This window comes from Panthera pardus, unplaced genomic scaffold, assembly GCF_024362965.1.
Source record: "Panthera pardus isolate Hobbes unplaced genomic scaffold, ASM2436296v1 HiC_scaffold_15, whole genome shotgun sequence".
Taxonomy (NCBI): domain Eukaryota; kingdom Metazoa; phylum Chordata; class Mammalia; order Carnivora; family Felidae; genus Panthera; species Panthera pardus.
In genome coordinates this window covers 72,141,384-72,429,741 of record NW_026526710.1, presented here as the reverse complement: position 1 = coordinate 72,429,741, position 288,358 = coordinate 72,141,384, and the positions used below count along the sequence as shown (strand labels likewise).

At 46.9% G+C, this 288,358-nt stretch overlaps 1 protein-coding gene across 1 annotated transcript; it reads left to right on the top strand.

Annotated features, from left to right (window-relative positions):
• The first annotated feature begins 55,428 nt into the window (after positions 1 to 55,428).
• Positions 55,429 to 283,689, top strand: CCBE1 (collagen and calcium binding EGF domains 1). Its single transcript, XM_019463878.2, is given in 13 exon segments — positions 55,429 to 56,663; positions 57,018 to 57,098; positions 250,700 to 250,752; positions 254,922 to 255,056; positions 257,274 to 257,338; positions 257,340 to 257,387; positions 257,390 to 257,429; positions 267,231 to 267,334; positions 274,981 to 275,101; positions 280,394 to 280,533; positions 280,635 to 280,670; positions 281,632 to 281,667; positions 283,329 to 283,689. Coding segments are annotated over 13 exon segments (1,224 nt in total). The 5' UTR covers positions 55,429 to 56,532; the 3' UTR covers positions 283,563 to 283,689.
• Positions 283,690 to 288,358: the final 4,669 nt, after the last annotated feature.

The window sequence follows — 288,358 nt, the reverse complement described above, 5'->3', positions numbered from 1 at the left end:
TTATTCTACCACTGCATGTTGAGCACCTGTTGCATGCTAAGCTTGGCTCTGTATAGACCCCATCCCTAAGAGGTCTAGTCAACTTCATGAGGTTAGTTCTGTGCGTTTACACAACCATCGGTCCCATTAACTACCCTGGAAATGCTAACGTACTCCATTGGCCTTTCACAACCATCTATGATATCGTCCATCCACCCATGTGACTTTTATTTTTAATTTTTTTTCAAGTGTATTTATTTATTTTGAAAGAGAGAGAGAGTGAGAGAGAGCACAAGTAGAGCAGGGGCAGAGAGAGAGGTAGAGGCAGAATCCCAAGCAGACTCTACACTGTCAGCACAGAGCCTGTTGCTGGGCTCAATCTCATGAACCACGAGCTCATGACCTGAGCCAAAACGGAGTCAGATGCCCAACCGACCGAGCCACCCAGGTGCCCCAACTTTTATTTTTTGTATACAACTCCCACCCACCCAATCTCCAAACTGGGCCAGGTTCGTGAGTTTTACATTTGGCAAAGATGATCAGTCATTGAAGATTTTTTTCATTCATTCAACAAATATTTACCAAATGTCTAATTTTTCTCAATCACTAGGGGCTATATAGTCCTAAAAATTTATAAGACTTTGTTTATGAAACCAAAACAAACGCATTGTTTAAAGGTTGCATTAAACCATCGTCATTGTCTACACTTTAGTCTTGTTCTTCAGCTTTCTTTGGTGACTTCTGTTCTCCGTGGTGGTCACAGGTGTCTCTAGCTCAACCTGAGGGGTCTCCATGTAACTGCTCACTTCTCCAATCTCCGTTTCCTTTTTTGGTTTCTTATTGCTATTAGAATTTATATACGTTTGCGGACCCTTGCAGCTTACAGAAGCAACCCAACCTTTTTTTAAATCAAACTTTAAAGAAGTGTCTTATGGAAACTTTATTGTTATTACTGTTTTTTGACAGGAAGTTTAAAATGAAAAAGAAAACAAAAACCACAGGCGTATCAGCAGTAGGGCCATATAATTACAGAGGAATTCAAATTACAACGTAGGTTCCATCCCTGTCGTGCTGCCATTTCTCTCCTGTAGCTCCCTGGGTCTAAAATTTCTGGTCATCCTGCTCTTCTCTTCATCACAGATTACTTGACTTTTTTCTTTGTCTTTGTTTTGTTTTTTGGGTTTTGCAAAAGTTTCAACAAAAGGTTTACAATTTTTTTTAACAAGGGAAAATTAAATTTGGGTTTTTTTGATTTGCAAAATATTTTTGACTTCTCGATTGAAAAGATAACTCAGTTTAACTGATAGGACCCAAGCTGACAGAAGGTTGACTTGTTTCTTTATTTTTTTTATGTTTATTTATTTATTTTGAGAGAGAGAGCACGTGTGTGAGTGGGGGAAGGGCTCGATCCTGCAAACCAAGAGATTTTTGCCCTGAGCCGAAATCAAGAGTCAGATGGTCAACCCACTGAGCCACCCAGACGCCCCTCATTTTCCTCTATTTAGAGCAAAGTAATGACAGGCAAGAGCGTCAAATGAGGAAAAGCTAATCCAATTCACAATCAAACAAGCGTGCTCTGGGTTCAGAGCCAACTAAAAGTTTGAACAGACTTTTGTCAGTGCCTTTCATTCAACCAGATGGAATGTTTTAGAAGTATTATCCCTTCAATCCTTTGAAATAAAGGATTTGTCTCTTGTTGGGAAATATGTGTCTCATCATAAAAATGGAACACAGTGTCTTTGGTTTAGTTATTCTCAAGAGAAGCAGACTTTATTGTGCTATGTGCCAGGAATATAGTAAGGCAGTAGGGATGGGGGCGAACTGATTACGGTGAATTGATTTCAGGCATGAGAGGCTGGGAGACATTTATATAGATAGATGGATAGATTCGGAAGAGAGAAGCTGTAGGCTGCTTTCCCAGGGTACCAATATTCACGGAACAAATTCTCAGAAGGAAATCAGTCACTATGCCTTTTTTTGTTCATGTTCAGTATTCACGAAACTAGAACAAGCCAAGAGGAAAGGACCCACTTCAGAAGTGTGATAGATTCAAGGTTTTTAGAAACCATAAGCTCAGTTATAAAGGAATCTGAACAAAGCTAGGTATGAAACAGCGTTCTCAGGGTCTTGGCTCAAGCTCGGGCTTCTTTTTCTTTAACCATTGAAAAAAAAAAGTAAACATGGATACCCTTTGGGGCACCTGGGTGGCTCAGTTAGTTAAGAGTCCGGCTTCAGCTCAGGTCACGATCTCATGGTCCATGAGTTCGAGCCCCGCGTGGGGCTCTGTGCTGACAGCTCAGAGCCTGGAGCCTGCTTCAGATTCTGTGTCTCCCTCTCTCTCTGCCCCTTCCCTGCTCGTGCTCTGTCTCTCTCTCTCTCTCTCTCTCTCAAAAATAAACATACATTCAAAAACTTTTTTTAAAAGATTGATACCTTTCTTATACTATACACCTTGTGCTAAAATAAATCCCAGACTGATTTGAGGTTTTAATGTAAAATATAAAACCACATAAGAACCAAAGGAAAATACAAACAATAAATAGAGAAAAACAAAAACAACAAAAAATACAGTTGAATATTGATATAATCTTGAGGTACAAGTGGCTATGTGAAGACAAACCAACAGCAAACATTGTAAAGGAAATGAGAGGTAGCTTTGTTTTTATTCGAGTTAAAAAACTTTTTACTCAGGATTAAAGCACCATAAACAGAGGCAAACCAAAAGGACCTGGGCAAAAGTCTCGTCAGTTTCCCTTTGGTTGCAAGCAGTCCACTCAAGCTAGTGCATGACAAACAGAAGAAAAGGAACAGCAGGTAGGGATACAGGAGTATCTCACAGACTCCAAGGACAGGAGCATAGCTGGACCTCAGGAAAAATGGGAACAGGGCACGGAAAACCACTGGGAATGAAGGGCTGAAGTGGCCATTCTCAGAGTTGTCCTGGGACCGCGGGTCCCCGGTCACCCATTTCTCAGTCTACACTGTGGCTCCCTTCTTATCTCTCGGACTGTCTTTCCCACCCTCTCTCTGCACCTGCCTGCTCCGGACCTTGTAGGTCTTCAAATCTACCCACATACGGAAGCTGTACTCCACAGTCACTTGCTCCCAAGACAGTGGTGACCTGGTGACCTGAGCAGGACGAGGCCATTCCCCGGCCCATCAGTCCTTTTCTGGTGAGAATGCAGGCTCCTGATCTCATCACATTTTCTGATCTAGCTCCCAAAGAGCCCACTCCAACCCCACGGCAGGGTCTGCCGGACGGTAAGCACCGCCCATCCTGAAGAGGCATCTCAAAGGGAACTGTGCAGGTCCATTTTTTAAAATTTTTATTTAAATCCAAGTTACTGTAATAATGTCATAACCACTAAGTTAATGAATTCAGTGATTCATCACTTACATATAACACCCAGTGCTCATCCCAGCAAGTGCCCTCCTGAATGCCCATCACCCATCTAGCCCATCCCCCCACCTGTCACCCCGCACCCCCCCCCCCAGCAACCCTCAGTTTATTCTCTGTACCTAAGAGTCTCTTTTGGTTTTCCTCACTCTCTTTTTATCTTATTTTTCCTTCCCTTCCCCTATGTTCATCTGTTTTGTTTCTTAAATTCCACATATGAGTGAAATCATCTGATATTTGTCTTTCTCTGGCTGACTTATTTCGCTTTGCATAATACATTCTAGTTCCATCCATGTTGTTGGAAATGGCAAGAGTTCATTCTTTTTGATTGTCAAGTAATATTCCATTGTGTGTGTATATGCCACATCTTTTTTTAAAATTTTATAATGTTTCTATTTATTTTTTAATGTTGATTCATTTTTCCTTAAAATTTTTGTAACATTTATTTATTTTTGAGAGACAGAGCGTGAGCAGGGGAGGGGCAGAGAGAGAGGGAGACACAGAATCCGAAGCAGGCTCCAGGCTCCGAGCTGTCAGCACAGAGCCCGACGCGGGGCTCGAACTTACGGACCGCGAGATCATGACCTGAGCCAAAACCAAGAGTCAGATGCTTAACCAACTGAGCCACCCAGGGGCCCCATACCACATCTTCTTTATCCATTCTTCAGTTGATGGACATTTGGGGTCTTTCCATAATTTGGCTATGGTTGATAGTGTACAGGTCCCTTTCAAAAGGTAGGTGAGGAGGGGCGTCTGGGTGGCTCAGTCGGCTGAGTGTATGACTTCAGCTCAGGTCATGATCCCACGGTTCGTGGGTTCGAGCCCCGCGACGGGCTCTGTGCTGACAGCTCGGAGCCTGGAGCCTGCTTCGGATTCTGTGTCTCCCTCTCTCTCTGCCCCTCCCCTGCTCACGCTCTGTCTCTCCCTCTCTCTCAAAAATAAATAAACACAAAGGTAAGGAAATGAGCCAAATGTTTTTCATCTTTACTGCGCTCAGAAAAAGACATGATGGCTGAAGGCTGAAGCATAAGAGGTTTCAATTACAGAGGAGAAAGACCTTCATCAGACTGGGGCTCCCTCCCCACCCTCCCCCCCAACGCCCGTATGCTCTGTTCCTCTCTGATTGAAACCTCTCTGGTTCCTCCTCCGTCCCCACACCCGTCCTTCACTAGCTTCTACAAGGATGAAGAAGAGTGATTCCTTTATTTTTCATTGTGGCTTCAGGTGCTTGGAGGAAAACTGCCTCCCCACACCTCTTCCTCTCTTTATAAAATTTTTTTCCCAATTATCAAAATAACACATGCTGATAGTAGAAAACTTGGAAAAGGCAGAAATATGTACATTACATATATTACGAACACATATTAGAGTTTTACTACCTAAGTGGCTGATAATGCCAAGTACTAAGGGGGCAAATTGAAAGTTCCTATTTGCTTTTATGTGTTATATATCAGTTCAGGGCATATGTGCTAAGCTCCTACATGTGCCGGCTGCTGGCAAGCAGGAGCGGGACGTAGGAAAGAGTAGGAATGGCATCTAGCCACCCCCCTGTGGCTGGGGAGGTGTTCCCCCCTCCACCAACAATTTGAGGGCAATCCCCATGCTGTGTAATGAATTATTTCTCTGACATTTGCTCTGCAAAGAAAAAGGAAAATATAGGCAGAAGATACAGCCTTTCATTCAGCATAAATCTGAATTGACGTGCGTGTTTCAAAGAGTTGGAAGATGTGTGACTGATCTTCTCATTGTCTCTGTATCAACTGCTGTATAATTTATTTAGAAGACCATTTCGGCGCAGCAGAGAAAATAAGACATTGCTCATTTTCTCTATGTCAGTTTCCTCACCATCCCCATCTGTGGGATCCGTCTACCCCACCCATTTATCTGCGGGTAGTGCTGCAAAGGCTGTGTTTCGAAACCACAAATTCTTCCTGAACTTACCAAAGTGTGAACATGTACCAAATGATTATGAAATCATGGAGGAGTCTTCTTTTTTTTCCCCCAAATAAAAAATTGTATTGTTTTACAGAATAAATTGCCCCATACGCATGGGAAAATGTATTTGAGGTTATTTATTTGTTTGTTCTTAAGGCTTTTACGTTTGTTTTGTTTTGTTTTGTCTTGAACTCCAGTATGGTAAACATACGTGTTATAATAGTTTCAGGTGTACAATACAGTGATTCCACACCAAGTGCTCATCAGGGCAAGTGCACTCCTTCATCCCCATCACCTATTTCATGCCCCTCCCCCACCCATCTCCTCTCTGGAGACCATCAGTTTGTTCCCTGTATTAATGGTCTGTTTCTTGGTTTGTTTCTCTCTCTTCCCCCCCTTTGTTTGTTTCGTTTCTTACATTCCGCACGTAAGTGAAATCATATGGTATTTGTCTTTCTCTGAGTGACTTATTTCACTTAGCATTATACTCTCTAGCTCCATCCATGTTGTTGCAAATGGCAAGGTTTCATTCTTTTTTGTGGCCGAATAATATTCCAGGGTGTGTGTGTGTGTGTGTGTGTGTGTGCGCGCGCGTGTGTGTGTATACACCACATCTCCTTTATCATACCGTTCCTTAATCAATGGACACTTGGGCTGCTCCCATAATTTGGCTACTGTAAATAATGCTGCTATGAACATAGGGACGCGTATATCCTTTTGAATTAATGTTTTTTTGAAGATTTTATTTTTAAGTAAGCTCTACACCCAATGTGGGGCTTGAACTTATAACCCCGAGATCAAGAGTCGTGTGCTTTACTGACTGAGCCAGCCAGGGACCCCTGCGTTAGTGTTTTTGTATTGTTAGGATAAATACCCAGTACTGTGATTCCTGGATCATAGGGTAGTTCTATTTTTAACTTTTGGAGGGAACCATCATCCTGGTTTCCACAGTGGCTGCCGTTTGAATTCCCACCAACAGTGCGTGAGGGCTCCTTTTTCCTCACATCCAGTGTGAAGGAGTCCTTACCTGAACTCAGTATTGCCAAAACGATAAAGGGCTGTATGTTGGAGGCTTTTATAAAACATTAGGTGTATCATGTATTTCATTAATATGTTTTAATATAGAACTTAGTCCAGTCCTCACGTGTGTTGTTACGCACGATAGACATACCTAATATAGTTTGCTACTATTAATTTTGAATTTCTGTATCCAAGACAACTTTTTTAGCACAAAGAGAAAAGGTCCATTTCAGGGAAACTAATACTCAGAGCAAATGCATATGAAGCATTAAAATAATGCAAATTCTTACATGGTTTATATGATTAACACACATACAATTGACACTGAATACCGTGGCACACAAGCAAGTGATATCCAGATTCAGTATAGATGACACTCTGTAGCCAGAAAAACAAAAAACGAAGAGTAGAACGCCTATTAACATTGGCTTTGGAATTTGAATGTTACGAAGATTGTTATTTGCTGAATACTATTTAGAATGGTGCTCTATTTGTGGAGAAATCGATTTGTATCTCTCTCTCTTTTTTTAAGTTTATTTGCTTATTTTTGAGACAGACAGAGAGAGAGAGAGAGAATCCCAAGCAGGCTCTGGGCTCTCAGAGCAGAGCCCCACCTGGGACTTGATCCCACCAACCTGTGAGTTTATGACCTGAGCAGAAATCAAGAGTGGGAGGCTCGGGGTGGCTGGGTGGCTCAGTTGGTTAAGCCTCCGACACTGGCTCAGGTCACGATCTCTGCAGTCTGTCGGGATCCAGCCTCACATCTCTCTGCCCCTCCCCCACTCATGCGCGCATTCTCTCTCTCTCTCTCTCTCTCTCTCTCAAAATACAATTAAAAAACATTAAAAAGAAAAGAGTGGGAGGCTCAACACACTGAGCCACCCAAGCACCCCCATTCCAAAATTTTTTGAGAAGACATTCCATATTGAGAACAATATTATATGATTCTTACCTGTTCAGGGGAGGTAGAGAAAAAAACCGAATACACACCTATGTCAAATCACATGCCTTGCCACCGTGTGTTGGCATTTTGTCAAGGGGAGCAGTTTGGGGTGAAACCAGTGCCGTGAGTCCCCTCCTCTATTTGGGGAACCAACCACGGTGATAGACGTATTCACTGGGTCATCAAACAGTGTTCGAGTGCCGGCCACGATATTCGACGGCCACCTCAAAGGTAAGGGAGGCGATGGGCCCAGTCCTCAACGCACACGTAATCGCGTGGGGGAAGGAAGCGTAGGGACAAGCGTGGGAGACCCGGAGGTACTTGGCGATGGGCCACACCGGCAAGGTTGGCCCGCAGTGGGGAGGGGCCAGGCCGGGTGGGTGGGAGGATAGGCTGGGAGCTGGGTGGAGGGGAGGAGTCGGGAAAACGGGCCAGCGGAAGAGGAAGTTCGGGCTCCCAGCTTGGCGCCGAGGCAGGTGAAGCGCAGGGCGGGGAGTGGGATTACACTGTCGGAGGCATCCGACAAAATGCCGGTGGAGATGCGGCCAACTTCTCCATCCTGCAGTCGGGCAGGGGGCTGACGAACCAGCGCAGCCGAGGAAACAGCAGTGAGTGGACAATGACCGCAGCCGCCAAGGTGGGGGGGACGGGGAGGGACGGGGACGTCCTTGTGGGGGACTCAGGAAGGGCGCACGGCCCGCGTGGTTGGGCCCGACCCTCGAGCCTTGCATTTGCTGCTCCCCGTGGAGCCCCGTGCCAGGTACTTGCACGAGAGCCTCAGAGACTTCCAGTCCGAGGGCAGTAAGCACGCATTTATGAATGATCTCACGCTTCTCCCCTCCCTTGGGTTCAGCTGCCTTTTGATCCCCAAGTGGGAACAGATGAGGACCGCTTGCTTTTTGGAGATGCCTGCTCTCGTGCCAGTGGAGAAACGGAAACTATTTGTTGTGCTCGGGGTTTCAGCCCTTGTTCGGAGGATCCCGGCGGCACATGTGTTCCTCCCCTCCCGGGTCTCACAGTGTCCCTGAAAACGGATGTTTTCACCCTAGGGCGAGTTGGGGCAGATGAACGAATACGGCCCGTTTGGTGGCAGGACTGGGGTCTGTCTACCTGCCCCCCGACATCGTTCTTCAGGGCAGTAGTTAGGGCGTGGGTTTCCAGTAGCCAATCCTATATTCAAGCCTTTAGTATACAACCCAGTGGTCTCAGGGGTCTGGTTTTGGTTAAGCTCGGGAGAGACGTGCCCCGGGGCGGAGAGGAGAGCTAGACCTTGGCAGGAAGTGTATTTGTGCTTGTATTGCCCGGCCCAAAGCCTGCACTGAGCTGGCGCCCCGTAAAATGTGTGGAATGAACACATTGTAATAATAAGGAATTAGAGAGGAAACCTTTCAAATGGTAAATGTGGGGTCTAATCCTTTATATTTTGCTAAATATCATTTCGGATATGGTTCCCCATGCTAAAGTGGTTTTAGTATTTTAAGCATGATGCTATGGCATTAAGCTTTACTTTGGAAAAAAAAATGTACAAAATTAAATGGCTGAAAGCTGAGCTTTCTGAGTGCAATGCACCCACGGAAGTTTTTTCTTTAGGGAAAAAGCTACAGGGGAGGCTGAACAGTCACTGTGTGACCTCACCTATTAATGGCACATCAAGTACTTAGAAAACAGTAGAAAGAATCTCAAATCCCATCACCAAATTGATAGAACAAACAATAGACCCTTTAGACTTAAAAAAAAAAAAATGCAACAACAGGGGCGCCTGGGTGGCTCGGTCAGTTAAGCATTTGACTCTCGACTTCCGCTCAGGTCTTGATCTCATAGTTGGTGAGTTCGAGCCCCACAGCGGGCTCTGCACTGAGTGAGGACCTTGCTTGGGATCTCTCTCTCTCTCCCTCTCTCTGTGCCCCTCCCTCCCTCTCTCAAAAAAGAAAAACCAAAACAAAATGCAGCTACGACTGGGTGAAGCAAACAAAGTAGGGATTTTTCGCATACAGCCGTAACAGCTACAGGGTAGGTAAGTGTCTGTCTACACGAGTTACATGCACCTGGTTTCTAAGGGACAGGACTCTGCAGGATGTTGGAAGTCAGCGCTGCAGCTGGTGTGCGAGTCTCCGAGATGAGGCTTTTCCTGCCGTGTGCCCTTCTCTCCAGTCTTGAGAGTCCCAGGGAACAAAACAGATTAAATCATCACGTTAATTCTGTGCACGGGGCATGAAGAACAGTGTTCCCCTTGGAAAAGTAAAAGGCATTAAAATGTAGACAAGGCATGTTCAGAACCTAGGACGATGCCTCTAACGTCCAGTGTGATGCCTCATGATACGTGCAGAAATAATTGCAGAAGGAAGGAGGGGAGAGCCTGGGGAGGGGAGAGAGAAGAGGATGGGGGAGGAGGGAGAGGAGCACAGCAAGAACCCCCCCCCCCCCCATGCTCAGTCCCTCCTGTGAATCCCCCAGATCGTTAACAGTGGCAACGCCCGCCCCCGCTGGGACTTTTCCTCTCCCTAAATTCTAAAGTTCCTCCAATTCCTTCCCTACCATCAAAACTTGTTTGTTCCTTATTTACAAAGGGCCCCTGACCGGCTACTGTGACAACTTAAGGAGATGAGGTGTTAGTGGCCGATCATAACAGCACGTGTTGTTCCCATAGGATGACATTTACATTTAACTGTGGCCTTGAATGCCGGCAGTAGTCATCCTAGAGAGGTAAGAACAGCTACCAGGAGCCTCCAGCTCAGCGGGGGGCCTTGGAAAAGCTCTGGGACGTGGTCATGAGCTTCCACTGCCATTTTTACCACATCCGCAAAGGGCAGCTGGCCTCTCCTCGGGCGCAGATAATATCTGAGTGTTCCAAAGTGGGCAGTTGGGTATTCTTTTGAAGGTCCTCTGGGAACCCACGGTAGCTCAAGTTTGGTTTTCCAAGAGCAATAAATCCAAATGTTTAATGAAAAAGTCTTTTAAAATCTGAACTCGTTTTCTTGTTTCTATCTCAGGGAAGGTGGAGGGCAACTGGGGAATAACCCTCCTCGCCAAGCCTTCTTTTATCTTTTTTATTTAAAAAAGTTATTTTAATTTATTTATTCTTGAGAGAGAGAGAGAGTACATAAGCAGGGGAGGGGCAGAGAGAGAGAGACGGAGAATCCCAAGCAGGCTCCACACTGTCAGCATGGAGCGCAGTGCGGAGCTCGAACTCACAAACCGTGGGATCATGACCTGAGCGGAAATCAAGAGTCCGTCGCTAAACTGACTGAGCCGCCCAAGCGCCCCCTAAGCCATCTTTTATGTATGTGAAGACAGGAATTAAGTGTCATCCGTTCTGAACAATATGACCTCAATTCTTCTAGACTTCTTTTAATAGGAAGTCCTTTTGCACCTGCTTTAGCATATCCCCTTTTCCTGGGTTTGCTCCACTTTCCCACATAACTTCTAAATTGCAGGGGCGGTGCCTACTTGCACCGCCTGTGGTTTCCTTTGGAACACCAACAGCAGGTGCAGCCCACACCTGCTGTGCGCGCACACACACACACACACACACACACACACACACACACACACATACACACACACATACATACATCCACCACAGAAACTGCTTTGGAGATGGGGTAAAACAAAGAACATATAACCCTGTTGCATAAAAATGAGGGTTAGAAGGATCAAGGTTGTAGATGTGCAGTCCCCTTACTGAGGTCCTTGCTCCCTTCAGGGGATGGTTCAGTGGTCAGATCCCTGCACAACTGCATACAGACTCACTTGTGAGGGGAGCCCTTTGCAGGCTGCCCACTTTCTAACTGGGTTCAGGACTCCCAAACCACACCCTTTGCCACTTCATGGGGTTTCCTCTAAAACCAAGATACCCTCTTACATGGCCACAGCACGGTTATCAACTGCAGGAACTTAATATCAATACCATAGTTTTAGCTAATCTCTAACCCATGTTCCAATACCGTCCATTGTCCCAGGAACGTCCTCCGCGCATTCAGTCCGGGATGCAGCCCGGATCACGGTGTGCGTTCAGTTGTCATTTATTCTCCTTTACGCCGAACGCTTTCGCAACTGCTCTATGCCTTTTACGACATTGACATTTCTAAGAAGACAGACTACTTATATGTTTTTTTAATTTTATTTTTAAGTAAACTCTACACGCAATGTGGGACTTGAACTCCTAACCCTGAGATCAAGAGTTGCCCACTCTACCAACGGAGCCAATCAGGTGCCCCCAGCCTACGTATTTTATAGAAAGTTTCTCAGTTTGGGTATATCTGGTATTTCCTTGTGATTACATCAAATAGATTTTGAGGGCTTCTCCATGGAAAGTTAGAAATCATGTAGTGCACAGCATGGTGACTATAGTTAATAGTGTCGTATTGCATATTTGAAAATAGCGGGCAGGGCACTGGGGTGGCTCAGTCGGTTAAGTATCTGATTCTCGATTTCGGCTCCGGTCACGATTTCCTGGTTCGTGGGTTTGAGCCCTCCGTCAGGCTCTGCACTGACGGTGTGGAGACTGCTTGGGATTCTCTCTCTCTCTCTCTCTCTCTCTCTGTCCCTCCCCACCCCCTCTGAAAACAAATAAATAAAAAAAACGAAAGTTGCTGGGGGAGTGGATCTTGAAATTTCTCATCATGAGAAAAAAATGTAACTATGCAGGGTGATGTTAACTGGACTTATTATTATTTCACAATATACACAAAGATCAAATCATTATTTGTATGGTTGAAACTAATATAATGTTATGTCGATTATACCTCAAAAGGAAAGACAGACGGAAAGGAAAAACTCTTCCAGTGCCTTCCGTCTCATTGAGGATGAAATTTACACATTTACCAAGCCCTACAAGGCCTTGCTTCCTCAATACTGATCCTTGGCTCTCTCTCTCTGCCTCAGGCCCTTTGCACTTGCTGGCACTACTTCCTGGTATGCTCTTCATCCAGATCATTGCTTGTCACGTTCCCTCATTTTATTCAGGTACATTTAATTACAAACTGAACGATAATCTCAGATTCCAATCCACAGCATTCTTTCATCGTTTGGAGCCCTCCTTTCCTGCCAGATGCCTGAGAGCCTTCCTTTCTCTGTTTCCTACCCCCGCAGGGTACACGTGTGTGTGAAACGCTGATGAATACTTTGCTCTTTGGAACCAACCGGGTGTACCTTCAATGTCCAGTCTTTTAAAGATGGGAGTTCGGATTTCAGAGCACTGACTGTTAATTTACGTGACAGTGACATCTAGTGGATCACTAATGGCAGCTAAAAGCTCTAAAGATCAAAGGAGGGGCAACACAAACATCAACCACGAACAACAAAACTCCACCCTGATTCCTGGATAGATGCTCTAGTGAGGTCTGGAGAATCCAGTGAGATTTCTGTTGATGATGTGGCCATTGATGGGTTAAGGATATCTGAAGATTTACGTTTCACTATGCGTGTTGGGGATGGAGCATCGAGGACAAGCCTAAATATGAAAAAATGAGAGAATTTGTTGTGTGGGATAGCTTAAGCTGCTACCAGTTCATTTTTCAAGAGGTTGATTTATCACTCAAAAGCGAGGGGCGCCTGGGTGGCTCAGTCGGTTAAACGCCCGACCTCAGCACAGGTCATGATCTCATAGTCCGTGGGTTCAAGCTGTGCTGACAGCTCAGAGCCTGGAGCCTGCTTCAGATTCTGTGTCTCCCTCTCTCCCTCTGTACCTCCCTCTGCTCACGCTCTGTCTCTCTCTCCCTCAAAAATACACATTAAAAAAAAAAATTTTTTTAAGGTGATACGAACATGAAATTAGTGCATGCTGTCACCAAGTGGTGGTAATAATTTGGAAGAAAAGTAAAATTTTGGTCATTAGGTGTGCTCAGCTGGAAGAAACTAGCAAATTTTGCTCTTGATCTGAAATCAAGAGTCAGATGCTTAACCCAGGTGCCCCTAACAGCAAGCTTTAAAATATAAGATTAAGGAATAGTTTAATAATTATTATAAGTTTGGACAATTTATATCACAATGGAGAATGTGCAAGTCATGTTCTCATGTTATGTTCTCACTTCCACATGAGCAAAGCATGTTATCAGACTTTTTGTTCCTGTTAATCAAAAATTTTATTTTGCATTTCTCATATGATGCCTGAGATTGAGTAACTTTTCATCTGAATTTTTTTTTTGGTGAATTGTGCCCTTATATTTTGCCCATTTCTCTATGAAGCTAATAACATTTTAAAAATTGATTTGTAGAAGCTCTTTATATATTAGGGTAATTGGCTCTTTAGCTGAGATACGAATCGCAAATATTGTTTCCGGTGTCTTTTTACCTTGCTTTTGATGGTTTTTGCCATGTAAAATTTTCTTATCGTTTGGGTTTTTGTGTTACAAAGACATTCCCTTCTCTAAGGACTATAAAAGAAAATTATTGCATGGTTTTCTTTTAGTACTTTTATTTATCTTTTCTTTTTAAGTATATGATCAACCTAGAGTCTGTGAAATAGTGTTCTCAGTTTAATTTGTCAGTTGCTGATTGTCCAAACATCATTTATTCAATAATGTACTTTAAATGTCACCTAGCACTTGGGTTCTGCTTTGCCCAGGACTATCCTGGTTTTTACTTGTTGTCCTGGCATAGTTTTGAATTGTGTTCTCTTTCATTCTCCAGTGTGGCCTGGTTTGAATAATAAATTACATGTTTACCTTCCTAATCATGATAAACGAATACAATACACTTGACCAAAATTGACCCATGGTTAAATTTTACCCCACTGGCTTACTTGTTTGTGCTCTCTCCCTATATTTCTTTTTTCTATTATTATTTTTTTAACATTTATTTATTTTTAACAGAGCAAGACAGAGCACGAGCTGGGGAGGGGCAGAGATGGGGGGAGGGTGGGGGTAGGAGACACAGAATCCAAAGCAAGCTCCAGGCCCTGAGCTGTCAGCACAGAGCCCAACGCGGGGCTTGAACTCACAGACCTCGAGATCATGACCTGAGCCAAAGTCAGATGCTTAACTGACTGAGCCACCCAGGGCGCCCCCCACCCCTCCTATATTTCTTAAGAGTAGGAATAGTCTCTTTCATAGCCTCGGTATTTTCCTTGAAGCAGTATTTTTATCTAATCTACTGTCATATTACAATTTTGTCAGTTGCCCTAATAATCCCCCTTATAGCATCCCTGTGCCTCCCCAAGCGCCTCTCCCTGCCACCCCACCAAGTTTATGGTCAGATCCAGTTTATGGTCAAGCATTGGATTTACTTGTCGTGTCTCTTTGGCTTCCTTTAACCTAGAATTGTTTCCCTTTTACGGCATTGACACTTTTGAAGAATACGGTCTTCCCCTACCTTTTTATTCCAGAACATTCTTCATTTTCTGTGAATCACAGCCATTCTTAATTACAGAGCTCCACTGCCTCAGTGGGGGCTGAACAAGAATCGATAGCCGTATCTCCTCCATAATCTTCCCAGAGAACTGGATCTCAGGCTCCCTGAATGGATCTGGTCAGTGAAATGAGTGAGGGAAGGCTTCACACACTGGCTCTGGGACCCCACTCTTTCCCCATCCATCTTTGATCACTCTCTTCTAGAAAGTCCTTGGCTTGGCAATTGGTTGATCCCAAGTCTTGGGTCAAAGGGATGGATGTGGTAGGTTCTGAAATGGGGAGAGTCTTTTCAAAACTATGGGGCCAGAAGAATTATGGTACCCACTTACCTGGCCTCGCTCTGTCTGATGTCCCTTCCTGCCTCCCTCCTGCCCTTCCCTAGCCTCCCAAGCCTCTCTAGTCACAACCACTGGCCTTGCTCTGTATCACCTAAAGTCATTCCAGGTGCCTCCAGAGACACAGGAACCCCCCCCCCCCAATTAAGAATCATGTCCCCTTGGGGTACCTGGATGGCTCAGTTGGTTGAGCGTCCAACTTTGGCTCAGGTCATGATCTCGCAGTTCACGAGTTTGAGCCCTGCATCAGGCTCTGTGCTGGCAGCTCAGAGGGTGGAGCCTGCTTCAGATTCTGTGTCTCCCTCTCTCTCTGTCTCTCCCCAGCTCACACTTGGTCTCTCTCTCTCTCTCTCTCAACTAAATAAAATTTTTAAAAAATGTAAAAAGGATCATGCCCCCTTACGATCTCTCAGTACGTCTCTCTCTAAGGCCTCAATAAACTGTTTTCCCAAGTCAGACTCAGAGCATTCTTGGACCAAATGGCATGATCCTCATCTGAACAAAAACTTCTTCTTTCTTACATGACTGCCCCCCAAAATATTTGTGCCCCATTAGGATTGGAGAAAGATCTCCTCCTGACAGCCATCCCAGGGAGCCTGGAGGAACCCTGGTAAACGTAGCTTTTGCTCACCAGCCCGAGTTGCTGTAAGGGCCTCGCTGGAAGAAATCTTGGCAAGAGTCTCTCCCCGTGGACTAGTCTCTATATGGCTCCCCACTCAGCTTCGCTTATTATGGAGCCTGCTTCTGCTTCTCCCCATCCGTGTCCTGAAGGAGTCCTAGCCTGCACGACCCCCCAGTTTGCCGCCCACTGGTTGCTTTCTTGGTTGACCCTTGATCTTGTAAATGAGCACATGCTGAGTCCCCCCTCCACGGAGCCCGCATGAACCTCTGGACCTCTGACCAACCTGCCCACTTCTTTCCTAAATTTTGACTTCTGAAAAGATCACCACAGCTAACCCACTTCAACCTGGCAGGGAGAGGCCCCTGCCTTGGCATATCCCTAGCCACTGGAGCCCTGACTTAGCAGAAGTTCTCATCATGGGAGATCCAGGAAAGTCTCCGAAAGAAGATGCCGAGGTTCCCAGGAGCACCTTTCCTGAGTCTGTGCTATGATTAGGAGATCTTTGTCTTATGCATCTACGTGAAGCAGACATTTTTGGCAATGCCTTTATTCTGCAGAACGCCAGCTAGGTCTAGGGCTAAGAAAAGCACCATGTTGGGGCGCCTGGGTGGCTCAGTCGGTTAAGCGTCCGACTTCGGCTCAGGTCACGATCTCGCGGTATGTGAGTTCGAGCCCCGCGTCGGGCTCTGTGCTGACTGCTCAGAGCCTGGAGCCTGTTTCAGATTCTGTGTCTCCCTCTCTCTCTGACCCTCCCCCGTTCATGCTCTGTCTCTCTCTATCTCAAAAATAAATAAACGTTAAAAAAAAAAAGAAAAGCACCATGTTTATATGTCCACAAATTTTCTCAATCATGAGCAAATTATTTGCTCCTCGCCACATGAAAAAATGAACTTTATCTTTTGAGAGTTTGGAGAAAATAAAAAAGAGAAATTAACCAATCAAAGAGAGCTTGGACAATAAAGTGAACAAAGACATTTGCTTTCCAAAAGCGTGTTTAAATATTTTATCTAGAAAAATCTTCCCAAAGTTATAAATAGCGCCTACCTATCTGTTCCAGCATCGACCTCGGAGAAGTGCTTCCAGCTTTATGACTGAGTTTGTGTGCCTGTGGCCAAATGGATTTGGAATGGAAACTTTTTTTTTTTTTGTCATCTGGCTTATTGTTGTTTCCTTCTGTGGCCACAGTATTTGTCTGGGCCATGGGATTACTCAATCAATCAAATATTTATTGAGTAACCAGACAACCAATGGAAAAACTAGACTTGGATCATATTGTACAGATCATACCATCTGTCTTAAAGTCTTAAGGCAGTTGTGCTCACTAATGGTCATCTCTTTTTTTTGGAGCTTAGAAAAGGATCCATTTGGGAAAAGAAGTATCCATGCAGAAGCAACTACATTCCTATGACTTTTGGCAAACAAAATATTCGCACATTCCATCGCCCTGTTCTAATATCTATTTATAAATGTTTCTCTCCATTCTAGAGGTTTTCTCTGTAATATGTGGACCATGCCATGACATCCTTTAAAGCTTTGAGAATTAAATTCTGGTTTCCTTAATTTACTATAGGAATACGTCCCTAGAGACTGTAAGTCCAACATAAATGATGTGTGTGTCAGAAGGCGAGTATATACACCCTTATGTTTTTTGCTAAATGGGTGTAGAGTCACGAGTGCTATTTATCAATATTTCCGCGTCTCCTCTTTTTGGGGACGTGAAAAGATGTCAGTCGTCTGCCCACTTGAAGTTAGAGTAGGCCAGCTGACTGCTTCGGCCAATGAAATGTGAGCAAAACTGAGAGGTGCCCCTTTTGGGTAGGTGGTCAACTTCTCATGTTCCCTTCCATCTTCCGTGATAATTGGTAATGTTCTAGCCGGTAGAGATTTTATCAGCATGCATCCAGAGAAGAGAGTAAAATAAAGAAGGGTCCCCCATTGGCCTGAAATGGACATGTAGCAAGAGAGGGAAATAATGTATTCTAGACCACTGAAATATCAGGGTTGTTTTTCCTCTAGCATAGCTTTGCATATGCTGAATAATACAAAAATCGGTCTATAGAAGTGGGCCACTGCTATAGCAAAGTCCTAAAACAAATGACCTAAGGGCCAGGTAGGGGGTGGCAAGGACACTATGCCTGCAGTAATTTGGGACGTACATTTTACTCCTGCAGCAGGGGCCAGTGAAAACCCAACCCTGCATCAGGGGACCCATGAAGGGTATGGCCATCATACTCCTTGTTAACACCCGTCGATGAATTAAGGTGTCTTTGAGCAAAGTTCCATTAATGGTGTGGGGTCCAAAAAATCTTCTCACTTGCACAGAATGGCTTGGGGAAAAGAGACGAAGTACATACTCAGCTCTCTCATTGAAGCCTGATGGCCTCGGGGAATTGAAATTAAACTGATAAACAGAGTCATGGGAACAAGAAAGCAAAGAAATACAGTAAACACGAGAATTCTGTCTCAAAAAGAACTGGCCATTGCCATGTGGAGCTGACGGGAAGACGATACCTGAGAAGGTGTTTTTGACAAAAGAAGTATTAATCAGGGGTACCTGGGTGGCTCAGTCGGTTGAGCGTCCAACTTTGGCTCAGGTCATGATCTCACAGTTTGTGGGTTCAAGCCCCACATCAGGCTCTGTGCTGACCACTTGCTCAGAGCCTGGAGCCTGCTTCGGATTCTGTGTCTCCTCTCTCTGCCTCTCCCCCGCTCACGCTTTGTCTCACTCTGTTTCTCAAAAATAAATAAATGTGTAAAAAAAAAAATTAAAAAAAAAAAAGAAGTATTAATCAGCCTGGACAAAGCAGGTGGTGGTTATTTAAGACTACGACTTTGAGGGGCACCTGGGTGGCTCAGTCAGTTGAGCATCTGACTATTTTGACTCAGGTCATGATCTCATGGTTTGTGAGTTTGAACCCCACGTTGGGCTCTGTGCTGACAGCCTGGAGCCTGCTTAAGATTCTCTCTCCCTCTCTTTGCCCCTCCCTCGCACACGTGTGTGTGTGTGTGTGTGTGTGTGTGTGTGTGTGTGTATGTGTGTGCTCTCTCAAAATCAACACACTTAAAAAAAAAAACAAAAACATGACTTTGGGTCTCTAATCAACTAAAAGCAGGAAGTGGGCTGAGAGAGCTGCTCATCCCAGGGAGGACGTATTCTCATCGCCCACTTCAAATGCGGCCAGAGAAGAACGAAAAAGGAAAACTTCCAGAAGTTGTAGCCAGACTTCAGGAGGACAACCGGACAAGACACCCTTTCCCAGGAAGCAATATGGGAACACAATCGAGGAACTTTCCCTCACCCTGGGAAGAGCCCTCAAATGTGCCTGCCCCGTGGGCGTTAGAATTGCTGTGGACCAGTGTCCCCCACTGCCTCTCTCGTCCCCGCTATGTGTGAATGGAGGCACTTAACTGTAGTTCACGTGTACTTGTTCTATCGTTGAAGGGTGGTTGTGGGGAGGGCAGAAAACCTGACTTTCTCTTTCGTGGGTCCCTGAAGCAGTAGGCACCATATCCAGACCTGTTGTAAAAATGGCTCTGCATCTCCCCAAGTCCTGGGTGTAGAACCAAAAGCCACGTTGGGATGAAACTTGCCGTCGGTATTCCTTGGAGGAAGAGACGGGTGTATTTTACAGGCAGAAAGAAAAGTGAGCTGAGTGTTCAGTAGCAAAAAAGGGCAGACTCTAGCAGCCGTTGGGATTGTTCGATATTTCTTGTTTTTTCTCTTTCTAAGCTTAAAAGGAATACAGCCATCTTGCCACCTTGACGTTCAGCAGGCCGTGTGACTTGCTCTGGCCAATGAAACACCAACGAAGTGATCTGCGTCGTTTTCAGGCAGAAGACTTTCAGACGCAGTATTTGACTTGCTTTTTCCCTTTCCCCTGCCATGGCAACCAGCGAAGTTCCAGAAGGTGGAGGCTCTGGAAGCCTCGGTTCCCAAGTGAGGACAACACAGAGTAGAGAGTCTTGCCGACCTAACATGGACATACAGCACCAATGAAAAATAAATCTTCATTGTTTGTTACTGCAGTATAATTTAGCTGAGGTTGACTAATACAGGTGAACATGTTTAAATTGAATATTAAGATCTGAAAAGACTGGGGCGTCTGGGTGGTTCAGTCGGTTGAGCGTCTGACTTTGGCTCAGGTCATGATCTTGGGGTCTGTGAGTTCAAGCTCCGCATTGGGCTCTGTGCCAATCCCTCCCTTGCTCTCACTCTGTCTCTCTCTCTCTCTCAAAAATAAATAAATGTTAAAAAAAATTTTAATCTGAAAAGGCTTTCCTCATGGATAAAAGCCAGTGTCCCTTCACAGGTAAACTTGCTTTTTACTGAGCACTTAATGCTTGTTGGTTCTCATATATTTCTGTTGAGATTTTTAGTGAAACGATCTACTGTTTTAAATCACCTCCTTATAAGAATACCATAGATTCAGGTGTACATGCCCTGTCAGGTAACATGTTATTGCTAATTTCTTTTTTTTTTTTTTTAAGTTTATTTGTTTTTGAGAGAGAGAGAGAGTGAGCAAGGGAGGGGCAGAGAGAGAATCCTAAGTGGGCACCATGCTATCAGTGCAGAGCCCGACGCGAGGCTCCATCCCACAAACCGTGAGATCATGACCTGAGCCGAAATCAAGAGTCGGATGCTTAACGGACTGAGCCCCCCCCCCGCAGGCACCCCAAATTTCTTGACACTTGTATTATACCAGTATTTAATAATATATTCAATTTTACTTGTTTAAAATGCACCTGTTCACAATATGGTACATGATCTATATTTAAAATAAATTTTTTTAGCGCTTATTTATTTTTGAGGGAAAGAGACAGAGCGTGAGTGGGAGAGGGACAGAGACAGAGAGGGAGACACAGGATCCAAAGCAGGCTCCAGCCTCCGAGCTGTCAGCTCAGAGCCCAACGCGGGGCTCGAACCCACGAGCGGTGAGATCATGACCTGAGCTGAAGTCGGACGCTCAACCGACTGAGCCACCCAGGCGCCCCCCACATTATTTTTAAACATATGAAAGAGACATTTGTTTTCCCATATTTATAGGAAGAAGAGAGCTGGCCTTGGGTTACAAAGTTGTCACTGGTTGATAACGGCAAGTATACAAACTCATCCTAGGGAAGAAAATCTTTTTCAGACTCTGTAAGGGTGGGTGCCCAGTGTCTATCGTATGCGTGATTTTGCAAACGATACGAAAACATTCTTCAAACGAATACCTTATTTCTCTTTATCCAAAGTCGAACTCGTCACATTTAATTCTGTGTGAGCTTATCTGTGGGAAGTTAAGATACCGGCCTTCAGGTTTGTGGCTGGCTGGCCACCTAATTTACTTCAGGGATATGGCTTACAGAACCTAGAGAAATGGAGAGTTAACGTATTTCCTTCAAATCCCAGATGTTTACGGCGAACTTCTCTGGCAAACGCCTGAAGCGTGTGCGTCTTCGCTGTTTCCTCCTCTCTTGTGAATATTGTCTCTGCAGCTGGGAACGACCCCTTCTCCAACGGTCAGAATCCTTCCTGTCGTCATAGGTCCGGCTCCAACGCTAAACCTCCACACAACAGTTGACAGAGGCAGTAATGAAAATGATAGATTATCTTTTTAACTAGAAGTCAGTATTATTTAGGTTCCCGTGTGCCAGGTGCTGGGCAAATGCTTTGGGTGATTATCTCATTTAATTCTTATTATAAGCTTATGTCTTGGAACTGTTATTATCCGCATTAGTCATTCTTTGGCTCAGAATTCCATAATTATAGAAATGCTCTATCATGCCTTTGCAACAGACATACCTGGGTTTGATTCCTAGCCCTAAAACTCACGAGACTAGCTGTGTGACCTTGAACGCGTTTATTTAACTTTTCTAAACCTACCTGTACGAGAATGAAAATAGCTAACAAGTCACGAGCGTGCCTGTGGTCCCGCGATACTCCTTCCTCCACACGCCAGGGTCCCCAGTGCCTCCCTTTTGTTTTAAATCCCGTGTCATCTTGGTTCTTGGCTTACTCTTTTATTTCGGTGGAACACATGTTCCAGATGCTTTCCGAGAAAGTAAACATGAGCCAGAAGCCTGTGTTCGGGAGACCTCACGTGTCTGCAGTTTTATTTATTTGAATGCTTCTTTAAGAGGCACTTAGAGCCTCCTCTTCCTGACCTCTTCACGGTTCATCCATGTTAATCAGCTTGTTTCTGGATTTTTCTACCAACTTAGGCTGATTTTCTTTGGTTCATCAAGTGCAGCACTATTTATCTGAGTGCTTTGCTGCCTTCTGAGAGTGTGCGTGTGGCTGTTCTCTCTCCATAGTCTCTTTGTCCTGTGGGTTTATGCTTCTTTCCACATCTTTTTATTGTAATGCAGTGCTGTCGGGGTTTTAGCGGGAACACAGATACCCACAAATATTCCACCCACTATCTTGGACCAGAAGTAAGGACTGTCATTATCTTCACATGAAAATTGGGAGGCGTGACTGGTGTTCCCATCCAACCAGAGGGTTACCTCTTTTATTTAAAGGAAGAGTTGGGGTGGGAAGTTAAGGATATCCATGTGGGACAAGTTGATGTTAAAGTTCCCAAGGGACATTCAGATTGAGATTTCTCAGAGACCTTTGGATAGAAGAGCCAGGAACTCAGGAGAGAGTTCCAGGTTAGATAAGGATGTATGCAGGCTTCAGGAGGGAGGGGACAGTGAGAACGTGTGGGGACAGCAGTGGATGGAGGACAGAATATCAGTAAGGGTCAAACAGATGACAGCATTTTGTAAGGATTAGATTATGACCCGGGCTCTTGTTTTGTTTTGCTACTCCCCAATTTCTGAGATTTAAAAAAAAAAAAATCTTAAAAAAAATGTTTTTTAATGTTTATTTACTCTTAGAGAGAGAGAGCAAGCAGGGGAGGGGCAGAGAGGTGGGGGATAGAGGGACCAAAGTGGGTTCCGTGCTGACAGCACAGAGCCGGATGTGGGGCTCGAACTCACGGACCCCAAGATATGACCCGAGTCGAAGTCGGACACTTAACCGACTGAGCCCCCCAGGGGACCCCTAAAAAAATCTTGTAAGCAAAGTGTCAAACATCCTTTTTTTATGTTCCAAATAGACTTTTTTGGGGGGAATAATTTTGGGCTCACAGCCAGTTGAGCAGAAACTACGGAGAGTTCCCCTCTTCTCCCTGCCCACACACACGCATGACCTCACCATCAACATCCCCTACTATGGTGGGACATTTGTTACAACTGGCCAACTACGGTGACCTATTATCACCCAAAGTGTGCGCTCTATGGGCTTTGACAAATACGTAATGACGTGTATCCACCGTTATAGTATCACAAAGAGTAGTTTCACTGCCCTAAAAATCCTCTGTTCAATTCGCTTCTCTATTTATTTTTTGGGAGAGAGAGAGAGAACACAAGCGGGGGAGGGACAGAGAGAAGGGGAGAGAGAGAATCCCAAGCTGACAGTGCAGAGCCTGACATGGGGCTGGAACTCCTGACCCGTGAGATCATGACCAGAGCTGAAATCGAGAACTGGACGCTTAACTGGCTGAGCCACCCAGGCGTCCCTCAGTTCTCTTCTTTTTAGGGAATTATGCAACTTACTCTAGACTCCATTGCTGCTTCCTGAAGCTTAGCCGACATGAAACCAGGACCGTGCAGATAGTGGGGATAAGAAAGCCAAGATAGATGGAGGGTTGCTCCAAAACCTGTGGACCACCTTCAAAGGTCTAAGTGGTTTGTAGCAATTCACTGAAAACTGCCTTCCTCCTTCAACACCCGCAGGCTGCAGACAGGCTAGACCCAGCCGTCCCGCCATGGAAATAGGCCATCCCGGCTCATCATCCAATAAATGTTGACAGGAAGCCAAACACTCCCAACTCGATTAGCAAGGCAGTGTTCCTCAGTTACTAGACGAAATCACACATATGCTTACTACATTCAAATATGGTAGCCGTAACATCCTTTGAGGGGGGAAGAAAGCAATCACTATTTTCGGGAGGATTTGCCTCTTGACTATTCCAACAGGGAGGGGAATCAGTGCACATGGCCTGGCCCCTGTAAAAGAAATGAAAGGGATTCAAGTCCCAATTGATGATGCCAGTCTCTCTGGCAGGTCGAAATAGTTCTCAGGGAAGGGCTTTGAAGGGTGTCTGGCTGGTTCAATCAGAAGAGCAGGTGACTTTTTTTTTTTAAGTTTACTTATTTATTTTGGCAGAGAGACAGAGAAAGCTAGTGGGGGAGGGGCAGAGAGAGAGAGAAGGAGAGGGAGAGAGATAATCCCAAGCAATCACTGTCAGCAAAGAGCCTGATGTGGGACTTGAACCCATGAACCATGAGATCGTGACCTGAGCTGAAACCAAGAGTCAGACACTTAACTGACTGAGCCACCCAGGCGCCCCTAACCTGTGACTCTTGATCTCAATGTTGGGTGTTCAAGCTCCATGCTGGATGTAGAAATTACTTAGAGAGAGAGAGAGAAGGGAAGGAAGGAAGGACGGGCAGGCGGGCAGGTGGGAGGAAGGAAGGGAGGGAGAGCAGGTGGGCTTTCAATCAGCACAGGGTTCTGTGCTGTGAAGCAAGATAGAGACAAGTTTGATCTGAAAATATTTAAAGGCAAGTGTTACCGGTTAGTCACCCAGGCAATGAAAAGATCGCCATGGGATCTTGAAGACTGTCTGATTTTTAGTGAAATTACCCAAAACATATCCTATGGTTGTGCTAGGACAATGGTTTTCCCTCTTGCCTGCCCATTAGGATAACCTGGAAGACAGGTACAGTGATTCCCCAGGTGACAGGGGCAGACTTCTGACTTAGCTGGACCGAGGGGGACCTGAGTATCTGTTCATCTTAAAATCGCCTTCTGGTGGTTCTACAGGCAGCCAGGGTTGAGATGTGCCGCGTGAGTTAGCTTTACCTGTGCTCCCCATAGCTGGAGGAGGTCTGCACCCACTGACAAAGGTGACCCCGTGACCAAGGAACCCACCCACCGACAGAACAAGACCACAGTCACATGATTCCTGTTGGATGGATGGAAGTCAGGTGCCCTCCTCACAATGCAGATAAAGAACCGAAGCTGGGAGAGGCGAGCACCCTCACTCCGGTCACACAGCAAGACTTGTGCCAGGTAGAGAATCAAGTTCTCGGCCGGAGACTAGACTTACTTCTTTTGCTTTGTCACACTGTGTTCTGTTCCCAATTTCATAACTCAGCTCGCCTGGCATAGCCTCAAAGATGCATGCTCCCTCGCACGTTTGCACTGCCTGGGACAGGAGAAGGACCTCTGGTTCCGTGTTTATGAGGGGCTTGCTTCTCGAAGGGGGCCCTGGGGGCAGGGCAGAGGTGGCGGGAAGGATCAGGATTGACCAGCTTTTGGGTGCCCTGCCACTGTTTCCATCACAGCAACTCCTGTTTTACCTATTTTCATCTTTTGGTCTTTTGTAGAAAAAAAAATTTTTGAAGGAAAAGTGTCCGATGCTAAGAAACAGAAAAAATAATATTAAACTTCATGATTTAGTCTAATTAATCCCCTAGTGTTGTAAGAGCGAAAACGAGGCTGAGAAGTTCACAGACATTTCCAAGGCCTAAGTGGATGATGGCTCAATCAAAAGTAGCCTCAACTGGTTGAGCGTCCAACTCTTGATTTTGGCTCAGGTCATGATCCCAGGGTTGTGGGATCGAGCCCCGTGTTGGGCTCTGGGCTCAGGGCTCAGGGTGCAGCCTGCTTAAGATTCTCTCTCTCTCTCTCTCTCTCTCTCTCTCTCTCTGACCCTCTCCCCTACTTGCTGCCTCTCTGTCGCTATCTCTAAAAAATAAAAAGTTTGGGAGCACCTTGGTGGCTCAGTCTGTTAAGCGTCCACTCTTGATTTTGGCTCAGGTCATGATCTCACGGTTCTTGAGTTTGAGGCCCGCGGCAGGTTCTGTGCTGACAGTGTGGAGCCCGCTTGGGATTCTAGCTCCTCCTCTCTCTCTCTCTCTTCCTCCCCCACTCTCTCTCTCTCTCTCCTAAAATAAATGAATAAACTTAAAAAAATTTTAAAAATCTTAAAAACTTAAAAAGTAGCCTCTTGCTCTGTATCCGTATTTTCAGAGTTATAACCACAAACCACATAGTGACCCAAACTTAGAGAATGATGTTAAGTAACAGTAATACCTTTTGTATTATTCCTGATTTTATTCATAACACCTACAGTGTTTGAAGGATGAGCCTGTTTGTTGCCTAGATATTTTGCCTAGGATATTTTGATGATGTGAAGAAAAAAAAACATCTATTATAAGACAGTTCATTAGAATGAGAGCATTGTAAGCCTCTGAAGAGACCATGATGTGAGGTGATGGATGTGCTAACAAGCCTAATTGCGGTAATCATTTGACAAAGATACGGATGTCACATTGTACTACATCTTAAACTTACACAATGTTATACGCCAATTGTGTTTCAATAAAGCTGGAAAGAGAGAGACAGAGAGAGAGAAAAAGAAGGAGCTGAAGGCCCAAACTAAGCAATTGATTTTATTTCCTCTATCTTTGGAAGATTTGGACCTATGCCCTACTCATCTAGGTGGCCCAATTACTGGTATTGTTACTAGATATTTGTAACACAGGCAAAAGGGAGAAATGTCACCTTCCCTTTTTATAGACTTGGAATCAAATATAAGATGCTTACCTATACAAAGGAAGTAAGTGACTGTTCTCTGGGAATAGCCTAAAGAAGAGACGTCGTATTTAAATACGAACAACTGGGATGTAACCAAACGGCTTACTTAATGGACTCTGCTCTTTTTGTCAGGCTTATTAGGACCTTGATTGTTTTAGTAGGCTTCCGAAAATAATTTGTGCTTTTCTTTATCCTTTACTTCAGGGAATATTCTTTCTGGCCTTTTTATGACCCTGCACAAGGACAGTAAGTTACACCATGACATCAACTTTTTTTCCAAAATGTGTTCCAATAGTTGTTTTGAGAAAAAAAGAAATTTTCTGTGGTTACATACACTTGGGAAACATTGGATTAAAGTAACGTAAACAGGTTTTTTCACTTTAGGGCCTCCCAAACCTTTAATATGCTGTGTGTATTACGAATCTTGTGACACACAGCACGGAGTGCTTCCCAAACCCGTTTTTCTGTAGAATTCCTTTTTCGGGGGCCAGCCGACAAGCAAGGGGGCCAAGTGCCATCGGGACACACGTTAAGAAAATCAGAATTAGACTAAGAACCAAAGAAGCAACAAAGGCATAATATTGACTTTGACGAACAGCAGTGGGCTTGAGTGCGTTGACAGACTTCAGCTGGAACACGTGTAAATCTGGTATATTAAAGAATGTGTTGCTTTTCAAAATACACCGGAGGACCATGGCATGCCGCCGGTGGGAGCTGGCCATGCCGTCAGTGGCTAGTAATGAGGTAGAAGAATGAGCCTATGCGTTGGTCATACAGATGCGAAATGATTGCGAGTTTTCTTGGGCGTATCATGAAATGCAGTATTGCTTTAGGCTTGGGAAAAGGTTCAAGGTAAAAGACATTGTCCTGGAACTCAGTAAAGGGACTCAAGGAGCAGCATCACCAACAATTAAAGACTTTGGTATTAAGAGACTGATTGTGCTGGGGAGCCTGGGTGGCTCAGTTGGTGAAGTGTCTGACTTGATTTCCGCTCAGATCATGATCTCACGGTGGTGAGATGGAACCCTGTGTGGAGCCTGCTTAAGATACTCTCTCTTTCTCTCTCTCTCTCCCTACCTCTCCCCCCCAAAAAAAGAATAATCATGCTGTCTTCCAAAAAACCGTCCTTAAAGATCACAAAAGGTTGATTAATGACTGTTGTTAGTCAGGGTCCTTCAGAGAATAAAACCAGTAGGATATATAATATATCCTCAAAACCCAAGCAGGCACCTTCGAGACTGTTGTCTCAGGTTGACTGACCAACTGATATTTCCAGAGAGTCTTGGTTCAGCCTCTTTGTCACAATTTCGTCTCAGTGGAAACCAGTAGACTCCTGGGGCGTTTCACCTCACTGTAAAATGGGTCTCTGGCCAGACTTGGGCGAGAGATCAGGAAATGCAGACCAAAATTAAATTGTAGGGGATTCCTTTTCTCTACTAAACAGAGTAGAGATCCAAATGCAAGGTCTAGTGTATGACCTTAGGTAAGCCGTTTACTGGGTGGTCTCAGTTTTCTCATCTATGAAAGGGAAACGATAAGGAGGTGACGGTCTTAGCGTAGCTGAAACATAATAGGCTCTCTTCATGACACCGTAAGGGCCACCCGGACAAAAGGAACTGAGGAGAGTGGCCAGGATGGTGAGAAGGGTGGAAATCCACACGTGTTTGAAGAAAACGGGCATAGTTAACCAAATACAAAAATACTTTGCGTGGCAAGATAACTGTCTTTGACTCTTCCAAAAGCTATTCTATGGAAAAAAATAATAATACATTTTAAAACCTGGGCCATCAAAAAACAAATAAACATTAAAAAAAAAAATTTTTAAAAGGGGCACCTGGGTGGCTCAGTCGGTTAAGCCTCCGACTTCAGCTCAGGTCACGATCTCACAGTCCGTGAGTTTGAGCCCCACATCGGGCTCTGGGCTGATGGCTCAGAGCCTGGAGCCTGCTTCCGATTCTGTGTCTCCCTTTCTCTCTCCCTCCCCCGTTCATGCTCTGTCTCTCTCTGTCTCAAAAAAAACAAATAAATGTTAAAAAAAAATTTAAAACCTGGGCCAGGGGGTGAAAGGGGCAAGAATCCTATCAAGGAAGATTTTTTTCAACAGAGCTATTTTGTGATCTAATGGAATGACGGTGAATTTCCTATCCCTAGAGAATTGTGATAGAAAACAAATGACCACTTACGTTGTAAGTACATCAGGCTTCAAATGGGAAGTGCAGTTGGAAAACATTAAGCTTGTCTTCAACCTGGAAATTCTAATTCTTTATGTGTATCTTGATTATCTTATTTAAAAATGAACTAACGTATGAGAAAAAGAGGTTTTGTGGTTTTTTTAATTCTTTTTTATTTTTGAGAGAGAGCGAGATGGAGAGAGTGCAAGCAGGGAAGGAGCAGAGAGAGGGAGACACAGAATCCCCCACAGAGGGTGACTGTGGAAATTATCTGCGTGACAGAGAAGAAAGCAGCTCATCACCTACATCACTTAGAGCATCTGGCTCAGTGCCAGATGGACCCACGGACCAAGAAAGCATGCTACAGAAAGCTTAGCATGTGACACTTGTCAGACTATCCCAACTCTTGAGTTCTGCAGCCTTGCACATGTGCATTGTCAAGTAAATAGCATGCATTTTGGACATATGGTACAAAACTTTAGCACACACTTCAGTGCTGGAAGTGTTTTTAATTTTCTCAGCTTTATTCACCGTTAAGTAACCTATGTGTCACCAACCTTGTCCTGCAAACGGTTCACATTTACCACAGAATGATGAGTACGCTCAGAATGACTCAACTGGGGGCATTTTGGAGGGAAATGACAGCTCATTTATATTGAGCCCAGGTTTTTTTGGTCTAACTTAAAATTTCAAACTATTCCTCCTCGATGGTCTGCTGGATAACTTTTGGCTTACCTAGAAGAGCCTGTCGTTCTTGGCAAGGCAAGCAGAGTTGGTGGTGGTCTTCGTTAAATCTTCAACAGATTTTTGGGGCGTCTGGGTGGCTCAGTTGAGCGTCCGACTTCGGCTCAGGTCATGATCTCACGGTCCGTGAGTTCGAGCCCCGCGTCGAGCTCTGTGGTGACAGCTCAGGGCCTGGAGCCTGCTTCGGATTCTGTGTCTCCCTCTCTCTCTCTGCTCCTCCCCTGCTCACACTGTCTGTCTCTCAAAAATAAATAAAGATTAAAAAAAAATCAATCTTCGACAGGTTTTTATTCTGATAGCAGTTATGAGTGTGACCCAACGTCCTGTCTGACCACTTGAGTATGAGGCCAAACTGCTAAAAATGATTCAGGAGGGCTCTTTAGATGCAACAACTTTAAATACAGAGAGAACAGGAAAGGAAAGAACCCCAGAGACATGTAAGAAGCCCTGTTGTTCAGGAAATAACGACCACCAACTGCCGAAATCCAAGAAAAAGCCCCAGGACTGAAGCCGAGAGGAGTGAAAAGAGTGGGTAAATAAGGAAGAGAATTACGGGAGGCTTCGTTAATACTTTCCAAGGAGGAAATATGTGGTCAGGAAGTGGTTTAAGACTATTCAAGGAGGGGCGCCTGGGTGGCTCGGTCAGTTGAGCGTCCGACTTCGGCTTGAGTCATGATCTCGCAGTTGACGAGTTCGAGCCCCGCGTCGGGCTCTGTGCTGACAGCTCAGGGCCTGGAGCCTGCTTCTGATTCTGCATCTCCCTCTCTCTCTGCCTCTTCCCCCGCTCATGCTCTGTCTCTCTCTGCCTCAAAAATAAAGATAAACATTAAAAAAATTTTAAAGACTATTCAAGGAACCCAAATCTATGAAAAAACAGAATGAAGAAATAGGGAATATTCATTTAAATAAAGTAAATCACGCAGAGGGAATCCTAACCCACCTCATACATGATCGCTTGGAATCTGCCTCCAGAAACACTGCATTCTCTGAGAGTGTCTGAGGGATGGAGAGGCAGATGAGAGAAAAAAATTGATTATGACGGCCTTCCTGACGGCATGGAGATATACTTTGTCACCTACTTGTGTGAGGCTTGCAGGCCTTGCTTCTACATCATCCTAAAGCAGTCTGCCCATGACGTTGGATAGTCTTGGCAGAGGCAAGGAGGAGAAAAAAAAATGTCAATAAAAAACAACAAGCTTTAAGCTCCCAATTGGTCTCCCGGTGGAAAATGGCTTCCAGAGGCCACCTAAGGAAGGAATCTCTGGGAGCACTGCTTAAGTCTGCAGCCAGTGCTCCCGCTCTTTCCCAGAGCTCACTCCTACTCTTCCCCAGAAGGAAGAGAAATCCAAGTTCTCCAAGCTGAGGCTAAGACATGGCAAGGAATATAGAGATGGATTGAGAATGGGTGAAGTCCCAGAGAATTCTTCTGTCTTAAGACTTTGGTCCTCCCATAAGCCTGCAAGGCAATACGATGATGTCACGACTAGAAACGCTCAGCATCCGCTACTCCAAAAGGGAAGAAATGGAAAAGTAGTGCGTGGGAGTCCAGAGTTCAGCCCCAACATCCAAAAGCGAGAAGGCCTCCTGGCTTCCCTAAACCATTTTGAGGAGCCAGTGATTATCAACACCTCGTGACACTCTGGCAGCTTCCATACTAGAGGTCCCAGCAATAATCCCATCTGCAAATCCAGGCCCGGGCAACAGTCGTTCCGAGAGCACTTGCCCCCAGTTGCCAGGCTAGGCTGTTTTACCAGGAGCTGGCAGAATACACAGCTATGAAAAATGACATCTCGAGGCTGTAGGTGTTCAGTGTCACAGAGACAGTACAAGGGCCTGTGAGTTTTCAGAGCCAGAGACAGCTGATGACAGCCTCTTGAGCTTCTGTCCTTCAATTCCAAGCTAAGCGGGTGCTCCGGTGACCTCTAGCTTTGGCTGTGTCCCAAAGGCTTACGGTAGAGATACAAACCCAGCCGATAGTATATAAACCAGGATTGTGCGGTCACTGCAAAACCAGTCATGCAAGATCTACAGTTGTAGGATGTGGGCAGCATTCTGACAATGGCAGTGACTGACTGAGGGAGAAGGGAATGAGCCAAGCAAGCACATCCTATTTACTGATTCTTAAATAGTTCACCTGCCTTTTCTCTCTGACTTTATTAATGTTTTTAGGACCATAGAACCATTTAGCAATGGAAAAGACCATTGTAACTTATTACCTGACTCTCGGCCTAAGTTCTGTGGCTAGGATGAGAGAAAAGAAACTACCGGCTTTGGGGAACTATATAATACAATTTTGAACTTACGATCTAGTTTGGAACATCAGATGAAGAGACAAAATGGCTTGATACCTGGGGAGCGAGGTGGGGACGTGATAGAGCATTAGGGGCTGGAGAAGCAAGGTGGGTTAGGGGCCCAGCAAAGATACAGAAGAAGCTCAGGTCAGACATACAAGGTTCGGTTGTGTTTGGGACCTGGTTATCTGGCAAGGCCGAAGGCAGGGGCATTCTGTGTGGGGAGTATGGAGCGATTCACCTAATAAATATAGAAGGTTCAGTATTGAGGAGTCATTGGAAAAAAGAGAAGCCAAGTAGAGAGGTTAAGAACATGATTTGGTGGCTCAGTTGGTTGAGTGTCTGACTCTCGATTTTGGCTCGGGTCATGATCTCATGGTTCGTGAGTTCGAGCCCCATGTCGCCCTGTTGGCACAGAGCCTGCTTGGGATTCTCTCTCTTGTTCCCTCTCTGCCTCTCTCCCCCCTCAAAAATAAAGAAATGAACTTAAAAAAAAAAAAAAAAAAAAAAGAACATGGGTTTGGAGACCAGTTTGAATCCCAGCTGGATTTCCTTGTAGCTGTGTGACCTTCATCAAGTTATCTCAACTTCGGAGTCTCAATTTCTTCCTCACCTGTGAGATGGTGCCATTCACCCCATCAGGTCGTGAGGATCTGAAGAGAAAACCCATGTTCAGTGCCTGGATGGGCAAGCTGGCAACAAAGATTAGCTCTTATGTGTTTTTAGTCTCCATGAGAGTAGGGACTCTGTCATTGTTTCCTAACACAGCACATAATGAACTGGCAACACGTGTTCTGGAATAAGTGAGTATTGAAATATATACTTAGATATAAATTATATAAACATTTAGGTTGAAATATGTGTATGTTTAAGTATGTATAAAATATACATATTTACATATAAATAATGCAAATGAATGAACAAAAGATCCGAAAGAGGAGAGTAACCCAAGTGAACATATTCATAATCACGTCGCCAAGAAGGGTACCAAGTTTCTTTAAACCAGTTGTCACATTTATTTAGATAGAAATTCCTCCTCATGGGTATTTCCTCCTTCAGTCATGGGAAACGCAAACAAACAAAACACGAAGAACCTGATATCTCATTGATGGCATCACAATTAAAAAGAGGATTATCCGAAGGAATTATCTATGGTAACATTATCATGTTCAAATAAATCCAATTTTTCATGGGTAAAAGTTCAGTGAGCGTTCAGGTTTCTCCGTAGAAAAACAACAAAGATCTCTGTCCATTATGTAAAAACCCTAGCTACTTTGTTTAGGCATACAATAGAGAGAGCTATGATACAATTTCAAGAAGAGTATTTTTGTTGTTGTTGTTTTTGCTGGTCAACAATGCCCCGTGTCATTATGATTAGTTATAATAGCCAAAAAAAGAATCAATTTGATATTGAACTCTGTTCGTTCGTTTATTGTAACGTGAGTGAATTGGAGTTTAAATCTGACTCTGGACATGCACCTGGAATAGTTTATGTAGCCTCCGACTGCAAAAAACAAATGGATTTGGCTAGCAGGTCAAGAGGACAAGTGTTAGTGATATTACCTTCATACCCATTGAGGGCCTTGGACGTGTGAGATCTCGTCAGATTCACAGATCCAGGGATGAGGGCAGGTCGTCTTGAAGTCCATTTTGCAATCCTGTCTACCACTAGCCTTCATTGTTATCCGTGACCCATAATCATTGATCTCTCTCCACGCGCCTAGACCAGTATCTTCCGCGGAGAATGCTGTTCAGAGGGGAAGTTCTTTTGGCTTGCCACGTTCAGACAACTGCTTAGTTCAATTCTCTCCTTCATTTGGCCTACACAGGCATACCTAAAGTCTATTTCACTCAAATGAGTCTTTAAAATGTGCTCCAGACCCAGCGTTAAGAGACTTGAAATCATGATTCAATTTCAAATTCTTGCTGTTTTACCCCATCTTATTGTTACTTGCAGAATGATGCAGAATGAGTCTGAGCTCACAATGATGTCAGCTAACTTCCCAACTAATGCCGTTCCATTCCACGGGCCCCAAATCTTTCAATGCGTACAAATTGGAATTGGAATTGGAAAAACTTTCGGCCAATTTGTAGCAGGTTTTCCAGAGAAGTGTTTTTCACTGACATTGTGGAAACCTAAATAGACTTCTCCCTCAGGATCGTCGTAAGAGTCTGGAAATATCAATCAGCCCTAAACACAGTCCAAGAGTTTAGGTTTTCTGGTTTTTACAAACTGTCAGTTTTGATTTTTATTGAGCAATAAGAAGTTTAGTTGTTTATTGGAACAAACAAGGCTGGGAACAATTCTTTCCAAGTGCTGGATCTTTCTATTCACTTTAACTACATACAGTATTCCTGGTATGCCCATGAGAGGCAAGAATGTACAAATGGAGAGCCTGCATTCGCAAAAGGATTCGCGATGTCTCTTGTGGGTCATTTCCCCATGAACCGCCTGCTTGTGTCTTGTTTTCTTTTTAAATCTTTGCAGATACAGGTCGGATACAAATTCCGATTCCCTTCCGGTAAAATTGGAAGATACTTCAAAAATGAGCAAACAGAAGAGGTGAGGATGTTTTGTGGACACTCGCGTGCTGTGGCCTGTCCATGGCCCATAGCGATAAAAGCATCAGTCGCTGACATCCAGGATGAGGGTGGAAGCATAGTGAGGCCATAAGCTTAGAAAATGAAGGAACCTTCCCCTCTCTCAAGAGAACCGTGTTTTATTATGTCCTTTTATTTTGAAAACAAGGACGACTTATTTTTGCTATCATTTCATTAAAAAGCCCACACATTAAGATATGGATGTAGGCATATTATAAGAGGACCAAGTCTTCCAGGCTCCAATGAACCTCCCTGGCTTTTAGCTGGTGAACGGCCAGGGAGGAAGTGATCTTTTTCTCTCTCTTCACCATTCTAGAGGATCCTCTCTTCCCAGCATACACCAGAACCAATAAGAATGCCTCTGAATAGAAATGTATTTCTTCCACCATTTTTTCTGTACATGTTACGGAAATTTCTTTCTTTAGCCTGATCACACATTTTCACATTCAGTAAGTTCAATGGATGGGTTGGTGGTTTTAGAAACCAGTCCTGACCACCATCATAATGCCTTGGGATTCCTTTCTCATTTTACTTAGTGACTTAGTGACATAAATACAGTTCAATCCTCTACTCTGTCCTAAAGGGACCAGTCTTTTTTTTTTTTTTAATTTTTTTTTAACGTTTATTTATTTTTGAGACAGAGAGAGACAGAGCATGAACGGGGGAGGGTCAGAGAGAGGGAGACACAGAATCTGAAACAGGCTCCAGGCTCTGAGCTGTCAGCAAAGAGCCCGACGCGGGGCTCCAACTCACGGACCGCGAGATCATGACCTGAGCCGAAGTCGGCCACTTAACCGACTGAGCCACCCAGGCGCCCCGGGACCAGTCTTTTTGGCATAATGTTCTCAAAAACTGTTGAGGGGCGCCTGGGTGGCTCAGTCAGTTAAGCGTCCGACTTCGGCTCAGGTCGTGATCTCGCGGTCTGTGAGTTCGAGCCCCACGTCAGGCTCTGTGCTGACAGCTCGGAGCCTGGAGCCTGTTTCAGATTTTGTGTCTCCCTCTCTCTGACCCTCCCCCGTTCATGCTCTGTCTCTCTCTGTCTCAAAAATAAATAAACGTTTAAAAAAAAAATTTAAAAAAAACTGTTGAGTTCCCGGTGACAAATCAATGAATCTTTTTTTTCCCCCTACTTCCTGGATCTCTTAATGGGCCTCAGATGAAAATAGAAAGATTCACCCTACTGTTTTTGAGCATGTTTTACTGCTTTGGGTAAGAATCTTTGGGCAGGGGCGCCTGGGTGGCTCAGTGGGTTGAGCGTCCTGCTTTGGCTCAGGTCATGATCTCACAGCTCATGAGTTCGAGCCCCATGTCGGGCTCTGTGCTGATGGCTCAGAGCCTGGAGCCTGCTTCACATTCTGTGTATCTCTCTCTCTTTCTGCTCCTTCCCTGCTCACATGCTGTCTCTCTCCCAAAAATAAAGATTAAAAAAAAAAAAAGAATCTTCTTGGGCAAATTGCTTGAAGCATAAGGCAAACCTTGTGAGAAACTCCCCAGCTCAGCCCAATTGCTGTGTTGTGTGGACTATCACAGTGACAAATGAGCTATTCTGTAACTCCAAGAATGTTTTAGCTGAAAGGGGTCGCAGACCCTATTTGACTCAAACTTCTCATGCTGCGTGCAAGGCGACTGAGATTCAGAGAGGCTTAATGAGTGAGCCAATGTCAGTCTCCCAGTGGAGAGTTTGAAGATCTTCTATCAGAGGGCCCCGTTTTAAGGTGTAGTTCAAACTCATCCGAGTTCCTCCAAAAAGGAGATAATCATGAATAGACGCCCGGTTTTGATGTTAATTTTAACCACATGTCCCACAGTCAGGGTTAGTGCCTAACTGGCGCTTCTACACGTTCCTGCTGAAGCATATAAACTGTCAGGAAATTAAATTTTGCTTCATCCTTTGTCTGATAGAAATGGCATCTTTGAATAAGGTGGTATGTGAAGTTCCTCATGTATAGTTAGAATTTTGCCATTCCGTGTTCATTTTTATGAGGTGTTCAGCGGGTCACGGGTGGATACCCTAAAAACCATGCCCAGGGTATTGTTGGTCCCATCAAGCTGCCTGTTGGTGTGTGTGATGGGAAAGTTTTAGCCTGACTTCAGAGTAGGTGCAGAAAGGTTCAGAAAAACCTACCTGTCAGGCCATTAACACGTTTTTGGATTTCTCCCATCCACCAAAAATATATTCACGGTGACCCTAAGAATCAGAAGTTCTAGAGCTTTGGATTCTTTTTTTACAGTCTGAATTATTACAAACCTAGACTTGAAAAAATGGCCAGCGAGGGGCGCCTGGGTGGCTCAGGTCGTGATCCCAGGGTTGTGGGATTGAGCTCTGCACCGAGTGTGGAACCTGCTTCAGATTCTCTCTTTCTCTCCCTTTGTTTTTCTCCCTCCCTTGTGTGCTCTGCCAACAGTGCCAAGGTTGGAAAACTTTGCTCTAAAAAAGAGGGATGGGGCGCCTGGGTGGCTCAGTCAGTTAAGCGGCCGACTTCGGCTCAGGTCATGATCTCGTGGTTCATGGGTTCAAGCCCCGCATCAGGCTCTGTGCTGATGGCTCAGAGCCTGGAGCCTGTTTCAGATTCTGTGTCTCCCTCTCTCTGACCCTCCCCCGTTCATGCTCTGTCTCTCTCTGTCTCAAAAATAAATAAACGTAAAAAATTTTTTTTTTAAAAATAAAAATAAAAAATAAAAAAATACAAAAGAGGGATAATTCCAGTCTGCATACCAAATATTAGTGCAATATGGTTAATAGTCTTACAATTCTTAGCATACGCTGCTCAATATACATCAAGAATTATAACCCCAAATGCATTCTTCAATGGGAACTAGAATATGACAGAGTGAAAAATATATATTTAATGAATTGAACTGAAAGCTAGGAAAGACAACTAAATATGAACACAGTGGACTATCGTATATGCAATAGTTTTGTCACATACATACATATAGACGTACGTTGGAAACTCACAAATACACAGAAACCTATTTCATTGAGATGTGGGGCCTTTTATATTTTTAAGCTATGGCATATGGACCTTTCATCATATTGGGTTGACATACTTTGTCAGTCCCCACATTCTGGGCCATTAATCATGCAGGCCGATATTGTATTTTCATCAGTGAGATTTTATCAATTAGTCTTTGCTGTATAACAAACCACCCCCAAACTCAACCAGCCTTCACCGATAGACGTTTACTTTTGTGCACTTGGGTCTATAGGTTGATTGAATGGCTGATCTAGGTTGGGCTCAGCTGGGAAATTTGGGCTTAGCTCTTCATCGTGGGTTGCACTTGGATTTGCTCCATGTGTGTTCTTTTACCCAGGCCAGAGGAGCAGCAGGAGCTCCTGGGAAGATCCTTTCGTGGTGATGGTGGATGTGCAAATCGGGAAGCAGAAATGCGATGTATCTTAAGATCTGGGCTCAAAACTGGCACATTGGCACACTCTATTGGCCAAAGCAAATCACAAGGCCTTGCCTGGCTTCAGTGGGAGTAGAGGAATGTTCTCTGCCACCAGTGGGAGGACTGCAAAGTCACATGACAAAGAGTATGGAAACGGAAGAGTCAAGAAGTCGTATCGAATCCACAACATGCATTATGGTAATTCCTCATGGCATCATCTCGAAAGTGTCTTGGGTCGTTGTAAAGCAGCTGACATCTTACAGACATTCACTGTGGCCAGATCATCCATAAACATATAATTTTTTAAACATATAATTTTTAAAAACCTCAATTTTCTTTCATTGTGAAATAAATAAAAAACTTATTTTGAAATGAAGAAATCATTGACAATATTATAATCCACAGAAAATGACTATTAATGTCCTGGTGTAATTAGTTTTAACATTAAATTGCTTTTAAATTAGGGAAGTAATGTTTGCCTCTGTTGAAAGTTTGGAGAATTGCAAAAAGGACACAAATCACAATAAAAATTGAAATCCCACTATATAACATTGTTAACATTTTTCTATGCACAGATTTTGTTTTACTTAATTGGTATCAAACTGTATATGAATTTCTCATGCTAATTTTTCTCACCAAAGTATATATTAAGCATTTTCTATGTCATTAAATGTACTTTGCAGACAAAACTTTAGTAGCAGTCAAATATGCCCGTACGTAACTGTCCTGTATCCACTCACTTACTTAAGCTATTTATTTTTAATTTAAATTTTGATTAAAATTTTTAAATTTACATTTTAGTTAACATACAGTGCAATATCGATTTCAGGAATAGAATTCAGTGATTCATTACTTACATATAATACCCAGTGCCCATCACAGCAGTGCCCTTTTTAATACCCATCACCCCTCTCCCACCCACCTCCCTCCATCAACCCTCACTTTGTTCTCTGTCATTAAGAGTCTTTTGTGGTTTGTTTCCCTCTTACCTTTGCTCCCCACTTCTCATGTGCTTATCTGTTTTGTTTCTTCAATTGCAAATATGAGTGAAATCATATGGTATTTGTCTTTCTCTGATTGACTCATTATTCTTTAGCATGATACATTCTAGCTCCATCCATGTTGCTGCAAATGGCGAGATTTCATTCTTTTTGATGGTTGAGTAATATTCCATTGGATATATACCATATCTTCTTTATCCATTCATCAGTCAATGGACATTTGGGCTCTCTCCATAGTTTGGCTATTGTTGATAATGCTGCATTATCATTGCATGCATGATACCCAAACATGCACCCCATGGGGTTTGCATGCACCCCAAACATTGGGGTATATGTACCCCTTAAAATCTGTATTTTTGTATCCTGTGGGTAAATACCTAATAGTGCAATTGCCGGATTATAGGGTAGTTCTATTTTTAGTTTTTTGAGGAACCTCCATACTGTTTTCCAGAGCGGCTACACCAGTATGCATTTCCACCAACAGTGCAAGAGGGTTCCCCCTTTCTCCACATCCTTGCCAACACCTGTTGTTTCTTGTGTTGTTAATTTCAGCAATTCTGACAGGTTTGAGGTGGTATCTCATCATGGTTTGGTTTGCATTTGCCTGATGAGTCATGTTGAACGTCTTTTCATGTGTCTGTTAGCTACTGACTGTCTTCTTTGGAAAAATGTCTGTTCATGTCTTCTGCCCATTTCTTAACTGGGTTGTTTGTTTTTGGAGTGTTGACTTTGATAAGTTCTTCATAGATTTTGGATACTATTCCCTTATTCAGCTATGTCATTTGCAAGTATCTTCTCCCATTCCGTAGGCTGCCTTTTAGTTGTGTTGATGTTTCCTTCACTGTGCAGAAGCTTTTTATCTTGATGAGGTCCCAATAGTTCAGGTTTGCTTTTCCTTCCCTTGCCTTCAGTGACATGTCTAATAAGAAGTTGTTATGGCTGAGGTCAAAGAGGTTGCTGCCTGTGTAGGATCTGTAGGATTTTGATGGTTTCCTGTTTCACATTTAGGTCTTTCATTCATTTGAATTTATTTTTGTATATGGTGCAGGAAAGTGGTCCAGTTTCATTCTTCTGCATGTTGCCGTCCAGTTTTCCCAGCACCATTTTTTGAAGAGACTGGTTTTTTTCCATTAGGTATTCTTTCCTGCTTTGTTGAAGATGGGTTGACCATATAGTTGTGGGTCCATTTCTGGGTTTTCTATTCTGTTCCATTGATCCATGTGTCTGATATTGTGCCAGTACCATACTGTCTTGATGAATACAGCTTTGTAATATAGGTTGAAATCCATAAATTATTTTTATCATCATCTGTCAATCCTCTTAATGTAGTGTTCTCCACATAATTTATAAGGCACATCTTTGAAAAACAACAAAAGGCAAAAGGGAATGTATCCCAGATGTTGGTCAAATTTTGGTTTTATACAACTTTACAACTTTTTTTTAGTAGACATAGTGATTAAAATGATTCAACTATTTCTAGCAAGGCTAACCAGGGCAGGAGCCAAAATTCACCAGCGCCAACAAAAGTCACAAACATTCTTTAAAAGTTAATATCTGGCTTATTTATTATCTTGGATCTAACAGTAACATATGCTTTCCTGGTGACACTTTCTAATGATTTTCTTCTAGACAAAGAAACATTAAGGCTTTAAATCACAGAATTCTGACAGTTCACAATATTGATTGCTTTTCATCCTAAGGACTTTTAGAGCTGTGTGTGTATTCTAAGGATGGGTAGCCCTTTGGTTGACCATTTAGGGTGTGGCAATACATATTGATGAGGCTTGAAGTGTTAGCAGATCTAAATGGTTGAAGGATCAAGTTCCGAATATTTATCCCTTTATATACTATAAAGTGACATCTGACAGTTGAAGAAAATGTACAAACCCAGTGTATTAGTTTCCTAGCCCTGCCTTAACAAAGTAACCCAAACTGGGTGACTTAAAACAACAGATTTATTGCCGCATAGTTTTGGGGGCTGGAAGTCCAAGATCAAGGTATTGGCAGGGCCGTGTTCCCTCTGAAACCTACAGGGGAGAATTTTCCTCACCTCTAGCTTCTGGCGTCTTCTAACAATCCTTGGTTTCTTTGGCCTATAGATGCATTGCTACAATTTCTGCCTCTGTGACATGTCACATAGCCGTCTTTCCTTGCATGTTTTGTCTCCTCTTTTAAGATCATCAGTCATATTGATGAAGGGCCATCCGACTCCAGGATGACTTCATCTTAACTGATTACATCTGCAACGATCCTATTTCCAAATGAGGTCACAGACTGAAGTATTGGGGTTAGGACTTCATATCTTTTTGAAGAACACAATTAAATCCTTAACACCAGGAAATGGAAAGTTAAAGCCCTAAGTAATTGAAATACCCCATATGAATATTGTTCCTATTGCTGAGCTGGAAACAGGGAATAAATAACAAAACGTGTTTCTGCAATTGTGGGCTGGCTTTAATTAATAGAATAATGAAAAGTTCCCTTTTGGCCACTTACTAACATACATTCTGTTGAATCCCAAACTTCAAGAGTAACGTGTGAGCCTGGAGTGCATATCTCCACGTGTAATGACCGCAGCATTAGTAAGGGAACCTCCTGAGTTAACTAGCGTTTTCTGCGAATTTCCCAGGTTTTTCTGAATTTCAGCCCATGCGACACGACCCCGTGTGACCGCTTTGTGTGATACAGAGTGATAACGGCTGGAAAGGACACACTTTCCTAACTCCTTGTAGGGTCTGTGATTTGGCTAATTCAGTCCATCTCAGTTGCAGATGAGCCAAAGGAGAAAAAGATTTCCCAGAATGAGGCTTGATTAGAAAAGTCTGCCCCAGTATCGTCCAACTGCGGGCCAATTGGCAATATCTTGAATCACCAAAGAGAGTGCTGCAATGTGGCTTTCCGCATATTTTGCTCCCTTTATCACTCTTGTAAGTAATGATTAGCCACTGGGATCTTTTAGAAAGCACTTTTTAAAACCCCAAAGCCCATTGATTAATTGATTGCCAAGTAATTAATTACACACAGACACGGTCTGTAGCCGAATGGTGTTCACTTTATTTAAGCAACTGCACTAACAGAATACTCGTGGTATGAAGAATTCGGAGTATATAAAATGAACTCACTGGGGGAATGATTTATAAAATACTCCTAGAACAAGTTCAACGGAGATACTTACAAAGGTTAAGATGATTTTGCTTTATGTTACAACTGGTGAAAAAGAGAGGAATGACACTTTGTGTTGATAATAGGCCTCTCAGTAGAATTTAAAGCACTATCTAAATGTTATTTTTTTTTTAGTTTATTTATTTATTTTGAGAGAGAGAGCACGAGTAGGGCAAGGGCAGAGAGACAGAGAACCTCAAGCAGTCTCCATGCTGTCAGTACAGAGCTCCACGTGGGGCTGGAACTCAACGGCCGTGAGGTTATGATCTGAGCTGAAACCAAGAGTCAGATGCTTCACCGACTGAGCCACCCAGGCACCCCTACATGTTAATGAAGCACCCTTGTCCTTGAGGTAAGCACAGCATTTTCTAGGAGGAAGATTTGAGACAGAGCAATAACCAAGTGACTCACTTATGATCCTAAGTGTTGGATAGGATTAGGATGCTAGTTTATGATTTCTACAATTTCTAAGTGCACACTCACAGAAACGTGTATACAGTATGTTTACTGTGCTCAGTCCTCTGTAGGACTTCCATGTATCTAACGTCACAGTGACCTTATGTACTGGGAATTGTCACCACCCCCCATTTTAAAGATGAGGAAACTGAAGACCAGAAAGGTTAAAGAACTTGGCCATGGCCCCAGGCTAATATGAATCCATGGGGTAATTCCAACACCTGGCTTCATCCTAAGTCTGGCTTATTCCCATTCCTTTAAGTAATGTCCTTAAGCTGTCTCTCTCTCTCTCTCTTTTTTTTTAAATTGTTTTAATATTTATTTATTTTAGAGAGAGAGACAGAGTATAAGTGGGGGAGGGGCAGAAAGAGAGTAAGACACAGCATGTGAAGCAGGCTCCAGGCTCCAAGCTCTGAGCTCCAAGCTCCAAGCTGTCAGCACAGAGCCCAACACGGGGCTGAAACTCACGAACTGCGAGATCACGACCTACGTCGAAGTCAGACGCTCAACGGACTGAGCCGCCCAAGCGCCCCTTTTAAGCTGTCTCTTTTGAAGACATTCTGTACCTGTGTTTCCAGCCAGCACTCCTTCCAGAACCCATCACCAATTCAAGGTGAACCTCATGGTATGAGCAGGCAAGTTAAGGAGCATCTGATCAGAACCACAATCCTCGTCCTTGCCTGGGTACAGCTTGCGCGTGAGGCTCCTGCCGAAGGTCGGGTGTGCGCTGAGGTAGAGGCTGGAACAAGTGCGTGCGACTGGCCACCTTCCCAACTGGATGCAGGCTGGAGGTGTCACGGGGCCCAAGTACCTCCTTCGCATTCCTCCCAAGTCACATGAGCTCCCACTCCTCCCGTGGAAAGCAACCACCGCATGTGTTCAGTATGAGAATGCAGATTCTGTGAGATTATAAATAACACCACCACCGCCACCCCCCCCCCCCACCCCGTCCCGAGCATATTCCCGGAAAACATTTGGGGAGCCTAGAGGAAGATGAGTAAGTAGAAACAACCTTGGCCAGCTCTGACTAGTTGCCAAAACATGCGTTTTGAGGTCAGAGCGCTGTGAGTTAACTGTGCGACGGGGAGCTGCGTCCAGGACCACAGGTTCCCTGATTTGTTTGTGAAATAGATCATTTATGTACAGAAACGCTTCCCCCCAAAGTGAAATAAACCCAAACGAAGTCACCACCAAAACAGCTGGCTCTCGTGATCGAATTATATGAGGTGTGAGAAACTGTTTGGATAGCCTTCCTTGATGGGGAATGCGAGCAATGGGGAAGAGCTGACTCACTCCATCGCCCTTAAATTGTTTTACAAGGCTTTCCTCTAACATCGCGGGGGGGGGGGGGGGGGGGAATGACAAAGCTGTTTCCATTCAGTCTCGGTGGTTTGTTGGCCATGGGGAAGGGGGGAAGGCGCTGCTCCTTTCTGATACTCCTAAAATGTTTGTGTTACTTTGGTCCCTAAAAGTGAGGCCACAGCCACCTCCTCCCCACCCCCCCACCCCTGCCGAAGTGATGTCACCGGCAGGGGTGCATAGCCAGAGCGTGGGGCACAGAGATGTCTCCTTCCCCGCCCCGTCCTCCCGCTGTCTCCTCACCACTGCCTCACCGTGATTACGGGAACGTCCCAGCGGGGACCAGGCCACCTCCAAAAATCACAACACCTCATTAAACCGCAACTTCCAACGTCTCCTACCCTGCTTCCCAGCAGAACCGTGCCAGTAGGGAAAGCATCGGATGGAATTTCAATTCTATTCTATTTCCTCTCCCTCCTCCAGACTGTGAAGGTCTGGCGGGGTTGGCTAAGCAGCGAAGAACTTCCGAAAGAACCAGAATGTAGAGGGTCTCGAAACCCACAGCTGCGTGTTAAGTACACGAGTGATAATAACCGGCAAGCCGTAAGCGTTGACCCAGATCCGGGGAGAGGGGAATGGGATTCTGATCCTGGGTCTCATCCTTCACCGGCTACAGACAGAGCCCTGCTGTCAGATGCCTCCGCTCCAGCCCTCTGTCCACCTGGGGAGCCAGTTTGGCCCCTGCTGGGGTGGGCGTCTGTTTTCCAGCTAGCTTCCCACCTATTCTGTCTCTGGGGTTCTGTTAAGTCCTTTGTTCACAGGGCACCGACCCACCCAGTCATTCCTCTGCTACTTGTGTTTTTCCTCAAGAAAGCCAGCTGTAGCTGGAAACCCCCAGAAGCTAGGTTGACAGAAAAGAACCAGAAAAATCCAATTAACAGAGGGCCGAGCAAGGCAGCCAATCCCTCCTAGAGCCTCCAGCCCAACTTGGCGGGTGCAGGAGGAAGGATGCGGTCCCGGGGAGACGGGCCAATCTGGACAGTGGATACCAGCTGTCAGTTCTCACACCCAGAGATGCTGATCGTCAGTGTTTGCACAGTGATGGCGGTGGTGATGAAACTTTGCAAATGGTGCATAATTGACATGTGAAATGAAGATAAGTGGATCCCTTCCTCAACGAGAGTGGAATCACTTAACAAACAGGAGATGGGCGTGCTATATGAAGAAAGTAATGATGCACCAAATAAACATGTTTCTTCTGATTCAGCAATCACTCGTTAGGAACATACTATGCACAAGGCCTAAAGGAAACATTCAAAGATGTAGAAGTCTCCTTGTCCTAAATCTTACACTTGGGTTCCAGGCTCCAGACAAATCCTAAGTGGCTCTGAGTGTATTCTTGTGAATTACGTAGTAACGTGTCTACCTCTTGTCTGCATGTACACCCTTCGTCCCCATACGTGCTGGAAATTTTTCTGATTGTGTAACATCTGCAGTCATCCATTGGTGCAGCAAGGTCCCTCCTTTTTTTTTTTTTTAACGTTTATTTATTTATTTTGAGAGAAAGAGACAGACAGGAAGACAGACAGAGGGCAGGTGAGCAGGGAGAGGCAGAGAGAGAGGAGAGAATCCCGAGTAGGCTCAGCACTGTCCGCGTGAACCCAACACAGGGCTTGATCTCATGAACCGTGTTGTGACCTGAGCTGAAAGCAAGAGTCAGATGCTTAATAGACTGAGCCAACGGGCACCCCAGCAAGGTCCCTCTTTATGACTTTGCACGGTGGCTGCTTCGAATTTTGCACTCTGCCTGTGGGTACGGAGCTCAGCAGAGCGGCCTGGCTCACGCAGGGACTGTTCTCTGAACCTTGTTACCGTGGAGCACCCAATTTGGCTAACTCATCGTGAACAACGAGACCTCCCACCGGACACTGTAAAGGATGAGTGTTGGATTCACTCCCTCTGTCCTTAAGGGAACCCCAGATCTTACTTGCAGGCAAAGCCCAGGCTGCCTGGTCTGGTGACTCAGGCCACTACAGGTCCCCAAGGGCTCTATGGAGACCGGATCTGAGGGAAACGATGGTGACGGACCCAAACGAAGTTTCTATAGGGATGATGGCTGCACTGTGAGTCCTGATGCAAAATGCCTTTTTGTCGAGAGTCAGGGCCAAGAGAGGGTAGTGGCTGAGTGTGTGCATTCCCAGACCAGATAGCCTGTGTCTGATTCCAGGCCCCCGTGCCAGGTGATCCTGGATGAGTGAGCGACCCTTCCAGGCCTCAGTTTTTTTCTCATCTATAAAATGGGGCTAATAACACTTGCCTGGTAGGCTTGCTGTGAGGACTGGGTGACATCACATCAGTAATTACGTAGAACAGTGCGGGAGGTAGCGAATAGTTGATAAAGGATTGGCAGAGTTGTTGAAGCGTGATAGGATCCAAGGTCAACCTTGATAGGGACACCAGAGCAGTGAAGAATGTGCATATAAGCCCTCGTCTGGCACCAGCCCCCGAGCCTGGCAATAGATAGGGATATCACAAGCAGGATTACGGCCCTTTCAGGGACACCCATATAGCCACAGGGGAAAGGCCCTTCTCGTGAGAAAATCTAAGGTGATAGTGCTTAGGATAAAGGGCTTTGACTGTACTGTGGTCTGTTTGATCTCTGGGGGAAAGAAATCTCTTCCTTAACACCAAGTTTTCTGTACCGGAGTACCTCTCACAGGAATGACAGTGTTTTGAAGGCTTATGCTGAATCTTCCTGTTTTCCTTCAGTCCCTTAAACTGCTGCTCTAAGTTTTCATAACCTTGAAAACTTAGAGTGGGGAATTTGGGCCAGAAGAAAACTAAAGCCAGCCTCAAAATAGTGTTGGCTACAAGTGTCCTAGTGTTGCAAAGGCGTCTTATCGGTGAACCAGAGTAACTTCCACACGTTTGCGAAAATGTCTTGATTTCCAGAGATGAGGCTTTAATGCCTCCCAAAGGGTACAGTTTCCTATGGCAAAACCACACAACTCAACCTGCTTTGATTTATTCACTGCTCACTGCGTGGAGAACGAGTTTGGCCCGAAGAGGAAGAAAGTCGCTTTTGTACGGAGGGGCTGTTAAGTGTAGGTAGTTTAAGCCACTTGCCTTCTGACCCCTTTCTCTGAGACCTGATTAGACGTTGATAGTGTTTTTGCAAGAAGTGAGAACTAAATAAATACAGAGCCACAGAGCTGTCACAATGGCATAGGAGCTCCTTAGAGGGTCACGGGTCCTTTGTGCTTTGGGGTCAAACGCAAGAATCTCCAATTACAATGGTCCTTTTCCGAATGCTGGCCTTTAGTGCTGGTATTAGAGGAGAGAAAGTGATGTAACACGCCTGGATTCTTGTGGCTATACCACTGAGCCACGTGTGGGTCCATCTGGACGCCTGCACTTCAGGGTCCACTCATCTCTAAAAGTGGAGTCTTAGATACGAGGATGGCTGAAAGGAAACTGGTGATGGGTGGCCAGTGACGCCTCGGTCCTTGCTTCACCGGACACGGTCCGCGAAGGGCTCCCCACGTGTATTGCGTTTCCTTCCTTCCTTCATGCGTGTATTGCGTTTCCCTGCCTGCAAACGTGTAAGCAGCAAGCTCTACATTAGTCTTTAAAGAAAATGAATAAACTCTCTGGTTCTTTCCTTCCCTCACCCTACCGGCACCTGCTCTCGAATCCTGCAGAAGCCACGAAGCCCCACTGACACTTGGATTCAGCACAGCAAGACTGATACCGGACTCCGGGGTTCTAGAACTACCAGATAGTAAATGTGTGTTGTTTTGAGCCACTAAGTGGTGGCCACTTTTTACAACAGCCATAGGAAGTTAATGTAGGTGTCCCCCGCCCCTCCCCCCACTCCTATAGCCCCTAACAGACCCTCGGACAGCATGCAGCACCTAGTTTGGGGTGGTTAGTTATCTTGCTGGTCCCCCCGTCAGGGTTGGAGCTCCCCGGAGACCACTGTTCTCTTATTTCCTTTAGTCACTAACACACCCGGCATTGCCGGCCACACAGGAAACACTCATTTGATTGTCTCTGTGTGTGTGTGTGTGTGTGTGTGTGTGTGTGTGTTTAAATTCTTTTTAATGTTTATTATTTACTTTTGAGAGAGACAGAGCGTGAGCGGGGGAGGGGCAGAGAGAGAGGGAGACACGGAATCCGAAGCAGGCTCCCGGCTCCGAGCTGTCAGCACAGAGCCCGACACGGGGCTCGAACCCACAAACCAGGAGATCATGACCCGAGCCGAAGTCAGACGCTGAACCGACTGAGCCACCCAGGTGCCCTAGCGTGTGTGTGCTTTAATGAATGAAGGTAGGGGAAGCCTATTTCTCCCCTCTTACGGTGAAGGAAGACCTGCCAAGAATGCCACACCAATGCAAGCGGCACGTAGGCATCACCGTAACGAGACAAGACAGAACAGCCTCCCTGGCCAGCAGCAGGTGAACAGATGGAGGCAGGCTGCACCTGCCGGAACGCGTGATCTGCTCGAGAGACTCTGAAACCAGAAGCTTCAGGGCCGTCTTGGCTTCGTGAAAACTTGCAAAATAAACAGAATTCTAAGAAAAAATATTTCCCCAGATCCTCCAGTCACTGCAGGACAGCTGAGAGATAAGGTAACTGCTGAACTAAGGTGTGGACACCAAGGCAGGAGGAGGAGGAGAGAGAGAGAGAGAGAGAGTCTAAGCGATGAGATCCGACCGAGTTTAAAGGTGTAGAGGAGATCCAGCCAAGAAGACAAGAAGAAGGATGTCAGGGCAAGGAAGAAACGCTAACAAGAAGATGGGGGGCCGGCTAACAGTCAGGCTTGGGGAGGGGAAGGTTTAAACAGTGGGATTGGGCAACAGGAGATAATAGAATTAGAGACGTGGATAAATGTCTGTAGAGCAGGATTTCTCAACCTCGGCACTAATGACGTCTGGAGCCATACAGTTTTTTGTTGTGTGCGGTGGGTCGGGGGCTGACCTGTGCATCGTCGGAGGGCGAACAGCTTCCTGGCCTCTACCCAGTAGATGCCAGTAGGACCCTCCCCAGTACGACAACTAAAAATCTCTCCAGATGCTGCCGAATTTCTGCTGGCTGTCAACGATGCCTCCCAGTTGAGAACCGGTGGTTTCAAGGAAGAGATAGGATCGAGTCAGGAATATAACAGAAACAGTCAAGTCAGAGGCCGGAAAGTGAAAGTGGGTGGGTAAAAACAGGGCAGAATCGGAGCAAAGGAGGAGATACAGTGAAATGATGGATGAAAGAGAACAGACAAGAAGGCAAGCAAAAAAGCAGAAACAAGACAGAACGACCCAAGAGGGTCTGAGAGGAGATCAACTTCAAAGTGGGTCACTCGGGAGGGGGGGTTTAATGGCGGGTCACCGACACGAGGGGCCAGGGCCCATCAGTCTTCCATCAGGACGTGAAGATGTGAGAGCCAAAGACGTGTCACATTGCATACGCATAACTTTCCGGCTCATTATAATTACACTGCAGATAAATGCTGGAGCTGGAAGAAGATATGCAAGGTCCCAACTCCCTTTCTGATGAATTATCAGGACGCTTATCAGCGATCAAACCAAATAAACAATACTTGAAGGTACACTCCGGTCCAAACATCACCGATCAAGCAGAAAGAAGGCAGACAGTCGCCCTGAAACACCTAAACGAAAGGAAACGCGTGTCGAGTTAAGGGAACCTAAACCGGGGCAGCCTTCTTTATCTGGCATTCCTTGGGGATCCTGCATTGTTGGTAAAGATTAGGACAGAAGAATGCAAACCCATGCTGCTTTTAAACATCTATTGCAGACAAGCCAGCAACCTCTGAGCGCTGGGCATGGGGACAAATGGCAGGGGGGGAGGGCTCCGGGTAGTGGGGAGGGGGCTCCAAAACCCCACCTTTCTTGAGCACAACTTTGGTCGCAGCTACTTTCTGGGTCTCAACCAGGTTCGGGTTGGAAGGAGATTCCACGGGATCACGCTGGCCTCTGAAGTTTTACAAATACTTTGCGTAGGTATTTCTTTGTGGTGACTGCAAGATTGCTCCCCCAGAGTACTTTCATAATCGGTAAGAGTTCTAGGTCTGATAAAGACCTGTCTCGGGGCCAGGGACAGAACTGGAAGGACGGTTTGCGAAAATGCCAGAATGCCAAGAGTTTTGAAACCTGAGCCCATTCTTCTCGGGCCAGCATTCCACGTAAACTAGCAGACTGTGTGGCTCCACGAGGACAGGTCCCGTGGATATAGTTCAGCTTTGCCGTGGAGAGAGAGGTCAGCTAATAACACAGAGGTGAGAACGTATGGGGCCAGCCGGTTGGCGGGGAGCTGCCGAGGAAGGATCATGTCTGCGCATGAACCATGATGGAGTCTCAGGGTTACCGGCTGGGGTGGCGGACCTTGGGCTCTCCAGGTTCTCACGTCCCTGGACAAACATCCTAGGTGTAGCCTGTCTCTTGGGAGAAAACCGCCCAGATGCTCACTTCTCCAAAGGGCAGTATAATGTAAATGTTGAGAGCATGGGCCCTGGGGCCAAAAATGCCCCAGTTCAAAATCAGCTCAGTACTCCTGACTCGGTACCTTAGGCAGATGTTAATTAAAATCTTGGCTGCAGTTTCCTCATCTGTAAAATGCAGCTCATAATAGAATCCGAGACAGAGGATTAGGGATTAAATGAGATAATACTTGTGAAGCACTTTAAAAAATGCCCACACACGCCCAGTATTTGCGTTGTCATTCTTTGTGCCAAATCCTGGGAAAGTCATCATCCGCGAACAGCTTGTAAGAATGTGGCTTTCTTGGTATTATAGCGCGAATAGGCCCCTGTTTTGGTTAAGAAGCGTACCCCACCTTCTTGGGGTGCCTGGGTGGCTCAGTCGGTTGAGCTTCTGACTTCAGCTCTGGTCATGATCTCATGGTTTGTGGGTTCAAGCCCCGTGTCAGGCTTTGTGCTGACAGCGCAGAGCCTGCTTCAGAGTCTCAGTCTCCCTCTCTCTCTGCCCCTCCCCCACTCTCTCTCTCTCTCTCTCTCTCTCTCTCTCAAAAATAAATAAATAAACTTAAAAATTGAAAAAAAAAATAAAAGTCAGCACAGCACTCAGAAGCATAGTGATTCTCCAAGGAGAAGCATATACATTCTCATTTCTAGCGACTGTTAGTGGATTTGACTCACCCAGAGCCCTGGTCATTCTAACATCTAATTCAAGCATGGTGGTAGTGACAGCCTGCTCTGTGACAGGATGTCTCTAGCCTTGGCCATCCATCTCCAAACTATCTCTTATGGAAGCAAACTAGAGCTGACAGGGTGGATGGCCCACCATACTTGCATCAATATTTTTGAATAGAAACATTGAAATAATATTAGGTATCCTGTATGACTCCGATGCAGCAGGCATGTTATATATTTCATTCACTCTTTTCAACAATCCTATGAGTTGAAGATTGTTGTTTCTATATTATATATGGATAAACTGAGCCCCAGGAGGATTTCACAATTTGATGAGGATCACAGAGGTTTTATGCTGTAAGCTAGATTTTAAATCTAGGTAAATCTGAGTTTTTAAGTCTAATTTCTTCCCATTTCTGAATGAGTCCATTTTTTAAAGAGGGAGGTAAAGTCAACCTCATATCCCGAGGAAAAATATATTTTAATTATAGATTACAGTAAGTACTTGTGATCTGCTAGCAATGGGTAATAAAATTATCTTTATTCCACCAAGATATCCCAAAGGACATTTTGGCTCCTATTGGAAAACTTTTAAGGTCAACATTCTTATTACCTGTCAAGTTGGCTTGATATCATATTACTGAGCTGAGTATCTCCCAGTTCTCAATAAATGTTAAATAAGAACTCTTAACCCCATGGAGGAAAGGGATATAAACAGAGTTGGCCCTACACAAATAAAGCACAGAAGTTGTGTATTGGAGTGGCTGATACTCAAAGGAATCAGCTGATAAATGCTGGGATAATTCTTTAAGTTTATTTATTTTTAATCTGGGGGGGGGGAGGGGTAGAGAGAGAAGGAGAGAGAGAATCCCAAGCAGGCTCTGTGCTGTCAGTGCAGAGCCCAATGGGGGCTTGAGCCCACGAACTGGGAGATCATGACGTAAGCCGAAATCAAGAGTTGGATGCTTAACCCACTGAGCCACGCAGGTGCCCCAATCCTGGGATACTTCTGATTCCACTTACTTGACCAGAGATCAATCACGAGGTATGAGCCACTGGTCCTACCTCTAGTGCTGGCCCCTTATCCTTCCTTGTGTGTGCTTGTGGGGACCCAAGAGATGGGGCCATCTCAGCTGCATATGCTGTAGTCTCCATGTGTCCCAGAAGGAGCTGCAAAGTTGAGTGGTGTTAGAACACACTTCTAGAAACCCAGGGTCTGATCCTACAACTCCACGGGTCGAGGAGACTGCCAATTCCTACTGTTTCAACAAGCTCCTCCTTTGGGAGAAACCCCAGCCAGGGACTCAGTGTGTGTGTGTGTGTGTGTGTGTGTGTGTGTGTGTGTGTGTGTGTAAGAATACAACATCCAAACTGCATAAACAATGTTTCTTGATTTTGTTTTTAGACATTCAACCAAGTAAGTTCTCACTCATTTTCATCGTTTGTACGGTTTTCTTTTAGCAGCCTATAGACACATGGGCTAACTAATCTTTTAAGATTGGTTTCATTTCAAAGTTTGGCAAAAATTGGGATTCTGTCATGGGTGTAGGAATCCGATGTTTCTTCCTGTTCTGGGAGAAAATTCCAGAGATCCATAGCTTCAATATATGTTCAGAATTTGTGCAAGTTAAAACGAAGGCAGACCAAGTGCAAAGACAGCATACACACCCCAGAAACTAGGACTTTAAAACCCTTTTACTGTGTTGACATGTTTGAGTTTTCTTGCCTGAAGCATTTCCTCACAATGGCTTGGAGACTGGCACATTTAAACACTTTTCAAGGTGTAGCCCTGTTTCTCTAAGCCAACCTGGCTGGAGGGTGATCAAAACCGAAACTGAAGGAAAGGTATCAGGGCAACCTGTTTATTTCGGGGAATTATATTGTATGCATATCACTCAAATTCAGTAAGAACTCTACCCACACTTGTTGAGTCTTGTTTCTATGACAAGACCTTTACCTGACAGAGGGTTGTTGCCATATTTCAGAGAGACCAACAGGAAAAATCTGTGACTTTTTTTTTTTTGAGCAATTTATAGGCTTTTCCTTTACAGCTACCTTGAATTTTTTAACTGATCATGGAATTATCTTGAACTGACGTCTGAGAATCTGAGAACTGACTTGTGATCTGCTTTGAACGTAGCACAGGACTTTCTATATGATGATCCTGCCGACTAACTTCAGCTTCATTTTATTATTTATCCTGACTTTGCCTTTGCCTTAGTTGCTTTACCTAATCTTACTCGATTCTGTATAGAATATCCTATACATAATGCATATAATATAGAGAAATAGACACACTGGAAGATAGTATGTTTTTGTCAGCCACCACAAATCCTTTTTTATAAAAAAAAAAAAGGTAAACAAATAAAATGACATGACTTGTGCCCTCAACTGGTGGCTCCTGTTTCTTACAGTAATTGATCTTTTTTATCGATCTCTTTTTTCTATTTTCTCCAAATAAGTTATTGGGCTCTCTTAAAAATGAGTGGAAAAGGCCACAGGTCTCATTTAGAAGGGCCCTAGGACCTAGTTTTACTTTTCTTTTTTCCTTTCACTTTGCTTTCACATGCTGGCATCTAGATTCTCCAGTTAAGCAGTCTCCTTCCACGCTGCCCCCTACACTCAATATCCAGTCCACCAGGGAGTCTAACCCACAGCTGAGTCTGTACATTAACGCCCTAGACACAGCCCCATGTCCCTGGGACATGGTAAATTGTATAACAGTCCACCCTCTGGTTTGTTTCAGGGAAGCTGACAGGTCTGTATGGAAAACATCGCGGAGAATGGTATGCTGAAAAGAAAGAATCATCCAGAGACTCCCCTGAGGAGACTTTAGGTCCCTATCATTAATCTTTGCCACACTCCTGTGAAAGAGGCACTAGGTGAGGGCTCTCATCCAATGTCTCATAAATGAGAAACGGGGCAGATTGTAGGGGTGAGCCGGGGAGTGGGGAGCTCGTGCATGGTCGGGGAAGGAATGAGGGTGTCACGACAGAAAACCTAAGACCCCGGAGGTCTCCACCACACTCAGTCTCCTTCTGACAGCTCCCATGCAGGCTGCAGCCTGAGCAAATGTAGGTTTTGTTTTTTTGCAGGCGTGTTTAACTTTTGGGGGAACTGGTATCCATACAAGGCCATCTCATCTCCTTCTGTTTGGTTGTGTTCTCCAGCCCAGCCCCCCAAAGCCTGACACTACATGTCGTGCTATCAGTAGCTGCCAATGAGTTTAAATTCCAGGCCTCCGGGCAAAGGTTTTCTCCAGGTCTCTGCTCCGGCTCACCTCTTCCAGAAACGCTCTGACCAGCCACTCCTGGGATTTCCTCTTCAGGCAGAGCTGGGCTGATTGCTTGGCCCCAGCACATTCTCTGATGCCTCGTTGTCATATGTGCTCAGTGCAGTGGGCTGAAAATAAGGTGGCGGCAAAGTTGGCTTTGTCCCCAATCTTCTGCCACCAGCTGTGCGTAATGGGCATGGTCTTGCTCTTAGCATTTTGCAGCCTGAAAATCCTTCTCTGCAAAGCTGCATGTCTCCGTATGTGGCTCATTAACTATTGAATGAAAGTAATAACGAATCTCCCTCGCCATTCTATTATTTGTAGTACGGACATCCACAATGCAACAGCAGAAAAACAAAACAAGTAACAATGAGAAAAATATAGCAAAATATCAGAATAATTGGTAATAAAATAAAACGAGAACCTCCTACAGCACAGCGTCCTCCCTGCAAGATGGAGATTAAACATGCCTATGGTGCAATCTAAAGTAATACAATTTTCACCAGTCCCAGGATGCCTGCATTTTTCATGTGCTTAGAGAGGTTATCTCCTTGGAAACCCAAACAACTGTTGTGAAATAAACTTCCATTTATCTAGAAAGCAGAAAAAACTACAACGTTAAAACGGAAAGATCCGTGCAATAATTATGTTAAAAACGCTACCAGTGGGGCGCCTGGGTGGCGCAGTCGGTTAAGCGTCCGACTTCAGCTCAGGTCACGATCTCGCGGTCCGTGAGTTCGAGCCCCGCGTCAGGCTCTGGGCTGATGGCTCGGAGCCTGGAGCCTGTTTCCGATTCTGTGTCTCCCTCTCTCTCTGCCCCTCCCCCGTTCATGCTCTGTCTCTCTCTGTCCCAAAAAATAAATAAAAAATGTTGAAAAAAAAATTTAAAAACGCTACCAGTTAATGTCTGCTGAGCACACAATACATGCTGGGCACTGTGAAAAATACTTTATATGTATTACCTCATTTAAAACTCATAGGGGTGCCTGAGTGATTCAGTCCGTTCACTCTTGGTTTCCGATCAGGTCATGATCCCACCGTCTTGGGATGGAGCCCCGCGATGGGCTCTGAGCTGAGTGCAAAGATTGCTTAAGATTCGCTCTCTCCCCCTGCCCCTCTCCCCAGCTCTCTCTCTGTCTCTCTCAAAAATAAAAAGTAAATCAACCAATCACAAACATTCATGAGGGAAGTCTCCCCCATTTTACTTCGTGTGTGTAGCACCGTATTTCAGTACTGAGTCTGTTTTATGGTCTGCTGTCTCCGTGTGAGCGTTGCTGGGGAAAAACATCTCACTGAACTAAGAAATCAGACTCCTAGTTTCAAGGGATAGCGTATCAATAAAATCCACATTCATGAATGTGAAAACCCTGTGGCAAATCTAAAAGCATTCTACAAAGGGAGGAAGACGCCACTGCTATTAAAAATGTCAAGGTGTGGGTGATACGCCTGGCAATTCTCAGTTGACCAGAACATTCTGAAACAAAACATCTCACACCGGTAACTTGCGAACAAGCTACTTCTCGCCCCGCGGCTGCAAAACACCACGCGTCTGTTAGAGGCCAGGCATTACAACCTCGTGCTCTTGCCATGCACTTCGGGGCCGCGACCACTTGCCGGCTCCGTCCGGCACGTCTGTGTCACGAGTTTTTCCCTTAACAGGCCCATTAAAACTCCTGATGTTCAGCGAAGCGTTACGATGCAGAGGTGTAACGAATTACGGTGGCGGGGTCGTCACCAAACCAGCGGATTTACCGCCCCCACGGGGCTTTTGGCTCCGCGCGAACCCCGCCGCGTTCACCAGCAGCGCGCAGGGCCGGTGATTAACCGCCCCCTCCGCGCCTCACCTGGTCTTCCAGGAGTTTCCAGCGCTCACGTGTGCTGGCCCACGGGGCGTGGAAACAGCACGAAAGCCAATTAGGGCGAGAGGCTATAAAAGCCCCCAGGAAGAGCTGCCGGGAGCTCCTCACTTGTCTCGGCCACGGGCTGGGGAGAAAAAAGCGGCTTTAGATACAAGTGTAACCGATCGGGAGACCTTTCTTCTAAGGTTCCAAGGAAGACAGGCTACTACGCCCTGTAAATTGCTCCCTCTTGGGCGTGGAGAGACGCTGTAGCTTTCCGACTCCTTCCCCCCGCCCCCCCCCCCAATCCTGCGGGGTGAAGCCCGGGGTGGCGGGAAAGCACGGCGTAGGCGCTGGAGGGGGAAAGGCAGCCGCAAGCCTGCCCTGGCCTTCAGAAGTGACCTGACGCCAGGAAGAAGGCTGATTAACCCTTGGGCTCCCCCTCCCTCTCCGGGGGGTGCGAGCCAGCTCCTCCTCCTCCTCGTCCTCCTCCTCCTCCTCGCGGTCGAGCGACCCTGGAGCGAGATGCACACAGCCGCCGGCTCTGCGCGCCCTGCCCTTCCCTCCCAGCCCAGGAAGAGGAGAGCGGCGAGGGCGCAGCCCAAAGTCGAGTCCGGTGAGTCTGTGGATCCGGAGTGAACCTCCCGGGCGAGCCGGCTTAGGCCCCGCGACCCTCGCGCCGGCCGTGCACCGCAGACGATCCCTCCACCCGCCCCTCCGCGGAATTTGCACCCAGTACCCGGCTCCTGGCCCTGACCCCAGGCCCCGCGACGCCCCCAGCCCCGTGCCTCGCGCAGGTGGCGCAGACGCCCCTGTTCTCCGGCGCCCCCTGCCGGGGAGAGGGAAGGCGGCGGCCGCGGACGAGCCGGGCGCAGGCGGGGAGAGAGCTCCGGCGCCGCCGGGAAGAGGCCGGGAGCTTCCCTGATGGTGCCGCCACCTCCGAGTCGGGGAGGAGTGGCGAGGGGGCAGCTGGGCAGGAGCCTGGGTCCGCTGCTGCTGCTCCTGGCGCTGGGACACACGTGGAGCTACCGAGAGGAACCCGAGGACGGCGACAGGTAAGCGCTGCCAGCCCCGGCTTGGTGGGCGCCCGGCTCTCGGGGTGCGGGCGGTACCCCCCCGGTTCCCCCAGGCACCCGCATGCCCTCGCTCCGGCTGGGTGTTCTGCTCTCCCAGGCGGCATAGAACTCGGCTCCCCGCCCGGGGTCCCTCATCAGTGGGTCGGTGTTCCCTGTTACCGCCGTCCTGGGGGCTCGGTTCGCGCGCGGGGACCCCCCCCCCGCCAGGCCCAGCCTCCGAGGCCACCGCGCGTCCGCGCTCCGGGACGCCGCTCCCTGCCACCCTCGCGCACCCTGCCCCTCCCCTCTCCCGTGGCCAGCGAGCGAAGTTGCCCCTCGACCTTTTCTCCTTAGGGAGATCTGCTCGGAAAACAAGATCGCCACGACGAAATACCCGTGTCTGAAGTCTTCGGGTGAGCTCACCACGTGTTTCAGGTAAGCCCTGGGGCTTTGCCGAGTCCGCCAGGGCGCACCCTGCCTGGCTGCTTGGAAAGGCGGCTCCGCAGAGGAGGGGTTTGGAGACGCGCTCGCTCTGCGCCGGACGTGCTCGGGGAGTTCTTGGGCGCAACCCTTCTGGTGCGGTTTTGGGGCTAAAGCAATGACGGGCGACCGAGTGTGAACCTGGGGCTTGCACCTAAGTGCACCTGAGACCCCGAGCTGTTTACCGCTTCCCGGAATACCTTGCGTGGTGGCCATCTGAGAAGAGGAGGCTGGAAGCTTCTAAGGAAAGGGGATCGGACCGTGGGTATCAAACCGTGCGCCACAGCAAACACGGCTGGTGGCGTTTGCGTTTTGTTTAGAAACGTTGACAATTACCGGGGCCTTGTGACACTGTCATGGTCTCTGGGCAAAAGGGTGGGGGAGGTTTGCGGGCTGTGGACGTAGTTGTGTTGAGCGAAAACAACGTCGAGATTGAGCCATAAGGAGAGGATTTCCTGAAAATGCAGTCCACAGATGACCTGGATGGCTGTTAAAATTACCCCTGGTTCGGGGGTCTATAAATTGGGAAGTACTTCCCAGGTGGTTCTCAGTAACAAAAGGAGAGAATCCCTATTCCCTGCTTGCTACCTCAGAGGTGAGGGTCCGTTTGTTTTCACCTTCGAGTTCCTGGCTTGTTTCCGTGCTTTCCCTGGATGGGAAACACGTACCCATGAACACAAGTTGCCTTTTAAAAGCACTGTGCGAGATGGGAATCTCACACCCGCGCCACACTGTCTTCAGGGGGGTGGTCCTACACTCTGGGGTGCTAGGATAAATCCTACAAGATAATCTGGAAGTCCCCCCAAGTGAATTTGGAAGAAAGCTTTACTCTTGGGTTCATCTGTTACAGCATTACCATGTTTTCAGCTGTAGAAACCTTATTTCACACGCTCAAAAGCTTGCATGTGTTTCCAGGGCTGGCAAGTTAAATGATCTAAAAGCTGGTAATCAGTTACATTATGTACTGTGCTCTAAAATCTGCCACTGGCAGCGGACTATCATGTAAGCGAGTCCATACTCCTTGGGCTTGGGAAGGGTGGTCTCCAGGACGTGAGTAGTCAACACTGAACACATGGGGTTGGGGGGCGGGTGAGTCCGTTCAGTTTGCAGCTGTAAAGGCTAGAAGAGGTTAACTGCGTAAGCAAGGTCACCCAGTTGGTGAGATGAGAGGGTGCGGGCACGAGGATCGCTGTGTCCTCCACGTGACCGCAGTACTAGGACATGTGGTTTTCCTATCAATACAGCACGAAGCCTCTAACTTAACGAGGAAAGCGTCCGAGATGGTTCACTCATTTGTTCGGTCCCTGAAGGTCAGACTGCACATAAAGCAGTGGCCTTTGCAGAATGCATGTCTAACTTTCAGAAACCACTGGTGCCCTGATAGGGGTCTTAAGTTGACTTCATTACGCTGTTACCGTCATTTTCCCCAGATGTTTAAAAACCGTGGCTTTTTTCTACACAAACTCGAGACCCTATCTATGTCTTGACAAGCTGTTCCTTTGGATAGCTGTTAAAACACTCGAGGGTTAACAAATTATCTCTATCACAAAGTAAGGAGCTTTGTTCTGGAGGGGGGTGGTGAATGGAATGGGGAGGAGGGGGTTTTTAGTGGGGGGGGAAAGTGGGGTTAATGGTCCCTGTGCCTGTTTTCTGGTTTTATGGAATTCGAGAGTTTTGTGTATACTCCGTTAGCTTTGGACTAGGAAATCGCGAAGTCAGGGGAGTAAAGTCCAAGGTTGGCAACTGCTGCCCCTGTTTGCTTTTGAACCCCACGGCTGCAGGAGTATTGTGCTTGGGTTGTGAATTGATGGGCCGAGCCCCGTAGACCCTTGCTACCCCAAGTGATCTGCAAACCAGCATCCTCTAGGAGCTTGTTAGTCTCGAGGCCTGCCCCTGACCTCCCAAATCAGAGCCTGTTAGCGCAATTACGTTAAAGGTGAAGCCCTTCTCTAGGAACCACGGTCTTCAACCTGGTCGCTGCAAACCCACTTAGACCGAGCCTTCGAGGAGCACAGAGGCTTCTGCAGGTGCACACCTTGTCCCTCCTACCACGTTAACCGAACACTGAAAGGACCATCCTTCCGGGAAACAAGACTCTTCACATCTTGGCTGACCCTGGATTAAGCTTCAGTACAGTAGTGGAGTTGCCATTTAGGGAATGCAGATGGATGGTCCCCACTCGTTACCGCTTGTCCTCAGTTTTTAGCACTGATGAACTGTAGAAGTCCCTGCTGAACTTGTTAAATGATTTTATGTGACTTTGGTGAGGGAGAGGAACGAAGGATTTTACTCCCTTCTGCCATGTTCATTTTAGTATTGGATCTGTTACTCAAAAGTAAATGGAACCCTAAATGATCTAGAGAATAAAAGATGGGCTCAGAATGTTCATTCTGGACCCCTTTCCTGCCACCTGTGCCCACTTGGGTTACACGGTTTCATCTCAGCAGTACCTTTCCATGTCTGTCTTCTGTTAAATGACAACTTTGAGGACTTTGTACTCAGCCCTGTTCTGTGCAGGTCACATGCACATCTAATCCACCGGGCCGCCTGCATTGGTGGTTCAGTTTTACAGGGGGAGGAACCAAGCCTCCAGGATTAAGTAAACTCGGTTGGGGTCGCCAAGTTAATACACGTGGGAGCCGAGATCCAAACCCAGGCTTGTCTGACTTCAAAGTCTGGGCCCAGGCCCTTTCATCATCCCGGGCGTATCTTAGGAGGCAGAATTTTCTGGGATCTAAGACTATAAATTCAGGTGGCTGTGCATTCAGAAGACCCTGATAGAAGACCCCCCCCCCCCCCCCACCATGGCTCTTTTTTGAATTAGCCCTGCCTTTGAGATTGGTCTTAAACAATGGACTTCATACGACCTTGTCCTACCCAAAATTGGTTCATATGTATACAGCTTTCCTTCCTTGAAGGGTTTCCTCTTATCCACAGGGTCTGTCTGTGGAGACTCTCCACCCCAATGTGCATTGTGCCCAGTGCCCCCAAGTTCAAACACTCGAGTGAATGCTGGTAACTGCCTCATGTAGAGTGCAGGTTGGGTTGTTCAGACTTCTCTGGTGCAGCGTGATTTAACTACTGGTAAAGGAGTGTACCCTAACTCTGACCTCTTCCCTCAGACTGTTTAGCGAAACCAAGTGCATGCTTTTATCATGGTGTTACCCTCCTGTGTTAAAGGTTTTCCCACAAGTTGACTTTCCCAACCACGTAGCTTTGAACAAAACGTTTGTTTACCTTTTGTTTATTGGGTCTATCCATAAAAATGACAAGTTAAAGCCTCCTGGAAGATGAAAATCCGTGGTGTAGGAAAGGTCCAGAAAATCCGATTTTTGAGGCTGTGTCTGATAAACATTGTAACTTTTCTCACCCATTGAGAATCTGTTAGCACCTTAAGATAGCCTTACGAAATGCACATAAAAGAATAAGCTACTGTCTCTGATCTCCATTTATAGACCTGATTTTTCGACCAAGGCCTTTGAAACCATGAGGATAGATCCAGTTCAACGTCCTACAGCTCAAACTGTAACTACCTGGGATGGGGAAGAGATTCGAAGAGGCCAGGAATGGTTTTCTGGGCAAGAGAAAACTAACACTATGTTAGGTGCTTAATTTGCATTAGGTGTGACTTTTGTGATTCCTGGACCTCCGAGGCCCGTAGCTGCCTCTCCGTGGTAGGTCTTTCCGTAGAGTCTCCTTAGGTACTGCTTTTGGGGTCCGTCCGGTGGGAGATCATGACTTAAGGATGCAAAAACTCCCACTTTTCCATAATGTGTGCATTGCCAAATCCTGTTAAGAGGTCGAAGTTAAGGGGATAGTCATGCAAGTGTGTTTGAGACTTGGAGGACAGCAAAGTCCCTTAGAGCCGTGCTGCTAGGCTGACGACTCTAGCCGAGGCTACGTTGAAGGAAAGACTGTAGAATGCACGATCTGGTCACAGAGCTCCTACGGAGGACATGAAGGTCAAAACCGCAGTAACAGGAACTGTCCCGGTTTGAATCCCAGCTCGACTAAATTGTGACCTTGAACAGCTTAATCTGCTTTAGTGGTCTCCTTTGTAAAATGAAGATTCTTAGTACTGGAGGTACGGGGTTACCCTGAAGATCAAATGAGCTGATTGATGTATGTGTTTCACGATTACCCCTTATGATCACTACTGAATTATGTTTAGCATATCGAGTGCACATGGTAGATGCTGATTGGACACTAAGTCTTGGACAGGATGGTGGCAGTTTTGGGGAAGAAAAGCTCAGACCGTGTCCGGAAAGAGTGTATACCCCTGGGCACAGCAGTTTTTAGATGGCTTTCCAAATGTGGGGATAGGTCAGAAATCCAGTGCCTTGGGAAAAGTCACAGAGAGTGGGTCTTTGCTTCTTCCTGACTATGTAAGGTACCCTGCTTGCGTGATGAGTGGGTGGGAGGCCTAGTTAGCTCCCTTTAAAGAATCTTAAAGGCTTGTGTCTCGTCTGGAGTCATCAAGGGTGTTCTTGGTGGTGACCGGAAGACTAGGAAACAAACCTTCCAGTTCCCAGCCTGCTCGTCTCCCTTCTGTGCCTCTGTTCTGTGGCCAGCATAGCTCAGAACAGGCACTAGGTGGCCACACCGCGACTAATTGTTCTCTCACTCGGGGTATGCTGTCCCTTGTTCAGAAAGCGTTTGTATCCTTGTGACCAGCCATCTAAAAGTGAGGGTGTACTATGAAAAGAGCAGGACACAGGTAGAGACAGCTTTGTGCAGAACTGATTAAATCATAAGCACATTGCAGGCAGCCTCGGTTTCCCCGCGTTAGACCCTCTTTGTCACTGGATGGTGCCCTCACAAGGGTATTGGAGTGTCTGTCCCCTGGTCTGCGACCGTGTCGTCAGAGGCTACTCTCCTGCCTGGACAGTGTCCTGTACCTTGTCAAGTGACTGAACGTGACAAGCAAATGGAAGTTGACTTAGCCTTTCTAGAACTCACGTTGCTATTCTATCCAGATATGCCTCCTTTTCTAGCCTGAGGGGCAGGAAGCTGCTTTGTTTTTTTTAGAAACTAGATTTCCTGCACTGCTGAGATGCCGTCATGCCTTTCGTTGGTTCTTGGCTTGACCCGTTTCAACCAGTGCCGTGTTACAGGTGCTGAGTCTGGAAGTTACAACTAATGCCATGCACTTGGTGCTTCCCGTAGCACCTGGAGAGAATGTGGGTGTTCCTGCCTGTAGTTAACTGTCCCATAGACCCTGGCTTTGAAGTGGGGGGTTGCGTTTTTACGGGGGATCCTGCTCCCTTCCACGTTTATCCTCTGCGGAAGGACCCGTGTGGGAGGCAGAGAGGGGGGGAAGGTATCGGCCAAGGCAGGGGCCTGTATCACTTTTCACTCCTTCTCAGGAACGACACAAAGTGCTAGGAAACAACCAAGCATTGAATTCACCACAAAAGGCTGTGCTTTCCCTGGGGTGCCCTTTGAGATGGCTCCATTGGCCGTGCTCATTGTCCCTGAAGTCATTGATGCCTGACTTCCTACATTAACTTCATCTGAGTGAAGCTGCGTGGGTGTACCCGGAAAAAGCAAAGGCGCTCTTTATTCCAGAATACTCTATCTGCTCAGGAGAAAGTTTGCATTTCAATCAGTCTTTTCCGTGTCAGTGAGTTCAGCTTCCCCAAACCTACCACCGCCTGCCCAGCGGGACCCTCCCTGCTTTTGTGAGTTAATGCGTCTTGCCTTTGGAGTGCCGTTGATTGTCCGGAGAACAGAGATCTCTGCTCTGTTGATTGCTTTTCTTTGGGGATGAAAACATACACAACTACAACATCCGTGGGTTTCTCAAGCTACGTTCTTTTCCACGAAGCCGTGGGGCAGTTGTAAAGTTTTACCAACGATTTTGGTTCATTTATTCAGCAAATGCTTGAGTCCCTATGTGCCAAGCACACTGCTGGGGCCTCCGTGTGTGTGTGTGTGTGTGTGTGTGTGTGTGTGTGTGTAAAAGGCAGGAAAAAAAAGCACCTCTACCCTCCTAGGACTTAGGGATTTTAATTCCATTTCTCTTTCAGTAAAGGCATTTCGAGTCCGAGGTCTTTGGGGCTGTTTTTGGCGCACATCTGATTAAGGTGACATCTGGGGGGCCTACGAGCTTGCAAATTCCAGGGGCCCACCTGTATCCTTTCAGCCCAAGAACCCTGCCAAGCAGGAACCTGAGAATCCAAGGCTGGTGGTAACCAGAGTTCTGCAGGGGTGTTAGACGTTAGCATGTGCCTCCAGTCTCTCCCAAGAATCACTGGGATGGGAAGGTATTAAAGAACTGAATTCTCTGGCTCTTTGCCCTGTCAGGTGGATGCCAGCATCAGAACGGGCCCGCTGGGAACAACCAGTTCGCCTCGGCTCTCACCACCCTCCTGTTTGCCAACGGTAACTTGAGGCAGACAGTTGTGAGGAGGAATGTCCCTCCGCATTCCTTCGTTGTCCTAACCCATCCTGGTTCACTGTAGTCGTAAGCTGAACTTCCTGGACGATTTCCATTCTGGGGAGGAGAGGGGAGAGTGGGGTGCGAGGTCTACACATTTTTAACCCCCTTTGAGCAGAGCACCTCTTTCTGGCTTCAAGTCCAAAGTGTGTGTGGGAGCTTGGAGGTGTGAATAGACTGCCTCGTTCTGTCTGGCGGAGCGTGGACGAGATCATTTTTCCCTACCCTTCGGGATTTCAGGAAACCTGGACTGCATCTGTTCTCTGCCTTTACCTCTGGTCTCAACCTTTCTTTCTTGGCTGTGTCTGTGGGCTGTCCTGTGTTTGCCCCACTCTGGTGAACACCCCCCCCCCCAGCTTCCAGGGAACGGTGATGGCAGTTGTCAGCACAGCAGTGGCTGGTAGAGAGCCCGCAGGAGGCCAGGAGAGGTTCCTCTGCTCTGGGACATGGCTCTGGGAGTTGGGATAGGGCAGGAATCGGCGAAGTAGGGCACAAGGCACGTTTTCCACAACTTCTGGCCTAAGAATGCTTTGTAGGTCTTGAAAGAGTTAAAAAAAAAAAAAAAAATGCAACAGAGACCTCACTTGGCCCCCTAAGCCTCCGATCTTTACCATCTGGCTCTCTCTAGAAAATTGGTCAGCTTCCAGAGCCATCTTCACACGAGGTCCGGGAGTGGGGTCCTCCATCTGGAACCTTGTCCACAGATGGAAGTGTCTCAAGAAGGTGACTTTAGGGACCTTTGGCCAGCTTTGTCTTCAGGTCCTTGCTTTTCTGTTCCCTTACTGTATTTGGGTCTCCTGACCTGTGCATCTTTGTGACTTGGTTTCCTGATCTCCAGGAAGCTGGAACTCTGTCCACCCCCCGCCACCCCTGCCCCAGGTCCTCATCCCCAGATACCATAAATGGATGTAACTTGTCAGTGTTGTAAAGCTGACCTTATTGCGGGTAGTGGAGTACTAATTTCTGCTTTTGTGCGTGTTCTCAAGACCTGGCTTCCTGTGCTAGTTGAGTAGTCCATGGCTTGCCAAGGCTGATCTTCCCCTCCCCCACCCCTAACCCCATACTTTAATTCCTGACTTTGTGCATTGATGATCCCATGTTGTGTTGACTCAAAGCCACTGCTCTGAATTTGTTTTGAATTTCTACCATGGGAAACATTGTCTTCAAAAATCAAATGATAGTACCTACTTGAGGAACATGCGTCAAAACCCTCTCAAGGCGGGGTTGGGGGGGGGTGCTACTCTAAATCAGAGTTGCAACATTACATTTTTCCTTCCGTGGCTAAGAAGTCTTCTGTTCCTCCATTCCACTAAGCACACTGTCTGCCATTAAACCTTTGAATTTAAAGTCTGAAGTGCCTTTTAAAAACGTCAACTCTTTCTGTAAAGATCACAAAGACTTCCTAGCGATGCCTTCTGACACTGAGCATGTGAGGGAAGTGAAGGAAAGAACTATTTAGAAGCCATAGTCTGAGGGGGGGGGAAGCCAAATCTAATGGCCTTTTGGGGAAGAGGAAGGTTGGACTCACAACCTGACCTATTAAGAGGAATGCCATGGGGGCGTGGCAAAGAGGAAAAAAAGGTACAAAAACTTGCTAGGGAATAGAGAGCATCCTCTGGAGGTGAAGTTAGAGAAAATGCTTAAAGTCACGTGGGAGCTTCTGACCTTGGTAACTGCCATTTTCATGGATTCAAGTAAACGGAGGTGAAAAGAGTGTGGGAAGTGTGACAGATCAACACTTGGAATTTTTGCGACCCGTGGTGTGTGCCCAGCCAGCACTGTTGCTGTGGAGATGAGGCAGGCTAAATGGTGGTGCAGATGGGGCACCTTGGCGCCCCCCTGCCTTGCTTTGATGTCACTGGGCGTTGCTGTCATGAACGGGCCCAGGTTTCGTCTGGGAGGTGTCTGTACTGACACAGCTCATGATTTTTGTGGTGGAAAAGTTGCATGGCCGGGCAGAGGTTGCCTTCCTAGGAATCCACGAAGACCTTCTTTGCAGGCAAGGACGTTCCAAAAAATGGCACTGGAATTGAGTTCTGGTAGTCCCTGAAAGTTAGAAGAATGTAGAACACAATGTCGGTGAGATTCTATCTGAGGAAAATTTGAAGGACTTTTTTTTTTTTTTTTTTTTTTTTTTTTTTTTGGCAAGTCAGTAAAAATTGAATTCAATACTAATTTGTTTTCTAGACCTCTTGTACCTTCTGGCCTAGCTGGGCAGACACAGGGAAAGAAGTTTCATACAGGAACCCTGTACTTCTATGGAGGTTACTACAGGCATCAGTTTCTTTTTCTTTTTAATTTTTTTTTTGTTTGAGAGTGAGCACACAAGCCGGAGAGGGACAGAGAATCCCAAGCAGGGTCCATGCTGTGAGTGCAGAGCCCGACACGGACTCGATCCCACGACCCTGGGATCATGACCTGAGCTGAAATCAAGGGTCTGGTGCCTGAGCCACCCGGGTGCCCCAGGCACCAGTTTCTATTCGGAACACAGCTGGAAAAGGAGACGACAGAGGGAGTTCGGATACCGAAACCACAGCGACAAGTGGGGTGGCTGCTTTCCTTGTGAGTCTGCGTGCCCGTTCCTGCTCAAGGTCCCAGAGCAGGTGCGTGGCAGAGCCCGGCTTCTAAGGCAAACCGTCTGACTCCAGAACCTATGTTCTTACCCACAGTTCTTCCTAAGGGCCTGATCTTCTGGTTACCTTGCTTTCCTCCTGCCAACCACAAACCAAAAAGTGGCATTTAGAGGGGAGAGGAAGTGCTAGAGACAGGAATGTCTATTCCACAGGAATGGCTGAAAGTTTAAGACAGATTCTCAAAAGTAGACCCAACAACCCAAGCGCCCCCCCCCCCCCATGTCCATTTGCTAGGCCTGCCCAAATGACCTAGGCTCAGGTGGCATTAACAGAAACCCCATTCTCACAATTTCGGAGGCCAGAAGTCTGAGCTGAAGGTGTTGATAGAACTGATCCCTTTCCAAGCGTCTCCTTGGCTTGCAGACCGTTGCTGCCTCCTGGCGTCTTCACCAGATCCTCTCTTGTAAGGACAGCACTTCATATCGGGTCAGGCCCCTCTTAATGACCTCATTTTAAGTCGTGAGCTTTTCAAAGCTCCTATCTCTAAATGCAGTCCCACCCTGAGGGACTGGAGTTCATTCAGACTTCAGCTTTGGGGAGGCCACGATACAGCCCTGTAACCTGCCCTCCCAATAAAACACAGCACACACTGGGCCGTGTGTGTGTGTGTGTGGGGGGGGGGATGTTTTATGTATGTACTGTAATTCCCACGAGCGGCCCTGTCTGCCCTGGTGATCCTGAGTGATCGAATGCAGCTAAGGGCCTTCAGTGCCACTGAAGAAAGAAAAGGCTTAAACTATTGAAAATCGCATAAACCACAATGTTATTTGTAACGTTCACTTCTTTGGAACCTCTCTAGGTGGACATCAGATGGAGGCCGTAGACTGTTCTGACCCTTACGTAGAGGCATCGGAACTGAAGGTGCTGAGGCCCCACTCCAGATCTTAAGCAGAATCTTGCATCTAGACAAGGTCCTCAGGTGTTTCCTATGCATGTTACGTTGAGACGCACGGTCCTGATACGTCGTTCGAGGGTTTGCTCGCTCTCCTGTGGCTCCTCTTTGCTTCTGACGTAGAGCCACGGGCAGGGATTCATAACCTGGGCTGCACATTGGAACCCCTTTGTGAGTGTTCGGAAAAAAAAAACCACCCTAGTGTCTACATAGCATGCTAGACCCAGGTACGTCGGAAACTCTGGGGGTGGGCGTACCTGGTACCAGGGAATTTCAAAGCTCCGTGCGTGATTCCAACTTGTAGCCAAAGCTGAAAACCTTGGAGCAAAGGGCAAAAGGGAGTAGTGCGCAGCCTGGCTCTTTGCCAGAGGATAAATGGTTACTTCTGGAGCTGGGTCCTCCTGTCTTTCCTTGCGGGTCCGTGCCCCTCAATGGGGGAATTTACAGTTTGTGTCGGTGGACCATCTATCAGCCTGGTGTCCTCATCCCTTGTCTGTTAGGTCCCAGTCTTTCTCCCTACATCTCCTTTCCACTCCTGGGTCGGGGAGGGGGGGGGGGTGGTGATTCGAGGGCAGCTGGGGGAGCGATGGTGTGGGTGCAGGTGAGTCAGGGAGGGTAAGACTGGTCTTCCTGAGCTCGTCTGCGTTTCTGAAGCTGAGCACCTCGAAGTCTCTTGTGCAGACCCCACCGCTCGCTCTTTCCCTCTTGAAGGCTCGCAGCTTGGTGTTTGGAGCTACTTAGTGACCTCTGGTGCTTTTTAAAAAAAAAACAAAACATTTTGCTTTGTTGCTGCACTGCATGAACCTTCTCCCAAGATATAAACATGGCTCAGCGTATTATAAATGAAAGCTTTTCAATGTCAAGCTGTGTTTTTCTTTCCTTGCAAGCATCAAACGCAAGCACCGTTTTTTTCCACATGGTGTGATAGGAAATCTGTGTGCCGTCAGTCTCTTCCCGTTCCATCTTTAGGTTTTTCTTCAGTGTTCTGAGCACCGAAAGAACCTCTCCATCCCTAGCAAACGTGAGGCTTTTTGTAGGTTTGCAATTAACTTGAACACAAAACAACATGCTCTAGTTTGTATGGTTATCACCTGAGCCCCATATTTACCATATGGCCTTAAGCCAGGCAGTCCCCAAATAGGTCTACATAGAGTGCATGGCTATGTGCAAAAAATTGCCTTTTTTTTTTTTTTTTTTTGAGTAACAGCAATCATGTTGATTAAATCCTAGAAATAGAAATCACTATAAACCAAGAAAGGAAATGAAATTGCGTTTCCTGGATGGATATGCTCCCGAGGCTCTTTAAAGAGGGCTTTCCTTGAATTGGAGGCTGGGAAGGTAAAGTGGTGCGTAAATGACCTCAGAGTTTGAAATCCACTTTCAGAGTCTGACAGCATACTGTGTGGCACCCTATTAGAGAGGATGTGATCGGAACGGATATTTAAAATCTCCAGGCATGAAAGGATCCTGACAACTTCCTCAGCACTCTGCCCCCACCCCCAACACGGTCTTTCAAGTCTTTTCCCAGAGACCCCTAGTGTTTGGGAACCATGTTTTCGGGTTGCGGCACAGATGAAAATTATTTGCGGAGGGCACGTTGAGGTCACTAACAAAGGCTGCTCGGGGCTGGAGGTGCCTAGCCTGGGAGGCTCTGGCAGTCCAGCTGCCACCTGCTGTCCAGGGCAGGAGGAGGAGGTCTTGTTACACCTGGAGCCACTTGTGGGCCGTGAGGGGGGTGGGGGGTGGCTCATGGTACATCTCCAGTGTAGACTTCCCCTCCTCCACCCTCATAGCTCTTAGCCATTGGGCTCTGTTCAAGCTGCCCCACCAAGTCCGAAGTCTTCAGTGAATCTGCTCTTGGCTGTTCTTAAGAGCCCGTTTCCCCCGTCCCTTTCAAATGATTGCATCGTCTTGGGATGTGTACTTAACCTGTCGCTTATCTACAGCTCGGTGGTTGGATTGTGCGGACACGTTCGGTCTGTGTATCTGATGCGATCTCTGCAGTCATTCTGTGCAGCCCTCGGTGCTCCCAAGGCCACGGTGACACTCTGTGTCCTGAAGGGATGGGGGTTTCGTCCCCACTTCTAAGGATGCTGCAAAAGGAAATTGCCATAATGATGAGGGGAAGATGCTTCTTGTAGAAAAACAGGTAAAGGGAACCCTGCTTTGAAGCTCCTGCAGGGAAAGGGACACGCAAAAGAGGAAATCTTCCCTTCTTAATCGCAATGCTTGCTCTGTGCACGTTGCACATCCTAGTGATGTGGGACTTCTCACCGTGGGTGCTCCCTAATTCCCTCTCCAGGGTAGTGACTGCCAGGGGACCAGAGTGTGTGTCTCGCTCTTCTCTGTGCTGGTGTGACAATATTTGTAGTTTGCCTCTTATGGAAATGGGCTTGTTCTAGAATTGCTTCCCCCTGTAATTGGTGAGGAGCCCCTCTTATCACCTAGGGCACTAACTCACTTTTACAGCATAGTATTTCATTGTCTGGATGCACCTTATTCAGCTCCTCGCTGGGGAGCTCCTTGTAAGGCAAGTGAGTGCCAAGGGGCCCTCCCCGAGGCCTTGGGTTCAGGTTTTAAACTTAGGATGCGAATTTCAAGTAGGTCAAGTTTTCCCGAAATGAATCGGAAGGAGCAGATAACCTAGTACCGCTAGAGCGTACTCTGGGCTGGAACCTGGACGACCTGTCACTGCCCTCCTAGAGCTGTGGGTGCCGGTCCCCGTGAGCCTCTAGGGCTGACCCTCTGATCCTCCGTTGTGGGAGCTTGGGGCTTTGACTGAGTTCCTTCCAGGTCTGGTCATCTGAGACTGAGCACTCCACAGAGCGCAGAACAAACGGAAATGGGCTTAGTTTACAGCCCGGGGGGATCTGCTTGACCTAAAGAACATCTTAAGGGCGAGGACGCTGTGGAGCGTTCTGGATGCTTCTCTCTAATCCGCCTTAAAAACGGGATCGCCATCCGTGAGCTGCGCACGGAGTGTCTCGAGTGCCTTCGGTAGTTGCCGTTGCCCCGTCACGAAAGAGGAGACTGTCTTTTTACTCCCCGGGTGTATACTCGTGAAAGCAAACCTTCTCTTGGCTGTGAGCACAGGAGCCCATCTTCTGCAGAAGTGTCTGAGGCCATCCCTTCCCGTCACACCCCACCCTACCGGCTGGCTTCTGTCTGCTTGCTTTCAAGACCTCCAGTCCCACAGAGCAGGCTAAGGCGGGCGAAGTATGCGCTTCCCCACGTAGGGCAGAAACCTCCTCGTGACCCCCTCCTTTCCAGAAGGGAGATGTTGTTGCACTCGGGCAGACTCCTGTTAACAAAGTGGGACCTCAGATGGGAAGGCTTCCCCATAAAACGTCCTTCACCTCTTTTTATCCTAACGTACTGGGCTCAATGTGCATGTGTTCTGTTTACAGAAACTTTTATTACGAATTTGTTTCGATGCGTGTCCTTTTGAGTTTACTTATCGAGAGGTCCTTGTGAGGACCGTGAGCGCTAATTGGCCTGCGGCCGCGCTGCCCGTGTCTCCATTCTGCTCTGCTTCTGGTTCCATATTTGGCTGTGTTTAAAGCTGCCCAGGGAGGAGGGAACGTGGTGAAACAAGGCAGCTACATGCTTTAGACCGAGAATTTCGTTTTCCGCCAGATTACCCACGTAAGAGAATGTGGCATCTCTTGAATTACCCAGATGATTATCAGATTTCTTTTTTACAGGGAAAAATTAATTTTTTTAAATTAAATCCAAGTTAGTGAACGTAATATAGTGTAATTTAACAAGTGCCCTCCGTAATGCCCATCACCCATTTAGCCCATCCCCCCCCAACACCCCTCCTGCAACCCTCAGTTTATTCTCTATATAGAAGAGTCTCTTCTAGTTTGCCCCTCTTTTTATCTTATTTTTCCTTTCCTTCCTCTCTGTCCATATGTTTTCTTAAATTCCACATATTGAAATCATGTGATAATTCTTTAATTTCACTTAGCATAATTCATTCTAGTTCCATCCATGTGTTTGCATGTGGCAAGATTTCGTTCTTTTTGATGGCTAATAGCCCATTGTGTATATACACCACCTCTTTATCCATGGTAGCACTACTGTGAACATTGGGGTACAGATATTCTTAACCCCCTTCTGCGTGGGTAGTCCATCCTGGTTTAAGAAGACGGTAGCCCACTAGAGCTCCACATTAAGTGGACAAGTTCCTCGTTAGCTTGAAGTTTGATTCTGTTAATCTTCTTGTGCACGACTCTTTGCATTTCAACCTGTGTTCCTTCTGTAAGCGTTTTCACCAGGCTGGGGGTATAATTAGACAAACGACTCTAAACCACAGCCTTGGCTTTTCAGGGTACTTGCATCATAATCACAGAGGAAAAAAAGATACGAATTTACCTCCTTTTTGAAAGTGAAAAGCCAGCCGTATTTTCCCTCTGCATTTTTTTAAATGATGAAAATATGAAATATGCTATAGTAGGAAACTCAATTGCCATAGACTCCACTACCAATATCAGTAACAAGGTTCTCCATTGGGGCGCCTGGGTGGCTCAGTCGGTTGAGCGTCCAACTTTGGCTCAGGTCATGATCTCATGGGTTGTGAGTCTGAGCCCCAGCTCTCTGCTGTCAGTGCTGAGCCTGCTTAGGATTCTCTGTCTCCCTCTCTCGAGTCTGCCCCTCCCCTGCTCGTTCTCTTTCCAAAAAAAATGCTATTTCATTTATTTTTGTACTTGTGTTTTATATTTAGGATCTTTTAAACCAAGTGGACAGGACTTGCCACTGTTTCCCCATAGCAAAACTGTATTAGCTTCACTAATGCACAAAAATGCATTAGCTTCACTAATATCAAAAAGCAACTTAGATATTCTTAACTGAAAGGTACCCACAGCTGCAGTCCTTTTGTTGTTAATGTGGTGCCTTATTCGTGTGCATGGTCAATGTTTTACGTAGTAAAGGAAAATCAGTAGTATAACTTGCGTTTAGTTAATGTCCTACCATAGTTTGAAATATTATCTAAGTTAGAGTTTTAGGGTCCAGTGACTCCACAGCGGAGAAGACAGACGGTAGGCCCTCGACCCCTCCCGGGACCTCTGCTCCCACCCCAGCACCACATTCCGGTTTTGAAAACTTCTTTTGATTTGTCTGTAGCTCCAAGTAACTCAGAACTTTTTGTCAATTTCTGGCGTCGTCTCTTGACAAAGTCCTTCTGTGGGAGAGACTTCAGCTGTCCTCAGCCACCGTCCACACACTTCCCATCTTTGCAGCCAGTGGACTTCTGGTTTGGGATAGACCAGTTTTTCATGGTCTTCAGGGTGATTGTGGAAATGCTATTGATGTCTAAGTCCTGAATGCGGAGTGCCTTTCCTTTCTCTCTGTATTTTGCCTTTCCTGTAGCTCAAAAAAAAAATTTTAGCTGCAAAAATAGAATTGTGACTCCAACCCCCAAGGCACCCTCATCTGTATAAATTTCCTCCCATCCTATTTAAACTTATTAAGCGTTGTGTCATTTCAGACTTCTTGGAGAAGTTCCTTTCAGAGCTTGAGGCCTGCCCTGGTCTGAACTGGTTTCTTGCTGAGCCTGCTGTGGCTTTGAGATCTCCCTTACTATCAGCCTGGGAATATTCATATTCATTCTCTCTCTCTCTCTCTCTCTCTCTCTCTCTCTCGGCCTGTGTCTGTCTCTGTGTGTGTGTCTCTGTCTGTCTCTCTCTCTCTCTCTCTCTCTCTCTCTCTCTCAGGGTCGGTCTCTACTCTCTTGGTCTTCACTCACTCTGTCGCGGTCTACTGTGTCCAGGTCCCCCTTGGTCTCTTGTGTCAGATTCTGGGTTTCCTGGACCCCATGTTTTCCCCTTTTCTGATTTACTCTGTTTTGGTGGAGCCTACAGTCTAGTACTTCCCTGAGAGTCTTTGGAGGGATTTTTTCTTTTTCTTTTTTTTTCTTTTTCTTTTTTTTTTTTTTTTGAGTCACAGCAATTCACCCATCCAGTTGTCCATTTGGTCTCCACTGGTTGTCTTTTAGACATTTCGAAGATAATCCATCCAAATAGACACGGTGATCATGTCCCTCTCGATACAAACACTGCTGCCTTCACTTGTGACCTCAATACCTGATGAGTTGCTCTAGACTGATCTGGAAGTGATTTTAGATTCTTCCTATCAAATATATCTAAACTTGGGCTCTGTTGACTGCTACCAACCTGGTCCAGGCCACCTGTATGTTTGGCCTAGACTGTTGTAACCGTTGTCTCCTGTCCTGCCTCTTGGAATCTGTTTCCATGCATCAGAAAGGGAGATCCTGAACCTTAAAAGGGATGATGCCTGACCCCAGCTTAAAATTCTTCAGTAGGCTCTTCCTGCCCTGGAAACAAAAATCTATACTCCTCACCTTAGTCTGTGGGGCCTCTAGTGATCTGACCTCTTCCTGTCTACCCTCATCCTATGTTCTTTCTTCAGTTTAGCTCATTTCTTTAGATGGCAGACTCTTCCTTGTTTCAAGGTGTTGCCTATTTGATTTCCACTGCCTGGATTAAAAAGTCTTCCCCTGCTTAAGAACACAAAACCCCAGTAGTCGCTCGCTCCCAGTCCTTCAGAAGTTAGTGTTACCACAGTATTCTCCCCAGTCTCTGTGGTTCTCCATATCAGGTCCTTGTTTTATCCTGTTAAGGTACTTAAGTCCATTTGTGGCTTTATTTTGTATCTTTTCCTGACTAGATATAAGGGCGGGGTCATGCCTATCTTACTCTGAATCCCCGTGCCTAACACAGCATCCTGCCTGTTTTCCACACAGAATGCGTGTTTGGGGAAAGGTGAATGAATACACATGGTCCTTGTGCAATAAGGTCATCCTCTGAAACAGAGCCATGTTTACTCTTTGCGGATTTCAGTTTGTACTCGGCTCTGTTCCAGATCTGTAGGGCAGTTTACAATACATAAGATATGAAGAGAACGTAAATTAAAAAGACCAAAAGAAAACTGGGACTGGAGAAACGGAGCCAGGATTGATGGTAAGAATGTCTACCATACAGACAAACAGACCTGCTATGGGTGGCCCGGCTGGCTCCCAGCGCCCCCGCAGCCAATGAGAAAAACCGCTCCCCGAGTCCATATGGTAAAAACTGAACAATGCCTGGGGGAACTACAACTGGTCTTGATATGAAGACCAAAGAAATTTCGCCCGAAGGTCACGGTGGAAAGAACGGTACGTAACATGATGGAGCCTTCCCTATAATGGACGTGGTCAGTTGCACGGGAATAACTCTCAACCATGACCTTCAAGTGCAGACTCCTGCTGTCCAACCACGTCCGGTTGCCTTGGGGCCTGTTTCTGGGCCCCTGTGACGTTGCTCGGGCCATACGTGCTGTGTGGTGACGTTCGTTGCTGCTGTGGTTGCTGCTGCCTGCTTCGAGGGAGGACCTATGTGGGTGGGGACAGGGGTGTCCACTCCGGCTTTAACTATTTGTAACTTCCTTTCTTTGTCCTAACCAAACATTACTGGCTCTTAGTATGGCGTGCCTTCTCTTCCTGACTGGCTCCTGTTAAACATCTTCGCAATCCTGCTTTCCTTCCAGACGTTTCTTTTTCCATCCAGCCCATCTGTAGATCTGGTATATACTTCCTCCAGCAGTGTCTCGTGGCTTAAACAGGTCTAGTCTCCAAGACAACACTGCGAGGATGTTGTGAGTCTTCATACTTGAAAATGGCCATCCGGAAAGCAAGGAGTCCGTCTTACTCCTGCAGGTGCCTGTACGACATAGACAGAAGGTATTCCTGAATGGGTGAAAGGATGGGGGGGATGGGTGAATACATTCCTTCCTAAAGGCCTTCTCTAGCTACGGTTACCTTACCCCCACTCTGGATAGACCAGCTGGCTTTTCATGTTCTGGATGGTGTGTGGGGCTTTCCAGGGCTAATCTGTGTGCGCTGTCACTAAGATTCTACGGAGAAGGGATATAAACGAGGACGTTATTTTCCTTAGCTTTGTAGAAGAGTAAATGAAGTCTCTGAACGTGGGAGCTGTCCACTTAAGTGAGGCTGCCCAGAGCAAAACTGTGCTCTGAGGAGTGGACTATCTCATACTTTTGCTTAGTTTTCTCCGAAGATCGCTCAAAGTGAAACCAGCCACTGAACATTCCAGTCGCTACTATGAAAAGTGAGCTGAGTCCGTAGATTTTTATCGCATCGTGGGTAGGCTGCAGACCTCTCCCGCGGGATCAGCTCTAATACCGAAATGCAGTATAACGCGACAGAGGACCGAACGCCGTTTGCTGCACAGGCTGCCGCTGTTTGTAATGAAGCTTTCCTTACCGGGACCGGGAAGTGTCCGTAGCCACAAAAGCTGGGGCCGCTTGGTCTGGTCAGCTGACTGGTTCTGGGTTCTTTCCTTCAACATTCTTCTAATCCAAGTTGCGACTTAACATTGGGGGTCGTGTTCACGATTTCCGTTTCGTGCTTGACGAGAAGCCGCGGATGAAGAAGATCGGAATGTGTACGAGGGCGTGCAAGTGACAGTCTTGGTGGAGACTGTATGTGAGAGGCCTTGTGACCTAAAACCTGGATATGATTAAATGCTTGGATTTGCCCAGGGATGTTGAGGTTTTAGAGCCGTAAGCTGTTGTTATTTATTGAATTCTTGCAGAAAATAAACTGTTGTTGTAAATCTGAACCTTTGGAGATCCTAAACCCCCTTTTCCCAGCGGAACAGTTTTTCCCGTTCATAACACAATTGTTGATTATACAAGATTTCTTAAGAATGCGAATATTGTGTAACAGAAGAGATTGTGTTTAATTTTCTGGACGTTGCCAAATACGCTCTTCACATTAATTTTGGTTGTATCCAGAAACATTGACTTCGCTTTTAATAATCATAAGATGCATTGCACACCTCCCGTGTCCCAGGCACTGCCTTAGGCTCTATACGTGATTTTCTTGAACCCTTTCGGCAACCTTATGGCCATTTTTATTCACAAATGAGATGAATTAAGGCTTAGGACTATCAAGCAACTTAATGTCCTTGAGCTTGTGACAGACCCATGGTGGAGCGGGGTTTCCAGTTGTGATTATTCTTACTCCTTTCTTTCCACAGAATTTTGTCCCGTCCTCTTTTGCAGCATAACTAACCACCTTACGTCTTGGTGACCCAAAGCCAGGATTTTCTTGCTCCTGGTTCTCTGGGTTTGCATTTGGGGCAGGGCTCAGTGGGGATGGTGTTGGCTGGAGGAAGCAAGGTGGCCTCTGTCGTGTGTTGGGGGCCTTGGTGCTGGCTGCCAGCTGGAAGGCCTCCATTCTCTAAGTGACCTCCCTACCTGTTCCTTTAGTCAGTAGTCTGGGCAGGGCCTCTCCTCATGATGGTCTGAGCATTCGAGGAGCACAGAGATGGAAACTGTCTGAGATGGAAGCTTTTAAGGTCTAAATTACTCAAGACTGGAACCAGAGTAGGTCACTTTGCTGTATATTGATTGTGTGTGTGTGTGTGTGTGTGTATTTTTAATTTTTAGAGCATGAGAACACGAGTGGGGGGAAAAGAGGGCAGAGTGTGTGTGTGTGTGTATCTTAAGCAGGTTCCATGCTCAGCACAGAGCCCTGTCCTACAACTCTGGAATCATGACTTGAGAGGAAATCAAGAGTAGGACTCAACTGACTGAGCCAACCAGGCACCCATTGTGTATTTTTTAATTTTTTTTTCTAATTGCAGTGCAGTTAACCTGAAGCATTATTCGTTTCAGGTGTACAATATGGTGATTCAGCAGTTCTGTACATGACTCCGTGCTCATCAAGATAAGTGTACTCTTAATCTCCACCTATTCTACGCATCCCCCCCATCTCCCCTCTGCTAACCATCTGTCCTTCTAGTTTGAGCCTCTTTGTTTTGTCTCCTTCCCCCCCCCCCCCGCCCCCCGCTTGGTTCACTTGTTAAATTCCACATATGAGTAAGATCATACGGTGTTTGTGTTTCTCTGACTTATTTTGCTTAGCATTACACTCTCTAGATTCACTGATGTTGCAAATGGCGAGATTTCATTCTTTTTTGTGGCTGAGTAATAGTCCGCACACACCACATCTTCTTCACTTCTTCATCTACGGATGGACACTCGGGCTGTTTCCGTGATTTAGTTATAGCAAGTAGCATTGCAATAAACATAAGGGTGCATGCATCTTTTCGAATTAGTGTTGTATCCTTTAGGTAAATACCTTATGTGCTGTTCCCGGATCATAGGGTAGTTCTGTTTCTAATTTTTTGAGGAACCTTCCGACGGTCTTCCACAGTGCCTACGCCAGTTTGCATTTCCACCAGTTGTGCGTGAAAGTTCCTTTTTCTCCACATCCTCAATACTTGAGTTTCTGATCTTTGCCATTCTGACAGGTGTGAGGTGATCTCTCACTGTGGTTTTGATCTCCTTTCCTGATGATTGATGGTGAGCAACTTCTCACGTGTCTGCTGGCCATCTGTAGGTCTTTGGAGAAATGTCCGTCTTCCCAATTTTAATGGATTATTTTTTTTGTGGCGTTACAGAAGTTCTTCATGTATTGTGGGTACTAACCCCCTGTTGGATGTGTCATTTGCAAACATCTTCTCCCATTGTCTTTTAGTTGTGTCATTTCCTTTGTTGTGCAGAAGCTTTTTATTTTGATGTAGTCCCTATAGTTTATTTTTGCTTTTGTTCGCCTTGGGAGACCTACCAGAGAGTTGTCATGGCTGCTTTCAGAGAAATTACTGCCTGTGCTCTCTTCTCAGACTTTTATGGCTTTCAGTCTCAAATTTGTCTTTAATCCGTTTTGAATTTATTTTTGCATGTGGTGGAAGAAAGTGGTCCAGGGGCACCTGGGTGGCTCAGTTGGTTAAGTATCTGACTCTTGATTTCTGCTCACGTCACGATCAGTCAGTTCATGAGATTGAGCCCCATGTCGGCCTCTGTGCTGACAGTGTGGAGCCTATTTGGAATTCTCTCTCTCTCTCACCCTTTTCTGTTCATGCTCTTTCAAAAAAAAAAAAAAAAAAAACCAGTTTCATTCTTTTACACGTAGTCCAGTTTTCCCTACACCATTTGCCAAAGAGACCATCTTTTTGTCCCTATTGTATATTCTTCCTCCTTTGTTGAAGATTAAATGACCATATTGCAAATTTCCATCGGAGTGCTCTATTCTCCATTGATGTCTATTTTTGTGCCAGTACATACTATTTTGATTAGGACAGGTTTGTGATCTAGCTTGAAATCTGGAATTGTTACCTCCGGTTTTTTCTTTTTCAAGATTACTTTGGCCATTCAGGGTCTTTTGTGGTTTCATACGAATTTTAGGATTGTTCTAGTTCTGTGAAAAATGTTGTGGGTACTTTGGTGGGGATTGGATTGACTCTGAAGATTGCTTTGGGTAATGTGGACACCTTAACAATGTTTCTAATGCTTGAGCATGGATTGTCTTTCCATGTGTCTTCGATTGCTTCAATGTTGTATAGTTTTCAGAGTACAGGCTTTCGCCTCCTTGGTTAAGTTTATGTTTAGGTATTTTGGGTGCAGTTGTAAATGGGATTGTTTTCCTAATTTCTCTTTCTGCTGCTTCATTGTTAGTGTAAAGAAATGCAGATTTCTGTACATTGATTTTTGTATTCTGCACTCTTACTGAATTCATTTATCAGTTCCAGTTTGTGGAATCTTGAGGGTTTTCTACTTATAGTATCCTGTCCTCTGCAAATAGTGAAAGCTCCTTACCAGTTTGGATGCCTTTTATTCCTTTTTCTTGTCTGATTGCTTTGGCTAAGAATTTGGGTACTATGTTGAATAAAGGTGGTGAAAGTGGAATCCTTGTCTTATTCCTGACCTGAAGAGAACAGCTCTGTTTTTCTGCATAGAGTAGGATGTTAGCTGTGGGTTTTTCACATATGACCTTTATTATGCTGCAGTATGTTTCCCCCAGGCCTCCTTTCTTTGTTTGGCTTTTATCATGAACGGATGTTCTACTTTACAAATGCTTTTCCTGCATCTGTTGAAATGATCATAAGGGTTTCATTTTATGTGATGTATCCCATTGATTTTGTGAATATTAAACCACCCTTGCATTCCAGGAATAAATCCACTTGATCATGGGGAATGATATTTTAAATGTATTGTTGGATTTGGTTTGCTAATCTGTTGAGGATTTCTACATCTATATTCATCAGGTTTGTTTTTGTTTTGGGTAGTGTTTTTATCGGGTTTGGTATCAGGGTAATGCTGGCCTCATAGAATGAATTTGGAAGTTTGCTTTCTTCTTGTACTGTTTTGGAATCCTTTGAGAAGAAATAGGTATTAACTCTTCAAAAGTTTGGTAGAATTTACCTGTGAAGCCATCTGGGCCTGGACTTTTGTTTTTGGGAGTTTGATCACTGATTGAATTTCATTGCTGGGAATTGGTCGTTCAGATTTTCTATTCCTGATTGTTTTGGGAGGTTGTAGATTTCTAGGATTTTATCCATTTCTTCCAGGTTCTTCGTTTTGTTGGTATATAATTTTTCATAACCTCTTACAATCTTTTGTATTTCTATGGTGTCAGTTACCTCTCATTTCTGAGTTTGAGGGTTTGTTTGGGTTTGAGTCTGGCTTAAAGGTTTATCAATTTTATTGGTCTTCTCAAAGAACCAGCTTCTGGTTTCATTGACCTATTGTTTAGTTTCTCTATCATTTATTTCTGCTCTTATATACTGGCTTTGGGTTCTATTTTTCTAGCTTCTTTAGGGGTGTGTAAGGTTAGGTTGAGATTTTTCTTCTTGAGGTAGGCCTGCATTGATGTAAACTTCCCTCTTAGAACAGCTTTTCCTGCATTCCAAAGACTTTGGACCATTACATTTTCATTTTCTTTTGTCATTTTTTCATTGTTTTGATTTGTTGACCCATTCATTTAGTAGCATGTTATTTGACCTTCATGTATTTATGCTCTTTCCAGATATTTTCTGTGGTTGATTTTACAGTCACGTAACATTGTAGTTGGAAAAGATGCACGGTAGGACCTAAGTCTTTTTTGTTAGACTTGTTGTGGGGGCTAATATGTGATCTATTCTGGAGAATGTCCTGTGTGCACTTGAAAAGAATGTATAGGTGTGTGCTATTTTTATGGATGGTATGTTCTGAATATATCTGTTAAATCTCTCTTGTCCAATGTGTCATTCAAAGCCAATGATTCCTTGTGGATTTTCTGTTTGGATGATCTGTCCATTGATGTAACCGGGGTTTTAAAGTCCCCTGCTGTTACCGTTTTATCAGTTCCTTTATATTATTTAAAAAAAATTTTTTTTAATGTGTTTATTTTTGAGACCGAGAGAGACATAGCATGAGCAGGGGAAGGGGCAGAGAGAGAGAGAGAGAGAGACACAGACACAGAATCCGAAGCAGGCTCCAGGCTCTGAGCTGTCAGCACAGAGCCTGACACAGGGCTTGAACTCATGGACCGTGAGATCATGACCTGAGCCGAAGTCCTTTATATTATTTTTTATGTATTTGGGTGATCCCGTGTTGGGTGCATAAATATAACTGTTAAATAATCTTGTTGGATTGTCCTTTTTTATTATAGTGTCTTTTGTTAAGGTTTCTTTGTGTTGGAGAGTGTGAGTGGGGGAGGGGCAGAGGCAGAGAATCTTAAGCGGGTTCCACGCCCAGCGCGGAGCCCAACATGGGGCTCGCTCTCACGACTGTGAGATGATGACCTGAGCTGAAACCAAGAGTTGGATGCTTAAACTGACCGAGGCACACAGGTGCCCTTTTTCAGAGTCGCTTTAAAGTCTTATTTTGTGTGATGCAAATGCTACCCCAGCTTTCTTTTCACCTGTGTTTGCATGAGAAACTTTCTTCATCCCTTCACTTTTGGTCTGCATGTGTCTCTAGGTCTGAAATAAGTCTCTGGTAGGCAGCACTGGGTCTTGTGTTTTTTTTTTTGTTTGTTTGTTTTTTTTTTTACCCATTCTGCCATCCTGTGTCTTCACGGGTGTGTTTAGTCCATTTACATTCCAAATAATTATTGATATGTATGCACCTACTGCCATTTGTTACTTGTGGTTGTTTTTGTAGTTATTACTTCACTTGTTCTTTCATAAGTTGGCTTTCTTTAGTGATACTTAGATTCCTTTATTATTGCTTCTCTATTCCTATCTTTCAACTTGTGGTTACCATTATGTTCGTATATAACCTCTTGTGCACCTAGCCATCTATATTAAGTTGAGGGTCACTTTGAACTCATTCTTTACTCTCTCCCACCACCCCCATGTTTTAGGAATATGGTGTCCAATTTCACATCCTTTTCTGAGGCCCTCGACTGATTTTTACACTTAGTTTACTGCTCTTAGGCTTCCTCTTACTCCTGCTTATGCTCTTTCCTTCTCCTCAGAATCCCCTTGAACATTCCTTGTAGGGGGCTGGGTTAGTGGTCGTGAACTGTTTGAGAAACTCTTGCTCCTTCTGTCCTGAATGATAGCTTTGGTGGAGTATTCTTGGCTGCAGATTTTTTTCCTGTTTAGCCCTTTGAATCTATCCTGCCACTCCCTTCTGGCCTGCAGACTTTGCTGAAAAATCCACTGACAGCCTTATGGGGTTTCCCTTCTATGGAACGGTTTTCTTCTTGCTGCTTTCGCCATTCTCTCTTTATCCCTACTTTCTTCCATTTTTAATTACCATGTATCCCAGTGTGGACCTCCCTGGGTTGATTTGTTTTGAGGGCTCTCTGTGCCTCCTGGATCTGGATTTGTTTCCTTCCTCGGATTCGAGAGAATTTTCAGCTTGTTTCTTCAAATATTCTGCCTCCCTCTCTTGTCCTCCTGGGATCCCTATTATTGAATGTTGTTTTGCTTGATGGTGCTACTGAGTTCACGATTTTCATTTTTTCTTGTTTTCTTTCCTGGTCAGCTTGATTGCTTTCTATTGCTCTTCTAGGTCACAGATTTACTCTTCCTCTAGTGTGCTGTTTATTCCACCTACTGTAACTCATTCACTGTGGTGTTCATCTCTTTGTTTTCTCTTTAAGGGTCGTCTTTTAAAGGTCGTCTTTTCTCATGTGAGTATCTTCATGATCACTTTTTTTAAAGTTTATTTTTGAGAGCGAAAGCTTGTGCAGAGGAGGGGCAGAGAGAGAGGGGAGATAGAGAATCTCAAGCAGGGATGTGGTGGGGGGGAGAGGGGTGCTTAATGTCGCGGGTGGGGGGAGAGGGCTTGAATTCACGATCTTGTGAGGTCATGACCTGAGCTCAAATAGAGAGTTGGATGCTTAGCTGACTGAGCCACCCAGGTACCCCATGATCATTACTTTAAACTCTTTTAACAGACATATTATCCACATTTGCTTAGGTTTCTTGCTGCGATTTTGTCCTGTTCTTTCATTTGGGAGGTATTCCTCGGTCTCCTTGTTTTGTCTAACTCTGTTTGGAAAGTCCGCTAGGTCTCCTGCTCTTGAAGATCGTGGCCCTGCGAAGAAGGGGTCCCGTAGTGCCCTGCAGTGCAGTGGCCCCTGGTCACCAGAACTTGGCACTTCCTGGGTATCTCCCAAATGGGGTGGCCGAGCCACTTTTCCCTTCAGTCCGGTTGTCTTGCAGTGGCGCCCTCTCCCTGTCGTGGGCAAGGCTTGGTCCCTGTATCGTTAGCGGGCCAGTCTGGTGCTGTCTTCGGCTTGAGCCGAATCAGACCTGGCATTCCCTAGAGATGTAGTAGCACCAGACCGTAAGGTGTTTTCCATGTGTTGTGTCTGGGAAGCTTTGTTTGGTGGGCAGGGCTTGCGATCACACCAGCTGCCTGTCCACAGCCCTCTGCTGGGGCCACAGTCTGAATGGTGTGTGTGGTTATCTTTCCTGCCCACCCCCTCCCCCCCACGGCAGGAGTCACTTTGGAGTGGTGCTGGCTCCTGTTGGGGCTGCTTGCACATGGCTGGGTGTGTGTGGTGTCGCTTGTTGGGTGGGTTTTGGCTAAGAGCACGTTGGAGGGGTTTTTACCCCGAGTGTAATAAAGTGAAGCGTAGTGAGTGTTGGGACTGTGCCGGTTCCCGCAGGGGGCTGTGTGTTTGTGCTGGGGAGTGGGAGAGGGAAATGGCACCTGCCAGTTCCTTCGGTCCTGGCAGTCTCTCCCGATAGTCTCTGTCCCTCTGGGGTAAACTGCTCCCCCTCCTATGTGCCCCAGGTGTTTTTCAAGCTGCTCCTTCGGGGCGTCTGGGTTGGCTTGGTAGGTCAAGCGAACGACTGCGGCTCAGGTCATGATCTCGCAGTCTGTGAGTTCGAGTCCCGCGTCGGGCTCTGTGCTGACAGGTCGGAGCCTGGAGCCTGTTTCAGATTCTGTGTCTCCCTCTCTCTCTGACCCTCCCCTGCTCATGCTCTGTGTCTCTCCATCTCTCAATAGTAAATAGTAAAAAAAAAAAAAAAAAAAAAAAAAAGTTAAAAAAAAAACCCAAAATTCCTATGCTGTCTCTGCCCAGGCTCTTTGTTCTGTCTCTTTAAGGACGAGGACTCCATTTCCTCTTGCCCTCCTGGCTCTCCCAGAGTCGAGCCTGCTGATTTTTAAAATTGCAAGTTTTAAGGCCTGGTTGTAAGAGCTCAAGAAATTTGACTCCTCTGTTTTTCAAAGCCACATGTGGGGTTCATCTTCCCTGTGCGGGCCTCCCCAGTGTAAGCATCTGTTTCTCTCTCTTCTTTGCACCTGTGGGTCTGTTTCGCTCCCAGCTCTTTTCCCTTCCTACCCTCTTCGATGTGGCCTCTACCCTGCGTTCAGCTGCGGGGTTCGTTCTGCCAGCCCTCAAGTTTTCTGGGTTATTTACACTGTTCTGTTACCTTGTTGTATCTGGGACGAGGCGGGCTTACATATTCGGCCATCTTCCCTAGACGTCTCTGTGTGCTGTTGACCGAACCAAGTGACAGGGCCAGCCCAGATTGTAGGGAGGTGGCCTGTGCAGATGGATGGGAGGGTTGTTGGAGGTGGTTCTTGCAGAGAAGCTTTGCTGTAGGTTCCTAGCCACCAGCCCATGGACCAGAATCCTCCTTCTCTTGACGTCTTTTTTTCTGTTGACTTAGAGTCTCATGTGGCTACTTGGACTTTCCGGACAGCTGCTCCAGCCATTTCTTTGCTCCATTTTCTTTTCTCTATTTCCGCACACGATAGCCGTTTGGAGCTCTTGGCCTCAAGTTCTAGTTTGATTATGGCTGCATTCGTGCGCTTGCTTGTCTATGTGAACCAAGACTGTCCCATGTCCACAGCTAAAGACCTTCCGGCTTGCTTTTCTCATTCCTTTGAAGGCCGTGCACATTTCACTCCTCTTGCTTGATTTATCATGTTCTCTCCAAACTTAGCATCCTGCCAGCCTTCTCCTTGTGGCCAGTGGAGCCAACACTTTCCTGGCTCCATAAACCTGCTATCTTGGAGTATTGATCCCTCTCGTACCTCTCCCCCCTGCTCCTCTAATCCACCAGATAAGAACAGCCTTGACATGCGTGTCTTCCGTCACCAGTCATGGGCAGGCTTCTGTCACCTCATCTGTCACAGAACACAGCGTTCCAGCGGTCCTCCTCCCTCCTCCTCTCCCCCTGCTCCACTGTTCTTCCCGCAGCTGCTGCTCTTTGGAAAATGCTATTGATGAGGCTACATCCTGTCCCCTCCTTCCCACCAGTTACTTATTGCTGGACACTTGAACTGCTTTCTGTTGTTCTGGACCTTTCAGCTGCTATTGTCTTCCCTCTCCCCCCAGACTCAGTAAATACTTAGGTGAGAATTTTCCCCTGTTGTAATCATTAAAGCCCATTCAGCTGCTTTCTGTGGAACTGTGCTCAAGGCCAAATTGTGGCGTAGCTTTGAACGTCTCGGGTTTAGGTTTTATTTTGAAGAGTTTCCGAGATCCTCTTTGTACCATGGAGTTGACAGGATTGAAGACGGGGTGGGGGGGGGGGGGTTGGTGGGCAGGTGGTGGTGCATAGGGTGCATGGTAGCAATAGAATGTTTTGCTAAGGAAGAGACCGGTCTGCTTTGAGATAGTGGCATTCTGGAAATGGATAGTTAGCTGGAGTTGTAGAAGACGGGGGTCGTGTGGTTGTGTAGGATGTGAGCCATCCACGCCTGTGTGTGTGTGACAAGGCAAGCCTTAATTATAAAGGAGGTGGATAACCTCTCCGTCTTCATACGTCTTCCCTTAGGATCATTCTTTCCATTCTAAGCTCAGGTTTCCTCATCTCGGGCCTATCTGTATTTCGCTTTCTGGCGCTTTACCCCCCCTTGAGGAAGAAAGAATCCGTTAACACTTCTGTTGATTGAAAATGGCAGGGGACTGAATGTGCCACCCTCCCCCTGCCATTCATAGGTTGTACTGAATCCCCAATGTGATAGTATTAGGTGAAGTCATGGGGGAGGTGATTAGGTCATGAGAGTAGAACCCTTGTGTATGGGATTCAGGCCCTTGTTTAAAAAAAAAAAAAAAAAAAAAATTTCTGCCATGTGATGACCCAGCAAAAAGACGGCTGTCTGTGAACCAGGAAGCAGGCTCTCCTCAGACATGGAGTCTGCTGGCACCCTGACCTTGGACTTCCTAGTCTCCAGAACCCTGACAAATGAGTGTATGCGGCTTCAGCCACCCAGTCTCTGGTATTCTGGCATAGCTGTCTAGACCAAGCAGTAATTCCTATGAAAGTGTCTGTTTCTTTAGTTGTGAGATTTAAAAAAAAAAAAACAAAACAAAACAGAATACGGTTGCCAAAATGTGTAATGTTTGTGGGTCTTGCCTTAACTGGGTGAACCCTCCCCCCAACACACACACAGGACATGCCTCTTATCTCGGTCCTGTGTTCTTGCTACCTGGAGCACAGTCGTGGTGTGGGAGTGAAAATAGAAACCCCTGAAAAGCAGGAAGCGGCAGCCCAGTATCCTACCAGCCTGTGCTGCTTACGGACATCATAGCGGGAGAAATCGATCTTTGAGTCGTTGTTAGTGGACTTTGTAGCTGCCGAGTAGATCCTCAAGTTAATGTCACGTCAAGACTCCTACGTGTTGGGTGCCTGTTCCGTGCTCTGCTGGGTGCCTTTTACACGATGGCCTCATGAGGCGGCCGGTTCTCATGTCTTTGACCCAGGCAGACAGGCTGAATGTAGTTGATAAACTTGCCTGAGATCCCACAGCCGCGAGGTGGCCCTGCCTCTGGGCTTCCGTCCAGGTCAGCCTGACCCCGGGCTCAGGAGCTTGTCGTACCAGCCTGACCACCCACATCTGTGCAGAAGTTTGTGGATGGACAGGAGGAGCCCAAAGTGATAACCGGACGGGTCACTTCTGGCCCTTCGTGGAATCTGCGGGAGAGGTCACGAGGTCACCTTGTGTGGCCTTGCTCCTGCCTTGGCCTGGAGGTCTGGGAGCCTCTGCTGGAGACCTGGCTTCGAAGGCAGCTTGCTCCTAGCAGCGGGGACGTGCCTGGGCCGCCACCACTGTGCATGGGCCCTGAGGGGCGATCGTCCCCCACCTCCCCTCCTGGACCATGTCCTCCGAGCCACAGGATGCCCTTGTTACTGTGTCCTTCGGTGCTTAGGGTTCTGCCTCTGCCTCCTGTAGATTTCAGGGGTCGAGGCTTGAAGGGAGCAGGCAGCTGTTGGTCAGAAACCCCACTTCTCGGGGGAACCTGCGATGGTTAACGGAGGTCAGGTGCACCAGCCACAAGCATCCCGTCTAGATGGGACCTTGTTACTCAGGTGTACGGTCCAAGGCCTCGGTCTTCAGTGTTGGTGCCCATTGTGTGGACGATACTCTGCTGGAGAACAGTGACAGCCGGAATAAGATAAACGCAGCTGGGAAACGGGGCCGCTGGCTCCTTTGTACGTCACATCCTGCACTGGTTTCCCCAAATGCTGTGCACATCTTTGTGGCTAGCTGTGAAACAAGATTTGCCTTCGGGAGGAATACACGGGACCGTTCCTAATCTGTCGGTGGTGAGCTTGCCTGATGGAGGAGGACAAGGTGACTTGTAACTTCATAGATGTGCTTTGTAGCTTGGTTGTCACCTTCAGGGTAATAGTAAACCCTCTCCAATGGGTAGGACGTGGCAGCTTCCGCGGGCCCTGGGTGCTTTGCGTGATCACAGTTCCTGGCTCAGGCCACTGGGCTGGGTCTTCAAGCAGAAGGCCATTTTCTCCCAGCTTGCACAGAAAGAGGGAACTTTCCCAGGAGGCCGTGAAAACATGGGTGCTTGTTCTCTCTAAAGAGGTGAGCCTTGCAGGCTAGTTTGTATCGTTTGCTCCCTGTTCCCTTGGCATCACCCCCAGGTTTCCACTACTGCCTTCCGCACATTGTAGCCTTCACATGTTGGTGAACTTGATGGATTGACTCCAGCCCCCACGGTGTTCTTACTCCGTTAGAACCGTGTTCCTCAGCTGACAGTAATAGCCATAAAGCGGATGTTCACTAGACCCATTTGTCCTGTCTCCTGGTGAGCAGTACGCTTTTCAGTGGGAAACAGTTAAGCGGCAAGAGCTTGGCCCGAAGGATATACATGAACTCAGACCTATAAACATGACTGCCCTTGAGTGTAATGCTCCCTGCCGTCTAGAGGTTTCCTTTTATTTTGCCTTCAGAAGAAAATCAGATTTTCTTGTTGTCTACCCATCGGGAAGTGATACACTCAGATAGTTCTATGAGCTTGAGTTGTTTGCAGTTGGATGTATAAAATGAGCATAGCCAGATAAATGGTTAAAATGATGTGCTATATTCCTACTTCTTGAAGAATTTTCATGAGGTTGCTTCACCCGTAAGCCTAATAATGATTATTTGACACGGGATAAAAAAAAGTTTCCTGTGGGTTCCTTCTGTGATTACAAGCCACCTAGTCTGGTGTTTTGGTTGCCATTCACCGTTAGGAAACTTTCGTGCTAATAAACTGAGAAGTCCACACATGTTCTGTGCCGTAACCAGTAAAATCAGGTTTAAAGTGCTGAGATCGGGAGGATCCTCTGTCTCTTGAAGATCGTTATTGGTTACAAAGTAGGGATTTTTGCCTGGGTCCTTATGAGTGAGCTTCCATGTGGGAAGGTGCACCCTCGTTGACGGGGCAAATGGTTGCATGCACACGGAGGGGAGAATGTCGGCTAATACATACAACCACATCAGCTTTGTAGGATTTCTCCCATCAAATCGTGAGAAAACTGCAGTGGAATCTATTTGAAGTCCTGGCTAACTTTAGCTACTGGACTTATGTAAGTAAATGTAATCCCCAAGAGAGGAAGCCAGAGGGAGGGTATTTAAAAAATCGGACTCTACTCTTGTTTCTTACCAGTCGTTTTCGCTTTGTTTCTGCCTCAGCTCACCTCTTTGATACTGTGTTTCAGATTGCTGGTGGGTAGCTCTTAATTGGGAAGACGTACTTAATCGGGGCGACGTAGTTTAAAGGCCAGGGGTGGAGGTGGGTAGAGGATTTCTGTTGAAGCCCCATTTGGAGTGTGCCCATCCTTTCTAGAGTTGTGTGTTTCTTGGGCATGTCTTAGAGGAGGAGAGTTAATGCTCTGGTTTGTGTTTTTTTTCTTTTAGAGACCAGCGCGAGTGTGGGAGAGGGGGACACAGAATTCGAATCAGGGTCCAGGCTCCATATTGTCAGCACAGAGCCTGACTTGGGGCTCAAATTCATAAACTGAGATCATAACCTGAGCTGAAGTCAGATGCTTAACCGACAGAGCCACCCGGGCGCCCCAGTGCTCTGGGTTCTAATGGGGGGTCTCTCCTTTGAGTCTGCAGCCCCATCACCAGCCAGAGCTATCTCCTCTGTTTATCCTCACCTGCCAGATGCACATGGATGGTTCTTTTCTTTCTCCAAACCTCTGGTGGCACAACGGCCCTTCTCCGGGGGGGGGGGGGGGGGGGGGGGCGCTGAAGGCTCAACACAGTGCGTGCAAAAACAGAGCTCCTTTTCCTAGCCTAGGGTTCTAGACTTGGCTTACGGTTTTCAGCACCAACCTCCCGGTGTCCCAGACCGCAGTCACAGGAGTTACCCGTTTTTCTCTGCCTTTCAAAAATCCTCTAGGCTCACTCAGTTGATACCAAAGCCTCCATCTCACGAGTGTCTCACAAGAGACCTCTGTCCATCTCCAGTGTTCCTGAGCTCATCGTCTCTTGCCTTAAATATGGTCTGCTGGCCTCAGCCTCTGAATAGTCTTCCTCCTGATTTTCTCCCGTGCTGCCGCGTCCCCTTGTTGAGGCCGCCAGTCTGAAGTCCCCTAGCTCTGCTTGGCTTTGCCTGGAGACCGCCTTTTAGCTTGGCCAATCCAGCGGTGCCAGCCTATAACCCTGTCTCCTCCCCCCTCCCCCTTCTCGAGTCCCAGCCTCACTGAGCCCTGCCACAGCAGCGAAGATGGGTCATCCAAATCGGGACACTCAAGAACGAAAAGGCTATTAATAATTATTCTGATATCCTAGGCAAGCATGGAGACTTTTCCCGGCAAATCAGGACATCGTTCACTCGATGTTGCCTCTTCCCTTGGGATCCCCCTTCCCACTCAGCCAGCAGATTCCCGCTGTCCTTCAAACTCAGCTCAGATATTACCTGCTCGGTGCATCCCTCTGTAACCAGAGAAGAGCTAGTTTTGTCTTTCGGGCTTGGCGTTGCTTTTTCATGCTGTTCTTAAATAAAGCATGTGTATGCTGTGTTCCACAGAGTGTCTCTCCCCAGTCCCGGTGATGGTGGGCTCTGTGACCAACGGAAAGAACGCTGTTTCTCCTCTGTGGCCCTAGCATCGTGCCTGGTGCCTGGGCAATAGTAAATCTGTTGAATTTAAAAACATTTTTAAAAAAATGAAGTACATTGAACTTGGGAGCCAGGTTTCCTTCTGTTGCATACCTTGAGTATCACGTGACCTGATGTAATTATACCCAAGCTTGCCTCTAGGCTTTTACGTTTGTCCTGCCTTCTAGCCTCCAACCTGGGCTTTGGTACTTATTGTCCTGATCTTCCTGAACCTACTGTGGTATTATGGTCTCCCTTTTACATATCTCCTTATCTTCTACATCCCTCAGTTCTCACACTTTGTAAATTCTGTATCTGGGTGACTGTTATGTTAGTTCATTCCCTGCCTCCTCCCCAACTAGACTTTTAAATTTTTTTTTTTTTAACGTTTATTTATTTTTGAGACAGAGACAGAGCATGAACGGGGGAGGGTCAGAGAGAGAGGGAGACACAGAATCTGAAACAGGCTCCAGACTCTGAGCAGTCAGCACAGAGCCCGACGCGGGGCTCGAACTCACGGACTGTGAGATCGTGACCTGAGCCGAAGTCGGCCGCTCAACCGACTGAGCCACCCAGGCGCCCCTAGACTTTTAGAGTGAGAAATGCTGTCTGTCCTGGCCACCTTCCTAGCACAGTGGCTGGCATTTAGGAGGCAGTCAACATTTAGGGAGTGGGGATAGGGCTAGTTCTCGTTATTTGTGGATGACGTATTGGCAGATTTACCGGCTTGCTAACATCTATTTGCAACTCTCCCAAATCCATGCTCGTGGGGGCTTCAGTGGTCATTCAGAGACACGTGCAAAGTAGTGAGAACTTTGTCTTGATGTGCACCTTCCCAGCTGAGGATGAACAAGGTGACGGTCTGGCGCCTTTGGACACTCCTCCCGTAAACAGGTATCCTTTTTTTGTGGTCTTAGTGCCAGGTTTTCCATATTTGTGTGTGCTTTTTGTTGGTGACTCCACTGTTTGAAATGGACCCCAAGGATAGTGCTGCAGTGCTGTCTTGTGTTTCACGGCCCAGGAGGCTGTGGTGTGCCTTACAGAGAAGACCTAAGCCCTAGGGAAGCCTTGTTCGGGCATGAGTTAGTGCGTGCTGTTGGTTGTGGCTCCATTGTTCATGAGTCCACGATATTAAATAAGATGCCTTTGAGCAGGAACGTAAAACAAGATTATGTAGCCATCCGTTGACAAAAATGTTGTGACCCAGAGTCTTGCAGGAACCTAATGCTGTATTTCCCCCAGTAGCAGTTTATTTGCAAATTTAGTGTTTGTGGCAACCTTCCAGACCATAACTACGATAAATAATGAAAACTGTGGGAGCCCCATTTTTCAGGGAAGTTAAAGCTCTGAGTATTTCAGTGTCTTGCATCGAAGCAGATCGCTAGTGAGTACAAGACCTGAAGCTTTCACTCATCCAACAAATATCTATTGAGCCACTGCTGAGTCAGCCACTGTGTACGTTTGACCCTCGAGATCCTTCACCCCCGAAACAAATGGATGTGAACAAAGTTTCCTGACTTTTTCAGTAAATTATTATAAACAAAAAAACCTCAGTCACACAAATCACCAAACTCCTTTGAGCTAGACCAAAAATATTTACTCTGTGTTTTTGGTCTCCAATCTGCAGGTCCATAGAGATGCCTGTTAGATGGCCGAGTTGTTTTTTCAAGTTGCAACATGTTCCGGATGAATTCCACGATGGGAGAGTATGTTAGTATATTGTCAGAACATCTCCGGGGAAAATGACTTTGGTGAAGGGGGAAAAAAAAAAAAAATTCACATTAAAAAAAAAAAATACCCCATTTCATGATCAAGTCATCAAGGGAGGAAATAGTTTACAAAGATGTATCTATTTCTATATTTCCCCTTAGTCTGCCAGGTATTGAGATGTCTCAGCAAAAGGCGTTTGTCAATCCGTGGTTAGCCTCTTGGCCATGGGATTGTGAAGTTATTCTAATGAGAGACCAGTTCCAGCTGATGATGTCCCAGAGTCCAATTTTCTAGGCTTTTCAGGAGGGTTTTTTTGGATTACTTCGTATCATTTTTGAAAAAAACCGATTAGGTTGAGCGCTCTTATTCGTAGAGGCAGGAAATGGGGGACGGAGTCTTTGACTTAAGAGGACAGTACTGTGGTCTCTACCCTCTGCACAGACATCCCCAGAATATTGCAGGGGCAATACTCTGAAGAGTAATTTCACTATTCGGGAATTGGAGCGCGGTCACTGAGAATGTTAAACTTCTATTTTCCTTAGGGAAAAAAAAAAAAAAAAGACTAAAATGTGAAGATTCAGGCTCTGCAAGCAGTCTGTCTAAAGGGCACTTTTTTCTCCCTCCTGTGTTGGACTGAATGATCATTTGCTCACCTACTTAGGTTTCTACTTCTGGGGTCTGTGAAGAGGTTCATGTTTCCAGGCAGGGCTACCGTTAGGATGTAGCATGCTTTGGCTTGAATCGGGAAAAGGCATCTCTGGAGCTCTAGGCTGATCGACCGGGGGTGCAGGCTGGATCTTGGCCCTGATTGGCTCCCCCACGCTGGGCGCCCATGTGCAGGGCAGAGCTGTACCGCTGTACAGAGAGGTCCTGAGTCCTGGAGAGGCCACCGAAGTGGACATACGGAGAATAATCATGGGCTCATGAGAAACTCGGACGTTGTCTATCGCCGGCCGAGGAGGTAGCTAAAGAGGACGATGTTCCACGGGGACGGTACCGGGGCTAAAGGGACTCCGTGTCCACAGGGACTTAGGACTGGAAAGATGTCTGCACTCTGGTTTCGTCTCTACAACCTCTCATTTTACAAGTGAGCAAACCGTCTAGGAGACTTTCATCTGGGTGTTTGATCGTGTGGCCCCTTGCTGGCAGTGGGGAGAGTTTTGTGCTTCGGTCCCCTCGGAAGGGACCTCTGCGTGTCTATAACACAGCCACATGTAATAAATAGTAGTTGCTAAAAGTACAACCAAATTGTTGAAGCTCTTTGATATGCTGGGAGTAATTTCTGCCTTCCCACCTCCCCATTTTTAAATTAAATTTTATTTATTTAGGTGCTGGAGGGAGAGTCGTACTTTCAAGAACTGCTGGTTATTCGAAAGCCCTGGAAGAAATCTGTGTTAGATTTAACGGTGTCTGTACTGGCTTCTCCTATTCAAAATTGGCTCCTGTTTAAAAGAACACCGTTTTTGAAAAAACTTAACATGTTGAGAGTATTTACGGAATGTGCTCCAGCTTCAGTGTGGGAGGCCCCATTTCCTTGTAGAATTTCCGCGGTAACCGAATCCTCAGTGTTTACATGGAACCTTTCTCCAAGGAGATCAGAGGACTGGTAGTTCTTATTTCCTGCCCCCCAGCCCGGCTCTGTAACGTGCGTGGAAGCCACGCAGAGGAGCGTGTAGCGTGTGCTGGCTCAGCTTGCTTGCTTTTTCCATTTTTGAAAGCTGATTACTTGTGGCATCGTAGGCACTGATCTGGGTGCGGCTGGAAAGATAAATTGGCTGAGCCTTTCTGATGATACAGTGCTGAGCATCACACCTTTTTTTTTTTTTTTTTTTAACGTTTTTGAGAGCATGCGTATGGGCAGGGGAGGGCCAGAGAGAGAGAGGGAGACACAGAACCCAAGGCAGGCTCTGAGCTGTTGGCCTGTAGAGCCTGACGCAAGGCTCGAACCCTTGAACCCCGTGAGATCGTGACCTGAGCTGAAGTCAGACGCTTAACCGACTGAGCCACCCAGGTGCCCCTCTTCATCAGTTTTTTTTTTTTTTTGATTACAATTTTATGACCGAGCATGTTAAGCCTATAGATTGGTGTCATCAACAGTCTTGAAACCCAGATAACCCGAAGGGTCCGTGAAGAATATCCTTTTTGTTATGGAGGATCTGAGTTTGGTGTCCCTTGTGTGGAGGGACAATTGCTGTGCGGTGCCCTGCCCCACTCGGGTTCGGTGTGAATGAAGGATTAGCCTTTGTCTTGGGGTCTCTCTTTCTCCCTTTTCACGCTGCTCCGTTCTTGGTGTTCCTTGGCCGCTCACTCCTCACTGCAGAGCTTCCTCCCCCCTGTTCCGGGTGTCCCTTGAACTCCCTCCTGTCTTAGGTCTTGTTCCCTGCAAGCTTTGCTGAGTAGCTCGGCTAGATCTGAACCACTTGGTGTAGCCATGATCGGATGGTGGTTAGTCTTCTGCGATGTGAACCACTTGGTGTTGTGACACAGATAAGTGGTTTGTGGCTTTCGACAACTTCTACACAGGACTGCTAGAGATAACGGGACCAAGGAAATGAGAGGCTCGAGGTAGACTTTCAGGCTGTGAAAGACCAGGAGTGGAGACATTTGGGGGGCCTGGCCTGTCCCTGACCCTAGGGTATACTCCGTGAAGCCTGTGAACCACGTGAGACCCTAGATGACTCCCCTTCCCAGCTGTCACGGTTTCTTGTCCCTTTCAGGGTTTCTGGGCTTGACTAATGGCAAATTACAGTGGCCTCCTGGTGTGAAGCGCCCAGAGGATAGAGGCTTTGGGGGGCTCCCCCTCCACACTCCCAACTGAGGCTTGGTGGTAGTATAAAGGAATGCTGAACCCCTAGTAGTTTCTGTAGTAGAGGAAGCCCGTGAAATTAGCTTTTGGTATCTAGGAAACTTTATGCTTCAGACCAAATAATAAGCCTTGTGTTTACAACTCCATCACTGAAAATGCCGACCTCTTAAAATATATTAGTTAGCCAGACAATTGCCCCGCTAGATACACATGCGAATAATTAGGCCCAGATGCCATTCCTGACCACCAGGAACAAAAACTAATGGCCTGGAATTCATGTCCTCTGAGCGGAGTCCTTAAATTCTCCCTTTGTACAACTAATTTAAAGCCATGGCTCACTGGAAGGTAAATTAACCTCCTTTCCTATATTGCAGACCAGCAATTACCAAACACCCGAGAAAATAATTTAGTGTTGAAGTCGCTGCTCTCCCAAGATTTAATAGAACTTAAAAGACTCCTTCAGACATTTGACAGTTAAATGAGCCACAGCCATGAATGCTTTGTAGGTTTTTAAAAAATTCTGTTTAAAAATAGTACAAAATATAATTGGCTTGCTTTTTTTTCATGAAGTAGGAGAACGTTTCGGTGAACTCTTGTGCCCCCTTGAGATCCTGCCCCATCCTGTTGAGACGAACACTCTTCTTTCACTTGACATGGACCTACTTCTTGGAGATCTGATTGTAAAATTATAGTGTGCAAGCTCACTTCTGTGGGGATGGTCCTCCGGGTTTTTGTTTTTTGTTTTTGTTTTTTAAGACTCCAAAGCAGAAATTATATTTAGGATACCTCATTGTCCCTGCCTTTTCCTCCAGCCGCCCTCTTGTGTTCTGTAATCCTGGGCACCACATTCAAAGTAGAGTCAACATTTGGAATAAATCACCAGACCAGATTGCTTACAGGTTTGTGAAAATATCCCAGACTTGCTATATCAGGCTTCATAAAAAAAAAAAAAAGTGAACATGGGTTCTTTGCTTTCTGAGTGATAGTGTGTGTATTTGGTGTATTCACATGGGGTTTAATGTCTGATGGCTGAGTGGCAGTCCTGAAGAGCCATGCACAGTGGCCTCTTGTGAAGACGGACTGTGGCCAACAGCTGTGGCCGGTGGGCTCCCTGCAGCCCGCCAGCCTTTCGTGGATGTTTGGACCCCGAGGAAACCTGTTCTGTCCCAGGGGTTGGCAGCGGTTCAGCTGATGAATCTGGCTGCTGCAGGTTTTTGTAAATAAAGTTTTACTGGGACATATCCATAGCTATTTCTTTACATGTTGTTTATGGTTTCTTTCTTGCTACAAAGGCAGAATTTGAGTAGTTGCGGGGGAGAGACCGTATGGCTCGTAAAGCCTACGAGATTTAGTATCTGGCCCTTTACTGAGAAGTTGCCAAGAGACATTAAAAAACACATTCGATGTAGCAAGTCCTTGAAGCTGGTCTCCTTATGGCGCTCGCCGCCTTTCTGCTCGGTGGCTCCGTGTTCTCTCGATTTTTCCCTCCATTGCTAGCTCCCGATGGGTGGTTAGTCTTGTGGAGCTGGGTGATTGGGGGCTGGCTCTCCTACTGACCTGTGGTCACAGACTTTGCCCTTGGATTTCTATGTTGAATGGAGCCCGTCAACGTTAGTCACAAACTAACCTCTGAGAGTATGAAAGTGAATTTTAGAACCAGAGACCACACCTCATGGTCAAGCTCCCTTTGTGTTTGGACGACCATGTCCAGAATCCCAGAGGCTGAGGGACTGCCCAAGGTCCCGTGTCGTGGTGGTGGCCATCACCATCTACTCTGGGTCTCTCTGCCCTTGTTCCAGTTCCCTTCCTACCACCGTGTTGTTGCCACGCCCACACAGAACATGTGCTGTGTGTGTGTGTGTTATGTGAACATTTTCTTCATTTCTGCTGTATGTGACTTTATACCAAGTTAGCAAGAGAGCTGTGCTCAAAATAAAAAGCAAAAATCCTGTTAATGCTGGATATATGTAGTCTTTTCCTTCACTGTTGATCAGGGCGGTACTCGGCCATTAAACAGAATGGAGCATTTTTAAATCTTTCGTCAATAATTATAATTCTACTTTTTCCAGCCTAGTTTTAAACCATTGAATTGTGCCTCTTTCTCTCTTTGTACTATTTTAGCGATGCCGAACGCCTTCTGGCTACATCTATAACCTCTGGAATCAACAGTACCCTGTGTTAGTATTTCTTATGGAGCTGATATATTTGCTTCTGTATTATAGGCATGCAAGTTTTGTAAATAACCTGGAAGTCCTCAATCCACTTCTGATAGGATTCCCTATTTTCTCCTCAGGAAGATCCGTATTAAATCGAATAGTAACTAATATTTACTTTTGATTTTGAATTACACTAAGATGAACTCAGGGGAAAGCGGTGCTATGTAGAGTTTCAAACTCTTGCACCCTTTGCTGTCCGCGTGGGATCTTTTATTCTGTTGGGAGTATAAAGCGGCATTGACTTTGAGAATGAATTTGGGGGCTTTATGGGAAGACTCTGGGCAATCTTAACTCCTCCAAGCTTTAACTCCTTATCCATAAAGTAGAACTAATGTGCTAATAGGAATGTTGTGAGAAAAATGGCACGATGAGTGAGAAGCATAGCCCTGTGTTCAGCACAGTGCTTACACTCTGAATGGAAGCCTTTAAAACTGTCATTGGTTAAAATGTTTTCTGTCTAGATACAGTGATGAGACTTCAAATATATCAGTTTTGTTAAGCGGATGGATTAAAAAAAAGTGACCAGCTTGCATTTCCCCTAAATTGGGTATGAAAAGTTTTGGTGTCTCCCTCCCTGACGGAGTGACCCTCAGCTGTGTTCAGGGTGTCTATGAAAGGCCTAGACTGGTTCTTACTGGGCTCCTGGGGACAAGAGGGACGATTGCCAACTCTGCGGGGATTGTGGGGCAAGAACAATGTCGTTCTTTGAGAGAGCTGGAGGAAAGGGGAAGACCGTGTTAGTGGGAACGTTTTGTCCAGGCTCAGGCCGCAAACCTACATGATGATTTTTGCGGAATGTGGGCGGGGAGGGACTGAGAAGTGAAATGGTTAGAACAGTCTGACCCCATCTCCTTTTCAGAGTTTTCTATAAAAGCACCTTTGCAGTGGGACTGTGTCAAACAATAATGGAACTGAAATGCCTTCAGCGAGTGAAGAAATGGCTTTCTCAGTTGGTTTCAAGTCCAAACGGGAGGGCAATGGCAGCTGCCTCTGTTTCCTTTTTTTTTTTTTTTAACCCTATTGTCACAAAATATTTTTATGGACCTAAGCTTTGTTAAGGGCTATAGCATTTTAGTCTGGGCTAGAGATTTCCCATCTTAAAGTCAAAAGGAAGTCCATTTGTGTGTTGTCCTTACTGAGCATCAAAAGGATGCCGAGCAAGCCTAATTATCCATCAGGCTCCCATAACTTGTTTCACCCATCAGTGACAGAAGAGGGCGGAGTTTTCCTTGATTCTTTGATTCCGAGTTTGAGACTCCTGGGAGAAAGGCATATTCTAAAACGATAGCCCTGGATTCTCCCCCTTGTTTTCCCAAAGCTGACATTTTCGTCAGTGATGGGAAAGAGGTCCTGTGTGTGGGTCTCGAGTCTGAAGGCACACGGCAGCGTCACCAGCTGTGCGTGCCTCCTACCCACCTCCCTTTCTCCGAGGGTCTTGCCTAGGGGGGAAAAAAAAAGCCACGCATACAGCTGCAGAAGATTAAGTTCCTGTCAATCACTCCATCTCGGGAAAGATCCTTGCTCTAAGATGTGCTGGGCCATGGCTAACAGATTGGTTCCCAGAAGAAAAACATTCACACTGCAGAGAAATCGGGTTAGTTGTAGGAATGACTGCCAGCCTCCTCACTGGCAGAAAGAACCTAAACTCGGTCTAAATGGGAAAACGGCACTTAGTGTGCGCTCTGGGCAATACCTGTCCCAGAAAGGGGAGCGGTGGGTCTTGTCTTAAAAATGCCTCGTTTTGTTTCCTAGCAAGGCAGTACGTACACGCGTTTTTGGATACCTGCAGCAAACCCCAGCGCCAGCAGCTCATCTTGTTAGATCTGCTTTGTTGTCCAAAGAACTACGTAAACGATCTGAACATCCCTCGCCCCAGTTGAGTTCAGACAATACCGCGCTTGGTGCGACCGTGGGGGTCCTTTTCTTTCTGTAGTCTGGGTGTGGCTTCTCCCGTTTATGCCTCTGGAGAAATGGAATAGGGTAGAAAGACCTCACAGTCCAGGGGTGAGGTTAAGAAATTCTGCGTGATATGGGGCCGCCTGGGCAGCTCGGCGGGTTAAGCATCCGACTCTTGATTTCGGCTCAGGTTTGTGAGTCTGAGCCCGGCGTCAGGCTCTGCGTTGGCGGTGCGGAGCCGGCTTGGGATTCTCTCCCTGCCCCTGTTCCTCCCTTGCCTGTGCTCTCTCGCTCTCAAACTTAAAAAATCCCGCACGATGTTCAGATTCGTTAGCTGTCCTAGCCCGGAAATGGTCTGCTCTTGGGAAATTCACCGTTGCCCCTTCCGTGCCGTCATCTCTCAAGCTGTGCTAGGGTCTGTTTCTCGAGGTTCTGGGGCTGCTCCCCGTGCACAGACAGGGAACCTTTGTTTCCTTCTATTTGACTTGTCCCTGCTGCCCATTGACCACGGAACGCTAACCCGGTTTCCGACTCCAGTGACTTTCCCTGGTGCAGTTTGGGTGCTGAGGTGGAATGTGATAAGGCAGAGGGAGACGTGTGGCTCTGGAATGTTTGGGGAGCGTTTCCCAGGGCATCAGAAAATGCTTGAATGTGCAAATTCCGGCTGGGATGAGAACTTCAGAGGAAATTGCGCTTAACGTAAGCCGGCGCAGTTTTCTCTGAAAAGATTATCCCTTACGCTAAAAGGATTAGGTACCTTTTTAGTGTGTTGGAGGCTTTCCGAACCCGATCCCGTTAGGAGGTTTCCCATGGAAAGCTACAAGTCGAAGGGAGCAGGAGGTTAAGTGTCCTTCAGTGGTAGGAGCCTGGGGAGGAAAGGGTCACTCTGCAGAGGTTTGGAGCCTTTGGTTTGAGTGGAGAGCTTGGCCCCTGCTCTGATGGTCGCTCCCAATCCCCTCAGTCTGGCGTCCAGGCAGGGGCGGACTGAGGACACTAGCCTGTGCCTCTGTGCGTCGGTTTGTTTTTGCTTTTTAAATGGGTTCTCTTAGATCGTTCCGTGGGGATGATTCCGCGGTCGAAGCCTTTCTCTGAGTAGTAGTTCTGTGGCTTCTGCCGTATTTCAAATTCTCCCTGTGGTCCTGAAGCCGGGACACTCCGTGCAGAGGAAGAGGGCGACGGAGTTGGCATGAACCATGGCTCACACCCTCCTCCCAAACTGTTAACCGAAGCATGGGGATGGAGCCTGCCTGAGCCCTTCCCCCCCCCCCCCCCCCCCCCCCCGCCCCGCTGCTTCCTGTGTGCTCCTCGAGGCAACCCTTTCGTGGCCCTTTTCTCCCCGTAGACAGAGCTCTGAGCTCCTTGATGATGGCCTTGGCTTGGCCACTCTTGGAGCTCACACACCTACAGTGGGGTAGCCCCTGCCCCGTGCACGTGCCCCGTGAAGGCTTAGGTTTGTGACCCCTTTATCTCCACTCCCCTGCCCCAAGTTTCAGTGAGCAAGGGACGGAAGGGGGTTTTTCATTACAACTGGACAGTAGCTGAGATGGTTGAAAGACTGTACTTTGGAATCTGCGAGATGGGGATTGTATCCAGACTCTTCCACTCCCTAGTTATGGGGGCGGTGGGACCCCTTGGCCTCGCAGAGGCCCAGTTTCCCCATCTATAAAATGATTGAGGATGAAATCCACTAGTGCGTGTGAAAGGCCTGCCGTGTATAATTAAAGTGCTCTGTTGATAGCAGCTGCTACTTCGCATGAAGCATTAACTTACAAATGACTCATTTCGGTAAAAGTATGGAGGGCTGGGGGTGTGGGTTGTCTTACACGTCATGAGATCAGTGGGTGAAGGTAAACTGTGCCTCTGGCTGCTGAGTGCGTGGAGCGTATTTTCCGGGCTCCTCTGACTGAGGAAGTCCTGGTAAGGGGCTGAGCCCAGACGCACGGCCACCAGGCCGTGCACAGATCTCCCGGGGGCCACTCTTCTCCACAGGGTATGGGGAGGGATGGAAATTGCCTGAAGTCTCTTGTGTCTTAGTAACTAAACAGCAGTAGCATGCAGTATTTGATGAGATGCTTCCTGTCTGCTCTTAGAAATACACACAAAGTTTCATAAAACGTCTTGATGGGCCACTATCCGTTGAGGCGTGGATGACAAAAGGGGGTCAGAAGGTACAGACTTCCGGTTATGAAATGTCACGGGGATGTCATCCATAGCACGGTGACCCCAGTTAATACTCTATTGGCTGGCTCAGTCAGGAGAGCCTACAACTCTTAATCCTCGGGGTTGTGAGGTCCAGCCCCATGTTGGGTGTAGAGATTACTTAAAAAAAAAAAAAAAAAAAATTGCTAAGAGTAGATCTTAAAAGTTCTCACAAGAAGAAAAAGATCTGTAACTACGGTGATGGGTATAAGCTAGATTTTGATCATTTTGCAGCGTATATAAAATATCCAGTTGTATGCCTGAAACTAATCCATGTCAAGTATACAGGTCAGCCCCCATAAAAAAATAGAAAGTGACTTTATGTTAACGAAATTTATCACATGAACACAGTGGAAATGTGTGCCAAATAGAAAACTGTGAAAATTCCTTCCTCCCAAGTATCCAGTTGAATTTGCATATTGTAATCGGATCACCATTCACAGACGGAGGGGCAGATTCTATATACAACACAAGCGTTTCCTTTCATGACTGGGTTTCTGGGAAGTGCCAGGACTTTTTACAGAAGTTAACATGCACAGGAGCTTTCTGCGAGCCCTGGTAAGAGCAAACCTTGTGGAGCAAATTGGATCATTACGTAATCTGACTGCAAAGCACAATGGTCATTGTAGAAAACTACAGAAGTAGGAAAACAGTTGATCCGTAATTGCGTCCAACAGAGGTGTAGTATTGATGTTTTGCTGCATATTTTCCCAGTGTTTTTCTGTATGTGTGACTGACTATACGCTTGAGCTCCTGTATACAAGTTTTTTCATATACAGCGAATATTTCCTGTGTCATGCAGCCATGAGATAAGTAATACAGAATAGGTATATTTGGGGAAGACTTTTCATACCCTCCACTTTATTTTAAGGCTGAATTTGTTAATACGTGGTGGATATTTTTAGGCAGAAATGAAACCAAATGTAAACAAGGATTAAAGAAAAAATCTGGGAAGCTGTTACCAAGGTTGTTTTTTTGTTTTTGTTTTTGTTTTTTGTCTAGCATCAGCATCAACTTTTTGCTTTAGTTGCTCTATTAGAGAAAATCAATGCAGTGAATTCCTTCGAGAAGGTATGGCTCCCGTCCTCAGGACCACAGAATGATCCAAGCCTATTTCATTGTTCTGCTAAGGCTGGCAGTCCCTAGTGTGTGTTTCGGGGTTAACCTGGATTCAAAATGGTTTTCTGGGAGGAAATACTCTAGGGACCCGGCCGTCATCCTAGCTGCTTCCAAGTGTATATGGCACTGGTGGTCCGTTCACAGCTAGGCTGGTGGCTGAAGCTGGTGGGTCAGCACTTCATCAGTAACAGACTCCCTGCACACCAGACCCTCCTCAGGAAGTAAAGTTTTGAACCCCTGGCTATATAAAACTGCTAAAAAAAAAAAAAAAAAAATCTCAGATGTTATAAGGGATATTTACACTTTTAGGGCAGTGGTTCTTTTTTTTTTTTTTTTTTTAACTTTTAAGTAATTTCTACATCCAACATGGGACTCGAACTCACAACCCTGAGATCAAGAGTCACTCCATGAACTGAGTCAACCAGGCACCCCCAGGGCAACTGTTCTTAGATGGGTTTGTGGTTTAGTATGGTGAAGGGTCAGAATAGCTGGCCGTGTATACGTGAAATTTCTGCATGAACTTCACAGGATTTATGGTCCCCTAAAACCCTAGCTCATTCCCAAGTTGAAATTTTGCTTTCGATACCGTAAGCTCTAACACCTCCATGCTTCCTCACCAGCATTCCCAGAACACTGGCCACAGCTTCTCTGTGACCATGCAGGCTCCCCAGTGAGTTCTTGGCCACCCACTTCTTGGTTAGGATCCTCTCTTCCCCCAGGTAGGCCTTTTGGGTGGGTCCCTGGTTTCTTCTTGAAGTCTGTAACTGACCCACAGGAAACTCAGTTCCTTGACCCTGAAAAATTCTGAGGATGGTTATCTGTCTCATTAGCCTTTTAGGCATCTACAGTGTGATTCCAGCACCAGTCACGATGCCCTACAAACTCCAGTGGACACTTATTGCGTGGAACCCCTCCCACTTGGTAAGAGGAGAAGGGTGGAGTCCTTAGCTTTCTTCAAAGAAATTCCCTATACCTCTCAAGCTGTCTTCTATAACCCTGAGCAAAGGCTAGCCAAATTGGTTTCAAGACCAGTTAACGTCTCACATGGGGTGTCTATAGTGTCTTTGGAATAAGGGGGAGGGTCTTGGCCACAGATTTTGTCCTAGTTCATGGACCATCTGAGACCAAGTATTTCTTTTTTTTTTTTTTTTTTAATGTTTATTTATTTTTGAGACAGAGACAGAGCATGAACAGGGGAGGGGCAGAGAGAGAGGGAGACACAGAATCTGAAACAGGCTCCAGGCTCTGAGCGGTCAGCACAGAGCCTGACGCGGGGCTCGAACTCACAGACCGTGAGATCATGACCTGAGCCGAAGTCGGATGCTTAACCGACCGAGCCACCCAGGCGCCCCCCAAGTATTTCATTTTTAACATCTCAACCTAGATGGCTCTTCCTACAGCCAAGTGTTAGGGACCTCAGTGGAATGGGATAGAGGAGGGGGAGAGTGCCTTTTGTATTAGGAGGAGGTGCTTTGGAATGCTTCTGGAAGGAAGCAGGTAGTCTTTAAATCTTGCTCTTCTCCTTCCAAGAAGGGCCTTGTCCAACATCAGATGAAATTTTTATGACCTCATACTGCAAGTGTTAAATACCTAGATGTAAAATCCTGGTTCTCAGAAGCCATGCGTGAGTTTGGGACGTTCCCGGGATCTGTAAATCAACAGATGACTTACGTTGGGAGCTAATACAGCATTTTGATGGGCATAATTTTGTATCATTGTTTATATCTAGTAGAAGAAGCAGATGAGAACAAGAATTTTTCCACTGACAACTTATGGGAAGCAGGAAAATCTCTGGCTTTAAAGCCCGAGGATACTCTGTTAGGAATTGGCAAGGGTATTGGGGGGAGGTGGCGTGGATACAGGATCTTTTTCCCTCCACCTCCCCCCATTCCAGCTGGGAGTTACAATATGGAGGGGAGGGATAAAGGGGTATTAGGGAGACCTCCATACACGTAAACATTTCATCACATGTTGAATTAGAGATTCATTTTTATTTAGCTAGTTCTTGGAAATGGCAAGTGGTTCTTGAAAGGATTACATTGGCGTTCAGTTAAATAATCAGATTGGTCTGAGGGTGGTGGTTCTGTAGAAATAATGCCCAGGAAAGTTCGGGAGCCTGTACCTCTGAGGACAGATTAAGATGGCTTGCTAGCATAGTCTGGGGGGCGTACCTTCCATAGCCACAGGGCATAGGAACGCCAGACTTTATGCATTCAGTCAATAGAGACCCATAGAGATTATCTAGGTCAGTGGGTCTCAAATGGTGTCGCACAAAATCCTAACCCCTGCGGGATGTTTCAGAGGGGGGAGAGAGGAAGGATCTTTGGGTCAGATATGTTTGGGAAGCAGTACTTGGATCTCTCACTTGGGCATCCACGGTAAACTTGAGCATATTTAGGACTCTGAGAAGACTTGGAGTTGAAAAACTTATTTAGCTGGATTAAGGAAGCGTTTTCCTAAATTGCTTGGCCAAGGAGCACCCTCTACTCAAAGGACTGGGGCATTTGGGATCTTGGGTGGCCCGTGCTTTGGAAGGTACTAAGCTTCCAAAGCAGCTGCTGTGACTTGAAATGCTTTTTTTTTTTTTTTTTAATTTTTTATTTATTTTTGGGACAGAGAGAGACAGAGCATGAACGGGGGAGGGGCAGAGAGAGAGGGAGACACAGAATCGGAAACAGGCTCCAGGCTCCGAGCCGTCAGCCCAGAGCCCGACGCTGGGCTCGAACTCACGGACCGCGAGATCGTGACCTGGCTGAAGTCGGACGCTTAACCGACTGCGCCACCCAGGCGCCCCTTGAAATGCTTTTGAAGCTCTGGTTAAATGGCCTTCAAACAGTGGAGCATTTGCTCAAGTAGCCTGTGGTGGCTTGTTTTCTTTACCTTGAGGGTTTGAAGAGAATCACGTGCTTCAGGCCTGATGAAAAGAGACAGGATGAATAATACTAGACAGGGTAAATGTGAAATATTTGCCTGTATTAGATATATTAAATGCATATAAATGTGCCACCCAATCCATTCATAAACTGATTTTTATAAAAGGATAACCGTTTTCTTAAATTGTTTTCTGTATTTCTTGACTTTTTTCCTTTAACATTGTGTTTGATCAAGGCAAAAACAAAATGAAAACAAAACCCCCCCAAAACCCATCGTTTGAGTCCTTCCCACCCCCACCCCCCCGTGGTTGGTCCATTTTTCCTTGCAGCGTAGCCTTCCATTTTATGAAAACACAATTTCCGGGGCACCTGGGTGGCTCAGTCAGTTAAGTGTCCGACTTCGGCTCAGGTCATGATCTCGCGGTTCGAGCCCCGCATCGGGCTCTGTGCTGACAGCTCAGAGCCCGGAGCCTGTTTCAGATTCTGTGTCTCCCTCTCTCTATGCCCCTCCCCAACTCATGTTCTGTCTCCCTCTGTCTCAAAAATAAACAAACATTAAAAAAAATTAAAAAAAAAAAAGAAAACACAATTTCCATATTCTGTTGCAGACATTTGAATCGTTCCCAAGTTTTTGCCTTTACAACACCACTGCTCTGAACATTCTCAGGTGTGTCTCCTGGGGTAAACCTGTAGGAGCTCTTGTAGAGGATGTCCTACGAGTGGGTCTGCGGAACTCTTGGGAAGGGGGATGCTCAGCTTTGCTAGAGGATGCCAGTTTTCCCCAGTGGTGGTATCAGTTTTCACTCCTACCAGCAACGGAGGGGGATCTGCAGAACTACTGGCTCTCCCTCTCTCCCCCTCCCCCAAAAAGAAACATTAAAAAATGAAAAAATTTGGGGCGCCTGGGTGGCTCAGTTGGTTGAGCGTCCGACTTCGGCTCGGGTCATAATTTCGCGGTCGGTGGGCTTGAGCCCCGTGTCGGGCTCTGTGCTGACGGCTCGGAGCCTGGAGCCTGTTTCGGATTCTGTATCTCCCTCTCTCTGCCCCTCCCCCGTTCGTGCTCTGTCTCTCTCTGTCTCAAAAATAAATAAACGTCAAAAATTTAAAAGAAAAATGAAAAAATTTGAGAGTCCTTTATTCCCAAATTGAGTCTTCATATTCATGAACATAGTATATTTATGCATCCTTTTAGGGGTTCCTTAATCTTGTACAAACTTCTTAAAGAATTAGAAAATTTTATAAGTCTTTCTAAAAGCTTTATTATAAATGGAATCCTTTTTTAAAAATTACATTTTCTTAGAGATCTTTGTAAATACCTTTGAGATTTGTGTACTGCAACAGGGATAAGCTGTAGAATCTTTTTTTTTTTCATTCAAGAGCAATCCTATCTCTAAATGCGTTTTGTTTTTTCCTTTCCTTTATCTTGCCTCATTGGTTCTACAGAAAATCTCTAGTATGGTGATTTTCAAACTTCACTATGCATCAGAATCACTTGGAGGGCTTATTAACACATAAATGCTGGGCTTCATTGTCAGTTTCTGATTAAGTGGGTCTGGGATGAGGACAGAGAATGTGCATTGTTGGTAAACATTCTCGGTTTTGTTTGTGAATATTGACATTGTATTAAAGAGACCTTTTGTTTCTTAAAATGTTTTCTGAGTGTGATAAGTCTTCCTCTGTCTGGGTTCCTTTTGTGTTTTGTAATTTTTGGCTGTGAGCTCCTATCCCTTGAATCTGTATCTGGGAATGTTCAAGGCCTGGGAAAAAGGTTTCCTTCAGAAGAGAATTTGTGGTCCCATTTCCAGATGCCTATACCTGTGACCACTCGAAAAGACGCTTATTGCTGTGTGCTTTTCAGCCAAACCTTCTTGAGAACGGGTCTGGGGTTAAAATAGTGCTTTTCTTTTCTCCCCCCTCACATAGTGCCAAGATCAAAATGACTATCCTGATCTAAATGCTTTTTACCTTAATGTCTCTTTTGTCTGGTTTAAAAAAAAAATTTTAATGTTCATTTTTGAAAGACAGCACAAGCAGGGGTGGGGCGGGGTGGGGGGCGGGGAACACAGAATCTGAAGGCAGGCTCCAGGCTTTGAGCTGTCAGCACAGAGCCCGACATGGGCCTCGAACTCATGAACTGTGAGATCATGATCTGAGCCAAAATCAGATGCTTAACTGACCGGGCCATCCAGGTGCCCCTCTTTTGTCTGTTATTAATGTCGCTTTTTTCCTCCCGTCATCTTTACTCTGCCCCCTTTTCTAGGTCTTCATTTTAAGTGTGTCTTTTCTAAGCATGTAGCTAGCTTAGTTGTTTTTTTGTTTTTTTAATGTAATCTGGCTCTTTAAAAGTATATTGTGATTTGTGATATTATAAAAACTATTTCAATGATAATCATCTTGTATGTTTTCTTTCCTATGGTGTTGCTTCCTTTTGATTTTCCTGTTGGATTTAATTTAAAATATGTTCCCTCTTTTTTGTTTTGTTTTTTTTGGAAGTTAAACTTCCCATTTCTAGTCATTTAATGGGTTACTGTTTCATGTGCACACTGACCTTGAAGTCTGACTTTTTTCTTTCTGAATAATACAGTATTTTGTTAGAATGTAATTTTGATCATACCTTCTGTAAGTTTTGATCAGTATTTTAGATAGATCTTTGTTCTAATCCCCTATGCTGCACATTTTGTTAGTGGTTTTTACAGTTGATAAATATGAAATCTAAAAAAAATTATCTATTTGCTTTTCCTTACTGCATATCTGATCTCCCTTTTGTGAGATGGTTTTCCTTTTTTTAAAAAAAATTGTAAAGTTTGAGAGTGAGACCAAGAACAAGCGGGGGAGGGCAGAGAGGGAGGCACAGAATGTGAAGCAGGCTCCAGGCCCTGAGCTGTCAGCACAGAGCCTGACGCGGGGCTCGAACTCACTCACGGTGAGATCATGACTGGAGCTGGAGTCGGATGCTTACCCAACTGAGCCACCCAGGCATCTCAAGATAATCTTCCCTTCTTGTGAAGTACGTCCTTTGACAGTTCCTTTGGTGATGTGTGCTGTTCGTACTTTCTCCTTTTTTGTTTGCTCAGGATTGTTTCACTGAATGCCAGATTAGCTGTCCACACGATTCTAGATTGATAGCTATTTCCTAACAGCACTTTGAAGTTATGATTTCGCAGTCATCTGGCTTCTATTTCTAGCTATTAAAATCTGATGACAGTCAAATTGTCCTTGCTTTGAAGTAATCGATCTCTGTTTTCTGCCTGTAAACTGTCTTTGCTTTCTAGATTTTTATTCCGTATTAGCTCCCATGCTTTCTTCCTTTCTCCCTAATTAGAATGTGTTGCACCCTCAGAATCTGAGGATTTGTGTCTTTGGTCAATGCTGGGCATTCCTTAGCGCTTACCTCTTCAAATGTTGGCTTATCGTTTTTTCTTTTGGAGATGTAATTAGATGTATGTTAGACCTTCTGTCAGCCCTCCTGTCTCTCCATCCCTCTTCCATTTTTTAGTTTCTGTGCTGTGCGCAGGGAAGTTCCTTCCAGTAACTAATTCAGTCTTCAGCTGTCTAACTTCTTTAACTCCTTTTGGGGTCTTTGATGTTAGTGATTATATCTTTTGCATACCTAGATATTTAAGTTTGAGAGAAACAGTGGGGGGGGGGGGGCGTTGCGGAGAGGAGGAGAATCCAAAGCCGGCTCCTGCTCAGTCAGTGCAGAGCCCAACACGGTTCTTGAACCCACGGAACTGAGATCGTGACCTGAGGCGGAAATCCAGAGTTGGAGGCTCAACCGGCTGAGCGACCCAGGTGCCCCTTGCCTATTTAGAAATCCTATTCCCACTCCCCACCCCCCCCCTGCCCCATTTCCCTGGTCCTTTCAGTTCTACCCGTTCTCTCTTTAAATGACATTTTAAGTGAAGATCCAGACGGATAGCCTTAAGTATTATCCTTCTTGATGGTTTTTGGTTTGGCAGACTCTAGCTCAGGGAGTCTTGCTTCCTCAGTGTCTTGTAGTTGTGTGTTTTTTTGTTTGTTTGTTTGTTTTTTTTTTACTGTGAACTCCTATGTAGCCACTATCCTCTGTAGGAATCCTAGAAGGGTTGGCTTAAGGATGTGCTCCTCCAGTGAGACTTGGGTTTGCTCCTGCCAAGTGCTCTGAAGCGTCTGGGAATCGGGACCACCTTCAGTTCCTTTTTATGCAGCTTGGGGGGTCTCAGATCACACACTTGGGATGAATGCAAACCCTGAGGCTGTGTGAATAGAGATCTACGATTAGGTAGCTTGATCGGGGGAGACCTCGTCTGTTGGGGGGCTCCGCTGAGGTGAAAAGTTTCCCTCGCTGGGCAGCTGGCCTTCCCGGCCCCTCCCTCCCTCCGCTGAGAGTGGGGCCCTTTGAGGGTTCTGTTACCATGTTGCAAAATGATTGCCTTTGACTTAAACAGTCTGCTATTTATTTTAGCGTCTTGAGTTTGTCCTAGATTTTACTTCTTAAGTTGCCTTCAGATCCCTGGAATATTCACGTAGTTGAGGCCCCAGCCATCAAGAAGTCCTTCCTTTCTTTTTCATAAATTGACCGCAGTTCTTAGAATTTTGCAGGCACATCTGCCAGGCCGGTTTTCTCATGTTGGCCATGCGTCCCTTGAAATTACAGCTACTCATCCACAACTGGGTTAATATTTTTCTTTAAGGCAGGATATTATGACCCTTTGTTTAGGCGTTTGTCCAGTTATAAAATCCATCATTTATGGTTGGGCCCTGAGGTAGTGGGATGCTGATACCATAAAAGAAACCTAAGGTTGTACTATAAAATTACATGCATAAAATCATTTATGCATATAGTAAATTGTATACATGTATGTAATGCGGCAAGAAACAGCCTGGTTTTGGACAGGTTGGCTGCCCTTTGCTCTCCTGGCTACTTAACCTCCTAACAATTTAGACCATGCTTTCCGTGTTTTGCCTCCGGGGCTATTGCTGGCTGAGTGTCCTCCAATAATGACCATACAGATCCAAAGGAGCCTGAAAACCAAGTTTAATGAAATGCGCAGATGATGGTAAAAGAGGGCGGGGTGCCATTTTCAGTGGGGACAGGGGCTCAATAACCAGAGGAAAAACTCTAATGCTGTAGGCGGTGAATAATGATACAAGAGCATATGCCTGAATTTTGACTAGAGAAAATTAATGTGTTTCTTGAAAAATGATCTACGGCGAGTCTCAGAGTGATTCTGAGAATCAGAATCAGATTCACTTCCTACAGTGAAGATGGGATCTAGAGAGCGATGGGGGTGGGGGTGCGGCTACACTGTAGTTAATTTCAGCTGCTTGGTCATTGACCTAACACCAGGCAGTAAGGAAGTTTTAGTTTTCTAATAAAAAAAAAAAAAAATGCTATCCTTGGGGAATAGCATAAATACTTGCAGAGTAGTACTGTTTTGAAACTGCGGTTTCCATCTGTCACCATAGGTGATTCCTGCCCTGTATTGAATTTTACAAGATCTCCTCACTGTGAGCTCCTCCTGTATTCATTAATCGAGAGGAATGCGTAAGAAAGGAAGCTGTTGGATCATCCTCTCAGTGATGAAGTCATTTAAGCACAGAATGCTTAAAACCAGTTTCAAAAAAATTCTATAGCCTCCAGCGTGAATGCCCAACCTTACCCTTCCGACCCTCTCCTTGGCTCACTCTGTTCCATAGTTCCTAGAATGTGTCTTCCGTGGGCTCTTCAATTACCAGGCCTCATCGATCCCCTGTGATCCTGTGCAACCATGTGGGGCCATTGTTTCTTCATCAGTGCCATGAATAGCTTGAAATGGCACTTCTGACTCGGGTCTGTGGAGGTTCCTACTGCCCTTTTAGCTGATGGCGTTAAATTCAGCGCTTTGCTACTCCTGCTCTTTGGAGTGGACCTTAAAAGTTTTTGCAGGTTGGTTTTGACTTCACGCTGCTGTTTTTACGTTCTCGTGGATGTCTTTGGCTGGTCTTTGTTGAATCTGTAGGACAAAAGATGGCAGTCTAGTGCCGAGCACAAGGCACTAAGTGGTGGTTGTCCCACATTTTTGCTGTCTTACATTCCCTGTTGTCCTCTCTGAGATTTCCATCCCATACTTAATCGTTAGGGTCTTCGTTCTAATCCGTTTGTTAAACCCCCAGATTTCTGCCTCCCTGATGCATGGGTGCCACCTAGTGGGCACAACTGGCAACTGTAGGCTGCTCGGTGCCCTGCCCTTTCCCCCAGGTCCTTTGTGTAGTTCGAGTCCAAGACGGAAGTAGGCACTTGGGAGTGAGTGGCTGTGGTGTGGCTGCCTTGGTGCGTGCACGACAGTTGGCTGGAATCTGCGTGGTATGATATGGCGGTAGCGGATCTGGACTGTGCTGTTCCAGGGGGAAGACCTTTCCTGGTGAGCTTGGAAAGTGCATTCGGTAAGATCCGCCTTAGGTTTTCGTACCTTAACCATCGATCCACGATATTGTGTTGCTTCTCTGCCCGTGTTCCGTGGGTAGAAATCCGGATTCTCAGTTACAAGTGAAAGAAACCCAACTCAGACCTTTTTTTTTTTTTTTTTTTTTTTTAAAAGCTAACAAAGGGAGTTTACCTCCTGTCACTGGAAAACCTCAGGGTAGGCTGGCTGCAGGCATGTTGGCAACGTTTCCTCTGGATTCAGCCTCTTTCTCGGGATCTCTTGGCTCTGCTCTTGGCTTTAACTTGATGGCGCTTGTTTTCCCCTGGGTACCAACCTGTCAGCCTCTCCCCATGCTTTTTGCTTCCTCCTCCAAATCCTGCAAAAGTACTGAGATTTACTCTTCTTGGCCTGTGTATCAATCCTTGAACCAATTACCATGGGGGAGGGGGAGAAAAGTTGAACTCTGGCCCGCTCTCCATCATGTGCCCACCCCGATGCCAGGAACTGGAAAAGGGGAGGGGATTATCTTCTAAAGGAAGGTGGAAGTAGGATTTCCAGAAGGAGGATTGGATGCTAGACCAGACACTGCATCTGTTAGCTCGTTGCAGGCAGCTTGTCCTTTGCCCCACTACCTGCCAGTGTGGACACATTGCTAGATCCCTCGTACATGCTTAATAATTACTGACCGAATGAGGAATCCGTGGGAAGGGAGGCCACCGAGCACCCGAGAGCCACTGGGTGCCAGGAGGAAAGGTGGACAACTAAGGATACATGTTGTGTGGGTAAATTCAGGAAGCTGTGTCCTAGTTTTCAAACATCCTCGGAAATATTATGAAGAGCCTACTGGGAAGAGGGGTCTGCGTTCCCTCCCCTTGAATCTGGGAGGGTTTCTGATGGAATTAGTCCATACACTGTGAGGCTTCTGCAGAGAGGTCCTAAAAGACCACGCAGCCTCATTTGCCGGGACACTTGATCGTAGAGCCTAGATCTGCCACATGAGAAGTCGAGCATGAGACTGCCTGCCATGCTGGAGAGGCCACCTTCAAGGGCTGTGGTGGACGGTCCCAGATGAGCCCAGCCCTTCCTGTTAAAGTATTATCGTGCAGCTGGCTCAGGATCCTTCAGCCCAGACCGTCTACCCCTGGAGTGAATCCAAGGAACTGCATGCCAGGTGGGACCGAAGAACCTCCCAGCTGAACCCTGCCTGACTTCCCTGACCCACCAAAGCGTCAGACCGGGTAAATGGTGGCGGTTTTAAGCTTGACGCTTTGGGTGTAGTCTGTTCTCCAGTGGCACAGGACTGTAACAAATTGCCATCTCTCCAGCCTTAACGAGAAAGGGAACAGCAAACACATTTCACGTTACTCTATGATCTCAGTGCAAATGTGCTATAAAAAGGACTGTTTATGAAGAAAGATTAAATGACTCTTTTCCCCAAAAGGCTTTCAAATAATCAATTTGAATAAATGCCGTCTTCCTGCCAGCAGCTTGTTGGCGGCCTGCCTCCTTTTATCTCAAGGAGCCTCATGTAGCAAGAGGCAGAGGCTGGAGTCTGAGTTGCTGTCCCAGATCTGCACGCGGCAGCTGGCTTACACATCCCCGGGGCCTTGAGGAACTTCTGTTTCCTCCTACAGATGGATCTTGGTGGGCAGGTGGAGTGTGTTCCATACGTGGCATTGCAAAACAGAAAGTAGGCTTCCTTTCTGGAATTTCGATGGAGTTTTTTTCTATCCCCCACCCCCTTTCAGACCAACAGCCTATCCTTTGGCCCAGAACCTTATTAACGACTAGGCAGGGAGAGGAACAGGTGAAATTTGGAAGGGTGGCCTGAGTGTTGTGAGCAGGTGGGAAATGATGTCAGAGGGCCACGTGAGCCATGTCTGAGAGAGACGGGAGCCACTGGAGAGGGTTTTTTTTTTTTTTTTTTTAGTTTATTTCGAGAGTGCACAAGCAAGGGGAGGGACAGAGAGATTGGGAGAGAATCCCAAGCAAGCTCTGTCCTGTTAGCACAGACCCCAACACAGGGCTTGCTCCCCCAGACCCCGAGATCGTGACCTGAACCGAAACGAAGACCACGCTGTGTTCGGGAGGGAGGGCTGTTAGACACCTGCGTGGAGGTGAGTAGGCGCTTGGTCACATGGGGGTTAGGGTAAGGACCGGGTGTCCGGATGAAGGGCTTTCCCACCAAGCTGTCTCCAGTTAGATTAGGTCTCAGAGCAGACCTGGCCCAGGGCTCGGCCCTGTGTCTCAGAACGTGCTTCAGCCCATCCGGTCTTGTGATGGCCATCTCTTCCGCAAAGTTGTGGACTTGACAGAAAAACAGGATGTTCATGACATGCTCCGGGATTGGCCATGACAGTGCTGTTGGCCCAGAGCGTGGATTGGACTGTTGACGTGGGCAGATACAGAGCAGTCTTCCCTGGAACTGTGTGTACTTAAGTTTGAAGAGCCTGAAGGCAGTTTTTTTTTTTCCCCCCCTCCCATCACCTCATGTCACTTGAGGGTAGGGGAATCGGGAGTGGAAGAAAAACTGTATAGAAAAATACATTTTATTCTGAGAAGCCAAGAAAAGAAAAAGCACTGGGTTTTTTTTTTTAATATATGAAATTTATTGTCAAATTGGTTTCCATACAACACCCAGCGCTCATCCCAAAAGATGCCCTCTTCAATGCCCATCACCTGCCCTTCCCTCCCTCCCCCTCCTCCCCCATCAACCCTCAGTTTGTTCTCGGTTTTTAAGAGTCTTATGCTTTGGTGCTCTCCCACTCTAACCTCTTTTTTTTTCTTTTTTTTCCTTCCTCTCCCCTATGGGTTTAAGTTTCGCAGGATCCATATAAGAGTGAAAACATGTGGTATCTGTCTTTCTCTGTATGGCTTATTTCACATAGCATCACACTCTCCAGTTCCATCCATGTTGCTACAAAGGGCCATATTTCATTCTTTCTCATTGCCACGTGGTACTCCATTGTGTATATAAACCACAACTTCTTTATCCATTCATCAGTTGATGGACATTTAGGCTCTTTCCATAATTTGGCTATTGTTGAGAGTGCTGCTACAAACATTGGGGTGCAAGTGCCCCTATGCATCAGTACTCCTGTATCCCTTGGGTAAATTCCTAGCACTGGGTTCTTATTCCTGTCTCCTTTTCCAGCGAAAAATCCCGGCTTCTGCTTGACTCCCCTTTGTGTGGTGATCATTGAAAATATCCTCCCCCAGAGATACAGGTCCAAGTCTGGCATTTTAATCCACTTTCAGGTATAGTTTCCAGTATATACCTGTATCCATTTCCTAGAGTTGCTGTAATGCCATAAACTGGGTGGCTTAAAACAACAGAAACTTCGCCTCCCGTTCCGGGGACCTGAAGCGTGAAGGCAAGGCGTCTGCAGGGAAGGGTCTGTCCTTGCCGCTTGTAGCCTCTGCCGGCGGTCGTGGATCCCTGGTGGCTGCGGCTGTGGTACTCCCATCTGCCTGTTTTGTCACCTGGCCGCCTCGTGGGTCTTGGTGGCTGAGTTCAAATGTCCCTCTTCGAGGCACAGCAGGCATTGGATCAGGGCCCACCTGGATCTCGCATGACCTCAACTTGATTGTGTCTACGGAGGCCTTATTTCCAAGTAAGGTCCTATTCCCGGTTCTGGGGGATGAAGGCTTGAACGCCTCTCTTGGGGGAGGAGCCGAGGATAGCCGCTCTGACAACCGAAGGACAACAGAACAGGCTGTAGAATGCTATATAAGCTAAGGAAATAACGCTTTTCTCAAAAGAACTTAGCTGCTTTAGTAACCTTTCGTATTCCTTTTGTAAAAACCTCGACCGCTTCAGAGAAGTTTGGAACTTTTCCCCTCTTAGTTCCTGAGATTTCAAGAGCTCGAGATGGATTACGCGTGCGTCCACTCCAAGCAGGGACGACGTGTCGTGGTACGTGTGGCATTCTGGGAAACGTATTTGCATCAACGTGACAAGGAATGGACCGAAATCTGCCGTCTTCACCCCGAACGAGCACGGACTGCTGAACTTCATCAGTGACGGATGTCTGCTCTGGGCTTCTCTGAAATGGGGATTCTTCAAAAGGAAGACGATGCGAGGGTTGCTCTGTAGGAACAGGATGAGTGGTTGCGAAGCAGGAGAGGCAGGAGCGTGTGGCGAGTGCAGCTTCCTTGCCCCCCCCGCCCCTGGGTGGCTCCGTAGGTTGAGCGTTTGACTCTTGATTTCGGTTCAGGTCATGATCCTAGGGTTGTGGCATCGAGCACACTTCCTCTTGGTCTCTAAGAAAAAAATAAAAGTGCAGATTGCAGACCAGCACAGTACAAAACCCCAGCCCATAAGCCCCGTGGCTCTTAATTTTCCCGTCTGTAGAATGGGCGCATTGACTGCACTTATAGGGCTCTTTTGAGGACGTGAGTTGAGATTCATGTGCAGGTGGCAGCAGGTAAGAGCACGGATTCTGGAGTCAGATGGTCCGAGAGCCAGTCCTGCTCCACTGCTCCCTCCCTCTGTGACCTTGACCGAGTTGCTCAGCCTCCCTGGGCCTCAGTTGCCTCTTCTATAAAATGGAGATAATGGCTACCTCATTGTTATTCTTAGGACCACGCCTAGAACAGATCCGTCCTCTTGCAGTGTTTTCCGTATTAAAAGTGTTTGTAGGGGCGCCTGGGTGGCTCAGTTGGTTAAGCGCCCGACTTTGGCTCAGGTCGTGATCCCGCAGTTTGTGAGTTTGAGCCCCACGTTGAGCTGTGTGCTGACAGTTCAGAGCCTGGTGCCTGCTTTAGCTTCTGTCTCCCCCCCTCTCTCTGCCCTTCCCCTGCTCATGTTCGGTCTCTCTCTCAAAAATAAATGTTAAAAAAATATTAAGTGTTCGGGGTGCCTGGATACTAGTGTAAGCTCAGTAAATGTTAAGTGTCCCTATTGTCATTGTCCCCTCCTCCTCCTTATCCTGTCCCTAGAAATGGAGCATCAGCCACCTTCATTTCTCCTCTGGGTCCTGAAAAAAAAATGCTTCCATAGGGACATTTTACCTCAAGGACAGCTCGAACTTTCAAAAGGAACGCATGGAGAAATGGCCTAACTTTTACTCCAGGATTTACCCTGGGATTCTTCAAATGTACTTTGAGGGGGCACTTTTAGAATTAACTTCTCTATAGGACTATCTTTTCAAGACCTGACTGGGTGTGGAATGGATACTAAGATTGGGTAAACTAAATGTCCCCAGTTCCTTTGTCCATGGGACATCCTTAGGGGTGTCCAGTTCTGGGCTTTGACACTTGCACACAACATTTTAGCCCCCCGCTATTTTCTTAACCCCCCCCTTTTTTTTTTTTTTTGTAAATGTGCTGCCAAAGCGAGCTCCTTTCCTTGTTAACTCGCCGTCAGCCACAATGACTAACTTCAGATCTCTGTTGGAAGGTGCTTCAGAAATTCCCAAATCGCCCCCCCCTCCGCCCCCCCACCAGTTCAAGAATGTTGACTCAGATGGCAAGGTGGTTCACTCTCCAGACGTTCTTTTCCTTTGCAAAGCTGTGAGTCTCCAAAGCCCCCCGTAGACGCTGGCATCTGGCTGCAGTTTGACTCCCCCCGTGTTGCTCTTCCCCTCTGTTAATAGCACACCTTTCAGTTGGTGACACTGGTGTTCAACCTGGGGGATGAAATCACGGATGCCTTGGTCCCGAGGCCCCTGCCCCCCACCCCCCAGAGATTCTGCTGTGTGGATGGTACCTGTGTACCCAGCATATGGCCGTGGGTAAGAACCATCAGCCTAGAACCACTACTGTTTTCTTTACCCACGATTGTGTGTTCGCTTCCTAAGTTCAGTGGATGATAAAGTTAACCGCCTAGTAGCGTGGGCGGTTACAGGAATGACCGAGGTTTGCTCAACACTGATGAAGCCTGGGGAGGTGGCGACCCGGCCGACGTTGCCACGGGCTGGGAGCGAGTCTGAGCTTGTCTGAGGCTCCTTGTTTTTCTTTTTTTTTTTTTTTTTTTTTTTTTTTTTTTTGCTGCTTAGCTATGTTCAAACAGCCTGGCGGGCTTGAAACCACTGTGGCCGTGTGCCCGTGCTCCTGAGAGGCTGAGCGCCACTCTGTCCTTTGTCATCCTGTTTTTGCGTGGGGCTGACCCCTCCGTGACAGTATTTAGACTGGACTCGGCCTCCTGCATTGGCATCAGGAAGCCAAACTTTGTTATTTTATTCATAGTCCCCGGAGTATGTGGAGGTTGGGAACTTGTGCTCACTAGATGTTGATATTCCAACAATCCCAAACCTCTCTCTCAAAACCTTAGACAACGACTCAAATCTGCAGGTTTCAGGAGTGATGCCTACATTCTTACTCCCCGCCTTACAACCCCACCGCCCCATCTCTGCGCCAAGATGGCCTTGTAACTGAGCCCCAAACGGTTCTACCACGGCCTTGGAATGGTTCTGTCGCAGGCCGGAGAGAATTTGGGGCTGAGATGTTAAAGTCTGGCCAGTGAAAAAGGAAATAGCAATAACGTTCTCTTCCAGCCTTGCAGTGGAGAGTAAGGGCAGCTAGAGTTGCAAAGTGCTTCTCGACCAGGAGCTCTGAGAAACGTCTTGAATTGCAATTCTAGCAGCTCTGGCCGGACCACCCTCCTTTTTGTGCAGAAAGGTAATTCTGCTACTAAGTTCAGTCCGTCAGCCCCTGTCATTTGGAACCAGTTATTCCTATCGGCCTTGTGGTTTGGGTCTTTGTGTACGAGGGAACATGTTTAATGAAAACCACACAATTCATCTTGACAGCCTTGGCTCCTCTCTCCCAAAGTGAGGAGCTGCTCGTGACTTTCTTCTATTTTCAGTTTTTGGGGTTGTTTTTTTTTTTTTAATTGCACAATCAGGCATTCCTTTGAATTTATGTGTGTCCTTAAAAGCCGGCCATGTCTTCCTGAGCTCAGGCTCGCCCCTCTGTGTGGCTGCTGGTGGATGTGGAGGGAATCATAAACAATCACTGGTAAACAGCCTTCCGGGGTCCTACTGCTTGAAGGCAAAACGACAACAAAGGCGAGAGTGCTGCTTTCCTGTTGTCGATGGGCTCCTAGCACGCACGGGAGGAACCCTGGAGCTTAGAGCCCGCTGCTGTCTGTGTGCTAGGTGGCTTCGCGTGTTCCGTGGGCGTGGTCCCTCGGAGTCGTGGCCCAGGATGACCACCCTGTCCTTATGCAGAGTTTGCTCAGTAGGAAGCGGGGTGACCCGTGCAGAGAGCACGGCTGGTGGGATAAAAGACAGCTGACTCGGACCATTTGCTCTGCCATTTTAGTTTTGTGCCTCGCCCACCTGCCGTGACTCCGTTCCCTTCTGCAAAACGGGAGAGCGGCGGCAGCGTTCCCCTGCTCAGGAGTAGAGCTGAGTGCCCACCAAATGGCAGCTGTTAACGGGCGGTGGAAGCCGTGACCCGCAAAGGCAGTGAGCTTGCCTCCTGTGTGTGTGCTGCCTTTCGCCTCCCGGATGGTCTTGCTTGCTTGCTCGCTCTTTGATCAGATTTGGCCTTCGGAATAACGTTGGACTCTTAAACCTAAACCAAGAGTTGCGCCTCGTGAGAATGCTTAGCACGTTGCAGCCTGGGAAGATAATTTCCGCAGATGAGCTCCCCCAAAGTTGTCACAGACGTGAGGAGTGTTGAACTTCCTCAGCTGTGTGGTGTGGTTGCACGTTTGGGCCGATCGGATAGAGGGACGTGCACGCCGTTTCATCTGTCCGGGACTCGACATGGGTGGCCTTGTGGGGGCCCAGCCTGGGAAGGCCCTCTTGGGTAATGGGCAGGAGGCACCCCCGCAGCTGGCCACGGAAGAGAGCACAACGGGTGAAGGCCTGACCTGGGAAACAGGTGGGCAGGTACAGAGGAGGCGGAGAGAAGCCGGACGAAGCTGGGCTCTGGTTTGTCGGTCTCCGAGGGGGAGGGGATGCGTTCAGGCAGACTTGTCCGCGCCGCAGTCACGGGCCTTCTGAGTCGTGCCAGAGGCTTGCGTCCACGGGCTGTGAAGTCCAGAGCTGGATTCCGTAATCAAGGGTGACATCCGAGTTGCCTCCTGCCGGTCATCTAACGTGGCCATTTCCCCACGGGTTCGGCTGACGGTTCTGACGGTAAAGGCCAAGAACAAAGGGGTAGCGACCATGTCCTCTTTCATCTGGGGGCTTGGGCCGTGCAAATGACAACAGGACGGAGGAGATTTGGAGAGTGGGACGTGGGAGTTCACTCACCAGCACCGTGGCTTTGACCGGTTTCTCGCTTCTCTGAGCCTCTTTGCTCCCCTGGAAGATGGACAGAACCCCCATTTCCTGGTTCGGATCTGGTCATGACCTGTGTAACGTGAGGCGTGCGGAAGATGCTTGACCTGGACGTATCGCGCCTCTGTCTCTACACGCACTGGCGTGTTCTCTGAGCCGCTCCCCTGAGAAGTCTTGAAGGCAAACCTGTGACTCCAGCAGCCCCAAGGCACTTTGTCAGGTGGTGGTGACCTCCAGAGAGAGGACTGTCCAGGCCCGAGTCCCAGAGGAATGGGTGGCTGATGCAGCTTGCCCCGATGGGCTGTTCACCTCAACACCTTCAGCCCAAGTGTAGCCTTGAGAAGCCCCTTTTTCCGGTTAATGCAGCTTGATCTGCGCGTGCGTGGGGTTTGTGTTTGGCTGCTCGTTTCAGAGCTAAGTAGCAGGACAGGTGCACTGTTGAGTGATGCATCATTTCTCAGCAGCCCATGGGTCCCCGACACCAGGGTGTGTATTGTTCCAGAATCTTGGGATGCCCGTCTGAGGAAAGTGTGACGATTTTGCCACGCCTTGAGCTGCTTGAACTGGTAGACTCTATCACTACCACCTCATTCCTGCTTTATTTCTGTTTTACACAGTGCATTGAAGTTTGTTTGCCCCGACAGGCCTGGCCGATGGCAGGAACACTATTCTAGAAACCCTTCCCATTTGCAACCAAGCTGGGATCCTGCCACATACGGTGTCCGGATTTGCACAGTCCTATGGAGACGAAAAACCAAGAGAGCATCCATTTAAAGTCATAAGGGGCTTGGCTTTTTCTTTGGAAATCCTCAGGACGCTGGCCACACTGCAGAGGGGGGAGATCTAGCCCTGCAAATTGAAGCCTTTCCAGCCCCTCGGAAGTTCTTTCCCTCCAGCCAGCTGTATCCCCCCAGAAAGTCCTAGGAGAAGTGGATTTCTCCTTTTAGCAACAGGACGCTGGAAGAGAGTAAAGAATGTAGAAGCACCAAGGCCAGAAGTGAAGGGGGGGGGGGAGACCTTTAAGTCATGTGGGAAGGCTGGTGTCAAGGTTCTCACAGTGCCCAGTGTGGGTGGGGGGGGGGGCAGGGAGGGTTCATGTGTGTGCACAAGTGCAGGTGCATATCTCTCTCTCTGCAAGGGTGTCGTCCTTACTCTTTCCCCTGCCCCTCTCGAGGCTTAGCTTACAAGGATAAAAGCTAAAAGCTGTACAAATGTATAATGGGATAGTGAACAAGGGCTTTCCCTCATCAGCTTTCTATCATAAATTCCCTACCAGCTTAGTTTGCTTGTTTTAAAGGAATTGGTATCCCTTTACACTGTATAATCATAAAGGGAACAATCCAGTGAGACATAATAATTGTAAATATTTATGCACCCACATGCACAAAGTAGCTAATAACAAACATGAAGAAATCAATAGTCATACAATAATAGTGGGGGACTTTAACATCCTACTTACGTAGGTCGTCAAACAAAATCAACAAAGGAAACTGTGGCTTTGAATGGCACACGAGACCAGCTGGATTTAACAGAAATATTCAGAACATTCCATTCTAAAACAGAATACATGTTCTCAAATGCACACAGAACAGTCTCTAGATCCCAGGTTAGGCTACAACACCAGTCTCAATAAATTAAAAAAAAAAAAAAAGGTACTAGGCATTTTTTCCAATCACCATGCTATCAACTAGACATCAACTGTAGGAAAGAATCTTGAAAGAACATAAATACTTGGAGGTTAAATAACATGCTAGTAAACAGTGGGTCAACCAAGAAATTGGAATAAAAAATACATGGAGACAAATGAAAACACAATGAGTGGTTCAAAATCTTTGGGATGCAGCAAAAGTGGTTCGAAGATAGAGGTTTATAGCAATACAGGCCTACCTGAAGAAGCAAGAAAAATCCCAGTCAACCTAACCTTCTACCTAGGGGAGCTAGAGAAAGAACAAAGTTGAAGGAAGTAAATAAGGACGACAGTAGAAATAAATGAAATAGAAGCTTAAAAAACAATAGAACAGATCAGTGAAACCAGGAGCTGATTCTTTGAAATAATCAACAAAATTGATAAACCTCTAGTCAGACTCTTCAAAAAGTCAAATGGAAAGAACCACCGAAACCATAGAGAGCTACAAAGTAGTATGAAAAAATCATGAAAAATTGTAGGCCAACAAACTGGACGACCTAGAAGAAATGGGTAAATTCCTAGAAACAGAACTTCCCAAAACTGATGTGAGGAAGAAATAGAAAATTTGACCAGACGGATTACTGATTCAGTTTTGTGGCTGGTAATCAAAAAGACTCCCCAAAAGCAAAAGTCCAGGACCAGATGGCTTCATAGCCATCTGTTTCTGCCAAACATTTAAAGAGTTAACACCTGTTTTGTTCTCAGACTATTCCAGAACCAGCATTACCCTTCTACCTAAAACCTGACACACTACAAAAAGACCTATAGGCCATTGTCTCTGAACATAGATGCAAAAGTTGTCAACAAAATACTAGCGAACTGAATCCAACAACATAGTAAATCATTCATCACAATCAGGTGGGAATGATTCCTGTGATGCAAGCTGGTTCAATATTTGCAGATCAACATGATACAGCAAGAGAAGAGATGACGTGATCATTTCAGTAGAGACAGAAAAAAGCATTTGATAAAATACAATTTCCATTCATGATAAAAACCCTCCAAGAAGGATTGGAGGGAACACACTTCAACATAAAGGCAATATATGAAAAACCACTGCTGACATCATACTCAATGGTGGAAAACTGAGCTCTTTCCACCTAAGATCAGGAACAAGACAAGGATGTCCATTCTCGACACTTTTATTTAACATAGTGTTGGAAATCCTAGCTACAGCAGTCAGGCAAGAAAAAGAAAAGGCATCCAAATAGGTAAAGAAGAAGTAAAACTTTCACTATTTTCAGATGACTTGATACTATGTATAGAAAATCCTCCAGACTCCACCCAAAAACTACTAGACCTGGTAAAGGAACTCCTAAGAATGCAGGATACAAAACCAATATACAGAGATGTGATGCCTTTCTATATGCTAATCTTGAAGTGACAGAGAAAACAGTCCTGTTCACAGTTGCACCAAAGGAAAAAAAAAACATACTTAGGAATAAACTTAACCAAAGAGGTGAAAGGGCTGTCATCTGACAACTATAAAACATTGGTTATATCATTTTCAATTTCTTTATTCAAATGGAAAAATATTCCACGTTTGTGGATTGGGAGAATGGATATGGTTATAATGTCCATACTCCCTAAAGCAATCTCCAGGATCCATGCAGTCCAGAACAAAACTTGGAGATAGCACGGTTCCAGAGAGAAGATCTACAAAGCTGTAGTAATCAAAACAGTATAGCACTGGCAGAAAGAGATGCATAGACCAATGGAGCAGAATAGAGAGCCCAGAAATAAGCTCGTGATTATGTGGTCAATCTTCGACAAAAGAGGCAAGGATAGCAGTGGGGAAAAAGACGGTCTCTTCAGCAAACGGTGTTGGGAAAACTTTCTTAAACCATACACAAAAACTCAAAACGGATTAAAGACCTTGTCTGTAACCCTCCCACTCTGAACACACTTGATCTCATCTGCTCTCAGAAGCTAAGCAAGGTCAGGCCTGGTTAGTATTTGGATGGGTTAAAGACCTAAATGTGAGACCTGAAACCATAAAAATCCCAGAAGAGAACACAGTAATTTTTCTGGCGTTGGCCATAGCAACATTTTTCTAGATACGTCTCCTGAGGCAGGAGAAACAAAAGCAAAAAAATTGGGACTACATCAAAGTAGAAAGCTTTTTCACAGCAAAGGAAACTGTCGACAAAACTAAGACAGCTTAATAGAAGATATCTGCAAATGACCTATCCAATGGTTAGTATCCAAAATACATAAAGAACTTCTGTAACTCAACACCAAAAAACAATCCAATTTAAAAATGGGCAGAAGACCTAGGTAGCCACTTTTCCAGATAGCCAACAGACACATGAAAAGATACTCATCGTCGTTCATCAGGGAATTGCAAATCTGAATCGCAAAATAGCTCCTCATGCCTGTCAGAATGACTAAAATTAAAAAAGAAAAATGTTGGCCAGGTTGTGGGAGGAAAAACCTCTTGAACTGTTGGTGAGAATGTAAACTGGTGTAGCCACTATGAAAAACAGGATGGAGGTTCCTCAAAAAATTAAAAATAGAACTACTCTATGATCCGCTAACTCCACAACTATTTACCCAAAGACAAACGAAAACATGAATTTGAAAATCTATGTGCATCCCTGTGTTTATTGCAGCGTTATTTACAAGAATCAAATAATGGAAGCAGCCCAAGTGTCCATCAGTAGATGAATGTATAAAGATGTGTTTCACCCAATGAAATCTTGCTCCGCCATAAGGAAGAATGAAATCTTGCCATTTGCAACAACATGGATGGAACTGGAGGATATTATGCTAAGTGAAAGAAGTCCGAGAAAGACAAATATCCTGTGTTTTCACTCATGGGGAATTTGAGAATCTTAACAGAAGACCATGGGGGAAGGGAAGGGGAAAAAATAGTTTCAAACAGAGAGGGAGGCAAATCATAAGAGACTCTTAAATAGAACAGACTGAGGGTTGGTGGGAGGAGTGAAGAGGAGGGGAAATGGGTGATGGGCACCGAGTGGGGGCACTTGTTGGGGTGAACACTGGGTGTTGAATATAAGCAGTGAATCATGGGAATCTACTCCCGAAGCCCTGAACACGCTGTATATGCTGTATGTTAGCTAACTTGTCAACAAATTATATTAAAAATAGCTCCTAAAACTTGAGCGGGACAAATCAGAGATACTTGATCCTTTAATATATAGTAGCAATTATCACAAATTAATGCAGAATTAATGTGTAGTTTTGGAACAATTGGCTTGCAGTTTGGAAAATTAGTACGCATTCTCATGTGATAGTCTAAATAACTAGACATTGAGGGAAAAGTAAAATATTTTTGAAACTTTAGGATTTAGAAAAACATGTACTACATGATGATGACATCATTTCTAGTATGATTTAAATCATTTGTGCTTTTGAGGTAAACAGATTCTTTGGGGCTGATACATATTTAAGATTTTCAAGTATTTTTCATCCTTCTTTACTGTTGGAAAAAATTTTTAATGCTAACAGGATAAAACCCTTATGTGTAATTATGAATGTTCAATAGTCCCATAACATTGAAATCAAGTAACTTTCTCACACGATAATAGCTGGGGTAGTGTTTGTTCATTCTGACTCTCTACCTTGCATAAAATACAAAAAGTTTCTATCTGAAATTAAACTATTGCTTTAAAAACATCAGTAGTTCATAGGCACGTGATGATTCTCAGCCCTTTCTTTCATCCCAAGGAAAGACACCATTTAATATCCCTCAAGGTCTAGTTCAAAGGGGGACTTTTCTAAGGACATAATGGATGTAGATTTCTGAAAGTCACACAGACTTGGGGGGACAGGAGTTGGCTGCACCAAATTTGATATCTTTAAATTGCACATAAACCACCACAAAACTAATGTAAGAAATCAATCCTCGTTTATGGGGACATTTAACTTCAATACAGAATCATGGTTCAAATTGGTTATCTTAGATTTTTTTAAAAAAATTTTTTAATGTTTATTTTTGAGATGGAGGGAGGCAGAGTGGGAGTGGGGGAAGGGCAAAGAGAGAGGGAGACAATCTGAAGCAGGCTCTTGGCTCTGAGCTGTCAGCACAGAGCCCGATGTGGGGCTCAAACCCATGAACCATGAGATCATGACCTGAGCCGAAGTCGGACGCTTAACCGACTGAGCCACCCAGGCGCCCCGGTTATCTTAGATTTTTAATTAGGGATCCTAGATCCACTTTATCTCTTTGAGGTAAGTTATAAAATACGATCCGTCTGTTAATTTATCATGTCTGATTAATTCTGCATGACGTGGAAGTCACATACTGATTTGATTACTGCAGGCACGGTGCCTTGGAACCTTCTCGGCGGGCGGGGTGGGGGGTGGGGGCAATGGATCAAATAAGAGCACATTCACACGTGGAGGCCCCAACGTCAGCATGGCTCAGATCGGAGCAGACTAATCCCCAAGTCAGAAGTATTGTCTTGAAAAATGTGTCTGCTAACATGGATGCCTCGTGAGCCTAAAAACGAAAAACCTGATGGCAGAATTTTCCAGGAAAAGATGTTGGTGGGAGTCAGACACTGGCCAGGGCAACACGGGCATTGCTTTTCAGCTCATGGGGGGGGAAGGTCTCTAGAAGAAATCCCTCGGAGTGGTGTTTGCCTCTGCCTTTCATCCTCCCTCCTCTGCCCTGTGACCTGCTCTTGGTCAGACAAAGGCAGTCAGCTCTGATGGAAAATTGCATTTCTCTTCATTTTAAATCACCCTTCTCAGGTTTCCTGTTCTTTCTCAGCCCCCGACCTTCGGTCTGAGCAGCATGTGCTCAGGTGATGTCCTTGCCAAAGGCTGGGCTTATGGTAACGCGCGTGCCACTTTCACAGGTCGTTTTGCTGAACAAAGAATCTCAGACCAAAACCCGTAAGCGTTTCAGAAGTGTACCTGAGGCATCCAGTAACTCCTTCTCTGGTGTTAAAAGTGTGCGGGGAGCGATGGGAAATGCGCGAGAAGCAAGTGGTGCCTGATTCTAAGGAGGTGCCAGAACAATTCTTTCACCCTCCTTTCCCCGCCCCCCAATCGCATGAAGCAACCTCCGGTAATTATCTCGGGCATCCCTGCCCTTGCCGTTGTGTTGTAAATTCCGACTCTGGCTGTGTGTTAGAATCACCGGGGCAGCTTTTAGGAATGCCGATGCCCGGGCTCCACTCCCAAAGGTCCTTAACGTCTGGGTCTGGGGGAAACTGGACAGCTAGGTTTGTGCAGCCACATTTGAGAATCAGAGGCTTCCCATCTGCCCTGAGAACCAGACCAGAGGGACCCTGTTCTCTTAGCCTCAGCACCCGTGAAAGTTAAAGCCTGGGCTGAGGTGTACCGACCTGCCCAGCGTTACCCAGTTCGTGGCAGGGTTGGGATGAAAACCCAAGCCTTCTCTCTGAGTGGACTTCGAAATGAAATTCGGCAGCGCCTTCATCACGCTGTGGCTGTTGTGTGAAATTCTTCGGGTATTACGTTAAGAATCCGTTTCTGGGAAACGGAATGCAACTTGTTCAAGCCTGGACTCCCTCCAACCTTAACGGACTGTCTCCCATGCACCAGGCGTCTAGTGCCAGGCGGGAGAAAGATGAAGGCGACCGGGCCCTTGGAAGAGCCAGGACTTGAAGCAGTGGATTTGGCTGGGAGCCTCGGAGGGAGTTTCACAAGAGGTCAGCTCCAGCCATCATGGCACTACCTCCCTGTAGCCCGGGGGTAGGGGTGGGGGGTGTCCCGTTTCCTCCCTGGGGAGCCATAATCCCAAAGAAGGGGGAAAGGGGCAGCCCTTCCCTTCCTCATGTTCTTAATGTCTAGACTTGAAACGGATCCAACTCTGCAAGTATTTTAGATAGTGCTGCTTAACCCCCAGTCCCTCACCTCAGAGCCCGTGTTGACCACATTTGGGGTTTCCCATAAATGCTTTAGCCATCACTTCTCAGCCTCTTCTGGCTCACCAGCCCCCCCCCCCCCATTGTTGCCAACTTTTCATCAAAGGCAAGCATTCCTCGAGTCTGTCTTCTCGATGTTCTTCCCTTCCTCCGTCTAACCACGTGCTCCCCTGACCCCACAGCAGCCCTCGCTGGTTGGCCAAGGCTGCCCACGTTGTCCAGCTCTGGAAGATTCTCGAGAGCTGGTCTCTCGCCCTCACGAGGATCCTCGGGTTGTGAGGGAGGCGCCAGGTGTGTGCTAGCCGGGGTGGGGGCAGGCCAGGCCACCCATTCACGTGATCTCTACCTCGTTGGACCACAGCAGGGCTTGGTTGTGTCTGGTTTCTGTGACTTCAGAATTTTCTCTTGATCCTGATGTGGCCATGGTGGTAGTTGTTTGGAAGTAACCTTTTACTGCCAAAGTCCCCTTAGAAGGTACCCTCCTTCTTCTGAAGGAACTTTCTTCTTGTTTCTTCCTTTTCATATCTCGAATGCTTACGTGCACTGTTGTAGCTATGCCGGTGAACAAAACAAAGTTCCTGTGTGGATCTTGCCTTCTAAGGTGACCTCTGTGGGGTTGGGGAGGACATTTATTTAGCACCTACTTTGTGCCAACAATAATGTCCTCCTTCGTGGAACAAGCGGCAGGTTAAATATGCTGAGTGTTGTGTCAATAAAGAATAAAACAGCTCCTGACTATGTGCTCGTACCTACTTAGGAAATTTATAGCTTAATGTGGCCAATGTGTAGATCAAGTGCAATGAAAACACACGTAAGAGGGGAGTTTTTGTTTTTGTGTTTTTTGTGGTTTTCTGACAATTGATCTTGAAAGGCTTGACTAGTGCAGGTGACATTAGAAATGAGCCTGGAATGAGGAAGAGAGGAGAGAGGAGAGAGAGGGCTGTTCTATTCAGGAGGAGTTGGGTGGGCCAAAGTGCAGGACATGAGTGAGCATGGTGTCGGGGAAGAAGAACAAGGGATTCTGGGAACGAAACTGCAAGCAAAGCCATGAACAGCCTTGCACATCCCAAAGGGAGGACCCTGTAGATAGTAGGAAATTACGTCGGGTTTTACAGCTCAGTGGTTGATCCCAGCAGAGCCGTGTGTTCAGAGGTCCCTTTGGCGGAGTGGGGGACATCTACAGGGGAGACGGGTTAGGACTCTGAACTGGGGGTAGTCTTCTAATCAAGACGGAGAAAGGCTCTAGTCTGTGTCCTAGGTAGGGCAGGTGGAGGGGGAGGACAGGAGGCAAAGACGACGGGACGCACGGTTGTCAGATGTTTGTAATTGGATGTGCCGAGGAGAGGAGTCATTGAAGATGTGGGTTTCTGACTGGAACATCTGGCTGTGCCGTCCGCTAGGAACAGAATATGACAGTGCCGTGCTTAAGACCCACGACTCGCATATTAACGTTTGTTCTGAGAGCAACCCTGAGACCCCTAGGTGGGGTAATGTCACCCCGTTTTATATCAGGTTAATGGAAGTCAGGAAAAACGGTCATCCGCTCAACTTTGGAACTGTGGCCACGGAGGCCAACAACGCCTTGAGAAAGACTGGGTAAGAGCCAAAGAGCTGAAACCTCCAGCCTCGGCTTGAAGGAAGTTAGCTACAATCCCGGTGTCCAGGCTTACAGGATTCAGACGTCGGCAACCGGTACTTAAGGCTAGGGATGTGGGCTGTGAGGCCATTCCTTCTGGGTTGTGTTGACTTAACAACCATAACACAGGACGCTGAGAAAAATTGCCCCGGGCGTCTGCTGCTCCAGATTGTGGCCAGGGTGCAAACCCAGCCAGTTAAAAAAAAAAAAAAAAATCCCCCAAAGCTAGTGTGGAAGGAAACTCAAATTATTTGGGAAGGCATGATTGTTTCTTGAGTGGATTAAGTGTGTTTTAGGTTCAAGTAAGAGCTAAGTAAAAGCAAATCACATTATTTTTTGGCTCAAAACCAAAAAATACGTTTGCTATCTCAAATATTGTTGGTATTTAAAATTATAAAAGTGCTGCCTATGAGAGAAAAATTCTTTTGCTTCTATTTAAAATAGGTAATCGAGTAAAAGGTTTTAGACTCATGTTTACAAGCATGGAAACTGATAAATTAACGGATAAATGAGAGACATTAAGAACTGATTATATTGAAATTTTATTTATTTTTTCAACGTTTTTTATTTATTTTTGGGACAGAGAGAGACGGAGCATGAACGGGGGAGGGGCAGAGAGAGAGGGAGACACAGAATCAGAAACAGGCTCCAGGCTCCGAGCCCAGAGCCCGACGCGGGGCTCGAACTCACGGACCGCGAGATCGTGACCTGAGCTGAAGTCGGACGCTCAACCGACTGCGCCACCCAGGCGCCCCTATATTGAAATTTTAAATGAAAAATCTGAGTTAGGTGGTTGATGTACTCTAAAAACGGATGATTGAAAATTTCTGACTGCGGTTAAAAACATTCAGAGAGCGTCATTTGTGAACTTCCTCTTTAAAAGAATTGTTAGCGTCACTCTATGGATTTGTAAGGGGAACTTAAATTTGAATTTGTGAACTTGAACGCATTGAACATTCACTTTTTTGTAAGTTGACTTTGAGCGAGGGCAAGCACGAGTGGGAGCTCATGACCCGAGCGGAAATCAAGTCAGACGCCTGAACAGCTGAGCCACACAGGTGCCCTGAATGTGAACTTTTAAAAGTGACCAGTTCAGAAGTAACTTTGGAATTTTTAAGTGTTCCAGAAACCACTCTGGAGAACACGAAACGCACTGACAGCCCGTGTACTCTGCAAGTTTGTATTTTGACGCTGTGGATGGCGACTAATGACAGCTGTGCCCTGCTGGCCGCTGGGTCATGTGATTATCTGCGTGTGTATGTGCAGCCTCTGGTGTTTGTTCCTGTCATTCCCCACCCCCCGCCCCCTGCACCCCCTCGCCTCAGGCCCCAGTCGGGAAGCTTCCTTGAGGTCTGTCTGCTCTGACTTCCTTTAGGGTTTAAAGTCCATACCGCACAATTTTACTTAATTATATGCCCTCTTGCCACAGTCTCGAATTCTTTGGGTACGTCTTGTTTTCCCACCCAGATAGGTTAAAAAAAACAAAACAAACACGGAAGAAAAAGCCCACCTCTTGGGTGGACTGGGTTTGAGTTCTTTGCCCTGAACCACCGTCCTCTATAGGGGAACCACAGGATGTGCGTTTTCAGAAACCTTTACATCAGTGGCTCCTACGGCCCAGCGGAGAAGGCTTCAGAATACCAGGGCTCCTGTCTTGACTCCGTGACTTGTTGGCTGTGTGAACTTGGCTAATTGATCAGGGCAGTCCAGGCCTCCATTTCTTCGGCCCCTTAGCCCAGCGCCTGCCAAATAATCAAGCTCCATGAGTCTTCCTTTTTCCTGTTCCTCCTTCCTTCCTTCCTTCCTTCCTTCCTTCCTTCCTTCCTGCTGCTGTATTCCCGGGAAGAACGGGATGGCAGCATCACCGGCTAGGTGGCTCTCCTCTGGGCAGGCCAGGGTGGAGAGGGAGGGCAGCTGGGGTGGCCCTTGTACCCTCTCTGACAGCCCTGGGGTTGCTGCCTGGAGGAGGCGGGAGGGAAGGCCAGGGTCCCCTCTGGAGCACGTCCGCGGCGCACTGATGGAGGGTTAGGTGGTCTGAAGGACGGTTGCTTCTGCCAAAAGGTTGACTAAGCTCTCGACGCTTGAGATTTGCCCCCGTTGCTCTTAAGGTAAAGGTGAGCAAAAATACGTGTTCGTTCAGCCCCCGCTTTCGGTGAATTGAAGGAATTCTGAGGGGGGAGGACTCCGCAGACCCAGGGATGCGAATAATCGCGGAGCCCCAGCAGTCTGTCACATCCCAGCAGGTCTCGAAAGCGCACGGACTGAATAGCTTTAAGTCAGCCAAGCGGGTAGACCTTGTCCTGCTCCTAAGACTTTTTAGATCTCTGTTTTCTCCGTTGACTGTGTACTTGAGTCAGCATCTACTTGAGCCTGAACTTGATGCCTAAGATCTAGGCTCACTTTTGAAGCTTTTAGGTCAGTGTCACGAAGGCCACCTTTCTGCCTTCAGAGAAACGCTTTTTGGCAACCTTCTGCTTTGCCCAAGCGTGGGTGTCTGCTGGAGAGCATTTTGAATCGTTTTTCTGCTTTCTGAAAAAGTCTGGTCGCTGTGCGTTTCCTTCTGAGCTGTGCCCGGAGGGGAGGGGCCGCGAGAGAGCAGTCACCCTCAAGCAGGTGTCCTAGGGGCCCTTTCCTGGGTTATCACTCAAGTTCTGAGTCCTCACCAGTCCTCCACCGGAAGGAGGGAGTGTTGATGCTGAGTACGCCAGCTGAGCGACACCTAATGAATGACAAAGGACATGCATTGATGGCCGGGCTGCCCTGAGTGTAAGACTACCTTGTTCTGTTGAAAGCGCCAGAGCCAGCTGTGAGATCAACCAGTCGATGTCTCGGTACCTTCCAGTTCTCTGAAAACAAGCCTGCTGTCGCAGACGGTTTCGTTTCCTCCTCCTCTTTGTGCTAAAGCATGAGGCCTATACAGTAAAAAGCAACTCAGAAAGCCAAGTGAATCTGAGTCAAAGAACATTGGCTCGGGAGCTCGTCAGAAGTTGATTGTTGTGCATAAAGAGGCCCTTTGGGTTGTCTGGTGTTGAACACTTGCGGGCAGCTCATGAATCCCCCTCCCCCCTGCCCCAGGGACTTCGGTAGGGAGGAAGGGGAGCGGTGTGCCGGAATTCGCTTTGCTAGCTGGCTCTGCAGAGAACGAGCCCTGTCACCTCTGGTCTCCGTCTGAGGCTCAGCTCGTGTGTCCACCTCTAGGGGTCGGTGGGATTATTTTCTGAGCGAGCCCTGGAGCCCTCTCAGGAAGCGGCTGGAGGCGCCAGTGCTGCTTTCCCGGTTCCCAGGCGGGTCAGACCGGTGCAGTTATGTAACGTGCATATGAAACAAAAGCCCTTCTGAAAATGAACACTAACGATACTGTTAAAGCACAGTATCCCAATTCTGGGAGTGCTTCTAGCTTCTAAATTTTATCAGCGAGTGCCGGAGGAGGAGATTTCCTACGGCCAGAGTCGAGGAAATCCTTTTCTATTCTAGGGGTATATTGGTCTGTAACGTGATTACGGGGTGGCTTTTTTTTTTTGAGAGGAAGGGGTGGGGAGCAGCAGAGCTTAGGACAGTGTTAGATGGTCTTTGCATAAAAAGGTCTGTTCTTAGAAATTACCTTTAAATAATTTTCTGAATAATATATATACACACACACAATTTACTAAACACTGTATGTGTATACATACACACATTATATGTATTATATACGTTGCTTAATATATATAAAAGTATAGAACAATGCTACAGTGAAGGCCCTTCCAGCACTCAGGTTGATATGAAATATTTCAATGGTTAACACACCCCTTGGTCACCTCCCTGATTTCAGCCCTCTCTATTCCAGCCACACGGAGCCACGATCCTGAACCTTGTTATTTGTTATCCCCACACATTCCTTATGCTTTTGTTGCTTATGTGTTTACCCTGTAAGTGACACACAGTACTATTTTTCATGTCTTTAAGTTTCACATAAATCATCATGTGACTTTTGTTCCCCACCCCCCCCCCCCCCAACGTTAGGTTTATGTGCTATATCCATGTTGACCCGGATACTTAGCCTACTTTCACTTTCCTGTGATATCCCATTGTATCCATGTCCCAAAGTTGGAGAAAGAATACTGTGCGGAAATATTTCATATGTAAAAAAAAATCTTTTTAACGTTTATTTTTGAAAGAGTGTAGCAGGGGAGGGGCAGAGAGAGCGCGCAGGACATAGAATCCGAAGCGGGCCCCAGGCTCTGAGCTGTCAGCACAGAGCCCGACGCAGGGCTCGAACTCACGAACCGGGAGATCATGACCTGAGCTGTTGTCAGATGCCTAACCCACTGAGCCACCCAGGTGCCCCTCATTCATATTTTCTTGGTAGTAAGTGGAAATCTTGTCCATTCGTGCTGAAATATTATGCCTACTCCCTCCCCCCATAACTGGATCATTGCCTCTATGGGTAGATTGGCGTGACTTCTGCTTTGGAAAATTCATGCTTTGGCAATGTTTCATATTAGACTCTTTCAGAAAAAGCCTTTGCCAATCTACTCCATCAAATCTGATGGCATGAAGGATGGATAGGAGGAGAGTGAAAGTGATAGGAGGTAAAGATACCTTCAGGGTTAATGAGGCCAGGAAGTAGGAAGCCCTTGACTAAACCGTGGCAGCAGGGATGGAAAGATCTATGAGGGCTGGAGAACTAGTAAGAGTGTGGAACCTGTAGTACTTGGTGGTGTAGTACAGGGAGGAGATCAGAGTGGCTTGTCTGGCTTTGGTCTATTAGGTGAATAATGGAACCATTCTTTAGCATGTGGAATTCCTAAGGAGGTAGCCGTATTAGTGGTAATGAGGTTGGGTAATGATGATTGATTAGTCTTGGACTTGTTGAATTTGAGCTGCCTATAACATGTGAGAGATGTCCGGTAAGCAGCTGTATGTATGCGTCTGGGAACAGGAGAGAGAAATGAGCTGGAGTTAGACTTCTGGCGTACGAATGGTGGACGAAGCCACAGAAACAGATGAGGCTCCACGAAGGAGGGTGCACGATGAGAAGGGGGAAATGGCTGAAGACCAAACTCATCAGAACACCGAGACGAGCCTGTAAAGCAGAGTGGAGGGTGGCCGCCTAAGAAAGGAGAGAGAAAAGTGCTGTCCCGAAGACGAAGGGAGACGTTTCGAGAAGGAGCAGTCGGTCAACAGACCAGATGTGACAGAAAAGTTAGGCAAGAACTCAAGGCTGTTGGATGTAGCCTCAAAGAGAACATTGGTGATCTTCAGGAGAGCTGTGTCAGTGGAAGGGAATCTGGATGGGAACCAGATTCTGAATCAGGGAACACTGGGTAATGAGAGAAAAGAGACAACAGATGTTGAATACTGTTTCAGGAGATTTGACTGGGCCTGGGAGAAAGATGGCAGCAAGAGAGGAACTTGTTCTGAACCGAGAGGAGGCATGAGCATGTTCATATGCCCAAGGGAAAGATCCAGTATAGAAGACTTGATAAAGGAAATGGGAGGTGACTGAGGAAGGAATGGAATCCATATCAGAAGGAGAAGGCTCAACCTTGGGTTCCCACTGAGGAGGAATGGCAGAAGGAAGAGGCTGGTGGGGAGGGGGATGCATTTGTAATTGGGAGCTTGGGAAGTTGAGAATACTTCTGCTTTACCTCTGCAGATGCCTTTCATCCACCACCACCGATCCTGAGGAACTTCCGGTTGTCTTACAGGAGTCATTCAGCAGCACTTTCTCAAGAGCTGTCCTGTTCAACATAGCAACTGCTAGCCACCTAAGGCTATTTAAACTTAATTTTTTAAATCGTCTTTAATTTTAACTCCATTTCTAAATAAGCCACATTTCAAAGATACAGTAGCCACATAGTGGCCACCATATTGGACGTCAGAGCTGTAGAATATGTGTAGAGTTCTCCCTGACAACTCCCCCTTCTGTAAGCCTGCCTTCTGTATTAGACCTGCTTTCTATGAGTCCTCTATTCACCTCAGTGGCAACTATTTAAAAGGCAATTCAACCATCTATAAAACTTTGTATCCTAGTTGCTAGATCAATTCAACAATCTATAAAAGTTTACATCCCAGTAGCTAGATCAGTGTATGGTTCACAAGGAATGGTGAATGAATAGTCATTGAAAACTCAAAGGAACAAACTAAAGAGTGAGTGAATGGGTGCGTTGGCCTAAGTCTTTGGGCCTTATGGCAGTGAAGCTTGGGGCTCCACAGTGATTGGATAATCGTTCATTCACAATAAACACCTTCTTTGTATTAAAGTTCCACTTGAAATGCTCACCGGCAAGTCTTGAGCTTCTCAGAAATCTTTACCTTTCTTGAGTAGTTGACAAATTCTACTTCAAAGAACCTTCTCCAGATTATTCCATTGCTGATATAAAATTAAAACTGGGCTTTAGTCCTATGTTTCTCCTGAAAGGTAGGAAGTAAAGACCGAGGACAGCTCCTCTCCTTTGAAATGCAAAGAGAGCATTTGGTAGGATGACTGCTAAATAATGTTGTCTGCATTAACATCTTGGCCTAAGTGTAAGTAGTCTGTTTAGCACAAGCTAAAAGTAGGGGTCTGGGGATCTGGAACAAAGGAGAATTCATTGTCCTATTGACCTATAAGGAGTCAAAAAAGATTTAAAGTCCTGGAAAAAGGAGTTTTGTAAATGATGCAACAACAATATTAGCTAATGCTTATTGAGTACGTGTGGGCCAAACACTGTATTGAGTAGCTTGTTATATTTTAATTTTTCATATAAGCCCCTCACATACATGCTTTTATTGCCCCCATTTTGTAGATGGTAAACCAACAACCTGAGGTTTGAAGAGATTAAGATAACCTCGTTAGTATCACACAGTAAGCGGTTAGAATTTGAATTTAGGTAGGTTCCAGAACCTGCGTTTAACCACTGTGCTATACTTACTCCCAAGCCCCGCAATGGTGCTCTGGGATGAAACCCGAGTCTGTCGAGGACAGCTGAAGGGCGTTAGAGGGAGAGCAGCCAAAGAAACCAAAATGAATGTAGCAATCATGCTTCCCTTTTAGCCTTCGTAGGCAATCACCAACTCCTAGAGGAGTTGTGCCCCCATCGCTCATTGTAAGTCCTTTGAAATTTGGGATGATTGTCCAGTCGGAACAATATCCTAGATGGTGTTGGGTCTCCAGGGTAGCAATCTGCATCCACGTAAATAATTCATCCTTTTGAATTCACAGACTATCAGACTCTGGACATTAAGAGGGGGATCTTCACAGTATATCCGAGCTCATGAACCACCATCTACCATGCTGATTGGCACATGCTTTTATATAAAGATCAACCCAAACCACACAAAATTAGAGGACCAAATCCACAACTGCAAAAAGGCTGAGCATTTCCAGGTGGACAGGATTTGGGGGTTAACCTTGGTTTTCAAGAGGACCACTTTGGCCTTTAATCGGTCTAAGGCATGCGTGTGCTTATTGCTTCGGGGGTTTCATTTAGAGTGTGGACATCCATTAAAAAAGCCCTTCTCTGAGTAGCTAGTGAAATGTCAAGTGAGAACGTGCATTTGTGTTTATCAGTGTAAGGTCACACGGTTCGGTTAAGAAAGCAGTTATGCTCAAAGTCCGATTTCTTGGCTAAAAAAGAAGACTTCATTAGGTTCTCTTTTCATTGTAAAATAGCCAGAGGGACAAAAGAGCCAAAATAAAATGCAGCCTCCAGAGACGATACTTGCTGTGTTTGACACCCCCTCTGTGTATGTCCCCCTGTGGCCACTTGGAGATGCTTGATTTACAGATGCTGAGCTGGTCCCAAGAGGGGACCCAAAGATGGCAGGGCTTCACATATGGGCATTATCTTTGAAGGCAAAAAGTCATGTTTACTACATCTTTTTTTTTTTTTTTTTTTTTTTTTTTTTTTTGTGGTGACCCTTTGGAATGGGATGTCATAACAGACTTGTTAAGCATGTAGATAATTAAAACAAAGTTTGGTTTGTAAACAAGGCGCATAGGAAGTCAGCATTTCACTTGTGTGCTTTGTGGTTTGCTATGTGGACATTTTCCTCCTCACAGATGCCTTTCTGATTTCCCTGAAAGGGTCACTGCGTCCCTATCCCATCTGAGGAATTTCATCCCAAGTAACTAAACAATTCTGGGGGAGTTCTAATGCCTTTAGCGCGGTCATAGAGCACACAGAAGAGATGCCAGTGTGATCCCTGCCCTCTGGGAGCTCCACAAAGCATTGTTTTTTTTTTTTTCTGAAACGGTTAACAGATAAGGACTAATTTTGTATTACTAGGAAAACTATATTTGTCCGACTTGAAGTCTGGGATCGATTGGACTTTGTCCCGGAGCACAGCAGGAGCTGAGATCATCACCGTGGCTCTGGAAGGGTAACGTGTTCTGGGCAAGAAGCTGTGGCTGGGAAGTTCAGGCATTCAGATTCCTGTCCCAACCCCGTTTCCTGGGGCCCGGCCTAAGCCGTTTTCAAGTGGAACAGGTCACTCGTTCGGCTTTTCCCACGGAAATTGCCAGGAGGACAACAGGTTATCCCAAGGCTACCTCATCAGGCAGTGGTCCCGGGGGCTCTGGGCCGTTGGGCCCTTCTCTGGCTTTTCCTGTCTGACGACAGGAGTGTATGTTAACTCGGGGGTCTCTGGAGAGTAGAAAGTGTTTCATCCACCTAGGAACGTGTCACCTTTAGGTCCATGGTTTCTCAGCAAGGTCTTAGCACAGGGGAGGCAGTCAGGAACTCTCTCCTGGGCAGTGATCCTAATGGCTGCAAATGGGGGTGCAGAGGACCTGGTCATAGGACATGGTTTCCTCTGCCCAGAGTTGCCTCCATTTGCCACCCTCTCAGCATCTACCTGGCTCACTTTTTTTTTTTTTTTTTTTTGGTCCTTCGATGCTCAGTTCGAGTAATGCTTTGTCCGCGAAGCCCTTCCCATCCCTACCCGGCAGTGAGGAACTCTCCTTAGGCCATGCCAGATAGATCCCAATTCACGCCTTATTCCAGTCCTCTGACCGTCTGTTCTCGAAGGATAGGACGAGTCTTTTTCCTTGTGGCTCCTCGGTGCCTAGCACAGCGACTGGCTTTCAGGAAATGAAGGCATGATCAGGCTTCACTCTTCTTTGGTTTTAAATTTTTCTAGAATTAAAAAATTGAGCTGTAATGGGCATACAATATAATAGCTTAAGGTATACAACAGAATGAATCGATGTTTGTATATATTTGAGAAATGGTTACCATAGTCTAGTTAGCATCTATCACCATACATAAAGAATTTGTGATAAGAACTTTTAAGGTCTACTCTCTTAGCTGCCTTCAATATGCAATACTGTACTAACTATAGGCACCATGCCGTATGTTATGTCGACATCTTTTATAACCGGAAGTTTATACCTTTTGACCCACTTCACCCACCCCTCCCTGTGCTCTCTGTATCTGTGAGCATGGTGTCTAAGAGTCCATATATAGTCTTCATCGTTTTTTTGTTTTTTTTTTTTATTATTTTTGAGAGGGAGGGAGTGAAATGTGTGTTTTATATCTGTTAGAGTGGACTCTAGAGAAGGTCGGTTTGAAACCCCTCTTGCTTTTACTGGAGGTGTGTCTGTGTTGCATGACATAAACCCCTGCTCTGAAAAGGGGGCTCACAGACCCCTGACTGGTGGCGCCATGGGTCTCTGTCCAGTGACTCTTTGGCCTTGAGGGTCTGTGTAGCGCTGAACCTCTTGAAGTGAAGGCCACCCCCCCCCCCCCCCACCGTGTCTTGTGACTACTTTCTCCATTGGGTTCTTCCTCACTGGTCTGCCTGAGATGAGATAAAGTACCTTAACCCCCTTTCTTTTTCTTTTCTTTCTTTTTTTTTTTTTTTTAATGTTTTCTGTCATTCCATTTTATTTTAGTGTGTGCAGGGGAGAGGGGCAGAAGGAGGGAGAGAATCCTTTTATTTATTTATTTTGAGAGAGAGAATGAGCGGGAGAGAGGGAATTCCAAGCAGGCCTCCGCACTGTCAGCACAGAACCCGATGCAGGGCTCAATCCCACGAACTGTAAGATCATGACCTGAGCCAAGCTCAAGAGTCAGACGTTCAACCGACTAAGCTACCTAGCACCCCAAGAGCGAGAACCTTAAGCAGGCTCCCCGCTCAGCTCAGAACCTGACGTGGAGCTCGATCCTGTGACCCCAGGATCATGACCTGAGCTGGACGCTCAACCGACTGATCCACTCAGGCGCCCTCCCGGCTTTCAGTTTTTAAAAAGTGATAGGTAGCATCGGTGTTTCTGCTCATCGAGCATCAGGCTTCCCACGTGGTCCTATACTGGCCCTACAGAGTCTTTCCTGTTTGGATGTGGAATCTGAGACGTAAAGTGGTTGAACACCTTGCAGCCCGAGGAAGTCCACGTCAAGCTCTAGGTGCTCCTTTGGATCCCCTTTATCGTGTCTGAGCTGCTTTTTATTTTTCTTGACCTATTTGCTTGGTCTCCAGTATTTTAACAAGGACAGGAGGTTCTTCTTCTCCTAAGAGAAAATTGGTATGTTTCTTTATAAAAGATAGAGGAGAACGTTTTCTGGGTTGAGAGGAAAAAACTACTACCCTGTCAGGAGAAGGGTGCTAATTTCACTTCATGTTCTCATTAGATTCAACAACATAGGAACATAGAATCACTTAGTAGATAATTCTGTAATTACTTAAAGATGAGCAAAAACTTGAAAATGACCCAGGATGTGAAAGGTTTTGAAGTCAGGAGCTGTGCTCCCTGGAGAAAGCCAAAGACTATATTTAAATCAGATGTTTTATGGAGAGATGAGCCGTCCTTATCTAGAAAGGCCACATTCTGCCTCTTCGCAGCAGTAGAGAAAGACTGTTTTAGAAATAATAATAAAAACTTTATTTACAGAAACCTTTCATCCAAGGACCCGAAGGGCCTGGCTGACATTAATTGACGAGTACTTGCGAAACGTAGCATCTCCCATTTCTTCAGTGTCTTCCAGAAGAGTTTCAAGCCCCAGGGACGAAATCCTGTGCCCTGATATTTGAGGCTGTAGGAGCCGTGGCTGCTTAGCCTCCAGTGGTTTATTCCAGGATCTTCTGAGCGGTTAGCATTTGGCTATGGCGCGCACACACTCTTGAATTTCTTTCCAAGGACACTTAAAATGTGTAATAGCAAGCAAATTGAGTATTGTGCTCCTGGGAACACGTGAGTGCAATTCAAGCAGTCTCCTAGTCCCCTCAACCACCTTACAGGGATAGGTATTATCACTTCATAGTTCACGACAGTAAGACGCAGAGGTTCAGCAAGTTGTCCAAGGGTGCAGAACCTGCCAGTGTGAGGCTAGGTTTTGATCTCAAGTCCATCTGACTTCAAACTTGACCTCTTTACCATTTTTGGCTACAGAGTCTCTCCCGTCAGATCGCACGTTCTGAGTTGGAATTGGAAACTGACCATCGTGTAATCCTTCTCACAACGATGTTAGGGTCGTACTGCTATTGGGTAAGAATTTATGGCCCACAATTCCTAGGTCTTCAGGATTTACCCCCTCACTTCTCCATAGACTCTCCTTTTCCCTTCGGTCCCTGCCCCTATTCCAAGTCCTGCTCGTGCCTCAAGGCTTCCCCCAAAGCCTTTGTGGTTGTTCAAGCTTATTGTGATCACTCCTTCTAGAGATTTCTCCCTGTGCGTGCTATACACATGCCCCCTTTCGGTATTTCCTGTTTCACAGCGTGGTGTTTTCCTAGTGAGGTCATTGTCAGTGGGAAAATGTGTTTATCCAGAGGTTTTATGTTGAGTTTGTACTCTGTGCATAAGCATCAGGGATACTAATGAAAAATGAGAGTCTGTGCTTTGAGTCTTGAAGGCAATACTAATAAATCTTGATGGAAGGAGGGAGAAATAAAGGATCGCATGAAGATAATGCTTGTAATCTCAGTCTTTCCCAACATGCTTGTCGAAAGGCAAAAGCAGAATAAGAAAAGACCGAGGTAAGAAAATCATGAAAAAATTCAGCTTGTTTTCCTACTCCAGTCTCTCTCTGCCCTTTCATCGCTGTAAAGATGGATCCTGGTACCAAATTCTTGTACTTTGGGCCCCATGAAACCCAGCTGTGGTGTTTAGTAAAGGACAGTGGGTAGGGTTCAGTTGTACTATTGTACTAACAAGCGATCTCATAAATAATGCGCTCGCATCACTTGCAGTCGATTTTTTTTTTTAATTTCTCTATTTTTTAAATGTTTCAAGCTTGCGGATGTTTGGACTTCGCTGTGCAAGCAAGAAGATCAGATGTTGAATTTGCTGATTATTTAAAGATGGGTAAAATTGAAAAGTCCTTTCGGTAAAATGAACAGTATAGAGAGGGGATGAAGGGTATGTACATGGGGACGGAGAAGGCACGGTTTCTTCTACAATTTCAAAAGATGGGATTACACTGTCTGGTTTGACGAGCGCAGAATGTCCTCTCTCCCAATTCCGTAGTGTTCTGGGCTCCACATGCTTCCTCAGTGCAAGTTCTGTTAGATAGGTGACAAAAGCAATGAAAAGGAAACAGGGATAGCTAAGAGGGGTCCCTGTTTAAAGCAGAACATAGGCCCCCTTTCCTGCAAGCAGGGGAAATGGACTCTGTGAATTACAGGAATGAGAAATGACGTGTTTTTCCCTGTCTCCCCTCACCAGCCTTGAGATCTTTAAAGGAATATCGATCCCGAGGCTCGGGGGTGGGGTCAGGGCTGAGGATGCCAACTGGAGAAGTCTGAGGACTAAATTGGCCCTTGTAAGAAAAGGGGCGAGCTGTTCTGAGGGGAGAATCTGTGTGCCGAGGAGTCGGCGGTAACCAGCTGTGTGGGGTGCGTGGGGTGGGAGGCAGCTAGAACACGAAGGAGGCTCTGCTGACTGGTCTCCCAGCATATCCCTTAGGGAAACCCACTTTACTCCCTTAAAAACGTCTGGCATTTCTTCTGACCTTAGAACTGCTGGGAGACTGGTGGGGGCTCTTGCTGTCCCTCTGGAATGACCTGTTTCATTCAGAAGCACCATAGCTCTGGGGGGTTAGGATGAATTTTTGACCTTCAGCGATGAGAGTTTTGCTCTCAAATGATGGGTGGGATAGGAATGAACCAGGGGTGACACCGGGGCCACCTTTTGAACCAACAAGTGTGCGAGGTCATGTGATATTTTCATTTCGTAAAATGCAGGGACATGACTCGAATGAGAATTTAATTGCCACTAACTACGGGTTCCATTTTCTAGACGTGCCGCCTTCCACTTGAAGCCTCTCAGGTCTCTGAATCTATCTGTAAGACCCCAGACTGTGTAGGTTGCTTACAGTAACTCTCCAGACAGGAATTAACATCCCAGTGGTACAGATGAAAGAGTTCAGGCACCGAGTGTAATCTGCTCGGATCTCAGGAAGAAGCGGAGCTGACGTTTGAACCCAGACCTGACTCCGTATTTGTGCTCGTAGCCACCAAGCCGTAGGGCATACCGTCACCGAGTTAATGGTATGTCAGTAGTGCCCCCGGGACAACGTGTGACTTCTGCGAAGAAACCAAATGTAGCCAATCACTCTGTTTACTACAGCGCGGTGACCAGAATTAAGGAAATGGACTGCAACAGAGTAGTTATTTCCATTTTAGTCTTTATTTAATTCGGCGCTGCGACTGTCCTATCCAGGCATGGTAACTCTGAGTTTTAGATGTCTGCCGCGTCCCAAACTGCATAGTGTCTCAATTAAGCACTTGTCACATACATCAGCTCGCAAATTGGCTCCAAATGAGCTAATGGAATTAATAGCATCCGGCGTGGTGCCTGGCACGTAGAACTTCTAAATCTGCAGAATGTAACTGATCAATCCTCCTTCACCCACCTAGCCCTCATCTGCCCTTGGCTTTTCCTCCTCTCTTCCCTCCTTGCATCCCCTGTAGGACTCCGGACTGTGGTTGCAGGGGGGAAGTAGCAGAACTTTAAAAGAGTGAAAGGAGAAGAAAAAAGAAGCCAAGACCAAGAGAAGAGTGAAAGAAGGAGAAGAGTAGGTGGGCTAATAGGAAATAGTAATAGACTATCAGACGTGGGTCTGAAATCAACTACGGCCGGACTCAGGGCCCCAGTCCGTGACACCAGGATTTGAGACCACTCTATCTTTTGGTTCTGCTCCCCTCCCCTCTGTGTTGGCTTCGTTCTCAGGCATACTTTGCCGTGTGCTGGTGCGACAGCCTCCAGAAATGCCAGCCTCACGTCCTTGTGGCCCTAGATCCATCAGAAAGAGATGGTCTTTCTCAGGGGATCCAGAAAGACCATGGAATGGAGCCTCCTCCCCGGCTTGGGTTGTGTGCCCACCAGAGAACCCATCACTGAGACCGGGTCTGGTTCACACGCTACCCTTGAGGGATGGGGGGTCGTCCCTACCTCAGCCCACGCAGGTAAACAGTAGGAAGGGTGATGGTCCACAGAGTACTAGGGCACAGAGGTGGTTCTGTGAGGAGGTTACCTCAACGGCCCTCCCAGCTGCCACCTGCTGTACCTTGGCACACTTCAGAGGGTAGAGATCTGGAAACTGCATTCCCTCCCTCCTTGTGGCTAGGATTTGGACCTTGCCAGTCTCTGGTACCCGAGTGAGACCTGGGTTCAGAACTGGGTTAACAGGTAAATAAGCAGCACGTTTGGCTGGTGTGGACCCTGTCCGTGGCAGTGTGATTCAGCAACTTCATACTTTGGTGGCGCCCCGCGGTGGTGGGTGACTTTCTGTATCATGACACATGCAGTGTCATTCTGTGGGGACTTTTTTTTTCTTTTTTTTTTGACTGCTTCACCTAGAGCCTCCTGCTCCAGGCTTTGTAAATCACTTGACATCTGATAATTAATCTTTTTATGCTAAAACTACATAGCACGGTTCCTGCTCCTCTTTGCTGACCCCTACTTCATAGCGCCTTTTTTTGGGAGACGGGTGTGGGTACTGGGTGAACAGCACACAGCGTCCACCGGGGTCCCTGACCCTCCATTTCCATCCTGCCTTTTCTTTCCCTTTCTCTTCTTCGTTCCCTTAAAATTCAGACCATGAATGAGGTTCCAAGTTGCGTTCCTTGAGAGGCTCCAAAATACGATCCTTCCCAACAACCTTGAAGCAAAGGGTAGTTGACTGGTAAGGTGCTTGAATGAAATTAATGCGGAGACGGAGTCGGACTAGCAAAGCTCTTAAGGTCCTTTCTAAGTGTATGTATTTGCGTCCTCGTGAACATTTCCTAAGGAAAGACCACGTTCATGGAAATATGAGGGATTTTGAGGTCAGACTTGGGTTCGTATCCCCCGCTCCTCTGTTCACTAGTTGTGTGACCTAGGGAAACCATGCAGTGTCTCTGAGGCTCAGTTCTCGTGTCTATAAGTGGATACTTATTAATAAGGCCTCATGGATTTGCTTGTGAGGATTACGTAGTATACTATACATACAGCGAATGCTCCAGAAAATGCCTTTTTCCTCCTTAAGCCTTAATCTTTTCTGTCCCTTTTCTGACTCCACATTACGCTGAGTGATATTAGTTGAACACTTATGTGTCCCGCCATGTTACAGGGTTTATCTCCTTGCATCTTTACAACAATCTCTTGGGATAGATACTGAGATTATCCTGACTTTACAGTTGAGAAAAAGGCGTGGAGGGATTGTGTAACTTGAGTGAGTTTACACAGCTAGTGAGAGGTCTAAGGTTTAAACCCACCAGTCTGACTCCAGAGCCCAAGCTCATCACCACTGACCATAGTATTATTTTATTCCTAGTATCTTGGCCAACCAAAAACATTAAGTGAACTTTAAAGCCTTTAATAACTGGAGAAAATGTACTGTGATTCCTCCTCGAAGATGATCTGATTAACATCTCTTCAGAATTTTTGTTTCTGGCTGTGTTGACCTGTTTGCATTGGGGCACCGACGTGTTCTTCTGTGGCCATCTTTGGGACGACTAGCTTCTGGTTCCAAGCTTTAAAAGGACGTGTGTCCTTTGATTATGGAAGAGGTTTTACCCATCTGAGATGGGGTGGCCTCCTTAAAGGTCAAACCCATCACTTTGTTTCCAGAGGAGTCCTGTTTTAACCAAATGAACAGCCCTGCTTTTATTGATGGTTGGATCCCGCTCAAATACACAACAAAACAGACCAGAGTCTTCTGTGAACCGTTGCTGTCTCAATATAACAAGATGGGGTGTGAGCTCGCTCCTCACCTGTCAACTGTGAGAATCTGGGCGCCACCGAAATCTGGGTGCAGGAGGGGCCGCTGCACATGGGAGTTTAGCTTCTGTTGTAAAACTGAAGTTAGTTCCTTATTGTAGGGCTTTCTTCCTCCTTTGTCCTATATTACAGCCAAGAATGAATTCCTGTCAACTTAGATCTAACATGTTTCTGAAATATTAGTCATCTAAGACTCTTGAAGGTAATCCAGATACTGGAAATGAAACATTCCAAAAAGGGTCCACTCCCATAAAAATTTCCACGCACACCTAATTTTTGGTGTTAAACCAGGAAAACAATTACGTGGAGAAATTGTTTCAAAAAGTCTGTCATTGTGATCTGTTCTCAGCTGGCGTGGAGTCAGGATCGTAGACTCTGATGTTTGGACCTTCTGCCCAATCTTCGTCCCTGCCCGCCCCGCTCTTCTTTGCTAGAAACCACTGAAATGTTTTAAGCTATACTTTTGAGAAATGAGATCCTGTCCATTTCTCTCCATTTCTTATAAGGGAAGTAAACAGCTATTGTATTCAGAACTTTCATTTATTTACCCCCTTCTTTTGCCATTTATGTAAAAAAAAAAAAATTCACTTGGGAATTGAAGAATTAAAAGCCCCACAGAATAGGCCATACCAGTTCCCTGTAGACATTTTAAAATTATGTAGGTTTCCATGGATAATGTTTCCAGGAAATCTGTAACCCCTAAATTTCACTTTTCAGGCATTTCTTGGAGGTGGCAAAGCCTTTGGGGTAGCCCTTGGGGAGGGCTGTCACTGTGGGACCCCATTGGTAAGTTACGCCTGGTAACTTGTTTATACATATGTAACGCTATGTTTATACACATAGTACTTTTCAGACTATTTCTTAATGCTGTAAAATTTGAGAGCCAAGGGCAGTCACCGGTGGTAGGAATTTAAGGCAATATCTTGGCTGAGGGAACTTAACCCTAGTTTCTGGATGAGTTCAGGTGATGATACAAATATAAAACATCCTGAGAAACTTACAGTGATCAGGTTCACTGCCAGGTGATTTTTCTTGCGTCGTTCCGGTTGGTTCTCCTAATGACGTGACGGGGTTGGCTCTGGAATTGTTTCCGTTATTCAGATAAGGTAACTGAAGGAAAGGAATAAAAGTATTGAACCTCGAGGTGCCACTGCACACCTATTAGAATGGCCCCCAATCCCTAACAGTAACCATACCGTATGCTGGCACCGATGGAGTAATAAGAACTGTCATTCGTTGCTGTGGAATGCAAAATAGTGTAGCCACTTTGGAGGACCGTTTGGTGGTTTCTTGGAAAAGTAAACATACTCTCACTGTGAGATCCAGCAGTCATGTTCCTTGGCGTTTACCCAAAGGACTTGAGAACAAAAACCTCACTGATGGTTTATAGAAGCTTCATTCCTAATTGCCGAGACTGGGAAGCACCCAAGATGTCCTGCAGTAGGTGAATGGGTAAAACAAACTGGGGTACATCCAGACAATAGAATATGATTCGGGGCTAAAAAGAAATGAGCTGGCGAGCCACGAAAAAACATCGGGAAGCCTTACGTGCGTGTTACTAAGTGGAAGAAGCCAGTCCGAAAAGGCTACATCCTGTATGATTCCAACTGTCTGGCATTCTGGAAGCGGCTAAAACTATGGAGACCGTGAAAACATGAGTGCCTGTCAAGGGTTGGGGGGTGGGGAGGGATGGATGAAGAGGCAGAACAGGGGAATTTTGAGGGCAGCGGAACCACTCTGTGTGATACTACAATTGCGGACACACGTGTCAATACGCTTGTCCAAACAACGTGCGAAAGAATGAACCGTCAACCATGGACTTAGGATTGTGACAATGCTACCTATCCATGGAGGTTCACCAGTTGCACACCTGTGCCACTCTGGTGGGGGGTGTGGAGAATGGGGGGAGGTGACACGTGTTTCTGGGAAGAAGGTATTTGGGAAAAGTTTACAAATATGACGGGGGAAAAAAGGTATGTTGACAGTGATTTTGCAGCTCGTAAAGGGCAGGGTGGGGATAAAAAACTGTGATGCTGGGGTGCACAGGGGAGAGCCTGTTATGTGGAAGTAGGAGATTGGAGACAGGAGTGGGCTTTTAAGAAAAATGCAAAGTTTGATGTGAAATATCAGGTGTTGCAGTGCTTAGGTGAGGGGACCCTGGAACGTTAGCCTCCTTAGGCTTCCTGGGGAGCCACGTTTGAGAGCTGATGTCCTTACTCACTTTCTGGGTATGTAATAGGCAGCCTCCCAGGCCCCACGGGTGGAGGCTCAGCTTCAAAAGTTACCAATGGGGCGGGGGGGGGGGGGTGGGCCTGTGGTTGAGCGTCCGACTTCGACTCAGGTCATGATCTGACAGCTCGTGAGTTCAAGCCCCGGGTTGGGCTCTGTGCTGACAGCTTGGAGCCTGCTTCGGATTCTGTGTCTCCCTCTCTCTCTGCCCCAACCCACTCGCATTCTGTCTCTGTCTCTCTCTCTCTCAAAAATAACAAAATAAAATTAAAAAAAAAAAAGTTACCAAATGGAGGCAGAGCTGGAGTGAATTTGCTGGTAGGCTCACTCCTGGCAGGTCTGTTCCCTTTCGAGAAAAATTCAGACTTTCTAAACAGAACAATCAACTTTATGGTAGAATTGTGTTTTGCTCCAGAGTAACCTGCAGGTCTTTTGCTTCTTAAAAAAAAAAAAAAAAAAAAAAAAAAAATTGTGGCAAAACACACATAACCTAAAATTCACCACCGTCACCATTTTTAACTGGAAGGTTCAAGGACGTTAAGTACGTTCATGTTGTCGTGCGACCATCCCCACCGTCCATCTCTGGAGCTTCGTCGTCCCCAACTGAAACTCTGCACTCACTCAACACGAGCTCTCCTAATGTTTCCTAGTTCTGAGAAATAATTGAATACATCACTGCTTACATTTAAGGCGTACAGCCTGATGGCTTGGTTTACGTACCCTGTGAAATAATTCTCTCGATAGGTTCAGCTAACATCTGTTATCCCCTATAGATACAGTACAGCTTTTTGTCAGGATGACTCAAGATTGACTCTTCAACAGCTTCCCTGTGTATCACACAGCAGTGCTGGCTGGGAGGTATCATGATTATATGACTCACTGTCTTGTAAGTGGGAGTTGATTTTATCTGTTGTAACTAGAAATTTTTGCCTTTCGACTACCTTCCTCCAATTGCCCTTCTGCCCACCCTCTGCCTCTGGTAACCATGTCTTATCTTTCTGAGTTTTTTATTAAGATTTCACGTGAGATCATACAGTATTTGTCTTTGTCCTTCTGTGACTTATTTCACTTAGCGGTGGTGCCTTTAGGGTCCATCCATGTTGTTACAAATGGTAGGATTTCCTCTTTTTTTTTTTTTTATGGCTGAGTAATCTTCGTGTGTGTGTGTGTGTGTGTGTGTGTGTGTATGTACACCTGTTACAACTTCTTTATCCATTTATCTGTCGATGGATACTTTGGTCTTGGCTATTGTAAATAATGTCATGAACATGGGAGGTGCAGATATCTTTTCCAGTGAGGAAAAGATATATTCCCCAAAGTGGAATTCTTGGATGATAACGGTGCCTGAAAAGACGCTTACCATCACTAGTCATTAGGGAGGTACAAATGAAAATCACAGTGAGAATACCACCTCACGCCTGTTAGAATGGCCATCATCAGAAAGACCAGAGATGTGTGGGTGTGGAGAAGAGGGAATCCTAGTGCACTAGTGGAATTGTAAATTGGGACAGCTGCTAGGGAATGTCCTCAAAAAATAAGACCTAGAACTGCCACGCGATCCACAAAAGGTTCAAATGTCAGCATAAGTTAAGAATCTCGGGAATACTCAAGCCAGCACTGCCTGCAGCCAGGATTCTAAAGCTTATAAACGTGTCTGGCGAGTTCACAGAATTTCAGACCTTGTCTTCTGTGAGAACCCTAGGCCCGTTTTACTTTTTCTTCCATTTTTCTTGAGAAAAGGAATTAAAATTTTCTTTCTGGTTTTCGTTGTCTATGCTGTTGAGGGAGGATAGCAGTGTCGATAATCCCAAACAGCTGATGGAACACACACACTTCAGCATTTACAGTTGGTACTAGAATGCGATGCAATAGTTACTGTTGGCAACACTTAGTCTCTTCTGTTTGTCTTAAGCTAATCTGAAGGATGAGGATATGTTCTCTGACCGCGCAGCATCTGATGGAAGGCAGGGGTTGGAGCGTTGCACTAACTCAGCTAGAAAAACGCCGAAGGCGTAAGGATGTCCGCAGATCGGCATCACGCGGACCATCGACGAGTGGCTGTTTGGGCTTTTCTCGAAAAGCTTTGTGTTGTAAACTGCAACACAGAAATAGAATACTTCTTAAAATAACTGTGCCGCTTGATACAAGGCGGACAGCTTCGTAGCCAGGACCCAGGTCAAGAAATAGCCAGCCAGACGTGTCTCCGTGTAACGTGTCTCCAAGCACAAGCCTTCTCTCCCTCTGAAAATCGCCACTTTCCTGATACTTCCTTGTGGTTCTGTCTCCCCTATGTGCGTCCCTGAAGTCTAGGGTTTGCCCATTTTATTTTTATTATCTTATTTTTGAGACACAGAGAGACAGAGTATGAGCAGGGGAGGGGCAGAGAGAGAGAGGGAGACACAGAACCTGAAACAGGCTCCAGGCCCTGAGCTGTCCACACAGAGCCCGACGTGGGGCTCGAACTCACAAACCGTGAGATCGTGACTTGAGCCGAAGTCAGACGCTTAACCGACTGAGCCACCCAGGTGGCCCCAGGGTTTGCCCATTTTTAATTCAGACTGTCTTTTACAATGGTTTTTAAATCTACGGACGTTCCCCTTCTTGCCTTGACAGTTGTTTGTTGAAGGTCCTGGGCCCTTTGGTCTGTAGAGTTTTCTGTGGTCTGGCTTCCGCTGACGGAGCGCTTAGTCCTTACTGAGGCAAGTCCTGAGGATGTGAGACAGGAGCGTGATTCCAGAATGCAAAGCTACCCAAAAGCGAAAACTCGGAAGTACAATTCCCTATGTTAATCTGTGTGTTCCATTTTTGCCCAGTGATCTCGTTCATTTCTCCTTAGGTTTCTGTTAGCAAAAATCGATACATATATATAAAAATAGTGGCATCCCTTTATGGGACTAAAGTGTTGGGCCGTATACATCCTGATGCATTTTAACTTTCTTCACTAGGCATTATTTTGTGGAGCTCTCCCTCCGTGTCCGTTTATAGGGATCTTCCTTTGACTTTTCTTCAGCCGCAGAATATCCCATTCTGTGGCTATACCATAGTTCATTCAACTTGTCTCTCCTGTTCGGGTGCTTTTCCCATTATTTTGTAGTGACCCGTAATCCAGTCAATAGGCTTGTGCACATGTATTTTCACTTTGAGACACAAATTCCTAAAAGCGATGTGGCTAAAACCCAGCAGTAAATTTTTCGTAGGTTTTTGTCTGTTGTTTTAGGTGTTTCCTGATTCCCCTCCGTAAGGGGGGGGCCAGTTTGCCTGCCCACCAGCAATTTCTGAGCATGTGTGTTTCCCCAAGCCTGGACGACAGTATATTCAAGGTCTTTAATTTTTGCTGATCTGATAGATAAAAAGAGGATATTTTCATGTACTTTTAAATGGCTTTTCTTATGGGTAGACCTGGGCAATATGGGTAAATCTTTTCATACATTTAAGGGGCATTTTTACATCTTCACTGTCCATGAATTTAGTCCACTTTTCCATTGGGCTTTTGCCCCACCCTATTTTTAAATACGTACGTGCAAAATAGACTTAACATATAATTGCATTTAATACATAAAACCATATAAATATCAGCCTTTTCGTTGTGGCATCGCTACAAGCCTTTCCTGCCAGTTTGTCCTAGGACCTACGGTATTCTTCGCGATGCAAAAGTTTTTAATTCCTGTGTAGTCGAATTTATCAATGTTTTTAAAAATTGCATGTGGAATTTGCTTATACTTAGCTGCTTTTTGCTCTCAGTTTATAGAGGCATTCCTCCCCCTCCCCCAGCCCATGTTTTCTTCTAGCACGTTTGTTTTTGCATTTATAACCAGATTCATTTGAAGCTGATTCTCATGTGCAGATTGAGGTCTGGATCGGAGTCTTTTTGCAAACGGCTGTCCAGTTGTCCTCGTGCCATTTATTACTAAGTCCATCTTTATCCCCGTGACCTGAGATGCCTCATTTTACATACGAAATTTCCAAAGTAGTTGGGTTGGTTTCTGGATTTTCTGTCCTATTCCGTTGGTTGGTCTGTCCCCACCGTGTACCACTTTTTAATTCTGAAAGGCTTTGCCGTATGTTTCCCGTCTGGCAGGGCAATCCCCCCCTCTTCGCTGGCTCCAGAGTTTCCTTTTGTAGTGTCGTCTTAACTATTCTTGCACTTGGCCTTTCCATATGAACTTCAGCATCCTCTTGTCTAGCTCCATAAAAAGCGAAAAGTTTTGTTGATCTTTTTATTGAAGTCGGTAATTTTATTAGAATTTATAAATTAGGGAGAACTGACATCTTTATGATGCTGAGTCATCCTATCCAGGGACAGGGGGTGTCTTTCTGGTGGACTTCTTTGTCTTCCGAGAGCGTTTAAAAAAATATCCTTTAGGTAGGCTTCGCAAATTTCTTGTTCTGCGGAACTGAGCAGAGGAGTGCTTCTTGCTTTCTGGTGGAATGATTGCGTGTTGTTCTTCACGTGCTTTAAACCGGTTCAAAAGGAAACGTTCTGTTTGATTCCAATTACATGAGCAAGACGAGACCAAGCTAACTGGTAGTGTTAAGAGTCAGAATAGTGGTTGGCCCCCTCCTGGGGGAACTGTAACCTGGAAAGGGCATGAGGGAACCTTACTGAGTGGTGTGGGAAGTGTTCACGTCTTAATGTGAGTGGTAGTCCCATGAGCTCTACCTATGTAGACAATCATGCTATCCGCATAGATTTTTGTGAATTCCGGAACTTACTATGTATATCATACCTCAAAAGTTAACCAGGGCTGTTCTTGGCCCTTTGGTTATTCTATGTCAATTTTAGAACCAGTGTCCGGTTCCACCAAAAAAAAACCAAAAAACTGGGGATTTCAAGAACTGATGTCTTTATAAGTCTTGCAGTTCATTATTACGAGTTTGTTGCCTTTGGCCTTTTAAGATGTATCTCACGGTTTTTGTGTTTTTGGAATTCTTCAATTTATTGCTAGTGACTTGACATTTTAATGCTTTAAAGTGATATCTTTAAATGCTTCGTTACCTCTTTATAAAATAAAATTGATTTCATTTGTAAAATTCTATCTAGCAAAGTTAATAACTTCCTATGCTAGGACTTTATCTGAAGGTTTGGATTTTGTCTTGTAATCTTATCAGTGATAAATACAAGTTTTATTTCTTTTTTAATCCTCTCGTCTTTTATTTATTTTTCTTGACCATCTCAGTAGTTCAGGCTTCCAGGAAAATGCTAATAGAAGCGGTGATAAGAGCCATAAGACAAACCGCCCAGAGAAGTCACTTAGAGCATGAGCCAGGGGGAGGGGCAGAGACAGGGTCCACACTGTCAGTGCAGAAGAGCCCGATGCGGGGCTCAAACTCATGAACATGAAATGGTGACCTGAGCCAAATGAAGAGTCCAGTGCTCAACCTACTGAGCCCCCCAGGCACCCCCTGTGAGTCTGTATTTCTTATGTGAACAAGAAATATGCTTTTATGTATTAAGCTGTTGAAAATTTTGGGCTTGTTCCTACAGCATATCTTGTCCTAACTAAATCAGGTTCTTTTCAATTCCTAGTTTGCTGAAAGGTTTTTATCCTACGTGAGTGTTTAATCCTAGCAAATGCTTTTTTGGCATCCATTGTGTTGATTCTATGATCTGTTGTCTTTACGCAGCAAGCTATATTCATTTTTTCCAATGTTAGGACAAACTTGTATTCCTGAGATAAACCCATAGTGGTCATAATGTATTATTTTTCATTTGTTGCTGGATTTGGAATGCTAATATTTTGTTTGGGATTTTCATGTTGATGTTCATGATAGAGGTTAGCGTCCTTTCTCATACATTTTTACAGGGCTTTATTAAGGTTTATAAAGTGAATTAGGAAGTATATCTTCTGGTCTCTCAGAGTTTACAAAATTGGAATTATTCAGTCCATATTTGGTAGAATCTGCCAGTGAAGTGGTCTTCAATTCTTTGTTCAAGTTCACCAGTTTTCATTTCTGATGAAATAATCCTTTTTTTTTTTTTTTTTTTTTTAAGATTTTAATGTTCATGCTTTGTACTTGGCTCTGTCTCATACCTGCTTTTTTCCCCCTAATCTCCAGACTTCTTGGAAAATTTCTATTCCTTCTCCCTTTAAGGAATAATTTTTGAGGTCATTTTTAGGCTGCTTCACGATTTCGTTTTCATCTGGTTTTTTTTCAGCCGAATTCTCCCAGTCGTGGGTCTGCAACGTGTTTCTCTCTGAGCTTCCTGCTAAGTTTTGTAGCAGGGAGGCAAACCCACCTTACGTGTTCCACGCCTGTCTCAGCCTGGTCCACTAAGATTGCAAAGCAGCGGATGGGTCCTCAATTGAAGTGTGGGGTTTGTCATACAAGGAGATCATCCTGGATGCTGTGCTCACTTGCGGTCTGGCAGGTGCTCTCAGACGTGGCCGATGCACCTTCCTCCTTGCCAATGGAAGAATGTTACATTTCTGCCTCTGTTAGAGGGGTTGCTGTGGAAGCATGTTAGGTCTAATGTCAGCCTAATCATAGCTCATTACTTTTCCAGGGAACTTGGTTCTGGTTGTGTCCCAAAGCCTGTTTGTGAGGGCTGTTTGGCTACGTTTCCTAAATTCAGTGGGGACCACTCCCAGAAACCAGAGTGTCTCAGCCACTCTCCACTGCTTTTTCTCTCTTCCCAGACACGGAGGTTTTTCTTATTGTTCTCAAGTGTGCCTGTGCAGATCGCGTTTCCCTACCTCCCAAATATTGATGCACTATCTGGCCTCCCTGTGTGTTTGACATGGAAGGAGAAAAATAATTCGGAGCTCACTCCCTCTTCCCAAGGGTTATCATGTGACTCTTCCTTTTAAACTTCCTGGTTCTTTTTTGGACTCAAAACTGATGAAAAAGCCTCTTAGGGTTGAAGTAGAGAACATTACTCTAAAGTTAGGTTGAGCACTTCCTTGTCCGTGAAGCTAGTATTTGTGTGCCACTTTGAGCTAATAAACAGCATATCAAATCTTAAGTCTCAATATCGAGAGACCGTATTTCTTCCATTTTGATAATTTTATAGCAAATACTTTTAAGATCTGAAGCTTTTTATTTAAAATAAAAAAATTATATATTTAAGAACATGGCAGTGGGTTGAAATACAGGTGTGTAATTAAAGATGGTCTTAGTATATGCTGCTCTTACTAAGTGGCTCCTCTTGCCACAATTTTTTTTTTTTAAATTTTTAAAAAATGTTTTGTTTTTGGGAGAGAGGGGGAGGGGCAGAGAGGGAGACACAGAATCTGAAGCAGGTTCCAGGCTCTGAGCTGTCAGCACAGAGCCCGACCCGGGGCTCGAACTCATAAACCAGGAGATCGTGACCTGAGCCGAAGTCGGATGCTTAACTGACTGAGCCACCCAAGTGTCCCAATTGCCTCAATTAAAAAAAAAAAAAATCAGTGCTTACAAGTGTGATGTAAGCTATTTGTACAAACTGAAGAAAAAGGTGTGAGCAGGACACCCACGATGAAGAGCTGGGAGTCTTGGGTGCCAAGTAGATTAATGTGCCGAGCCTCTTTAGTGTCTATAGTTCTACCTCCACGTGGGCTTGTGACAGCTTAAAAAAAAAAAAAAAAGCTGTGCTGATCTTGAATAACGTAAGACGCTTTGCCCCTTTTCTACCTCTGGAGAAACGAGAGTTTGACGCCCCTGAGAGTGGTGCTCTGCGAATCTCGATGGGTTTCATTCCGAGTTCCCGCACCCACCAGTTCCTTCCTGAGCTGCTCTGATGTGTCAGGCTCTGACCTTGGCATTGAGGGCTTAGCGGCAGCAAAACCCGGCACGATCCTTGTTTTCAACGTGGTGGTTGTGGCTCTTTGTTTTCAAGAGTGAAGGCCAGGGGCCAGTAGTGACCAAGTTACCACAGAGGAAATGTGAAGTTACCAACGTGGGGAAGTGGTAGGAAGCCGATGAGCGTGTTGATGAGAAGAGACCTGGGTACTGCACCGCAGGAGTGGAGGGGGCGTCAGAGAAGGCTTCCTGGAGGAGGGGACATTTTAGGAGATATGAAGGGTAGTAGGGGGTACTCCATATGCAGGGAATAACTTGTCGAAACTCCATTCGGCAGGAAGGAAGGTGGCGTGCTGGAGAAGCTGAAAGAAGGCTAGCGTGGCTCACACTCGGACCGCCAGGAGAGGCGTGGTCCCTGGTGCGTCTTCATGAGACAGGCTGGGGGCGGGGCGTGTCTGTGATTTTGATCCTTTGCAGGGACAGGAAGCCACTAGCTTTTGCCAGTTTCAGGCAGGCAAGTGACAGAATCAAAATTGTGTTTTGGGGGGATTCTCTGAGGGTACGTGCAGAAGGCCTGGAGTTTGTAAAAGGCTGCAAACGAACACGAGGCTAGTCACACCCTTGGGACCAAAGAATTGGCCTCGTGCGGGAAGATCTCTACCTCGACTCTGTGATCCAAGATCCACGGAGCACGGTGAAGGAGTGAAGCCTTTGGCTGTTATCTACGGGGGGGAGAAACTTTCTCCCCCCTAGCAATAAATCCTAAGGGAAATTTGTCACGTGGCTCTCTAGAAAAAGGGCATTGGCTGTGTTTGGATAACGAGAAACCAAAGCAAAGAACAGAGCACGTTCTTGTCATCATGCGCTTTTCATCTGGGGACAGTTTTGCCCTCCACCCCCACAGGAGACAACGTTGGGTTATATATATGGAAGAAAATAAAGTAGTAAGCATTAAGATGGAGAGCTAGAGAGTTATCTTGAAGTTCCCTTCCATCCATGAGAATCTAGTTTTTTTTTTTTTCAGGTTTAGCAGAAGTTCCTCGTGTGTTTTATTTTTTTTCCCCCACATGAACTTAAAGCTAAAAGTGTGCATTTCAATTTAGCAAAGGTATTTCGTCAGGAGACCCCACCCGCCTCCTGAGTTCAGGTGACGAACCCTGTGTGGGGTTAGAATTTAACTTAAAAATGGTTTGTATGCTCCTTAAAGCTTGGCTTTTTTTTCCTTCATAAAAATAACCACTTTATAGCTGGCAAGTTTAGCATTTTTATCTGGTTGTAAAAAAAAAAAAAAAAAAATGAATTCACTCTCTCTGGTGAACAGGATAGAAAATAAACCTGAGAGTCCTGATCCGGGGCCTGGGTGCAAAGGCATCCGGCTCTGGGGCCGGTGGCCACCCTCAGTGGGGGGCTGGTGGGGCCCCACTGTCACCACTCCAGGGCGCACACGATACCAAGTGAAAGAGGGTGACATTGTAAGCCACTAGTCCCTCTTGCCCCAGTCCCCACTAAGAACCTCCAAGTGGACTCCCGAAGTCTGTTTGCACATTCACATTCCAGCCTTTTCTTAGCAAGCACTTGTCATTAGCGGTCGTCTGGTGGTTGGTATCCACTCAGCTGAATAAAGCCTCAGGCTTGGACAACACAGACTGGGTTCTAACACCCTAAGGTCTTAGAACACATCAATGGAGCCTGCGCTGTGTTGGGTCACAATGCAGTTTACTTTAAAAAAAAAAAAAAAAAAATTTTTTTAATGTTTATTTTTGAGACGGAGGGAGAGAGAGACCATGAGCAGGGGAGAGGCAGAGAGAGGGAGACACAGAATCTGAAGCGGGCTCCAGGCTCCAAGCTGACAGCACAGAGCCTGATGCGGGGCTCGAACCCACGAACTGTGAGATCATGATCTGAGCCGAAGTTGGAGGCTTAGCCCGCTGAGCCACCCAGGCACCCCTGCAGTTTTCTTTCTTTTTTTTCTTTCTTTTCTTTTTTCTTTTCTCTCTTTTCTCTTTTCTCTTCTCTCTCTTCTCTCTCCCCTCTCTCCCCTCTCTCCCCTCTCTCTTCTCCTTTCCTCCTTTCCTTCCTTCCTTCCTTCAAGTTGAGCCAAGAGTGTAAGAAAGGTAAAGGAAGAAATGGTAAAAAAAAAAAAAAAGCCTCATGGGAACTGTTGGTGACTTGGACCCTCAAAATCCAGTAGGGTTTCTCCTGGTGGAGACAAGGGAGGAATCCTAGCAGGAGGAACAGAGGCGGGTAGGTTAAGTAGTAAGCGGTTTTGTGGGAGGGAAGGGGAACCCTAAACCCCACGGGTGCGTTAGGGTCGGAGGGTAACCCCCGATTTTCCCCACCTTAGCATTGCATCTTCACGATTGGCGCCTGTGACAAGGGAGGGTTATTATTAGCAATAAGACCAGGATAGAAAACCCAAAACCTTCAATGGAGCTGCCGCTGGGGCTGAGCGAGACGCTTGAGGGCACGGGCTCGCCTCTGCGTAGTGGGGACTGTTAGCAGCATCCGAAGACCTTTCTGGTCGTCGCTCCCGGCATCTAAGGGGCAGAGGCCAGGGATGCCACTAAACATCCTACAAAGCACAGGCCGGCTGCCCTCCCTGCCTCCCAACAAAGAAATCTGCAGCCCCAGAGGTCAGTAGTGCCGACGCTGAGAATGCACTTGTGGTGGGAGTGTTGGAGGGACCAAAAAAACCCCCTTCCATTCCTCTTACCCCTTAGGTTTGCCAAAAAAGGGTAGCGACCGTGGCCTGTTTCTCCGTATGGGAAGCCGAGGGTGTGCTTCGTTACCCGGTGAATCCGGGAACCCCCAAGCTGCGGTCTCTAACTCTCCTGCCCCCTATCCTGGGTAGGAACCTGTCTGTTCCTACTTTCGAGAAAGGTGAAGAGACAGGACTTAGGAGTGCCTGAAACATTTTCCCCAAGAGCTCAGCCTGCCTGGTAAGTTTATATTTCTGCTGTCAACATACATTCTGCTCGGCTGCTTCTCAGTGTTCTGCGTGGTACAAGAAGCCGTGCCATTGGTTTCAAATGTGCTGGCAATGGTTGCCCAAGCGAAAGGCAGTAAATAAAACCAGAGGAGATCGTGCAGAGCTCGGGTGCCTTTTCTCATCTACCCTAAGACGGCTTCCAATGAACAGCACGTAAAGGTGGATTAGAATCACAGGCGCCCAGTCTGGCCAGCATGTAGTGAACACCTCCCGTGGTCTCGGGTTCCTGAGTCTTGCCTAGCAGTGAGGACTGGAAGTTGGAAACAAGTAAATCGTCCGGTGGGAAAAGCATGGCCATCCTGGCCCAGTCCCCAGCCCCTACCTTGGGGGAGTCACTACATTTAGGACTCTATGGCCGAATCTCACGGATGAGACTGTTGGACTAAATTACTCCCAGGGTTGTCTTCGCCCTAAGACTTCTTGTAATAGCCCGACGACTGGCTTCACCCTCTCAGGCTCTCAGTTGGGTTTTCTCTGTTTTCCCTAGAAAACAAATTTCGCTTCAATCAGACGTGACTTGCTCTCCTTGAGTTACGGAAAAGACGGGAGCTTCGGGAAGATTTTCTTACGCTGTCGTTCCCCCGTTTCCGGATCCCGGAGGCCTCTTTCTCTGGTGGGTTCAGCCTACCAGTTCTAGTAAATTCCATGAAGGCTGGATGCTGGTAGCCCGGCATACTCCGGGCACGTGCTCCTGTCAAGTCAGGTCCACGTGTGGTGGTGAAATTGCTAGAAATCTGTGAACAGTGAATTAAACAACTGTTCTCTGCGGGAACCACAATAATAGTTTTCGACCTCCACTGAACGCTGAGAGCTTTTTGAGGCACTCAGTGCCCAGAGGCTCCCCAGAGCATTTGTTTTATTTTTCCTTAAATTTTTAACATGTGTTTATTTTTGAGAGGCAGAGACAGAGAGAGAGACACACACACAATTAGAAGCAAGCTGTAAGCTCTGAGCTGTCAGCACAGAGCCCGACACGGGGCTCGAACTCAAGAATGGTGAGATCATGACCTGAGCTGAAGTCGGATGCTTAACCGACTGAGCCACCCAGGCGCCCCTCCCTAGAGCATTTAAATTAGCATCTCAGAGCTGGACCTAGGATGTCTGCTTCTTTTTTTTTTTTTTTTTTTTTTTTTAAAGATACCGTAGGATTCTAGTGGGCAGCCGGGGTTGAGGACACTTGTCGGGAAGCGTGTATCAGGTGTATGATCTCTGTCCTCTTTGTGCATCTATGGCACGGACAGCTGTTTTTGGTTTCTTCCTGCTGTGTTTCCTTTGGCTTTTCCAACTAACTTTAACAGCTAAGAAGCCAATAACAAGCACGTTTGCCAAAAACGCAGCAATGCCAGTTGTCAGAAAAGATTCAGGGGCGTCTGGGTGGCTCAGTCGGTTGAGCATCTGACTTCAGCCCAGGTCATGATCTCCTGATTCACAAGCTTGAACCCCACGTGGGGCTCTGTGCTGGCAGCTCAGAGCCTGGAGCCTGCTTGGGATCCTGTGTCTCCCTCTCTCCCTGCCCTTCCCCAGTTCGTGCTCGCTCCTACTCTGTCTCTCTAAAAAACATTAAACATTTTTGTAATTCAAAAGTTGAAAAAAGCCTGACAGGGATTCGTTTTGGCAAGGGGATTCCTGTGCTTTGAGAGAAGTCGGATAGAGAATCTCTAATATCCTGAGCTCCTAATGATGAGGCTTTGGTCAGTGAGGCAAAATGACAGACATCCACGTTAGCCCTGTGTTGTGTTTTTTTTTTCCTGTGTTCTTCATGATGAAGGCAAGTATCTTGAATTTAAACTGTTTCAGTTCTGTAGGTTGGCCCTTTTCCTGTGTAACCAATTCACTTGGGTCAAATAAATCATACTGATTTTTTTCTTCAAAATTAGATACAGTTCTACCACAACTCCTTTGTGTACATTCACCGTAAGATAGATGTATGCGTGTGGGTACAGGCTGTATTCTGTATAACTCATGCACTGATTTTTTTTTTAAGTTTGAGACAACGCAAGTGGGGGAGGGGCAGAAAGCAAGAGGGATAGAGCCTGATGCGGAGTTCGAACCCCCCAAAGCTGTGAGATCATGACCTGAGCCAAAACCAAGAGTCGGACGCTTAACCCTCTGAGCCAACCAACTGAGCTCCCTGTGCACGGATTTATTCATAGATATCTATAGAATTGATAAAAAATCCACAAATCATACTAGCACTTCTTTCTACAGGGCGAATGAACGTGAGCCTATTTTTATCAAGTCTACGATGTTTGGGGTGCAGTGCCTTATGAGTTAGGTTTAGAACTTGGGAGAGAAGTGGCGTCAATCAAGGGCAGCTTAAGCTGGTCCCTTGTGTCTTTCCAGGGGGCTTTCCTTTTATTAAATTAATCTTCGAACCTCCACTGCACTGACAGACTTGGCTTTTGTTAAGAAAACAAGATCCAGCTGGAGCTGTGGCCTGGAAACTTAAAAGCAGCCTCATAGAGGCTGCACCCCCACCCCCCGACCACCGGTGACCCCGTGAGTCTCTCTCCCCCTACGTGTGCATTTGCCTAAGTGTATAGTTTGTGCTCCTGCCTTTCTCTCGCCAACTCCGCCATCCCTTTCCCATCTGTGTCCAGATCCGGGAGGGCCATACGTTCCCAGGCACCCCTGCTCCCTTGCAAACACAAGTCTGCACGAAGACCTTTTGGAGAAGACACTGGGGCGTTGGATTTTTTATACGTGAACCAGCTGGCTCTTGGACTTCCCACCGGGATTTCTCTTGGTCCCGTGTATAGGGGGGGCATCCACACACCTGGCATGGAGTTCAGAGAGAAAGGGGGGGGGTAGGAAGTGGTCAGAAAACCGGGGGTACGCAAACCCAGTCTGCAGGCATGCTGGCATCTTTGCTTACGAAGATGGCAGACAGGTCTCTGGGGAAGATGCACTCTGGGTGAGACCTGCACAAATTCTCAAACGGGTGCACTTCACCTCCTCGATGCGTTGCAGGTGACCGTTCATCTGATTGGCACACAAATGCCGTGGTAGGAACTACGGGTGGAAGAAGGGTGGGCCAGCGGGGAGTGGCAGGGTCAAAGCCACAGCCTGGCTCTGCTCACAGCTGGTCACTGTGTGTTGGGGGGGGAGGGGGATGGCAAAAGCAATCTAATCCCATATTGAATCAGAGGCGAAATAAAAGCAGAAAGAAGTGGCTTTTAGTCTTAGGCCTCTGTTCCCTTACAGTCTTGCTACATTTGTTTGTTGGCTTAATCCTAAATACCGAGGGTTTCGACGAGTGTTAGACATCTTCCCATTTAAAATAACACTATTTGTAACGCACTGCTTGCTAACAAAAACATTTACTGACTAATCTTTTCCTGAATGTCGAGTGTCCTCTGGAGCCCGTGTCGTAGGTGGTGGAAAAAGCTACTTTAGAAACAGCTGTCTGAATGGCACGACAATTTCTGGAAAACAGTTTGATGTTTTTTTGTTTTTTGTTTGTTTTTTTTTTTTTATAAAGTTTTTACCCAAGTGAGACGAAAGCTTATGTCCACACAAAAAATGTGTATGCAAATATTTACAGTGGCTTTTATTTTGTAATTGCCAAAAACTGGAAACCAGCCAAATGCCTTGCATCTGGGGGTTGCGCACGGCCACGGTGCATCCCGACCACAGAGTACTACTCAGCAATAAACAGGAACTGCTCAGACATGTGAGAACGTGAACAGCTTTCAAATGCATCATGCTAAGTGGAAAAGGCCAAATACAAAAAGGCTGTGACCTCCTGTGTGATTTCTTTTTTAGGTGACATTCTTGCCGAGGAAGAGTTACAGGAACAGGAAACAGATCAATGGTTGCCTAGGGCTGGAGGGGTTTCGGGGACAGGATTGGGGGGGTGGGGATGGAACTGTTCTAGATCTTGATGGGTTACTGACTACACGTGTACCAAATCTTGCACACCATATGCTTAAAAAAGTGAATTTTAGGGTGCTTGGGTGGCTCAGTTAAGCATCTGACTTTTGATCTCTGCTTGGGTCTTAATCTCAGGGTCGTGAGTTCAAGCCCCATGTTGGGCTCTGCACTGAGCATGAAGCCTACTCAAAACGTGGGTGCCTGGGTGGCTCAGTTGGTTGAGTGTCTGACTCTTGATCTCAGCTCAGGTCATGATCTCATGGTCGTGGGGTTGGTGCATGGAGCCTGCTTCTGTCTGTCTACCTCTCCCCTTCTCTTGCTCTCAAAAAAAAAAAAAACAAAACAAAAAAAAAAGGGTGAATGTTACTATGTGATTCATGCCCATATATATATGTATATATATTCATGCCCATATATATATATATATATACACACACATATATATGTGTGTGTATATATATATATGCCCATATATATATATACACACACATATATATGTATACGGAGTGGGGAGATGAAATCCCCTGTGTAAGATGGGGGGGGGGGGGGGCTCTTACCCAGTATTGCCGATGTAAGGCATCAGAACTGTGGTGGCCAGAGTAGATTGGGTCCAGTCTTCTAGATGATTACCTCTGGCCACTTAGGACTTTATGAATGATTGGAAGGGCATCAGGACATCCAGATGCAGGCACGCCAGAGAAACCAGAACTATGCAATTAGGTATGGCCTGGGCAAAACTCGACCAAACTCGGAGGCCTCTGGTCTCCGTTCCCGTTCTCTTTGCCTTCAAATTCTGTCTGTTGTCCATGTGGATCATCTTGTGCTGGCCCACGTTAGATATTCATTCCTACAACGAGAGTTATCATTTGAATTGCCCTGTAATGTGTTCGGTTGCCCCTTTGTGGTTCTGCGTGGGCTTTGTGGATTGGTGTGGGTTAGTTGGCGAGGGCTGCGGGTCCCACAGATGAGGTGATTTCTCATTTCTCAAAGCTAGAAGTCCGAGATGAGGGCGTCCGCGGGATGATGTGAGGGAGAATCTGTCCCTTGCCTCTCCCGTAGCTTCTGGGGGTTCGTGGCAGCCTTCGACATTCCTGAGCTCCTGCCACATCACCCTGATCTCTGCCTTCATCTTCGCACAGCTTTCTCCCTGTGTGTGCACCTGTGTCCTAATTTTCTCTTTTTATACGGGCACCAATATAATGGGTTAGGGGCTCACCTTACTCCGGTATGGCCTCATGTTAATTAATCGTATCTGCAGCGACCCCCCTGTCCAAGGTCACATTTGGAGATACTGGGAGTTAGGATGGTCTCGCCTCACCCCAAATTTGGCAAACACACAGGTGCCCACAAGACTTATGTATCAAAGCTAAACACCTTGCCCAGGCTGCAGCGAAATAGAGATGATCCCTATACGTTGATTTGCTGAAAGCTCCATCCAGAAGCAGGCTTTTTGATTGAACCTTTTCTTCCAGAATAGAGCCTAGAACTTTGAAGGTACGTTTTCATGGAATTTATGCATGGAACGCAACAAAAATACCGTATGCAAAGAAGTTGGTGAAACCTATTAGCCATTTTGGCCCAATTCTTAACAAGTGCTCCCTGGGCAGTGGCCTTCCTCCCATGATGTTTTCAACACAGGCCCCATTTCTCAAACGCTCAGCGTTACCAAATCGTTTCCTGTAAGTGTGGTTTATTGAGAAGATAGTCCGTGGGGTGACTATCAGCTTCGATTTCAAATCATCAGTGGCCCTCGACTAACGTTCTGGAAGGATTGAAGCAGTCTCACCTGACATTAATCAGGTCGCAGGGGCGGCCCTGGTGTGAACCAGGGAAGACTAAACTGAGGTCATTCGGAAGTTGCTAGGCCAGTGTGCAGCTTTTCGAAGCCAGTTGTACAGGTGGAGCATGAGCCCACCAGAGGGGAGGGGGAAGGTGTGAAGGAGCAGAAGAGGTTTAGGATAGCATTTACTCTGAAGATTGCAGCCCTCATTCATTCAGCAAAAAGTACATTTAACACCCATACTGTGTGACGTGAGTTTCAGGTATACAACCTGGTGACTCAACGACTCTGCACATCGTGCGAAATTTCAGGCATTCTCTGTCCTCAGGATGCTCACACTGGACTGGGGAAGCCAAGCATTGACACTAGAATGACCTTCTATAGTGAATGGAATAATGAAGTGTAGACGAAGTTCTGTAGGGTTTCCAATGTTTATGGAAGTTACTCCAGTTTGCGGTAACCCTAGTAAGCCATAATTTCATTTTCTGCCTGGAAAGTGGGGACACTTGGGTTTAAAAAAACACTCTGGAAAGTTCCCCGATTTCCACCCCCCACCCGCCGTTTTGACTAAAGTGTGTCAATTAAAATGAGAACAGAAGAGCAGTAAACATGTTATGGAGACTGTGGGTCAAAAGTTAGGGTTGGGGGGCTGTGTTGGAGTTTCCCCAGATAAACAGAACCAATAAGATCTATATTTGGACAGAACTTGATTTCAAGGGATGGACTCCTGCAGTCGTGGGGCCAGAAAGTCTGAAATCTGTAAGACAGGCCTGCGGGCTGGAGTTTTGGGGAAGAGTTGCTGTAGCAATCTCAAATCTGACGGCTGGATGCTTAGGCGGATTTTCTGTGTTGTGGTCTGGAGGCAAATTGCTCTTTTTGGAACCCTATGTCTTGGCTCGTAAGATCTTCAAATAGAAGAGGCCTCCCCCTCATTACGAGGGGTAATCTGCTTTATTCAGAATCTCCAGAGTCCAATGTTAATCACATCTAGAAAGTAACTTTACAGGAACATCTAGATGAGGTGTTTGACCAACCCGCCCGTCGACGTAGTCTAAGTTGACACACAAAATTGACCGTTTCGGGGACATACGTCGGTATAGTCTTCACGCTCCTCAGGACTTTGCATCGTGAACGAAGCACCAATGTTCGAAGAGTTAATAGTTGATTTTCTTGAGCCTTGTGCCGGGATTCGGCTTCTGCTTCCTGCTATACACAAGGCTGTCTCAAGAACTATAGCTCACCCTGCTTATCTGTATTTGCTGAAGTTTGAAAGTAAAGCTAATCCAGCCAAGCTTGCCCAAGCAATATAAATTATCTTGACTGATTTACATATTTTGACATTCCACATAAAGTAGGGGTTTTTTTTTCCCCTAAACAATGTGTTACCAAGTCATGATCGAGAACATGAAGAGAAAGGAAAAAATTGCTGTATAGTCATTTTTCTTCCTTGAAGTATTTCATTTGGAAACATGGTCAAAACAGTCTGTGACAAGGTCTGTGTGGTGCCATTTCATGTGGGTTTAATTATGTTTAAAAAAAAAAAAAACACCCAAATCACCCATACGATATTATTGTAGTACCTCAAAAAATCGACCCGTGATAACAGGAAGTTCGGGACCTCTTTTTATTTAGTCTCCCTATAACAGCAATTGGTTCCAGCTTCACAGGGCAAAGGAAACAAAATTTGTGACACCTAAAATAATACTGGCTTGGCTGGATTAAACTCAACAGCAAGCTGATCAGGGAATTGATTTGAGGCTACAAGACATTTTTTAAAAACACTCCCTCACTGTTACGGGTGTTCATGGTTTATTTCTCTTTATGCTCCATGACTATGAAAATGCTAGTGAACTCCAAGGTGATGCCAGGCAATATGTTCTTTTCATTTTTGTTTTCTTCCCCCAGCAACCGCCTCTACCAAAACAAGCACCACGAAGATCCATGTTGGTGCCCGGCTTAGATTGTTCTGGAAAGTAGGCAGGGTGTCACTAGGTTTCTCCAGTGACTGAAGACTAGACCCTCCGGTAGGCTAAAGGCTAAGCTCTGTCCAGTGTCTGGGCAACACTGGAAACTGGCTCAGATTGCTGGGCCCCTGCCCGAGTTTGATTCAGTAGGTCTGGAGTGGGGCCTTAGAAAATGACATTTCCAGCAAATTCCCAAGTCCGGATCATACGTTGAGAATCACTCTTCCGTGCATCAGAGATAAACTAGAATGAATCAGTCTTGTTATGAGATGCAGATATTGGGGCACCTGGGTGGCTCAGTCGGTTAAGCGTCCGACTTCAACTCAGGTCACGATCTCGCGGTCTGTGAGTTCGAGCCCCGCGTCGGGCTTTGGGCTGATGGCTCAGAGCCTGGAGCCTGCTTCGGATTCTGTGTGTCTCTCTCTCTCTGACCCTCCCCCGTTCATGCTCTGTCTCTCTCTGTCTCAAAAATAAATAAACGTTAAAAAAAATTAAAAAGATGCAGATATTTCTACCAATTGCCCATGTCCTCTGTTCCTTTATTTTAGTATTTAGCGGGACTACTGTATAGATAAAGGAAAAACCCCATTATAGGCCATGTAATCTGTTTTCTGAATTTTTTTTATTTTTGAGAGAGTGCATGCAAGCAGAGGAAGGGCAGAGAGAGAGAGGGAGACCCAGAATCTGAAGCAGCCTCCAGGTTCTGAGCTGTCAGTGCAGAGCCCGCCCCGGGGCTCGAACCCATGAACTGTGAGATCATGACCTGAGCCAAAGTCGGATGCTTAACTGAGCCAGCCTGGCACCCCTATAATCTATTTTTAAACACACACGAGTCACGTCATAATGCAGCAAAACAATATATGATGTGCCAAACGTCTCAGCCTTTCCTGATGCCCTTAGCAAACCCACCTCTAAAAGGAAAGAAATTCATCTTGGGCTTGCTCCACTTTTGAGCAAAAACAGAAAAACATGTTTTACTTTGGGGGGGGTTGATGACTATTACTCTAATCAGAAGTGGTAGGGTGAATTTCTGAGGCAAGCTCCTACATTCCAACCCAGCGGTCATTTACCCCCTCTGATGGAGTGTGAAATCGAAGCAGTATGCGCCCCCCCCCCCCCCCCCACCGCTGAAGGACCCGCTCTGTGGGATCTGGGCCCAAGGCACTGCTGGGGACCACATGAATGACTGAGGCCCCGATGCCTCAGTTGTCATCCTGGTTGGTGGGCGGCCATGGAGCATCCAGCTCTCTCGGAGCCCCTGTGCTGGGATTCTGCCCCGATTCTTCTGCCCAGCAGAGGTTCTGCCCTGGGTTCTTCCGGAAGGCCTCCCACAGCACTATACGTGAAGGCAGTTTCCTTTTCATATTCTGGGAGGTCATCGTCCTGGCCACGTCACACAGGACTCTTCTTCCTTGCCTGTGATCTTGGGGGTCCCTGCCCTAGCAACTATACTTGCTCGTGGCTATTTGGGGCTCAAGTCAAATCCAAGAGAATCTATGCCGAGCGCTTGCAGAAGCCAGAAATGTTAGAGCGGGCAGATCCGGGACCAGAGGCACCTTCCTTAAGCGTCAGTGTGCGTCCCTGATCAGAAACTCACTGTGGATGGTGTTAAGCTCTGGCTCAGAAGCCTGACTTTCCAAAGCCCTCCCTGCCCGGCACGTAGCCTGTTTCAGGGAGTGGCTCTGCTTGGCCTCACGTAACGTTTCGTCCCTCCTTGGTGAGGGTTCGTGTCCCTCTGCAGACTCCGTGGTTCACGCCCGATTGTGGTGATGGTGGGCACACAGCTTCCTACTTCAGTTTTCCGGGCCCGTAAACCAGGTGTTGCCTGGCTTCTAGAAGACGAGCTTCTGGCCTTTTCAGTTTAGCAATCTCCTTAGTTCTCGTGGTCAAGAGAGGGAGAAATCGGAAGGCTTACGTTACTAAAGGTTCTCTCAAAACCCTTCTGAGAAGAAAATAGTCCGTTGGTTAGTATTGCGGAGGGCAGCCAGGAAAAAGAGCTCAGGAGACTCCTCACAGACATTCTGTGCTAGTTCCCTTCAAGAAGTCTTTTGGGGGAGCAGAGGAAGGCTGGCTGTGTCCAGTCACACCTCTGTTGCAATACGCACCCACCTCTCTGGCTGTACCGTTTCATTTGCACAGCCTGGCAGTAATGTCATTGGACAGAGTAGAGGCAGAATTCGGGGTCAGATCTCTTTGTAAACCAACCGAACAGCTGTGTGCCGATGGCACCGGGACAGCAAAGCAGAATTGAACGTTTGTTCCGCGGAAAAATCTTGGCCTTTTGTTTCTACCACATCGTTGGAGATGTCAGGACTGGGAGGTGTTATGGACTGATTGTGTCTGCCCCACACCCCCAAAATTCACGTGTTGAAGCCCAAACCCCCCCCTGCCCACATGACTGTATTTGGAGACAGGGTCTTCGTGGGGGATAATTAAGGTTACGTGAAGTCCTGAAGGTGAAGTTCTGATCGGCGGGATTACTGTCTTTGTGGGAAGAGACCCCAGAGAGCTCAGTTGTGTGTGCTCGCTCTGCCCCTGTGGGCACAAAGAAAAGCCATTCGAGGACACACATGGCTGCATCTGCAGCCCACGGCCAGAGTCCTCACTGGACACCAACCCAGCCGGCTCCCTATCTTGGACTTGCAGAAAATAAATCTGTTGTTTAAGCCACCCAGCCCATGGTATTTTGTTGTGGCTGCCTGAGCTGATGAATTCAGGAAGGTTCAGGCTTGGAAAGTGCTGGAAGGACCCCTGTAGAGACCCACTTTGGCCCCCACGAGGAATTTTCTTCCCGGCGGTTCTGTTCCTGTATGAATTCAGATTTCAAAAATTAGAGAAATAGCCACGACAGCAGTATTTTTATAGCCTGTGAATAAATAGACAAAATTAAAACTTCAAAACAAGTTACGCATTTTTGAAAACCGTGCGATTTAAAAATAGCATCAGGAAAGGGATGTCTTGCATCCATGTTCTGGTGCATGAAATACGAGTCTCCTCAAACCTAGAGTGAGTGGGATCTGCTTTAAATCTGCACATTATGGACAATGACTTTTATTCGTGTCGGAACAGTTTTGTTGTGCAGAGTCGCATTGTTGGCCGATCTTAGATACAGTTCAGACCGTTCTAGGCAGCACATAGGACCTCAGCCCTGGAAAACATGCCAAGGGAGGACATCGGTTACCAACAGAGGCCTTGGTCACCAGCAGAATCACTATATTATCACAGGATCCACTTAGCAGCTTAGAATGGTCTGAGGGAAGGGGCGCCCGGAGGAGGGGGTGGGGTGGGGCTCAGTCAGATGGGTGTCTGACTCTTGACTTCAGCTCAGGTCGTAATCCCAGAGTCATGAGATCGAGCCCCCAGTCGGGCTCCTTGCTGAGTGTGTGGAGGCTGCTTAGGATTCTCTCTCTGCCCCCGTCCCTTGCTCAAATGTGTGCTGTCTCTCTCAAAGAAAAATAAATAAATGATGGTCAGAAGGTGAAATCCAGGGAACAAAGAGTGTCCTTTTGCCTCCCTATGTCTTCCTACGTTCGTTTTCCATCAGCTAACTGAAGTGTCTCCGTGTCCTCCAAGAGTCATAGGAGCGAGGGAGGTCTCACGAAATAAAGGAGCAAATGCGAGAACCTGCGTCTGATTATCTCTCTCGGTAAAGACAGAATGGCTGTTCGCGTTACAGATAGGAAACAGTTTGCAATGTGACTTGTGGCAGTCATGTGGTAGGCCTCGGAAGCTGGTCTTAAAAAGAAGAAGAATCCGTTTAGTTTATCTTAATTGCTCATTTCACCACGACTTTCATCTTTAATGTCTTAGGCTTTACGGATTTTTTTTTGGTAGCTAGACATTCCAGGAAGCATCCATCATTTTCCCGCCCCCCCCCCCAACCCTTGGAGGAAAAACGTGGTGGGGAGCGATATTTCTTAAGAGACAACTGTTACCCAGTCGTCGTGTCACTGGTGGTGTTTCTTACTAAGGGAACCTAGGGATCTTATTAATAGGTTCAGATAAGATTAGCATCAGCAAGTCGCATCTTTGGCAGTGCACAGAAGAGCGGAAAGTTCTTTCTCAGCATCATCGTTGGGCATTTCTTGCCTACTTTGTTAGGGGGCTTTTTTCAAACACGTGTCTGAAGAGCCCGTACTTGAGGATTTTACTGCCTCTCTAAAGTTACGGTCGTTGAAGGATGGTACTTCCGCCCTTTTAGGTTAATCTTCTATGTTTTTGCTTAAATTTTACAGCGTTTCTGAAGACAAGTTTAATTAGGGAATACTTGTAGGTTATGCACGTGAGCCGGAAGCAGACACGTTCAGTATTAAAGTGTTCCCCTGCTCCCCCTACCCCACCCCAGAAATTTGTCCTCAAGGTGGTCATAAGAGTCCAATGAATAGTTGTTTATAATGGAAACAGATGCGTTATGAGTGGTCCCGGAAGAGGTGTTTTGTGCTACCGTGTGAGAGGGAAAGCTATACCCCGTGGATGAAATGATTGGCTGATTCGCTTTGCTGTCGCCGGAACCCCTTGTTGCGGGGTCCTGGCATTTCGCTATCAAAGTCCTCTTGGGTGTGTTCTTTCAGGGAGTACAGTAGAGCCTCCTGTGGTCTGGACGGTGCCTCCTGGAGTGCAGAGGCCGGAGGTGGTGACTCAGGAGTCGTGGGGAGAGTGATGACTAGAGACGGGGCGGGGTGTTGTGGACAGGAGTCCTGAAGTAGACTGAAAAGTTCTGCCTTCGACTAGCTTTTTTTAAGTTTGAGAGAGACCAAGAGAGTGCAAGCAGGGGAGGGGCAGAGGAGAGGAGAGGGAGGGTCCCAAGCCGGCTACACATGGTCAGTGCACAGAGCCGGACGTGAGGTTTGAACCCATGAAACCATGAGATTATGACCTGAGCCGAAATTAAGAGTGGGACGCTTAACCGACTGAGCCACCCAGGCATGCCTTAGAGTACCTTAGGCATTAAGTTGGGCTTCGCATAGGACTTTGGGGAGAAAACAGTTTGAAAACTCAACAGTGTGCTTAAGAATCTAACAGGATACTTGTGCTGTTTAAAAAAAAAAAAAAAAAAAAAAAGTTGACAACTCATCTTGCCCTCTTTGCCACAGGGTCTGGGTTTGTCCTTCCCGTGCAGGCAGGGCTGGCTTTATGGCCACATGGCCTCTGCAAATGCCCAGGGCCCCATGCTTACAAGGGCCCTGCATGTAGTTTAATGCCCTTCTGTCACCATTTTGAGAAGTTTTTATAATTTTTGAACAAGGACTCCACATGTTCTTTTTAGAGAGAAGGAAAGGGGCGGAGGCAGGGGACGTCAGGGGGCGAGGAGAGAGAGAGAGAATATGAGAATGAATATCTTAAGCAGGCTCCACACTCAGAGCCTGACTGGGACTTAATCCCACGACCCTGGCATCATGACCTGAGCTGAAATCAAGAGAAGACCAACAACTGACTGAGTACCCCCCTCCAGGCGCCCCACGGGCCCCACATTTGCAGCTCGTGCTGGGTCAGACAGATTATGTAGTTGGCCTGCCTATACGGTCTCAGCCTAACCCTGATTTCAGGCCCTGAAGTCTTCGTGCTCTAGCCTGGCTCAGGTCTGGGGCATAGAGTGTGTCCTAAATCCTGCAGCCCCGTCTGCTGTGAAGCAGCCCTTGACAGAATTTGTCAGCTATTCTCCTTGGGGGCTGGATTCCTTGTCCTCAGCCTGTGCCATTGGCTGGGATCTCGTTCCTGTTTTGAACAAAGCAGACAGACTTCCTGGAAATCTGACCTACCTCTGTTTTTTTATTTTTTTTTAAACATTTATTTTTGAGAGCGCAAATGGAGGAGGGGGCAGTGAGAGAGGGAGACACAGAATCCGAAGTAGGTTCCAGGCTCTGAGCTGTCAGCCCAGAGCCTGACATGGGGCTCAAGCCCACGAACTGTGAGATGGTGACCCGAGCCAAAGTCGGACACTCAACCGACTGAGCCACCCAGGCGCCCCAATCTGACATACCTCTTACCTGACAAAGTCCCGACCTCAGCCCCCCTCTTGCTTACTCCCCTCCCCTGCATTTTGACAGGCTGAGTCTCCCCGAGAAGGCCACCACCTGAACCAAACGCGTAGAGCCTTGCTTCTCCTCCCAGTGGATCTCCCTAGCCCCTGACCTGGCTCCCCCTCCTCTGTAGAGGCCTGTCGGCCAGCCCTGTCGTGAACATGGGAACAAAGCCAATTTTTCAGTTCTGTTGCAGTGGTCATGCTGGATTATTGAGGCCATCACGTTTGCTGGTTTTAGCTGGGATTCATGTGACCAATGCCCGAATACATATTTTGAAGTCCACTTGTGATCTGCCTTTAAATCACTCCTAGGTCCGTTCTTTGTGTCCTACTTTCAGCACCACGGACCTAGCCCAGGTCTTTATCACTTTGTTCTTGGCTTCTTGAAGACATGGGCTTTCTGTAGTTGTCTCTGGTTTCTCCTCCGTCAACCTCATACGGCCTCAGCATTCATTGGCCTTCATTCCGACTACAGGAGCCATCCAGGGAAACCATCTTTCTAATAATTAGCAGGTTGGGTCTTCATTTACTCTGAATTCTTAGAACACTTGCCTTCTGAAAACATTTTAAATTACAAGTACAAATTCATCTAAAATTCAAACTTTATAGAAAGGCATAATGGAAAAGGTTAAATTCCCCTGGATCCTACCCAGTAGAGACTATGATTCACTTGCTTTAACTTTATATTCTCTTTTTAATGCTTATTTTTAACAGAGACTGAGCATGAGAGGGGGAGGGGCAGAGAGAGAGGGAGACACAGAATCCAAAGCAGGCTCCAGGCTCTGAGCTGTCAGCACGGAGCCCGACGCAGGGTTCGAACTCACGAACGGCAAGATCATGACCTGAGCCGAAGTCAGACGCTGAACCAACTGAGCTACCCAGGCGCCCCTTAACTTTATTCAATGCACAAAGGGAGGTAATTTATAAATACAAAAAGGAGTTACTGTGTGCATACACCCTGTATTCTTTTCACTTACTATATATGTTTTCCCACATCAGTACACACACTGAGCTACCACCGATTTGGAGTTATGGTCATGAACAGTCTTGTACCTTGTACAGCTGGTGCACATGTCTTACCAACTCCTCGCTCTTAAACCTTTTTATTGATGAGAATTGTCTTCTAATCTCAGAAGCGTGAGAATTCTGTGTACCTAGTAGGCGTTCAGCAGAGACTCAGTGGCTGAATTGAAGCCCAGGGAGCTTCGTTTCCAACCACCCATCGACGTTGGCTCGCTTTTAGCAGAGAGGGCCTCACCCTGTGAGACCCAGTGATGCTCAAAACTCTGTGTCCTTTGAGCTGGTCAGAGGAGGTCCACGGCCAAAATCAAATTGTGGCATCACTTTCCTAGCTCACAGGAGGAAAAAGGTAAAGCAGAATTTTCTTAATTTTATACATTTCCCGTATATTTTTTAGAAACCCTTGATATTTGCTGCCGATTGTTTGCTTATGAGTATTGGCCAGATGGCCAAATGAATGCACAAGCAGTGGACAAACATCAGAAAAAAATTAGGAACAGCTGATCATGTCTTCGCAGATTTGTCGTCCGCTTCCTCCCAACCCACACACTCAAGTGTGGTTAGGTTTTGTGTTGGACACAGGACAGAGAAGCATCTTGTGTTCTGTCGGGGATGCACCCCTGCCATGGCATTGGCGCTGATGCCATACCGCCTAGTGGGGCTCAGGTTGCGCTCATCTCCACACCCCCCCAACCTAATCATGGACACAAATGCACCAGAGAATAAAAATATGTAAGCGTGGGACACCTGGGTGGCTCAGTCAGTTAAGCCTCTGACTCTTGATTTTGGCTCAGGTCATGATCTCACAGTCCTGAGATGGAGCCCTGAGCACGAAGCCTGCTTGGGATTCTCTTTCCCTTTCTCTCTCTGCTTCTCCCATGCTCCTGCTCTCTTTCTCTCTCAAAATAAACACATAAACGCTTAAAAATAGGCAAACGTTCCCGTAGACGTGCCAACAGTTCTCGTTTTAAGCTAAAGCAATCTGTAAACTTGATGTATACGGAACACTGCTGCTGAGTTAAGGAAGCAGAAACAGCATGGCTGAGACTAGTTTGAAGAGTCCAAGAGAAATTCACTACAGGCCCGGTGGCGACACGGACAACTGTACCCAGAGATGTGTGACCTCTTTCCACGCCCCTCAGGGTGAAGGCTCTTGCAGTAGAGACAGGGGGAGTTCTCTGCAGTGTCAGAGGGCCAGGGGCTGATCAGTAACGAGAGTACATGGTGTGGTTGGGGAACCAACGCCTGGGTCCTGGTCGGAGCTCACCTGGTTTTAAGAAACAGATCCAGGGAGGCAAAGTCGTGTTGCCAGGATCGGGGGGCTGTCCAAATGCACCAATTTGCCTGTGATGGGAAAAGTCTACTCTGCTCCCCAGTTCTGCCAGATTTATGTCTCTAAATTTCTTAGTATTCTAAAAAAGGAGATTTGGATCGCTTCTTGGTCTCCTCATGGGTTAGTTTCCTGTAGGTCAGGTGTTCATGCCAAGCCAGTCAGCCTGTGTGTGCGCACACAGGCCTATGTATTTTACAGATCTGAGAATTCACAGGTGAGCCTATGACCATGTATACTGCTTTTGTCCTGGGACTTTGATTTTCGACCCTCCTGCAGATGAATGGCCCTGTACGAGGAGCCCTGTGCTTCATCTTCAACCAACTATAGACTGTAAATAATCTATGTGGACGCTGAATCGGGGAAAGCTGTCCCCACCTTGTTGCAAAGTGGCCTTGGATTTTTGCATAAAAGTAAGTTTCCTGATCTCATGAACCAGGCAGTATTTCCTTCAGCTAGAAAACAGGCAAGTGGCGGTAAGGCAAATGGAGTGGTTCGACAGGTAAAAGTTGCAGTTACGCAAGATTAAGTTCTAGAGATCTGTGTACCAGTGCCGACAGTTAACGGTACTGTGCTGTGTACTTAAAACTTTCAGAGGGTACAGCTCCTGTATTCTGCCTACGGTAATAAACTACATGCATAATATATACATTCATATTATATACAGCTTTGGCTTTTTAAAGGTGCGTGCTAAGTCACCTAGAAAGTGAAATACAGGGGCAGTTCTTGAGATGGTCTCTGTCTCCCTCTCCTCCCCCTGCAACCTCTCTGCTCATGCTTGCTCGTGCATTCTCAAGATATAAAAAAGTGAACCACAGATCTGCCTGAGTCGCCAAACATAGAGCTGCCTTGTGCTCTTATTTGGGAGAGAGTCTTGGGGGTTTTTCTTCCTAGGACTTTCTCATCTTCAACACAGGGTGGTCATGACCATGATATGGTTGTTAAAAAAACCCCTCAGTTACATATCCCGATACAGTTTGGTAAAGATACGTGTATTAGGGACCTAGAGGAGCAGAAACACTGATAAAATGAGACTTATTATGAGTGCCCACAACTGTGCCCAGTTCAACAGTCCTTCACCTCTGTATCTGATGCTGAACCTGAAGTCTGTGGGGCTGGCATTGGAAGGAAAGATGGAAATGGAGAAGAGCAAGGACGAGCTGGAACCTGTGTCCCACTGCCTCTGGCTCGTACACCGTGGGCAGCCTGCGGAGAAAGCTGGTCCAGGATGCCCAGAGGCTGAAGGGAGGGCGGGCCCAGCTGCTGCCCCAGGAGGTGCGGCGGCACCTGCTGCCCTCTGATGACCTCAGGAACATGCGAGGCCTGGCTGCTGTCGCACCTCACTCTTAACTGGTGACCAGTGTTCATGTAAGACTATCTAGGGCCAGGAAGCCCCAGCTTAGCTGAGGCTAAGATGTATAAACGTTCCCATCAACGATGCAAACCATTTTATCTTTGTCTTAAGCTATCCATAAGATGGGTTTCCAGGGAGTACCTCTTTCCTTGAATGCTATCACTTCAGGGGAACCAAGGAAAAGCGGGGGAAACATCGGGTTGAAGTTAGGATGATGTATTCTTCAAATAATTTCAGAACTGACCCGATCCTTAAAACCTGCTAAAAATGGTTGGTGCTCTGAGCAGAAAGGAACCTTCTCGTTAAATTCCAACACACGAGGTCACTGTCGTGGCTCTTGCTCCAGCTGCCTAATTTAATGCTGCATAAACCTCTGTCTTCTGCAGCTGGGTCACATTCAGTAAGTGCTTACAGCACATCTGATTAAGGTCAGTCCCAGGGCTTCCATGAATCATCTCCAGGAAGGAATGCTGGGGAGGCAATGTGACTGCAGGTCACTTTCTTCCGTCTTGCTGCTCCGAGGACGACTCCTGCTCTGCGCTCCATCACGTCCCCCACATTAATCGTTCCTGGAAGACAGAACACAGCTGGACGCTGAACACGCCCAGGACTTGGCCACAGCTGGGATTTGGCCCTGCCGCGATCTCAGGGGCTCCGAGGGCAAGACGCCTTGTCTGTCTCTCCTGCATTTCCCAAAGCAGCCCGCGCCGAAGCCGCAGCAGGTAGGGCCGCTGAGATGTCCTTCAAGGCGGTCACCAAACAGGAGGCTGGGTGTCTAGGGGAGGGGCAGAGGTCCTGGGACAGAAGAGCCGACCGGGGAGCTTGCATAGCTGAGACCTGGGTGTCCCCTGCTTCTGAGCGAGCCCTGGAGATGAAGAGAATCTGAATATCACGTGCGTCGAACGAGCGCGTCCTCGTCAAGGCTGCAGGCAGCAGAGTTTCCCTCTGGCGAGCTCTGTCACACCCCCAGCTCCTGAGCTACGGTTTGACTGCCCAGACAGGACTTCATCTGTAACAGATGGAGTCGGTCTGTTGCTTTAGGATGTGTGAGCTGTGACCGCGACACCGACTTCCCTTCACGTGATAGAAAATAAAGAAGGACTCCAGGTCGCTGGCATTTGCACAGATAGGGCGGCATTTCTTTCAACTTCCGAACATTCGGAATGGAAGCAAAGACTCCCACGGTAATTTAGCGCAGCACCTGCTCCCCCAGGCAAATAAAGTGACTTCAGTCCCTTTAATCTTGCCGGACTAGAAACCCAAAGAGCTGGCGCGGGAACCAGACTCGTGAGTTCTAACACTGGACCCGGACTTTTGGAGCAGAAGCTGAACGTCACCACTGGTTTGGGCAGACGTAACAGGAGAGACCATAAGAGCTGAGGCCGTGGGTCATGGGGTATCGGTTAAGCACCCAGCTTCAGCTCAGGGCATGATCTCGCGGTTCGTGAGTTTGAGCCCCGTGTCAGCCTCTGTCAGCCCCGCACAGCCTAGGGTTCTGTGTCTCCCTTTCTGCTCTTCCCCTGCTCATGCTCTCATATGCTCTCTCAAAAATAAACATTTTTTAAAAATTTATAAAAATTTACTGTCAAATTCAGCTCTCCCTCCCAAGAGAAAAAAGCCAGGGATCCCTGTGTTTGTTTAAACTTCATTTTTTGAGTATTGGGTAATCAATAATTCTCGTTGAAGGACTATTAAAATGCATGATTTCAAAAAAATGTTGTAGATTCTGAAACCACTTAACGCTGTATTTCCCACTAGAGCTGAATGGGTAACATTTTCCATTTGTCTGTTAAGTTGGCTCTGAGAGAACAACATGAATGTCACAGCCAGAGGAATCTTAAGAAATCCTGTTCTCCAACTGTTTTATTATACAAATAACTTCAAATCCACGCCTGGCTTAATTAAGGTCTCTGCTAGTTACTGGCAGAATTTGGCACTGTGATTTCCCATTCCAGCCTCTTTCTATACCTCAAAGCTGCTTTATTCTGTCCAGACACTGGGGCGTGCCATTGGAGACCTGTGGTCCCACTTCATATGAGCACGTTTCCAGGTAGTGACTGGGCCAGGCCGGAAGGGCCACAGCCTGCACCCCTGGAATCTCTCCTCATCCACCTCCCCGAGACTGTCCCCCCTGCTGGACTGTGAACCACCTTCTCGCATAAAATCTGCAATGTGATAGGGAGAGAAGAAATCCCAGTCGCCTGTGGTTATCTGGCACGTCTAACCTTGGAGGCCTTGTGAGTTGGCCACGTTGGCCTGTCATTCTAGTGACCCACAGGGAGTTGGCAACGACCTGAACACGATCGTTGCTCAAAGAGAGATTGTGGTTGCTCAAAGGCCATCTGGTCCTCCGTGAAATCATGAAATTCTTTATGCTGGATGATCTGTTTTAAGCCAGATGATCATGTGGGCAGGTCCTATGCAACAGGGTCCACACACAGCCATGGATCAAAAGTGGCAAACTGGCCTTACATTTTTAAAATAATGAGCCAGCATCTCTCCCTAATTTTTGTACCCCGGGTCAAGCTTGTGATGTGGAAAGAAACGTCCTCTCTTCTCATTGAATGCTGAGCAATAACCAGATTCTGTTCTAGATGGGAGCTGTCTACAGCAGCGTCCCCTCTATAGTCTGGAAGGGGGTAGAAAGTTCCTCCATCCTCGGCTGTGCCTTGCAACACCACAGACGTATTTTATTTCCACTTCCAGAGCCAGAGGGATCATCCCTCCTCAGGCCTCCAAGTCACCGAGTGGTGATGGGCTGCAGGGCAGGAAGAGCAGCGTGGCATCCGTGGCCAACCCAGGTTACGGAAGTCAGAGTGGTGACAGGTCCCTTCCACCTTTCAGGGATCTGGGCTCCGTAACAGGAGACTGTTTACGAGGCAGGCCCTGCCCACCTAAAAAATGTGCTATTCCCAACCAGAAAGTGTCGCGGCAGGTTGGGATTGTGCCCCAAACTTTATCCCTTTGACTTCACCCCTGGGACAGAAAGGATTTTCATGGCTTGAGTTTGGTGCTACTGAAAAGGCACAACAGCGTTTCTCTGTGGCTGTGACGCCATACCCATCCAGGGCCCGGCAGCCAGTCTGTTGATTCCAAGTGGGGCCATCACTGCGTCTGGGTTATATATGCCTGGTTTGTGCAGTAACTGTGTGTGACAGTCGCTCTACTTGAGTGTAAGAACCTCTCTGGGCCTCAGTTGCCTCACCTGCGAAGTAAGCGGGGTCCCCTGTGCCTCTGAGGGTCTAGTGTCCTGAGTGCCCGTACTCCCGTGGGACCGATGCTACTCCTGATGTATCTCCCTGATGTTACTCTCTTTATCTTTGTATGGCTGGACAGCTGACTCAACTACATGATCAGAGGAAGGTCAGCTTTGGTTCAAGGGAGGAAAACTCCACCTTTAATACAGCCTAAATGCTCATCATAAGAGCGTCTACGGGGTGGTTGAACGTCCGACTCTGATTTCGGCTTAGGTTGTGATCTCATGGTCCTGAGATCGAGTCCTGCGTTGGTTGGCTCCACGCGGAGTGTTGGAACCTGCTGAAGATTCTTTCTCCCCTCTCTGCTTACACTTGCATGCTCCTAAAAAAACAAACAAACAAACAAAACACCTTAGGAAAAGAAAAGAGCATCTCCAGTGATGTTGTCCCCCCTGCCAAATGATTACGTGGGTTCTTTCACTAGAGAAGTGAAAATACTCTACGTTTGCCGTAGCCTGTCGCCTAGAATTATTTATCGTGATACTAAATGAGTTTGACCAGGTATCTTCTGTTTTGATGGCGACAACTTCCCAGGACAAAGTCCTCTTTCTAAATGAGGTTTCCTGCTAGGAAAACTCTGCTGGACCCGTTGCCAACTTTGACGAACGTTCCTTTCAAATTAAGTGAGCGAATGGGTACTTGGGATAGCGGAAGCCTAAGGAGTTGTCAGATTGCCTCCAGACACAGCACCAGGACGCACAGTAATAGTGTTTTTAAGGCCATCTTGCCAAAAACCGGATGAAGAGAGGTTCTTTCCCTGTGGCCCTGCAAGTTCGTGAACCAACCCCCCCCCCTCCATGAAACCCGCTACGTGTGTTCTCTCCTCATCACAACAGGCAGCAAGATACAAACATCCTGGAGGAACCATGGCTGTGACATTTTGCTGCTCGTTTCATCAAGGGGTGGAGTCCCTGTCGCCGTCTCTCACGGCGTCCTCTGGACAATAGGATGTGACAGCGATAACGTGCAAGTTCCATGGCCTTCGCCGCAAGAGGCGGGCCGGCTTTTGCCTCTCTCTTGGAATGCTCCTGCCCCCACGTGAGGGAAGTCCAGTCTTCCTTACTAAATGATGACAGGCCCCCAGAGAGAGGTGGGCCCAGGTGACAGCCAGCGTGGGGGCGCTAGCCATATGAGTGAGGCCATCTTCTAGCCTCCAGCTCCGGGCCAGCTGCCGAATGGCTGCAGCCAGACGCGTGAGTCAAGACCAGAACTGCCCAGCTGAGCCCAGCCCCGGTGGACAGTGATGACCAAATAAGCGATCCTTGTTCTAAGCCGCTGAGTTTTGGGGTGAACTGTTACCTAGCAGTAGAGAGAAGCCATATAGCTCTGCAGTGCAGACAGAGAAACGTGAATCGGGATCAGGGATGTGAAGTAACTTGGCCAAGGGCTATAGAGGCAGTAGGTGGGCGCAGTCATGATCTGACCTAGGTCTTTGTGATATCACATTCTCCTTTGCTTGTCCGTGTCAAAACTATTCCACCTAAGTGGAAAAAGTCCTGAATTTCAGGAAATGTGAAGGAGCAGCTTCTTATAAGCAGATGATGGTGAAGATTAGTTAAAACATATTTTTTTTTTAGTAGGTTCCTGCTTTTATTCGTTAGGAAGTGTTTTCCAAAATGGCTTCAGAGAATGTATCGCCTCTCTTTTTAGGAGCAGGATTCTTGAGCTTACAGGGTTCTTCAGCTAATGTTCTGACCTGGGGCTTGGGTAGGCACAATTCCTCTGAAATACGGGTTTTTTTCGTAGGGGCTTTCTAGTCCAATGCACTTGATGAGAAAAGGTTTACTAAAGGATCAGCCTGCTGTAGAACTTGGCTGTCTGAAGCTTGTGAAGTCTTACAAGTGAGGGTCCTTCTAAAGCGTGGGGCCACCAAATAGGGGGCAGGACATTTTTTCCAGAAAGGACCGGATAGTATTTTGAGCTTTGCGACCCATATGGCCTCGGTCAAAACTAAACTCAGTTCTGCCTTTGTAACTTGAAATCGGCTGTAGGCAATATGTAAACAAGTGAGCGAAGCTGTGTTCCGGTAAAATTTTATTGACAGAAATGGCAGGCCAGATTTTATCCGTGGATCATAGTTGTTTCCACGACCCCTGAATTCGAGGAAGACTGCCCGCCAATTAGAGGAAGGCCGCCTATAGCTGAGCTGCTGGCCCGGGTGTCTGCAGGGTTTGAGTGACTACATAGCTTCCAGGTGGCTGTTACATAGAGGGGCTAAAGCTAGGAGTGCACAAGCCAACAGGATCAGAGCAAGAGATGCTTTTTAAGGAACAGCCCCCTCATCCCAGCAGACTCCCGAGGAAGCCCGGTGGCTGACAGCCATCTGGCACGCGAAGTTCCTCAGTTGTGTCCTCGGGCAAATTATCTTTGAGGCTTAGCCTGCTTATCTGTACAATGGGGAGGGTAATGAGGAACAGACTCTGCAAAATGGGTGGGCTCTTATGTCACATGGTGGTGTCATGCTCACGGGGGAGGGGTCAGGTTCTGTGCTCTCCTTACCCAGCGTGGAGAACAGCCGCGGATCATTGATTATTGCCCATGAGCTTGGCGAGGGGCACGCTAATTGCCCGACCAGACACTACGTCTCTGAAGTGTTGTTGGCTCCTGGTCTTGCTTGTTCGTCCCCTGGTCTGAGATTTGACCTCTCCATCATTGTTTTGACCTCACTGGTGACAGAGGCGGCAGGGCAGACGGGGGTTTGGTGCCTGGTGTCCCCAAGGGTTTAAGCTGCTGGTTGGCAGAGGTGGTTACCTTGGGCCCAGGTGCATCGGAGGGTGTCTATTTTTTAACGTCAGCCTGAATCAATGAGATCAAATAATACCTTCCCTTAAGTCGGTTTGCCCTTGTGTCCCTCCAGGGATGCCCGTGATTCTGTTTGCTCCTTCCAACTGCAGTTTTGTCTGGCTGGAATTCTTCTGGGGGATGGTAGAATAATAAGAATAGCTTACTTACCAGTCTACATCCGCCATGGTTACTTTCCCCGGTGTTCCATTTCTAGCATGCCGCCATATTCGAATCAGATGCTGCCGCTTTAAAGTGCGGGTTATTTTAGGTTTTAAAAGTGTGCATGAAACAGTCTGGTCTAGATTTACGAGGGCAACGGAGAGCTTCCCAGGGCACAGTGTATTTCTTTTGGTCATGTTCTGAGTCTTAAGGGCATTCTGCCAATAGTTGGTCCATGATTCCACTTGTTGGGCAGCAGCTGATTTGCTCTGAGATTAATCGAAAGGGCTTCCCGGTTTGTTTTTTCTCATATAATTGTTCCTTGCCAGATCTGAAGGGAATCTTAGTGGCTACCTAGCCATGCCCTGTAGTCCCTATCCCTCCTCCTCTTCTAGACTGGAAAAATCAAAGCATTCCTCCTCAAGTGTTCTGTTGTTTTTGTTTGGTTTTCTGTTGAGCGTAGCTGACACACAGTATTATGTTAGTGTCAGGCGTACGACGTAGTGACTCAGCAAGTTTATACGTTACGCTGTGTTCAAGCGTAGCTGCCCTCTGTCCTGATAGATGGCTATTTGGAGGTCATTGATTATATTCTTTATGCTGTGCCTTTTATTCCTGTGATTTATTCCGTAACTGGAAGCCTATAGAAGTTTTCTCGATGTTGTTACAGGACTGAATGATCGTGTTCTCCCCGAAGCTGATGGGTTGAAATCCTAGCCCCCAGCGGGATGGCCTTAGGTGGTGTTGGTATGGCAGAGCCCTCATGAATGAGATTAACGCCCTCATGAAAAGAGACCAGAGAGCTTGCTTGCACACACTCTGCTCTCTGCCGTGTAAGGGCGTAACGAGAAGGCAGCTTTCTTCGTCATGGGGAGAGTAAACGTACAGGGTATTGGGGCCCCTGGGTGGCTCAGGAGGTTGAGTGTCTGACTCTTGATTTTTGGCTCAGGTCACGATCCCAAGGTCATGGGACGGAGCCCCGCTCCACACCCGGCACGGAGCTTGCTTGAGATTCTCTCTCCCTCCTGTGTGCAGGTATCCTCGTGCCCTCTCTCAAATATTAAAAAAAAAAAAAAAAAAAAAAAAAAAAAAAAAAAAAAAAAAAAAAAAAAAAAAAAAAAATACAGTGTATTGAAGTAAAAGTCTTCAAAATCTCAGCTGAGATGTCCAATGCTTGTATTTCGGTTGGGTCATCCTTCCCTGCAGGAGCAGAATGACCCGAGGTCTCTCTTGCTGTAAACAAGGAGAGCCTTGCTAGGGGCCCCAGAGCCCTGCTGGCATATTTCTGGGCACTCCACACCCAGCCTGTGCAGTTTCGGGGTGGCGGAGGTGGCTGGATATCTCACTGTACGTGTTCACGTTCACTTTTTCCGTCTCAGCCACATTGGGAATCATAGCCGCAACTATTTCCAGCGCCTAGCCCAAAATTGTCTTTAGCTGGAAGCCGATATCTTCCATGCATGGAAATGTTTATCAGGTGGGTGACCCCCATCATATTAGCGCTTTTAGGGAGCTGTGAGGCGATGCCCTTCTGATGTCGTTACTCTAAGCGGCTCTGTTCTTGTGGCTCTGCTGGTGATGCCTTAGCATCACCTTCAAACCTGTCTTTCCCGCTGGGCCATTCCTGCTAGGATTGCCTGCTGGACACGTCAACTGGGAGCTTTGGTTGACCTCTTGAAAACCAAGTTCCTCGTCTTCTCCCCCAACATGAGCTTGCCCTTCCCAGTTTTAATTTCTTCCAGGGGCTCCGCCATTTTCTCAAGGTAAAGTCTAAGCTTCAGATCTGTGATGCTGGCTTGTTTATACTGCCGTCCTCCCCCTACCACCATTGCCAGCCCAACGTAGGTCTTGTTTCTTCCAGAATATTCTGTCCTTCTCCCTCCTGCCCTCTTCTCGTTACCACGTGCCTAAAGTACAACAGCGGTCCATGGCTCCACTTGGTCAACCTCCCCCGGCCTTTCCACCCAAAAAATCGGTGTGATTTTCTCATGTCCAGTTGAAATCTGAACCTCTGTGTTGGGTTTCTGAAGTCCTGGATGCTTCCATCCTCCTGGTCTGGTATGGAAATATGATTGTTTCTGCTCAGGCCCGTTGCCAAAACATTGCCGTTCACTGTTGCTTCTGTCCTACCCTCATGGGGATCCTTCATCTGAACTGCCCTCCAGTGTCCCCCACCCCCACCCATTCACTTGATGTTTCACTCCCTCAAGTCCTCCCTAATTTTGCTGTTCTTTGCAATCTCTTCTAGGTGTGTCATCTCGTATGAACCCCACTTTGCCTGGCCCTGTTGTTCCTCATGTCACATGGATGCGTGTTCTCTCCCTCGTTAGGCTGTAACCCAGTAGCTGTCATGGCAACGCTGTTTCGTGTTGGTCTCCGCTTACGGATAGTGATGCTGTTGGCCGGGAATGCCGTGGGGCGCCGACCTGGGCTGTACTGCTTAGGGGGAGCCTCCCAGACATCTCCCCGCCCGGAGCCGACGTTGTGGCTGCACCGGCCCCTGTGGTTCTTGGGATTTCAAGGCGTACCTTAGCAACAATCATCAGGGAACTTTGAAAAAACAAGGTTTATTACAAGTCCTGGAGGGTACACAGCATGCCCAGGGCCACACAGCAAGAGAGAAAGCATAGACCTGGCATTCTGCCTTTGTTGGGGTCGAGGGTGGGGGCCTGGGGTTTCTATGGGTTCACTCTTTATTGGCGAATGTAAAACATCGTAACAGTGGGAATTCAAGCCTGGGAAGGGAAGAGCGGGGTCGCTCCAGCGGTCAGTAATCTAGGTCACCCAGGGTTTTCTAAAAGAAGGCCGTGGGTGGGGTGGCCTGGCTCTTTGTCTCGTTGTGCAGCTGGCAGCGTGTTCATTTGAAATGGATTCCGCAGCAAAAACTTGATGTCAGGCGCTACATTACAATAAAAAACCCTGGCGGTCGGGCACTTTGCCTGGGTGCCACAGCCTGAAACTATAGCAAACTGCCCCCCACCCCCCCGAGCTGAGCTGAGTAGCCAGTGGCCCTACCTGCCGAGCTTGGCAGCCGTTTCCTCACGCAGAGGTTGCTGTCCATTTCCCTCCTTCAAGAATGCCATTCCCGACTCCACCTGCAGAGCCATTTTCTCTTTCAAGGAACCTTGAAAGTGGATTATGCTGATCTTGGTTTCCAGACACAGAACCATAGATTTTCTGCTGGTCAGAGGTCCCCAGCTAGCCTCTTTCTGTCGTCTTAAAAGCTGATACCCCAAGTCCCTTTTGTGCCTTGGTCTTAGAGTATACCCTTGACAAAGGGGTCTTCCCCCGCCCCCCCCCCCCCCCCCAGGATCAGAGAGTGTGAGGGATACTTGAATAGTCCCGTGTGCTCAGGCTAGAAATGAATGCTGAATTGAGGTAATAAATAGAAGAGTCCTGTCCTTCCCGGGGCCTGACGATGAAGAGCCCAAGGAGTGATGTGTGGGAGAAGGGCAGCGAAGAGAGCAGCGCCCTCAGTTGCCCCCCACACTTGTTTCTGACTCTTCCTTGTGATTCTCCGAGCTCTATGCAGAGAGTGGCTGGCCGCCACTTAGGATGCTTCATGAACCTGAGAGGTTTCTTGGAGACGAACATGAACTGATGAATAAGTTGTTACCTCTGGGCAGGAAGAGCTGATCGAAGAATCTTGGCCATTCCTTACCTTTACCAAATGTTCCCAAGAAAAGCCCCATAGAAGGACATATTGTGTGTGTCCCCATCTAGGGATTTAACGTCCACGTGTGGACCACCTCCCCTTGCTTGTGGCTCGCTCACTCTCTCCTGTGGACCTAGCCGACCTTTTAGACCTAAATATTTACCAGAGAGAGGTTGGTAGGAGAACAGGGCTACACATGAGGGAGAAGAATGTAGGTTTACGATCAGGAAACGCCTCCGAGTATCAGAGGAATAAGTCTCCTGAGGGAGTGCTCTCTCAGGAGGCGAAGGAAGGGAGAGGTGTCCCCTTGGCTTATGTAGTTCTCCAGAAACGTACTTGTTGACTGAAGTGGGAGACTAGTGAGGATGGTCTGTTCCCATCCCAGCTGGATTCTTTGTCAGAAACCACACTGGCTGTCCTTAACTAGGTGGCTGGGTTTTCAGGGTGTCCTTGAACACAGATTGGGCTTCCCCAGGTTTCTTCTGTGAGGCATCCTGCCTCCCGTTCTCCTCAGGGAATTGAAAGAAATGAGAGAGTTGCATAGACAGATGGTCAAAATTTGTACAGAGCCCCAGTGTTAACATTTCAGTGCCAGAATTTTAAAAGAGCGTGAAATGATTCCGGTGGCCAAGTTTTAGGAATCAAAGCTACCCAGTTTCCTGCAGGTATAGAAACCATGGTCTCAACAAGGGCTGTGATGTCTTATCGTGGATGGAAATGCCTGAGATTTCTATCTGCTGTTCTTGTTAGGTATTTTAGAGGTCACGAGTAATTAGTCATCACCAGCCCTTTTGATTGTCATGAAAACGCCTCCCTCCCCCGCCTCCCTTCTACCCACAAGTTGAGTGATCTCACGTCAAACTCCACAGATGTCTCACCTGTGAATGTATAATATTTTATTAACAGTTTTGCCCACCTTCTTGCCCTTAATCCATTTTTACTTCCAGAATAATCTCCATAAACCGGATCTCATTAGGCTACTCCCAACTTAAGTCCCGCTCTAACTTGGCATTGGATGTTACCTTGACCTGGCCCGCAATGACCTTTCCAAGGTTCAAGGTAAACAGCTTGCTATAGCGCACACCCCCTTCACTGGGGGGCCATGTGCTGGCAATTCCCTCTGCCTGATGACTCACATATGTACCCCCTTCACATCCAAATTCCATCGGTCCTGGAGACTCAGCCCGCATGGCACTGCCTCCACAGACCTGGATCTTTCTCCTCTTCCCCACTCTTCATCCCAGTTTGTCCTTTGACCACCCACACTTCCAACCTTGAGTTATGATCTTTTGTCATTGCGTCGTAGCCCATCTGCGTTGTAAACACGCTGTGGCCATAGACCGTGCTTTCAGGCTCTGAATCTAGCTATCCCAGAGCATCATCCCCAAATGAGCATCCGATTAATAATCGTTGCTACGGTAGGTCAGTTAATGGCTTAGGTTGTATCTTATTCAATAAAAGTTGTCTTAAACGTGCGTTAAAAACCTTTTATGCCACTTATAGAGGCTCTTATGTCTAGAACTGTCCACAAGCTAATGATTGCTGTAAGCAGAAAATATAAACGCAAGAGTTCAAAATAACTTAGAGTGACGCAACATGTTTCTCCCCCTCAGTGAGTGTAAAGTAAACCCTATCAAGACATTTTCCTTCTTGGAAGAAGAGGGAAGGAGGAAGCTCTACAGATTAGACAAAATGAGATTACTATAGAAAACTCAAAGTTCTGTCAGTTTAGATATTGCCTTAAAATTTCTATAGACAACATCTGGAAGATTAACAGATTTGACTGCATAACCTTTACCATACAGAAGATTAGCACGTTTGAAATGCTGACTGGGAGGAATACTTACAGGCTATGTAATGGGACAAAGGATTAAGACTCGCCAAATAGAACAAGTTTCTATAAATCCGTATAAAAATGGATGAAGGATTGTGTTTGCTATCTATTGCTAGTGAACGAACTACCCACAATGCGCTGGGTTGAGTGAGCACTGACTCCGTGTGCCTCGTGGCTTTGCAGTCTGGGGCTGGCCCTGCCGGGTGGTTCTTCTCCATAGGGTCTCCCATCCAAGTACTAACCAGGCCCGACCCTGCTTAGCTTCCAAGATCAGACGAGATCGGGCGCGTTCAGGGTGGTATGGCCGTAGACGGTTCTTCTCCGTAGGGTGTGCACCGTGGCTGGCGTGTCCGAGCTGGCTCCTTCAGTGGCCTGTCTGGGGCCTCAGCTGGAGTGAGGAGAACAGCCAGGCGTCTCGTCCTCCATGAGGTCCTGCTTGCAAAGAAGCTGGACCTTTATGTGGTGACTTAGGGTTCTAAGAGTGAGCTGTCCGAGGGAACAGCCCCACCGTGTAAGCACTTACCAGCAAGCCTCTGTTTGGGTCATGCTTGCTAATAACTTTTTTGGTCGAGCAAGTGACTTGGCCGAGTCCATTGCCAATGGTGGAGGTGTTAACCCAAGAGCGTGAACATGAGGTGTGATTTACTGTGGAACATCGGTGTAATGGCCTGCTACCCATATGACAGGCAGTTCACTAAAGAAATAGGAATGAGTCATAAACAAGAAAAATGCACAGTTTTGTTAGCAAAGTAATGCAAGTGAAAATGGTGACAGGCTGTTTTCATTAGGAAATTGACAATACGCAGTATCTAGTTAATATCTAGGGTTTGGGCGCCTGGGTGGCTCAGTTGGTTAAACGTCCGACTTCGGCTCAGGTCATGATCTCGCGGTTTGTGGGTTCGAGCCCCGCCTCGGGCTCTGTGCTGACAGCTCAGAGCTGGAGCCTGTTTCGGTTTCTGTGTCTCCCTGTCTCTTTCTCTCTCTGCCCCTTCCCTGCTCACACTCTATCTGTCTCTCCCAAAAATAAACATTAAAAAAGATTTTTTTAAATCATTAAACAAAAACATCTAGTGTTAACAAGCCTTACGGGAGAATCTTCTACACTTTGGTGGGAGTGTCGATTAGGGTGACCTTTTTAAAAAAGTTATTTGGCAGCGGGTATCAAAGTATAAGATGCGTGACTTGGCACCTTCCACTTCTGCAGGTAAACATACTTCTATGTGTAGAAATATTTTTGTAAGTTCCCCGGAATATTACAGAGGGATGTTTATATATCACCATTTGTAAGGGTAATGAAGTAGAACATAAAAGCCTATTAGAGAATGTGTGAATTATAATAAAGCTATACTATGGAATATCGAGCAGCCACGTTAAGGTTGGGTAAGAGTCTGCTGGTGTGGAATGATCCCCAGAGAGGTTGTTGAGTGGGAAAACAGGCACTCTGGGTATTCTGTGTCAACGCTTTCATGGGAACAAAATTTGGGGTAAATACACACCAGAAGGAGAAAGGGGTCTAGAATAAAGAGTAGAAACGGGCTGGGAGTTTATTTTTGCTTTTTAGTTTTGTATGAATGCCTGATTATTTGGAATCTTTTCTGATGAGAACGCATGGCTCTCATGACGGGGAAAAGTGGAGGCTCCCTTAAAATTTGCACGTCTACATGTATACCCACACACGCATGTGCAAATGTACGTAGAGGTACAGCATAAGAGATCTTAGGGGAAGGTTCCTTGGATACCCGAAGCTCTGCCAGTGAGCCTCTCTTGCCCTCTTCAGTGCCCTCAAGCTCATTCTCTCTTCTGGAAAAATAGAGGTCTGTGAGTCACTTGTAATTCCTGATAAGAGGCACATTTTTGTATGATTTACTTCTGAGCTTTTTAAATTGCACGTTGATTGTATTAACCGAAAAAATACACTATTTTGTTTTTTCCGCATCTGGAACCAAACTACACATTAGGAATGAGGGATTGTTAGAAAAGGTGACTCAGTGTACCCGTTCAGTGAGATGTCCAATTTCCACGTAAGCTCCTGGCGTCTTCTGACGCCCATGTGGAATGGGTACAGTTCAAATCGGGCTTCTCCGTGGAAGGCGTAACGGGGAAATGTCCAGACTCACTTCTGCGGTGGTCAGAGCTGGCATTTCGCTTCTGTGTTTCCTCCTGCTGATACCTGAACAAATCCTCGCTTTCCTCCCTCTTCTCGCCTCGTGTCCTTCGCAAGAAAAAGAACACATGCCGTTAGCTCCTGTGTGGTGAAGCTCTTTAAGCCGCACACGTGGAAGAGAGCTGGGCCCAGGAGGAAGCCTTGTTCTCTTCGAGGTCAGAGCTGCCACAAGGTCAGGCATGTGTAAGACCCGAGACGAAGTCTTGTTTAGTTTGAAAAGATCGTTTATCAGATGGTACCAAATCTGACAGTTTCTGCAAGGATAAAGCAGTGGTGTAGAAATATACGAGAGCTTTTATTTCATAACAGGGGTTCATTTCCTTTTATCGTTAAAAACCATCTTAAGGCAACACGAGGTTTTTTTTTATGTTTATTTTCTTTTTTTTTTTTAATTTTTTTTTTTATTGAGAGTGTGTGTGTGAGCACAAGCAGGGCAGAAAGGGAGAGCGATCCCAAGCAGGCTCCGTCCTGGCAGCCCAGAGCCCAACTCGGAGTTCGATCTCGCAAACTGCAAGACCGTGACCTGAGCTGAAATCAGGAATCAGATGCTTAACAAACTGAGCCGCCCAGGCGCCCAAGGCAACATGGTTGCTGCCAAATATGTTTCGAACTCTTACATCTTGGTTTCTAGTTACATGGAGGGAGACCCATGAAGTTTCGAGAAGGATCAAACATCACACCAGGTAATCATTGACGCTTCTTCCTGGCAGTTAGGAAAAGCGCTCAATACATCAATGTTACAGTTTCTTAAAGCAACTGTTTCTTTCATGCCTCGATCAGCTGCTTATATGTTACCTCTGTTGTTCTAGATATTTTAGACATTGTTTTCATTTTTTGGAAGTTACACAAAGGAAGGAATACTTAGAGCACGCGATGCGTTACTTTCAAAGAGTATTTTTATACACTGGAAAAAAAAATGTGCTGCTTCCAGAATACCTGTGTTGTATCTTCAGTGTTTAGCAGGGAAGGTGATGCTCATAGAAACACAAACTGAGGGGCCAGCTGGCTTAGTTGGTAGAGCGCATAACTCGAGCTCAGGGTCGTGAGTTCAAACCCCACATTGGGCATGGAGCCTATTGAAAAAAGTCTTTAAAAAATAAACGAGTAAACAAAAAAGAAACACAAACTGAGAACCCCAGAACTATGAGAAATCTGAACTTGCTTTCAGATTCCCACATATTGGTTTCGTAGAAGCCTTGTAATAGTCTGAGGTAAACATGGCTAAGGTTTTTTTTTTTTTAACATGTGTTTTCTAACTTATCTGAAAATCATATATGCATAATGAAACTGTTGTCTTTTTACAACCTAAACCATTTGCCAGAGGAGAAATGAAGTCTTTCTCTGGGTGAGGGGAAAAAAAGAAAAAGAAAAAAATGACATCTCTCTTGTGAACCTTATTCCCTAAATAATGTTGAATGAATGTTGGCACAGAGTTCTAGATTCTGTAGCAGGGTTTCTCCAGGTGTGCTCCCCAGGCTCTCGGGGAGAGAGGAGGACTTGTACCAGATCCTAGCACCTCCCCCCGCCCCATCCCATCAAGTCAAAGACAAGGTCCTGGAGTCTGTATGTTAAACTACTCCCCAGGCAGTGTTTAATATATAGTGAAGTATGAAACATTTAAAAATGAACTAGAAAAGTCTAGGACTTCCTGAGAAGGAAGCCAAAATTCTGAGGAGGATTCTAGTTAGGCTTGTTGGTTTGTTCCGTAAAAGATTTAGAAGGACTTTTCAAAAAGAGGGAGGAGGAGGTCACTTCTGGGTGGCCTGGGTTTGGCTGGATCTTGGAGGAATCAGTCTTCCTCCCTGGTGGGGTTCAAGAGGTTAGGAGGGATGGGGAAACCAACTGTGGCCAAGAGAAGAGAGACGTTGGCAGGTCAGAGCTTCGGAGGAGGTTCAGTTACGTGAGGCACTTCCCCAGTGGCCCTTGGGGGCACCAGGAGAGGGAGGGCTGTGGGGTCAGTGACACTTCGCTGCTCCCAGGCACTCTTCAGGTCTGCCTTTCTTGGACTATCTTGGCCAGTGCTACCATCAGAGCAACGTTACATAGGTTTTTCAAAAGTGTTGGGGCGCCTGGGTGGCTCGGTCGGTTAAGCGTCCGACTTCAGCTCAGGTCACGATCTCGCGGTCCGTGAGTTAGAGCCCCGCGTCGGGCTCTGTGCCGACAGCTCAAAGCCTGGAGCCTGTTTCAGATTCTGTGTCTCCCTCTCTCTGTGACCCTCCCCCGTTCATGCTCTGTCTCTCTCTGTCTCAAAAATAAATAAACGTTAAAAAAAAAAAATTAAAAAAAAAAAAATGCTTGCCTCTTTTAGCCTATTTCATTTCTGAGACGAGCACAGAGCTCCAGAACATTAGGAATGATTTATCAGTCCTATTAAAGTGAGAGTATCGTCTCTTCTCCTTGATGGTGTTCTTTCTAAATATCTAGAGGTATGAATTTTTAAAACTCTGTCGTTTTCGGTTTATGTAACTCCTCCATAGTGCTTTGGAAGTTTGCACTAAGCATCCTGCATTTGTACGAGAACTAATAATTTATCGTGTTATGTGAACAGCTCGCTCATAGACCTTCTGGAACCTCCTGCCTGGAGGGGTTGTCAGACCTCATACTGTACAAAATATACCCCCTGCTTTCAGTAGGAGCACATACAAGGCACTATTCAGCAGCAGGGGGACCCGGATGCACCAAGACAGTACGATTCTTTTAGGGACAACTCTCATCGTAAGAAAGATTTTATTTCTTTTTAATTAAGCAGATATCTGTCTCCTGGCATCTTGACTCTTTCATTGTGACCTTACTTGGTGAGAAGAGCTGGAAGAAGTCCAATGTCTTCTCCGTCACATCCCCTCACCTGTTTGAATACAGTGAGTGTATCATCCTGTGTCTTCCCTCTCAGACCACGTGCCCTTGAACGCTTCCTCCCATGACCCAGTATCCTGGCCCTCCCTCCACCTGCTGATCCCTGCTGGTGGCTCCAGTTACCAGGGACCCTTAAATCTGGACGCCTGGGACTGAACTCAGGGTCTGCGAAGTCTGAACAACAGCATTTAGCAGGACTGTTAGCCCTTTCCAGATACCACATGTCCGGAAGCCTTACCCTTTCCCCTGGTTTTATGGAGGTACAATTGAGGGATAGCATTATACAAGTTCAAGACATAGAGCATCATGATTTGGTCTCTGCCTATATTGAGAAATGATTAGCATCCCTCACCTCACCTAGTTATAAATTTTATCTTGTGATGAGATCTTTTAAGATCTAGTTTCTTCACCACTTGCAAATACACAATACAGTATCGTTAACCCTATTCACCATGCTGTATGTTACATCCCTAGAATTTATTCATCTTATAACTGGGATTTTGTACTTCCCATCTTCTTCACCCCACCCTCTGCCTCTGGCAACCACCAGTCTGATCTGTTGCTATGAGTTTGTTTTTGTTTTTGTTTTAGTTTCCACATATAAGTCTTTGCCTTTCTAGGTCTGATTCCACTTAGCATAATGCCCTCAAGGTCCATCATGTTGTTGCAAATGATGGGATTTCCTCCTTTTTTTTTTTTTTTATGGCTGAAGAGTATTTTAAGTAGCCTTGACTCCTTTCTTACAGCAGCTGTACCATAAGAGCACCGCGCATTGAACTTCTGGTTAACTAAGAAATTAGACCTTTTTACAGGCTGACTGCTCTCAAGCCTCTTTCCCATTCTAACCTTCTGAAGTTGGTGTTTAGAATTCATGACACGTACTACCTTAGCGCAGTCCTAATTCTGGCTTATTCTTTACAGCCTGTTGATACTTTGGGGTCCTGACTCCTCCCTTACATACATGGTGGAGAGAATGTGGACTTACCAGTAGAACACAGATTAAGTCCCAATGCTGTCACCCATCAGCTGAACTTCGTTTCCTCCCTTGTAAAATGAAGGGGGTAATGATACCCAATTAACCAAGCCCAGATTATTTAACAGGTGGTTTACTGAGATGCAGAGCATACAAAACGGACATGAAAATCTATTTAGACCGCGAACTACTATAGAGAATTTTACGTTTGCCACCCATCCCGTTTTCAGGTCACCTGCACACATAGGCAAGTTTTTGTCAAAAATCTTATCCAAGTCATTAATTAGTATGTAGAACAATTCCAGGCCAAGAATAGATACCAATCCATTGGTATCTTGATTTGATAGTACTCTCCATTTTCAATACATTTCTTCAGCTCGGCCTTGATGAGATTATAAGACCTTGTTAAATACCTTGTTGAAATCCAGATATGCCCACAACATTTTGCATGTACTTACACTTGCCCTTGTCCAAGAAAGTAATGAGAATATTTGGAAGTGCATGTTCTTAGGAAATGCATCTTGATTTCAAAGGATCCCTACACCCCCTCTTATTATTGCAAAGCTCCTCTTACATTAATCTGGATGTTTGCCTGTGATTCGTCATAAAGCTCTCTGATGTATGGTTATGGACATCATCTTCTGTCTATGTTTTTGGTTTCTAGTCATCACATTTTTCATTCTTTTTCTTTTCTAACTTTCAAAGAATACAGAACGGAATTTAAGCAAATAAATTCTCAAGGCTACTTAATTCCTTAAATTGAATAGCAAACCTCATACTAGTAAACACTGAAAAAAGACAAGTGCAAAGTTACCCCATATAAATTATACCACGTCCAGGGGCGCCTGGGTGGCGCAGTCGGTTGGGCGTCCGACTTCAGCCAGGTCACAATCTCGCAGTCCGTGAGTTCGAGCCCCGCGTCAGGCTCTGGGCTGATGGCTCGGAGCCTGGAGCCTGTTTCCGATTCTGTGTCTCCCTCTCTCTCTGCCCCTCCCCCGTTCATGCTCTGTCTCTCTCTGTCCCAAAAATAAATAAATGTTGAAAAAAAAAATTTAAATTATACCACGTCCTTAAGCACCCGTGAGCGATAGCTCAGATATTAATGTCACATGTATCGAGCAACGGTCTTAACTTAGCGTTGTCCAAGATTGCCACGTCTGAAGACGTTATGTACAGACTCAAGTGTGATTCCTTAGATTCCAAATTCAGCACTGCCTCTAAGGGAAGAAGTAACCAGCCCGTCGTTGGTTTATTTTTCTAACAGTTCTACCTAATTTACTATAAAGCACTGGCTGGACAAACACTATTCCTTTATTTCTATCATTTTTTAGAATGGGAGTCTGCAAACCTTTTCTGCAAAGAACCAGATGTTAACACTTCAGGCTTTGCGGGCCTTATGATCTGTTGCAACTACTTAATTCTGCTTTTGTAGCACGAAAGTAGCCCATAGACAACATGTACGTGAAGGGTTTGGCTGTGTCCCAGTAAAACTTTATTTGCAGAGACAGAGGGCCACTGTTTGATGCTGTGACACCTCTTTTAGAACTTGAATTCATTTAGAAATAAAACTTTGCAACATAGATTGGGCTTCTTTGTGAAAGTGGTTATGTTAAGAAAATCCATTGGTGGGGGGGGGTGGATTTGGGTGGCTCATTTGGTTGAGCGCCCGATTCTTGATTTTGGCTCAGGTCATGATCTCATGGTTGGTGAGATTGAGGATTCCCTCTCCCCTTCTCTGGCTCTCCCCCACTTGTGTTCTCTCTCAAAATAATAAACATTTCTTAAAAACTGATGAGGGAAAAGGATTATATTGGTACTTTAACCTAAACCATTACAGTTTGAAACTATAAGAAGTCAAAAAGGAACCTCCCCAACCTACCTCCCCCCCAAAAAAAATGAGAGCAACACCTCCCTTTACCCTTCTCTCCATTACCACCCACTTAATACCAGGGTTGGCCACAGTCCACCTATAAAATGGCAAAAATTGGCATTCAACTTCATTGGAACATTAGTCGACCCTGAATTATTCTAATAAATTTATAAGAGACCTAAAATGTACTGCCTTTCTGGGTCCTGTATAAAATTTTTCAGATAATCGACAAAAATTGAGATGTTGACTCCTTTGGATTAGAGGCAATATGAAGAACACAAAACCCGAAAACAAATACGATCCTAACATTTAACTACCTTCCTCTACGGAGGAAACGTTAAGGAGTGTTTCTAGTAAGTACATCAATTTCTCAAAGATAGCAGCAGTGGATTAAGTGTATGTTAATTATTAACAAATGCCTCCTACTTCCTTTTCTCCTATTCGTCATGAGAAATGAGAGGATTATGTAGAATTTCAAAATAGGTGTGTGCGTGAATTTCAAATTTTTATGGGTTCAAGATTATGGATCTGTTGGTTTTTTTTGTTTGTTTTGTTTTGTTTTGTTTTGTTTTTGAGACAGAGAGTGTGAGCGGGGGAGGGGCAGAGAGAGAGAGGGAGACGGAGAATCGGAAGCAGGCCCCAGGCTCCGAGCTGTCAGCACAGAGCCCGACGCAGGGCGCGAACCCACAGACCGTGAGATCATGACCCGAGCTGAAGTCGGACGCTCAACCAACTGAGCCACGCAGGCGCCCCTGTATGGATCTTTAAAGTCAACTGAGTGCATTAAAGAGGATTCAGGAGGTGGGGAGTGAGGCGTGACCCCTAGGGAGAATTTACCAAATAGAATTCCCCATGGGACAAGGTCCTGGAGAACCTTGAAAAAGCCTGTTATTATAAGATAACCTTTCAAAAACAAAAAAGACTATAGAAGGAAAATTAATAGCGCTCCCAGGGTATCACGTAATTTTAAAAGAAGTTGAAGATCACAGCTATTGGACTATTATGTAGGTTTTAAAGCAACTTTGAGAGAATGTCTTAGTTCCCAAACTGATGAATGGAAGTTTAAAGGTTTTGAGGACCCAGAAGATCCAGTCAGATTCATCTAGCTCTGGAGAATTAGGGTGATATTAATGCAAACGGCTTTACCCCTCCTCTGATTTTCACTAGTTGAGGGACTTTGTATGAGTCGATACATATCCAAATACCCCAGAACTTGGCAGCTTAATACACTGTTTATTATCTTAGTTTCTGTTGGTGAGTTATTCAGGCCCTGCTTAGCTGGGTTCTTTATTTCATCAAATGTCAGCTGGACGAATGGAAGTTTCATTGGGGGAAGAACTTCCAAGATCACGTGATTGGTAGCAGGATTTAGTCGCTCAGGGGAGGTTGGATGAAGGGCCTCAGCTTTTCACTGACTGTTGGCCAGAGGCTACCCTCCATTCCTCGCCAAGTGGGCCTTTTCCATGTTCTCCATCAAGCGGACTGACCAAGGAGACACTGGAGACAGCCAGCAAGATGGATGCCAGTCTTTTCTAACCTCGTCACAGAAGTGACCGCCTATCACCTGTGCCACATCTATTGGTTAGAAACAAGTCGCTACGTTGAGCCTACCCTCGAGGAGAGGGGATGACAAAGAGGTGAATGCCAGGTGTCATTGGGGTCATTGGAGAAGTACCCTCAGACTTCTGAATTCTTTCCTGGCTCATCCAGTCCTTGAATAAAGAGAGAGCCCGTAACTGTCACCAGTGTCTACCACATGTGATTTACTTTTGGCTGTTTTCTCTCGTTCCCCCTTAGGTTAGACATTGATTTTGTGAGTTGTCATGGGTAGCAGCTTTGACTAGTAGTTCCCATAATTAAATACAAATATTTCAATGCCCTTAAGTTATCCTTTCGAGAATTTGGGTTCTATAATAACATACCCAAGAAAATATCTATGTTCTACACAGAGAACGCGGGAGCGACAGGTTTGAGAGCGGTCCACAGAAATATTTGGGTGTTAGCCTTGTTCTTTTGGAAAGTATTGCAATAATAGATACAAACCTGTTTATGATTAAGTTTAATGGGTCTAAGTTGTACTAAAAAAATAACGGCTTTATCAGAGAGATTCATGGATGGAAATGAAGAGAAAACAAACGTACATGTATATTTTGGCAACTGAAGATGGACATTTCTCTGAAGTTCTTTGAAGTTTGGGAATTCTCTGAAAATTAGCGTGGAGTTTTTTAGAATGGACTCCTCCGTTTCCCAGCTTCTGCTCTAGCTATTCTATACTGTATTAAAATGTGTTTATATCTGTCTTCATCTTTGCTCTATGGGACCATGAATCTTTCGATGTATTGTCTATTGGCTATACTTAGCGAAAAGCAAGATGTTGTGTTGGATAATCACGTTGTCTCGCAAATGTAGCTTATTTACAACTATTTTCTTTTAGAAATACATCTTGCAATTACTGCGGTCCATGTACTCTCCAAGGTGTTTTCAGATAACTCATTTAGTCACCATAATACCCCTGTAAGTAAGCACTAATACCATCTGCATTTTCCAGATGGGGAAAGCGACCTAGAAGAGGTTAAGTGACCTACTCAGTGGCACACAGAAAGGCGTGCGGCTGTGAATGCGATTCTGTCGAGGCCCATCATGTAGTTCAGCTCCGGTTTTGATGGATGAGATGAAAAACGTATTGACAACAGATTCCTTATGCGTAGATACATTGAAGGTTGTGTACTTTATTTTCTGTGTGTGTGTGTGTGTGTGTGTACTTGATAAAAGATGAAAGTTGGCTAGCCAAAAACAAGAAAAGCTCAAGATGTTCTTTTATCTTCCTTGTTTAGTTTCAAGAAATGAGGCTGCCCATTTAACACGATTTTGCTCCCTGAGTTTGTTTCAGTCGGTCCTTCTCATTGGTTTCTGTATCACCATTGCCAAGTTGTGGTTCTCCTGGCACTTTTTCTCCCCTCCGTTTTCCTGGGAAAGTTGATATTTTCCCAGTCCAGGATAACCATCGCTTTATACATAAAAATCTTCCTCTCGCATGGTCTTGGATATTTTCAAACCCAGAGCTGTGGCTTGCGTATGCTAATGCATTTGAAGGAATCTAGCTGGCAAGAGAGGAGGGCTAGATATGACGATGGTCACGTTGCAGGAGAGGGAGGGGAAGATGGGAAGCCCAACAGAAAGACACAAAGATTTCTTGAGTACCTGCCTGCTGTGTGCCAGATGATAACAGTGCTTGCTTCAGAGGGGAGCTTAGGGGGACTAAATAAGTTATTTTTAAATACCTTGAAGGTTGTTTGGCACATAGCCAATGCAATACGTATTTCTAAAATGTAGACAACCTCACAGATGACCTGTCAGCGGACCCTCCATATTCTCCCACACCAGATAAGAAAATGAAGACTCACGGGGGTTAATTTGACCCAAGTCTTGCTGTTAGTAAGGGCTAGAGTTGCTATTCCCATGTCTCTAGATTCAGAACATATTTTTAAAATGAAAAATTCGACCTTTGCGAACGCTAGAGAATGGGGCACCTGGGTGGCTCAGTCTGTGGGGCGTCTGATTTCTTTCTTGGGCTCAGGTCGTGATCTCGGGGTTTGTGGGATCGAGCCCCACATTGGGCTCTGAGCTCTGATAGTGCGGAGCATGCTTGGGATTCTCTCTCTCTCTCTCTCTCTCTCTCTCTCTCTCTCTCTGCCCCTCCCCTGCTTGTGCATGCGCTCTCTGTCCCTCAAACTAAAATAAACAAGAATGTCATGATAACATTTTGTATTCACCTGGAAAAAAAATTAAAACATGACAAACACAAGTGAAACTCCATGTATCCTTCTCCCCCTGGAAGAGAAGTTCACGCTATCCCAAATCTGGATTGTATTATTTCTCTGAGATGTCTTTATGCTGATATATGTTTGTGTTCCTTAGTAATAAATACTTACTATTTTCAAGTATGTAAACTTAGAAACGGTGTCATGACCTATCTTTTCATAGCTTGCTTTTTGTATTTTACCGTATCAAAACACATGATGCTTTTCTGTATGTTAAACCAGTTTATATGTCCATTCTCTTGACGGACATTTGGATTATTTCCAAAAATTTTAGTTATTAAAAACAGTGCCACGGGGCACCTGGATGGCTCAGTTGGTTAAGCATCTGACTTCGGCTCAGGTCATCTCGCGGTTCATGAGTTCGAGCCCCGCGTCAGGCTCTGTGCTGACAGCTCGGAGCCTGGAGCCTGCTTCGGAGTCTGTGTCTCCCTCTCTCTCTGCCCCTGCCCTGCTCACGCTCTGTCTCTCTCTCAAAAATAAACTTTGAAAAAAAAAAAAAACGGTGCCACAGCGAACATGCCCCTGTGTGCACCCTTGTGCTCACGTGCCCCAGTTTCTCAGTGTTGCAGTCCATGCACTTGCTTCCCCGGGCATGCACGTTGCTCTCCAAAACGTGCTGATTTTCACTTACGATAGTAATTCGTGTTTGAGAGTTCCTGTTGCTCTCCATGCTTATCAGTACTTGTTTCTGTCAGGCTTTGCGGTTTCTGCCAGTCTGATGGGTGTGAAATAAATTTAATCTGAATAGCTGTAATTGCCACGTATGAAAACCTTACAAAAGGTTTTCTCTCTTTTACAAAAGAAAGCCGGGGCTGAATGAGGACCCTCATGTTGACAGATCTCAAGACCCTGTTCACCAACACTGACAGTCTCCACCTTTCTTAGCACCTTTCCAGCATCAAGATTTAACGATGCGACTGCCTTTGTTATTACTGAAGACGAAACGACAACATTCTGCGTCGTTTGCCGTAAGATCGAAGAAGTTGTAGGACAATTTTCATGAGTCTGTCATGTAGACCTAAGGAATCGTTGGTAGAAACTGTGGTGTAGCATTCCTAAATACTAGGTGGTGGTGTTTTTTTCTTTCTACACCTTAGCACCATGACTTACGACTTTTCTCCTTCATGTGCATGGTCAGTTGGGTGACTTGTGAGATAAACAGGCCGTGAACTCCGGGTTATACAGGTCTAGGTTCCAGGCCAGAAGTTCTGGGAGGCATTTTCAAGGGAGCGCAGGGAGGTTTCTGGAACCAAACAGAGTCTGGGTAGAACATCGTCTTTAGACCAGTGGTTCTCTGATGTCTGTGAGCCTCTGGAACGAACTGGCAGACTTGTCAATCTACAGATGGCCCGGCTCCGTCCTCAGATTTCCTGGTTCAGTAGGTCTGGGATGGAACTGAAAATGGACTTGGGCAACAAGTTTCCCTGATGCTGGGGGCCACCCTTTGAGAATCCCTGCTTTGGAGCAATTTACCCCAAAGCTGGGGTGGGACTGGACCGGGGTGGAGCGCTCAGACTGAGGGTCAGATCCAGCCCCAGCGTTAATACGTGACGTTAGAACGTAGGGGTGTGGCTAGTTAGGTGTGCGAGTGATTTCTGTTTTACTCTTGGTGGCTTTAGGCATATCCTATGTAAGGATGTGTTTTTAAATATTAAGGACCAGACTGAAACGAAGGGGGGCCGAGGGGCCTCACGCAGATTAGGGATTCGATAAGTAACAGATGGTTCTTATTTGGAACTTGCATTTTGAAAATTCAAGCAGAAGTTTGAATTCATGATATGACTATGACAAGTATGTTGTGTTTAGGCTAATAGACTTTTAGGAATGTATGGCTGGGCAAACGATTTCTAAGATGGTAATAGCCACACATTCATTTATCATCAGCCCCTGTTTAGTCATCTTCTGTGTGCCAGGTTATAAAGGCTGAATTATGCAGTTTTTAAGAGGAACACATTTTTTCTGTTGTTGGAGCTCTCCCAATGAAATGAATCGGCCCAAGTTCATGGATGCCCAGGACATGGGATGATAGTCACTTGGTGACTGCCGTTACAGATGAAAAGTTATGACTGACTTAGGTAAATGGATTAACGTATTTTTGCCCTTCTATATACGCATGGACACATGCACATATATATAACCTGTATATGTAACCGATCACCTGAATAACTTAGATATTGCAGCCAAGGTGATGTAACATTTCTGTGCATGAAAAAGCAAAATAACTTTCTTAAAAAAATAACAATTAGCAGACACATGGCATGGAAGAGGAATGTTAGGGTGTTGGTAAAGGTCTGTGTTTTAACTTGGAGGATATTTACACGGGTCTTTGAAAAACCTTTGTTTCAACAGAATATATAATTTTCGTGCCAATCTCCGTATGTTTCACAATAAAATGCTTTAAGTATGAATACAGTGAAAATCAAATTATTTAAATCCTTTCCATCGTGCTTATGTGTTTTTAGAACAGTTAATGCATATTTAATTATAGCTTATTTTTATATGTGCCTGTGTGAACATAAAATTTGAAAAGTATGGACCAAAAGCAATATGAGAAAGTATTATTTACTTCTAATGTCTATCTTCGTAAGTGGTCTTATTTGGGATGAGTTAGTTATTTTAAATACTTTAAACAAGTGGGGTTTGAGCTTCAATTTTTATTTTCTATTTCAAAAGACAAATTACGGATCCATAAGGGAAGTAATGAGAAGTCCTAGGTCTGTACTTAAGATATACTAGAGTTTCATTGTAACCTGACCGTTCTCCTAGTCTATTTCTTTTGAACTTTGCTCAGAAGAAAAGGTAATTTCTAATTGTAATCTTTGTGGTTTTTTGTCTCTGAAGATTTTGTTTGAACGTACGTGTATGTTACACACAACGGAATGGGAACCAAGAATAGCATGGGGGGGGGCGGGAAGCGAGGATCAGGGTTTCAAAATATTATGAAAGGGAAACGATCAAATGCAATACTTCCCTTTCATGTTGAGCTTCTTTTTCTGGCTCCCCACCCCCCGCCCCGGGCTGAACGCTCTGAGGCCTGCAGGCGTTGGTGACCGCCAGACAGGAGGTTACAATTAGCAGTCACAGGCAGCAGTCCTGTGCCCCACGGATGGCATTTTGCGGAAGAGGACGAGGCCGAGCTAGCAGAAAAATGGATGAGGCCAGGGTCACGTTTCTGTTTTATACAATTTGTTATCTCGAGGAAAGTTTCATCAGACATCGCTACCTTCTGAGTCTGAAGGTGGCCTAATGCTGGTAGAAAGAACGTGAGCTTTGTGATCCGGTAGTCGCACTCCCCTCCCTTCCACCCCATTGCTAGCTGTTTACGATTCGAGTGAATCATAAATCTGCAAGAACGCTGCCTCAGTCTGTGGAGTGGGTATCCTAATGTGTCGCAGGATTTGGAGGGTGACACGAGACAACCTACGGGAAGATGTGAGACAGGTTGCTGAGACTTCGTAGATACTGTGCCCCCCTTCTCCCTGCCCAGCAAAGCCGCAGCACCAGCAGCTTTGGAGGCTTGAGCAGGCTATGGCCCCGTCACTGGGAGACATGATTTAATGGGCTGCCGTCCATGTTTAGCAGAAGGCAGGTCTTGCCTTCTAGACCTCCAACCCCTAAAAACACAACAACGTAAGAACATTAAGCGAAGAGAGCTATAGGTGGCCACAAGTGTTCATTCGGTGCCTGGTAGATGAACATGACGTGGAAATGACTCAACTGGTGTGGCATATGCTCGTCTTGGGCGCCGAAGCGAGAAGCAGTGTCACTTCTGCTGGGTCCCTTTCAGAGGTCGTCCGGGGCTGGCCGGCATGGCAGTTGATGGGTCTGTGTCTTTCCCTGTTGGGTGCCCCCTTCCTCCCTAGAGCCCAGATCTCGCTCGTGCTCAACATGCCCAGCACCTGTCAGTTGGATGAATGAATCACCAGCATTTGAACAAATGAGGTTCAAATTTGAGGTTCGTAGGTTGGCCCCAGCGAGCGTGTTTATGTTCCGATGTCTTGATAATGACTCTCAGCAGGGTCAGGTTTCTGGAGATTCAGTGAGGGACTGGAACTCCCCAAAGCAACAGTGTTCCGGGTCCTGGCCTACTTTGTTTTTAATTTACTGAGGCTTTTGTTTTTCAGTTAGAGTACAAGGACTCGTGGTGTATCTTTGTACCTTGTCTTTACTGGAGACGGGCAGCACCTTTGCGATCAACCAGAGGGTTGTTTCAAAGCCGTGACCGGACAGGAATGATAGTTAACACTGCAAGAGTGTTTGTTGCTAAGTCAGGCATGCCGCTAAGGGCCTTAACGTTTTTTGGAGCATCTGGGCTTTTCTCGGGTGTAAAGGAGAACAGTGAAACCTTAGAATGTGTAAGATAGGGTAGCCTCTAATCCACATGCTCTAGTTTTAAGCTGAAACATGTATTATCATGAGATCTTTGTAAGGTAGACTGTCAACCATTAAACTTTGTAACTCTGTTCCCCGAATGGACAGGTAGTCTAGTGAATTCTGTGTTAACCTGGGTCATATATAATCGTATGAAGCTGCTAAATGCTGAAGTAATTCTCAACGAATCAAAAGCAACCGACATTTTTTTGAGTGCTTGTTCTGCACCAGGCATTGTGATGAGCATGTTATGTTTTATGTCACTTCATACTCACAGCCACCCTATGAGGTAAATGCTATTACATGAAATCCAGATGTTAAAACTGTGGGGTAAAGAATTTATGGTCAGCTGACTCCACACCGCCGTAATGAAGACATCAGTGGGCAGATGGCCCGGGAGAGTTGTCTGAAGTCAGGACAGTAAACTGATGGGGCTGGGATTCAGAGAGCCTGTCTTGACCTGTGTTCTTTCTGTTCTGCATGGTCCTTAAGATGGTCTTTACATTCTCCCTCTCCTTAATTAACTTCTATGTTTCTGGAACCCTCTTTGGGACAAAAAATGGGGTTTCGCCCCACGCTACAGTGAGTGTTGGTTAACTACCACTCATAACTACTGTACCCGTATGCTCCTCGCACTAGAGCTCTGACGTGTTGTCCCCGAGACCCTTCTACCGTGGGGCCCCCAGTTCCCCTGTCTAGGTGTATCTCTGTCACTCTTCTTTGGGCATCTTCAACTCTCACCTAGCCCTGGAGAAACTCTTTACAGTCTTGAACGTGTCCCTTTGTTCACCCACTGTCCTTCGGTGAAATGTCAAAGACCTGGCTTGGTAATCACCCAGTTCTGATCTCACGTCATCTGAGAACCCTTCCTGGGATGCTGCCCCCAGTTAAATCCCCGTTGTCAGAAAGCCTGCACCTCTCAGATCTCTGCCACTCATTTATCCTGGCCGGATACTAACTTGGACGGCTTCTTTTTCTTTCATGCTTGTGTGCTTTGGCTCCCCAAATGAATTGCCACTTGAAGGTACCCCCTTCCTATATGCATAATCTCCTAAATACATAGTAAGTATGTAGTAAGTTTTTTTCATTCCTGAGGACATCTTTTTTTGTTTCTCATTTTTCTTTTATTCTAACGAGAGGCCTGATTTGATAGCACATGAGATTCTTGGACATGAAAAGGAAAAAAGATCACATGTGGTTGAAAGGGAATGTGCTTTTTACTTTTATCTTGAATGTGTCTCTTCTTGTCTTTCATTCTGGCGGGGGCACTGATGAGGCACTGTTTCCAGTGTCTGGGTCATTTCTTTTTTAATGTTGGGTGTTCTTTGTGTTCAGTAATTGTGTGGCCAGCAAGTTGATTTGAGGGGTATCAAATCATTCGGTTTACCCTGATCCCTTATTATGCTTGAAGAACAGTGAGTTCTCAGATGTATTTAACAAGACAGCCCTCTCTAGAGGACGTTCCAGCTGGGCTTTTTGGTATTCAGCTTTTAACAGTCTTGAACCCATCAATTCATAGCCATCACTTAGGTGACAGAGGATGGAAGAGTTTTCCCCACTGTAATGAAGCATCTGATTAAAATAGTGTGCTTAAGAAAACAGCTGGTTATAATAACACCTAGTGCTATTGATTACCATGGTATTTGAGAAGAAAGCTCTTTTTAGAACAACGGGAAAGTGGTGCTTTATGGAAATGGTGTGTGTATCACTGTTCCCTTCGTTTTATGCCATGGACCATAGCTCAAGCCAGATTTTCCAGAGAATTACAGAAGCCATGTCACTTTCACGAATGCCAGCCGATAGGAGAGAAATTGAAAATTAGCATCAGAGGATGGGACGTCTGGCCTCCTATTCAGGGCCAACCTGACCTTGACCCCATTCCCTCCTACTTCCTCAAGGAACTTGTCCTCTTGGTCCTCTCCACTCCGTTCCTTTCTGGATTCTCACTTAAAAAAAAAAAAAAAAAAAAAAAAAAACAGGGGCGCCTGGGTGGCTCAGTCGGTTAAGCGGCTGACTTCGGCTCAGGTCATGATCTCGTGGTCCGTGGGTTCGAGCCCCGCATCGGGCTCTGTGCTGATGGCTCAGAGCCTGGAGCCTGTTTCAGATTCTGTGTCTCCCTCTCTCTGACCCTCCCCCGTTCATGCTCTGTCTCTCTCTGTCTCAAAAATAAATAAACGTTAAAAAATAAATAAATAAATAAATATTAAAAACAAACAAACAAAAAAAAACTCCAGCATTCCTGCTGGCTATTATCAGTCTCTCTCGTCCCATTTAGCATCCCAAGTTTTTAAAAAGAATCACTCACGTTTACTCCATTATTTCATTTTTACCTTTGCTCCTTAAGGTAGCCAGCAGTAATAGCCTTTTGCCCACGCTGCTCTTCTGAAATGGTTCTTCAGGTAAACAAAAGGTCCCCCTCTAGTTGGATGCAGTGTTCATTTCTCCATTCTTCTCTTATTGAGGCACTTGTTTCTCCCTTTCACCTTTCTTGATCATGGTCTCTGGGTCTCTTCTCTCTGTGACCACTTCTCCCAGGACGCTCATTGGCGTTCCCCAGGGTTTCATCCGTGGACCACTGCTGTAGCTTTGCTCCCTTGTGGCACGTAAGATTTCAGCGCTCGCAGTCCCGTTGTGGCTGATGACTCCCAAGTTTTCCCTCCACTCGGGGCTCACTGACGGCTGAACTCCTCCACTTGATTTTCCAGAAGGACTTCAGATTCAGGGTTCAGCCCCCACCCACGTTTCCTCTTTTTTTTGTTTCCATTGTTAGTAGCACCCACCCACAGCTCTGTTAGAAACAAAGAAGTTGTCCTTGACTCTTTTTTCTCTCCCATATCCAATCCATTGGCATGCCTTTAGATTAAATTTCTAAGTAGTTATTTCTTGAATCCTTCCCCGGGGCTTCTGTGACCTCCTCCTCTCCTACCTGGTCCCTCAGACCTCAGTCTTGTCCTCATGAGATTCTGCTTTGTTCCAATGGGAGTCCTCAACTCCTGTGTGGTCATGGCATTCCCTGCCCTGGAAAATGACAGTGGTTCTCCACGGCCGGCAGGATTAAGACTAGGCTCTTCAACATGACACGAAGGGCCCTGATTTTTCCCCCTTGACCCAAGAAGCAGTCTAGAGACAGGCTGAAGCTAAGGACCCTGTCTCTGTTGGAGCCCCAAAAAGTGGATTCTCCATCCCGGGGCCAGGACAGTTTGGTTTCACCTCTCTGCCTTTATTGCCGAGGAGTAAAGCAGAGGCTGAAGCTGGCCCTTGATCATCTCCCAGACTTCCTTTTCGAAACAGCTGAGGTAGATAAGGAGAGGAGCTTGAGCCCTTAAGAGTGCATTTAGTAGACCTGAGCAAACAGGGCAAGGCTGTGTGAAAGATAAGATGCAGGGGTGTGCGCTCCTCCGTAGGTAAACGAAAGGTCCAGAGGATTTGGGGATTTGAGCCTTAGGTCATGGTATCCCGTGCTCCCTTAGCTGTGTGTCTAATCAGACTTTTTGCACAGCCAGCAGCACGGCTTCCCTTACGAAGGGCATCTCGGGACCCAAGGTTCTTGTGGCTTCATAGCAGGGCAGTCTGAAGGAGGCACGTTGTAAGCAATAAAAGGACTCTGTTTGGGTCGAGGAGGTGTGGATGGTTGTCACTCCGGGGTGGAAAACTTCATTTAGTCGCAGAAAGGTAAATTTAAATCAAATGCACGTAGAAGTTCACATATCTTGGGATCTCATCAGTGATGCAGAAGGCTGTCCTGTGCAAATGGGCGGCATGACACGGTATTGAGTCCAGGGGCAGGAGACACGGGGTCCGGGACTATCCAGGCTCTGCCCATCGTGGGCCGTGGACACTTTTACCTCTTTGAGCTTCGGTTTCTTCATCTCAAAAAATTCACCACCCAGCCCTGACTACCATTCACAATAAAGTTCAGTAAGGGTGCGTGAAATCACCTCGGCAACCCCTATGTGCTAATGAGTTACAAAACGGTGTTCTAATTATTACAGGTTATAGTTTCATAACAACTGTGGCAGAACGGTAGCTGAGCCAGTCACCTTACGTGCATTATCTGATGGAAACTTTCACAGCCCTTGAGATCGATATTGTTAAAATCCCCATCATACGGCGGAAGAAATGGAGACGCAGGAAGGTGGGGTTTCTTGTCGCAGACCGCCCAGCTGGTAAGGAACAAAGCCAGGGTCTGAATCCAGAGTGTAAAAGGTGTCTATTAAAGGATTATGTATCTTAGCATAGAATTTCAAACTATATAAACATACAGTAACTAGAGAAAAGTTAAATCATGGTTTATCCATAATACAGAATATCATGTAGCTAATAAATGTCTTGTGTTCACAAAGTGTCTAATGACAGAAAATACAGGACTTTCAAACGAAAGCCAGGAACAAAACCGCATAGGGTAAAGGCTTTATTTTAATATATGTGTTTAACATACGTGTATTATACAATAAGATGTACACAGTCTTTACAGATGATGAGAAGTAAGGTTATGGAATCTTTTTATTCGTGCTGTATGTTTTGCAACTTTATATGACCCCCGTGTAGAATTTTGTTCGTTTTTCAACTAGCATTGCTTTACAATTTTTTCTCAAAACGTTCACTAAGTCCAATGAATTTCGTCTTTTAAAAGTAGAATTTCTCACAATTTTTTCCATTCTGCAAAGCCTACAGATTTCCTGTAGTGGCGTGATGACCGGTGACCACAGGCCAGTGGTGACCTCTGGTTCCTTGTTAAATCCCCCATTTCTTCACCTGAGTCTGGAGTGAGGGAAACACAGGAAAAGCATTCTTGACCGGCCGCAGCACCCACAGGTATCAGGTAGAAAGCAGGAACAGACGCCCCAGTTGGATCCACTACTGACAATAAAGGCTGTGCTGTTCCCCAAATTCCCTGCTGACCTGCGTATTGGGGGGAAATGCTTCCCGAAAGAAGAAAAAAAAAGCAGCTGTTTCTCTGGAAGGATGTGTTCACTCAGACTCACCCACGTAACTCATGAATACGTTTCTTGTCGCCGTAACCAAAGAGCCGGGGAGATCTGCATTGAAAAGAACACAGTTGTGTTGAAATCATGAAATCCAAAGATCCCAATTCCGATGGATAAGAAAGCTGGGGGATTTTTATCTGTGTAATGCTTACTGGAATTTGGCTCTTCATTTTCAACTTAGTAAAATTCTTGTTTGCTTAAAATAGCTCTTCTGGAGCAACACTTGTATGCGAGTATAACACATGGGGTTTAGCTGTTGCTGGCAGGGAGGGCTGAAGATTCCACTTTGGACTGTAAAATCCGCACCACTGGCTGAGAGAGGAAGACAGATGGATTGAGTAACAGGAGAAGTTCAGCATTCAGAGAATATTGTTCCAGAAAAATAGCTTTATAGTCCTTTTGTGACTGATGAAAACCAACAAAAATCTATTACTTTTGAAAACACTATTTCAACAAAACACCCAACCGTGTACTCTGCTACAGTTAAGAGGCATTGTGCCAGATTGGATTAATTTGTATTTGTGTTTAGCATGTCAGGATCTGAAGGCTTTGAACGAACATTTTTTTAGAGAAGGAAATGATGGTAAGCCGGAGGCTCATTCTGGCCATCAGCCACATTCAGCTCAACTGAAAATCATTATGGAAAATTGGATACATACGGTTCTGGTAGACGCTTACCCTATCTGGCAAAATGAAATCGAATATTATTGTGAAGCTCAGAGTCAACCTTGTTTCCTTCTGTGGGTCTCGGTCGGGTGCTTTGCATGCAGAGGTCTGCAAGATTGTAACATGTTGACCCTCCTTGTATGGATACTGGGACATTTATCTGAAATGTTCCCATTGCAAGAAGTTACTTGGGGAAAGTTCAAACACACATTCTCCCTTAACTGCCATTGATTCATCGTGCAGTCAAGCAGGTCAGTGTAGCCTGTGTTGAATTCTGCTTAATCCAAAACTCGTGAGTGGGACCAAAGTTTATATTTAACATCTAAATTTTGGTAGTGGTACGAGTCCTAAATAATTTAGGACACGTTTCCTTGGAAGAAACCAGAGCTTACCTATAGAAGCCATTTATCCTTGGATAGTTCGTTTAAAAAAAAACAAAACTATTTTAGGTGAAAGTTGATGAGATTTGGGTGTTACTTTAAGTTGAAATGTGGAGAATAAGCTGATTTTCTAATTATTAAAATTATTCTGCTATGATGAGAGACTTGAGAATATCCAAAAACTCAGATCAATTAATTGAATTGAGGGAAATCTTTTTTTTGTTTGACTCACTTTATTTTTTTGGTTTTGTTGTTTGTTGTTTTTAAATTTAAGGAAAACTTAAAATGAGGCCAAAGGTTATCAAAAGCTCCATTAAATATAGCATATAGGTTGGTGGTAAAACGCTCAAAATAACAAAGTTTTGTAGCCATCCGAAATTAAAGTTTGAGAATAAAATGCTTATTCTGTAATATGAAGTGAGGGAATCATACACAATGGGATATCAGTATGATGTCACCTATGTCAAATATGTATAAAATGTCAAATGTCAATGTCAAATATGTATAAAAGCAGAAGGATAGTTGTGAAAAACTTGATATTCTGGGTTGTAGAATTATGAGCGATTATTTTGTTCTTTGTATCTTTTCATAATTTCTAGGATTCACATCTTTAGATACTTAGGCATATTAATTTACAATCCTAAAATGGTAATAAGAAATTACCAAGTTCTTAACTGTTTCAGAATAGTAATAAAAATTTTTAAATATAAATCTTTTAGAAGTCTTAAGGAAAGGGAGATTTCTGGATTGATTCACATGCCCGTCAACCTAATTTAGAAATAACCAAAAAGAATGTTTAAGCAGACCTATATATTTCCCCCCCCCCCAAATCGTATCAATTTAGCGAACAACATGTCCTTCCACTGCCTGGCACCTACTCTCTCTTCCTAGTAATGCTGTCCTAATTTTGTTTTGGAGAAATTGTTCTTTCCCACTCTGAGTACATCAAGTGGAGCAGACCTCCCATGCTGGTTGGAGTGCGTGGCTGAGATGTGAGCCAAAGCATTAGCCCCAGAGTCACGATGCTCGGTGCAGAGAGAGGCACATGACCCACTTTGGGCCAGTGGGAGAGAGTAAATCCTAGGACTTGCATGGCAGTGTTGTCCTATGAAACGTAAGACCCTTGAACCTGGCATATGAAGATGTATGCCTCAGAACCAGCCAGCAGACCCAGGAGCGGCAGGACTGAGAGAGGGATCCTGTGATGGCACTTCTGACACCCTGGAATTAGACAATCCCTTGAAGTGAATCTTTCCAGTGGTCTGAGCCAGTAAGTTCCCTTGCTACTTATTCTTGCCTGGGTTAAATTTTCTTTCAGCTAAACGGACACGACCCGCTACTGTCCTAAACGGTACAGAAACCGAATGGGAAACTTGGCACAGAGATTAGGGAACACTGATCAATCCAAAATTCAAAAGTGGAAATCACCATGATCCTATTACACAAAACATCAATTGACATTTAGACTGGGAAGTTTTATGGCTTTTAGACTGGGAGAAAATAGGATTATGTAGTAATTTCTGTCAGTCTCTTTTTTTCCATTACTAAGTGGACCTCTTCCCAATTCATTACACATTTTACAATGACATTTTAAAAAATCCTGGTGCCCCATTAAATGTATTGTCGCTTATCGTTAGGTATTTAGGTTGCTTCTAACGTTTCTGTTCTTGCTGCGACAGTACGAAGAACATCCTTGAAGGTGTGTACTCGATCACTATTAGAGTAAGTTCCTAGATATTAAGGTTTCCTGGGTCATAGGGAGAACCACATTTTAAGGATTTTTCTCTTAGGTTGTCCGCCAGGAAGTTTATACCAATTTACCTTTCCAGAAGCATAGTAGGAGAAGGCTGCTTTCTTCATACTCTCACGCCTTATCATTTGAAAAAAATCCTTGCTCACCCTTGCAGAGTTGACACGTGTAAGATTTAACATCACTCTCCCCCCACCAGACTGTAAGCTTTGTGAGCACAGTGTCAGCTTCTCTTCTGCTGGTACCTTCCACGATGCCTGCCACACAACAGCAAATCTCAGTAAATTGACTCTCAGTAAATCGTTGATGGATAGATGAAGACACGTGTACCTGTATGCAGGTGTGGGTATCACTTTGGGTTTGCGTTTCAGTGAGCCTAAAACTTTGTGCTGTTGATAAATCCCAGAAACTTCCGAGGACTGACTACATGAAACTAGAAGTAAGCCCATCTCCGTTACAAATGCGACACGTGATCGACTGTCCCTGTCGTAACTGCTCAGCTTTTGCTGTGCGCTAAAACCAGGCCTGATTATAAAGTGCCGTGTCTCCTTTCTTTTGTCCCCTCGTCGCCCTACCACACCGTGCCAACAATCCTACAAGCAGAAGAACGTGGGTGTTTATTTTCATCTTACAAAATTTAAACATTCAGAATTGTTTTTAATTTGAGACCAAGACTCTGGGAAGCCATACATTTTCTAGCTTATTCAGAGCTGTTCGCAGAGACCGTGGTGCGTCCAGAAGGACTCCGTTCTTGTATTTCACGTATCGATCTGCAACTCCGTGGTGTCTTTTACTTCGTTCCTCTTAGTGTGTTCCTCTTCAAGTATGTCCAAGGACCTCAGAGCTGGTGCTGATCTGAGGTGAGGTTCTTGGTAGGGGGACAAAGAGCCAGCCGGTGACTGACACCCAGGGAGAAGCCACTTCCAACGCAACCTGTCTAATCCAGGTTCATTTGGCCTGCTTGGAGAACTGTTCGATAATAGCATAGAGGTGGGTGTGGTATGGGGTTTGGTTTGGGTTCCCTCAGAAGCCAACCCTGAGGCCGAGACTTACGTATATGTGGTATATTTGGGAGGCGATGTGGGGGTGGGGGGGCACTTGTAAGGAAGGTGGACAATGGAGGGTGTGCTTAAAGTAAGTTCCCACTCTGGGGCCCTGAAGCTTGATCCTGCTGGGAACTCTGGGAATAGTCTAAAGTTAGAGACTGATCCAGGTTGAGGGCTGTTCCCAGGGAGCTGTTAATTGCCCAGAAGCTCCTCCTCCCTTTGGGTGGCCCTGCCAGCAGGCATGTGGGTTCTGGGAGCCAGAGAAGGCGCAGAAGCAAAGTGATACAAGTGCCAGCTGTTGCAAGTTGGGGGGGTGGGGGGAGCGGGGCGTAGGCTTTGAGTGGGTGCCCCGTGGTATCTGCTCAATGTGTCTCCCTGTAACCTCATGCCCACACCACGCCTGTGCCGTTTGTGGGAGAGTAATGACCACCTCATCCTGGTCTACCCACTGGCAAATAGGCAGTTTTCACACATCGGCCTTAAACTACAGGCAGAATAAAGACAGAGCGAGTATGGTGGCCAAAGAGGGAAGACCCATTAGCAAATGAGTTGGACTTTTGTTTATAGTTGCGTTATGAATGGTTTGTTTTCTTAATCGTGACCCTATAACCAAATGTGCGTAAGCACTGACTGAATAATGTGCCTGCTACTGGTTGAGAACTGAGGGATGATAAATACAGAAAGAGAAAGCCTCCCAGACGGAGATCTGGTCAGCCGCACTGGAATCCCAGCCTATCAGCAGCTCCTCAGAGTTGAGCTTTTTTTTCTTCTTCTCCTAATTAGTAAATTTGCAGGGATTGGACTGGCTGGCAAATAAGGTACTATTAGTGTCCTTCTCCCACCCCCAAAAGATCTCTCTATACTAATAATTCATGGATTTCTTCTCTTCCAGCCTGTGTGATGGTTTGTTTTTTTGGCATAGCTGACACGCGATGTTCCGTCAGTTTTAAGTATACGGCTTAGTGATTCCACAACTCTGTGCTGTATGCTGTGCTCACCACTAGTGTCCCTTCTGTCACCATGCAACACTATTACGATAGCCTTGACTACACTCCCTGTGCTGTATGTCCCTCTGTATTTTTGCTTTGGTTTCCCTTGCCTTCGGAGACACATCTGGAATAAACAATGGTACAGCCATTGTCAAAGAGATGACTGCCTATATTCTCTTTTAGGATTTTTATGGTTTCAGGTCTCATGACCTACAAACATTCAAACATACTCATTTTTTTTCCTGTGACTTTTTTTTTTTGGCTGGGTACAGTATATTTTATTGATGGTACATGACAAGGTGTAGGGGTCCCCAAGCCCCTTCTCTTCTGCAAGGGGTCTGGGATGGAAACTCTGTAGAAGTCAGGAGACTCTCAATGTATGACGGGATAAGTTGGGGCAAGGACTTCCCAGCAGCTGAGGGCCTCTCTCTTCCTCTTGCTCTTGCTGGGGCTGGTGGCCCAGGGGGCTCCTACTCCTTGGAGACCGTTTGAACCATACGGCCTACCACCGATTGCTGCAGCCAAATTCATTGTCATACCAGGAAATGAGCTTGACACAATGGTCTCTGAGGGCAATGCCAGCCCCAGGATCGAAGGTGGAAGAGTGCATGTCACTACTGAAGAAGCAAGAGACAGCCTGGTCCTCAGTGGAGAGTCGAGTATGCCCTTGGCCCTCCAATGCCTGCTGCATGGCCTTCTTGATGTCATTGTATCTCCAGGCAGCAGGTCAGATCCATGACTGACGTGTTGGGGGTGGGGCCACAGAAGGCCACGCCAGTGAGCTTCCCATTCAGCTCAGGAATGACCTTGCCCACAGCCTTGGTGTTGCCAGTAGAAGCAGGGATGATGTTTTGGGCAGCCTCTTGGCCGTCATGCCGCAGCTTCCCTGGAGGGCCATCCGCAGTCTTCTGGTGGCCATGTGGTCATGAGTCCCTCCACCAGGCCATAGTTGTCACAGATGGCCATGACCACAAGAACCAAGGAGCTGGTGGTGCAAGAGGCATTGCTCATGATCTCAAGGGAGTTGTCATTTCATGGTTCACACCCATCATAAACATAGGGGCATTAGCAGAAGAGGCAGAGATGATGACCCTCTTGGCCCCACCCTCAAGTGAGCCCAGTCTTTTCCACGGTGCTGAAGACCCCAGTGGACTCCACGGGGTGCTCAGCACTAGCATCACCCCATCTGATGGTGGCAGGATCTCACTTCTGGAAGGTGGAGATGGATTTTCCATTGATGACCAGTTTCTCATTCTCAGCCTTGACTGTGCCGCTGAATTGGCTGTGGGTGGAATCATACTGGGAAATATAGACCATGTGGTTGAGGCCGATGAAGGGGTTATTGATGACTGTATCCACATTGCCAGAGTTAAAAGCAGCCCTGGTGATAGGCACCCAATACGCTCATATCCATTTACTTTGACCTTTACCCTAGAGTCTCAGAGATACAGCTGGCACTGCACGAGAAGGTGCAGCTGTCAAAAGAGGGAGGATCAGAGAGCCTCCTGTGACTTCCTCATTCCGTAACTGGAAGCCTGTATCTCCCACTCCTCTTAACCCATCGTGCCCATCCCCCTACCCCTTTCTCCTCTGGCAACCATTGGTTCTCTGTATTTATAGGTCTGATTCTGCTCTTTGTTGAGTCATTTCTTTTTAGCTTCCACATATAAGCAAAATCCTGTGATATTTGATTTTGTTGGACTTAATTCACTTAGCATAATATCCTCTAGTTTATCTACATTGTTGCAAATAGCAAAAGCTCCTACCTTTTTATAGCAGCATGATATTCCTGGTGTTGGTGTATGTATGTGTACCACATCTTCTTTATGTATTCATCTGTCAGTTGACCTTTGTTTCCATAACTCAGCTATTGTAAAGTTGCGGTAAACATAGGGGTGCATATATCTTTTGGAATTAGTGTTTCCATGTTTTCAGGGTAAATACTCTGTAGTGAAATTAATGGGCTACATGGTATTTCCATTTTTAATTTTGAGGAATCTCCATACCATTTTCCACAGTGGCTATGGCAATTTACATTCACATCAACAGTGCATGAGGGTTCCTTTTTCTCCACATTCTCAGCAACACTTCTTTCTTCTTGTATTTTTGAGTCTAGCCATTTTGACAGGTGTAAGGTCAATATGTTATTGTGGTTTTGATTTGCATTTCCCTGATAGTGATGATGAGCATCTTCCCATGTGTCCACAGGTCTTTAGAAAAATGTCTAGCCTCTACCGTTTTAATCAGATTATTGGTTTTGGGGAGTGTTGTGGAAGTCCTTTATATATTTTGGATTTTAACCCCTTATTGGATACATCATTTGAAAATCTCTTCTCCCATTCAGTAGGTTGGTTGCCTTTTTGTTTTGTTGGTTTCCTTCACTGTGCAGAAATGTTTTATTTTGATACAGTGTATTTTTCCTTTGGTTTCCCGTGCCTTAAAAGAACTATCTAGACAAGTATTGCTTCAGCTGATGTCAAAGAAATTACTGCCTATGTTCTCTTCTAGGAGTTTTATGGTTGCAGGTTTCCTGACATACAAACATACTCAGATTAAGCCCTTAAATCATGCAAAAGAACTTTGGAAGATTCCCATCAAAGAGATGGTAATGATCCTGAAGAGAGAAACCTTTTTAAAAATATCTTTGATATTTTGAAATCTGATATTCCCCAAGGAGGAATTCTGCATGTCAAGGAAGCAATAGAGGTTGAAAACTCCCTAAGTTCTTGACAGATACGTGTGTGTGTGTGTGTGTGTGTGTGTGTGTGTGTGTGTGTGAGAGAGAGAGAGAGAGAGAGAGAGAGAGAGAGAGAGAGAGAGAGAGAACAGTGAATGGAACAATGTAAGCACTAGATGTGTTGGCTATTATTGTGTTATAGAATAGTAACTCTCATCCAGGATCCTGAGAAGGTCCCTAAAGGGGAAGCTTATCATACCATCGAGGAATTTGTGTTTTTTAGAGCTACTATGAGTGTATCCTCAGAAAAACGTTGCCAACCACCAGGAGGTCCCAGGGCTTTTTTGAACCTACTGTCTTATGTTCAAACCCACAGAACATCGTCTCCTTTCTTATGATACTGATCACAGCCTAGCAACAGAGGTGCAAGTTCTCTCTGTCCCACCCACCTTACCCAGAGAAGTGCCCTTCCTGGTTCAGAACCATGGACAGTGTCATGGGCAGCGTTAGTCCCCTGCCACCCAACGATCTTATACATGCTGATCCTGTGACACATCTTTTCTAACCTTTGAAACTCCCTCACCCCCTTGACTATGTATGTTGTGTTGTCAAGATAGTATCCATCTCTGCCAAAGTCAAGACCTGTGCCTTTCAGTGACTGTGGCTCTCACCCCCTGCCAGCCTAATGACTGTTGGCTCAATAGAAAAACCAAATGCTCCGAAAGGCCACTTCTTCATGTGTTTGCTGTTAGGAGTATCCGGTTTTAAGTGCAATGTATAAATGATTCTAGGAAGAAAGGAGCAGAACTTACCAGATGTTTTCACATAATCAGGGCACACATCCTCAGTCTTAAAATGGGGCTTCCATACAACCAGGCACTCTGGGGTTCAAGATGCTCGACAGGCCAAGGATAAGACAACAATGTGCATTATAGGGGAGCCCGTGAGTTTTAGCTTGAGGTGTTTATAGATGATATATAATGCCTCTATGACACTAGGTTCTTTATATGTAAATAAACGACTTTTTTTTTTTCAACCTAAAGCAGAGCCCACATAATCATCACCAACGCTGACCCTTCTTAACACAAACAGATGAAAACTCTTCTTACCCCAGAAGGAAACCCTGCCCCTAATGAAGCCACATTGATCCAAAAATGCCACATGCCTGGGATTCCTTACAATGAGCAACACTGGAAAAGGACAGCTTGTTTGAGTGAACCAGTTAATGGTAGTGATACAGTTCAGTTGGGTGCCCCATTCTCCACATCCTGTGTTCAGAAGGGCCCTAGCAATCTCATCTCCCATTTTTGCAAAAGGAAATAGAAGCATAGATGACCAGTAACTTGTGTAGTGCTGGAAACTCCTCTACTCCAGTGGCCTGTCTCGCCTGCCACGAGAAAAATGTGTCGTCTTGGTTTAGACACTTCTGTCTTGTGTAGTTTGTTATGGGCGATAGTGCCATGGGAACAATGGTGGTCAGGTGAGCTGGCTGGCACTAGGAAGCTTAATTGGTACTTGGTTTATTTCAAGATGTCCTGAATATGAGATATTGGTAGGAGAAAAGGGCCCACCGTGCTTTCGAAGGAAGATCCAAGTGAAAGAGTTGAGTTTGGACAGAGCTTCTCTCCTGGCACATAGTGGTGTGGACAGCCATTGCAGATTCCAGTACATTCTCTGTTTACTGCAATAATTCCGGCAGCCAGCTTGCAGGTTACCGTCTGCTCCCGCTACATTTCGCTATAACGCTACCCAAGAGGGCCGAGGACTGGCCTCCAGGGCATCTGGCGTCTCGGGAACCAGGTCACAACGTGGAAACCAATTAAGCAGAAATTTGGTTCGCAAGCCAAGAAGGTCTGTGGTAATGAGCCAAATCATCTCATAAGAAGAGAAACAGACCCTGAAGATGAGTCCTCACAGAAGAGTAAACAAAGATAAACCTTGGTGACCACCCCTCCCAACTTTCCTTTTCAGCCCAAATCATTTTACCCCCTATCAGTGGAATGTTAATGACTTACATCCATCCCCTCGGTACCGTTGCAACAACAAACAAAGGCAGCTGCTATCGGCCACTAGACATGTTTTGCTGGCCCTTCTCGTTTTCACTGGCTCTTACCCCTCCGCCTTAATGAAGACTTATAGATGTTTGCCTTCCTAGCCAGAGAGGAAAAGTAGAGGTCTTTCTGAAGAGGAAAATGTTTGCCCTTGTTCTCTTTCCTTGGCAACGTGGCTCCTATACATAAGTGCAGTTGGGCTCTACAAAGTGAACGAGAAGAAAAACTGCCAGTGTTTCAAAGGGGAGCACATGTTTGAGCATCGCTAGCACAATCTCCTCAGTCTCCCCTCAAGCCTATAAAGTAGATCTTCCTGTTCTGCCCATTTTGCAGATGAGGAAACTGAGGCTCCGGGTCATTAGCTTGTCTGAGGCGCAGGTGGCAGAGACAGATTTGAACTCAGGCAGCCTGTCACCTCAGCTTCTTTTCTCCTCCCTCTCTCTGGAGAGGATTGTACAAGGCCTAGAGAAGAGCGACGTAGAGCCGACGCGATTTTTAAGGTAACGTTTTCCCGAAGGATCAGTTTTCTTACTATTTAATTACTGCTCAACACACTTAAAGATTACGTTGGCCTTCCAACCTGAAATTGTGTCCAAGACAGGCTTTCCGGAGGGTCTGTGTTGACGATCCAAATGAACTACTGCTCAGAGAATCAGACCCCGTGAGTTTCTGGGCTCAGAAACTCGGAACACGGTAGCTCTGAGAAGACCTAAAAAAGACACGGGCGGAGGAGAATCTTAACAGCCTCGTTCTTGGAAATGATACCATTTATGGGAAAATTGCAGCTCAGGGTCCTTCTTAGGAAGATCTATTATAGACCTGTTACTAAGATCCATTGTCTGGATTCCTGAAAAATTGGTCTTTAAATAAAACGTAGCTGTTCTTGGCATAACTAGAACGCCAGCGGGAAACTTTGGAAGCAAGCATGTGGCTCACAGTGGCCCGCAGGCATGTTGTGATGGTTGTGTCTTTCTTCCTTTGGGCCCGATTCTAGCCCGGCTTCCTCTCCCCACCCTTCTTTTTCTTGCACCCCCCCCCCCCACCTTTTGCCCTCGTTCATGTATCACCTTATGCTACTTTATACCCTCTTCGGAGGAAGCGAGGACGTGCATAAATTTAAAAAGTAAAATAAATATCAGAACTTCCTGCTTCTCAGCTTTGCAAACATAAAAGGAAAACCATGTGTATCTGAACCTGGCCCCCTGGTTATTGTAATGCCAGGTGTCGTCCATAAGTACAGTCGAGCTAAAATGAGGAGGGTCAGAAATTGAAATTATAGAGATTTATTGACCTAGGGAACTGTGGCCAAGACAACTTAAAATGGCTCTACTAAAGTAGATGACTCTTCCTTTGTTTCAGTGGTTGAAAACCAGAAGGCATTCCGTGTCGTGGCAAGGGTGCTCTGGAGTAGGGATTAAGTGTGTATTCTTTCAAGTCAGCAGATGCCACTTAGATTAGAGTTGCAGCCTTTTTATTTTATTTTTTTAAGAAAAGGGGAAAAAAAAAAAGAAAACATGCCTGAATTCCCCCAAGGGAAGTCTATATTCCATAGCAAACAAAACCCCAGCCAGAAGCTACCCTTACATGCTTCAGCCTCAGCGTCTGAGCCAGCTGAAAATGTCACCCGTGGCTTTCCAAGTCAGACTAGCCTGTTGGGTCACTGGTCTTGGCTGCACTGAAGGCTGAGCTTTGGGAAAACAAAGCGCCAAATCAAAGCAGTGAGACCGTGGCTCTCAAGTCAACTTGGTGGGGCCGTGGGGGTGGGGGGGGGCCGTGTGTCCATTGAGGAGCTAGGTAAGGGGAACGCCAAGAGTCCAGGCACGCTAATCGGCACGTATTAAGTGCCACTGTATACTACCTAGCAGCAGTCTGCTAGGTGCTCTGAAACGTACAGAAGCGGTCCCTCATTGATGTCACGAATTTGACACAGGCAAGTGGTGTGTGTGTGTGTGAAAGTTTTTTGAAAAGGATAAGGAAGTGATAGCCCCATGCCAGGTGGTGGTCGTGCTGCTGTTCTCGTCTTTCTAGTGTCCCAGAACTCCAAGCTGCATCTGTCTGATGGAGGTCAGCACGGCCGTTCAAGTCCCTCGTGCCCCCGGCAGCCAGCCCGTGGTGGTCCAAGCCTGGCGTACTCCCCCCCCCCCCGCCCCAGAGCAGGAACAGTCTGCCCCCTCCTTGCTTCCTGAGATGGTGTGGAAGGCAGGAGCACGGGTTGGAGCCAGTCAGACATGGGTCTGGGTTCCAGCTCTGAGCCTCAGTCTCCTTCCCGCAGGGCTCGTAACTCTGAGGTGAGGCTCTCTGACCTGTTTCACGTAGGTGTCGTGCGGCCTCTCCCCTCTGTTGTCACTCAAAAGCGTAGCCCTTACCGAAGCACGAGGTAGTCCGGGGTCTCTGGTCTGCCACCTCCGGGCTGACGGGCCTGCTTCTGCCACCAGAAGCTCCCACTGGCTCGATGCTCGGTCTGCCCAGAAGACCGTCCCCCCCCCCCCATGTCCCTCATGGCACGGAGTGCTGGCCACCTGTCCCGCCACCAGGCTCTACGTACCTGACTGCGATGTCAGGCGTTGCTGACTGATGTTCAGGCTGGACATCCCGTCAGATTCTCCCTGGTGCCTACACCGATGTCGCTTTCCAGTTCCCTTCAACTCGAAAACCTCAACCTCTCCCTCCGGGAAATGGCATACTCTCAAAAGAAGGAGGTGGTCATTTTGCCCCCTCAGTCTTCTGTCATCAGGAGGAGGGCAGGGGACCCCCGGGAGGTGATGGGGGGAGGTGAGTATTTGTGTTCTGGCTCCTTCCCCCCCTCCAGCGAGGGCTGTGGACCTGTACTTCCTGCCAGGGAACCTGTTCCCCAAGCACAACTCTTGTTAAGGTTGATTCCCCACCCCCCACCCCCCCATCCACAACCGGGCCATATCTCATCCAGCAGAAAGCATGCCGTTCCTAGGAGCAGGACTCTGGGAAAGGGGACCCCCCATATAGGCTGAGGAGCTGCGGGATCTTTCCTGCCTGGCCATGGGCCTTCCAGAATCACACAAGGATGCCCACTCTGCCCGTCTCACAGGGCAACATCACGGTGTTCACACGTTCTTTACTCCCATCTCTCTGGTGGGTGGTTTGAGGGTAGGGAAGTTTCCAGCTCCTACGGCCACAGCTCCTTTGACAGTCAGAAGCAGAACTCTACCTCGGCGGGGGGTATCAGAATTAATGGTAAGGCTACAGAAGAAGCACCAAAGCCAAGGACAGAAAATGAAGTCTGCATGAGCCTTGTGTGATCGAGAATTGGAAAGTCAAAGGCTAATGTTACTTTCTCATTAAATGTCTGTTCGCTCTCAGTGTGGGTTCTTGGTCTGCACATCTTACCTTTTCCATTTGATTCTCTTCCTGTGCTTGTTTGCTATACATAGCACCCCCCCCCCCCCAGCAAGGGGCTACCCCAACCTTAGAGTCAACGAATGGTCTGCTCTCCACAGCTAACTACTGGCATGGATCCCCTATCTCGGAGTGGAAACCCCTCAGCAAATTTGATTGGCTCAGCCCAGTTTATGGCCACTCTTCAAAGCCAGTGTGCACTGACGTGGGCCGGGCGGGGTTCTGAACTGTGATGCGCGGTCAGGAGCTGTGAGAAGGCCAGGTTCCCAGAACTAGGATGTGACCACGTTTGTCATGAGGAGGAGGAGGGCAGTGACGATGACCAAATGTCATCAATTTTAAGATAGGGGAGGTAGCTTTCGCGCATTGTATCCAGGCAGCAGAGAGGATTTTTTTTTTTTTTTTTTTTTTTGTAACGTCTGCAAGCTCTCTAACCGCAAACGTGCTGGCATCACAGTTGCTGCTTGGGAAAAAGCCCTGGGGACACAGCAAAGCATTAGTCAGCGGACACAGTTGACCTGTAATTCCTTAGAACCGAAAGGTTCCCGGGGGGGTGGTGGTGAATCCGATGTCTCCAGCATTCCTGGAGCAGGAGTCCAAAGTAGGCTCTCAGTACTCAGACTACTAATCCAAAAATGTCGCATCACCAATGGTCCCATGACACAAAGGACGTTTTGTGGTAAACAACAGGAATTGGGGACCCTCCGTTGATAGGCTGACGCTGAAGAGTCAGACTTCAAATGTGAAGATGTTTTAAGACCATCTTCACCAGTCTCTCGTTACCACACGTGACCTATGACAATCTGTGTCTAACTAGGATTAAAAGAATGATTTTTAGCAAGCCTAGAAGACTTTCAGTGATGAAGCATTGTGTCAGAGTTTAACTGGCAACTTAACCTGTTGCCTCGAAATAATGGTGTGGCTTAAGTCTTGCCACTCAGTGAAACATAGTGATGTCATCAACAGAAGGGGGTGCAGAACTCTGACCGGCAGGAGCGTAGAGGTAGGGATCTGGTATGCGGGGGGAGAAATCTTGGGGGACCTTCCTTGCATTAGGGTTTGCATAGCGAACATATCTTCACGTAAATTGTACTTGGCCAGCCCATAAATATAGCCGTGTTCTTGAGGAATCCTTGTATTCGTGCTTCATGTGAGAATGCCAACACGTCAGCCCTCTAGGTGTGGGAAAAACACCAGGAAAGAAGGGGCGTGCTGTGAGATGGGGGACGGAGGGGGGCAGCAAGCAGGCCCGTGTAGCTCCAGCCCAGACAACCAGGGAGGACCTCCGTGTGGCCAGGAAGCCAAGGATTTGATCACATAGGCATCTATAGACCAGAGCAGGGAGTTTTGAATTTATCCTGTAAGCAGTGGGACGACACTGGCGGAGTTTGAGCAGAGGGCTGACACATTTTAAAGGTCATCCTATTTGCTAGGAAAGCAATGGCCTATAGGTAGTAAGGAGAGAAAGCAGAGAGATCTGAGGCTTATAAAAGTGTCGGGGACTAAAGATCGGGGTGGGGAGAGGGTTGGAGCAAACAGAATTAAATCCTAATGAGCAGATCACATGTAGGGCACACAGTTCTGGTACCATTCACTGAGCAGCGAGAACCGATGGTCACGCGGAAGAACATATGGTTGTCCCTCTGCAACATAAGTGGCATCGCTTCCCAGATATTTGTGCCTTTCATAATCCAAAAGTCCTTGATGAGGGCGGCTCACGTTTCACAGCGTGAACTCCAGCAGCGCTGTGGCCTGACGTTTGGGTTCACGGGTTTTTCTGCTGGCTCCTGCCGCTGGCAGCTGAGCACCCTTGTACAACACGGTTCACACACTTCCTCCCTTCCCCAACCTGCCCCTTAGAAAACCACCATTCCAGGGCTTGGGAAACATGTTGGGTCAGTTAATTATTTCTTTTCTCACCCAGCTCGTTAATAATGACATCCCATAAATCAGCCCTATCTAAGAATACTCTGAGAGCAACGGAACCATCTGGATTTCAGAAAGGTCATTAGAAAGTACACATGAAATAATTTTGTGCCATCCCCTCCTGTATGAATCTGGCGTGTTTCCACCAAAGTTCCCCTTTTTGTGTGGCATTCTTCTGCAAACTTAAGAAATGCGCCAGATAGCATGTGTCCAAGATCTCACGGTTTCAGTGTGTGTCCATGAGGGGTGCTGGTTCAGGACCAAAGTCTTTGTTGCTTTTCCTTTTTTATCCCCTTGTATTGCATTCAAAGTAAACACGTTAGCGTTTTGTGAGTATTAACTATGCATCTATGAATGCGCAACAATAAAGATGGCAATAAAATAGCTGAATTTTCCGGAGTATGTTAGGTGATAGCAAATAATTTATAGGTCGTATCATTAAAATTCTTGATCACACTAGGTTACTACCCACTGCAGCTCTTGCGAGGCGTGCACATAATTTTTCACTCAGGTTTGTGTCTTTACATAGGTAACTTTTTGAGGAGCTTTTGATTTGGACCTTAAGCAATGCCCGCAAGGTGGCTAACAGCATTGATAAACACAGACAAGACCAGCATCGGCCTGCTGTGGCCAGCTTCTCAGTCTACCGAGGACGCAAAACAGTTTGGGATCTGTACAAGCACTGATTATAGGTTTGGTGGTTTGGAAAAACCGTGGTCTGGAAGTTTATGTCTGCTTTTTCTTAGCCGTAGAATGGCTGGGCAAAATTGCTGGCTTTAAGGGACAAGGAGAATGAGAACGGGGACCGTGTGATGTACCCCAGCAACCAAGTCTCCGTGTCTGGGCTGCGTGCGGTTACAAATGACACACTTACTGCCCTTGAGTAGAAGTTGCGTGACTGTGCCGTTCACTCTTTACGCGAAGAGGCTAACTTTAGGCCTGTAGAGCGTGAAGTGTTTTACGTACGTTAGCTCTTCTCAGCCTCCCTATGACTCTTGTGAGGCAAGTTTCAAATTTCCATTTAACAGATGAGAAAACTGACACGCAAAGAGGAGATATGTAACCTGTCCAAGGTCACACAAGTAGAAATGGATGGACTCAAACTGTGACTCCAGTGTGTCTGATACCAAAAGCTCAAGCCCTTGACGACTGTGCTGTAATACCTTCTTTGACCCAGAGAAACACGAACGGAGTGTAGGTGACTGTTCTCATCAGGTGATAAAGGGACAAGCATGAGGGTAGGACGGCAAAGGAAGCAGCTTGGCCACAGCAAGGTTCTCTTGGACAGATGGCCGGAAATACAGTTGGAAAGGTCGAACGGAATTGGAACGAGAAGGAGTTGGAATCCTCAGCAGCCAGGGGACAGATTCAGCATCTGACAAGTGAGGGCCTGCGGCAGAAAGGGTCACGGAGAATTCAAACACGGGTGTGGCACAAGGAAGGTGGCATTGCCTGGCCATGGCAAAATCGGAGGACCTGGGAACCTGGAGTTGTGGAAGCCAGCTCAGAGCTTGCCAGCCGTTACCCAGTGCAGACGGATGTGGCTTCAACGCAAGGAGTGGCAGTTGTAGAAATGGAGAGAGAGGGTGAACGGAGGCACAGTGTCTTCATTAAAACCAACAAGCCTTGATATTTTGGGGCAAAGAGAATGAATCAGAGAGTTTCAGCCTAAATGGGTTGGAGAGGTAAGATAAGGAATTCCCAAGAGGATGTTGGTTTTGGAAAGAAGATGATATGGTTGATCCTCGAATGTTTGGACTCTGAAGGGCTGACGAGCTGTCTTGGTAAAGATTTCCCGGGCTGGGACTGGAGCTGGAGAGGGAGGCTGGGCTGATGGTGCAGATACGGGCATCCCTGTTACAGCAAAAACCACCATGAAGGTTGAGTGTGCAGACCGGAGAACAAAGGGGTCAAAGAGAGAAGCTTGAGTTACAGTTTTGTCCACCCCTCCAGATACACTGTCCACCCTGTGACCTCCTGCTCTGTGCCTGAGGGCTGGCCTGTGTGGCCCATGTCTGCAGGCCTCTCACACCCTCTGTTTGGGTATAGCTGTTGGGTATAACCCATGAGAAGCCCCAGGTGGAGATGGGAGGGATGGAAGAAAGAGGGTGAGGCTGGGACATTTATTCCTCCGGCTCCCTTCTTACAAGGCTGTCCCAGCCTGGTGCTCTCCTGCCACTGAAGGGTCGCCGCCCCACCCAGGGGCCCACTTGGCACACAGTCTCCCACTGGGCTCCGTTCCTTGCCATCTTTTCATCCCTTTAGGAAGCGCAGGGGTATATTAGTTTCCTGGGGCCGCCATGACAAATCACCAGAAACCGCGTGGGTTCGCACACCAGAAATGTATTCTCTTACGGTTCAGGAGGCCAGAAGTCTGAAATAAGGGTGTCATCAGGGCTGGTTCCTTCTGAAGGGTCTTAAGGAGAAGCTATCCTGTGCTCTTCTGAGAGCTTGTGGTGCTTGCCAACAGTGTTTCGTATTCCTTGGTTTGCAAACATATCACTCCAATCCCTGCCTCTGTCTTTACATGGTTGCCTTCTCTGTCTCTGTGTATCATTTTCTGTCTCATACAAGGACACTACCGTTGAATTGAGGGCCCACCCCAATCCAGTATGATCTATCATTACCCGATTTACATCTGTAGAGATTTTATTTCCAAATAAGATCACGTTCTAAGGTTCCTGGGTGGAGGACCAGTATTCAACCCCCTACGGGCGACAACAGCTCCTCTGTGGCCAACCCTGAGTTCCTGCACTTGGCCTTGTGGTTTCCCTACACCCTGACCACATATTTGTACTTTAGCCTCTTTGTAAACAATCCCTCTTTGGGTTATCCTGATTTTATTTTATTCTTTAAGTTTATTTTTTGAGAGAGAGTGAGCGAGCATGAGCGGGGGAGGGGCCGGGGGGGGGGGGTACCGAGGATCCGAAGCAGCTCTACACTAACAGCAGACAGCCAGATGGGGGGTTCGAACTCACGAACCGCGAGATCCTGATCTGAGCCGAAGTCGGACGCTTAACCGACCGAGCCACCCTGGCGCTCCTATCCTAATTGTAATGTACCGTCTGTTTCCACTTGGGACTCTGAGTGATGAACATCCCTTTGGTAAATTTCCCACCTTTTGTACAAACCTATACGTGTTAGAACTAACTCCTCGTAGGTCCCTTTTTAGGCTCCACGGCCAGGAAAATCAGCTCCAAGCATAGTGCTCAACTGTAGAAGCTCTCTTTAGCCTGACTTTCTGCTATCTTTATCTCTTCCTTTGAATGTGATCTTGTTCTCATTTTAACATGTCTTTATAAATTATTTTTTAAGATACGGAATTATGTAATTTAATAAGAAAATGCTGGTTCTCCAGGTCTCCCTTTCCCTTGCCAAGTCCCTTACAACTCAAAGCTCATCCCCAGAGGAATCCACTTGTACATCTATTTCTTGCGTTTCAAGGGATGTAGATTTGGCTCATCCACAGCGGTATGTTTTGAATTCACCTTGGTTGATCATGACCGAAAGGAACATTTAAGTCGCTTTTCCCGTGTGTGTGAAGTATGAGTTTGCGTATGATTGCAGTCACCCATCTTTATCACGATGAACGTGTCACAGCATAGTCGATACAACCTACGGCATCAGGCCCAATGGACACTAACTCTTACCCTGCTGGGCCATCTCCTGGTTGCGTGTTTAGTTTGAGGTTGCCATCGTGTGGCCTTGTGGAAAATGAGGAACGTCTCCAAATCATTGTTTTCAACTCTTAAATCGTTTGTGACCCAGAGTTCTATACTTTTTACCCTTCACCTTCTACCCCACAAGGGAGCTTTCAAATAGTGTCAAAGTATCTGGCCTTTTTCATAGAGTTATAGGTCTGGAAAGAAGCTGGAAGGAGGCCATGTAATTCAACTCGTGTAACTCGCTCATTTTGCAGCCAAGTAAACAGAGGTCCGGCGAGGGGAGTCCACCACCCGGGGCCCCAGGATGCATTTGTAATTCAACTGGGATGACGGTCCCAGCGCTGTGCCCTGTCCACTGTGATTTGCTGCATGTGACTTTTTACAGGGCCCTAGTGACCCACAGAACAGGTGCCATGAACGTTCAGGGGGAGAGGAAGTCACTTTCCGCTTGGCTCTAAGAGCCAGGGACGGTGTCAAAGCAGAGGAGGTTGAGATAAACCTTGAAGCTAACCTCTGCCCAGGCTAACTTCCACTTCTCACGGGGAAGGCGGGAAGACCCTGCAGACTCCGGGTAATCCCCGGGCGCCGGCTCTTTATGTCATCAAGTGAGGACAGCAGCAGTCAACCAGAATTCTTGATGAACCGAGAAAATTGTGCTTTGGCCAAGCAAAGAGAAAGGTAGACGTTCTAGGATCAGATGCTACTGTGAGTAGCTAGGTGTCCCTGAGGAAAATACTTTTGAGCGGAGTAAGTCTGGACTGAAATGTCCAACATTTTTAGCTAGAATTCAATTTCTTAGTTTCTCGTGGCTATTCCCGAAATTTAGCGAAATCTAGGACACTATAACATAGGAATTGTTAAGACTGATGATACTGAGACCCCCATGCATGTATAGTCAGTTGTCAGAAATTCAGTGATCGGGGCACCTCGGTAGGTCAGTCGGTTGAGCATCCGATTTCGGCTCGGGTCATGATCTCACGGCTCGTGGGTTCGAGCCCCGCGTTGGGCTCTGTGCTGACAACTCAGAGCCTGGAGCCTGCTTCCGATTCTGTGGCTCCCTCTCTCTCTGCCCCTCCTCCGCTCATGCCCTGTGTCTCTCTCTCAAAAATAAACAAACATTAAAAAAATTAAAAGAGTTGATGTGTCCTTGGCACCCAGTCACACTGAGATGAAGCTTATTAGAAAAAAAATTCAGTGATCTTTGCTTCCCCCCCTTCCCTTCACTGCCCCAACTTAGAGATTCTGTTCCTTCGATCAGTGAGTGAGTCAGCTTTGTAACATCCGTGAGCATCTCCCTTCTGCCAGATCCTGGGGAAATTACAACGATGAACAAGACCAGCCTCCTGCCTCCTAGGAGCTCACGGTCTGGGCGGAAGGACAAACACATAAACAGGCGAACTGAAGGAGGCAGAGAATTTTTACAGAGGGTTCTTCTGAGCAGGACATTTGGTGTGGCTGATCACGGTGGGGAATGATAAAGACAGAGGGTGAGGTGAGGTCACTTGGGCCTCACAAAGGATCGGACTGGAGCAGTCGCCAAGGGACATTCTTGCACAGGGTCGTAAAATAGATACACTTTAAAATGTTTGCGCTTGGTGGGATGTGGGAAAGATTGGAAGCGGGATAGATGAATTAAGAGACTATAAAAAAGGTAAGACTGAGGGATTTTAGGTCTGAGCTAAGGTAGTTGCCAGCGGGGACGGAGAGAAGTGGATTCCAGAAACATTTTCGAGTGTCCGTCCTGGGACCCAGGAGGGTTGTATAACAGCGAGATTCAGAACCCAGGCTTTCGAGTCCGGCCGATTCTGGTACCGATTCCAGCCCCGTCCCTTGTGGTGTGACCAGAGCAAGTCGCCTAACCCCTGTGGACCTCTGTACGGCCGGATAACGCCTCTCCCTGCTGCTAGCGGACCGAGAAGATGGTCGGGTGCTCCATAAACATTGGCTGCTGTCTCTACTGCCGATGCCCAGGAATCCTGACTTCCAGCCACTTTGTTCTCGAATCACTCTTTCACTGTAGCTGACATCTCATGGCCCACGAAGGTGCTTGATCTCCGCAGAGACAGTTCTCACTGCTCCCCCCACGGCCACCAGTGTACCCGTAGGACAGCAGGCTCTGTCATGTGCACATCACAGGCTGGTCCTCCGAGGGAGGGGGCACCGACCCGTCCCCAAAAAGAACAGCTCAGAACGCTCGTCTTGCTGGCAACGAGCCAGGAGCCTGTCTTCACAGGCGAGAGGCAGCCTTTCCTCCACTTCATCTGCAGATCGCCGTTGGTCTCTGTTCCTTTTTTAAGGGGATTTATTATTCATCGGTGGCATAGAACATTATGCGTCCTCCGACAGGAGAGAGCGCAAAACTGGAAGGGGAGTCGGCGGTCCACCTCCTCGCCAGTGAGTTACGACTGTTTGAGTTCAGCAGCCTAGCAACGAAATCGCAATCGCAGCAGCCACAGAGCTCGGGTCCCCGCAGCTCCCCTCTGGCACGCCTCTCACCTCTGGAATGGAATTTATGGCCTTGTAGCTAATGTGCCTTTCTTCCATTTTTTTCTTTCTTCTTCTTCCTTTTTTTTTGGGGGGGGGGGGGGTGGGTTAAGGAAATTGGAGTCACAAAGCCAAGTCCTATAAGCTTGAGAATTCCAAGGGCGCAGAGTTGGGCTCAAGTTCGCCAGACAAGCATTTAGCGCTGCCCTCTGGCTCACCTTTGTTTAGATAAATAATTGAAAGTGTGCCATTTACAAGGCTGGGGCCTCAGAGGCACACAAGGAATCTGGCTGAAGCCTCCTTAATTGAAAGCAGGAGATAACCAACAGCATAGCCTGTTCCTCCCCTGGGATGTTCACGGGGTGAGGGGAGTGGGGGATTTATTTTCTTTGGAATCCGTGTTCTTAGGCTGCCTGTATCAGAGGATGAACACATAGGACTCCTTACAAGACAAAGCAAAACGTGCCCCGTATCCACCTGGGGGCTATTGCGATTTTCAGTCGAGGGTGCCATCGCTCAGCAAGCATCCGATGAGCACGGGTGATGGGGAAGCCTGGGCTTGGTGTCCAGAACAGAGCTACATGGGGCTGGGGCTTTGCCCTGAGGAGCTCCCAGCTAGATGGCGGGGGGGGGGGGGGGGGGGGGGGGGGGGACAAAAAGGCCACAGTCAGATTTCAGGGTGCAGTAGCCCTGGTCCCCGTCCTGGCTGATTTTTAAAATACTGACTCCCACGGGGTGTCTGGGTGGCTCCATCGGTTAAGCGTCTGACTCTTGGTTTTGGCTCGGGTCATGATCTCGCAGTTCATGAGTTCGAGCCCCACGTCGGGCTCCGTGCTGACAGCATGGAGTCTGTTTGGGATTCTCCCTCTCTCCCTCAACTCACTCTGCCCCTCCCCTGCTCACTATGTTTCTCTCTCAAACTTAAAAAATGAAATAAAAATACTGATTCCCTGGTGCCAATCCCAGAAGCTCTGATTCGATTATTCAGAAGTTGGGCCTGGGCATAAGTATTTTCAGCATTTTTTTCTTTTTTATGTTTGTTTTTGAGAGAGAGAGGGAGAGCCAGAATCCGAAGCAGGCTCCAGGCTCTGAGCTGTCAGCACAGAGCCCGATGCAGGGCTCAAAAAAACTCACAAGCTGTGAGATCATGACCTGAGTCGAAGTCAGACACTTAACCGGCTGAGCTACCCAGGCACTCCTTCATTGAAGAGGAAAAGTTCTCCAGTGAATTCCAGCGGGCAGCCAGGATTGAGAACCACTGTTGTTTGGGGTTTTTTTTTCCCCTTAGATCTCCTGGGATGAGCCCCGGTGAAATGTGGATGTTCACAGGAACTGGAAACCGCTCCTAGTGGGTGGGATTTCAGAGAAGGCTTCCGGAGGAGGAGGGAGTTGAGTCCGAACGTCGAAGGGCAGGTTAGGTGTATTTGAGGCCAGGCGGGGGAAGACTACTCACACTTCCAGTAGAGACTTCGGGGGTTTCCTCCGCACCTCAGCGGGTTTTCTAGCAATTCAGCCCTTGCCTTCAACCTGGCAGTCACTCAGCTTTGCTCCCTGCCCACAGTCCTGGCCTGGGTCTCAGGAGGGATAAATGGGCCTTACCCACCCTTGTGTCCTAAATCAGTGAGCGTGGGTCCAGAGCTACCCTCTAGAGCCAGGAGGTAGAAGGCGAGGTGGTGTTCCCAGGGAGGAGAGGGCAGCCCCAGCACTCGGACTCCTCGGGCCGATGCTCCCGTCGAGCAGCCCAGGCCCCTCCTGGGCTCAGGACGAGGCTCTGCTGGTGATGGCATGGTTATTTCCACATCTGCAGGTTTGTTTTGTTTTGTTTTCAGATCTTTTTAGCGAGTGACTGTTCTGAGCCAGACACGGTACTTTGTACGTTGAGGACTGAAATCCTGGCTCTAACCCTCCTTCACGGTATGACCTCGGCCACGATTCTTAAGCTGGCTGGCTGGCGCTCGGTTTCTTCACCTGTAAGATGGGGGTGATCACAGTCCGTCTCGTCGTTCCTCATGAGGATTTGATGCGACTCCATAGGAGGTGGCAGCTTCTCACCTGTGACCCACCCTGGGAAGCCCTTCCTTACCCTTTTTGGATTTCTGCCACCACAGGGATGGAATGGTGAAAATACAGTCTGTGGAGGCGTAGAGGCAGGCCCTGGGCATGTGACTTGCCCTTGCTCCATTGGCTTATGCTACAGGGTGTGATGGCACAAGGCCACGTACAGAGAGGGAGCATTGCTGTGCTGTTCCCACCACCATTGTCCCTCCTTACTTGTCCGACTTCCAGGTTTTATCACGCAGCGGGTCTAAGCAGAGTAGCCTCCTTAGAAAGGGGGCCCAGGGTCTAGAAGGGTATGTTGAATTTGCTGGATGGAGTCAGCTGTTCTCTCTGGGCCTGCACCTGCTGAGAGGCTCCGAGAAGGACACTCAGGAGACCATGGCCTCTTTCGGTAGAAAGAAACCAACAAACCAAAGGGAAGTCACATACCTGAGACATGCCCCACCTCCTTCCAAAGGTCCCCGCTGCTGGCAGAGCTGTCCCAGTGGAAATACAGAAAGGGTGGGCAGGGTGTGGCCGTGGTTGTCCCCCAGGGTGAGCCGCACAGGGAGAAAACTGGTGATTCAGGTGGTCTTCTGGAATCTGTGGAAAAGCACCGCATTCTGGGTCCAGCCGGCCGGCACCACTGTGGGCTAGGGCTGCGCTCTGGCCGGCGCTGACGGGGCATCCTCGGGCCAGAGGGTGGTCTGGGTGGTATCCGGCATAGTCCTACCCCGCTTTCCTGCGAGTTCTCTCTCCATGAGGACAGCCTCTGCTGGAGTTCTGCCTCGTAGCCCTGGGCTTTCTAGAAGCGGACCCTCATTCCGTGATACGCACCTGAGATAGCCGCCTTCACAGCCGTCCAAGGTCCCTAGAGCATCAGTCCCTGGAAGGTAGCGGCTCAGACAGGAAATGGCTAGAGCACTTGGGGCTGTGTGGGAAGGCCCCTCCTGCCTACACCTGCTCCCCAGCCGTTGCCCCGTCTTGCCACCCCATATAAACACACTTCAGCCCCTGAGCGACATCAGCTCTCCTCAGTGTGGAAGTTCAGTGGGCCACTGTTGAGCATGAGAAGACCATTGCTTCCCTAGTGTCACTTATTAGAACTCAGAAAGCAACCCCTGGTTCGTCCCTCGCCACAGGGCATCACTCCCCACCCCCCACCCCCCGCCCCCGCGGTATCTGGGGTTCTTCACTTGGTCACAGTGCCCAGAAGTCGAACAAGGCATATTCCTCTGAGTTGAACACCATCCTTTTGAAAAGTTGATGCCTTGAGAGATTGGTGTCTTATACAGTTCTTTTTAGGGACTCTGGTTTGACTCTCGCCTCCAGTTAAAGGAGTCCTCCGTCACTAGGCTTTCTAGTAGTCCTTGCTTGGGATGTTGGAGTGAACACTGAAGTCCCTAGGGCAAGTGTTCAAGGTTCCAGTTACTGCTCGATCCCACGGCACTGTTTGCTCATTATCGGAAATGCTATACTTGAGGGGGAAAGAAGAAAAACTGCTCTCTCCCGACTTCTGAGAACCACTTGGCCTGAGGTTGTATCAGGAGACCAGATCAGGAAGCATTTCAGAGATCTGGAGGAGGGGCAGCTGTTAATATAACAGCGAGGAGTGGTCACCTGCATGAAACGGCAGTGCGTTGATGTGTCAGTCTTGCCACTTCTTTCTAGTGCAACCCACAGAAGGGTGTCTTTTGGCGGGGAGTAAGGAACCAGACCCTGGGGAAAGCCAAACAGAAGTCAGAAGGCACCGAAGCTCTGCCAGCGACTTACGCACTTAACGTTGCCAGAGACACGAGAACTTCCCTTGTTCTTTAAAGCAGGCTCACGTTTGAGAAACGCGTTTCCTCCTTGGTTTGCTCTGCTCTGCCTGGTGCCACTGGTTTCTTGTTTACACTCAAGCCACAAGTCTTTCTCAAGGTCACCAGTAAATGATTTCCTACTGCCGAAAGCACCTGGACGTTCATCTGTTATTGACAGAGTCCAGTTCTCTGTGTGATAAGGGCCGTGTCTGCAGGTTAATAAGAACGTGTATATTTGAACTACCTGTGAGTGATTTCTGTACCCAAAACAAATATCTGGGCTCTTGATAAAACCCACAGCAATCACAGGAGCCTTACTTGCGACTCATCCCCAAATCAAAAAGCCTTTTGTACTCTTACTTCCCCAAATGGGATCATCCCTGTTTGCGGGATAACTGGAAAAGAACAAGATCTTGGGGTGGCAAAGAACAGAAGTGCCTCAGGAGTAAAGGGAGCTGTGGTTACGTTACTTGGTGTTGAAATGGGGGTGAGGGGGAGGTAGTGGCCTTAGAAAACAGGGCAGCCCTGGGGGCTGGCTCCCCCCCGCCTCTCCCTCATGAAGTATCTGCTTCTCTCAGGAGTCTGGCCAATGCCCAGTTTCCTCCCCCAACTCAGGGTTTCAGCTCACCAGTCTCTCCAGACCTTTCCCAGCTGCAGGAGCCCCCGCCGTACCGCCTCGGCTAGCTAGCCTGCTCTCGGGGCGTCTCTTAATGTAGAGCCTTGGACGACAGCATGAGATCGGTCTGGCCCACTGTTTTGTCCCCGGAGAGATGGCTAGGTTGGCCGCCTTGGATCCACATGCCCATTCCCAGTCTTCTGAACCTAGCGGGACAGCAGTGTTGCCTCTTGGTACAAAGTAGGACTGGGCGGTCTACCCAGGGGGACACAGCAATGGGCTGGGCAGTTCTCCCTGGGAAGTAGCCATGGACAGGCAGGTACAGTGACTGACGTTTCCAGTTCAAGAGATACCCGGGTGATTTGCGGTTCTCGTTAACGAGGCACTGCTCTCTCTCACCACGTGACAAAACTCCAACAGTGCTGTGTCCCTCACGCCAGGATGGTCAGCACCTCGAGGCAGAATGCCCCGCGTGCCCCGTCTTTGCCCTGAATGGCCTTCCATTCTCTTCGCTGTCTAGATAGATCTTATCCCTCCTGCAAAATCCAAATCTAACTCACAGAGAATTCCCAGACCATTCCAGTCTGGGCCTGCCCTATTCTGTGGCAGTTTCTGATGGACTGGGTGTCTTTTAATGTCTTGAGTATTTTATTATTTTCAAAGGTTGCATTGTAGTTGAACGGTTCTTATGTCCTGCGTCGTCCGTGATTGTATCAGCTCTTTTTAATCTTAGGATTCTTTATGTTTCCCAAGGCATCCATCAGTGACTTGCCCAGGGTCAGGATCCAATTATTTTTTGATCCAATGTAAGTTAATGTACCGTTTAGCCTTCGTGCCTTCCAGTATTTTACAGCTGTTCATCACAATTGGTATAGGGGAGCCTGGGTGGCTCACTCGGTTAAGTGTCCAACTTTGGCTTAGGTCGCGATCTTGCGGTCCGTGGGTCCGAGCCCCGCATCGGGCTCTGTGCTGACAGCTCAGAGCCTGGAGCCTGCTCCGGATTCCGTGTCTCCCTCCCTCTCTGCCCCTCCCCCACTCACACTCTGTCTCTCTCTGTCTCTCAAAAAGGAATAAACATTTAAAAATAATTTAATTGTTATAAGCATTCATTAAATATATACTGTAACCCCTACACGGAAGAAGAGGAAAGAGTCTAAACAGTAATTGTTACTGCTGTCATTATTACTACCCTTTTATTGGATATTTCCCACATAACAGGAACTATACCAAGCATTTTATCCATCTCATTCAAGCCCTAACAAAGCACGTATCAGTAATACTGCGTTTTTCAGAAGAAACTGTAGAATATAAGTTTCCATATAAGTTACGTCAGTTGGCCAACCCAGTAGGTGGTGGAGTCGGGTCTCAAGCTCAGGTCTGCCCGACTTTACAACAGCTGCCCATAGAGTGATACCGTGCAGTGTCTCCACATTCTTGTGTTTCATGGTGTTGATTCATTCAGGCCGCCTAAACACAGAGGCCTATGTTGTCACCGGGCAAAGATCCAAAGTTGGCATCCTGAGACATCCTGGTGCCCTGGACGGAGCGGCTCAGTTGCCAGGCAGCCCCTGGATTGTTTCTCCAGTCGTGGACACCTCGCTTGGATTACCTGGGCGTCCCAGTGCTGCTTCTCAGAGCACACGGTCTACTTACTCCAGATAAAGCTATTTTTAGTCCTGGGATTTGTCATTAGTCCATGCAGGAAACATTACTGGGGCTACACCCTCCTTAACTCCTCCCTGTCCATTACTCCTGCCAGTCCCTAATTCCTTCTGTACCTTGTGATCTAGAAAAGGAAGAAGAAAGAGCCCACAGGAGGCCAGAGAAGATAAACCAAAAGGAAAAAAAGAAGATAAAGGTATTACTCTTATCATGTAAATAGCCCCTTGGATAGCGTCTTCCCAAGGAAAGTTGGAGCCACGTTCAGTTCAGCCAGAATGTGCTGAGCACCTGTGATCTTCAGACGTGGGGCTAGGTACTCAGGATAACCAAGAGCCGATCCCTGCCCTGGAGGAGTTCCTGGTCAATTAGCAGAGCCCGATTACAGCAGGTACAATGGTAGGGATTTGCGTGTACTCTCATGGCCTAGAAGATTCTCTGTAGAGCCACCTTTATCACAGAGCTCCAAATTAAGCTCTGTTGTTGGGGATCAGACCTCCTACTCTTAGGTGCACGCGTGCCCTCTCTCTCTCTCTCTCTCTCTCTCTCTCAAAATCTGCAAAAAGGAAAAATATGATAAATGAGAAACTCCCTAGTGGACTCAATATTAATACAGAGATGTGGGCAGCCTCTCCCTTCTAATTGATACTTGAGATACCAGTGATCCGAAGTTGTATCGAAAGTGGGTATCGCTTGTGTCAGGAACATCATTCCTGCGCCTTAGAAACCCTTAAGTTGATCCACATGATGACTGACGCGTGACGAACTCCTGAGAACCACCACTTGAGCAAACTTGTCTAGAAGTGACTAGCACCTGTGAGCTGCAGGTGCCAGGGAAGCCAGGCTCTCCTAAAAAACCTGCACATGCCACATCAGAGGGTCATCCACAGGTTCGTGTTACTTTTGCACGTGTTCGTAAAACATTTTCAAGACATCTCATATCAATGTCTGGAATGATCGGAAACTGATTTCTCAAAAGAATTCCTTCGAATGCATGCCTGTTTTCTCCCCCTGGGGATTGAGGGTATACATTTTTTGACCTGTATTTCTCTTTTCTCTGGTGAAAAAATACCCATAACTGGACTGTTCCATACTATCGTTGATAATTTTGCATGGGGGGGCACCTGGGGGGGCTCAGTCGGCTAAGCGTCCGACTTCAGCCCAGGTCATGATCTCAGGGTCCGTGAGTTTGAGCCCCGCGTCGGGCTCTGCACTGACAGCTCAGAACCTGGAGCCTGCTTCTGATTCTGTGTCTCCCTCTGTCTCTCAAAAATGAATAAATGTTAAAAAAAAATTTTAATAATTTTTCATGGAATGGTAATTACTCGGAGCCAGAAATTTTTTTAAATCAACTAAAGTATAATTTACAGCCGATAAAATGCACCAATTTTAAGTGAACAGTTCAATGAATTTTGACAGAGTATATGGCCGTGTAACTACCACCACAGTGAAGATAGAGAATATTTTCATCATTTTAAGAGCCAGGGAATTTGGGAGTTGGGGGAGATCTTAAAGACCACCCTAGTCCAAGGCCCTTTTTTCACGGAATGGGAAGCAGAGACTCAGAGTAAGACTGGCTTCCTTACTGGGCCCAGTTCTTGCGGGAGGACATCTCCCCAAACTCTGTCCTTGGCCCATACCTTCCCTGGGTGTGTTTATCCGACACTTAGCATCACCTGTTCCTCTAAAGCCCCTGCCTTGCCCGTGAGTTGCCTGAGGCCTCAAACATCCTAAATGCTGTTACAAAACTGAGGGTAATTAATACCTTCTAGTCATCCCCAAATCTGTACTATAACAGTCTTTTGTATTCGCTCTTTTCCCGTGTAACCTGCACCAGCTACAGGTGACCTCATCCTCCAGGCAGCTCCCCTGAAGTCATTCTCCAGTCTTGGACTTCTCTGTTTTTCTTATTCTCTGCATCCAGTGTGTTGGGAAATCCTATCGATTCTGCCCCCACGATTTCTTTAAAATCTATCCTTATTTCTCAATTCCCACTACCCTGTTGACAGCCTCTTAACCTCTTGCCTGAACCATTTCGGTAGCCTTTTGAGGGCTCTCAGTCTGCAGTCTCTTCTACCCGACCTCTCCTCTGGGCCTGTACTGTTAACTCTCTGACTTACGGATTACGTGAGTTTCAGGCTTCGGAGGCACATCCTAAAAGTGATCTGAATCAAGGGCAGGGGATTTTCCCCCAGAGTGAGCCGAGGCTGCAAGACAGAGAAGGTGGATTTGGGGCCAAGCTAGAGAGTCACGGCTGGGATGTAGCAAGAGGGAGGGTCCCTTTATAGGGGCCCCGATCTAGCTTCCTGGACTGGAGCAACACCCAGGGGCGGCACATTCCTGCAGCCTCTGAAAGTGAGTTCTGACTCTTCCCTTCTGTCCTGAGGAAGCACACTGTCCCGGCATTTTGATGCCGATAGTGCCCTCTCTTGTGGTCTCTGTGGCTGTGCACTTGTGTTTCTCCCACACTGATTGTTTTCAAGGACCAAATGCAAATGGCACTCATCTCCCTATCGCCTGTAACACCCACTTCCGGGAAGAGGTGGCCCCTGGAATCCTGCAGCCTGGGTTCATGTTCAGCTCGGCTACTAATTTGTTATTTACCAAGTTCTGTGCTTTAGTTTTCCCATCTGTAAGAAGCATGGTTACGAGTATTTAATGAAATAATCTGTGGAAGATGCTTGGCTTGGTGTATAGGAAGCTTTCAATTAAGTGTTGGTTGAATTCACATTTGATGTTTCCAGTTGCTGGTTAATCCGAATTAAAGCTCTTACTGTGATATCGGATCATTATGTAATTCAGCGTCTAAAGTAGAAGACTCCTGCTCTATTCTGCGAATCATCTAGAGGTAGCGTATGAATTTCGACCTGAATTAGCACCAGTTGTGTTTCATTTCATTTTCCGTAAGAATTTGATGCATATGAGGAATGGCATATGTCACATGAGTGATGGAAGAAAGATCTCCGATCGGGCTCCCTCTGTCTTTGAGAGTCATTACACGTAAAGCTGTCTCCTTTCAGACTGCCGCATTTAATTCCCAGCTGACCGACCCGTGGGCAGAATTCTGAATCGGGAAATTGTCGTTGCAAGAGCCCTCGGGAAATGCCTCACTTACCAAGGTGAAGTACAGGAAAGGGGGCTGAGTGCCAACGAAACTCTGCCCACGGCATGGAAAGAAGGATCGCGGCCCTGTCAAAGCAGAGAGGTCTTTAGCTTTGGTTAATTTGCAAGGACGGCTCCACTTATATTTCAAGGGTCAGCGTTTCACGAGGCTCAAGGGCTCCCTGCACAGTTGTTCCTGAAGTGGAATAAAAGTCTGGTTCTTCTCCAGGCCCCTTCTGGCTTGCTAACCTTGCATTGCAGTAGCCTTGCTCCCATAGGCTCATTCCCTTTAGTTATTTTAGTTTTCTGGGTGTATTAGGCTCCTATAAGCTGAAACCAAAAATAACAGTTTAAACAAGGTGGAAGTTTGTTCTCTTACACAAAACTGTCAGGAGTCCTTATCCTCTGTGGTGGCTGGACAGCAACATTGACCGAGCTCCTTGTGTGTTGACCCACCCATCGCTACGTTCCAAGATCGCTCACTACCGTGTTCTTGCTGTCACTCATGGGAAGGTGAAAAGGACAGCTTACGTGCCCCTTCCATTTAAGGTGTCACGGCTACTCACATCCTGTTGCCAGGCTTATTCGCAAGGCAGTGCCTGGTGGGTGCGAGGCTGCAGAATTCTTCCCTTTCTTCTGGGAGGTTAACGTACCCAGCTATAATCTGGGCTTTTGTTACAATGGGGGATAAAAGGAAATAGTTATGGAGAAACAGCTAGTTATCTCTGCCACGGCAATGACCTTTGGAAGTGTGGCTGTTGTGGGTAATTTGGGTCTCTTACTAGGGAGAAAAACCGAAGGCAATATATAAAAACGGTCTTGTGGGTTATTGGCCTCCGAGCTCTGGCCCCATCAGGGATGCTATTCCCTTCCACGGTGGCAGCGAGAAGTTAATTTTCTTCTATTAGTTTTAAAATATAACCTTTTCTCACTATGAAAGTTAAGACCTGATAATTACAGGAAACCTGGAAAATACAGGCAAGCAAAATGATCGCATCTAGGGGGCCTGGGGGGTTACAGTTCAGGAGTCGTAAACAGAGGTCAGAGTTGAAATCCTGAAGCTGAACCCAGCCTTTGAAGAAGAGAGAGCAGCGAGAAAACGCTGGCTGAGCTGCACAGGGAGCCCAGGGTGGGAGGAGAAGGTGGAGGAGTCGTCAGGAAACTTCAGAAGACTTCAGGAATGCTTTGGGAACCACCGTAGATGACTTCTTGTATTGCTCGGTTGATCGTGAACAATTCATTGCTTGAAGATCTGATTTTCTTGGTGAATGCCATTGGAACAGATTATTTTTTTTTTCAACGTTTTTTATTTATTTTTGGGACAGAGAGAGACAGAGCATGAACGGGGGAGGGGCAGAGAGAGAGGGAGACACAGAATCGGAAACAGGCTCCAAGCCATCAGCCCAGAGCCTGACGCGGGGCTCGAACTCACGGACCTCGAGATCGTGACCTGGCTGAAGTCGGACGCTTAACCGACTGTGCCACCCAGGCACCCCAGGAACAGATTATTAATAACCATTCAGGCATCCCTTGGATGCTCAGAGGGTTGATAGGATAAAAATACATCTGGGACTAGGCCTTTGGGCCCCCCCAGTGTCACTGCATATGGTGAACTATATCGCTGCAAGGAATGGTCTCCACTTCCCACACGCTGTCCGTGTCCAATGGAGCAGAGAGTACGACACGATTCACAGCTATCAGTGCTTCTGAAAATTAGCAACCCTGGGAATAAACGTCGGCAGAGATTCGTTGGTTTAAACAGGTCTTATGAATGGGGAAAATCATTCTCTTAAAATCCTCCCTTCAGACGAACCTCTATTAAACCGTTTTTCTGATGTGAAAAAAGGACAAACATCCTTCTAAACGATGCCCTAAGTCCCAGAAGTAATTTTATGGCATTAATAAATGCCCTACATCGGTTCCAGGTGACTTGGGTCAGAATCAGTTCGGCTGAAACCTAGTTGTCCAAAATGTAAGTCTTGAGTTTCCGGGCGAAGTAAATCATGGTGGGTGGGTGCCTATGTGCACTGTTCTCAAACGCGCTCATGACTGCTACTCCTTGGCCAACTTTCAAAACTAGCAGTTTCCAAAACTGTTGCCAAGCCTGGCATTAGAAATGTACCAAAACAGGGGCACTTGGGTGGCTCGGTTGAGCGTCCGACTTTTGATTTCGGCTCAGTTCATAAACAGGGTTGTGGGATCGAGCCCCACCTCTGGCTCCCTGCTGAGTGTGGAGCCTGCTTGAGATTGATTCATATTCTCTCTCTCTCTCTCTCTCTCTCTCTCTCTCTCTCCCCCCACACACACACACCTCTCTCTCTCTAAAATAAATTTAAAAAATTCAAAACGTATGTACCAAAACACCCTAAAAAATCCCTCTCGTTTGATTATTTCCTTTATTTTCTCTTATTACAAAATTAGCACCTGTTCATTGAAGGAAAATCAGAAAACACATTAAAAAAAACCTGACTTACTGTGGTGATCATTTCACAGCGCATACAAATATCAAATCGATATGTCATGCACCTGAAGCTGGTACAATGTTATAGGTCAATTACATCTCAAAAAAAAAAAAAAAAAATCTTACCCACGTAAAGAGATCCATGAATACCCAACCTAATCTTTATTTTTTTAATGAAAAGATCTTTTGCCTATGTGTATATAAATATACAGATGCATACAGTTTTTATCTTTATCTTTTTTATACAAAGGTAATGCCAAACTAACTACCTTTTTCAATGTGTTACCATTTTTCCTTACGTTTCAAAAACGGCCAACTTCTCTCTTGAATCAGGGAAAAGACAGCCAGGGAGCAAGACGATGAGGGTTCGTGGGGTAGAAAACTCACTTGAGGAGGTGGGGAAGGAGGGAAAAGTGTGTGAAAAGAGAGCTAGATATATAGCGTTGGCATCGTGGTGAAGAGGCAGGCAGTCAGCTCCAGGTTCTTGTCTCCGGGACCCGTGTGGACTCAGGGATGCCCTCTGCGGAGCTCCCTGACCCTGTGAGAATGGCTGATGTGGCAGGGAGATAGGGAGGCGGCGGAAACAATACACCGAAGTGGCTACACGTGTTCTCAGCCCCGCAGCCCAGGCAGTTGTCCGCGCCTCCCAAGTGCTGCTGAGCCAGCTTTGAGCAAACAAGACGAGATCCGGTCACGTGCCTCTCATCATGGAGAACAGATATTACACTGATCACATAGAGGGGAGTGCGATGTGTTAGTGGCCTGAGAGGGTTCTCCTGCTAGCTGATAAGATCATCTTTGTGTAGGCACGACCGTGGCAATGAAACGGCCGAGACACTGGCTTCGGTACTGCTGTCAGTCAGCCCTGACTTCTTCTCAAAGCCAAGCCGATGGGCAGCCAGACCGTGGCTCAGCCGCTGACTCCCTCATGCTCCCTCCTCTAAAACACACCAGGGTCCTTGAAGGTGAGCATGAGAGTGGGACACAACAGGAAAACCACATTTCTTTGCACATTCCCTGTTGGACTTCATGCAGCCAGCATTGTATTGAGCTCCATATGCATCTTAACTCATCGAACCCGCACACCAAGCCAGCAAGGTGGACACGATTATCATTCCTCTTTACAGATGGGGAAATGGAGTTAGGGGGACTTTAAGTCACTTGTCTAAGGTCCCCACAGCTGGAAAGCAGAAGAGCCAGGATTCAAACCTAGGAGGTACATCCCCAGGGGCCAGGGCCCCAACCACCGGCTCTCCTGTCTTCCTGGAAGATGCGTGGTGAACATTTGTTGGATGAACACATTATTATCACTTGAAGCCTTGTAGGAATAACTACCTTCTGGTTGTTACCTTAGCCCCATCTAACGATAACCCTCACATGCCTAAAAAATATTTTCTCTGTAATTCACACAGCTAAAACCCAGATGATCCCATGCCCCAGGTATTAATGGTGAGAGGAACGGCTTCAACAGCTTTCCCCTCCTCCTCTAGTCTTTTCGTGTTTGTGTGGGAAGATACATCCAACGTAAAATTTACCACGTTAACCATTCTTAGGTGTGTATTTCAGTGCCAGTAAGCACGTTCACATTGTTGTGCAACCAGCAGCATTCGTCTCTGGAACTTCCTCATCGTCCCAAACTGAGACTGTGTATCCATTGAGCAGCTCCCCATTCCCTCCTCACCCAGCCCCTGGCCATCACGGTTCGACTCTCTGCCTAAGAATTTGACTGCCCCAGGCACCTCATATAAGTGGAGGCCTACAATATTTGTATCTCTCTCTCCAATATTTCTTTGGTATGATTTCACTTAGCATGATGTTTCCAAGTTTCATCCGTGTTATAGCATGTGTCAGAAGATCCTTTAAAGGATGAATAATAATCCGTTCTCTGTGTGTATCATGTTGTCTTTACCCATCTGCCAAGGGACGTTTGGGATGTTTGTACCTTTGGCTATTGTGAATGATGTTGCTATGAACAAATGTGTCTTTTGAGTCTGCTTTCAATTCTTCTGGGTATATACTCAGCAGTACAATTGTAGGATCCTGTGGTTACTCTGTGTTTAAATTTTTGCGGACTTGCCGTGCGTGTTCTGCATTTGATCTTGGCCGTCGGTAATTGTGCATATAAGACCACGTGATATGTAACATACTGCTTATGAGTCTCTTCACGTTGTCACTGAGATTTGGCAGGAGCAAGTTTATATGTAGATGAATAAATGGGTTTGTTTGGTTTTTTTGGTTTTTTTGTTTTTTTTTATTAATTTTTTTTTTTAACGTTTATTTTATTTTTGAGACAGAGCGAGACAGAGCATGAACGGGAGAGGGTCAGAGAGAGGGAGACACAGAATCTGAAACAGGCTCCAGGCTCTGAGCTGTCAGCACAGAGCCCGACGCGGGGCTCGAACTCACGACCGCGAGATCATGACCTGAGCCGAAGTCGGCCGCTTAACCGACTGAGCCACCCAGGCGCCCCTTTTTTTTTTTTTTTTTTTTTTTAATCTTCACTGATTGCTACGGTAAACATGATCTTATTCCATTTTCCCGGGAGGAGCACTTTCTGGTTACAGGACTGGATCCAGGCAGGCCTCGATGGGAGATGAATCATTTTACTGGGTTCCGTTCTCAGGGCATCTGGTGTAAGAGGCATTCTAGAAGTTCATGTGAAGTCATGGAAAGCTCAATCAAAGTTTCTCCAAGAGAAGAAGGTTAAAACAAAGAGGAAAACTTCCTCACTCTAAGGAGTTTGACAAAGACATTCAGGACCGCTTTCAAATCCTCAGGCAACTTTGAATTTAGTCCCAGGAGTTGTGTGCTGTTCCTGGCGTCAGTCTCTTATGGACCCCTCGTCTGGCATGTCGCAGTGTAGTTAGTAGTTAGATGGTGAAAACCAACCACGCTGACTGGGCTCTGCACTTTCCCAGCCGCCTCTGTCTTCATTTAGGACTAACTGGTTGGATCGCTTCTCGGCCTTTTGGCTAAGATCAAGTGTAGGACTAACTGGTTGGAGATGCGCGGAAGCCGCCATCGGGGCCTTCAGAAGCCATCACCGGGAGGCTTCCATTGTTGTGCAATGAGCTATTCCATTGAAGGGACTCTTTAAAAATATTTGGAAACTCTGTGCGTGGGCAGGAGTATCTACTCATGGGTATATTCCACGTGGGCCTCTGGCTTGGTGTGACAGTCGATCTCCTCGGGTACAGTTTTCCCCAAGGAACGTTCCTTCTGCCTCTCGCGGTGGTGGACGAAGGGTATCCGACAAAGGGAGCCCGGGGTCAGGAAACCAGAAGTCCACCTTCTCACCAGACCTTCAGGTTGGCCTGCTGTCTGTTGGCCTCCACCTTCCTCCATACCTGGTGTCTCCGATTCCCGAGCGGGGCCGAGCCTCCACGGGGCCAGTTGGCTTCTCCACGATAACCGCCCCTGGAGGCACGTAGGTTTGAAGTCACTCTGCTCTGCGAAATCACTTCCCATTCTCCCGTCCACTGGCCGTGTTCATATTAACTCCATATTAGAGGGGCACCTGGGTGGCTCAGTCGGTTAAGTGTCCGACCCTTGGATTTGGCTGTGGTCATGACTTTGCAGTTTCATGGGTTCGAGCCCCACGTCTGGCTCTGTGCTGACAATGCGGAGCCTGCTTGGGATTCTCTCTCTCCCTCCCTCTGCCTATCCCTCCCCTACTCACACCATCTAAAGTAGATAAACTTTAATAAATAAACTAACTCCATATTAGAAATATACTCCTAAAACTATGGACTATCAGCTTGAATTTATATTTCCTATTCCCATTATTTGGCATTAGCTTGTGAAAGAAAAGGACAAAAATGTTACTTTTCCATGTTGAAATCAAAATTTTCTCCCTCCCTCCTTTCTCCCCCTCCCCCTCTCTTCCATTTTTGGAAAAAGAAAGCAAATACTGTTATTCATGTTTTATCCACGAGGAATCTAAAGCCTCAACAAGTTTAAGAAACAAGCCCAAAGTCCTATCACAGGCTCTTTATTTTTTTTTTAATTTTTTATGTGTATTTTTGAGAGAGAGTGAGCACACAGGGTGGGAGGGGCAGAGAGAGAAAGGGGGAGACACAGAATCTGAAGCAGGCACCAGGCTCCCCCCCGTCCGCGCAGAGCCCAACACGAGGCTCAAACCCACGAACCACAAGATCATGACCTGAGCCGAAGTCAGACACTCAACTTGACTGAGCCACCCAGGTGCCTCATCATCACAAGCTCTTTAAATGACAGAGCCAGAATCGAACACCAAATGTGCTTGACCCCAAAGCCACCGTTCCATCCACTACCTGTAGCTGGGCAAAAAGAACCCCGAAATACTCTAAAAAGTGCAGTTTTTTCCTCTCATTACAAACAAAACAAACAAAACATCTGAGCTGTCTGGTGCATGTGTAGGCAAGCGATGCAGAGGAAACCCCAAATAAATCTTAGGAAAATTTACGGTTGCAGTGGGACGAGTGTTGAAATATCTCTTGCCTACTAGCTCACTTGACCTTTCAAGGTTCCTTCTTGCCCTTCTAATTCCGCAGGGAGGTTTTTTGTTGTGGTGGTGGTTTTAATTCTTCTCTAGAATCTGATAACTAACAGCAGGCAGTCCGATGTTGATATCTCTGCCACCGTCATTTTCCTGATTCGGTTTTTCCTTCCAAAAGCTCTCACACACGCTCGGTTGCTGGGATGTATTTCTGGCCGCGCTGTTTTTATTTACAACGTTGTGTGTGTGTGAATGCTCTGGGGCACCCAGGGGAAACCTGCACAGACTTTCCTGGTGAGCAGATGTCGCCCTTTCTATGTAACAACCACCTAATCGCCACTTCCCCTCGCCAAGAAACGGGAAAGGCATTTTGCGTTTGGAAAACCGAGCTCTGCCACATGAAGCGGCTCACAAAGGGCTGTCTCCCCCAAAGTCCACATGAGCTTTCCCCATCTTCGTTTGTTTTTCTTAAAGATAAAAACCGCACGGCCGTGCTTGTAGTTAGGTCCGGTTGCATAACGAGGAGGTCTCACTTAGGCCATTTCAACTTCATTATACGTAAGTTGTGTTGTAAGTAATCTTTGAAATGGGGTAAGATGTGCAGCCAGTGTTTATGTTTTTATACTTTGGAATATTCCGTCGTTTATTTTCAATCGTGACTTCTGCTGGATGGGTGTTTGACCTGCAAAATAATGCCGTCTTCAGGAGCTCTCGAAAAGCAAGAGGGTACAGTGAAGTCACAGACCTCCTCGCCTCGAGCAGAGCGATGGTGTTAGGTATGCAATTAAGAAAAAAAGCCAAGGGGAAGTTAATTCTGGGCTGAGCAGGTATTTAAAGGAAGCATGGCCATCCCGAAGCTTAGATCTCCCGACAGGGCTCTGTAGCCTTTTGAAAGCATTATCAAATCACTGTGTTATTTAATTTTGTAGCAAGGCAAATGACAGGTTACTTTTGGCTCCACTAAATGGACAACCCCAAGCTCTTGCAATGCTCAGAAAGATCAGAATGCCCAAGTAGGATGTCTTGGATGAAGAGAGAGAGATTGTAAGGGTTGTATCCGTGTGCGTGAACTTTGAAATGCCATCAAAGTTCTCAGCGGCTGTATGTTAGGTGCGCCATTTACATAGAAACAGACAAATAGAACCGTATGTTTAAATGTGGCGTTGCCCTGAAGATATATCAAAAACACATGTCTCCCCTCCATTCCAACTTTCTTATGATTCACTTGAGTTTCAGATCATCTAGGGCACTGTTGTTCCTCTTAGTTTTCCATAGGACAGCTTCAAGTAATACAGTAAGTAAACTGTAAAATTGTAATGAATACCCTAGTAAGCAGTTTTCTTTCTGGTTGTTAGGAACTTGGACTCTCTTAAACCATGGAAAACGAGAGTTTTATGGAACATCAAGGTAGATCCTCTACTTCTGTTAGAAATAATCATCATCATGAATTTGTACACCATGGGTTTCTCTTGTCATGTAAAATTACAGTTCAGTTGGAAATGCTGGGAGATTACGTCTAATTGTAGGAAAACTCTGAACACTGCCACATGTTATTCATAGCAGTAAATCTCACACACACACACACACACACACAGATATGTAACAAAATATGCTGAGGAAAGATTCAAGGTAACCTATATTGATTGGACAGGTACAGGTAGGCAAATGCGTCCTTTGCAGGGGACGGGACCCTGAATTATTTCATTCAGGTCTGATTCGGGAGCGTCCCAGCTGCTACTGTCCTTTATAAAGGAAGCCCACTTATTATGCTTTTGAAGTAAGATTGTCTACCACAGCTGGACTGCACATGAGGAAGGTTGCAGGGAGAAAGGAGGCGGTGTTGCTGTACCCAGCTGGGCCTCAGAACTTTCTCTTACCAGATCAGTTGTGTGTGCATGTTTAATACATTATCTGAGAAGTTTTTAATGGATTTAGTACAATCCTTATAAATTTTGTTAAATTGCTGTCTTACTAAAATGTGATGGAAAAAATACATTTAAGCGTACCGGATTTTTCTCAGAAGGTCTTGTCTAATCTGGTTGAAGGTTCTGACCGTTTGACCAAGGTAGGAATTTGCTTTAGGACCTAGAGAATGCCTCATCTCCCAAATCTGTGGTTTCCGACCTTGTATTCAATACAACATACAGATGATAGGCTCACACGCGTGGTATAGAAAGGCCACAGGCGATGTGCACTTCCCAGGCGGGAGACCATATTTAACTGCCTTTCTCTTCCACCTAGAAAGCATGTCCAAATGCAAATTATTGAGACCATTCGGATAGCAATAACCTTGAATCTCATTTCTCTTATGGTTACACAGAAACAGTTTTGTTTTGTTTTGTTTTTTAGTTTTATTTATTTTTGAGAGAGAGGGATAGAGTGAGCCAGGAGTGAGGGAGGACCAGAGAGAGAGGGAGAGAATCCTAAGCAAGTTCTGTGCTGTCGGGTCAGAGCCCAACATGGGACCCTGACCCATGAACTGTGAGATCATGACTGGAGCCAAAATCAAATGTTGGATGCTTAACCAACTGAGCCACCCAGGCTCAGGAATAGTTTTGGGTGTTTCTTAATGATAGTTTGACCTTGATAGTCAAGAAAAAGAGCAAAAGATCCCGGGCTGTATTCTTGAGACTTGCAGATTCACTGCCCCCAGCTTAATTCTTGGCCTCTGAATGAACATGCTGATTTTGGAAGTGGTAAAGGGAAGTTCTCTAGGAGCCCAGCGGGGGAGGGGGGTTGGGAGGTAGGGGAGGATGGGGTAGGGGGAAGGGAAGGGAAAAGTAAGGAGGCCCGAGAAACCCAGAACAAAGGGGAATGTTTGCCGCAAGGGAAGTGTCAGAATTGTACCGTTTTATACGTGGTGTAGAAATTTTGTAAGCATGTGGGTCCATTTACATTATGGACCATGTGGGTCCATTATTCTGTTGATTGCATTTACTTGCGTTATGAATCCTGCAAGACAAGGACATACAGTTTTTGCTTTGAAATAATTAAGCGTGAAAAAATCACGTTTTATATAGGTACCAAGACATTTACCATTTAAATACGAGGCATTTCAGCCCTTCCTAAAAGTTCAGGTTTTTCTCCCTGGTCCCTGTGTTTTTATTCTGAACAACTCCCTGTAGCATTTCTCATAGCCCAGATCTGCTGGTGTTGAATGCTTGGTTTTCTTTTTTCTGAAACGTCTTGATTTCCTCTTCATTCTCGAAGGATATTTTTCACTGCATAGAGGATTCTGGATTGACAGTTCGGTTTGTTTTCTCAGCACTTCAAAGATGTCATGCCATTGTTTGTGATTGCCATGGTTTTTGATGAGAAGCGCATGGACATTCAGATCATTCTTTCCTGGTATAGAATGTGCAGTTTTTCACTGCTGGCTTTCAAGATTTTCTCTCCTTTTTTTTTTTTTTTTTGTTTGTTTTTTTGTTTTTTTTTCAGCAGTAGGACTATGACATCTCTAGACGTACGCGTGCACGTGTGTGTGTGTCTTCAACCTGTTTGGCTTTTGCTAAACATCTTTAGTGTGTAAATTTATGTTTTTCACTAAATTTGGGATGTTTCAGCCATTCTCACATTTGTTTTCTTCTCCATTCTCTCTCTGTTTGCCTTCTGGAACTCCACATACCATACCTTGGACCTTTTGAGGTTGTCCCCCCGCCTCCCCCCCAGTCCCTGATGTTTTGGTGCCTTTTTTAAAATCACTTTTTCTCTTTAAGTTGGGTAATTCCTGTGCATGTATCTTCCAATTCACAAATTCTTTCCCACTTCATATCACCATTCTGTTGTTAAACCCATCCAGCAAGTTTTTTTTTTTAATTTGATACGTATATTTTCCAGTTCTTGAATTTCTTTTTTTTTTATTTTTTTTAATGTTTATTTTTGAGACAGAGACAGAGCATGAGTGGGGGAGGGGCAGAGAGAGGGAGACACAGACGCGGGGCTCGAACTCACAGATGGTGAGATCTTGACCTGAGCCGAAGTCGGAAGCTCAACCGACTGAGACACCCAGGCGCCCCATCCAGTTCTTGACTTTATATTTCGTTCTTTTCACAGTTGCTATTTCTTTTAGGTCTCCTACCTTTTCATTTATTACAAGTGCCTTTTCCCTTACCTCATCGAACACCATCGTAACAGCCGCTTTAACGCGGTGTCTGATACTCACAACCTCTGGAATTGGGGTTGGCATCATTGATGGTCTTTCCCTCGAGAATGGGTCACATTTATACAAGTTCTGTTGCGGAGATCCTGGATCCTGCTTTATTCATCCAAAAAGCGTTGATACTTTTCTTGGAGCAGGCAAGCAACTCGGATGGATGGAATGTGCAAACGGCCTCGCAGTCGGCATTGGTCAACCCAACCCTCGTCCAGCCCGTGTGGCCTTTAGCTGGGGTGTTTCGAGTCTGCTCCCCGCATGCCTGGGTGAGGGTTTCCCCGCGACTGGGCAGAGTTAATACACAGAACTTAAGGCTCCTGTCCTCCAGCACTCTCATTTCCAGGATTTCCCCTGAATTTTTCACACCTCTGGTTATCCCTGTTTTGCCCTCCATCTGATCGGGCCGAAGCCTGTCACAGGTTCTCTGTGTGTTCACTTTCCCCACCACATAGCAACTGTGATGGGCGCTCGGGCCAAAGTCCTGAAAAGCAGGAAAGTTAGCCTGGGTTAGTCCCTCGTTCCAAATGTCAGCTCTCCTCTTAAATCCTGCCCGCCTTTCTTTGCTCTCCAGAACCTGCCAGCGGTTGTTTGCTTCTGTTTTGTCCTGAGTTTATATTCTCTATCTGCAGGGGGTCGGTCTGTTAAGAGCTTGAAACCCCAGACCAGAGACCTCATCTTTCCCGTGGAGGTTTACATTTTGAACGAACGGTGCCATTTCTCTACCTCAGGCGGAGATGGACATCTTGGAAACTTTTGCTAGAATTGCCTGTTTGCTGTTTGTCTGTTTAATTCAGATAATTTAGATAGCTTTTAGTACCTATGTGGTCCAGGTGAAGCCAGCCTTCAAATGGGGGACCGCTTGGGCTTCAGCCTCAGCTACCTAATTATAATTTGCAATCATTAGGTTACAATTACCTAGTTATTTATTATTAGCAAATTGTTATAATTGGCAAGTCACGTGAATCCTTGGCTTGTAGCATGAGGGGCCCGGCCAGCCTCAGAGTTCCTTTTCAGGATGCAAAGTTTCTTTCTATCCTTTATGTAAAAGTTCTTTATATCCTGTAGGCCTCTGGTCATCTGCTACAAGTAGCTTGAAGTCTCTGAATTAATCCACTTCATAGAATTCAAGTGATTAATTCCATATATTATGTGGTAAAAAAAGGACCTTCTGCTACTGGAACATGTGGTCATGTGCTGTTGATTATATTTTCCCTTTGTATCTCTATCTCAGCTTTCCTTAAAAATACCCAACCCCTAGGGGCGCCTGGGTGGCTCTGTGTCCAACTTCGGCTTGGCTCATGATCTCGTGGTCCGTGAGTTCGAGCCCCACATGGGGCTCTGTGCTGACAGCTCAGAGCCTGGAGCCTGTTTCGGATTCTGTGTCTCCCTTTCTCTCTGGCCCTTCCCTCTCGAGCTCTGTCTCTGTCTCTGTCTCTGTCTCTCTCTCTCTCAAAAATAAATAAACATTAAAAAAAAAATACCCAACCCCTTCTTTCCCTTATACCTCACTTTTTCCTGGGCACAAATCACTAACTGAAAAGAATTATATATTATACATATATTTTAAGTTTATTTGAGAGAGCAAGCATGCGTGTGAGTGGGGGAGGGGCAGAGAGCGAGAGAGAGAGAGAGAGGGAGAGAGAATCCCAAGCAGGCTCTGCACTGTCAGCCCAGAGCCCAACATGGGGCTCAATCTCACGAACCGTGAGATCATGACCCGAGCCAGAATCGAGTCAGATGCTTAACCGACTGAGCCACCCAGGCACCCCTGAAAAGAATTATGTTCTTAATCTGACGTCACATTTAAAACACACTTTTGTTTGTTTCTTAGGAAAAAATGCTGCAAAGGGTATAAATTTGTTCTTGGACAATGCATCCCAGAAGGTACGTAATGTAAAAGATTATGTCTTCTCACCTTGTTTGTGACTAATCGCTAGGTGTCTGTAGAGTTCCGATGTACGTAGAATGTACGTGGATTATCTGCGTGTGATTTCCGTTTTCTTCTGGCGTTGGATTCTTCTAGTGCCAGTTTGGCTACACGTAGCATGCTCCAGCTCCATCGTTACCCGACAGGTACACCTATATTGAGTAATTCTCCTATTTCAGGTTTTTTTAAGCTGAAGAGGCTATCATCCCGTCATCAGCATTTCATACACAGAGCACACACGTCCTCCTGACCTCTGTGTTTTCCACATGCTGAACTCCAAGCCCCTCCAGACACTCTGCTCAGCCCAGCACTAAAGGCGTAGAGCAGTGGAAGCAGCAGGTGCCCAGCTCTCAGGGCATACACCCCCTCAAACTGGTGAGATGGGGTATAGGTTGCATGGAGTCAGACCTGAATTTTAATTCCACTTTCCATATTGCCTTAGTCCATTCCGGCTGCTGTAACAAAAATACCATAGTCTGGTGCCTTACACAGCAAACGCTCATCTCTTAGTTCTGGAGGCTAAGCCAAAGACCAAGGCGCTGGAAAACTCCACGTCGGGTGAGAGCTTCCTGGTTCATTGACTGCCATCTCCTTGCTGTGTCCTTACGCGGCAGAAGGGGCAAGGGAGATTTCTGGGGGTTCTTTTATAAAAGCATCAATCCCATTGGTGAGGGCTCTACCCTCATGATCTAAGCACCTCCCGAATGCCCCCACCTCCCAATACCGTCACCTTGGAGGTTAAGATTTCAACATACGAATGTCAAGAGGACGCAGACATTCAGTCCACAATACAAATCCTACCTTAGTTTTTGTGGGAAAGTATTTGTACTTGGCTCGTGGTTGTTTTAAGAATATTACCACATGTTAAATACTTGGAACAGAGGCTGGCTCTCATTAAGTGCTTGATAAATAGCGGTTGCTGCTGTTGTGTTTAATAATAACTGTGATATGTGCGGTCAAGGCATTCGGGGCTGCAAGTGTTTGGAGCAGGCGCACAGCACAGAGAACCAGAGCAGTTCGAGGTGGTCTCCAGAAGGAGGGGGAGCCGGCTTACCAAGGAGCCCCGGCTGCCCGGGGCCTACACAAATAGGAGGAAGAGAGCTGCAAAGGATTCCCGCGCTGATCCAGGAAACACAAAGCCCTGTCTGGAGAGCGCGAGATCAGTGTGCCTGGGGCTGGGGAGAGGTGGGAGGGTAGTGAGAAAGAGGTTTCTTCACTGTCACCCAAGAAGCCAGATCTCTGGAAGAGGGCTTCTGGAAGACCAGAAGCCCAGCCGAGCCAATTCATGCTGCATTATCTCCTAGAGAGCAGGCTCTTTGTCAGAAATAAGTGAATCCCTCCCGTGTATGGCTCTCTTCGGTGAAAGGGTGGAAGAATTCACTAAACCATAGCTGGGGAGAAAGCTGCTTGAGGAAGAGTGGTTAGGAAATCACTTAACATAACACTGGTGTATGTGGCCTTGGGTCTTCCCGAGACAGACTTGTCTCACTGCCAGCCAATTCTGTGGGTTAGAGCGTGGTGGAAAGCAACAACAACAAAGGTCCAAATAACTGCATTCTTGTATCAGCCAGCTTGTCCCAGTCCCCAGCCGTGTCCTTTATATTGCAATTGGGCAGATACTAAGAAAATTAAGTTTGGACCCATCACTTTAAGATCTCAGCTAAAGACCTTGCCCAACCTGATTAAAAGCAGGTTACGTGGGCACCACATACTTAGATCTTCTTTAAATGTTAGGTCTTGTGGTTTCAAACATCAGAGCCTACAAGCAGCGCCCCTCACCCTCAAGTGAGTCTGTGACACCTGTGATTAACGTAGCCTCGCCATGATAACACTCTGCTCTGTTGCTTTCACTGGAACATTTAAGCGTTTTAATCTGTGGGAATAAGTCTGTGTGTGTGTGTGTGTGTGTGTGTGTGTGTGTGTGTGTGTGTGTGTCTGTCTGTCTTACTAAAGATCTCTTGAGTCATCAAGGTTTCTGTCACCAAGAATGCAAAGTATAAACGTAGAATTTCAGAAAAGATAAGTGTATCAGTTAGGATTCTCCAGAGAAACAGGTTCATTTTAAGGATTTACTTGGAGGCTGGCAAATCAAATGTCCGTACGGTCGACCGGAGACCCAGCAGAAAGTTACAGTTTGAATCAGAAGGCCATCTGCCACCAAAATTCCCTCTTCCGTGGGGGAAGTCTTTTTTTCTAGTAAGGCCGTGAACTGATTGAATGGGCCCATCCACCTTTTGGAGGGCAATCTGCCTTATTCAGAGTCTACTGATTTAAATGTCGATCCCATCTATTAACAAAAAAACGAACAAAAAAAAAAACATCTGCACGGAAACATTAAGAGTGTGTTTGACCAAATATCTGGGTACTGTGGCCTACCCACATTTGACACATAAAATGAACCATCACAGGTGGTAAAGAGACCAGAATGTTTAACCAAATCTGCTGAGTAGAAGCTGCAATTTAAAAGTTGTCTCCTATTTGTTGCTCTAAGTCAAAAGTCAACAACCTGTGGGCCAAATCTGACCCACTGCTTATTTTTGTACATAAAGTTTTATTGAAACACAACCACACTCACGCACTTGAGTATTTATGGCCGCTTCTGCCCTACCACTGCAGAGTTGAGGAATGCTGGCCAACCAGACGTGCTTTGCTACGCCCTGCTGTGTTATTTTGATTGGCCAGAGTGATCTCATTTGTTCTAGTCCAACAGTTATTAATTGAGCATAAACTGTAGGAAGAGAGTAGTGCCAGTTCCTCTAGGGGACACAGTCCTTGCCAGATACCCAAACAATCGTCACAGCGAAGCCATAAAGGAAGCAGAAGAACAGGGTGAAGCTTTTGCTGTGGGTCAGGCACGGTGCTTCATGCGTCATCCGGGTTTACCTTCAGAAGAGCACCCTGAAGTCGATATTCTTGTTACCCCTGTTTTACAGGTAAGCGAATTGAGGCTTAAAGGATCCGAGATCACAGAGACAGTAGCAGAGCTGGGAGGGCTGGCTCCAGAACCTGGACCCTCCACCAGGAGGCTGCATGGCCCCTACAGTGGGGCCTGCTACAGGGTGTAGGCATTCAGCAAACAAGGCAGAGCACAAAACATGGGCCGCCTAGAGGCGATTTTCGGCAAGGAAACCCAACCCGTGCCGGAAAAGCAGGCCTGGAATCCCAGTTTGCGGGGGGAAGGGATTTGCAGCAAGGGCAGCTTCCCAGGTCATCGCGAGAAAGACATGCTCCTTGTCACACTGACCCCGCCTGCGTCGCGGGCTGACAGACCCACCCATCCCGCCTTCCTGTGTGGCGGGCGAGCAAAGCCAGGCTTACTCCGCATCCAAATATCGTTTATCTATGTCAGCGCCCGGGGAAGAGAGCGCAGTGATTGAGATGCTGGATATAGTCTGGAGGTAAAAGTGCAGCCTGAGCGCCCGACTCCCAGCCGGAGTCCCTTCAGAGGCTCATGAGATACGTTTGTAAGGACTGGGCGGAAGAGATGCTTTAATTCTTTTCAAGTTAAGAGGGCATCCACGCCAGTTTGCTCGGAGATCTCCAGCCACTCGACCCCACCCAGCCCCTTCTCGGCACGTGGGGTCCATCCTGGGCACACACGGCTACAACACACTGGGGGGCCCAGCTCTGCAGCGCCCACACCGTCTCTGTTCCCAAGCCCCACTCACACTCCTCCTGCCCCCGCCTGACTGCCAGCCCCTGCCCTCCTCACACTGTGATGCCCACGCCCCTCACCAGGCCCGGCCTCTCTTTTAGTGTGCATCCGGAAGGAATCCCCTGTCTCTACCGCAGCTGGCGAAAGAGACAAAACAGGCCCCCAGGTACTACCGCGGGGGCCCGGCCGTCTAGAACGTCTTTGCTCTCTAGATGAGGGACAGACACCAGAGGGCGAAGAGGTGACCCAGGGGAGGATCACAGGTGACGGCATCTAAGTGGCCGTGCTGAGCCCTAAGTTACCTGTTGTGCTACACAAAGAGTTCGTGCCCTCCCACGCACAGCTGGCCACGCTTCCCAGGTCCCCAGCGGAATGCAGCCCAGGAGGTCTGCTCCAGACCCGGGCGCGGTGGCCCCGCCCCCAGCTGCTGAATGACTGAGGCTGATGTGCGCTCACGCTTGTCTATTTCAGATTACGATGTGTGTGCCGAGGCTCCCTGTGAACAGCAGTGCACGGATAACTTTGGCCGAGTGCTGTGTACCTGTTATCCGGGATACCGGTACGACCGGGAGCGACACCGGAAGCGGGAGAAGCCGTACTGCCTGGGTGCGTTGCCGCCACACGTGATCTTCCAGCTCCTGGGGGGATGATTCTGTCCTCTGCTGGACACTCTTCGTGGGTGGGACCAGCCCCCAGGAGCCGCTTTGATCTTCGTTTCTTCCCTTGTGTCCCGATACCCAGATGGAGGTGTGTTAGTACCAAAGCTAGCGGGCACGGGCTTTCGTTGTGGTGGTTTTTTTTAATTTTTTTAAATGTTTGTTTGTTTGTTTATTTATTATTTATTTATTTATTTATTTATTTATTTATTTATTTATTTTTGAGAAGAGAGAGAGAGCATGAGCAGGGGAGGAAAGAGAGGGAGACACAATCTGAAACAGGCTCCAGGCTCTGAGCTGTCGGCACGGAGCCCGACGCGGGGCTCGAACTCACGGACCGCGAGAGCGTGACCCGAGCCGAAGTCGGGCGCTTAACCGACTGAGCCACCCAGGCGCCCCTCGTTGTGGTTGTTTAAACCAACCACGGCCAAGGAATTCTTCAGGGAGCCAGTACCAGTCAGGTCCTAACAGGCGGTGAGACATGAGAGCAGGAGAAGGGGACCATCGTCAAATGAAAAGCAGAACAGTGTCACGCAGAATGTAAGCGGCCAGAAATGTTAAAAGCACAGACAGGTAAGAATCCACGTTCTCTCGGAAGACTAGGAAGAGAGGGCTGGGAGCCAGGAAGAGACCATGTGGCAGGCAGGTTGAAGTGAGTCCGAGGGAGCTGAAGCCAGCCACCTGGAGCCCAGCTGAGAGAACTCAGCGCCACCCCTCGCCACCAGCAGGTTCCTTCCCCCATTGGCTTGGCTTTCCAGCCGCGCACTTTGCAAGTCCCGGAGACAGGTTGATGGGAATTGTTCCCTGAAGCCACGTGTTTCAGAGTGCGGTCAGCCTGTGGCTAACCTGTCTCAGAAACATCTGGGGTTCTTGCTTTTGCAAAAAAACAACGATCCTGGCCTCGCCTCCAGAGCCTGAGGAGTGGGGCTGGATTCTGCGTTTTACACAAATGCCTCGAGTGACTCACGTGCACATCAAGTTCGAGAATCAGCTGGAGGATGAACTGAGGAGCCAGGCAGACGGTCCCAAGTGGAGAATAAATGAACTGTGATGAGTGGCCCCTCTTCCTCTGCCCCAGCGGGGACTCTAGCAAGTGCCATTTAAGAGAAGTTGTAGACAGTAGCCTCCTGGCTTGTCCCCAGTGGCACCCCACGCTGACAAAGAGGAGGATGGAGACCACCAAGTGAGTGCAGCCGGGACCACCGGTGCCTCTTACAGAGAGTGCGATGTGCCATTCTGTCCTTCCGCGGTCCCAGGCACGAGGGTTCTTCTTTGAGTTTGTGATAGCCACGGTACCCTGTGCTTCCCATATGGGGGTCAGCAAAAGAGCATTCTGCTCAGAATTCCATCTGTTTCTCTCCTTTCAACCTTGCCCTCCCTCCCCTGGACAGTAGAGGCAGCTTCACGCTTAGGTCAAGGGCAGAGAAGGGCTTGTTTGATGGGCTCATGGCTCGTTTCCGCAGCTCACGGGAGGTCTGTCTGGGTCATTGATGACACCGAAATTTCCTGGGGAAAACTCTCTCCGTTAGACCCATCGTGACTATTTTCTTTCACCCAAAGTGGCTTTTCTTCTCCGGTTTCATTACCTCTCTTAACTGGGAAGGAGCCATTGACCCAAAGTTGACCTTGGGTCACCATCCTGCTGCTCAGAACCCAGAGCCGTAAAGGGGAACGTAAAAGCCCTCGGCACACATGGGTCCTTGTAGAAGTTCATGTCTCTGATGCCTGCTTTTCCGTGTACGTTGCTCTCCATCATCTCATTTTCTCTCCTGATTTGCCCGGTGAAGTATTTCGGGCAGGCATCGTTTGTGTTTTGTAGGTGGGAATTTTGAAGGCTAGGCACCGGGGGGGGGGGGGGGGGGGGGGGGGGGGGGGGGGGGCGGGGCGGGGCGGGGGGCGGGGCGGGAACCAGGTCACATGACTTGGTGGTGGCAGGGCCACCATAGAACCCCATTACTGATCGGCTTGTCACCACGGTGACCCTGCCTGAGGCACTCCCCTCGAGATGGCTCCTGTTTCTAGCGTCCTGCTTCATTCCAGCATTCCAGAGGGAGGCTGGCAAAGGGTCCCCTGCAGACGTTCACAGGAAGGCCAAGCCCAACGTCCCCCTGTCATTGGAAGAGAGTTCTCTGAAGCAGAGCCTTCTCTGCCTTTGGTCCAAACCCAGATATCGACGAGTGTGCCACCAGCAACGAGACACTGTGCGCCCACATCTGCGTCAACACCGTGGGCAGGCTACCGCTGTGAATGCCGGGAGGGTTACATCCAGGAGGATGACGGGTGAGGACGTGCACCAAGGGAGACAAATACCCCAACGACACTGGTGAGTAGTCCAAACGAAGCCACCCCGAGGAGGTGGGCAGGCCCCCCGGGAGACCCACTAGCATTCCTCCGGGAGCGGCGGGCAGGAAGGGGCATTTACGCGACTGGCAGGCGGCATCTGGGTGAGGAGAGGAGGGACATCAGGCCGTAGCCCAGCGGAGCAAAGCCTGCCAGCAGGGAGGGTTGCGAGCCGGGGTGTATTTGAGGAAGCTCCCCACAAGTGGAGGCGCTGTGCTCCCGCCCCCGTCGGTAGAACTTAGCTGCGTGCTGGCACCCACCTCAGATGGGCAGCGAAGGGGCCAGAAACCCTGTGTTTCTCTCAGAGAAAGGGTGGAAGATCAACAGGAAGCCTTCTCATGCCCGGGAACCACGCACATCAATGCCGCCTGAAGTGCAGTCCGTGCCCCGTACCTGCCCAGATGCATTTGTTACCTGGTTCATCATTGGATAAAAAGAGAAGTGAGAGCGTCGAGACGTTTTTGTACCCATTCGCTAGACGTTGTGTCTGAATCCAAAGATCTAGGCTGGCAGGTGGTCTAATTTTCCTAGTAATTGTAGTTTTCTAGAAAAAAAATTTCGAGTTTTGATCGTGTTTTGCAAATACAGTCCACGACGCAGCGCTGCGGTGTGAGAAGCGGGCCTTCACGGTTTGAGAGGCTCATGTACGTTACGTCAACCCCGTCCCACTGACCTGTCACTCGGGGATCCGATCAGCCCGGATGTTGGGTTGCTCCTTTAAGTTTGGAGGAAAGGAGCCCCTGTGCTCCTGTATCCAACACTCCTAGGCCGGGAAGCCTCTCCCGTAGTCCTGTGCTCAGGGCCCAGCTCTCCCTGGGCCCCCTCGGAAAGGGAGGTGACAGGACCCTGTCTGTCTGTCCGGAGAGGCTGGCTGGGCCATGGGCATCTCGGAGCAGGGAGGGGCTCCTGGGCAAAACCTATGTACCAGGACATGCTGGGGGGTGAAAAGGCCAAACAGTCTGGGCGCTCGGGAGGTCGTGATTCTTGGGTTTGGCCTGAAATTCACAAACGGGTAGAGGACCGTCGCCATCCGCTGAGGGCAGCAAACAGCTGGGGAGCAGCTGCCTCACATGGAAAAACTACAAAGGGAAATTCTGAGAACAACCGGCTTGAGTCGTGAGGAGGCCACCATATACTAGAAGATGCAAAGTCTCTTTGGGGCCAGCCCAGGATTGGGCAATGTGGAATAATTTGGGCTTGGTGACACTTTGGAAAGCCTAAGGCATGTGGGGCCGGGGTGCCCAGAGGTGCTTAAAAGCAGGGGTAAGCAGCCTTTTTGGCCTAAGGGTTGATTGAGGAAAAGTGTTGCTGGGGCTTTTTTTGTTTGTTTGTTTAATCCAAAATTAAAATCACTTCCTTTTTGTCCCACGGTGAAGACGGTGGGGGAGGGGCACAGTGTGTCACTTATCTGTTTGATTATCTCCTTTACTGGAAGGAAGGAATCCTTTGGAAAATGAGATGCGGCCTTTCAGCCGCTGACATGCCAGTTCTCGGGCCACCTTGAAAGTTGGCAACAAGAAAAGCCGCTTTCTAATTTCTCTTTTTGGAATTAGGCTTCCAGCTATGCTCTGAGCCAGGAAGCCGGGGCCTGTGAGCCAGGAACCTGGCAACTCCATTGCCTCCTTGCCTTAATTTATATCCAGGTGGAACCTGTTTACTTGGGCATGACGGGCAGCGCTGAGCAACGCAGTCTAGAGCTTTCCCATCAGAAATTGCAACGGTAAACGTTTACTGCTGCGTGCCAGGGTGGGATTGGTGGGTGGGGGGGGGGGGTGGATCTCCAAAGAACAGGACCTGGCCTCACCCGTGAGGGTTCCCGCCCAGAGACCCGGCCTTAATTAACAGGGAATTAACCAGAGAAGCTGGACGGAACATCCAGAGGCAGGGTAGGACTTTATGCTGACATGAACTTCTTCTCTGGTCTCCGGCTCCCTCCCTGTGCAGCACCCTAGGGAGAGCTCTTGCCAGAGTGCAGGGACCAGGTGGGCCTGGTGGGAGACGCTCACCTCCTCCCACCTCGTGTAGACCCAGACGGGCCCAGCAAGAGCACGGCGGAGGCACAGGAACGTCACCATTGTGTCTTTGCAGTTGGCGGTCTACGGAGGTTACGTTTTGTCTTCAGACCGTAGGTAGTCCTCTGTCTTCTTCCCCGAGGTGCGAATTGTACCACTTGAACATTTTTTGCATGGCACCCAAGAAGTGTTAGTGTGAGGGATCAAGTTCAAGAGATCAAGAATTCTAAAGCGGTGAGCAGTTTGGCTTCTACGGCTGAGAATTCAGGGAGAAACTGAAGCGGTCGCAATTGTAAGGGATGGACACGTGCTACGTTTCGTGCACCGTCTCTAAGATTCCTTTGATTTAAAGGCAGACCTCTTCTGACCATCTGCTGCCACGGTTCCCCCACGTTGTATTCTCTTTCTTTAGAAATGTCTGCGTTCGGATGTTTGGGGAAGAACACGTTACTACACCCACTTAAGGGTTCATGGTGCTGGTGCACGAAACGCTCGGAGATTGCCTTTTTCAGAAATGTCAGTTTTGATGAAGCCTGAATGTCCCCCAAATTATTTAAGTTTATTTTGAGAGAAAGAACACCAGCAGGGGAGGGGCAGAGAGAAGGGGGTGGGGGGGGGGGGGGTAGAGAGAGAATCCCAAGCAGGCTCTGCACTGTCAGCCCAGAGTCTGATGTGGGGCTCAGACTCACGAACCGTGAGCGCGTGACCTGAGCCGAAATCAGGAGTGGATGCTTAACCCTACTGAGCCACCCAGGTGCCCCTCCCCAAGTTATTTTCTTAAGATAATCCCTGTGAACATCTCACAGATGATAGGGTCCTGGAGATTACCATTTGGAAAATTAACATCAAAGGCCTAAGCTCGGGGGTTGAGCTTGGTAGGTCATCTGGTTGACTTTTAGGCAAGGACGTCTTCATCGCTAGATGAAGCGGCCAAAGTCCGGAGGGAAGCCTCTTGCTGCAGACTACAGAGCATCTGATGAGCCAGGACGGGACTCCTCTGTCCTAGCCTACAGAGAGAACGTTTGTTCCTGTTTACGGTGACCTTAAATGGGAGCTGACTTTCCGTGCAATTAGAACCGGCTGGAGGGTATACCATTGAGCTTTAGCGGGACATAAAACTCGTTGCACAGATAAGCCTAGGCTGCAAATTCTCTCTCCTCTCTCTTCCTCCTCCAAATATAACAGCTACCAATACTTTAAAAGCAAACACACACACACAAAAAAAATACCAAAGCTTCAACATCACTGTCTGTTGAATCACAGTCCCCTGCCGCGGGCTGCCGCATTAGAAAAGAATTTCTCAGGGTTTAATTTTCAGTCACCGGTGTCTGTTGGATTCACCACACATGCAACACGGGACTAGCATTTGGTTTTCGTATTTTACTAAGAAAAACATTCCAACGGCAGTAACCAAGAACGTCAGGAAGGTAGGGACGGAGAGGAAGAACTCTCATAATGAAAACTATGAGAGAGGACAGGCGTGTCGTGTGCCCTGACTGTTAGGGTCCTAACCCGAGTGATGGGCCACGGAGAAGGTGGGACCCTGATGGCCCTGATGGTTCTGGCAGCGAAAACAAGCACCCCGGTTGCGTCTCTTTGACCACCGCGATGCCGTGGAAAGTTCCTTGGCTTGGAAGCCGGGGGAGCTGGCCCGGAGCTGCTTCAGTATCAACCGCGGAGTGTCGCGGGGCAGGCCCCGGGCCTCGGCTTCCTGCTGTGTAGGAAGACAAGAGTGTGGGACTGGGTGAGCCCCGAAGCCCCTCTTGCCCTCCCTCACCTTTTCCATAACTTGCTGCGATGCAGCATAAGTAATCTGAGCCCGACCGGCCCCGTGAGCCCTTCAGTCCTCACCGCGTTGCCCTCCATCTGTGCGAGTGCCAAAGCTCAGCGGCGTGGCCAGCTTCGACACCTCAACCGAGAACTTTCCTTACGGTATCTAAAAGATGAATAACGAACATCCAGATATTTGGCCCAGCGACGGGGAAAGTTAGCCGGATGAGCCCTGCGTCTGGGACAGCACAGCCAGTCTAAGCAGCTTCATCTGCTGTGGACTAATTAACAAAACGAATATTTCATCATGGTTAAGTTTTTTTCATGAAGAGATAATAATCATTGGGTATAAACACATGTGATCTAAAATCTCCTTTCCCCATCCCCCCCCCCTTTTTTTTTTCTTCCTTCGCCTCGTCCCATGTCTGCGATGTTATAGCCGGAGGAATTTAAAAGTCAAACACAGCCTCAGCTCACTCTTAGAAAAGCGTGTGGAGAGCAGAAGGGGGCAGCCTCGAAACTGCCCCTGCCGGTTGAAGGGTGGCCGTGTACACACAGGCACGGTGACACAAGCCGTCTGCCTACCAGACAAGAATGGCGGGCCGGTTCAGACACCCCAGGGAGTCTGTGTAGCACCGATGGGGAGGCAAATTTAAGGACACGGTGGCTCTGTGGTAATTAGCTTACTGCTCTATTTTTCCACTTGTGTTTACTTTCTGATAGACTGACTGCGGGACCCCCGGCGTCCCTTATTACAGTTCAGAGTGTCAGGGACGGCCAGGTGTTTCATGTAACTTTCAAGCTCCACTTAATCCATAGATCAGTGGTTCCACCCGGGGAGCTTTAAACATTGCGGACCCTGTTCCCTTGCTGCAACCCCCAGATGGGTGGGGTGCAACACAGTGGTATTTTTTTTTAACCCCTCCCCCTCCCCCAGGTGGTTATCACGTGCCAGCAGGGTGGAGACCGGCTGCCCAGGGCCCAAATCTGCACAATCAGCTTTTCAAAACAAACCTCCGTTGGCTTGTGACATTGCCCACATGAGCCATATTGGGAACATTCTCTAGTTTCCCTTGGGTTTCTTGAGATATTCTTCTTTCTAATGCTTACGATGTGTATCGCCGACAGTAGTAAAAATTAGAGCTACATGCCCCCATGTGGCTAATCAATAATAATGCACCTTTAAAGCCTGAACTGGTTGGAGCAAAATGTTAAGTAACCCCTCCCTTGACAGGGGCTGCTCACAGTTGGGGATGTTCGGTGACCACAGCGTGAATTGAGAGGTCTGAAAACATGCAGAATCAGAGATGTCTACTCAGACTTCTAAATGAATCGTTAACGCACGCACAGGATGGTTTTAGCTCCACATTTGACAAACTGCGGGACAGATGAGCCCCAATTCAGAACAGACTGCATGCTCCAGGCCTACACACGCAATTAATTTATCTTCAGACCATCTGAGAGCTCCTTCCAAAGGGTGATGTAAGGAACTGTTATTTTGTAAGGAACTTCCTACCGATAATATTTATGGAGCACTTGCCCTGTACTGAGCCCTGTTCTAGGAACTTACAGGTGTCACTTCATTGATGCCAAAGCAACCGAGGTGATCGAGGCTTTTGTCATTTTATTATTTGAGGAATGTGCCCGGCAGCTGTGGCCACCAACCCACAGGGTACAAAGTGGCAGCCTCGGGATCCAAATTCTGATCATCTGCCTCCACCAGAGCCTGGGCTCCTTGCTACTGTGTCAGTCCCTGTCTGTAGAAGATTGACAAATCCTTTGGACAGAGTCCATCTTGAGGTCTGTGTTCTGATAATTACACAAAGGGACAGAGAACAGACCAGGCGTTTTCCAGGTGAAAGTCCCTCGGCAGAGCTCATCCCCGGGAGTGGTGATGGTTGAACAGGCAGGTGCTTCAGGGTCCCTCGGAGGACTCTGATGGAGCTATGCACTAGGACCTGCTCCCAGGATTTCAGATTTCTGAGAGCAGGTTACATGCTGCTGCTGGCCCAGCAGTCACACGACGACCACTGTCCTGGGCTCCGCCTGGCAGAGAGCTCTCGGGTGTTCTAAACGCAACTCCCAACACCAGGCTCACCGCATCCCCCCGATGCCACATTCGGAACCTTCAAGTCCCCAGCCTGTGTACACAGGGAGACCTGAAGCAAGTTACGTTTCCTTATCTGGAAAGGAAAGATCGAACCAAACTGTGATCTAAATAGAGTCTAGAACCTGGTAGGGAGGCTTACTCTCCTTGTGAAAATACCAAGTCGCCTTCATCACACCGGCACTTGGAAAATTCAGCGGAGTATATGGAAGCAGAAATGGAAAGACGGGCTTCTAACTCTTGTTCGCGGCGGCCTGGCTCTCCAGCAGGGCTGGTTCCTTACAAAGGCGGATCACAAATTGTTAACTGGGCATCCTCGATTGCTTTGCATCCTCACGGCGTCACGCGGCCTGGCGAGTAGCAGATGCTCCGGAAGTGGATAAGAGGGAGAGAGGGAGGGATGGGTAAATGGATGGATGAACAGACAGGTGGATGGGAGAGGGAAATGGATGGGAAGCAGGGACGAGACTGTATGAATTGGCCAGTAGAAGGGCTGGAATGGATGGATGCTAGGTAGGCAGAGAGGATGTGCTCCAGCCGTCCTTCCGTACTAACAGACCGAATAAACCTGCAGCCGGGGTCATCTCTTTATGCCGGGGTCCACCATTCTCGGCCATCAGCACGCCCAGAGTTGGTCAGGCTTCAGGCCTTCACCACCAAGTGCTCTCTTGCGTGGAAATGCCCTCGTGTTGCTCTTTTATGCTGAAGACTGATCGAAGTAACTGGCTCTCCTCACATGAGTTCAAGTTCTGTAAGCAAGTGGGACTGTAAATGGGTACATTAAACGTGGCTAAAGAGCCCAGAGGAAATTGCCTGATTTGCAGAAAAGGCGTCGGGCTCCGATTCGGGATACCCCAATTCCAATAGCCTACGTCAGCGGACTTGCGAGATGGCTTCCAGAAAGTCACCGGATGTCGGTTTTCCCTCGTCCTGTTTGCGTTAATTTCTGTCCTTCGAGGATCCTGGGACTACCAGGCGAAAGGAAGCAAAGGGCTGGAGGGGTCCGAAGACTGAGCCAGGCACCCTCTCCTGTTTCTTACAGCTTCTGTGCCAGCTCGTGCACAGACCTCCCCTCGCTCATCACCGTAGTATCCTTCCGATGCTGTGGTTCAGGAAACTGGGGCTCACCGAGGCCGGATAACTTGCCCAGGATTCCTCAGCTAGTCCTCGACAGAGCTGGGCTGTGGAGCCAGGACAGTAGCGCCGTGGAGGCCTTGCTCTTAACCGTTCCATTTTGCCACCTCCAAGCAAAGACCTCCGTCCTCCTCCTAACTCGCTCATTATTACACAGCTCTAACGTGGGTCCACATCATTCCCCAAGCGTACGAACTGGCCGTGCGGGTGGGGAAGTCACTGATAGGACGGTTAGCATGGGACGTGGGAATTGACGAGGTGGCCCGTTACATCACATACACGTAGGTGGATTCAAAAAGAGACTGCCAGGGGCACCTGGGTGGCTGAGTCGGTTGAATGGCTGACTTCGGCTCAGGCCATGATCTTGAGGGTGATGAATTCGAGCCCCACATCGGGCTCCCTGCTGTCCGTGCCAAGCCTGCTTTGGATCACCTGTCCCCCTCCCTTTGCCCCTCCCCCCCCAGGCACACTCTCTCAAAAATAAACATTTAAAAAATGACATTAAAAAAGACTGCCACCTTCCTGTGGATTCACGTGCATCTCCCAGTCTTTCAAAACCTAAGCTAGAGGTTGCTTTTGGTAACTTAGAGACTGAGCACTGCTTCGCTGGCTTGAGAAGTGTGTTCCAAGCAGGGGCGCTCCAAGCCTCAGGCTTCTGTGAGGGGCAGGGACCGGGGGCGGGGGGTGATGGGTGAGCTCTGAGCCGCCCCCTGCTATGCTGCCTGTGCTAGTTGCCATGTTGCCCCCCCCCCCAAGGCCCACCCCACCTCCCAAAGAGCAGAAACGCCCACCACCACGTAGATCACCGAGCAGGGGACTGACCCCGTTGGAGAAAGCAGCTGGGCTTGGTGAACAAGGTTCGTGTGAGCGTGGGGCTCTCCTGACGCCCAGGGCGGCCATCTGTTTCCCAGGTTTGCCATAGAGAGCCACCAACTAGGTGGCTTAAAGGGCAGAGATGTATGATGTCTGTTCTGCAGGCTACAAGTCTGAGATCAAGGTGTCGGCGGGGCTGTTTCCCTGCCCCGTGCCCCTCTCCTTGCTTCTGGGGTTTGCCCTCGGTCTTTGGCATTCCTTGGCTCCTGCTGAACCTACCTGATCTCTGCCTTCACCTTCACATGGTGCTGCCCCTGGGTGTGCCTCCATGTCCTGAGTTGTCCTTTTTGTAAGAATACCAGCGTCTGTCTGTCTGCCCCCCCCCCCCAAAAATAAACTTAAAAAAATAATTTTAAAAAATACCAGTCACATTGATTCCAGGCCCGGCCTGTGACCATATGATGTCATCCTAACTAATTACGTCAGCAATGACCCTGTTTCTGAATAAGGTCACATTCTGAGGCACTGGGGATCAGGGCTTCAACATACGAAGTTTGGCAGGAAAACAGTTCAGCCTATGGCACGCTATTTCACAAATATTTTTTGAGCAGCCACTGTGTGAGCTATGGGCAATTCCAGTCCTCAGGTGGCTTACACTCCGGTGCTGGGAACCACTCTGCAGAGAAGTCCAGAACATGCTGCCTGACCTCAGGACTGTGGTATCTCTGTAGAGAGGGAGGACAGGCTTCATGGTACATCTGAACTGGGTCTTGATAGCTGATGGGTCTCCGTGAATGGAGGCAGCAAAGAGGGCTTCCCAGAAGAGGGGAATAATAAAAGTACACGAGCCTAGAAGGACGAGAAGGGACTTAGAGGGACCCCAGCTGCGTTCTAGATCGCCGTGGTGGTTCTCTGCACACCCAGCCCAACCCCAAAGGCTTTCTGAGCTCGGCACGTTTGCCTGTCCCTGGGTGTCAAAGTGCCCTACCCGACCCCATATTCACACACCCTCTCGTCCCACAGACACCTTTCACACACAGCTTGGTGGTCTGCACCCACTCATCTCAGCGAGATGACCTCTGGTAGCCAGTCTCCCCCCCCCCCACCCCACCATGCAGGCTTGTGCAGCCCATTTTAATGCCCGTAAGCTGAGAGTTGGGTGAATTTGGGGGTGAATGTTTGACCACGTCACTGTTCAAGTCACCCATTCTTTCTTTCCCAAATACAATTTCACGAAGAGCTCTTGGAGCTTCTAATGCTCTACGAGACAGCACTGGGACCCTTCCGGTGGACAGCCAGACTGCCTTCCCCGGTGCCTGTCCCATTTTACCCCAGGCAGGTGTGTCCAGAGCACCTGGCACGTTTTCCATCCTGGCCTCACATCTCCCTGGGGTGGGTGCGCAGCCCTGATCTGTGACTGACATGCACACACACACATACGCACACACACACGCACCTGGCCTGTGCTCAGTTCAAACAGCTGGACTGTCAGGGTTTTTAGAGACCAGTTTTGTGAGCCCTGCACGAGAGTCCCATTGCCTGAGCTTGGAGGATAACTTACAGCAGGTGAAATGTTGGCCCTTGGATGGGTGGGAATGTGACTCATGTCACATTGGCAGATCCCACCTCCTGAAAGGCACTGATAAAAGGGCCATGGTTCACGCGTTCACGCGTGAAAGAGGAAGATGCTGGGCTGCCTGAATGAGAACGGCTGAATCCAGAGGGTTTTTTTTGGGGGGGGGGGGGGCGGGGCAGAGGGGTGTCTCTGTCTCTCCCCTGACCCGAATGTGCGGTCAGTGACCTGAGCACTGTAAAATCGCCAGCCTCTCTCCCTCGCACGCCCCCGCTGCCAGCCGATCCCCCTGGGACTGCCCTTTGCTATGCTGTCTCTCTGGGTCTGGGGGTCCTCCAGCCTCCCAAGCCGACCTGAGCCCGCCTCCTCCCACAGGGCACGACGAGAAGTCTGAGAACGCGGTGGAGGCCAAAACCTGCTGTGCTACGTGCACTGAGTTTCTCCAGATGAAGCAGACGGTGCTGCAGCTGAAGCAGAAGGTACGTGCCTGTTACGGTAGAAGCAGCCGCATAAAAAGAGGACTCCGGGCAGGTAAAGACGAAGAATGTTTAGAAGCAGTAAGCAAAGAAGGTGTCGCCCCCGACTGCCTTGAGCATTCACTGGGGCTGGTGCCAGCTGGGTTTGGAGTTGGACTTAGCTTTGCCCGCCCACCCTCCGGGCTGACAGCTAGAGGGCGACAGGACGGCCGAGGCAAGGAAGGGACTGATGAGGTGACTGGTACAGCAGGCCGCGAGGAAGGGGCACGTGGCGAAGACGTAGGCAGGAAGAGCTAGGATTGTTGCAACTTTGGGTCAAACGAACCACGTCCAGACACGTGGTCCTGGGACAGACTCACCCAGCTTTACTCTGTCTAACGTGTCGACTACGTTTTACGATAGAGAGCGTCCTGTCTAGAAACTTCCACAAGCTGACGATGAATTTCTGTAGCAGCTTTATTTTTTCACATTTAAAAGCTATGGCCCGTGCTTTGTCTGGGCTGCGTCACCTTGGAAAATAGCTGTTTGGGTACCTCGTGTCAACAAGAATGAGGATTGACTCATTTTACAAAAGGCTGCCACACATGCCTCAGAGAATATCAGGTTTCTAGTAACGTTGGTTATGCTGTGAGTAATGGCCCCGTGATGGATCTAGTGACCTGATTTCTTGAACAACTGTCCTGGACCCAGATCAATGCTATTTATTACATCTAAGGTCGGTCGATTTCTCCAACTTGTCAGCGGCTCAGAAATCGCTCTAATGCTGCTGAAACAAACGAGGATCTGTTTATATATCCTGTAATCACGATCCCAAGTGGCCTCTGACCCAATAGGGAGAACCAGCAGAACACTTTGTAAGTGTAGCAACGTAAACACAGAGATAGAAATGCATCCCACACACATTCTCAGGTTAACCCTGGATTGATGTTAATATTTACCGAGCAAATCCAAAAAAGGGCTCACGGAAGAAACTTTGTGTTGCACAGAGGACTGGGCTTGCGGGGAGGAGTTGCTCAGCATCTCAAGACCTAAAGCTACACTCTGCTTCCTCTCCCGGGTAGTTAAAAAATCCGAAAACCGTAGGGAAATTTGTTTTCCAGCCTGGACGATCTTGAGAACAGGGCGACGAAATCTCCCACGTTGTTCAGAAACGCAGTTGGCTAAATCAGTATCCGGCTTTCCCTCGGGCTCCGTGGCTTTCATGAAATGTACGTTCTGTGAAAGAAATATCTGAAGAGTTGAAAATTTTGTGTCGCAATACCCACCACCTTTAAAGGCCTTGTTGTAGAGCTCGTACAAATCCAAGAGCAAGTACTTCCTAGTGCTTCGGCAACTCACGTGGTACCTCTCACACGCTTAATACGCCAGTAACTCGCGTGCACTTAGTACTCTGACAACTCGCAGGTTAACTCTCAAATACTTAGTACGCCAGTAACTCGTGGTAACTCATACACTTAGTAGTCCAGTAACTCAGGCAATAATTTGCATGCACTTAGTACTGCAGGGACTCTCATGTGGTAACTCTCACACACTTAGTGCTCTGGTAACTCACGTGCAGTTGGTCGGACAGCGGTTGATCCATCTCATGCTGAACTCTGCACACACATTGTGACAAGTCGAAGCTAATGCTGACATTCAAAGAACGTTAAGAGGAGCGACTCCTTTTAAAAGGCGCCTGTTGGAAGGGGCGGCATCCTGCGGTTTCCAAAGCAGGCTTCCATCCAGGGCGCCATTTGTGCCTGTGCAAGAAAGGTGCGGCGAACCGCGGACAGGTGAAGTCACTGCCCGAGAGGCAGGCCAGACTCCTGCTCCTGCACCGGCGGCGGGATCATCGGTTGGTTTTCACTTCATCTCACTACTCCCGAGGCCGCGTGTTCTTTCAGAAAGAGCGTAGGACCTCTCCCCAAATCAGCTGGCCGAGAGGTAGGTACTGGATGTCAAGGCCACGGTAGAAAATAGGGTGCAGACGTGCCGAACTGCCCCGTGGGTGTAGTCAGCCAAACCCCAGCTGCAGAGACTCGCCAGGGGGAGTGCCCTGGGTTCTCTGATGGGTAAATTGTCAGGAAAAGAAAGAGGTGGGGCGACGACCTGAAGGTTAAAAGAAACCGAAAAGACACGTCATTTTGGTAAAATGAACAAGACTAAACCGTAGCAGGTGGGCGTGCGTGGGTAGGCGAGAGATTATTTTTAAGACACAGGAAGTGATTACGATAAGGAATAGCGGTCACTTGGGGCGGAGGGGAATGAAACTGATTGGGTCGGAGCACATGAAGGGTGACTTCTGATGACTGGCCAAGTTCTGTTTTTTTGACTTAGGGTTTCATTAAAAAGGTGCTTGCCTTATAATAACTTGCTAAGATACAGATTCGTGGGTTTTCCGGATTCTGTGCTTTTATTTTCCCCTTAAAAGGTTTTCCAAATTGTGTGCAGACATCAGTGCCCCCAGCTTCCTCATTTCTTCTTCGGTTTGGGAGAAAAAGGAAAAAGCTGATTTTGGCTAAAAAGGGAGACTAGGGATGAAGTAAAATACCCATCATTTAACTCGTAGAGGGGGTGCCAGGCCCGTGAGAGCACTGAGGGAAAATCCGCGGCAAGGAGTCAGGTTTTTAGAAGCCCCTTGTGTTCCTGCTGCAGGGACTATTTGATTGGAGATCCACGCTGCGGCAGGGCAGTTGAGAAAAGCGTGAATCGTGAGCTCAGGAAGGGTTGGTGAGCACCTGCTGTGCCCTATGGTGGGCTGGGAAGTGAGGAAATACGAGACGGTGTGGAATGAAATCCTGCCTCTGTAAAGTGTTTCCTCTGGGCAATCAAGCCAGTGGCACAGGTCAAACCCCAGTTGCCAGGCGGAGGGGGGCAGCCAGTCAGAGCCTCAGAAGTTACAGGTCCGCGCGTTTTCAGAGGCGTGCGCACATTTGCAGCCCGAGGTCTGCATTTGCTCATCCTAGTGCCGCCCTTGGTGCTGGGGGACTAACTGGCTTCTCGATCAGTTGTGACTTCCTCTGCTACCTTGATCTAGTTGCTCTGCAAAATGGGTCTTCTCAGGATGTTGAGAAGACTAATCCATACTAAAGTGACTGTAGATTGCTTTGCAGAATATCACTGGTAATATTGAGAGAGGCGGCTTGATGTAGTGGTTAGGAGCACAGATTCCAGAACCGTGTTGGCTAAGTTAAATCCTAGCCCTGCTACATGCCGGATGTGTGACCCTAGGTAAGTTACCTAACGTCTCTGTGCCTCACTTTTATTAAAAGGGGACAGCAGGGGCACCTGGGTGGTTCAGTCGGTTAAGCATCTGACTTTGGCTCAGGTCACGATCTCACAGTTTGTGAGTTTGAGCCCCGCGTCAGGCTCTGTGCTGACAGCTCAGACCCTGGAGCCTGCTTCAGATTCTGTGTGTGTCTCTCTCTGCCCTCCCCGGCTCATGCTCTGTGTCTGTCTGTCTGTCTGTCTCTCTCTCTCTCAAAAATAAAAACATTAAAAAATGTTTTAAAAAGGCACAACAATGTTTCTGTTTTCATGATGATCAAATAAGTTAACATTTATAAAGGACTTAAAATGGTATTTGCCACTTAGAGCTTTATAAATGGTTACCCAGTAAACAATGTTAATTGTATATCCTCACAAAGTGCTGCACAGACAGCATCTACCTGACTCGTACCAACAGCTCTATGAAGTGTAGATACCTTATCACAAAGGCTAATACAAGATAACGATATTCACGATTCCATTGGTTGGCATCTAGGAGAAATGGACACTCCTCTGTCATTACCATGACCTTCACACATACCTGCATCCCACAAGCCAGTCCTCCGCTGTGTTTTTGCAACAAGTCACACCAGGGACCCTGGACATCTGCCTCCAAAACTCTAGCACCCTTACTTTCCCACTCATCCTGCTGACGTGTAGGGGAGCCGAGGGAGCCAGAATGTAATCACCCAGCCGGAGATCAGCCAGGAAGCGGAGGTTGACATTTATTGGGTCAACTCACAACTTCTACAAGGGAGCAGAGAGAGCTGGACATACAGATCTCGTCCTCCAGGCTTGCTTACAACACTGTAAATCCAAAGGGTGATCATCTGGCCCAGGCCTCTCGATTGGTAGGCGTGGAGGTGCGAACGGGGAAGGGAGAAAGGACTCGCCCAAAGTCACACAGCCAGACATCGTCCCCTTCACGTGCCCAGCAGGCCTTTCAGGGGGATGTTAACAATCTTCATTTGGTAGATGGGGAGATCCCCCGGGGAAAAATAGTAGCAGGGCTGAGACTGAGACCTAACTCTGCCTAATGCCAAAGCCCACAGATGTGATCCACATTTCGGTTTTCCTCTCGGAAGCAGATAATAACATTGGACCAGCCTTCAGCTGCCAGTGTTGGCTGTTCCCTAGTTACGGTAGATTTGCTTCTAAATTCCCCTCACTCGTTGGTTCCCTCCCGTTCCACGCCAGGGTGACAGGCCCACGTTTGCAGGTTGGAGTGGTATCTGGCCATGACCCAGTGACACCAGCACCGTTGGAAACCCCTAGATCACAGTAGCGTCCTGGTGAGGGCTTTGAATCACGAGTCCTGATTAAAAAAAAAAACAAAAAACTGACTTTCAGACTGCGCAATATTCTAATTCTTATGGTTGGCCCCACTGGCTTCTGAGTGATGATCACGGGGGTCATTGTTTGCATTTTTCAGGGAACACTGGGTCTTCTCAAGGCATGGAGGAGGGCAGTGAGTGGTCAGGAATCTCCTAGCTCGTGGACCCTTAACGGCTGTCCTTACCCAAGGATGTGAATACTAGGTAGGGGACTGCCAAGCATCCTGGGATGTGCTCGGAAATGCTAAGGATATCGAGGGGACTCTTTGAAAGACGTTGTTGATGCTTCTTGGAACTCCCTGTCCTCTGAACATCCTCCTGCCCAGAGCTGGATAGATTTCAGTAAGAACCTCAAGTTCTTTGGGGAAGTTCCAGACGGGGGAGCATCCCGGATTCACATGGGTCCCCTAAGGCAGCTGAAGCAGAACAGGACCTTGACCGCAGGAGAGCCTGCCCCGCGCTGTGAGGGACGCTGAGCGGGAGCAACACCTTGAACCTCTTGGCCCCGCTTGTTCTTCACACCAGGCTGCAGGGATACAGCCGAAACCTTGCAGGGGTTTCCCATGAACTTGCCTTTTAGAAAAATTGCACATGCTTCTATTAAGAAGCTATTAGGATGCGGTATTAGGGAGTCGCCCTGCAAAGGAGCCAAAAGAATTTGTTCTCCATGAGACATATCGGATAAAAGTAAAAACCTTATGTTGCGATGTTTGCTTTTCACTGATACTGGATTCCTCCATTGGCAAGAACATCCGTCTCCATGACTAAGAAGAATCATCAGTTTCTTAAACTGGATCGAGCCAGCCCCCCACCCAGCGGCTCTCCGGCGGGAGAAGGGGACCTCGGCCAGGGGTCCCCATCAGAGTCCTCTTTCATCACGGACGTGCTAAGTATTCCCAAGCCTCCATGCTCAGAAGTGGACACGAGTGCAGGAGACCAAGGACCTTCTGAAGCCAGATGAGGTCATCTTGGACAGCAAACCTTTCCCAGGCCTACCGTCCACCTCCTGATCTCTCAGTGGTGATTTAGTAGATGCATTTTGTAGCTCCTACTCTCCCCGCAGGCCTAGGCTTCGGGGCTCAATATCTCATGATCATCTTTTATTCTGTTACTGTCGAGCCAGGTGCCCTAACCCCTGATAGTGAATTCCTTATTTATTTATTTATTTTTTTTACTTTTTAAATGTTTATTTTTGAGAGAGAGAAGCAGAGCATGAGCAGGGGAGGGGCAGAGAGAGAGGGAGACACAGAATCCGAAGCAGACTCCAGGCTCCGAGCTGTCGGCACAGAGCCCGAGGCGGGACTCGAACCCGTGAACCGCGAGATCATGACCCGAGCTGAAGTCGGATACTTAACCATCTGAGCCACCCAGGCGCCCTCATTCCTTACTGTTAAAGACACGTGCAGGCCCTGAAGTCTTAGGGTGGTTTGTGTGGCCTCACTGACAGAGGGTTTCACTCTGCTGCATCAGAACTTGACCAGAGAGAGGGCTGTAGTCTCTTGGAAATGGGTGGAAATCCCTGAGGAAGGAAATAGGAGGTGAGAAAGGGTGACTTGCCCATGAAGGTGGAAAGGGAAAAGACTCCCAAGATCGAGGTCATCCAAATCCTCTCCCTACATGGAAAGCCTGTGCCCAGAGGGCAACACCAGGAGGCAGCAACTGGCAGAGCACCTTGTTGTTTTGTGCGCCCAAAAGTCATAGTTCAGGGTTGATAACGAGCCTCAGAGGAAGAACGTTGTACAATTTTTAATTGCATTTGCTGTGCTGATGTTGGACCTCACAGGGCACAGAGCTGGCCACCTCTGACTATGCAGCGATGGTCGGTACCTCTCTCAAAAGCTCAGATCCAAAGATGGATGTAGCGCGTCTAGAGCATTCCAAGGCTAGCGATGAGCCCTGCCATGCGCCTTCTCCTGGCCTGTGTTGTGCTCTGGGTTTCCAAGCAGAGCCTCCTCTGGGAGGACATGGGGATGAATGTAACGTGTTCTAGAAAAATCTCAGAAATACCTGGTTTCTACGGGACTCCAGAGTAAATCTTCTGGAAGGGATAGCTCTGACCCTCATAAATGAGCCTTTCTCCACCTGACTTGGCACCCCAAAATTAGCTTCTTGAAAAAGAGAGACTGGAACTAACATCTATCAAGCACTTAGTATGGTCCGGGTCCTGTGGTGGACACCTAACCTCCATTTCCTGTTCAATCCCCACAGCCCTAAAGGTGGGTGGTGGTGTTCCCTTTTATGTGAGGAAATGGAGAATCAGAGCATCCAGTTCTCCCCGAAGGTCTCACGGATTCACGCAGCCTACCTGATCTCAGGGAACGTGAAGGTCATTTGTCTGGGTGACCCCTCTGGCTTCCCCCTGGAATGAGCTGCCTGAAATCCAGGAGGGAAACCATAGAGGAAGCCATGGTGCATCTTATGCTCTCATCTCAGAAGTTACACACCATCCCTTCCGCCATTTTCTAGTCATTGGACATGAGTTTCTAAGCACAGCACACGCTCCGAGGGTGGAAATTAGGTTCCCCCTTTCGAAGGTGGGCATGCCAAAACCTTTGTGGACCTATTTTTTCCATCACAGTCACTGTTGGCCACTGGTTCCCAAACACCTGAGCGTGCAGGTGAACCTTAAGCCACCTTCTCGGTCCTGGCTCCCTAGGCTGAGGGGTCTCTAAGAGCGGGGACCCTTCTCAATCGCCATTGTCACCATTAGAACCAAGCACAGGGCCTGGCACGTGGTAGGTACTAAGTAAAGTAATTAACAAATTGAAGACTCAAGTAATGAGTCTAATGATCACATCTCGGCTATCTGGCGCCTATCCAGGTTTATCCACTAACCAGCCAAGTGATCTCATAGGAGTCATTTTCACGGGAAGGCCTCTGGGTGGGTTAGAAAGGGATCTCTACAGCCCGTCTGAGCTCTCACTCAAAGCGGGGGAATCCAGGAGCTCTAACTCGTGGAGGGAAGTTACTGCAAAAAGGATTTGCAGCCTCTGTGAACACACAAATATGAACAATCTCCCTGGCAGTGGGGCCATGGCTTCCTGACCGAGGATCGTCTTCTTTTTACAGATTGCCCTGCTCCCCAACAGTGCTGCCGACCCGGGCAAGTACATCACTGGCAACAAAGTGCTGGCGTCAAATGCCTACCTTCCAGGACCTCCTGGGCTGCCTGGGGGCCAGGGCCCTCCTGGTGAGTTTTGGGGAGGGTCAGGGAGGGGGAGGGAGCCACCAGCCAAGACCTGCCAGAAGCTGCCACGAATGCGGGCTGGACACAGATCAGACTCCATGGGTGAGGGCCCCGGCAGGGGTCCAGGGAGCTCCCACACCAGTGTGATAAGAAGCCTGGGGGGGGATTGGGTCCTCGAGCCTGAGAAACCCTCACAACCAGGAGAAATCTGGGAGAAAAAGGTCATTGTCCTCGGCTTGGGTAAGATTCTTAGAGATCATGTTAAGTTACAGAGAAACAAAAGGAAGAATTATTTCTCATGTTAACGTACAAGAATAGAATCGGGTAAGGAACCCCTAGGGCCACATCTTATTCTTAACCTCGTTCTTCCTCTTTCCCCTGTTATTTGTGAACACGCGCACATCTGTGTTTCTTTTTGTATCTATATATTTTTTGTAAGTCAACTTCATTGAGGTACAGTTATATACAGTAAAACGTACCCCTGTAATCACAGTTCAACGAGTTGTGACAAATGTATACGTCCTATATCAAGCCCTTACTAGTCAGCACCCTATCACTGTATCAAGACATAGATTATTTCCATCACCCCACAAAGTTCCCTTGTGTCCCTTTGCAGTTTACGCCCATGTCCCCAACTGTAGGCAACCACTGACCTGCTTTTGTCACTAGTTTTGTCTGTTCTAGAACTTCAGAGCAGTGGAATCTCATCACGGGTGTGCTTTTTATCTGGCTTCTTGCATTCAGCGTATTGTTTTGGAGATTCACCCTTATAGTTGAAGAAAACCCTAAACGTCCCATCATTCCATCAGGAAATACACAACGAGAACTTTCGAAAAATAGTTACATCGCGTTTTGTATTTTATCGTGAGTCCCTCCATAGACAGATCAACAGAATTTTTTCCGCACCAATAAAGGAAATGACATGAGTGTTAGCAGATGATTCTAAACCATGGAGGGTCTTATCCCTGATTATCCTCACTTAGTAGTGTGCTAGATGTTAGGAGCGACCTGGCATTCTAATGAGAAAGACGAGACACAAAGAGCAAAAGCCAATAGAACAAAACAGTATCTGCATGCCCCTGAGTAAGTGAACAGGGGCTTCCCACCGTGGGAGCTTATGGAAGGGAGAGACCACTGTGGCCTCCCGTGACTCCAGGACTCGGGTTTGACCTGGACATGAAAGGCCTTGTAGGGTTTGTTCGACCCGGAAGGACGTGGGCAGATTATAGGTTGGAATCTCAGCAAGAACAAAGGCTCAAAATTCTTTCCAGACTGTTTACATGTTTTCCTTTCCACTTATATCTTAATCGCCTGGTTTCTACCCAATATACGTACCCTGGGCCTCAGTCTGTACAAGGAGCAAGAACTAGTCCAGGACTGTGGTTTACCCTCTTGTTCATCCCCTTGACCTGAGGTACTCTGGGCCATGGTGGAGTTTTCTCCAGATGCCTCCCACAGGCAGCCTCTTGCTGAGTCTAAGTAGATGTGGGTCTCCTTACGAACTGATTCCTAGCACAGAGCTCTCCACCCTTCTCTAAGCCAGTGCTCTTGCTCTGCTTCCCTGGAGGAAGTTCATAGACTGGAAGACCAGTCTATGTATCAGTCCAACAAGGACAAATGAAGTAGAAACAAGAGAACTGTTGGCTGGCTTTCTTCTCCATGAATGACTTACTAGCCCTCCTTTCCAGTTCTGCCATCTGATTTCTAACACAGTTTGAGCTGTCCAGGGTCCTTGATGGAGCAGTGAGTAACCGAGGAGTGACTTTAGCAATGGACTATGCCCTTGCTGTGTGCCTCCAATTCTTCTTGCTCACCCCTGCATCAGTTTGTGATGCCCTCCATTGAAATGTATCAGGGGAGCCAGAGAGATTATAAGGTTTCTCTTACCCATAACTAGAAGTCCAGTCCCGAGGCTAACGATAAATCACAGTCTGGGCCGCCAACATTGGCAACTACGGTGGATTGGAAACCTTTGACTTTGATGGCTGCTGCTCTGTGGCCCCCACAGTTATGTATAAGGTGCTTCCATTTGCACATCAAAGCCCCACATCCTAAGGACCCTTGACATACAGTGATCTCTGAAGTTCATTGATTGGGAAAATGAAGGCAAAATGTTATTCTGGCCTTTCCTTGTGCTACTGGAGTTGAAGAATTTAGTTACAGGAGGAATCTGGTCCATTTCTCAGATAAACTCTTTCAAGATGTGCTTAGAACCAGCATTGAGAGTAAGGGGGTGAAACGTGTTTGGATAGAACATTAACTGTCTTTAACTTTGGCTTAGTCTATGAGCTAGAAAAGACTTCCCCAAATATGAAAAGCCTGGTCTTCGTTTCTCTAACATTTGACTTGCTCTGTTTTCCGGTGCATGAAAATTATTCCATCCTGTCCCTGTGGTCTGTCAATAGAAGGAGCTAGCTAGGTATCTTCCAAAAGTATTACTGTATGCATTTGAGATAGACATCGCCGGTGAATAATTATTGCACGGCAATCAGCCCACCCTCTTCAGTGTGCTCACTTGATGTGAAACATTTACTAAGCAGCCTGTGTGTACCCAGGACTCTGCGAGTGTGCTGACGATTCGGACATGGCCCATGCCCTCATAAAGTCTACAGCTGAAAACAGGTTAAAACTCCTATTGTTCCGTATGCAAAAGAATGGAGTTTGACCCTTATCTCACACCATATACAAAAATTAACTCAAAATGGATTCTAGATCCCGATGTAAGATCTGAAATTATAAAATTCCTAGAAGGCATTATAGGAGAAACGCCTCATGATGATGGATTTGGCACAGCTTTCTTGGGTGTGACACAGATGACAAAAGGGATAATAGACAAAGGGGTCTACATCATACTTACAAGCTGTGCATCACAGGGTACAACCAGCAGAGTGAAAGGCAGTCTACAGAATGGGAGAAAATGTTTGCAAATCATTCACCTGATAAGGGGTTAATATCCAGAATAGAAAAAAACCTGCAACTCAACAACAAAAAATCAAAGAACTCGATATAAAAATGGACAAAGGACTTGAATAGACATTTCTCCAAAGTTGATATACAGACGACCAACAGGCATATGAAAAGATGCTCAACATCACTAATCGTAGAGAAATGCAAACCAAACTACAGGGTATCACTTTACATCCATTAGGATCTCCCTTAGGATAGCCACTATCAAGAAGAGAAGAGAACAGGCGTAGGTGAGGCTGTGAAGAGGGGAGTCTTGTGCACTGTTGGTGGAAACGTAAAATGCAGCCACTATGGAACACAGGGTTCCCCAAAAAATTAAAAGTAAAACTAATATGACCCAGCAATCCCATATCTGGGTATAATATCCAAAACAATCAAAAGCAAGATCCCAAAGAGATGTTTGCATGCCTGAATACAGGACAACACTATTCACAATAACCAGGCTACCCAAGCGTCCATCAGTGGATGAGTGTATAAACAAAAATGTGGTATACACAGGAAGGGAATATTATTCAGCCTTAAAAAGAATGAAATCCCGCTGCATGCTATGACATAGATAAACTTTGAGGACATTAGGCTAAGGGAAATAAACCAGTCACAAAAAGACAAATGCCGTATGATTCTACTAATACGAGGTATCCAAAGTGGTCATGTTCAGAGAGACAGAAAGTAAAATGGCGGGGCTCAGTCGGTTGAGCGTCTGACTCTTGCTTTCAGCTCAAGTCATGATCTCACCGTTTGTGGGTTCCATCCCCACATTGGGCTCTGTGCTGCTCTCTCGCTCTGTTTCCATCTCTTTCTCTCAAAATAAATAAATAAACTTAAAAAACAAAAACAGAATAGTGGTTGCCAGGGCGCCTGGGTGGCTCAGTTGGTTGAGCATCCAACTTTGACTTCGGCTCAGATCGTGATCTCACGGTTAGTGGGTTCGAGCCCTGCGTCGGGCTCTGTGCTGAACGCTTGCTCAGAGCCTGGAGCCTGCTTCAGACTCTCTCTCCTCTCTCTGCCCCTCCCCCACTCACGCTCTGTCTCACTCTGTCTCTCGTAAATAAATGTAAAAGAAAAAAAGAAGAATAGTGGTTTCCAGGGGCTGGCAATAGGCACAGAGTTTTAGCTTTGCAAGATGAAAAGTTCTGCCGATCTGTTGCAAGACAATGTGAATGTACTTAACATTACTAAAGTGTACATCTTAAAGTAGTTAAAATGGTAACTTTCATACCATGTGGCGTTTACTGCAATTTAAAAAAAAAAAAAGGTTCTCCTAGAGCTTACACCCTTTCCCCCCCTCCCCCCACCCCAGCTGACATCCGGGCCAGAGGTGAAGTCTGCACCAAGCGCTGCCCTACAACTTAGCAACCATGCTCCCCAGGAGCCAGTGAGGCTCTCCCTCACTGTGTCACAGACACTGGGCCCCGCCCCCCGCAAGCCCCGCCCAAGCCGGAGTGGCTGTTTACAACTCTCTGTGTCTACAGCTACAGACAGATGAGGCCTATAGGTCACGTCCCCGTCAGCTTCCACGATAAGTAAGGCCACATTCTGGTCCTCATACGATTACTATCAAGCAGGCACAAAAGCAGTCCTGTAGCTCGCTCTTAAACTCCACGTACTCCCAGGGCTCTGTCGATTTAGGCCTCAGAAAAGAATTAGAAAACAAAGCAAAACCCTCGGTGTCTACAGGGACGAGGCAGGTAGGCACAGGTGAATGCAGGGCCAGGGTGTGAGCAGTGGGGAGGAAACTAAACCAGAGAGGGCAGAGCCCCACCTTGAAGGGGCAGCCCCTGCGTACAGCTCTGGTCAGGTGTGCCAGTGGGAGAATCGCAGTCCAGGCTTTACTTCTTCCTGTTTTCAAACAGATCCCAGAGATCTCCCAGTTTTTAAACCTTAGGACATTGAGAGGATAATGGTATCCGTAAACAACTACACACACACACACCTGTATGGAGTATACGTGTTGTGGATTTGCATATATGGATACAGTCATATATGTCTATATCTGATATATAGCCAATGTATATATCTATGATATATACACGCACCTTATATTTATACTATGATGGTACACGACGATGTAACCTGTTAATTCTCTTGCAGAGAAGAGGCACTGAGATGCCCCCGGAGAAATAAGGTCTACAACGATTACATAAGGGATTGAGAATTCTGATCACGTCAAGTTTAAAATGCCTATAGGGCACCTTAGTGGAGATGTCAGAAGGCGCAGGGCAGATTGCAAAGAGAAATGGCTGTAAAGGGCTCCCAGACCCTCCTGTTGGCCAGAGCCCTTGTCCTTTTCATGGGATATGGAGCTAATGAGATGTTCTCTGATTACAGGCTCACCAGGACCTAAGGGGAGCCCAGGCTTCCCCGGTATGCCAGGCCCTCCCGGGCAGCCCGGCCCACGGGGCTCCATGGGACCCATGGGACCGTCTCCTGATCTGTCCCACATTAAGCAAGGCCGGAGGGGCCCTGTGGTCAGTACTTTATCAGACATCCATTTGCTGCTGTTGGGGAAGGCGTGTTCTTGTCCCGTGCTTTTTTTCCTCCCCTTCAACTAGATCCCCGTGTCTTGTAGGGTCCGCCAGGTGCACCAGGAAGAGACGGCTCTAAGGTAAGTCTGATGAGTGGTCCTTACAAGCTTAAGATTTCCCATTTTCAATCTATTGGGCAGGCACCAAGTAAAGCTCAAGCACTGTTTATTGTCCCCATTCTGCATGTAGCAAAATTGAGACACATCTCTCCCCCCCCCCAAAGCTGAAAAGGACATCTAAAAAGCAAACACCTGTGATAACAAAAACAACAACCAAAACCATCCCTGCGAAAGATTACCCTGGGGCACCTGGGTGGCTCAGTCGGTTAAGCGTCCGGCCTCAGCTCAGGTCGTGATATCGCGGTTCGTGAGTTCGAGCCCCACGTCGCGCTCTGTGCTGACAGCTCAGAGCCTGGATCCTGCTTCGGATTCTGTGTCTCCCTCTCTCTCTGCCCCTCCCCCACTCACGCTCGGTCTCTGTCTCAAAAAAAAAAAAAGTTCAAAAAAATTTTGTAATAAAAAAAGGAAGATCACCCCTATAAATTTTAAACAAGCTGCTGGGTTGCCATAGTAGCACATGTCTTACTCTTTAGCCAGTGTTCTTTCGTGGGGCTATGCGGTGTGTCCCCATTCTTTGACACAGTCAAGAACAGGAAAAGCTGCATTTTGTGCAAGTGGGGGTTTCGCTTCAAGAGCCGCCTGCCTCGCAAATAAGGCAGGGTGTGTTACTTTAGAAAGTTTCTAAGTTGTCACACACACACCACACACACACTGCCTGGAACACAGGCATTCCTCGTGTCAGATCTGGTCTGGAAATACACAGCCCCGGGGGGACATCAGGATGAGAGACACTTGCCCCAAGCAGATCTGTTCCAATGAGCGGTCCCGGGAGCCGAGCTTCAAGCTCCCATTCGTTCCTGATAGGGGACACTTGTCATTTGTGCAGGGCAATGGTTACGGTGAGGGTCTAAGTAGAAGACCGGTGGTGGTGGCATCCACGTGGTCTCTGTCCACAAAGCTAATCTGACCTTCTTGCTTGCAGGGAGAGAGAGGAGCACCCGGACCCAGAGGGTCGCCAGTAAGTAGCCCTACCTGTCCCGCTCCCCCAGGGGGAATGTCCTCAGGGATGTAGCTCAGGGCGGGCTACATACAGGTTGGTCTTACCGGCCGAAGCCAGCCCCTTCCAGCCTTTACTGAGCCTACCTAAACAGAACTCGGTGGTTAGGAGGGCGATCACGGAGGACTTTAACAGCTGGTTGGCATTTATTTTTGAAACAGTTCTTCTGTTTTAGTTTTCTTTTATCGTGGCTAATCTTTATCCGGAAGGTGTTCTTTTAAGGTTACAAACAAAAACCAGCATGCCATGAGCCTGTTTCCCAGTATGTCCTAAAACATCTGATGGTGCCGTCATAACCCTGAACACGTAAGAGTTTAGCCGCCGCTGCAACTCGAGCAGATCGGAGGACCATCCCTTCCCAGAAAAGTACAGACATACGCAGGGCTGCTGGGGATCTCTTGAGAGTAAATGAGCTGGGATATACACGTGGTGTCTGGGAAGCGAGCAATGAAAGTCAGTATCCAAAGGGCAGAAAATTCAGGCAACTCCCGTGCTATTGGAAAGATCAGTGTCATTTCTGAAGAAAAGACAGCCTTTGGCTTGGATGCGGGAGGTCTGGCTTCCCATGCCAACGCCTCCACCTCTTAACTGTCCGCTCCTGGCCATCCTTAGCACCCCCGGATGTCCCTCCCCTCCCCTGTGCGCTGCCAAGCAGTGTCTGAGCTGTGACCCTTCGAGCGAGCATCGGTTAATGTCAAAATACTCTCCTCCACCAAGCGCTCTGCAGATGAAATTCCTCTCTCTGGGAGCTCCAGCAGCAGACGTAGCGGGGTAATAAAGATTGTACGGCAAGCCGCTAACAAGCCCAGACCTTGCTTGTTCACACGTTATCTTGCTGTGCCCCACACAGCGCCATGTAGAAACTGAGGCTTAACAAACGCTATATGTAATGATAAAAGTCCAGCCGATAGAAAGATTAGGAAGTCCTTGGACCTTTCCTGGTCAATGGGGAAGGGGTGCCTTTACAAGCATACTTTCACCTTCAGTCAGGTGGCATTACAGTCAACGATCCTTAGAGACGTTCTAACGGTTTCATTTACTTAAAAGATAACATTTTGAGCATTTGTGATGCTCTAAGCCCTTTACGTGTATTAACTCACGTAAATCCTCACTTACGAACCCTACGAAGCCCCATGACACTGGGACAGTTATCATCCCCATTTTACAGATAGGGAGGTGAAACCCCGAAGAAGTGGGGTAACTTGCCCGAGACCAGCTAACGGGCCACAGAGCTGAGATTCAGACCCAACAGAACCCCAACCCCTTAACCACTGCTCTACCCTTCCATAAGTATCTCCCGGTTTTCTTTGGAAGGCAACATAGGAGAGTTCTTCTGTTCCTTGATTTGAGACAGCCGAGAGTTAGAGGAGAGGAGAGGTGAGCGTGTCGCCACAGCTCGTAGGGGAGATGAAGGGATTAGAAGACCATCTTAAGAACTCCCCCTGCCCCCTACCCGGCTACTGTAGTAGCTGTTACGTTTGCTCCATTTGGGACACAGAGTCATCTGCCACATAGCTGCCACCAAGCAGGGGGAGTGGCAAGTCACGGAGCCCACGGAAGCCATGGCTTGGCACAGGATTGAGTGTGTGGTTTTCTGGCTTTGATTCCTCCCCCGTGCACAGGGACCCCCTGGTTCTTTTGACTTCCTGCTGCTGATACTGGCCGAAATCCGCAATGACATCGCTGACCTGCAGGAGAAGGTGTTTGGGCACCGGACGCACTCTTCAACGGAGGAGTTCCCTTTACCTCAGGAATTTTCCAGCTCTCCGGAAGCCATGGACTTCAGCTCTGGAGACGAGTACCCAAAAACAACTGAGACAAGAGACTTGGGACCCACCAGAGACTTTTATCCTTAGCCCATCCTAACATCTTCATGCCAAAGGAGGAGCAAAGAGTGTTTTCACCTGCAGTTAAGTCATATACAGAAAAAAAAAAAAAAAAAAACACTGGAGACCTAGAAAAGATACATTCTTAATTTCTTGAGCTCTTTTCCTGCCTCCTCCTTCCTCCTCTTCTTCCAAATACTGTTCTCACAGTCCCCCTGCCGGAGACATGAGGGAGTAAGTCGCTAATTACATGTTTCCTTCCAAGAGCCATTGGGGGGGGGGGGGGGGAGGGGGGAGGCGGGTGCTGGGGGTTGGCTGTTCTACATTGGAACTTTCCCTCCTTCATACTGAGGAATTTCTGGATTTCTGAGTTAAGTACTCTCATGGTATCTTAAAGTTTGGCAGAATATCCAAATGGAAAAAGTGGCAAGGTAAGTTCTGAGAAAATGTGAGGTTACTTATTAAAAATATATAGATGGATATGTGTCCAAAATCAGTAATCACTCAGTATCAAAATTAGGCTTCTTCAATTAAAACAGGAAGGCAATAATGTATATTTACCTTGGCAGATAATTCTTTTTCCTTGTCAATCTAACAGTCTAATATATTTTAAATGTTCTACTCTCTTATCCAACCTCGTTTCCCAATTTTGATTAAAGAAAGGAGGGAATGGAGTAGGAACGGATATTAGGGAAAATGGAGAAAAATTAGAGTCCTATGTTTACTGTCCTATAAGTTGCCACATTCTAAGTTCAAATATGACCATTAAGGGTTCATGCCCTGCATATCTGCAAGTTGCCTGTAGCAATAGGAGTAAAAACTCTTCTCAAAACAAAGCAAACAAATGAAGAACCCTTATTCCCATTAGAACAATGGGCTTTGCCAGGACATTTTAAAGCGCTTGATCAAATGAGTGGGCTTGCTCAGTAAATCACAGATATTAAATAAGGGTGGCTGACCCTTAGGGAGACGCACTGAATGGCCAGGCTCAGACTGGGTGCCCAGAAGGTGCCATTACGCCCTGATCCTTGTTGGATCGGTGTGCACTGGGGCTGGAGGCTGCAAGGAGGTCGCTCACTTGGGTTGTGGGGGAAGGAGAAGGATAGCCTCAGGCAGGGACCCCACTGAATCTGCAAAGGCAAGTAAATTTGCCATCGTTGGGAATTGGAAGTCCTTGTCTGGGGCGGGTGAAGCTTGCCAACACAGATACGCTGTTAGAAGTTCTCTTGGATGCAGAGGGAAATAACAGTTTTTCTTGTTTGGCAGAAATTTGCTTCCCGCTCTTCCCATTTTTCCTTAATTTTCCATAACTTAGTCCAGGTTCCAGTTCTTACAGGCCTTCTTGATTCCCCTTCCTCAGCAAATGCGGGAAGCAGTTGGGAAAGTGGTGTATTCTCAAACCCGCCATTGAGTCTGTGTTTGCTCGCACAGCCGCGAGCCTTTCCAGAAAAAGGCCGCCTCTGGTTCCATAGAGACTGGAGCGAGAGCAGTGCTGAAGAGACCAGGAGCATTTTCTGCCTTGGAACATCATTGGGGGAACGTCTTGGTTTTGGTGGGGAGCACGTGGGGCTCCTCAAGTCCATGTTCGCATCTACCACATGGAAAGGCGGCCACCTGCTCGGGGCCCTTCACCCCGGCGTGGACCCGCACAGATGCTCGCTGGCACACGCACGCCTGCTCATGTTGGGGTTCCTATTCCCCACCCTGCAGTTTGTCCCTGTATTTCTGGGAAGGGTGTGTCTACTCATTCCATCACCTTTTCACCCACCACAGAACTATCTTCCTGGGAAAGCTTCTTTAAAAGCCACTGTTGGTGTTTGTCGTTCCATCTTTCCGTCTTCTTCCTCCAGAACGATAGGCAGGGCTTCTGTGCGCGCATCTCAAGTGACAAGAGCCTCCCTCCCCCTGTTGCCATCAAGTTAAAACCCTGGGATTCCAGTCGGCCAGCTGGTGGCTGGAGTTTCCACGGACCCCCAACACCACTGTTTCTTTCTCCTGCAAAATCCCCAGTGACGGTCCATCAGAAAGTTACAGCGACAAGCAAACACGTTCTCAGTGCGCCTTCTCTAGCATTTTCCGTCGCTCCCCAGTCTCTCCGGAGTCCCATCTTCACCGCAGAAGGCCTCGCCAACCTCGGGTTCACTAAGAGCTGAACTGAGCGGCCGTGGATTCCCATCTGGAAAGCATTTAACGTTGCCGGCTCGTGGAACACAATAATTAAAGGGTGTGGATGGATGAATGCTAAAGAAAATTCTGCACAGGCTCCATGAGAAATGATTAGGTCCATCTTTGATTTTTTTTTTTTAAATGAGGATTTGTGTTTGGAAATATGTCTCTTTTTTTGTCAAATGTTCGTAATATACAACCGAAGAGCATGTTTGACGGGAGGCTAGGATAATTCATTAAAAAAATGAACTGAAGGAAGGAATAGTTGGGATTCATGAGACTAGATAATATTCTCTAGCCAAACACACAATAACCTGTGTCGTATGATCTCAGTCTGCTAGATCAGCTTATAAAATAATTGTTCATCCTCAGATTTTCAAAACCACGGACTGCTCCCCCGGACTAAAAAGGTTCTCTGTAGGTCCAAATTGTACTTTTCAAAAATAAGACCTAATAGTGCATTGTTAATCCTAATGTATCTTTTAGTTTTGGATAGAAAACCAAAGCTCACTATGTAAAACAGGGGCTTCTCAAAACCTAACGGGGGATAAAATTTGCTACCGTTTTGCTGAGCCGCCCCATGTTTTATGGGGGGAAAAAGATCTTTGTACACCTCCTCAACCCCTTAGCGAAATACTGACTTTCATTTTTTGCACCCTGATGACTAGAACTTAGAATAGGACCTAATAATTGCTTTTCTTTTTGGAAAGCAGTGGGAATAAAAATAATGCCGTTGAAAATAGTGCACAGAAGGCACCATTTTAGTTTAGGAAAACCCTCCTCCCTTCCTAAATTCCAGAAGGAGAAATTACATGCTTTCCCAGGCCAAAGAGTATGGGGGCACAAGGGCAATGCTGTCTTCTCTGTCCTCTGTTAAGTCCAACACCTGCTACAGAGTGAACTGACCAACTGAAGTCATTTCTACTCTATGAACTCAGGTGGGTTCATACAGGTAAATAATAAATACACATTGGCATGGAGGGAGGAGTATTACCCCACCAAGTATCGGGTGAAGGGGACACTGGTCATGCTCCCTTTCCAGGGTTCACAACTGTTTGCCTCGTGATCGCTTTTTCCAGGCAGGCAGGGGAAGGAGATATTCTCCGTAACTAAGCACCAGGCATCTCCTTGGGCTGAGAGCAAATCCCTCACCGTACTTTGGGGGTCACTGCCCCTCCTCCTCTCCCCAACTCCAGCCTGTCAGAGACACAGCCGCCTCATTGTGCAACCTTGACATCTTTCCGATAACCTTCCTGAAAAGGAAATTTATATACGGGAATCCAGGCCAAACAACTAATAGAATAGAGCCGTCTCAAGTTATTAATAATGAATTCAGGGAAATAGATGAAATTTTTCCTGGCATGGTCAGCATGTGTATTTCACAACAAATCAAAAAACAATTTCCATTTGGAAAAAAAAAAAAAAAAACCATGACTGATTGCTAAAGCATAAAATCTTGGACTTCATCTGCTCAAAAAATATTACTGCTTTAGGGAAATCAAAGAAGAAGGAAAGACCCTTTCACGCATCCCCCTGAGACTTGAACATTATTAGATCCTGAAGCATGTGCCCTGGGGATTTAATGTGTCACGATGGTTTTTTATTTCCTAGCGATTACTCCTGTGCTTCAGTAGCCATGTTCATTATTTATAACAGGTCTATATAACAGCTGAGCTAGTATTGGAACAGTTACGGATGTGATACTATGAAGTACTTTTGGTAAGATTATATATGCTTAATAACAAAGTTATTTTTCTTACGTGGTTGTGCTGTGTTTTGTACTGACTCCCCGTCTTGCGGAACTGAGCTGTCTTCTTACAAGGTGAATACAAGGAGATCGAGACATTTCTCCCAAGAGCTGGACCCTGCATTCTGGGCAGGCCGCCTGTTGGGGTCTGAGTGTGGACCCAACATTTGAGTCTGAGTCAAGGTCTAAAGGCCCAGGTTCCATTGAATCTGAGTCTCAAAGGCCCATGTCTCCAGCTGGAGAGGACCCTCTAGGACCCCCAGCGTGGGCTTGTCAAGCCAGAAATCTCTGGGGACCATTGGAGAGGCCTTAGGGGCTCACAAAGCGGGGAGGCCTGTGAGAGTTCCACCCCATACTCCCATTCCACTGCGATCAACTCCATTTTCAACTGATTCTGGATTAGAATTCCAAGCAAGGCTGCCTTTGGAGGAGGGAAAAGGTTGACTACCTAAAAAAAAAAAAGTCAGGATGGGCAGGAAGCCTCATGAATTGGTAGCTGAAGTCCTCTATGTGAAGACAAGAACAGGGGAATTGTTATCAATTAGGCCATGGGGAAGATGGGGGAGTTTCATAAAGGGAGGATACCTCCAAGATTTTAAGCACACTTCCGCAGGGGGCCTTTAACGCCCTGATAGTGGGCCTATATCGATACATCTCATTTTCCTTCAAATATTTCTCAAATACTTGTTGTAAGCTGCACACTGCTATGCACAGCAGACACAACAGGGAGCAACAAAGTCCTAATCCCCATCCTCCTGGGACTCCGGCAAAACAGACAAGGATCCTCCTCCCAGGCAAAATCAATTGAGTACAAAAATCTGCAATTACAAACTGAGGAGTTCTGGGAAGGAAAAGTGCTTTGAGAGCCAGTCCCAGCTCGTGCCAGCAGGAGCGATCCCCCGCCCCTCCTCCC